The sequence below is a fragment of the Salvelinus namaycush genome, chromosome 11, assembly GCF_016432855.1.
Source record: "Salvelinus namaycush isolate Seneca chromosome 11, SaNama_1.0, whole genome shotgun sequence".
NCBI lineage: Eukaryota > Metazoa > Chordata > Actinopteri > Salmoniformes > Salmonidae > Salvelinus > Salvelinus namaycush.
In genome coordinates this window covers 4,992,779-5,236,571 of record NC_052317.1, presented here as the reverse complement: position 1 = coordinate 5,236,571, position 243,793 = coordinate 4,992,779, and the positions used below count along the sequence as shown (strand labels likewise).

Genomic DNA, 243,793 nt, shown 5'->3' with positions numbered 1-243,793 from the left:
AAAGCCAAACCTTGACCCAGAAAATATAAAAAACTATCGGCCTATATCTCCCATTCCTCTCAAAATTTTTAGAAATGGACCCAATCTGGACCCTGATGTCTCTTTTGACGAACATATCAAGACTGTTTCAACTACAGATTTTTTCCATCTACGTAACATTGCAAACATTTTCTGTCCAAAAATGATGCAGAAAAATTAATCCATGCTTTTGTCACTTCTAGGTTAGACTACTACAATGCTCTACTTCCCAGCTACCCGGATAAAGCACTAAATAAACTTCAGTTAGTGCTAAATACAGCTGCTAGAATCTTGACTAGAACCAAAAAGATTAATCATATTACTCCAGTGCTAGCCTCTCTACACTGGCTTTCTGTTAAGGCAAGGGCTGATTTCAAGGTTTTACTGCTAACCTACAAAGCATTACATGGGCTTGCCCCTACCTATCTTTCCGATTTGGTCCTGCCATACATACCTACACGAGAGACAGGCCTCCTAATTGTCCCTAGAATTTTTAAGCAAACAGCTGGAGGCAGGGCTTTCTCCTATAGAGCTCCATTTTTATGGAATGGTCTGCCTACCCATGTGAGAGACGCAGACTCGGTCTCAACCTTTAAGTCTTTATTGAAGACTCATCTCTTCAGTGGGTCATATGATTGAGTGTAGTCTGGCACAGGAGTGTGAAGGTGAATGGAAAGGCTCTGGAGCAACGAACCGCCCTTGCTGTCTCTGCCTGGCAGGTTCCCCTGTCTCCACTGGGATTCTTTGCCTCTAACCCTATTACAGGGGCTGAGTCACTGGCTTACTGGTGCTCTTCCATGCCGTCCCTAGGAGGGGTGTGTCACCTGAGTGGGTTGAGTCACTGACGTGGTCTTCCTGTCTGGGTTGGCGACCCACTTTGGGTTGTGCCGTGGCGGAGATCTTTGTGGGCTATACTCGGCCTTGTCTCAGGATGGTAAGTTGGTGGTTGAAGATATCCCTCTAGTGGTGTTGGGGCTGTGCTTTGACAAAGTGGGTGGGGTTATATCCTGCCTGTTTGGCCCTGTCTGAGGGTATCGTCGGACGGGGCCACAGTGTCTCCTGACCCCTGCTGTCTCAGCCTCCAGTATTTATGCTGCAGTAATTTATGTGTTGGGGGGCTAGGGTCAGTCTGTTATATCTGGAGTATTTCTTCTGTCTTATCCGGTGTCCTGTGTGAATTTAAGTATGCTCTCTCTAATTCTCTCTTTCTTTCTCTCTCTCGGAGGACCTGAGCCCTAGGACCATGCCTCAGGACTACCTGGCATGATGACTCCTTGCTGTCCCCAGTCCACCTGGCCGTGCTGCTGTTCCAGTTTCAACTGTTCTGCCTGCGGCTATGGAATCCTGACCTGTTCACCGGACGTGCTACCTGTCCCAGACATGCTGTTTTCAACTCTCTAGAGACAGCAGGAGCGGTAGAGATACTCTCAATGATCGGCTATGAAAAGTCAACTGACATTTACTCCTGAGGTGCTGACCTGTTGCACCCTCGATAACTACTGTGATTATTATTATTTGACCATGCTGGTCATTTATGAACATTTGAACATCTTGGCCATGTTCTGTTATAATCTCCACCCGGCACAGCCAGAAGAGGGCTGGCCACCCCTCATAGCCTGGTTCCTCTCTAGGTTTCTTCCTAGGTTTTTGCCTTTCTAGAGTTTTTCCTAGCCACCGTGCTTCTACACCTGCATTGCTTGCTGTGTGGGGTTTTAGGCTGGGTTTCTGTACAGCACTTTGAGATATCAGCTGATGTAAGAAGGGCTATATAAATACATTTGATTTTGATTTGAAGGTAACCCGAAGTGGTTTTGTGATAATTGTTTGTTTCTGTTGTTCAGTGGGAGCAGGCGCTCCCACAGATGTGAATTGTTTTTCTTTCAAGAAAAGGGCACCATTGAAAGGAGTGATTAATGGGGTAGAGGAAAATGTGAAAATGGACCAACTGAAGTGGAAGATTCGCCGGTATTTGTGATGCTCATCGTTTGATGTGACGCAGAAAGGGTGGCGTGAGTGGTGAAACATTAGTCATTGTCTGTTCTTTTGAGTTTTGAGGTTGAGTCTTTGCCCGACAGTGATGTTAGCATATCAGTAATCCCGTACAAGCTTTTGTACCGAATGCATTACGTTGTTACAGGTGTCAAGCTTATGGGCATGTGGCAGCAATGTGTAGGAGGGAGGTTCCTAGGTGTGAAAAATGTGCAGAAGGGCATGAGACAAAGAATTGGGGAAATTGGGGAAAGTAGTGGTATTTGTTAATTGTAGGGTTCCCATGTGGCTGGGGATCAGAAATATCTGGTGAGAGAGGCAGGTTACGGTTCCCAGGGTTGGAGTAGTGCAGAAGTTGTCCGTATGCTGAGGCAGTGAAGATAGTAGAGGAAGATGGGAGTGAGGGATCCTGAGAGGAGTGGTGTGAGTAGGAGATCTCTATCTGTACAGAGGGACAGGCCAACAAGTGATATGCTTCAGTAAGATTGGATGTTTGGCGTTTATAGCAATGGTTATTAAGCGTACTGCGATGATGGAAAGTAAGTCGCAGAAAATGTAGGTTGTGATGGCAGCTGCAGAGAAGTATCTGGGTGTACGCGGTTTGATGTCAGAAGGGTGTGTTGAGTGGTGGTGTCCCATCCTTTCTGGCTGTTGGCCTGAGGTACGACTAAATAGATTTAGTGGAGTAGGTAGGTGGGTTTTAAATGAGTGTATTGTAGAGTATTTGTGGACTTTTTTTAAAGCAAAGTATAAGGGAGTTATACTCCTGTCTAGTTGGTGGCAGTAATGCAACATTTATTTGATGCCACAGTCATTAAACCTCATAGAAGAAGAAACAGGTCCCACCTCCCAGAGCTCATGCTCTCTCTCGCCTTACTTGCACATGGCTATTTGCACATCTACCAATATTTCTGTCATTGTAGGGCGCAAAAGTACAGCTAAAAGTCTGAGCGCGTGAAATTGACATGTGTGGCAATAATTGCGTAATTTCAACAAATTCGTTTTTTTCATGTTCACAACTCATCAGTTACACGTTTGAGTATATGTGTTTACAACTACAGAGTATTATTTCATGTTCACAGTTCATCAGTTACACATCCAATACAAATGTATTCTACACGCCCAAATCATTATGTCAATGATTTACCTCCCACTTCTGTTTCTCCCCACAGGGCCGAGACATGCGCAAAGCTCTCCTTGTTTCTTTTCGTCACTAACGCGGGGAGGGACATGGCGTGCGTGCGCTAATGACAGACAGCAGATACGGTCCGTTAGGGCGAGAGAAAAAACCAAGGGGGAAAGATAAGCGGCTGCCAGAGCCTCCACAATAATTGCATTAACTGAATTGTCTCTCGGTGCCCAAAAGCTTGTTCTTGAAAAATCCTATCACCACGTTTGGCAATGAGGACATCTGTCGCCCGTGCATACCATTTGTTTTGGAGGATTCGGGGACACAACTGAATCGGGTTTTTACAGCTGAAAGGGTGTAATTAAATCTTGGATAGAGGGAAAGGTTGGAAATAGTGTGGAGAGGACGTATAGGGCAGGACATTTAACCATATCCAACGGATACGTTTTTTTTTTTTTTTTTTTTTAAATCTCTCATCGTGTGTTATTAAACAAAGGTTGATTCCGTAGCCTACAATTCCCATTTCAATCTCTAATTCGTGGTAAAGGATGCCAGACCAGATCTCGGTATCCGAGTTCCTCTCGGAGACCACCGAGGACTACAATTCCCCCACGACTTCCAGTTTCACCACCCGGTTGCAGAGCTGTAAGAACACCGTCAATGTTCTGGAGGAGGTAAGGCCGTCCAGAAAAAGCTTAATTGGCAATGAGATGAGCACAATGAACAAACATATAAACTGAACTATGAGTTACGTGAATGTCATGCAATTGCACTTACACATTAGTCCATGCTCGGCTCTTGAAATTGAATGAAATCGTCCCCAACTCTCGAACTGCTTCAACACAGCAGTCATTCTGCTATACCTGTAGGGCAGGCTATGCAGGGCTACAATGCGTTCACGTTGTGCAATAGGGGCCACGCATTTTCCGCAGGGATGAGTGGTTGGCATGCGGAAGAATAAATGGTCAGTTAAGTCCATTGTTCTGGTAGGTCTGTTTTAATTTTTAATTTATATCGGTCCCAAGGATGGTATGGTCCCAAGGATGATCGGTCCCAAGGATGATTCCATACGAAACCAGGACAGAAAAAGACCATGATTGGGGGGATTTTCACGAAATTAAATAAAACGTGGAGGAAGACTGTTGACATACATTTGACATCTGTATCTTAAAGCATAATTGAAAAATAATTGATCAAAGTTGCCATATTTATTGCATTTTGGCCATACCCGGCCTCCTTTTATAGGCGGCAGGTAGTTAAGAGGGCTGGCCAGAAACCGAAAGGTTGCTGGTTTGAATCCCCAACCCGACTAGGTGAAAAATCTGCCAATGTGCCCCTGAGCAAGGCACTTATCTCTAATTGCTCCTGTGAGTCACTCTGGATAAGAGTGTCTGCTAAATGACCTAAAATCTAAAATAGTTAACCCAAATTACAAAATGACATTTTGGTTTCCTTACCCTGTAAGCAGTCCATGCTATGGTTTAGTTACCCTGACACTGTTTCCACATGCTAATATTGGTCCCATGACTTGAATAGTATTTGTGCCACATGCTAAAATGTTAGCATCTGGAAACAGTGTCAGGGAAACTAAACCATAGAATGAGTTGCTGTCATGCCTTGTCCATAGACTGCTTACAGGGTAAGGAACACAAAATGCAATTTTGTTATTTGGGTGTACTATCCCTTTAAGACTCCATAATGTTTCATCTGTAGGTGCTACAAAGCAACACTTGGTGTCGTATGAAGCTTTACTTTTTGCTCTGTAATATTAGTAGTATTTTGATATCAATAAAAATATATATATGACATTAATTTATGAATATATAACAAATATAAAGATGAATATTGAAAACACAATTTGTGGCAACTTTTTCTTTATATTGTTGAACATAATACACTGTGGGCATATCAAAGGTCTAGAGTGGGATTTCTGCTACTTTTAGACTTATTATCCAATTTGCATTACCAACAGAATTAATGTGAACATTTATAAAAAATGTTTGCCCTCTGCTAGTGATTTTCAGTATGTGCAATGATACAAGTAAAAGGTGGGCTGTGATTGGTTATATTGCCTACTGTTCCAATGTCTCTGAATAAAATGGGAAATATCTTTAAAACTAGCAGAGATCCCATTCTGGAACTTTGATATGCCCGTAGAGCAGGGCTCCCACACTGGAACTTTGATATGCCCGTAGAGCAGGGCTCCCACACTGGAACTTTGATATGCCCGTAGATCAGGGCTCCCACTCTGGAACTTTGATATGCACGTAGAGCAGGGCTCCCACACTGGAACTTTGATATGCCCGTAGATCAGGGCTCCCACTCTGGAACTTTGATATGCACGTAGAGCAGGGTTCCCACTCTGGAACTTTGATATGCACGTAGAGCAGGGTTCCAACACTGGCGGCCCTATTAGTTTTACCCCCCCCCTCCCACAAGTTTTTAAAGTTTTTTAGAATAGTTAGGCTGTTTATGGCCATGGCAGTTCACATGTGCAGCAAAGCTGTGTGATATTGCAATGCCAAATACTGATAGGGTACACTTAACCCAGCCTAGTCGCCAGTGCTGTTTCCTAGGCTACATTGTATACATCGATAATGTAGGCCTACAATTCCACCTTGTCTGTTTTTGTAAGAATTTAGGAATGTCATTCCCACACTGCTCGCTACACTACTTGTAACCATATAGCTTTGGATGGCAGAGCAAACTGGCCACGCCTCCTCTCAGTAAAAATTAGGGAGCTCGATTAGACTAAACTGGGGTGTACCGGGTTATGGCCCGTGACATGACTGGGCAAAACCTGTGATGGAGCCCTTCTCTAATCGAACAGTAATCTGCACCGGTCATATTATCAATAATGCAGCATGTTGCATCGTTAAGGAACATATATTTTCCATAAAATAAATGTTTGAATTTTCAAACTAGTTTTCATTGTCAAGGCAGATAAAGCACATATGGGGATTTTATTAAGCGCAAACCCTTAGTCATGCAAAAACTCTGAAATTCTCATTACTCTACTTTTGGGGCGGCAGGCAGCCTAGTTGTTAGAGCGTTGCGCCAGTAACCGAAAGGTTGCTAGATCGAATCCCCGAGCTGTCGTTCCTTGGCCGTCATTATTAATAAGAATTTGTTCCTAACTGACCTGCTTAGTATATAAAAAATAATACTCCACGTGCTTGACATCAGCTTTGAACGGGGTGTAACTAATGGGAAATGGCTAGATAGTTAGCACTGTTAAGTATAAGTGACGTCAGTCGCTCTGAAACATTGTAGTTGTGGCGGCATTTGCAGAGCGATAGGTAACGGCGCTTCTTGTAGGAAGTTGTTGATGTGTTCAGAGGGTCCTTGGTTCAAGCCCAGGTTGGGGCAAGGAGAGGGACGGAAGCGTTACTGTTACAGGGGTACTCGTGCCTGGGAGGTAGCCCAGTTACAAAATGGATGCAATCACTTTTCACCCAGTGAAAACTCCCCCTACTCGGTGAACTGGGCCATGTTGCTGAGGCTGTGCATGTGTTAGTTTACTAACGTCTCTGCCTCATTTCTAAACGGCTTAAATAAAAACTCTGAAAATGAACATTTTTATTTTTTATTTTTATTGTGGGCTAATTTAGGATGTAGGATACAACCTAAGGATATTGCAGTAGCACAAACATAATCATGACGCAGTCTACACATTGCATTGGGGCAAAATAACTTATTTCGCTTCTCAATGATCATGCAACATCCCGCGATTTGATAGACTGCACATGATTGACATTTGACAGAGTAGCCTGTTCTGCGTTTTAACCGCAAATAATATACACATGTTATTCTGCTTCTCAATAATCATGCAGCACAGCACAATTTGATTGCAACGCCAGAGTAGCCTGTTCTAAGTCTGGTGAACCGAACGATATGCGCGTGTAGACCAGAGTCTGACAATGGGCTTGTTTGTGAAGGAGAGAATCCCACACATGCACAGAAGGTTCAGTTGATCGGGAAGAGGTGTCCAGACAATTTGGCCACGCAGCCACTCCGAAAATGATTTGTCCTCGGAAAAGGGATAGACAGAATGGGAGAAGCCAATAGGGAAGTTAGGAAGGACATAGAATAGAGTAGCCTACATGTTTTTACTGGGGAATGTGTGTATAAGTATTCTGTGTAGTAAAGGGAACCAGTGATGTGAAACGGCACAATGCAAATTATTTAAATTATGATATATTAGAGGCTACAATGATGCTACTGGAATTTTAACACGTTAGCCCTGGTTGGGCGAACTGTGACCAATGTTCACCATGGAAATAAGTAGAGGGTGCTCAACCAAGGTGAGTAGAGGTGCAACCTAAAAATATGTAAACCTCATTGGACAGGAAAAGGCGCAACGCTCGCTCGCCATTAAAAATGTGTAGTTTTATTAAGCAAGTTTAAAAGATAGATTTTTCGGCCTTCATAGCCTTCTTCAGAATCACTTGCTTAATACAACAAAGAATATGGTGAGCGAGTGTTGCATCTTTTCCTGTCCACCAATGCTCACCATGCTCTGTAACCCATGCCTTTGTCCAATAAAATCCTCCCCAAAAAACGGGCTTGCAATGAGATCTACATCAGCTAATTGGTAAACTGTGGCGAATGCATTGGAACGTAAAGGAAGACAGAGGAGCTCACAGGTTGCTATGACGCAGTTGTCTGCCTATTATAGGCCATTTATTTCACTTTGAATCATTTTAATGCCTCTGTTTAGGCTTCCAGTTGACAGCTCTCTGGTTTCCTAATGTGTTCATATTCTCTTGGGGAAATGCAAGGCAAAACAGATGAATCACCTGGGGCAGAGAAGAGGTGCATGATGGTCTTTTGATGTTGGCACACTGGGTTCATTGCACTGCAGTGACTGCACAGCTCTTTTCTTGTCACACTTCACATCTCTTAAACCTTACAGTGAAATGCTTACTTACAAGCCCTTAACCAACAATGCAGTTTTAAGAAAATACCTAACAAGAAGAAAGTAAGAGATAAGATTAACAAATGATTAAAGAACAGCAGTAAATAACAATAGCGGGGCTATTTACTGGTACAGAGTCAATGTGCGGGGGCACCGGTGTCGAGGTAATATGTACATGTAGGTAGAGTTATTAAGGTGAATATGCATAGATAATAACAGAGAGTAGTAGCAGAGGGTGGGGGGGATGGGGGCAATGCAAATAGTCCAGGTTGTCATTTGATTAGTTGTTCAGGAGACTTATGGCTTGGGGGTAGAAGCTGTTTAGAAGCCTCTTGGACCTAGACTTGGCGCTCTGGTACCGCTTGCCGTGCTGTAGCAGAGAGAACCGTCTATGACTAGGGTGGCTGGAGTCTTTGACCATTTTTAGGGCCTTCCTCTGACACCGCCTGGTATAGAGGTCCTGGATGGAAGGAAGCATGGCCCCGGTGATGTACTGGGCCGTACGCACTTCCCTCTGTAGTGCCTTGCGGTCTGGGCCGAGCAGTTGCCATACCAGGCAGTGAAGCAACCAGTCAGGATGCTCTCGATGGTGCAGCTGTAAAACCTTTTGAGGATCTGAGGACCCATGCCAAATCTTTTCTGTCTCCTGAGGGGGAATAGGTTTTGTCGTACACTCTTCATGACTGTCTTGGTGTGCTTGGACCATGTTAGTTTGTTGGTCATGTGGACGCCAAGGAAGTTTTCAACCTATTCCACTGCTGCCCCGTCGATGAGAATGGGGGCGTGTTCGTTTCTCCTTTTCCTGTAGTCCACGATCATCTCCCACACGGTCAGGTCTCTGACCTCCTCCCTATAGGCTGTCTCATCGTTGTCGGTGATCAGGCCTACCACTGTTGTGTCATCTGCAAACGTAATGATGGTGTTTGAGACGTGGCTGGCCACGCAGTCATGAGTGAACAGGGAGTACAGGAGGGGACTGATCACGCACCCCTGAAGGGCCCCCGTGTTGAGGATCAGTGTGGCGGATGTTTTGTTACCAACACTTACCACCTGGGGGCGGCCCATCAGGAAGTCCAGGATCCAAATGCAGATGGAGGTGTTTAGTCCCAGGGTCCTTAGCTTATTGATGAGCTTTGAGGGCACTATGGTGTTGAACGCTGAGCTGTAGTCAATGAATAGCATTCTCACATAGCTGTTCCTTTTGTCCATGTGGGAAAGGGCAGTGTGGAGTGCAATAGAGATTGCATCATCTGTGGATCTGTTGGTGCGGTATGCAAATTGGAGTGGGTCTAGGGCAGGGGTGGGCAAACTTTTTGACTCGCGGGCCACAATGGGTTCTAAAATTTGACAGAGGGGCCGGGCCAGGAGCATTTGGAGGGAGTGTTTGGGCCGGATATACTAAAGCATTAAATGTAGTGTGTGCAAACCTCATAGCACAGTAAGAACACTACAACCCAATTTATTAATTGTCTTTCAAATGTGAAAAATAGCCCTTATCAGTTAATAAATTTGTCTCAAGGAATATGCAAGATATGGCATTTACATACTATTTCGCAGATACCGGGATGAGGAAATGTAAATAGATTAAAATAACATACGCACTGTGATTTATCAAGATTGCGTCTGTTTTTAATAAGTTTCAATCGAAGGTGCAAAGTTAAAGAAATCAACATTTATTGAAAAATGGAATCACTTTCAACATTCAAAACATATTATTACACAACGAAATACTCAAGCTCAATAATATCTACTTGTGTTAAACTCCGCAAAATCATGGATGGATTGTCCTGACCGCGCGCTCTACAAACTCGCCACGGACGCCCTCGCCTTCACGCGCAAACAGTACACGTGTATCGTTGCCAAGCACACAGACATAGGCTGTATTAAATATCCTACCTGCAGCTGAAAATTAAAATTTAAATTAAGAGCGATGTGCGGCGTGTTAATAAAGCTACTGTACCGCTGCTGTGCGTAAATGCGCATTGCTCTTAATTAAAAGACGCACTTCCAAACTTTCCATATGCATTTTTTCATAACACAGCAGAAAAACTCACCATTTCAGTGGGAACAGTGTTGTTGGTCTCCCTTTTTTGCCAGTGCATCAAAGTCTGGAGTTAGTTTTGTTGTGGCAATTCTCAGGACAGATCTGAGGTGTTGGTCAGTTAACTTGGATCTGTGATGGGCTTTGTTGATTTTCATGACGCTAAACGTCTGCTCACACACGTAGGTCGAGCCAAACAACACCAGCATCTTCTGCGCCGTCCTCCGGAGGTTTGGAAACGCGGTCTCGTTAAGTGAAGCGTAAAAGTCATTCAGTTTAAGAGACTTGAACTTCTCCTTTGAGACGGAGTCAGACTGAAGATCGATCAGTTCCAATTGCAGCTCCTGCGGTGCTGATTCGGGGTCTTGTGACAGGGGACAGGACACCAGTTGAAGTGACTTGTCAATTTTTTCAAAATCACAGAACCGACGGCAAAATTCTCTGTGCAGATCGTCCAGTGATTTGCAGTATTTCTTCGCATTTCGGGCGGCCTCTTTCTGCACGGCTAGTGTGGGGAAATGTGCGAAAGATTTGTTTGACATTTGCCTGGAGAATAAAACCAGCTTGGATTTGAAGGCTCTCACATTTGTGTACATGTCGTGCGCAAACTGATCTTTCCCCTGTAGCTTCACGTTCAGCTAATTCATGTGTGAAAATATGTCCACAGCAAACGCAAAGTCACAAAGCCAGTTTGTGTCGCTCAGCTCGGGGAATTCTTCGGATTTCCCCATTAAATTAAAAAATGAGCGAATCTCGTCTTTGAGCTCCCAGACTCGTTGAAACACTTTCCCCAAACTTAACCAGCGGACGCGAGAGTGGTAAAGTAGGTCCTGGTGATCCGCATTAGTTTCTTCCAGGAACGTAATGAACTGACGATGATTAAGTCCCCTTGCTCGTATGAAGTTAACAAGTTTTACAACTGGATCCACGACGTGATTAAGCTGCAATACAGACTTACACAGAGACTCCTGATGAATGATGCAGTGAAGTAAAATAACATCCTGGTCAGGGTTTTCTTCTTTCACTTTATCCTGGATTCTTTTCAGCAGCCCGATGTTTTTTCCAGTTAAATTTGGCGATCCATCCGTGGTGACATTGGCAAGTTTACTCCAAGGTAGCTTCATTCTCTCGATGACAGCAGACACCTGTTCATATAAGTCCTCTCCTCGCGTTTTCCCTTTCAGTGATTCCATGCTCAAAAGCTCCTCCGTTATCTCAAAACTGTCGTTAATCCCTCGGATAAAAATTAGGAGCTGAGCAGTGTCTTTTATGTCGTTACTTTCATCCAGTGCTAGTGAATATAACTTAAAGGACTCCGCCTTTTTGTTTAACTCGCTGACTATATCTTCGTCAATCAGTTCCACGCGGCGAGTCACTGTCCTGCGTGCTAAACTGATTTTTTCAAACTTGGCTTTGCTCTCCGGACACAAGAGACCTGCTGTCTCTACCATGCACTCTTTCAAAAACTCGCCTTCGGAGAAAGGCTTGCTAGCCTTTGCTAATTTGAATGCCAGCAAATAACTTGCCTTGGTACTTGACTCTTGAATTGCAGTTTGTCGGTGAAAAAAGTTCTGTTGACTCTGTAAATTAGCTGCCAACCTCTGAGCAGTAGCCGCCCGTTCTTGTGTTGACTGCTTGCTACCATAGTTTGCATGCTTCGTGGCAAAGTGACGGCTGATATTGTACTCTTTGAAAACCGCAACAGCTTCTTGGCATATCAGACATACAGCCGTTGATCGGACTTCAGTGAAGAAGTATTTTGTTGTCCACTCCTTATTAAACACTCGGCATTCGCTGTCCACTTTCCTTCTCTTTGGTCCGCTCATTTTCACAGAAGGGCTTAATGGTGACGTGAAACGAAGTGAAAATTAAAGTGAAATAAAGAGAAATACGCGCCACTCCAACAACGGTCAATGTGTTTTGAGTGCGCCATCTATTGGGGAAACGTGGGCATTGCAGGGAAAGGGGAAAAAAAGGAGGTTTTTACTATAATTTGGACAAGTTCGGCGGGCCGGATTAAAAAGCCTAACGGGCCGTATGTGGCCCGCGGGCCGTAGTTTGCCCATGTCTGGTCTAGGGTTTTTGGGATAATGGTGTTGATGTGAGCCATGACCAGCCTTTCAAAGCACTTCATGGCTACAGATGTGAGTGCTATGGGTCGGTAGTCATTTAGGCAGGTTACCTTAGGGTTCTTGGGCACAGGGACTATGGTGGTCTGCTTCAAACATGTTGGGATTACAGACTCCGTCAGGGACAGGTTGAACATGTCAGTGAAGACATACTATACACAGTTAAGGTGGCAGTTAAGTAACGGGTGGCATCCATAAGTCTAAATATTGCTGTTATATTGCACAACCTTCAATGTTATGTCATAATTACGTAAAATTCTGGCAAATCAGTTCGCAACGAGCCAGGTGGCCCAAACTGTTGCATATACCCTAACTCTGCGTGCAATGAACGCAATAGAAGTAACACAATTTCCCTAGTTTAATATTGCCTGCTAACCTGAATTTCTTTTAACTAAATATGCAGGTTTAAAAAAATATACTTCTGTGTATTGATTTTAAGAAAGGCATTGATGTTTATGGTTAGGTACATTCGTGCAACGATTGTGCTTTTTTTCGCAAATGCGCTTTTGTTAAATCATCCCCTTTTGGCAAAGTTGGCTGTCTTTGTTAGGAAGAAATAGTCTTCACACAGTTCGCAACGAGCCAGGAGGCCCAAACTGCTGCTTATCCCGACTCTGTTGCACAGAACGCAAGACACAATTTCCCTAGTTAAAAGAAATGCTTGTTAGCAGGCAATATTAACAAAATATGCAGGTTTAAAAATATATACTTGTGTATTGATTTTAAGAATGGCGTTGATGTTTATGGTTAGGTACACATTGGTGCAACGACAATGCTTTTTTCGCGAATGCGCTTGTTAAAACACCCGTTTGGCGAAGTGATTCAATGATAAATTAACAGCCACCGCATCGATTATATGCAACGCAGGACAAGCTAGATAAACTTGTAATATCATCAACCATGTGTAGTTAACTAGTGATTATGTTAAGATTGATTGTTTTTTATAAGATACGTTTAATGCTAGCTAGCACCTTACCGTGGCTCCTTGCTGCACTCGCATAACAGGTAGTCAGCCTGCCACGCAGTCTCCTCGTGGAGTGCAATGTAATCGGCCATGATCGGTGTCCAAAAATGTTGATTACCGATTGTTATGACAAATTTGAAATTGGCTCTAATTAATCGGCCATTCCGATTAATCGGTCGACCTCTAGTATCAATATGTTTTGACCATGACAGTTTACAATCCAGGGTAACTCCAAGCAGTTTAGTCATCTCAACTTGCTCAATTTCCATATTATTCATTACGAGATGTAGTTGATGTTTAGAGTTTAGTGAATAAATTGTCCCCCAAAAAACACAATGCTTTTAATTTTGGAAATATTTAGGACTAACTTATTCCTTGCTACCCATTCCGAAATTAACTGCAACTCTTTAAGTATTGCATTCATTTCAGTTGATGTAGTAGCTGACATGTTGAGTCATCCACATACATAGACACACTGGCCTTACTCAAAGCCAGTGGCATATTGTTAGTAAAGATTGAAAAAAGCAAGGGGCCTAAACAGCTACCCTGGGGAATTCCTGCTTCTACCTGGAATATGTTTGAGAGGATTCCATCAAAGAACGCCCTCTGTGTTAGACAAGTAACTCTTTATCCACATTATAGCAGGAGGTGTAAAGCCATAACACATACATTTTTCCAGCAGCAGACTGATCAATAATGTCAAAAGCTGCACTGAAGTCTAACAAGACAGCCCCCACAATAATTTGATCAATTGCTCTCAGCCAATCATCAGTCATTTGTTCCGTGCTTGTTGAGTGTCATTCCCTATATGCGTGCTGAAAGTCTGTTGTCAATTTGTTTACTGTGAAAAAGCGTATCTGGTAAAACACCATTTTTCCCCTGAAGTTTCTTAAGTGTTGATAACAGTGATTTGGTCGGCTATTTGATCCAGTAAAGGGGGCTTTACTATTGGGTAGCGGAATGACTTTAGCTTCCCTCCAGGCCTGAGGGCACACGCTCTCTAGTAGTCTTAAATTGAAAATGGGTCAAATAGGAGTGGCAATATTGTCTGCTATTATTTTCAGTCATTTTAAATCCAGGTTGTCAGACCCCGGTGGCTTGTCTTTAGACAATGATGATTTTTTCACCTCTTCCACACTGACTTTACACAATTCAGAAGTACAATTGTTGTCTTCCATAATTTGGTCAGATATACTTGGATGTGTAGTGTCAGCGTTTGTTGCTGGCATGTCCATCCCTAAGTTTGTTTATTTTGCCAATGGAAAAAGTCATTAAACTAGTTGGCAATATCAGTGGGTTTTGTGATAAATGAGGCATCTGATTCAATGAATGATTGAGCCGAATTGTTTTTTTTGCCCCCAAAATATCATTTAAGGTGCTCCAAAGCTTCTTTATATCATTTATCTTTGTTTCATAGTATAGTTTATTTTTATTTATCTTAGTCACATGATTTCTTAATTTGCAGTACGTATGGCAATCAGTTGGGCTGCCAGACTTATTTGCCGTACCTTTTACCTCATCCCTCTCAACCATACCATTTTTCAATTCCTCATCAATCCAAGGGGATATAACAGTTTTTACAGTCATTTTCTTAATGGGTACATGCTTATTAGTAACTGGAATAAGCAATTTCATTAATGAGGGAAGTGCAGTGTCTGGTTGCTCCTCATTACACACCACAGACGAAACACCACAGATATTTGCTGGTAAACCTTTAGGTTTAGGTGGCTGGTTGTACCGTTAGTAGCTTGCTGTGTAGTACATTTAGTACATAGTAGCCATATCTACGACTTAAAAGAGAAGAGGTTTTACAATCAAGATGCAATAGCTTTCCTTTTGTAAAACCTCTCTTTGTCATATATGGCTACTGGTAGCTGTTTAGCTAGACTAGCTAGCTACGTAGCTTCCTACCCAAGTTAGCAAACAGAAAATAATTTGATTTCCCCCTACTGTACACAGTGTGTTTTAGCCAGCAATACACAATGTGGGTTTCAGTAGATAAACCAAAGTTAGCTAGCTAGGTGGCTTCCATGAAAAATTACTTACTTAGCCCTCTTCATCTGCCCTCTTGGTGCTGGCATCGGCTGTAGCAGATTTTCTAGTTAAATCCAACTTTTTGTTTAGAATCCTCTTCCCTATATTCCGGTTGAAACATGTACGGTTGAATGTCACCATGTAGCTAATAGAACATCACAAAGTGCTCCATGGTTGAATTCGTATTGGTGAGAGGAATCACTTGAAGCCATTGTGTCTGGTCAGTTCTTTAGTTTTGCCAAGAGGGTTTTGTGTTGTGTCCGCCTCTGTCTTGGGGGAGAGACGGGGCCAGAGCAGGAAGCACTGCCCAACATGAGTTGTAGTCTTTCAGAGAGTGGAAAAAATGTGTCACCTTGTATATTTATCAATAAATCTGTCGATAGGAACATCGCTGAAAGATGTACAATGGCACTATCAAACAAGGACATCCATATCTACACACAAAAATGGATAGTTCAATTGGTATAACATAGAGGAGGATAAAAAGCAGCACTACATTTATTTTCAGATCTCTCACCCCTATCATGGTGTATATTCGGCGCAAATCCAAGTCCTGCCTTCTTCGTGGACAATTATGTGTGAAACACATCTCACTGACCTCGAAATCCCTCGAACATTGATCGAAACAACCACGGTCCCCCAGGGTGAAATTCCCCTTTTTAAATAGGGACAGCAGGTAGTCTAGAGGTTTAACAGGGGGGCAATAAATGGGAGGGTTGCCAGTTCGAATCCCAGTGCCGACTGGGACAAATCTGGTAGGCAATGGGCCCTACCAGAAGGTTGCTGGCATCAGTATCCTAGATGCCATCTCCTTCTGTTGAGCCCTTGAGCAAGGAACTTAACCCCTATACAGCTCCAAGGGCGTTACACTGTTGCTGATCCTGTCCTCCAACATCTCCGTGTGTGAGTCCCAGGTGGGTTGCTATAAAGGAAAATGACCAATTTCAATGTCCCTGTAACAATTGACAAAGTGTATAATTATTGTGCCAGATAGGCAGCCTTTCTGCTCACCAAGTTACCTTTTGTGAACATATAATTGTGTATTGACAGTTATCTAATTTATTTTCTAAGAAATACACATACCCAATCCCTGTGTGCCTTCTTTTTTTGGAATCACATTAAACTGTCCCAACGTGAAGTATAGAAAGCTCGTCTTACATCCTCTGAAGAGTGGGGATTTGTTGTGTGCTAAATATAGACAGAAGCCGTAGTGCACTTGTGTTACAGGAGAGTGTTTTTCAGAGCTACAGTGCTGGAGGGATGCAGCGAGGGTATTAATCTACTTATAGGGGCTAGCGCACAACACTCACCTGGCCTGCTACTGCTAGCCAGCCAGGGAGACAAGAAGCATTGCACTACTAGAACAATGGGAGAGGTTGACACTACCACATGGGCATTTTTTTTTTTAGATGTACCATGATTGCAACTTTATATGTCGGCTAATGTAGGTTAAGTGTTGGATGAGGGTGAATATAATAGTCTTGTCCATGGGGTAGAATATAATAGTCTTGACCATGGGGTAGAATATAATAGTCTTGACCATGGGGTAGAATATAATAGTCTTGTCCATGGGGTAGAATATAATAGTCTTGACCATGGGGTAGAATATAATAGTCTTGTCCATGGGGTAGAATATAATAGTCTTGACCATGGGGTAGAATATAATAGTCTTGACCATGGGGTAGAATATAATAGTCTTGACCATGGGGTAGAATATAATAGTCTTGACCATGGGGTAGAATATAATAGTCTTGACCATGGGGTAGAATATATCATAGTCTTGTCCATGGGGTAGAATATATCATAGTCTTGTCCATGGGGTAGAATATATCATAGTCTTGTCCATGGGGTAGAATATATCATAGTCTTGTCCATGGGGTAGAATATATCATAGTCTTGTCCATGGGGTAGAATATATCATAGTCTTGTCCATGGGGTAGAATATATCATAGTCTTGTCCATGGGGTAGAATATATCATAGTCTTGTCCATGGGGTAGAATATATCATAGTCTTGTCCATGGGGTAGAATATATCATAGTCTTGTCCATGGGGTAGAATATATCATAGTCTTGTCCATGGGGTAGAATATATCATAGTCTTGTCCATGGGGTAGAATATATCATAGTCTTGTCCATGGGGTAGAATATATCATAGTCTTGTCCATGGGGTAGAATATATCATAGTCTTGTCCATGGGGTAGAATATATCATAGTCTTGTCCATGGGGTAGAATATATCATAGTCTTGTCCATGGGGTAGAATATATCATAGTCTTGTCCATGGGGTAGAATATATCATAGTCTTGTCCATGGGGTAGAATATATCATAGTCTTGTCCATGGGGTAGAATATATCATAGTCTTGTCCATGGGGTAGAATATATCATAGTCTTGTCCATGGGGTAGAATTGGGCATATTATACTGTACAATGTTACATATTTTCCTCAAGAAAGAGCACTGAACAGATGTATGAAACACCTCCACATTCAATAACTCCTAATGGATTGGATTGCATTGACATTGACATTTTTTTTCCAAATCCCTTAACATTGTTTGGGGGAAGGACATAGGCTTTTACCGGTCTAACAATGCATTTGAACTACATTGTAATGCCTTTTAGGTGTTGTCGACAGAACTTAACTCTTAAGGTTGAATAAGCACCATGTCAGACTCAGGGATTGTTGCTAGTTGGGGAGTAGACCATGGGTGGGGAGTGAACACAACCCTCATTTTGAAAGCAGGCTGGGATTTTACTTAATGATGTCCCTGTTCCCCACCCATGGGACTCTGCCCTGATGACTCATCCACAGTGTCTGTCCATTTTTCCAGTGTCTATCAACTTGTCTTCTCGTCCTCCCACTTATCCCCTTTTCTTTTTCCAGACATTGTGTCGTTAGATCTGATGAGCTTGCTCGAGTCGTTTCCTCTTTGGATTGTAAATAGGTCCATTAAGTCGTCCTCAATCACATTGTTGTAAATATATTTTTGAGCAATTCAAACCAACATCCACTTCAGGATCATTGGATATGATGTTACTAAATCTATTGACTGGCTACCCATCTACATCGATCCGGCCAAATTCCATGGCCACTAACTTTTCTTCTTCACCATGAGTCTGGATTTGCTCTCCCCATGACTTCTCAAATATGAACACATTCAAATCGTTATGATTAGTCCCAGAAAACGGCCTACACAAATCATAAATCTCATAATTTTGACGACTTCTAGGATGTCAGGTTCAGATGGATGTATGGAGTGATCGATGGAGCAATTCAATTAAATTCAGAATCAATCAATCAAATGTATTCGGAATCAATCAATCAAATGTATTCATAAATCCCTTTTTATGTCAGCTGATGTCACAAAGTGCTATACAGAGACCCAGCCTAAAGCCATTAACAGCAAGCAATGCAGATGTAGAAGCACGGTGGCTAGGAAAAACTCTAGAAAGGCAGGAATCTAGGAAGAAACCTAGAGAGGAACCAGGCCCTGAAGGGTGGCCAGTCCTCTTCTGGCTGTGCCAGGTGGAGATTATAACAGAACATGGCCAAGATGTTCAAACATTCATAGATGACCAGCAGGGTCTAATAATAATCACAGTGGTTGTAGAGGGTGCAACAGGTCAGCACCTCAGGAGTAAATGTCAGTTGGCCGATCATTCAGAGTTAGAGAAAGCAGGTGCGGTAGAGAGAGAGAGAGTCAAAAACAGCAGGTCTGGGACAAGGTAGCACGTCCGGTGAACAGGTCAGGGTTCCATAGCCGCAGGCAGAACAGTTGAAACTGGAGCAGCAGCACGGCCAGGTGGACTGGGGACAGCAAGGAGTCATCAGGCCAGATAGTCCTGAGACATGGTCCTAGGGCTCAGGTCCTCCGAGAGAGAGAAAGAGAGAATTAGAGAGAGCATACTTAAATTCACACAGGACACCGGATAAGACAGAAGAAATTCTCCAGAACAACAGACTGACCCTGCCCCCCGACACATAAACGATTGCAGCATAATTACTGGAGGCTGAGACAGGAGGGGTCGGGAGACACTGTGGCCCCGTCCGACTATACCGCCGGACAGGGCCAACCAGGCAGAATATAACCCCACCCACTTTGCCAAAGCATAGCCCGCACACCACTACCCTGAGACAAGGTCGAATATAGCCCACGAAGATCTCTCCCACGGCACGAACCCGAGGGGGCCAAGATCACGTCAGACTCGACCCACTCAAGTGACACACCCCTCCTAGGGACAGCATGGAAGAGCACCAGTAAGCAAGTGACTCAGCCCCTGTAATAGGGTTAGAGGCAGAGAATCCCAGTGGAGAGATCGGAACCGGCCAGGCAGAGACAGCAAGGGTGGTTCATCGCTCCAGTGCCTTTCTGTTCACCTTCATACCCCTGGGTCAGACTACACTCAATCATAGGACCTTCTGAAGAGATGAGTCTTCAATAAACTTAAAGGTTGAGACCGAGTCTGTGTCTCTAACATGGATAGGCAGACCATTCAATAAAAATGGAGCTCTATAGGAGAAAGCTCTGCCACTAGCTGTTTGCTTAGCCTGTCTGGCTCTGGCGTTCCGCTTGCGGAACTCCTCCCACATTCGACTGAAAAGGCAGAGCGCGAAATTCAAAAGATATTTTTTAGAAATATTTAACTTTCACACATTAACAAGTCCAATACAGCAAATGAAAGATACACATCTTGTGAATCCAGTCAACATGTCCGATTTTTTAAATGTTTTACAGCGAAAACACCACATATATTTATGTTAGCTCACCACCAAATACAAAAAAGGACAGACATTTTTCACAGCACAGGTAGCATGCACAAAGCCAACCTAACTAACCAAGAACCAACCAAACTAACCAAGAAACAACTTCATCAGATGACAGTCTTATAACATGTTATACAATAAATCTATGTTTTGTTCGAAAAAATGTGCATATTTGAGGTATAAATCAGTTTTACATTGCAGCTACCATCACAGTTACCGTCACAAATAGGACCGAAGCAGCCAGAGTAATTACAGACACCAACGTCAAATACCTAAATACTCATCATAAAACATTTCTGAAAAATCGATGGTGTACAGCAAATTAAAGACAAACATCTTGTGAATCCAGCCAATATTTCAGATTTTTTAAGTGTTTTACAGCGAAAACACAATATAGCATTATATTAGCTTACTACAATAGCCTACCACACTACCGCATTCATTCATCAAGGCACGTTAGCGATAGCAATAGGCACGTTAGCGATAGCGAATAAACCAGCAAAAGATATATAATTTTTGACTAACCTTGATAAGCTTCATCAGATGACAGTCCTATAACATCAGGTTATACATACACTTATGTTTTGTTCGAAAATGTGCATATGTAGAGCTGAAATCAGTGGTTATACATTGTGCTAACGTAGCATCTTTTTCCCACAACGTCCGGATATTTTTCTGACACTTTTTCTGACACATATTCTGACCAAATAACTATTCATAAACATAACTAAAAAATACATGTTGTATAGGAAATGATAGATACACTAGTTCTTAATGTAATCGCCGTGTTAGAATTCTAAAAATAACTTCATTACGACATCCAGCTTAGGTATAGCGAGAGAGTGCCCAAACTCTGGGCGCAAATGACTAGTTCACATGTACGACAGATATATGAAATAACATCATAAAATGGGTCCTACTTTTGCTGATCTTCCATCAGAATGTTGTACAAGGGGTCCTTTGTCCAGAACAATCGTTGTTTGGTTTTAGAACGGCCTTTTTCCCTCTCGATTTAGCAAGCACACTTGCCAAGTGGCGTGAATCTCTCCATCGTCAACAAACTCAGAGAACGGAACACGGCAAAACTCCCGAAAGAATTTCAATAATCTGATTAAACTATATTGAAAAAATATACTTTACGATGATATTGTCATATGTATCAAATAAAATCAAAGCCGGAGATATTAGTCGTCCATAACGACAGCTTATCAGAAGGCAAATCCAGGTCCCTTCTCGCGCTCTCCAGAAAACAGGAAACTGGTGACACGTCATGTCAAGAGCTATTATTCGACCCCAGATCAAGTTACACACTCAATTTCTTCTCTCACTGCTTGTCGACATCTAGTGGAAGACGTATGAAGTGCATCTAAACTAATAAATATCAAGGACTTTAATAGGCAGCCCCTAGAACAGTGCATCGATTTCAGATCTTCCACTTCCTGTCAGGAAGTTTGCTGCAAAAGGAGTTCTGTTTTACTCACAGATATAATTCAAACGGTTTTAGAAACTAGAGAGTGTTTTCTATCCAATAGTAATAATAATATGCATATTGTACGAGCAAGAATTGAGTACGAGGCCGTTTAAATTGGGCACGATTTTCCCCCAAAGTGAAAACAGCGCCCTCTGTCCTCAACAGGTTAGAAATTCTAGGGACAATTAGGAGGCCTGTGTCTTGTGACCGCAGCGTACGTGTAGGTATGTACGGCAGAACCAAATCGGAAAGATAGATAGGAGCAAGCCCATGTAATGCTTTGTAGGTTAGCAGTAAAACCTTGAAATCAGCACTAGCCTTAACAGGAAGCCAGTGTAGAGATGCTAGCACAGGAGTAATATGATACATTTTTTTGGTTCTAGTCAAGATTCTAGCAGCTGTGTTTAGCAGTAACTGAAGTTTATTTAGTGCTTTATCCGGGTAGCCGGAAAGTAGAGCATTGCAGTAATCTTATCTAGAAGTGCATCATTTTTGGACAGAAATGTACCCATCTTTGCAATGTTACGTAGATGGAAAAAAAGCTGTCCTTGAAACAATCTTGATATGTTCGTCAAAAGCGAGATCAGGGTCCAGAGTAACGTCGAGGTCCTTCACAGTTTTATTTGAGACGACTTTACAACCATCAAGATGAATTGTCAGATTCAACAGAAGATCGCTTTGTTTCTTGGGACCTAGAACTAGCATCTCTGTTTTGTCCGACTTTAAAAGTAAAACAGTTGCCGCATCCACTTCCTTATGTCAGAAACATAGGCTTCCGGAGAGGGCAATTTTGGGGTTTCGCCATGTTTCATCGAAATGTACAGCTGTGTATCGTCCGCATAGCAGTGAAAGTTTAATATGTTTCCGAATTACATCACCAAGATTTATAATATATAGTGAAAACAATAGTGGTCCTAAAACGGAACCTTGAGGAACACCGAACTGTACAATATATTTGTCAGAGGACAAACCATCCACAGAGACAAACTGATATCTTTCCGACAGATAAGATCTAAACCAGGCCAGAACTTGTCCGTGTAGACCAATTAGGGTTTCCAATCTCTCCAAAAGAGTGTGGTGATCGATGGTATCAAAAGCAGTACTAAGGTCTATGAGCACCAGGACAGATGCAGAGCCTCGGTCTGACGCCATTAAAAGGTCATTTACCACCTTCACGAGTGCAGTCTCAGTGCTATGATGGGGTCTAAAACCAGACTGAAGCATTTATTATACGTTGTTCATCTTCAAGAAGGCCTACACACACTGCCACACACTGCCACAGGATGAGTTGCCAGGCAACTAAATCTATGGATCACTAAATCAATAGTTCACAAGTCATTGAGCAAAAATCTGAATTCATACTGTATGGATGAACATATACAAAAAGAGGATGTCCGTGTCATTTACGTTGTTGTAATTGACTTGCCTTCATTGTTAAAACAAAGCCTTCAATCACCCCACTTCCCTGCCTACACACACTGCCATAGAACTGAGGTTTGTTTGTGTGTTCATTTGTTGACGATGATTCAAGCCAAGATTCATACACACACAGGCATAGTTCAATGGGCCTATATTTGGCTTATACTGTAAACTGTAATGTAGAGCTGTATATTGTTTTTTTTTTGTGTCAATTTGAGTTGCATGAGCAAAAAAGCGGCAAATAGAGAGATCTGAGTCCGAGTGTGTATTCTTGCCGATGTCTACTTGTTTCATTCATACAAATCATTCATCCCTTAGAGCCATGGTTACCATGGCACAAGTCTGATTAGTTTCTTTTGGAATATAAGCACAGATGGCAATTCCAATGTACAGACAATCAGTCAGCAGGGATACCAGTGTACGCCATGCCAGAAAATAAAATATCCTTTAGTTATCAAAAAACAAGTGAAGGCATTGTGTAATAAACACTTGACACAACTGTCCATTTGCAATGGCGGTTGAATGTCATTGTCCATGAAAAAATTAGCTTTTCATGATTAGGGCTGAGATTCTAACAAGTGCAGATAATCAACATCAGCAGGTGATTAGAAACTAGAACCATGGGACTCCTGAGTGGCGCAGTGCTAGAGGCGTCACTACAGTTCAATCCCGGACTGTATCACAACCGGCTGTGATTGGAGGTCCCATAGCGCGGTGCACAATTGGCCCAGCGTCGTCCAGGTTAGGGGAGGGTTTGGCCGGGGGGGGGGCTTTACTCATCACGCTATAGCGACTCGTTGTGGCAGCCCGGGCGCCTGCAGGCTAATCTCGGTCGTCAGATGGACTGTTTTTCCTCCGACACATTGCTGCGGCTGGCTTCCGGGTCAAGCGGCTGGGTCTTAAGTAGTGCGGTTTGGTGGGTCATGTTTCGGAGGACACATGATTCGACCTTCGCCTCCCGAGCCCGTTGGGGCGTTGCAGCGAAATTGGAGAGAAAAAGGGGGTAGAAAAAAATAAACTAGTACCGTTAGTTTGGTATTGTCAAAAGGGGATCCAGAGTTGGACTATGGCAAGATCTGTCAAAGAGCGAGAGAGAGAACATAGAGGGAGAGAATGAACAGAGAGTAATGCATTTTCCAGTACTGATAATCTAATCCAGAGAGAGAGAGAGAGAGCGCTGGGCTTTCCAAACATAGAGAAGAACCCCAGGCACAGACACTGCAGTCAGAGGATTTCAGGGCTACCGATGCAGACACAAAACCCACCAGTAGAAACTTACTGCAGTAATAATGCGGTAACGACAGGCTTCATCTCAGTGTGGAGTGCTTCGAATTGTGCGTGTCAAATATGAGGTGGCTCTATTCAATTAACTGTTTCAATCCGTGCCTTGTTTATGTAGTTTGAAGATAATCGCACTGTGGGTCTGCGAGGCGATTATATCTGTATTTATGTTTCTAACATTTGTGTGTGTGTGTGTTAGCACTAGGGTTGGGCGGTGTACCTTATACTGTATATCAGGGTATTTTGAAATACACATGTTATGATTTTCAATAGAGTCACTACTGTTCAATATTTTTTTTGCGTATTTTTTAAAATACATTTCAATGTTTGTGCTTTTAATAAATACCTCCATTCAACTTGTGCACAAGGTAATAGATAAAGCACATCACGTTCTTCATTTCACGTGTCAGATTATTTTTCATTATGAAACATTCCCCAAACGGCTGATTTTAAGCAAAGAAACACAATGAGCAAACAGGAGCTTTGTGATGTCAGTCACTCCAGGTCAGCGTGTGATTTACATCTGTATGAGATTCACAACTATTGTTTAAAGTCGTTTTTAATCAAGTTAATTGCAGGATTTGCTGTGATTAATATCAGAATATTATGCAAAAAGCATTACAAGAATACTGACCTCTTGATTTTGTAACGGTTAGGAAAATCTGGTAAATTGATGAAGCCCACTTTCTTTAGCCTTAATGTAAACTTGTTTTGACATTGTTGTTTTTATATATTTTGGATGCTTTAGTGTATTTAGGATACTTTCAGTGCGATGAATCACGATTAATGAAAATGAGTGCACTAAAATTACAAAAAGTTAACTTGACTAAACTGATTTAATTCTGGCAGCCCTAGTTTAAAGTGAATTATCTAAGATGTGCAACATTTATTATATCCAGCTGTGTATTTGGTTTGCTAACTTGTTAGCTAGTGGCTTGCAAGATCAAGCATCTTGGAAACAGAAGCTGCTAGAGACAATCCCCTTCTGGATCAAGGGATCCTGGATCCCCTCCTGCTTTCTAATATTTGTTTTGTGCAGTACACTGTGAGTAGCCTTTTGAGATTCTTGTATAACTTGTTGAGTTGTCTGTCCGTGGGGTTAGTTTGTTTGCTCACGCTAGTTAGCATTTACCATGTATCCAATACAGGAATTCCCATGTATAGGATTTGTTAGCATTCTAGTAACACATGCTCGTTGGGCTTTTATCTATCATGGTCCAAACACACCAACACAGCTGTGAAGAGGGCACAACAATGCCTCTTCTTGCTCAGGATTCAGCCTTTATTTGACTAGGCAAGTCAGTTCAGAACAAATTCTTAGTTACAATGACGGCCTACCGGGAAACAGTGGGTTAACTACCTTGTTCAGGGGCAGAATGACAGATTTTTACCTTGTCAGCTCGGGGATTTGATCCAGCAACCTGTTGGTTACTGGCCTAGCGCTCTAACCACTAGGCTACCTGCCGCCCCAGGAGGCTGAAAGGATTTGGCCTGGCCCCTCAGATCATTAAAAAGTTCTACAGCTGCACCATTGAGAGCTTCTTGACTGGCTGCATCATCACTTGGTATGGCAACTGCTTGGCATCCGACCACAAGCCGCTACAGAGGGTAGTGAGTACGGCCCAGTACATCACTGCCATTCAGGACATGTTGAAATCATGCTGCAGAAATGTACTTGAAAGCAGTGTACAGATCCATCGGATGTCGTGATCACAATATAGTAGCCATATCTAGGAAAACCGAAGTTCCAAAGTCTGGGCCTAATATAGTGTATAAGAGGTCATACAATACATTTTGTAGTGATTCCTATGTTTTTTATGTAAAGAATATTTGTTGGTCCGTGGTGTGTAATGAGGAGCAAACAGACGTTGCACTTCACACTTATGAAATTGCTTATTCCAGTTACTAATAAGCATGCACCCAATAAGAAAAGGAAAACTGTAAAAACGGTTAAAACCCCTTGGATTGATGAGGAATTGAAAAATTGTGTGGTTTAGAGGGATGAGGCAAAAGGAATGGCAAATAGTTCTGTCTGCACAACCGATTGGCAAACGTATTGAAAAATGAAGAAATCATGTGACTAAACTGAATAAAAAGAAGAAAATACACTATGAAAGATAAATTACATAAAGAATGAGTAAATAGCTTTGGAGCACCTTCAATGACATTTTGGGAAAAAAGGCAAACTCAGCTCCATCATCCACTGAATCAGATGGCTCATTCATCACAAAACCAACTGATATTGTAAACCACTTTAATGATTTTTTAATTGCCAAGATTAGCAAATTTAGGCATGACATGCCAGCAACAAACGCTGACACTACACATCCATGTATATTTGAATTCCGTAAAGTTAGTGTGAAAGAGGTGAAAAAATTATCGTTGTCTATCAACAATGACAAGCCACCGGGGTCTAACAACTTGGATGGCAACTTACTGAGGATAATAGCGGACGATATTGCCACTCCTATTTGTCATATCTTCAATTTAAGCGTCTTAGGAAAGTGTGTGCCCACAGGCCTGGAGGGAAGCAAAAATCAATCTGCTACCTAAAAATAGTAAAGCCCCCTTTACTGGCTCAAATAGCCGACCAATCAACCTGTTACCAACCCTTAGTAAAGTTCTGGAAAAAATTGTGTTTGACCAGATAAAATGCTATTTTACAGTAAACAAACAGGCTTTCAGCATGTTTTTAGGGAAGGACATTCAACAAGCACAGCACTTACAGAAATTACTGATGATTGGCTGAGAGATATTGATAATAAAAATATTGTGGGGGCTGTTTTGTTAGACTTCAGTTCGGCTTTTGACATTATCCATTAAAGTCTGCTGGAAAAACATGTGTTATGGCTTTACACCTCCCCCTATATTGTGAATAAATAGTTACCTGTCTAACAGAACACAGAGGGTGTTCTTTAATGATAGCCTCTCCAACATAATCCAAGTAGAAACAGGATTTCCCCAGGGCAGCTGTTTAGGCCCCTTTTTTTCAATCTTTACTAACGACATGCCACTGGCTTTGAGTAAAACCAGTGTGTCTATGTATGTGGATGAATCAACACTACATGTCAGCTACTACAGTGACTGAAATTACTGCAACAATTAACAAAGAGCTGCAGTTAGTTTCAAAATGTGTGGCAATGAATAAGTTAGTCCTAAATATTTAAAAAATTTAAAGCATTGTATTTGGGACAAATCATTCACTAAACCCTAAACCTCAACTTCATCTCGTAATGAATAATGTGGAAATTGAGCAAGTTGGTCATGGTCAAAACATATTGATACAACAATAGCTAGGATGGGGAGATGTCTGTTCATAATAAAGCACTGCTCTACATTCTTTACAGCACTATCAACAGCAGGTCCTACAGGCTCTAGTTTTGTCACACCTTGACTACTGTTCAGTTGTGTGGTCAGGTGCCACAAAGAGGGACTTTGCAATTGGCTCAGAACAGAGCAGCACGGCTGGCCCTTGGATGTACACAGAGAGCAAACATTAATAATATGCATGTCAATCTCTCCTGGCTCAAAGTGGAGGAGAGATTGACTTCATCACTACTTGTATTTGTGAGAGGTATTGGCATGTTAAAAGCACAGAGATGTTTGAACTACTAGCACACAGTTCAGACACCCATGCATACCCCACAAAACATGCCACCAGAGGTCTCTTCACAGTCCCCAAGTCCAGAACAGACGATGGGAGGCTCACAGTACCACATAGTGCCATGACTACATGGAACTCTATTCCACATCAGGTAACTGATACAAGCAGTAGAATCAGATTTAAAAAGCAAGTAAAAATACACCCTATGGAACAGCAAGGACTGTGAAGCAACAGAAAGATAGGCGCAGAGACATGCATACACACACACGATAACATACGCACTATACACACACGTACACATGGATTTTGTGTTGTAGATATGTGGTAGTGGAGTAGGGGCCTGAGGTTACACAGTGTTGTGAAGGCTGTTATTAATGTGTTGTAATGTTTTAAAAATTGTATAACCGCCTTCATTTTGCCAGACCCCAGGAAGAGTAGCTGCTTCCTTGGCAGCGGCTAATTGTGATCCATAATAAATACAAATACACCAGGCGGTGTCAGATGAAGACCCTAAATATTGTCAAAGACTCCAGCCACCCAGGTCATAGACTGTGCTCTCTGCTACCACATGGCAAGCGGTACCAAAGCTACCAGGACTCTCTGCATTGACCCTTTCTGCACTAACTTTGACTCATCACATACGCTGCTGTTACTGTTTATTATCTGTCACTATATTCCTAGTTAAATGTACATATCTACCTCAATTACCTCGTACCCCTGCACATCGACTCGGTACTGGTTATCCTGTGTATATAGCCAACCTATCGTTACTCATTGTGTATTTATTATTACGTGTAATTACTTTTCTATTATTCCTCTGTTTTCTCTCTGCATTGTTGGGAAGGGCCCGTAAGTAAGCATTTCACTGTCAATCCACACCTGTTGTTTAGAAAGCATGTGACGAATAACATTTGATTTGATTTTGACGACATGAGGCACATTTGATGGAAGAACCGAGAGTTAGAAAAATGCAGGTACCGAACCGTTTTTCATGTAGTATCGAACATGTACCAAAGTTACGGTATACCGTACAACACTAATGTGAACAACAGGAACATCTCGGATAGTTTTTCTCAAAGTTGCCGAGATACCACGTGCGTCCACATATATCACTACATTCGTAACAATCGAAACATTGCGACACTTGTAATTGATCAAATAAGCCTCACTTCGCAAATTAGCTATTCAATTTTATGTTTAAAAAATTCAACACTCTCATTGACCTCCGTACAAAATATTTGCAATTGTTCTGCTTACCGCTGTATTCTCACACGGACAGATTTTAGGGCGGAGTCATTCCTCTGGCATCGCCTCTTCCACTCTGACAGTATTCATAGCCCATAGTGTCCAGACCGGCTGGTTTTAATGGTTAACAATCATTCTTCCAACATGAGCAGTCAAACATTAATTATAAGCTTTTGAGCCTCGCATTCTAAATGCTGGGTTGAAATCTCAAACATGAACCTTCAAATGATCAAACTGGTGTCACTGGGGACAACTCTGTCCTCTATAGCATAAACCAGTCTCTGTAAAGATGATTAACATGTATAAAGATGGGCAGTCTAAGGATCATTTTCTATGGATGGTCAATGTGTTCTGCCTGAGATAAATGACCTGCCGTTGATAAAAACAAATGGTGCGCCCCATGACCAGCAGCAGTTAAGAAGAATTAAACTATTAGTCCAAATATCAGTCTATGAAATTTTGCGACTGACTTTTACATTATATTATATACTGTACATCTTTGATCTTCATCAGTACAATAGTACCAGAACCACTCGCTCTGATTTAGGATTTTTTTTTGGTCAGTGGGAACGGTAAAGAATACATGGTCGTCTCGACTGGTTTATAGGGTAGCTTTTGGGACTGAGCTGTGTCTTTGTGGAAGGAAAATTGCCTGGCTCAGCTGGCCCGTCTGTGTCATTGTGGTGGAGTTGACTGACGCTGTTGTGACTTTGTCTGGGGACAGTGGAGTGGCAGTGCCAGGCGATGCACTATGGCAGCGTTACACCAGCCCCGTCAAACCATTCATGGTTACTGCTGTTGTTGTGTCTCGACTGAGATTTGAGTCTCGTGCATTCTCTTTGTCACTGTAATAGGAAAACAGTGTGCCCTAAATGTAACAAAAGAAGGGGTTGAGCTGCTCAATTTGATTTGAGTTTCAGGTGTAATGGTAGAAACACTAGGATGGTGCAGTGTCATGATAGATGGGGGCCGTAAGACTGTCATAATGCTTAATTAAAAGTATGGCAGTTAGCGAACAGCGCATCTGATGGATACACACACGACTCACCTATACAGTAGTCAGTTAATGTTGATTTCCACATCTGTTGTATTGGTCAGTGGAAACCACCCAAACACGATTTTGTATATTTGAAGTGCTCTTCAGTGTCATTAAAGAAGTTCCCTCTTTGTAAAACTTTGCACCTACTACTACTTTCCTCTGTCAAGGCAACAATAACTCCCCTAACCTGTGTCTAGGAGTGAAGGGTCTTCTTTCTGAGGTTTGTGGTTAAGAATTTGTTTCCGGATGTATCATGTCAGAAATGTTGTTACTAACTCTACTGTAACACGGAACCCAAACCGTGTGCGCCATCGTGCGCTATCGTGCATACATTTATTTTAACCCCCTACACCAAACGCGATCACGACACGCAGGTTAAAATATCAAAACAAACTCTGAACCAATGACATTAATTTGGGGACAGGTCGAAAAGCATTAAACATGTATGGCAATGTAGCTAGCTAGCTTGCACTTGCTAGCTAATTTGTCCTATTTAGCTAGCTTGCTGTTGCTAGCTAATTTGTCCTGGGATATAAACATTGAGTTGTTATTTTACCTGAAATGCACAAGGTCCTCTACTCCGACAATTAATCCACACATAAAACGGCCAACCGAATAGTTTCTAGTCATCGCTCCTCCTTCCAGGCTTTTTCATCTTTGAACTTATATGGTGATTGGCATCTACACTTTCATAGTATTACCATGACAACCGGCAAAACATTTAGTCTTTCAATCACCCATGTGGGTATAACCAATGAGGAGATGGCACGTGGGTACCTGCTTCTATAAACCAATGAGGAGATGGGAGAGACAGGACTTGCAGCGCGATCTGCGTCAGAAATAGGAATGACTTATATTTTAGCCTTTGGCAACGCAGACAGTCGGGAGCATTGTGGGTGCAATAATTGAATAACATGGATTTCTAAATGTCTTTTGCGACGCACGCGACGTGTCCGGTCTGGTCAGCATGTAAGAGAGCTGTGATGACCGTGGGTAGGTGAAACATTTCACCCTTCCTTTATTCTGTTCATAGTGCCCAATTAAGATTTAAGGTCACTTTATTCATGAATTGTACACAATTTGACTTCCGCTTTATCCTAACCCCTCCAAAAGACACACATGCATATACAGGTTGGAGCAGGGGGATAACACACCACAGCCACATGCTGCTTTTAGCCAATTGTCGTTCTGGTGTGAAAATAGTATTTTATGTATCTAGTGAGTCTCTTTTGCTTTTTTTTATTTAAAAGAATCTTTATGAAATTTTACAACCATAATAGATTAATTCATATAAATACAAATCTGTTTTCACATCAATACGTGGGTTTATTATTAGCCTACTTAACATGAAATATATATATTTAAGTGTCCATGAAAGTTTTTATAGGTGAACCTGTTTTTTGTCCAGCTTTTTTCTTTTTAATTCCGTTTTGATTTGCTTAAAAATAGTGTTCGAGGGACAAAAAGTTGTTTTTATAGTCATCATGCATCTCGTCTTCCAAATCTTATTGTCCACCATAAGTATTTAGTATTGTCATTCCATCCATTGTCATCCATCAACACACCTACTCATTCCAGGGTTTTTCTTTATTTCTACTATTTAATACATTGTAGAATAATAGTGAAGACATCAAAACTATGAAATAACACATATGGAATCATGTAGTAACCAAAAAACTGCTTAACTAAGATAGCCCTATTTGGTAAAAGAGCAAATCCATATTATGGCAAGCACAGGTCAAATAAGCAAAGACAAACGGCAGTCCATCATTGCTTTAAGACATGAAGGTCAGTCAATCTGGAAAATGTGTGTGCAGTTGCAAAAACTATCAAGCGCTATGATGAAACAGGCTCTCATGAGGACCGCCACAAGAAAGGAAGACCCAGAGTTACATCTGCTGCAGAGGATAAATTCATTAGAATAACTGCACCTGAGATTGCAGCCCAAATAAATGCTTCACGGAGTTCAAGTAACAGACACATCTCAACATCAACTGATCAGAGGAGACTGCGTGAATCAGGCCTTCATGGTTGAATTGCTGCTGAGAAATCACTACTAAAGGACACCATTAAGAAGAAGAGGGCCAAAAAACATGAGCAATGGACATTAGACCGGTGGAAATCTGTCCTTTGGTCTGAGTCTATATTTGACATTTTTGTTTCCAACCGCCGTGTCTTTGAGACGCAGAGTAGGTGAATGGATGATCTCCGCATGTGTGGTTCCCACCGTGAAGCATGGAGGAGGAGGTGTGATGTTGTGGGGGTGCTTTGCTGGTGACACTGTAGGTGATTTATTTAGAATTCAAGGCACACTTAACCAGCATGGCTACCATAGCATTCTGCAGCGATACGCCATCCCATCTGGTTTGCACTTAGTGGGACAATCATTTGTTTTTCAACAGGACAATGACCCAACACACCTCCAGGCTATGTAAGGGCTATTTGACGAAGAAGGAGAGTGATGGAGTGCTGCATCAGATGACCTGGCCTCCACAATCACCCAACCTCAACCCAATTGAGATGGTTTGGGATGAATCCGACTGCAGAATGATGGAAAAGCAGCCAACAAGTGCTCAGAATATGTGGGAAATCCTTCAAGACTGTTGGGAAAGCTGGTTGAGAGAATGCCCAGAGTGTGCGCAGCTGTCATCAAGGCAAAGGGTGGCTACTTTGAAGAATCTCAAATGTACACTCCCATTCAAAAGTTTGGGGTCACTTAGAAATGTCCTTGTTTCCATGAAAACATATATGAAATGAGTTGCAAAATGATTAGGAAATATAGTCAAGACGTTGACAAGGTTATAAATATTGATTTTTAATTGAAATAATTAATTGCAAAGAATGTGCAGGTGGTTATACTAGGGACATTGGGTTTCCATAGCTAGCTTTGATTGTGAGAAACAACCTCTGCATAATCAAAACAGCGCTTTGTGAGGTGTTAACATTCACTGTTAGCCATTATGTAAATGAAAGCTGAAAAGTACCATGTCCTGGCTTTGGTCTGCCGGAGCCATGGCCATGTGTGACACGGGTGCCAGCCCACGTAGATATAAACGGAAAAATCTGAGCCTTTTGGGTAAAACACTGGGTTAAATCTTGTGTATAAATTCACCAATAGGCCTTTGTAATTTAAATGAGTTTGACAGAGTTATGTCAGACTCGAGGGGGTTAGCGAGAAATGCTATGAAAATGGAGCAGTGTGATTGGTTGGTGTTGCAGTTGAATAACCCAAATTATTTAGCAAATTCTCAATAGTCATAAAGATGTCAGAATACAGATATGACGTCATTGTTTTAGAACTATCCACTGAGTGGTTCATTATGCCCATAAATCAGTACAATCTATTTTTTAAATATTTTTTTAAATAATTGCCTGTGTCATGGATATAGAATTGGGGTCATATATACTGTGATAATGCAGATACAAAAAAAGAGTAACGGAGAGCAATTTATAACACGGCAACCTTGGCATACGAGGCATTTGTGGTAACTGCATGGATGCGGCCATCTTTATGCACGTCTGCAATTTCGCCTTCAACATAATGTTGGATAAAGCCCTGTCGCTGCTGCAGCCTTCTGTCATAAAAGTTCATGAAACGTCCACCTCAGCACTTGTCTCTGTGTTATACACTCCCATCTAGCCCTGACCACTTGCAAAGTGGGCCATTTTTAGCTGTGCTGAGAGGGAAGGTTGTAATCTTGCAAAGGTTTAGTGTTTCTCCCTTGACGATAACTGGTGCAGCTCTACATGAGCGTTGTCTCATTTGCCTTTGGCAGTCGCTCTCAGCGACGGTTTGGAAAGGGAAAGGGAGTTGAATAGTGGTAGTCTGAGAGGGTGAGCAGGACAGGTAGTGATAGAGGGTTAGGACAAGGACAGAGGAGAAGGGAGAATGGACAAGAAAAAGAGGTAGAGGGAGGAGAAAGAATGTTAGAGTTGAGGGCTGAATGTTGGGTTTAGTGAAGTGGCTCCATTTGAGATCAAGAGACGTGTGTGTGTGTGCACCTTCTGACCAAATAGCTTGGCAGTGTGATGTATGTTCAGCTGCATTGTCTGGCTGTACGCACATCAGTGTGGGTGAGCGATTGTGTGTGTATTTTTGTTATGCTACCCTTCAGACAGGGTCTAAGAAAATCCAGTCCCTCTCATGACATCATTTGATATTGTCCCATAGATGTGTTACTTTTCCTACAAACTTGAAATGGACACAACGGCTATGTTAAACCTGAATGTGTGCGTGTTTGTTGGTAATGTGCAGTATTTGTGTTTGGTAGGTTTTTGCTGAGTAACAGCACTTTGCACGCCTGTCCTTGGCAAATGGAAATACTGGTGATTGACACCTTCCCTTTATGGTTTCTGCTGACCCAGTTCACTGTTTTGGACTTGGACAAGAGAATGCTGAACGAGGTTGTCAGTTGTGTTTGGCTCACACTGCAGAAATTGTCTTGCATCTGAGTTCTGGAAGTGTGTGTGTGTGTGTGTGCCTGCGTGCAAGAGAGAGAACTCTCTTTATCAGGTGTCTCCTTGACTAAAAGCCATGCTTAATTCCCTTTATCCATACCACAGCCATTTGAACATTCAAATTTTCCAACGAGGCACATTTTCTAACGAGGTAGGAAGTGAAGTGCTCTGTTGAAAACAATGCAAAAACCTTCCCATAGTGTGATCTGGATCTGCACACCAACGCACAAAAATGTTATATTTCGATTTGGAATAATAATCATAATCATAATAATTCATTTAATTTGTAAAGCGTGTTTCTGCCACCCAAGGCATAGTAAAAAATACAAAAATGGATTTCCCCTCACTCGAGGCGAGGACCTTGTCCAATGCTGCACTGAGGTCCCAACCGTATGAGGATGCTGGCAGTCCCAGAGTCAGCACTCATGAAGAGGTCATTGGTGGGCCTTACCAGGGCAGTCTCGCTGCGGTGTCTAGCTCCGAAACTTAACCGGAAGGGCTCCAGTAGCTTGTGAGGGGCCAGATGGTGTTGGAGTTGTCTAGACACAGCATGTTCAAGGAGCTTACCCGAAAAGGGCAGGTTGGAGTTCTCAAAGGTCATCTGGGTCAGATCCAGGCTTTTTAAGTACTGGTTGAGCTGAGGAGAACATTGCTGTAGAACCATTGCTAGGGCACTGTCATTGCTAGGGGTGTCCCGATCTAGCCGTGTTCGTAACCATATCCCTAAATTGACAGATAATAGTCTTGATTGGCTGATACTCTGAAAAATGTAATTGTTTTAAAATGTCTAAATAGTGGTTGGCAATACATAATCATCAACCTGCACAATTCTATAAATCAAAGAAGCAGTAGATGTGGATCTGTGTCTCTGTGTGCGTGTTCTCAAAACTTACATCAACGTTTCATCCTCTTTTCCTACCCCTTGCGCCGCTTATTAGATATTATGCACATTGATAGCTTGGTAGCAAACATCTTTGTTATAGTAACAGCTTGCAGTAGCAAATCAAAATGATCTGCGGCGAAACGTGAGAAGAAGTGACCTGTGAAATGATAAAGCGATGACGAGCAAGTAAACAGAGAGACGGTGTCCCTCTATCCAATCAGAGGAGCAGGATCAACCTACAGCCTGACCGTTTCTTTACAGACAGCAGAACTAGACAGTTGAATTATTTAGAGCGCACCGCACTTCGCACTGTTTGAGTGACATGAAAGAGATGCGTGCTGGCTGCTAAAAACATATATATTTTTTTAGATCACGCATAATTACAAAAATAACTTATCATAATCATATTGTGACAATTCTCCATATCCGTTACGATACTAGTTTTGATGGAGTACTCAGAACAGCCCTAGTCTTTGTCCTCTACCACCCTAATTGAAATAGAGCACTTTATTAGCTAACTGCACTAGTCGTCTATGGAGAATAGCTGTGAAAAATGGAGAATCTTTATTCAAGGTGTTTTTAGTCTAGGAATAGGTTCAATCTGGGTCCAGGAAATCATCACAATGAGTTTAATCAGGTGTGTTAATTAGTGCTGGAGCAAAAGTGTGACGCTGTTGCGGTCCTCGAGGACAAAAACTGCCCCGCCGTTGGTAAAAGGAGAAGTCTGCCTGTACCACTTGCCAAGTTCCTTGCTGTGAGAGCATTTTGACCCAGATCCAACCCACTGGGCACACCACATCATTTCAAGGTGGATAATTGGGTAATGTTTGGTTGATACGTTGATCAGTGAGATTACAACCTATTTACTTGTATTTATTCAGGGGAGCCCAATTGAGACCCTGTCTCATTTGCAATGGTGCCCAGAGGATAAACATTCCATCAATACCCCCCACCCCAAAAAAAGACAGCTATAAATACATTAAATCAGGTTATTACAACAAGTTATAATAGTCAATTGAAACAATTGCACACTTCAGTGAATTTAATAACAGAGTTTTAAACTGCCCTATCAGCACCAGGGATACCAGGTGGAATTTGTTTTGTAAGGTATTCCATCACTGTGGTGCGTTCAAACTATTTAGCCAACTTAGTGGAGACAAGCGGGTCCTTGAGTTTACCAACCCTGCAAACGAGTTTGGTATCTTATATTTCAACAGGGAAGTAAGGTACAGTGCCTACTGTAAGTATTCACACCTCTTGATCTTTTCCACATTTTGTTGTGTTATAGCCAGTGTCACTGTTTTTTGGCAGAAATGCCTTCTGGAACATGTGAACTTTCATGTGCCTTAATAACAAACTTGTATGCCATCTGTAAATACGAATCAAACATTTTAATTACGAACCTTGTTGGTTAAGCCACAGAAAAAGTCAGCAACCTTCCCACTAGCCATTATTGGCTGAGATAATGAGTTGGCTGGACATGCCGAGAGAGGAGTTCGGATTGGTATATATAGAAGGTTTCTGTCTATTTGAGCTGGTCAGTCTGTGTTGGTAATCCTGTCGAATGCAGTTTAAAAAAAATATTGTATTGTGAAGCTGCATAAGTGTTGCTCTCCACTTTCTGGAGGATCAAGTTTTGAAATCAGTGGAATTAGAGTATGATAGCTAAAGAGATGGAGAAAACACCTGTCTCCGGATTACATCTTCAAACTAAGGGCAACCGTGACATTGCATCTGTCACAGGGAGACGCGTCCATCATGCATGATGATGTATACAGGTAAGATAGTCTTGCGTTAGCTAGCTACATTTTCCAGATATTACACATTTTCTAATTTTGACAGAAGGTGGTTTTTAGTCAGGTAGAAGTGTACTGTTAGCTACCTAGCTAGCTAATATTAGCTGGCTGGCTCCCTAGTTAACGTTACGCGTATGATGTTATTATTTGTATGCCAGAACCATTGAACCTGGTTGGTTAGCTCCCAGCAGATTCATGCAGGGTAGTAGCGACATGATTTGGCACTATGTTCATTGTTGTTTAACCTGTTTGGGCTGCAGGGGCAGTATTGAGTAGCCAGATAAAAGGTGCCCATTTCAAACGGCCTCGTACTCAATTCTTGCTCGTACAATATGCATATTATTATTACTATTGGATAGAAAACACTCTAGTTTCTAAAACCGTTTGAATTATATCTGTGAGTGAAACAGAACTCATTCTGCAGCAAACTTCCTGACAGGAAGTGGAAAGTCTGAAATTGAGGCTCTGTTCCAGGGGCTGCCTATTAAATCCCTTGTTATTTATTAGTTTAGATGCACTTCATACGTCTTCCACTAGATGTCGACAAGGAGTGAGAGAAGAAATGGACTGTGTAACTTGATCTGGACTCGAATTACAGCTCATGGAATGACGTATCCTCCATTTCCTGTTTTCAGGCAGGCGCGAAGAGAGACATGGATTTGCCTTCTGTTTAGCTGCCGTTATGGACGACTAAAATCTCCGGCTTTGATTTTATTTGATACATGTGACCATATCATCGTAAAGTATGTTTTTTCAATATAGTTTAATCAGATTATTGAATTTTTTTCGGGAGTTTTGCCGTGTTCCGTTCTCTTCCGTTTGTTGACATGGAGAGATCCGTGCCACTTGGCAATCGCGCGTGCTAAATGAAGAGGGAAAGTGTCCGTTCTAATTCCAAACAACGACTGTTCTGGACAAAGGACACCTTGTCCAACATTCTGATGAAAGATCAGCAAAAGTAAGAAACATTTTATGATGCTATTTCATATATCTGTCGAACATGTTGTACTAGTCGTGGGCGGCCAACGTTTGGGTACTCTAGCTATACCGAAGCTGCATATCGTAATGAAGTTATTTTTTTGAATTCTAACACTGCGATTTCATTAAGAACTAATGGATCTATCATTTCCTATACAACATGTATTTTTTAGTTATGTTTATGAATAGCTATTTGGTCAGAATATGTGTGTCAGAAAAAGTGTCAGGAAAAATCCGGACGTAGTGGGAAAAAGTAGCTAAGTTAGCACACGGTGTAACCATTGATTTCAGCTCTAAATATGCACATTTTTGAACAAAACATAAGTGTATGTATAACCTGATGTTATAGGACTGTCATCTGAGGAAGAAAATCAAGGTTAGTCAAAAATTATATATCTTTTGCTTGTTTGTTACGATCGCTTACTTTTGCTACTGGGAAATGGCTTGTCTTTCTGGCTATTGTGCTAAGCTAATATAATGCTATATTGTGTTTTCGCTGTAAAACACTTGATAAATCGGAAATATTGTCTGGAATCACAAGATGCCTGTCTTTCAATTGCTGTACACTATGTATTTTTCAGAAATGTTTTATGATGAGTATTTAGTTATTTGGCGTTGGTGTCTGTAATTTTTCTGTCTGCTTTCGGTGCAATTTCTGATTGTAGCTGCAATGTAAACTATGATTTATACCTGAAATATGCACATTTTTTGAACAAAACATAGATTTATTGTATAACATGTTATAAGACTGTCATCTGATGAAGTTGTTTGTTGGTTAGTTTGGTTGGTTCTTGGTTAGTTAGATTGGCTTTGTGCATGCTACCTGTGCTGTGAAAAATGTCTGTCCTCTTTTGTATTTGGTGGTGAGCTAACATAAATATACGTGGTGTTTTCGCTGTAAAACATATTAAAAATCGGACATGTTGGCTGGATTCACAAGATGTGTACCTTTCATATGCTGTATTGGACTTGTTAATGTGTGAAAGTTAAATATTAAAAAAAATATATATTTTGAATTTCGCGCCCTGCACTTGAGCTGGCTGTTGTCATAAGTGTACCGACGTCGGGCTGCAGCCATAAGAAGTTAACTAGCTAACGTTAGCTGGCTGGCTCGTTACGTGACGTGTGTGATCTTACACATTGTTTACCTAACTAGGTTCATTGTTTACGAGCTAGCTAGCTAGCTTCATGTCTTAAGCTAAAGTGTACAACACCCGTTGAATATGGCGTGTCAGTAAACGTCAGCAAAAAAGTATAATGAAATTGTTGCCAGCAGAGCTGGTTAGGCTGTTTTTATGTTATCCAGAGGTAAACAAATCATTGGCTAGAGCGTCAAATGTGGGCTCTGAACGCTCCGAGAGCGAAACGATATGGGTAGGGATAAAGCTTAAGAAGGTGTGAACAATGCTGAATGGGTGTGTAGACAAAGAAGAGCTCTTCACTAGATACCAAAACATTCGTAGGCCATTTTCTAAAATTTGAGTTTACAAGTTAATCAACTTTCAAAGCAGAATTACTTTCCCATTGTTCCTCAAAAATGCAGTGTATGATATACCATTTTGTAGCTCTGAGTCTCTACTTTTATCCAATGTTAAAAACACAATTTCAAATTTTGCCGTGACTTAAATGCACATTTGTGGCCTGCTGGAGGTCATTTTGCAGGGCTCTGGCAGTGCTCCTCCTTGCACAAAGGCAGAGGTAGCGGTCCTGCTGCTGGGTTGTTGCCCTCCTACGGCCTCCTCCACGTCTCCTGATGTACTGGCCTGTCTCCTGGTAGCGCCTCCATGCTCTGGACACTACGCTGACAGACACAGCAAACCTTCTTGCCACAGCTCGCATTGATGTGCCATCCTGGATGAGCTGCACTACCTGAGCCACTTGTGTGGGTTGTAGACTCCGTCTCATGCTACCACTAGAGTGAAAGCACCGCCAGCATTTAAAAGTGACCAAAACATCAGCCAGGAAGCATAGGAACTGAGAAGTGGTCTGTGGTCACCACCTGCAGAACCACTCCTTTATTGGGGGTGTCTTGCTAATTGCCTATAATTTCCACCTGTTGTCTATTCCATTTGCACAACAGCATGTGAAATGTATTGTCAATCAGTGTTGCTTCCTAAGTGGACAGTTTGATTTCACAGAAGTGTGATTGACTTGGAGTTACATTGTGTTTAAGTGTTCCCTTTATTTTTTTGAGCAGTGTTATTCTTTTTATTATTATTCTTTTTTTCTTTTTTTCTTTAATACATTTTTGTTGTTTTTTCTTTTTTTTCTTATTTTACCCCTTTTCTCCCCAATTTCATGGTATCCAATTGGTCGTTACAGTCTTGTCTCATCGTTGCAACTCCTGTATGGACTCGGGAGAGGCGAAGGTCGAGAACTGTGCGTCCTCCGACCCAACCAAGCCGCACTGAGGAAACACTACACCTGGCGACCGTGTCAGCTTGCATTGTGCCCGGCCCACCACAGGAGTCACTAGTGCGCAATGGGACAAGGACATCCCTGCTGGCCAGACCATCCCCTAACCAGGATGACGCTGGGCCAATGGGTCTCCCGGTTGCAGCCGGCTGCAACAGAGCCTGGACTCGAACCCAGAATATCTAGTGGCACAGCTAGCACTGTGATGCAGTGCCTTAGACCACAGCGCCACTCGGGAGGCCCTTCAACATATTTTTTGAGAATTTGGAAGTACGTCCAACTGGCCTCATAATCGCAGACCAAGTGTTTGTTGTCTTGTGGGTGAGTGGTTTGCTGGTTTGATGTCAACATTGTGAACATAGCGCCCCATGGTGGCGGTGGGGTTATGGTATGGGCAGGCATAAGCTACAGACAACAAACACAATTGCATTTTATCGATGGCAATTTGAAGGCACAGAAACACTGTGAAGAGATCCTGAAGCCCATTGTCATGCCATTCATCCGCCACCATCACCTCATGTTTCAGCATGATAATGCACGGCCCCATGTCACAACTATCTGTACACAATTCCTGGAAGCGGAAAATGTCCCAGTTCTTCCATGGCCTGCATACTCACCAGACATGTCACACATTGAGCATGATGAGATGCTCTGGATCGACGTGTGCGACAACGTGTTCCAGTTCCCGCCAATATCCAGCAACATTCCACAGGTCAACATTCCACAGGCCACAATCAACAACCTGATCAACTCAATGCGAAGGAGATGTCGTGCTGCATGAGGCAAATGGTGGTCATACCAGCTACTGATTGGTTTTCTGCCCCTACTTTTTTTTTAAGGTATCTGTGACCAACAGATGCATATCTGTTTTCCCAGTCATGTGAAATCCATAGATTAAATAATGAATTTATTTAAATTGACTGTTTTCCTTATATGAACTGTAACTCCTTAAATATTTAAAAATGTGGCATTTATTCAGTATAGTAAAAAGAGCAGGTCCCAATACCGACCCCTGCGGTACTTCTTTCGTAATATCGAGGAAACTAGACTTGACACCATCAGAAAGCACACATTGTGTCCTGTTTGTCAGATAGCTCTTAAACCATTTGCAAGACTTAATTCCAGGCCCGTTTTAAGAATGAGTAGGGAATGGTCAACGATGTCGAATGCCTTGAATAGCTCTATAAATAGGGCAGTACAATGTTTTTTTTACGATCTAGGCAATGTAACGCATCATCTAAAACAAGCGTAGTGGCAGTGCTATGTCCAGATCTAAAATCAGGCTGGTGCCCATTTAGAATAGAGTGAGAAGTTTAACAAGTTGTTAGCTGGGAGTTGGTCAGGGATTCACCTTTTAAAAAGACAGCTAAAAAAGTGAGTTGAATTATCACTATGCTTTCAACCATCTAAAAGCACCACCGAATTCCAGTGGAAAAACAATGTCCCATTTATCTTTTACTTGTCACCCAAATGTCTATCACTGCTCTTTCAACTATCTAAAAAGCACAGCAAAGTTCAAATCAGATATTTTGATTATTTATTCATCAGTTTATTGTGTCATCACTGTGATTCATCTAAAAGCACAACCAAATGACCTGGATTGCAGTTGAGATTCCATTAAAAGTACATAGTGCAAGTGATCAGTGCTGTAGAAATTCTGCACAGATTATTACAGCAATCGTGAAGATCTCCACAGAACATGCATAGGTCATTGTAGATATCTTGAACATGTACGCTTTACAGGTATATGATTACAGAAGAAGAAATGTATGGGTACAGTAACCTCCAAATGTGGCCATGGACGAGTTACTCATTTTAAGGTTGAATATTGCATTAGTTTGTAAGATGGCCTTAACTTTTGGCTATTTACTGTATTAGAAAAGTGATATTGATTTGTGCTGGGTTGACAACGCAACAAACAAAAAAACATTTACATCTGAGCCGCTGGCATAATCTAAATGTTTAACTTTTATTTTTGGTTGATTTGGATATGTGAATCCAACATATAATTTAACTTGTCAGAAAGTTAATAGGCTATTTAATGTATTTTTAAAGGGAACTTGAATTCTTTGGTTGGCAATCAAATATCAACATTTGAGGGGGATTTATCTTTCTCTTGGATACTTCCATCTGTTCCACTGACATAGTCTGGCTTTAATATCAGTTTGTCTACAAATGAATCATTGATATGTTCGATTCACGTGTCCATCTCAACCAATAATCAAAGTTTAAAAAAAATAAGACTAAATCAAACTTTAAATGCAGTTTCATTTGCTTTAGTCCTAGTCTTTAACTTTGACTTTTGGTTGAGATTGAGACGTGAATCCGACATATCAATTATTAATTTGTAGACAAACTGGAATTAAAGCTAAAATAAGTCAGTGGCACAGATGGGACTATCCAGATACATGTCCTTCAATGTTTAATATTAGGTTGCATTGACAACCAAACACAATTCAATATCACTTAATATCATTACATTTTAAATCAGGGGTTGAAACCCTAGCCTAGGCCTATAATTACACTACCGGTCAAAAGTTTTAGAACACCTACTCGATTTGATTTGGATCTCTTTTAGTCCCCATTTGGACTAATCTTCCAAGAGTCCTTAAAAACATTAAAATACAATTCATTCAATGGTTTTTCTTCATTTGTACTATTTTCTACATTGTAGAATAATAGTGAAGACATCAAAACTATGAAATAACACATATGGAATCATCTAGTAACCCAAAAAGTGTTAAATTAATCAAAATATATTTGAGATTCTTCAAATAGCCACCCTTTGCCTTGATGACAGCTTTGCACACTCTTGGCATTGGCAGTTAATACTTGGCGGAAGCACCTTTGGCAGCGCTCTTAGGGCAACATATATCCATTGTTTTGTCAAAATTGCTCAAGCGCTGTACATTTGGTTGGGAATCATTGATGGACAGTAAAATTGTAAATAAAAAAAGTGTAATTGTGCCACTGAAAAATAAAACTTGAGCCGGGGTTAGGTTTTCAGATGACTGAGGTGGGTTTTTCCCTAACCTTTTACTTGTGCTTTGCTCCTTTCATGATCCTGACAAACTCTCCACTCCCTGCTGGTGACAACCATACCCATAAAATGATGCTGCCAACACATTACTTGAAAATACAGAAATTACAGGCAGCAAAATGTCACAACTGTGCAAAGCGTGTGTAGACTTTTACTAAGCAGACTTTGTCATCAGCTCCAGTTCAGGCAGTACATCTGACACTGAGGTGACCCACATCCCGGGGTTGCTGTGGCAACAAGGACCGCTGGTGACACGAAGCATCATTCCGCGGTTCTCTTCCCTCCCCCTCACCTCTGGCTGTAGACCTTTCTCTCTCTGTCTCTCTTTTTCTCTCTCTGTCATTCTCTTTCTCCCTCTACTCAACCTTTCATGTATTCTTGGGATTTATATTTTACATCAAATTTAGACAGTGAATGCTCGCTTTTTGTATAGTCGAAGCCCAGTCTTTGAGCCGAGGAGGTCAAAATGATGAAAAAAGGATATGTACTAAGGATAAGAACTATGTGCTAAGGATAAGAACTTCAAACATTATGTAGACCTAGGAGGGCATTCTTGGGAAAGCTTTTAAGACATTATCTCAAGAGATTGTGTCAAAGACAGTACAGATAAAGAGAGAGATCATTAGTAGTTTAATGGTGGTGGTAGTAGTAATGGTAGTGGTAGTAGTACTGATGTAATGGTGATGATGATGGTGGTAATAGTTTTAGTCAGTAGTAGGTACAGATAGTAGTGGTAGTGATAATGGTAGTCATAAGGAAAGCTAGTTAATTAATTTAATAGTAAAAGTAGTAACATGTTCAGCCCACTATTTTCCCTATTATTTTATTTATATTCTATTACTATTCACTGTTTTAATTATATTGTTCTAAGGCCTCCGGGCCAAACGGAATACCAGGGTGCGTTCTGACAGCACACACAGACCAGCTGACAAGTGTCTTAACAGACATTTTCAATCTCTCCTTGTCGCAGTCTGTAATCCCAAGACGTTTCAAACTGACCACAATTGTCCCTGTTCACAAGAATTCCAAGGTAATCTGCCTAAGTGACTGTCGCCCCGTACCACTCGCATCTATAATTATGAAGTGTTTTGAAAGGCTTGTCATGACACATCAACACCATCGTCCCAGACACCCTAGACCAACACCAATTCACATGCTGCCCTCCACAGATGACGCAATCTCAAATGCACTTCACACTGCCCTCTCCCACCTGGACAAGAGGGTAAATAACTGTGAGAATGCTGTTCATAGACTACAGCTCAGTGTTCAACACCATAGTCCCCTCCAAGCTCGTCACTAAGCTCTGGGTAGGCAACAACACTGCCACCATGCTGACCCTCAACACGTGGGCCGTTCAATGGTTTGTGCTTCGTCCCCTCCCGTAGTCCCTGTTCACCCAAGACTGCGTGGCCACGCACGACTCCAACACCATCATCAAGTTTGCTGATGAGATAACGGTAGTAGACCTGATCACCAGTGGCAATGAGACAGCCTACAGGGAGGAGGTCAGAGACTTGGCAGTGTGGTGCCATGACAACAACCTCTCCCTCAACGTCAGTAAGACAAGGAACTGATCATGTACTATAGGAGAAAGAGGGGAGCGCACGCCCCCATCCACATCGACAGGGCTGTTGTGGAGCGGATCGAGAGCTTCAAGTTCCTTGGCGTCCACATCACTAAGGACAACATGCTCCACACACACCCACACAGTCGCAAAGCGGGCACGACAGCGCCTCTTCCCCCTCAGGACGCTGAAAAGTTTTGGCATTGATCCTCAAAAAGTTATACAGCTGCATCCTTGAGAGCCTCTTGACTGGCTGCATTACTACTTGGTATGGCAAATGCACCACCCTCAACCGCAAAGTGCTACCGAGGGTAGTACGGACAACCCAGTACATCACTGGGGCCATCCAGGACCTTTATATCAGGCGGTATCAAATTCCCAATACTCCAGCCACCCAAGCCAAAGACTGTTCACTCTGCTACTATCCGGCAAACGGTACCAGAGCATCGGCTGTCGGACCACCAGGCTCCGAGACAGCTTCTACCCACAAATGTCAGATTGGAGAGGATTGTCACATTTTTTGTATTGACACAACTTAATTTATAGGCTATCAGATTCGAAAGAAACGTTTCACTATTGCATCACACTTTGGTACTGGTTTCTCATTTTCTTTTCCTTCATGTTTTGTCCGTTTCGTTTAAATGCATGTTACTGTTGTCTTAGGCCTATAAGGCCCTGTGTAAAAAGGGAGAGGTCACAATTCTGTTTGTACACGTGTTTATGCTTCTTAATAGAACCTATTTGAAACAAGTCTTTACACCTCTTTATCATGGCATTTATTATTATTCAGGTTATGAATTATAAATAAATTAAGAAATGCCAGATCGGAGAGGATCTGTCGCTTTTTCGAATTGACGGAGTCAAAATAAAGATATCTGACCGATTGCCTCGATTCGGCCTTAGGTAGCAAAATATGAAATTGTGTTTTTTACATTGGATAAAAGTAGAGACAGAGCTACAACATGTTATATCATATTCTACAGTTGAGGAACAATGGGAAAGTAATTCTGCTTTGAAAGTTGATCAACTTGTAACCCCACATGTTTTGGAACCTACTGGAGAGCTCTTCTTTGTCTACACTAATTCAGCATGGTTCACACCCTCTTAAGCCATAGCCCCACCCATCTTTTTAAGGATTCACATGTGAGGCCATGTGCTAAACAGAGTGAGTAATTTAGTAAACAACCAAAGATTTCAAGATTTAAAGTGGTGAAAGTAGTAGCCTACAATAAGGAAAAACTCCAGGTAAAAATACTCTTGATCTAGTCCTTGACCTATATCCTAATCTGATTTTGGTGCAGGTCATGTTGTTCTTCACTGTACTGTCTCTGATAAACACAAACTATATAAAAATGTGTATTTGTCACATGCACAGGATACAGAAGTTGTAAACAGTACAGTGAAATAGTTACTTGCATAGTAGCAATATAAAAAATAGAAAGTGTCAATATAAAAAAAAAAAATCACAAAAAGTGTGAATGCCAGTAGAGAAAGAACAAAATAATGTACAGTATGTTCAGGAACAATATCAATAGTGATATCAGTGATACTGGTGATAGATGAGGTAGTTGTATGCATACAATCAGGGGTAAAGTTGCTGAGCAGCAGGATAGAAAAATAAATAGTAGCAGCAATGTATGATTTGTGTGTGTTAGGAAAGAATCATGTGAATGTGTGTAGATGCGGTGCTGATGACGGGGAACTTGCCCCCAGGGATGAACTGGTCCGTCCGCACCAAAAATGAACAAGGGGAATCAATATTTGGAGAGCCTGTTCCTGTCCTGCCCTTGACTTTGCTGCAGGGCATGTGATGTCTATGGCCTATTCGTCTCAAAACCCCCTCTTCTCAAAAAGATCAGTTTGTCTCGTTGTGTCGAGTCCAGGTGGTGCTTGTACAGGCAGACCATCTATGGGGGGAAGGACGTCAGCGTTGCGCAGCAGCTGAAACCTGGTTCCGACTGAGTCCGAACGTTCCTTGACAACACCAGGCTCCAAACCATCGAAGCTGAAAAACAGGAAAATTGACAAAAAAAATGTAGAAGAAATTACAACCTTGCATAACATCAATTGACCTCCCAAGTTTAAATAATAAGAATAACCTCATACAATGCAATGAAAATGATATTCACCTGAAGTGCTGGTTCTGCTTGAACTGTGGCAGCGGCCTGAAGTACGGATTCAGGTGTTGTTGCCAGCCATAGCTTTCCACCAGCACCGTACCATCCTCGTCCATCCAGCTGTGGGATGTCACTGTGCTGTCCTTCACCACACCAGCAATCTCTGACAAAGTGTTCACTCTGGTCTTTCTGAAGTGCTGCTTGATGAGGCCGACGCACCAGTCAGGGGCAAACTTGGTGTGATCAGGAAGTGAAGGTCCAGACTGGTGGAGCTTGTTGGTCCACCAGAGCACAAACTTGTTCTTGTTAAAAAAATAGATGGGACCTTGCTGCATAGGGTCAGAAGGATAGTTCACATGTAGACAACAACAAAATAACAGAGAAATTCAAATGAATTGTCACATCCCTGTCAGTCTCTTTGCACAGGTTAGTGAAAGACGCGTACCTGCTTACCATTTATATTAAAAAACAATAACCTTTATTTTATCAGGGAGTCATACTGAGACCAAGGTCTTTTGTACAGATGAGTCCTGAATTGCATAAATTACAAAAAATAACACATCAAAATCTAAATACAAAATGCAAGCAGACAGAAAAACATTGTCATAAAAAACAACACACATTCATTAGTAATAAGATCCTCAATCAGTAAAGGAGGAAATTTTGCTTAACTGTTGTCACTACATTCCTAAAGAAAATTATGTACTTTCTACTCCATACATTTTTCCTGACACCTGTCGTGACGTGACTATCCTTTATCTGATGACTGTTATTTATCGAATCAAACTAACTATGTTTAATTGTTACTCGATTAAATTAATCATGTAACAATTAACTCATTAGGAATTTGGGGCACCATCGGAAAAGTTGTTTAACAAGTTACTATCTCCTGACTTAAACTCTATAGATATCTCTTACATCAATAACAGTTAATTATTACCTCATCAATCTTATTCTGAACATCGCATAATCCTTGGATCCGCAAGAACCCTAGCCCTTCTGAATATTCAGTACAACACAAATTGAATGAATTATTTATTTATTTACTAACTAAATAATAACACAGAATACAAATATACACTTACATGAGATAAAAAATCCCTAGTGGACTGACAAGATATGATGGCTTGTTACACATATGGAGAGGGAGGGGTAGGTAAAGCGAGGGAGAGACCAGGAGAGACAACACTTGGATACATTTGGATGCTACGCTCACGGAAATATTAATACCCAAAAGTTTTAGAACATCTACTCATTCAAGGGTTTTTCTTTATTTGTACTATTTTCTACATTGTAGAATAAGAGTGAAGACATCAAAACAATGAAGTAACATATATGGAATCATGTAGTAACCAAAAAAGTGTTCAACAAATCAAAATATGTTATATTTGAGATTCTTCAAAGTAGCCACCCTTTGCCTTGACAGCTTTGCACACTCTTGGCATTCTCTCAACCAGCTTCACCTGGAATGCTTTTCCAACAGTCTTGGAGTTCCCACATATGCTGAGCACTTGGACAATTGCCCAACATCAGTGCCCAACTTCACTAATGCTCTTGTGGCTGAATGGAAGCAATGTTCCAACATCTAGTGGAAAGCCTTCCTAGACAAGTGTAGGCTGTTATAGCAGCAAAGGGGGGACCAACTCCATATTTTTGCCCATGATTTAGGAATGAGATGTTTGACGAGCATTACTTTTGGACATATAGTGTAGCTAACATTAGACTATAACTAGCAATGCAAATGGATTTCTGAGATACGAATAATATTACCACACAGATCATACACCTTACGTTAGCTAGCTAACTAACAATACGCTTCAACTTGCGATGAAAACAACTTTCTGACAAAATTTGAAATGTATAATATCTGAAAATGTAGCTAGCTAGACTCTTACCTGTATACATGGATGGACGCTTCTCCCTCTCTGTCACGGATGACATGGTTGCCGTTAGTTTGAAGATGTAAGACAGGTGTTTTAGACAACAGCCTTTTGTGTTCTCTTTTCGACTCCCTCCACATTTGCAATCAAACGCCAGAATCAAACTCCATATCCTTAGCTATCATACACTTTTCCCACCATGCATTCCACTGATTTCAAAACTTTATCAACTTCTTCTATGACAAACATACTGTTGATCGCAGTTTCTTCCCCATCACTGTCATCAGAAGACTACAATGTCCAGTTCAATACAAATTTCACGTAAATCAGGGATTTCCTCATCGTCTGATACATTTTTAGAGTCAGCATGGCACGACCATCCTCCAGAAAGTAGTCCATCAACCTTATCCCACTGATCTTTGTCAATAGCGCCTGCTAAATTCAGGGCAGAAATGTTGTTGAGAGAGGTAGCAACACTTTTGTAGTTCTCCATATATTTAAAAAAAAAAAGCTGCGGTAGCAAGTATTATCTACACATACTGAGCAGCTCATGTTATAGACAGAAGAATGCTACATGGCAGACCAATCCGAACGTATCTCTCGGGGTGTCCATCCCGTCCATTATCTCAGCAAATCATGGCTAGCGGGAAGGTTCCTGCCTTTTTCCGTGGCTAAACCAACTAGGCTGGTCATTTTAAGAATTTATTTGTATTTACAGATGGCATACAAGTCTGTTATTAAGGCATATGAAAGTTCACATGTTCCAAAAGGCATTTCTGCCAAAAAAACGCATTTTGATAAAAAAAATCAAATGCCTCTTCTGTGAAGTAGTGATGTGCAACATACGTCTAGCTTCCTGAAACGTGTCACACATGCCTACCTTGTCTTTGTCTGTTGTCTTTTCTGCAAATAAAACAATTAAATACGGATCCCATTTCAACCCACAAATCCATTTGCACAAAGACCGATGTTGTTTTCTTAACATTTCCCAAAATATTCGCATAACGTCACAAACCTGCTGCTGCTGCAGTCATTCAATGGCAGTGGCATTGGCATATGTTCTTCAAAGAGAGGACACTCGAATGACAGAAATAATGTAGCCTAAGCTAGTAAAAATAGGCCTTTTAAAATATTAAATCATGACAGGAGCCTTTGATTGTTATTAAAGAGATCAATTCCAGAAAGGATACTTTAGGAAACTTTCTGAATGGACATCAAATCAAATTTTATTAATCACATACAGCAATAAATAAATAAAAATACTATACTTAAATATATAAATACTTAAATACTTATTTTCCACCATAATTTGCAAATAAATTCATTAAAAATCCTACAATGTGATTTTCTGGATTTTTTTTTTTCTCATTTTGTCTGTCATAGTTGAAGTGTACCTATGATGAAAATTACAGGCCTCATCTTTTTAAGTGGGAGAACTTGCACAATTGGTGGCTGACTAAATACTTTTTTGCCCCACTGTACATGAGTCATGATGAGTTTTCAACATTATTAAAGTGACTAGTGTTCCATTATTAAAGTGGCCAGTGATTTCAAATCTATGTATATAGGGAAGCAGCCTCTAATGTGCAAGTGATGGCTATTTAACAGACTGATGGCCTTGAGAAAGAAGCTGTTTTTCAGTCTCTCGGTCCCAGCTTTGATGCACCTGTACTGACCACACCTTATGGATGATAGCGGAGTGAACAGGCAGTGGCTTGGGTGGTTGTTGTCCTTGATTATCTTTTTGGCCTTTCTATGACATTGGGTGCTGTAGATGTCCTAGAGGGCAGGTAGATTTCCCCGGTGATGTGTTGGGCGGACTGCACCACCCTCTTGAGAGCCCTGCAGTTGCGGGGGGTGCACTTGCCATACCAGGCAGTAATACAGCCCGACAGGATGCTCTCAAATGTGAATCTGTAAAACTTTGTGAGGGTTTTAGGTGCCAAGTCAAATTTCGAGCTCTTGCGCCTTGTTCACCACACTGTCTGTGTGGCGGGACCATTTCAGTTTGTCAGTGATGTGTACTCAGAGGAACTTGAAGCGTTCCACCTTCTCCACTACCGTCCGGTCCATGTGGATAGGGGGGGTGCTCCTCCTGCTGTTTCCTGAAGTCTACGATCAGCTCCTTTGTTTTGCTGATGTTGGGTGAGTGATTACACTCCCAGGGCCCTCACCTCCTCCCTGTAGGCTGTCTCATCATTGTTGGTAATCAGGCCTACTACTGTTGTGTTGTCTGCAAATTTGATGATTGAGTTGGAGTGCATGGCCACGCGGTCATGGGTGAACAGGGCGTACAGGAGGCGGCTGAGCACGCATCCTTGTGGAGCCCCAGTGTTGAGGATCAGCAAAGTGGAGGTGTTGTTTCCTACCTTCACTACCTGGGTGTGGCCCGTCATGAAGTCCACGAACCAGTTGCACAGGATGGGGTTCAGACCCAAGTCCTCGAGCTTAATGATGAGCTTGGAGGGTGCTATGGTGTTGAATGCTGAGCTGTAGTCAATGAACAGCATTCTTACATAGGTATTCCTCTTGTCCAGATGGGATAGGGCAGTGTGCAGTGCGATGGTGATTGCATCGTCTGTGGATCTATTGAGGCGGTAAGCAAATTGAAGTGGGTCTTGGGTGTCAGGTAAGGTCGAGGTGATATGATCCTTGACTAGTATCTCAATGCACTTCATGACAACAGAAGTGAGTGCTACGGGGCAATAGTCATTTAGTTCAGTTACCTTTGCTTTCTTGGGTACAGGAACAATGGTGGATATCTTGAAGCATGTGGGGACAGCAGACTGGAATAGGGAGAGATTGAATATGTCCGTAACACACCAGCCGGCTGGTCTGCACATGCTCTGAGGACGCGGCTAGGGATGACGTCTGGGCCGGCTGCCTTGCATGGGTTAACACGCTTAAATGTCTAACTCACGTTGGCCATGGAGAAGGAGAGCCCACAGTCTTTAGTAGCGGGCCGCGTCGGTGGAACTGTGTTATCCTCAAAGCGTGTGAAGAAGCTTGTCCGGAAGCAAGACGTCGATGTCCGCAGCGTAGCTGGTTTTCCCTGGTTTTTCCTTTGTAGTCTGTGATTGTCAGTAGACCCTCCCCCATTGTAAATAGACCCTGTAGACCGTTATTGTAAATAAGAATTTCTTCTTAACTGCCTTGCCTAATTAAATAAAGGTTAAATTATAAAAAACAACATCTCTTGTCTGAGCCGTCGAATTGCGACTCCACTTTGTCTCTATACTGACATGTTGCCTGTTTGATTGCTTTACAGAGGGAATAACTACGCTGTTTGTATTCGGCCATATTCCCAGTCACCTTGCCATGGTGAAATGCGATGGTTCGCGCTTTCAGTTTTGCGTGAATCATGTATTCCGTCATCATGTACGCCGGTCAGACCAGCGTTGAATAGTCCTTAGCACAGGTTCTTCCTGTTTGGGTTTCTGCCTATAGGAAGGGAGTAGAAAAATGGAGTCTTGATCAGATTTGCCAAGGGAGGGCCGGGGAGGGCCTTGTAAGCATCCCAGAATTTGGAGTAGCTGTGGTCGAGTGTTTTAGCAGCACGAGTACTTCAGTTAATGTGTTGATAGAACTTTGGTTGCATTTTTCTCAAATTTGCTATGTTAAAACACACAGTTACAATAAATGCCACCTCAGGATATGTGGTTTCCAGTTTGCATAAAGTCCAGTGAAGAATATACACAACTGTGACTATAACCGAAGAGCATTTGATTGTGAGGTATTCTAGTTCGGTTGAACAAAAGGACTTGAGTTCCTGTATGTTATCACAATCATACCATGAGTATTTATTCATGAAACATACACTCCCGCCCTTCTTCTTCCCAGAGAGATATTATTTATTCCTGTCTGGCTGTACAGACTCAGACAGTAAATCCCGAAAGAGCCATGTTTCCGTGAAACTAAGAATGTTACAATCCCTGATGTCTCTCTGGAAGGAAATCCTCTCCCTGAGCTCGTCAACATTGTTATCCAGAGGCTGAACATTAGCGAGTAATATAATCGGAAGCGGTGGGTGGTGTGCTCGCCTCCTGAGTTGGACTAGAAGTCCACTCCGAGTACTTTTTCGCTAGCAGTGTTTTGGATCAGCCTCTGGGTGGTACGAACAAAAGATCTGTTACGGGAAAGTCGTGTTCCTGGTCGTAATGCTGGTAATGCTAGTGAGTTACCGCCGCTTTGATATCCAAAAGTTCTTCCCGGCTGTATGTAATAACAAAATATTTCCTGGGCTAATAATGCAAGAGTAACACATAAAACAAAGTTTCCTAAGAGCTAGAAACACAGCAGCCCTATCCGTCAGGCACAAATTTCCTATAGGCCAATAGAGATAATCAACTAATTCACACACACACCCCTGTAAAAGGACCCATCAATCAAGCCACCAATGTATGTCAGACACAAGCACATTTTTATCCTTTCCTTAAAACGTATAAAAAAAACTAAGCCTAACATCTTAAAGTAGGCTATAAGATAATGAATTGACAAGGAAAGTATAATAGGGAGAATAGACAGCTATGCAATATTATGAAGATGAAATTGATAATCATTCAAATAGAAACAAATACACACATGTCCATAGCATATTTATCAGTGTCAATAACTCTATAAATTAAGAAAATATTCTGTATCAAATTATACCATGCCAGGTTGGAGAGGATTGGTGCATTGTTCATTTGACACAACGTCGGCGCATTATAGGCCTCAGAGCCAGAACATCAAGTGCCGTAGGCTAGCGTTTCTACCCACCTTGCGTCTAGCCGGATGCTTATACCCCCCTGCGCGTCTAGCCGGATTAGCTGCTGTAGCATCAAATGACAGTTGGAATGAGGAAGAGATAGACTAAGTTAGCAAAACAATTGCTTATAATCATTTACCAGAATGCAGCAGTCACCACTAGCTGTCTGAATCTCCGTGTCTCCAGCTCGCCTAGCGTAGTAGCAACTACTGAATTGGCTCCCTGGCTCACCTATTGCTACTCATTGGACCCTATGATCACTCGGCTACACATGCCTCTCCCTCTCTCTTTCTATTCTGGTTAGAGCCAGTTTGCGCTGTTCTGTGAATGGAGTAGTACACACTGTTGTACGAGATCTTCAGTTTCTTGGCAATTTCTAGCATGGAATAGCCTTAATTTCTCAGAATAAATTTCTCCAGATACTCAACTAGTCTAAAGAAGGCCAGTTTTATTGCTTCTTTAATCAGTACAACAGTTTTCAGCTGTGCTAACATAATTGTAAAAGGGTTTTCTAATGATCAGTTAGCCTTTTAAAATGATACACTTGGATTAGCTAACACAACGTGCCATTGGAACACAGGAGTGATGGTTGCTGATAATGGGCCTCTGTACGCCTATGTAGATATTCCAATAAAAATCTGCCGTTTCCAGCTACAATAGTCATTTACAACATTAACAATGTCTACACTGTATTTCTGATCAATTTGATGTTATTTTAATGGACAAAAAGAAGGAGCTTTTCTTTCAAAAACAAGGACATTTCTAAGTGATCCCAAACTTTTGAACGGTAGTGTACATCACATGATCTAGGCCTAGTTGAGGAATGTTGATCCATCTTTCTCTGAAAATGCTGTTTTCTAATTGCTATATCGTCATGACAAACGTTAAATTAGTAATTTCTCTATCTCTCTATCTATCTACATCTCTATCTCTCTGTCCCCCTCTCCCACCATATCTGTCAACCACGAGACAAAACAGGATGATCACAGAACTCTGTGGACTTCCAGGCATTTCCTCATCTGGCGCATACTGTAACATACCAGAAATATTCCAAAGGAAATGAGCAAAGCTTTTCCCCATGGGGACCAGCCTTACTTTGGCCCAGTTCTGCCTGCATTACCCATAACCCCTATTTCACTATTGCAATTTAATCAGACTCAGAGAGATGCTTTCCATCCCAAAACATCAGTCGTATCCTATCAAAATGGCTAACCTTTTTTCCTACAGAAAACAGCACTATACTGTGACATATTCTCGCTGTTAACTTAATTTCTGCCTTCTCATATAAGAAAAGGTACAACCTAAATCGCGCTTGCCGACAATGAGATTCATCTTAATCTAATTGTTTAGTTTTGCGTTGTCAACAGGAGTAATTAGGAGCTTGTTTAGTGCCTAATTTCCAATGACTTTACGATTCTGTGTGATTTGTAATTTTGTTAAGTTGAGCTTCATCTTTCTGAGAAACTTGAAACTGCATGGTTTCAGTTTGTGGGCTTCAGATGTATTTTGTTAGTCATTCCAATTCTGCAGTTTTCACTACCACTTTAACAAAACATCTAAAATGTGGCTAAGTATCCCCTCGCCCTGTTGTTGCTAGGCTACGTGCTTTCATTGAGCTCTCCTGTGGAATGCTAAGTGCTTTTGCCATTAGCCTGAATTACAGTAGCTTGGTCTATATATTTAAAAAAAAAACATTTTCATTTTTATTTAACCAGGTATGCCAGTTGAGAACAAGTTCTCATTTACAACTGCGACCTGGCCAAGATAAAGCAAAGCAGTGCAACAAAAACAACACAGAGTTACATATGGAATAAACAAACGCACAGTCAATAACACAATAGAAAAATCTGTATACAGTGTGTGCAAATGAAGTAAGGAGGTAAGGTAACACTTAAATGTCTTACGTCGGCCACGGAGAACAAGACCTCAGTCCACAGGACGCATTGGAATCAACATTGGCCAGCATCCCTGTGAAATGCTTTCGACACCATGTAGAGTCCATGACCCAACGAATTGAGGACATTCTGAGGGCAGAAGGGGGTGCAACTCAATATTTGGAAGGTGCTCTTACTGTATAGTTTACTCAGTGTATGCCATGTCAATTAATAAAGCTGATGGAACAATCAGAATGTTTAGGGTAAAATGTTCATGAAGTGTTATTTCTTCACATTTTAGGCGTAGCAATGTGCACACGGCTGTAGACCTACTCTCAAATGTTCCAACATGCAATTTGCGGGGAAACACTGTTCTAAAATGTGCACTGCAAGTAGCAGAACTTTTCACACAAGGCGCCTTTCCTTTGCCGGGCAGGCCGTTCGGGAATTTTTTGCAAAATGAAAGTATACCCACATCTCCAGGGACCTCTTCACCACAGTAGAGTTTAGTACGGTAGAGCACACTAGAGTACAGTATAAATTACTGTACTGTACATTAATTTACTATACTTTACTCTGCTGTATTGTACTGTTCTTTACTGTACTGAACTATACTCTGCTGCACTGTACTAAACTCTATTCTAGTGTGCTCTACTGTACTAAACTCTATTCTACTGTGCTCTACTGAGCTCTTCTGTGCTGTGATGTCCACATTTGTGAAACATAGACATCTATGATTGGTACAGATTTGGTCCGTGGAATTGCCCTACGACATCTTCCTTTGGTTCACAGCCTTTACATCCCATCTGGGTTGACTGTTGACTGTTGTCCAAGAAAAGCACTTGTTGGAAAAAGACTGGCAAGATGGTTTCTATGGTTACTGTGTGTGAATACCCCTCATCAAGCCTCTGTCTGTGAAACTGGCCTCATGGGAGCAACAGTACACACACACACACACAGTCTCTGATATGAATACTGCATCTGCGTTAACACGCTTGGGCACATGCAAAATCAATTTTCCTTGATTTTATTTATTTTGCCTTATGTAAGGGTGTTCTCCAGTGCTGTACTTTACTTGTACTAATGGATGTTGCTTTGTCTTACCCTTTTTTGCTTTGAATATGAGGGGTTGGTACGTTGGATCCTCTTGCTATTTTATTATTGATGGCCATAAATGCATTGTGGTGAAATTGATTCCTCACTAATGTAGGGAAGGAATGGATCTTTCCCATTTCGGTGTAAATGGCACCGCCTCCCTTTCCATAGCACATATTGAACTGCTTGAGTCGGCAATTATAAAGCGAAATTGCTCTGTCAAATGCCAGTGTTAGTGTGGTTTCGGTTCCCCATTGCCTATCCATTTATGGTTGTCTTTACCATACCGTGTACATTATCACACAAGGCTAATGCTGGTCAATGCTTTCTTTACATCTCTGTCATGTCAGTTACCTTGTATTAAGTGTGTTGTTCATAAGTTTTCAAAAATGGGAACAGCAAGCTGTTTAATTGTTATGGCTGCCTTACAAAAGCAGTCACGAGGGATTCACAAGCACCTCTTTGAGGCATCTTTGTTGGGAGTGTTGCATACAGTATTTTGCTTCTCTCAAGCCCTTTGCTGCAGACAACAAAAAAACCTGCTGTTGATTTGGTGTCGCCTCTTTCTCTTGTGAAACTCTACTTGTGAGAGCCTATGACCTTGTGGCCCGCTGCATAGCTGGAGGTCATCCAACGGTGATTTGAGGAGAAAATGTCAACATTGTAAATAGAACTTCTATGCTGCAAGAATTGAATTCTCAAGTTATTTTCTCTCTAGGCTAGCCTACTTCAATGTGCTACTACCAAGGGCCTATTTAATCAAACATGACCTCAGGTTAAATGAATACAAATTTCACCTTGTGCCATAATGATGAATTTGGGGAGTCATATAAAGGTGTGAAAATCAAACATATTCAATACCAGTCCAAAGTTTGGACACAGCTACTCATTCAAGGGTTTTTCTTTATTTTGACTGTTTTCTACATTGAACAATAATAGTGAAGACATCAAAACTATGAAATAACACACATGGACTCATGTAGTAACCAAAAAAGTGTTCAACAAATCAAAATATGTTATATAATGTATTTGAGATTCTTCAAAGTAGCCACCCTTTGCCTTGATGCCAGCTTTGCACACTCTTGGCATTCTCTCAACCAGCTTCATGAAGTAATTAACAGGTGTGCCTTGTTAATTTGTGGAAGTTCTTTCCTTAATACATTTGATCCAATCATTTGTGTTGTGACAACGTAGGGGTGGTATACAGGTAAAAGACCAGGTCCATATTAAGGCAACAACAGCTCAAATTAGCAAAGAGAAACGACAGTCCATCATTACTTTAGACATGAAGGTCAGTCAATGCGGAACATTTCAAGAACTTTGAAAGTTTATTCAACTGCAGCCACAAAAACCATCAAGCACTATGATGAAACTGGCTCTCATGAGGAACGCCACAGGAAAGGAAGACCCAGAGTTACCTCTGCTGCAGAGGATAAGTTCATTAGAGTTACCAGCCTCCGATTGCAGCCCAAATAAATGCTTCACAGAGTTCAAGTAACAGACACATATCAACATCAACTGTTCTGAGGAGACTGTGTGAATCAGGCCTTCATGGTCGAATTGCTGCAAAGACACTGTTTTTGGTTACTAGAATATTCCATATGTGTTATTTCATAGTTTTGAAGTCTTCACTATTATTCTGCAATGTAGAAAATAGTGAAAAATAAAGAAAAACCCTTGAATGAGTAGGCGTGTCCATACTTTTGACTGGTACTGTGTGTATATTCCTCACTTCAGAGATACCATGCTGTACTCTAAACACATACCACCAACCTTGGTTGTTTGGCAATAAAGTATCTTGTATCTTGTATGAGTAAAACATAATATTAAACTGTTCCTGTGCCTGTGTAATAAGTGTACTTTTTTTTTAGCAACGTTTTATTAGCATGTCACAAAATACTTTGGTAATTGCATAGCAATGAGCTGAGAGTTTGTGTAACTACAGTACACGAGGAATAGTGACGGTTCCTTATTCCACTTATGTAATAACTTACATTTACATTTTACATTTTTACATTTAACTTCATTATTATTACATTATAAAGCAATTTCTACAATTTCTATATTATAAAGCAAGTCCTATGTAACAACAATGTTGCTATTTTAATAATCACTAGTTACTCCACATGTTAAAAACTGGATGTCAAGTGTTACTGTATTACCTTAAGTCACTCATTATGAAAATAGACTTGTTAGTCATTTTGAAGATGCAAAAGTGGTTATCTCTAACGTTGAGGCGATTTCATGTCCCTCAAGTATTTAACTCTAGGCTATATTAAGATTCATATCTGAGAGCTCTCCAAACCATGTGCTTATGATCATATATCTAAACTAATTCAACTGTTAAAGTTTTTGGTTCTTCATCATCGCAGCTAGCTAGCTCCTATCCGAGTGACTCCTGGCTAACGTCGGTCCCGGAGCAAGCACCAGTTAACCTGGAGCTAGCCCATGCTAGGCCCTTTCTCCCAGCTAGCTAAAAAGGCCCATCAGTCACTCCTGGGCTACAATACCCGGACCCCTTCTACTGCCGGTACGGGGCACGGAAACCCGCAGATTCCTCACGACTGGACTATGATATAATCTGCTCAAGGGGGTACTCAACTGGCCTCTACATTGCGACGTCCCCTGGATACCCATCTGCTAGCCGCGGCCCGCTAGCTGCTAGCCGCGGTCCGCTAGCTGTCTAGAGCATATTGGACTGTTAGCTGTATAGATCCATCGGCCAATTTCTCAGGCCACTATACCTATTTTGCCAATTGGACTTGGACCCATCTGCTACTCGGAACCCTACTATTCCATCACGACTGGTCTATCGACGTCACCGCACGCGGAGGCTAAAACAGACTTTCCTCCATCGAGACGTCCCTCTAAGGGCCTTCTGCCAGCTTGCTAGGCCTGGTCTGCTAGCTTGCTAGCCCCGGCCTGCTAGCTGTCTGAATCGCCATGTCTCCAGCCAGCCCAACCACTCACTGGACCCCTATTGATCACCCGGGCTACGCATGCCTCTCCCTAATATGCCTTGTCCATTACTGTCCTGGTTTGTGATTATTGTCTTATTTCACTGTAGAGCCTCTAGCCCTGCTCAATATGCCTTAACCTACCATTTAGTTCCACCTCCCACATATTTTTTTATATTTTTTATTTCACCTTTATTTAACCAGGTAGGCAAGTTCAGAACAAGTTCTCATTTACAATTAAGACCTGGCCAAGATAAAGCAAAGCAGTTCGACACATACAACAACACAGAGTTACACATGGAATAAACAAACATACAGTCAATAATACAGTAGAAAAACAAGTCTATATACAATGTGAGCAAATGAGGTGAGATAAGGGAGGTTTTATTTAAATACCTTCAAATATTATTTGGTTTTCTGAGACTTGTATTTGAATATCAAAGAAAACACATTAGTTGCCTTTTAGTTGAAACTCTATATATACTATATTCAACTACCTTGAGAATTTCAAGAGTCAAATACACTACAAAATACAACTTTTTTTCTGCTTAGGTTTGTAAGGGTCCTCTCTGAAAAATGTTGATCCCCCCAACTTCTACAGTCATCGTTGATTATGTTTAAAATATAATTTAACACCATGTTCCTGTAATACAAGGATGCACTGTATCTTGAAGACTTTCAAATGTGTCTGATCTCATCTCCCTTTTCTCTTTCATCTCCCCGTCTACAGGCTTTGGATCAAGACCGGACTGCTTTACAGAAGGTGAAGAAGTCTGTGAAAGCCATCTACAACTCTGGTCAAGGTAGTCTTGTCCTCTTACACAGTCCATCCTCCTACACGTCCCCGAAAGGCCTCATCCTCTCAACTGTTCTGGTTTTGCGCCTCCAAATTTTTTCTAAAGCACAAATATCTAGCTCAGTGCATGAAATATGTGATTCATCACTGCACAAAAATGTATGTGTGACGGTGGGACTGTCGACATTGTGCGTTTATGTTTTTTTGTCCTGTATGGACCACATACAGTGGGTGTGTAGTTCTGACCATTCAAAAGGTAGTTTTCTTGTTTTACCTCAGTGAAGGAGACCCATGGCGCACAATTGCAAGTTTGTTTGTTACAAGGTAGTGTACCGTCACAGTGGAGGGAGTTCAAATATCAAAAGCAGAATTTGAAAACACACACGTCTGAATGACAGTCCCAGCTACCAACAACTCAGTTTTCCCCCACAATTTATATTGATGTCTTTAGTGGTTACACGCGGCATGAGCAAACGTAAAGTAATAGTGGCTCGGGCGACAAAATTCTCTGGGGCAATGGGATTGAAAGGCTTTCGGTGTGCGGTCAGACTGCTCTGAACTCTAGTTCACATATAAGTGACGATACTTTGTCGTCCTGTGTCCCTCCAATATAAATCGATGCAAGGCTTTCACATTAACTTCTCTGGGATATGTGGGACGGTAGCGTCCCACTTGGCCAAAACCCTGAAAAAATGTAACGTGCCAAATTCCAATATATTACTATAAAAATCAATCTTTCATGAAATCACACATGAAAGACACCAAATTAAAGCTACACATGTTGTGAATCCAGCCAACATGTCTGATTTCAAAAAGGATTTATGGGGAAAGCACACCAAACAATTATGTTAGCTCAGTACATAGCCACAGAAAAACAGCTATTTTCCCAGCAAAAGATAGTAGTAACAAAAACCAGAAATAGAGACAATTTATCACTAACCTTTGAACATCTTCATCAGATGACACTCATATGACATGTTACACAATACATTTATGTTTTGTTCGATAATGTGCATATTTATATCCACAAATCTCGGTTTACATTGGCGCCATGTTCAGAAATGCCTCCAAAATATCCGGAGTAATTACAGAGAGCCAAGCCACTTTGATGAAAGATACATGTTTTACATATAATTAAAGATACACTTGTTCCTAATGCAACCGCTGTGTCAGATTAAAAACAATAAAAAAAACTTTACGTAAAAAGCACACCATGCAATAATCTGAGACGGCGCTCAGATGTAACAACATTTCTCCGCCATGTTGGAGTCAACAGAAATACGAAATTACATCATAAATATTCCCTTACCTTTGATTATGTTCATCAGAATGCACTGCCAGGAATCCTAGTTCTACAAAAAATTGTTGTTTTGTTCGATAATTACTTATGTCCAATTAGCTAATTTTGCTAGCATGTGTAGTACACGTCTCCAAACGCTCGCGCAGATGCAGGCAAACGTCGGACGAAAACTTTAAAAAGTTATATTCCAGGTCGAATAAACTGGTCAAACTTAATAGAGAATCAATCTTCAGGATGTTGTTATCATATATATCCAATAACGTTCCAACCGGAGCATTCTTTTCAGTCTCTATAAGTAATGGAATGCATGACGATATCATGAGGAAAGTGCGTGACCAAGAACTGGCACTCTGCCAGACCACTGACTCAAACACCTCCCATCCGGTCCCACAACACAGCATAAGCTTCATTCCACGTTCTACTGACTGTTGACATCTAGTGGAAGGCTTAGGAAGTGCAAACAGATCCATATATTACAGGGAATTGAATAGGCGATGAGTTGAACATTGACCACTCTCAGAATTCTCACTTCCTGTTTGGATTTTTTCTCAGGTTTATGCCTGCCATATGAGTTCTGTTATACTCACAGACATCATTCAAACAGTTTTAGAAACTTGAGTGTTTTCTATCCAATAGTAATAATAATAATATGCATATATTAGCATCTGGGACAGAGTAGGAGGCAGTTCACTATGGGCACGAAATTCATCCAAAAGTGAAAATGCTGCACCTATACCAAAGAAGTTAACGACTTCACCATAGAATGTCTGTCAATTATGGAATGTGTGTCGGGGACAATATTTTTTTAAATATTTGATTGGGTGGGACAACGATATGTTATTCCGGCAACCGCTTCGTTTTTACTGCAGTGAGTTTGTCTCACTGTTAAAGTTGACAGTTCTATAAGTGGCTTACACCTAATGACTATATTACTAGATTACTAGGTTATTACAGCTTCACCCTGTAGCTGTATGCTCAATCTTCCTTTAGCCTGTTCCATTCTATCCAACCCCCAATTCAATTGATTGGACATGATTTGGAAAGGCACACACCTGTCTATATAAGGTCCCACAGTTGACAGTGCATGTCAGAGCAATAACCAAGCCATGAGGTCGAAGGAATTGTCCGTAGAGCTCCGAGACAGGATCGTGTCGAGGCACAGATCTGGGGAAGGGTACCAGAATATTTCTGCAGCATTCATAAATGGAAGAAGTTTGGAACCACCAAGGCTCTTCCTGGAGTTGGCCTCCCGGCCAAACTGACCAAATGGGGGAGAAGGGCCTTGGTCAGGGAGGTGGCCAAGAACCAGATGGTCACTCTGACGGAGTTTCAGAGTTCCTCTGTAGAGATGGGAGAACCTTCCAGAAGGACATCCATCTCTGCAGCACTCAACCAGTTAGGCCTTTATGGTAGAGTGGCCAGACGGAAGCCACTCCACATTAAAAGGCACGACAGCCGACTTGGAGTTCGCAAAAAGGCACCTAAAGGATTCAGATAATGAGAAACAATATTCTTTGTCTGATGAAACCAAGATTGAACTATTTGGACTGAATAGCAAGCGTCACGTGTGGAGGAAACCTGGCATCATTCCTACGGTGAAGCATGGTGGTGGCAGCATCATGCTGTGGGAATGTTTTTAGGTGGCAGGGACTGGGAGACTAGTCATGATCGAGGGAAAGATGAACGGAGCGAAGTACAGAGAGATCCTTGATGAAAACCTGCTCAGGAACTTAGACTGGGGTGAAGGTTCACCTTCCAACGGGACAATGCAGGAGTGGCTTCGGGACAAGTCTCTGAATGTCCTTGAGTGGCCCAGCCAGAGCCCGGACTTGAACACGATCGAACATCTCTGGAGACACCTGAAAATAGCTGTGCAACGATGTTCCCCATCCAACTTGATGAATCTTGAGAAGATCTGCAGAGAAGATTGGGAGAAACTCCCCAAATGCAGGTGTGCCAAGCTTGTAGCATCATACCCAAGAAGACTCCAGGCTGTAATCGCTGCCAAAACTGCTTCAACAAGGTACTGAGTAAAGGGTCTGAACTTATGTGACTTGTTAAGCAGCATTTTACTCCTGACCCTATTTAGGCTTGCCATAAAGGGGTTGAATACTTATTGACTCAAGACTTTTCAGTTTTTTAGTTTTTATTAATTTGTAAACATTTCTAAAAACATAATTCCACTTTGACGTTATCTCAGTTTTCTAAATTCAGGCTGAAACAACAAAATGTGGACAAAGTCTAGAGGTGCGAATACGTTCTGAAGGCACTGTACTTTTGAAATTTGAGATCTTTCTATTCTTTTGAATGTTATATTGATCAGTAAAAACAATGTCGGCTATTAAAATGGCAACTTTTTAAAACAAATATAATGGGTCCCTATACTTTGTCATTGATGTTTCCGACTTCAAATTCACTCATTACAAAGATATACAAGGACTTTGAGCATTCCCCCCAGTGGCAAACCGTTATCGGGGGAGGGTCTATATTAAAGAAAAGTATTGCCTAATCCCACCATACATTTGAGAATTTCATTGATAATTTGGTGTGTCTAAATACAAAGTCTGATTGGTGTTACTCAACTTATATGAAGGGAAATTACATTGTGAGTGAAATGATTAATCATCACTTTAGCATAATATTTTTCAAGGGTTAATGACCTTAGATTTGAGCATCTGTGGCCTCCATTTAAGAAAATCCTCAATTAACAAAATTGATGTTACTACTCCTACATTTGGTGCAATGTTATCATAATGGTAAAAACTCGAAAGTCATTAAGCTGCCATATTAGGTGATTTTCCAAAATGCCATTCCCAAATGCCACCGCAAATAAAGAACGATATAATAACGAAATAATATCCCTAATATCTATATACATTTCATAGACTTAGGGTACCAGTTATATGTGAAGAAAATATTTTGATCTGTTGAATTATGAAAGGGACAGCATACTTAGCTCCAGCACCCAAACGTTGTTAATGAATCCCTTGTTTTGAGTGAACATGTTTTTTTCATGTGTTGTGTCACCTCCTCTGCTTGCAGATCACGTCCAGAATGAAGGGAATTATGGCCAGGCACTGGACAAGTTTGGTAGCAACTTCATCAGCAGGGACAACCCCGATCTGGGAACCGCCTTTGTCAAGTTCTCCAGCCTCGTCAAGGAGCTGTCCGCACTTCTGAAAAACCTGGTGAGATTTTTTTAAAGGGATTTTAATAAACAGATAGTGATCATGGCTCTGTATTAAAACTGTGCGTTGCCGTGAGTTCGTTTTGGACTTGGGGACTGTGAAAAGACCCCTGGTGGCATGTATGCATGCATGTATGTGGTGTGTATGGGAGTCTTGAGCTGAATGTTAATTGATTAATTGATTATGCAGACAATGTGGAATTTTTTTGAATTTTATAATAAGAACTAGAAGAGAAGTAGTTAATCTCTCGTCAACCTTCAACCATGAAAGTCTGGTATGCATGTTTATGTGATTTCTGTATGTGCAGTTAAGAGCAAGGAATGCTTCTCTGTTTTGAGCCAGCTGTAGTTTTGCTCGGTCTTACTGTGCTGTACTAGACCATATTACCGGACAGTAATCAAGATGGGACAAAAGCCTCAACTAGTACAGTTTGTTTTGTGTGTCAAAAAATGCAGAACATATTTTTATTACAGACACCCCTTCCCATCTTCACAACAAATTTGTCAAAATGACTTGACCATGATAATTGACCATCCAATGTTATACTGTACCTAGGAGTTTAGCTTTCTCCACTTGCTGAATGCTCACACCCTTTATGTACAACTCCAGTTGAGGTTTAGGTCTTAGAGAATTTTTTGAAACAAGGACAATGCTTCTTGTTTTAGATGTAATTAAGGCCAGTTTATTATTAATCACCCATTCTGATACTCTAAATCCTTATTTTAAATTTCAGTGAGCTCTCTGGCTTTGGGCACTGACGTGTGGAATCATCTGCATACATCATTCTAGCTTTGTAAGACCCGTGGCAAATCAATTGTAAAAATAGAGATGAGTAAATGCCCAAGAGAACTGCCCTGAGGGACATCGCACTGTACATACAGTGGGAAGAAAAAGTATGTGAACCCTTTAGAATTACCTGGATTTCTGCATAAATTGGTCATAACATTGTATCTGTTCTTCGTCATTGCCTGATGTGAACCATGCCTCGAACAAAAGAGATCTCAGAAGACCTAAGATGAAGAATTGTTGACTTGCATAAAGCTGGAAAAGGTTACAAAAGTATCTCTAAAAGCCTTGATCAGTCCACGGTAAGACAAATAGACAAACACGGTCTGCTTAAACTACTAACAGACACACAATTATAATTTTTCATCTCTTTATTGATCACACCGTGTAAACATTCACAGTGCAGGTTGGAAAAATTATGGGAACCCTTGGATTTAATAATAACAGGTTGACCCTCCTTTGGCAGCAATAACCTCAAACAAACGTTTTCCGTAGTTGTGGATCAGACCTGCACAACGGTCAGGAGGGATTTTGGACCATTCCTCTTTACAAAACTGTTTCAGTTCCACAATATTCTTGAGATGTCTGGTGTGACCTGCTCTCTTGAGGTTATGCCACAGCATCTCAATCGGGTTGAGGTCAGGACTGACTGGGCCACTCCAGAAGGCGTATTTTCTTCTGTTCAAGCCATTCTGTTGTTGATTTACATCTGTCTAATGGGTTTGTGTCCTGTTGCATCACCTAACTTTTGTTGAGCGTCAATTGGCGGACAGATAGCCTTACATTCTCCTGCAAAATGTATTGATTAACTTGGGAATTCATTTTTCCATCGGTGATAGCAAGCTGTCCAGGCACTGAGACAGCAAAGCAGCCCCAAACCATGATGCTCCCTCCACCATAGTTTACAGGTGGGATGAGGTTTTGATGTTGGTGTGCTGGGCCTTATTTTCTCCACACAGTGTTGCGTGTTCCTTCCAAACAACATCTGTCAACAGAATATTTTGGCAGTAGCGCTGTGGAACATCCAGGTGCTCTTTTGCAAACTTCAGATGTGCAGCAATGTTTTTTTTGGACAGCATGGTGTCCTCCCATGAATACCATTCTTGTTTAGTGTTTTACGTTTTGTATACAGGTCAACAGAGATGTTAGCATGTTCCAGAGATTTCTGTAAGTCTTTAGCTGACACTCTAGGATTATTCTTAATAACCTCATTGAGCATTCTGCGCTGTGCTCTTGCAGTCGTCTTTGCAGGACGGCCACTCCTAGGCAGAGTAGCAACAGTGATGAAATTTTTCCATTTATAGACAATTTGTCTTACCGTGGACTGATGAACATCAAGGCTTTTAGAGATACTTTTGTAACCCTTTCCAGTTTTATGCAAGTCAACAAATCTTAATCTTAGGTCTTCTGAGATCTATTTTGTTCAAGGCATGGTTCACATCAGGCAATGCTTCTTGTGGATAGCAAAATCAAATTTTGTGAGTATTTTTTATTGTGCAAGGCAGCTCTAACCAACATCTCCAATCTCGTCTCATTGATTGGACTCCAGGTTAGCTGACTCCTGACTCCAATTAGCTTTTGGAGAAGTCATTAGTGAATGTTTAAATTATGTATTCAATATAGAAATACAATAATTTGGGTGTTATTAGTTTAAGCACACTGTGTTTTGTCTATTGTTGTGACTTAGATAAAGATCAGATCAAATTTTATGTAAAATTTATGTAGAAATCCAGGTAATTCCAAAGGGTTCACGTACTTTTTTTGCCACTGTATCTGATGTTAGAGAAGCTCCCATTGAAGAACACTTTCTGTGTTCTATTGGATAAATAACACAATCATCTCTATCAGTTTACTAAGAACAGGCAGCAAACTGATTGGGCAGCTGTTAGAGCCAGCATTTTTGGCAGTGGAATTATTTTAGCTTCCTTCCATGCCTGTGGACACACTACCTTAAGGCTTTGGTTAAAGACATAGCAAATAGGGGTGGACATACAGTCTGCTACCATTCTCAATAGTTTCAATCAATTGGTATTCGGGCTGTCCCTGAAAGTCGACTGTTCTTTCGACCAATTGATTGGTCAATATTTTATAACGTGTACTTTTCCATATAGACCTATGTTTTTTTAAATAAAATCAATGATATATCCCTGAGCTTGTCTAATGCTTTAAGCACACAGTTTGATGAAATAAGACACAAATGACTCTAGGGAGCCAGAGAATAAGATAACCAGAAGTCCCGGTCATATTCCTCGCGTCGCTGCGCTCTTGAAGTTGCCGGTAATGGGTTACATCATGGGTCGGCAAACTTTTTCATGTGAAATTCCAATTTATCTTACCATTTCTACCGGTCTGCGTGCCAGTTATGGTTTTCATATTCACATTTTTGTGGAACATCGTAATTTAATTAATAGTAACGTATCTGAAAATCATTGTCGTGGTTAATCAAAATTGTATCTAATTGAAAATCATACAAAGTTAAAAGTAAATTCTATTGCCATTGCCAACTATGTAAAAATAGCCTACATAAAGCCAAAAAAATTGAACATTGCAGCCTGCAGGTCGAAAATATCCAGATAAAAATAAACATAATATAAATCACATTGGCTACGCATGGCCTGTCTGCAACGAACTTGAAACATTGTATGAACAATCAACTGGGTCCAGCCCAAACTTGCACCATTGTATGAAATATCCCAGCTGTAGGCTATTTGTCCAAGGGATGAGAAGTAATCAGGTAGGCATATTTTATGTACTCAGAGCATGACATGTACTACTTTCACGCCGAGTGGTTATCGAAAGTGAGGGGTGGAAAGATTTTTCAAATACATTGAGGAGCTACTGTCATTCTCAATGGATGTAAAAACAGATGACATTTACTTGCTGTTTGAGGTGAATAAAAATGTCCTTGTAGAAGTTCCACAGCTCATTAGTGGTGGTGAGTTAACCTCTCTAGGGTATCAACAGCCAGTGAAAATGCAGGGTGGCAAATTCGAAACAACAGAAATCCCATAATTAAAATTCCTCAAACATACATGTATTTTACACCATTTTAAAGATACACTTGTTGTAAATCCAGCCACAGTGTCCGATTTCAAAAAGGCTTTACGACGAAATCAAAAAACAAACGATTATGTTAGGTCAGAGCCAAGTCACAGAAAAACACAGCCATTTTTCCAGCCAAAGAGAGGAGTCACAAAAAGCAGAAATATAGATAAAATGAATCACTAACCTTTGATCTTCATCAGATGACACTCATAGGACTTCATGTTACACAATACATGTATATTTTGTTCGGTTAAGTTCATATTTATATCCAAAAATCTGAGTTTACATGGGCGCGTTATGTTCAGTAGTTCCAAAACATCCGGTGATTTAGCAGAGAGCCACATCAATTTACAGAAATAGTCATCATAAATGTTGATGAAAACACAAGTGTTATACATGGAATTTTAGATGCACTTCTCCTTAATGCAACCGCTGTGTCAGATTTCAAAAAAACTTTACGGAAAAAGCAAACCATGCAATAATCTGAGTACGGCGCTAAGACGACAAATCAACCCAAAGAGATATCCGGCATGTTGGAGTCGACAGAAGTCAGAAATAGCATTATACATTTTTACTTACCTTTGATGATCTTCATCAGAATGCACTCCCAGGAATCCCAGTTTCACATTTAAATGTTTGTTTTGTTCGATAATGTCCATCATTTATGTCCAAATTCCTCCTTGTTGTCCAAAAAGTTATATTACAGTCCGTAGAAACATGTCAAACGAAGTATAGATTCAATCTTTAGGATGTTTTTAACATAAATCTTCAATAATGTTCCAACCGGAAAATTCCTTTGTCTTCAGAAATGCAATGGAACTCAAGCTAACTCTCAAATGAACGCGCATGGTCAGCTTATGGCACTCTGGGAGAGACCTTACTCAATCCCCTCTCATTCGCCCCCACTTCACAGTAGAAGCATAAACCAAGGTTCTAAAGATTGTTGACATCTATTGGAAGCCTTAGGAAGTGCAATATGACCCCATAGACACTGTATATTCGATAGGCAATGACTTAAAAACTACAAACCTCAGATTTCCCACTTCCTGGTTGGATTTTTCCCAGGTTTTTGCCTGCCATATGAGTTCTGTTATACTCACAGACATCATTCAAACAGTTTTAGAAACTTCAGAGTGTTTTCTATCCAAATCTACTAATACTATGCATATATTAGCAACAGGGCCTGAGTAGCAGGCAGTTTACTCTGGGCACCTTATTCATCCAAGCTACTCAATACTTCCCCCCAGTCCCAAAGAAGTTAAGCTGCAGCTGGCACAGAGCAGATTTGAGGAAAGACTGGCTGCGTCCCTTCTTCTTTTCATACGAAACAATGTGTTGGAAATCCCTAATTGTTTGCATAGTCAACTTACACACATCACTGACACACACAGTTAGCCCACCAGACATGCCACCAGGGATTTTCACAGGTCCAGAACAAATTCAAGGACACGTTATTATACAGAGCCATGAGTGCATGGAACTCCCTTCCATCTTATATAGTGCAAGTGAACAGCAAACCTAGTTTCAAAAAACAAATAAAGCAACACCTCACGGCACAATGCAACCTACTTGTTGTGCGTATGTACTGACATGTATGTGTAACTGATAGATGCACACATACACACTACATGTTAATGTTTTTAAATGTACAGTACAAGTCAAAAGTTTGGACACACCTACTCATTCAAGGGTTTTTATTTTTACTATTTTCTACATTGTAGAATAATAGTGAAGACATCAAAACTATGAAATAACACATATGGAATCATGTAGTAACCAAAGAAGTGTTAAACAAATCAAAATATATTTTATATTTGAGATTCTTCAAAGTAGCCACCCTTTGCCTTGATGACTGTCTTGAAGGACTTCCCACATATGCTGAGCACTTGTTGGCTGCTTTTCCTTCATTCTGCGACCCAACACATCCCAAACCATCTCAATTGGGTTGAGGTCGGGTGATTGTGGAGGCCAGGTCATCTGATGCAGCACTCCACCACTCTCTCTTTGGTCAAATAGCCCTTACACATCCTGGAGATGTGTTTTGGGTCATTGTCCTGTTGAAAAACAAATGATAGTCGCACTAAGTGCAAACCAGATGGGATGGCGTATCGCTGCAGACTGCTGTGGTAGCCATGCTGGTTAAGTGTGCCTTGAATTCGAAATAAATTACAGACAGTGTCTCCAGCAAAGCATCCCCACACCATCTCCTCCATGCTTCACGGTGGGAACCACACATGTGGAGATCATCCGTTCACCTACTCTGCGTCTCACAAAGACGCGGCGGTTGGAACCAAAAATCTCTAATTTGCACTCATCAGACCCAAGAACATATTTTGACCGGTCTAATGTCCATTGCTCGTGTTTCTTTGCCCAAGCAAGTCGCTTCTTCTTATTCGTGCCCTTTAGTAGTGGTTTCTTTGCAGTAATTCGACCATGAAGTCTGAATCACGTTTTCTCCTCTGAACAGTTGATGTTGATGTGTATGTTACTTAAACTCTGTGAAGCATTTATTTGGGCTGCAATTTCTGAGGCTGGTAACTAATGAACATATCCTCTGCAGCAGATGTAATTCTGGGTCTTCCCTTCCTGTGGCAGTCCTCATGAGAACCAGTTTCATCATAGCTCTTGATGGTTTTTGCGACTGCACTTGAAGAAACTTTCAAAGTTCTTGAATTTTTCTAGATTGACTGACCTTTGCTTAAAGAAATAATGGACTGTCGTATCTCTTTGCTTTTTTTCAGCTGTTCTTGCCTTAATATGGACTTGGTCTTTTACCAAATAGGGTTATCTTCTGTATATCAACCCTACCTCGTCAGAACAAAACTGATTGGCTCAAACACATGAAGAAGGAAAGAAATTCCACAAATTAACTTTTAAGAAGGCACACCTGTTAACTGAAATGCGTTCCAAGTGACTACCTCATGAAGCTGGTTGAGAGAATGCCAAGTGTGTGCAAAGCTGTCATTAAGGCAAAGGGTGGCTACTTTGAAGCCTGGTGCACTTGAGGGACTGGTGCACTTCACAAAATAGATGGCATCATAAGAAAGGAAAATTATGTGGATATATTGAAGCAACATCTCAAGACACCAGTCAGGAAGTTAAAGCTTGGTTGCAAATGGGTCTTCCAAATGGACAATGACCCCAAGCATACTTCCAAAGTGGCAAAATGGCTTAAGGACAACAAAGTCAAGGTATTGGAGTGGCCATCACAAAACCCTGACCTCAATCCTATAGAAAATGTGTGCGCAGAACTGAAAAAGTGTGTGCGAGCAAGGAGGTCTACAAACCTGACTCAGTTACACCAGCTCTGTCAGGAAAAATGGGCCAAAATTCACCCACCTTATTGTGGGAAGCTTGTTGAAGGCTACCCAAAACGTTTGACCCAAGTTAAACAATTTAAAAAGGCAACGCTACCAAATACAAATTGAGTGTATGTAATCTTCTGACCCACTGGGAATTTGATGAAAGAATAAAAGCTGAAATAAATCATTCTCTCTACTAATATTCTGACATTTCACATTCTTAAAATAAATTGGGGATCCTAACTGATTTAAAACATGGAATTTTTATTGGATTAAATGCCAGGAATGTTCTAAAACTGATTTTAAATGTATTTGGCTAAGGTGTTTGTAAACTTCAGAGTGTCAGATCAAATGCAATCCTGGCAATATAATTAAAATATGCCACTTAGCAGGTGCTTTTGTCCGAAACGGCGAATACATTTCTAGGATGTCTGTGATAATTCCTTTGGGAATTGAATCCATGACCTTGGTGTTGCTGGTGCAGTTCTCTTACCAATTGACCCTTCGCTAAGCCCTACCCCCTTGGTTAGTGTTGCAACCTCTAACAACATTTTCCCTGAAGCCCCATTCTAACCACATGCGAAATCCCCTCACAATTATCTCAAACTGTGTTTTTAATACAACAGGCTCTGCATTTCAGGAATCACAGTAGCAAATACCCCTGGTGCCCTATTGTAACGGTTCTCGTGGGTTCTGAGTGGACCAAGGTGCAGCGTTTAAAGTGTTCATGCTTTATTGAAAAAACTGAACACTAAACACAAAATAACAAAGTGAATAAACGACAATCGAACCAGTCCTGTAAGGTGCTACAACACACAACAGAAAACAACTACCCACAAACCACAGGTGGGAAAAGGCTACCTAAGTATGGTTCTCAATCAGAGACAATGTTTGACAGCTGCCTGATCTAGAACCACACCCGGCCAAACACATAGAAATAGAAAACATAGAACAAAAACATAGAATGCCCACCACAACTCACACCCTGACCAAACCAAAATAGAGACATAAAAAAGGAACTAAGGTCAGGGCGTGACACCTTTTCAATTATTTAGCCATTTAAACAGTTTGTTTAAATTTTTGGACCACAGTTGCTATCCATTGGTGTGCTGTGATTGTTTGGCCAAAATTCTGGGGCACATCTTAGTGAAGGGTCAATTGAGCCAGGCATTATCCAAGAACCACAAAGATAAAAGTGTGGATTGGTTATAAATCATTCACTGGCTCTGTGCATGACACCTCAAATTCAAGTACTGTGATTAGAGCTGCCAAATTCCCATCAAAATATCATCTTTGTTGTTTTGAGAATGAACCATCCTCTGTCTCATCCACAGCTCCAGAGCTTGAGCCATAATGTGATCTTCACCCTGGACTCTCTTCTCAAAGGGGACCTCAAAGGAGTTAAGGGGGTAAGTTGTTGCTTTTAAAAGTGTTAAGGTTGTTAATCTGTATTGGATAGTATCCACGACCTCATCACATCCTGCCAAGTTAACAAGAGGCTGTCTCTTTGCAAAGAATTACTGACCCATAACATTATTAAACCTAGATCTGAAAATCTACATAGTAAATCTCAGAAGTACTAGTCATTGAGTTTTTCACTCTGGCTTTCCTTTAAAACACAGTCCAAAATAAATGTCCTATTTTTGACTGTCATTTCCTGATGTCAGCCCCACAATTCTGCTGGGCCCTTTTTCTTGTTGATGCATGAGTGTACATCAAATCATCAAATGTAATTGTATTAGTCACATGCGCCGAATACAACAGGTGTAGACCTTACAGTGAAATGCTTACTTACGAGCCCCTAACCGACAATGCAGTTTAACAAAAATACTGATAATAATAAGAAATAAAAGTAACAAGTAATTAAAGAGCAGCAGTAAAATAATAATAGCGGGACTGTATACAGGGGGGTACTGGTACAGGTCTTACTTACATCGGCTGCAGAGAACATGATCACACAGTCTTCCAGAACAGCTGGTGCTCTCATGCATGTTTCAGTGTAATTTGCCTCGAAGCGAGCATAGAAGTAGTTTAGCTCGTCTGGTAGGCTCGTGTCACTGGGCAGCTCTCGGCTGTGCTTCCCTTTGTAGTCTGTAATGGTTTGCAAGCCCTGCCACATCCGACGTGCGTCAGAGCCAGTGTAGTACGATTCAATCTTAGTCCTTTATTGAAGCTCTGCCTGTTTGATGGTTCGTCGGAGGGCATAGTGGAATTTCTTATTAGCTTCCGGGTTAGAGTCCCACTCCTTGAAAGTGGCAGCTCTAGCCTTTAGCCCAGTGTGGATGTTGCCTGTAATCCATAGCTTCTTGTTGAGGTATGTATGTACGGTCACAGTGGGGACGACGTCTTTGATGCACTTATTGATGAAGCCAATGACTGATGTGGTGTGCTCCTCAATTCCATCTGAGGTATCCCGGGAAACATATTCCAGTCTGTGCTAGCAAAACAGTCCTGTAGCTTAGCATCTGCTTCATCTGACCACATTTTTATTGATCTAGTCACTGGTGCTTCCTGCTTTAATTTTTGCTTGTAAGCAGGAATCAGGAGGACAGAATTATGGTCAGATTTGTCAAATCGAGGGAGAGCTTTGTATGCATCTCTTTGTGTGGAGTAAAGGTGGTCCAACGTTTTTTTCCTTTGGTTGCACATTTAACATGCTGATTGAAATTTGCTAAAACGATTTAAGTTTCCCTGCATTAAGGTCCCCGGCTACTAGGAGTGCCACCTCTGGGTGAGCGTTTTCTTGTTTGCTTATGGCGGAATACAGCTCATTCAATGCTGTCTTAGGGGCAGCCTCTGACTGTGGTGGTATGTAAACAGCTACGAAAAATACAGATGAAAACTCTCTAGGTAGGTAGTGTGGTCTACAGTTTATCATGAAATACTCTACCTCAGGCGAGCAATAGCTCGAGACCTCCTTAGATATCGTGCACCAGCTGTTATTTACAAAAATACATAGTCCGCTGCCCCTTGTCTTACCAGACGCCGCTGTTCTATCCTGCCGGTGCAGAGTATAACCAGCCAGCTGTATGTTGATAGTGTCGTCGTTCAGCCACGTCTCCGTGAAGCATCAGATATTACAGTTTTGAATGTCCTGTTGGTAGTTTAATCTTCCGCGTAGGTCATCAGTTTTATTGTCCAAAGATTGCAAGTTTGCTAGCAGAATGGAAGGAAATGGGGGTTTATTCGATTGCCTACGAATTCTCTGAAGGCAGCCCGCCCTCCGGCCCCTTTTTCTCCGCCTCCTTTTTCTCCACCTCCTCATCACGCAAATCACAGGGATCTGGGCCTGTTCCTGAGAAAGCAGTATATCGTTCGCATAGGCCTCGTCAGACTCGTTAAAGTTTAAAAAGTATTCTGCCAGTCTGTGGAGAGTAATCGCAGTCCTGATGTCCAGAAGTTATTTTTGGTCATAAGAGATGGTAGCGGCAACATTATGTACAAAATGATTTAAAAAATAAGTTACAAACAATGCTAATAAACAAAGAAAAAAAACACGATCGGTTGGGGGCACGTAAAAAGTCTGCCTTCTCCAGTGCCATCTTAAATCCGTATACACAAGACACAGAAATGTCTTCTCAAAACAGAAAATACATTCATCAAAACTATAAGATACCGTAAAACTGGCAAATTCTAGCTTTGTACACCTGATTGAGTTTATTGTTGAGGTTATTTTATTTTTACAGGGACAGTGCACATTAATCAACGTTTCAGTAAAAGTGCCGGTTTTAGCCAGCCGGCTAATTTTCAACCGCAGCCCCTGGGCAGGTTATTAAAAACAATTACAGTATAAACAATCATTGAGCAGTGAGCACACGCAGAGCAACATAGGACAAGCAAGACGTAGCATACAGACAGAGCAACATAGAACAAAAAGCAGTAAGACAAGATTCATAAAAGCAACAAAGTGTTTCCACACCTCACAAGCTACAGACAATAGACAACATGGAAAGCGGCAATACACAGCTATGGATTATAGGGAGTTTCTCCCATTCTTCTCTGCAGATCCTCTCAAACTCTGTCAGGTTGGATGGGGAGCGTCGCTGCACAGCTATGTTCAGGTCTCTCCAGAGATGTTCAATCCGGTTCAAGTCCAGGCTGTGGCTGAGCCACTCAAGAACATTCAGAGACTTGTCCCGAAGCTACTCCTGCATTGTCTTGGCTGTATGCTTAGGGTTGTTGTCCGTTGGAAGGTGAACCTTCTCCCCAGTCTGAGTGCTCTGGAGCAGGTTTTCATCAAGGATCTCTCTGACCTTGCTCCTTTCATCTTTCCCTCGATCCTGACTAGTCTCCCAGTCACTGCCGCTGAAAAAAACAACATCCACACAGCATGATGCTGCCACCACCATGCTTCACCTTAGGGATGGTTCCAGGTTTCCTCCAGATGTGGTTGTTGGCATTCAGGCCAAAGAGTTCAATCTTGGTTTCATCAGACCAGAGAATCTTGTTTCTCATGGTCTGAGAGTCTTTAGGTGCCTTTTGGCAAACTCCAATTGGGCTGTCATGTGCCTTTTACTGTGGAGTGGCTTCCGTCTGGCCACTCTACCATAAAGACCTGATTGGTGGAGTGCTGCAGAGATGGTTGTCCTTCAGAAAGATGATCTCATCTGCACAGAAGAACTAGAGCTCTGTCAGAGTGACCATCAGGTACTTCGTCTCCTCCCTGACGAAGGCCATTCTCCCTCGATTGCTCAGTTTAGCTGGGCGGCCAGCTCTAGGAGGAAGAGTCTTGGTTTTTCCAAACTTCCATATAAGAATGATGGAGGCCACTGTGTTCTTGGGGACCTTCAATGCTGCAGACATTTTTTGGTACCCTTTTTCAGATCTGTGCCTCTACACAATCCTGTCTCGGAGCTCTACGGACAATTCTTTCGACCTCATGGCATGGTTTTTGCTGTGACTTAAACAGTTTTTGCTTTGCCATTATGGGGTATTTTGTGTAGATTAATGAAAAGTCGAGGGGTGAAAAAGTCAAGCTTCCTGCCATCTAAATAATTTCAGAATGCACTGTCAGTCAGTCTGGATAAGAGTGTTCTTCTAAACGACTAAAATTACATGTAAATGTAGAACAACAATGATCAAACACATTTGTCAAATGTCTGATTTTCTTGCCTTTGTACTGGGATTTAGGGTTGAGAAGGTTACTTTCGAAATGTAATCCGTTCCTAGTTACCTGTCCAAAATTGTAGTCAGTAACTAACTTTTGGATTACCCATACTCAGTAAATTCAGCCTTTAGAGGCATTAGAGGAAGACACAAATGTATTTTACCAATTGAACGACATCTATTGCAGGATAAATCAATGTTAAAGTTTGCATATCTGGCCATATGTGGATGTAAAATTTTCCTTTATTGGTTGGTTATGTAGGCTTCTTCTAACCCATCGCTTTCTACTGCATATAGTATGATTACATTAAAAACCAAAGTCTATCAGAATTCGAGTCAGTCCAATAAATGTTATACCTCTTGATCTTCAAGAATAGGACTTGGAAATATGGACGTATAGATTAGCCAAATTGTTTTACCTGAACATGACCCCAAAACCAAGGACTTATTAGCCAGCCCTACTCATTTTTTAATGATTTTGTTGTCATTGAGGACTGTTTGGGCCTATCTAGTTGAAAAATAAATGCTGCGCTCATGGAATGGTATGCTTTAAGCACTACTGAAAGGTGCTATTTACATGTGAAAAATGAATGCCATATGTTGCTTTTGCTTGAGGTTTATTGTTTACCTTTTTGTTGGTGACACTTTGATATCTAGATAATATGCAGCTGTTTAAAGGGCAAAGCCACAGATGAAACAATACCAAAACCGCCTCCCCGTCTCTGTTTTGGTAAAAAGCTAAGGGATGGGCCTGGAGAAATGTATCCAATCTCAGATGAATAGACAGAGCTATGGATTCAAGGACTGCCCATCCATGATATCGACATGCTTGTTTTAACTATGTTATGAGGCCATACAGGGTTTGTTTACATTTCAAATGTTTACAGACATTGGAGTAAAACAAGCTTATATTTGTTGGCGGTTGGTGGCACCTTAATTAGGGAAGACACATGGTTTGATTCCATTCCATTCGTTCCATTCCAGCTATTATTATGAGCCGTTCTCCCCCCAGCAGCCTCAGCTGGCCTACATGCATTTTTTCAGGTGTTCCAACTCTCATGAACATAAAGCTCCTGGCTACTATCCAATTAGAGCCACATTGACATAATCCGACCCCTGCTTAGCCACTATTGGCTTAAAAAGCCAAACGTAACATAATATCTGCCAATTAATTTCCAGCAATATTGCCGCTGTCTGTTTGTCACTCCGTATGTAGCCAGTTAGCAATGCTAACGATAGCTTTCTTGTAGGCAGACAGACTTTCCCTCAACCTAAATGAAATGTTAACTGGTAGGCTTACTTGACAGAACTGTATCAATTGGGTGGTCATTGTTTGACCAACTGTGCCATCACGTGCTGCAGCAGTAGGCCTAACAACAGAAACATTGCTAGACCAACACATGTCCGCCCCCTGGACGTTGTTTCTCTATGAATAATTGTAATATTGAGAATACAAAAGAGAAAAAGATGCAAAACCAGGAAATATAAAACAGAGATAACAGAATTTGGGGAAAATTCAAAATAACGTTTTGTGTGGTCTCTTAAAGTTGTTATTAGGTATATTGACAGAGTTGTTATTTGACCAGGTATATTGGCAGAGTTGTTATTTGACCAGGTATATTGGCAGAGTTGTTATTTGACCAGGTATATTGACAGAGTTGTTATTTGACCAGGTATATTGACAGAAAAGACATCTTGTACACCAATAACCCAGGGAAGAGTTGCAGGATAGAGGAGAAGAATATGCCGATTTGAAAGCTATAAAAAAAAAGGGGTAACACTTTACTTGACACCCAGCGTCATGACACGTTATGACACGATCATAACCATGTCATAATATGTCATAACACTGGTCATAGCAATGTCATGGCCCATTTATTTACATATTTTGTGACATACATTGCATTATTTTATGGCTGGTTATGACGTATACATAATGTCAAAACCCACATTGATTCAAATTAGTTTTTTTCCCTGCCAAGAAGTTTCCTTTCGTTTGAAAGTTTGTTTCTCAACTCCTTTATTGTTGTTGTAATGAATTCTTGTCATGTTTTTTTCCCATCATATTTTAAATAACTTGTGGGAACTACACTTTATGACACGGTCATGAAGCATTGTGACCATCCTGTGTCACTTTACCTGGACTACGAAAATGCACTTTGACACTGTCAAAAGGCATTATGACCATCATATAATAAAAGCCAAATAGGCCTATCACGTACATGCCCTTATATCAGACAAAAAGAGGGTGTCTTGTTCTGCTCCTGAAATCTGCTCCTGCATTCATCCCAGTCACCAGAAACAGAACATTGGGCTAGGTGCATGTCTGACATCAATGTGTGCGCAATTACAATGATCATTTAACATGGTCAATTTCTGAAAATGTTAATTAACATAAACATACTGTTGACACGTAGGCTATGGTGTAATGTAATGTTTTGCCCTTGTGTGGTAGGTTTTGTGGGTTTTGACACTTATTTAGGTGTCATAACAGCCCAAAAATAACGCAATATATGTCACAACAGGTCTAAATATGTGTCATGACAGTGTTATGACCATATTATATGAGCTACCAAAAAGTGTTACCCAAACAAATTGTAGCTCACGATATGTTTATAATTTTTTTAAAAAGCTCTCATGCTAGAAAAGGTGGAAGACCCCGGTTCTATAGGTACGATTGACCACAGTTCCAAAAGAGTGGTTGTACATGATTGAGAAAAATGGTAATATTGATTTATTTGCAATGATTTGATTGGATTCTTTCCTCGTTAATCTTCAGGACATAAAGAAACCGTTTGACAAGGCATTGAAGGACTATGAGGCTAAATTGTAAGTTTGCTTTACTGTACATTTGTGTGTGTGCTTGTGCTTGTGTAAGTCAACAAAAAAAAAATGGTATTGTATTCTTGTATTGTATTCTTGTGACTGTATTTTGAATGTGATCCTTACCTAGAGTGGAATTCTGGATTTTTTTCCCCCAGCACCAAGATTGAGAAGGAGAAGAGGGAGCATGCTAAACAACATGGGATGATCCGGACTGAGATTACCGGAGCTGAGATTGCAGAGGAGATGGAGAAGGAGCGACGTCTCTTCCAGTTACAGATGTGCGAGGTCAGTGAGTTTGTGTGCTTGCGTGTGGATGGGATAACATGTGCACATACTTTCTCTCTCACGCTCTGCTTTAGCTTCTCCCTCTTCCTCCACTCTCTGTGACTGAACAAAAATGTAAACACAACATGTAAAGTGTTTTTCATACGCACAGAAAGCTTATTGCTCTCAAATTTTGTGCACAAATGTGTTTACATCCCTGTTAGTGAGCATTTCTCCTTTGCCAATATAATCCATCCACCTGAGAGGTGTGGCATATCAAGAAGCTGATTAAACACCATGATTATTACACAGGTGCACCTTTTGCTGTGGACAATAAAAGGCCACTCTAAAATGTGCAGTTTTGTCACACAACACAATGCCACAGATTTCCCAAGTTTTGAGGGAGCGTGCAATTGGCATGCTGACTGCAGGAATGTCCTCCAGAGCTGTTGCCAGAGAATTGAATGTTCATTGCTCTACCGTAAGCTGCCTCCAATGTCGTTTTAGAGAATTTGACAGTACATTCAGCCGGCCTCACAACCGCAGGCCACGTGTATTGCATTGTGTGAGCGAGCGGTTTGCTTATGTCAACGTTGTGAACAGAGTGCCCAATGATGGCGTTGGGGTTATGGCATGGGCAGGCATTAGATATGGACAACGAGCACAATTGCATTTTATTGATGGCAATTTGAATGCACAAAAATACAGTGACAAGATCCTCCACATCCGGCTTCTTCACCTGCGAGATCATCTGAGACCAGCCACCCGCACAGCTGATGACAAACTGTCAGAATTTTTTATTGTTTTTTATTTAACCTTTTTTTTAACTAGGCAAGACACTGGGGGTCTTGACCAGGTTCTGGGGGTCTGACTGCAGTTTGGCGTCATAACCGACTTCAGTTGGCAAATGCTCACCTTTGATGGCCACTGTCACGCTGGAGAAGTGTGCTCTTCACAGATGAATCCCGGTTTCAACTGTACCGGGCAGATGGCATGTATGGTGTCATGTGGGTGAGCGGTTTGCTGATGTCAACGTTGTGAACAGAGTGCCCCATGGTGGCGGTGGGGTTAGGGTATGGGCAGGCGTAAGTTACGGACAACAAACACACTTGTGTTTTATCTATGGCAATTTGAATGCACAGAGATTCCGTGACGAGATCCTGATGCCCATTGTCGTGCCATTCCGCCACCATCACCTCATGTTTCAGCATGATAATGCACGGCCCCATTTCGCTAGTATCTGTACACAGTTCCTGGAAGCTGAAAATGTCCCAGTTCTTCCATGGCCTGCATATTCACCAGACATTTCACCGATTGAGATGCTCTGGAGCGGTTCGTCCTTTAAAAGTTGCTGCAGCGCAGCATGCATGGTGCCGCAGAATTCTATGGCACGTTATTTAAGTGTGAACCACTGGTACCATTAATGCTAGTTGGTGCTAGTTTGACCACCAGAGGGCATCTTTGAGAAGCATTTGATAGCCTTCAATAGTGGCTGTACTAGAGAATGCATGCACGCGGGAGACCCGGGGTTAAATTCCCCGACGAGGAGGAAGGAATAGGCTGTCCTTGTAAATAAGAATTTGTCCTTAACTAATTACATGTGTGTTATTTCATAGTTGTGATGTCTTCACTATTATTTTGCAATGTAGAAAATCGTAAAAATAAAGAAAAACCCTGGAATGAGTAGGTGTGTCCAAACTTTTGACTGGTACTAGCTTAATTAATTTAATTAATATTATGGTGTTTCTATTCAAAAAAAAAAAAGAAAAACCCTCTGGGTTTCCGTTAGGATGGAACTAAAAATATGGCGCTGTACAACGTGACGGTCGGGAGTACAGTGCTGTGTTATGTAGCTAAAGAATCCCTGTGTCGTGCGGGCACGTGGGAGACCGGGGTTCAATTCCCCCATGGGGAGGAAGGAGTAGGCTGGCCTTGTAAATAAGAATTTGTTCTTAACTGACTTGCCTAGTTAAATAAAGCTTACACTAAGAGCATAACATTTCTACACCCTAATTTTCTAACTCTAGTCTAACCAATACCCAAACAGAGATTCAGTGAAAATAAAAATCTCATTGATTTATTAAGACCAGTCCCCATGGTTGTCTCAGAGCAACGCGAAACGGTGCTAAAATAGTTGTAGGCTATTGCTTCAAATCCTATTGCTTCTAACTTCAATATGCTCTTTAAATAAATAAGACCTACACCACTTTTAAACGCACATTACTCAGCACTAGTGAGACTCATGTCGCCTACAGTATATGGAAAAATATGACGTGACTCTCCGCCAATAATTACATATAGAGGGTTGGAGGATATTTCTGTAATTCAGTGATATTTATTTCCATAGTAATTCATTATGGATCCGTAACTAAATAAACATCGGCATTTTGAAAGGGTATTTGTATCATTATTTTATTAACAAAAGCATGAAGATGCCATTATTAGTTACATTGTTTTAGTTTGAACGTGCAGACTGGCACTAAGAACAGAACAGCGGGAACGTTTCCCTAGTCAGCTCCATTATTAGTGCAATGCCCCTTAAAGTGTTGCCGGGGTGGGGGTCCACTCCCTCTTCCTCCCTTCCCCATGGGCTAGGTCGGTCTTCTGTGCACGGCTCTGCGGCCCATCCCGTGCCCCCTGCCCATCCCGTGCCTTGAACCTCGCGTGCTTTCAGTGGATACAGCTGGAGAACTGCAAGGCAATCTCATTCGGGAACCATGAACAATATTGTCACGTTCCTGACCTGTTTTCTCTTGTTTTGTATTTATTTAGTATGGTCAGGGCGTGAGTTGGGTGGGTTGTCTGTGTTGTTTTCTATGTTGGGGTTTTGTGCGTTCGGCCTGGTATGATTCTCAATCAGAGGCAGCTGTCAATCGGGGCACACGCGGAGTGGGTACTTGGTTACATGTCACTGCTTATCGAAAGTAAATCTGAACCACTTTCAGTTCAACTCGTTATTGTCAGGATTGTTTTTGACAATGGTTAAGCTGTCTCTTTTATGACTGAATGTCTGTGGTTGGAATGCAAAAATTAAGAGAACTAAATGTTTGGACTTAATGCGCCGTGAAAATGTTGATATTGCGTTTATCCAGGAATCTCATTTGCGAGTAGAAGATATCCGATTAGGTGTATAAAGTTGCTGCTTCGACTAGTGGACCCACGAAGTCCAAAGGTACGAATTGGTCTTAGGGGCAGATATGAATGCAGTTTTCTATCTCAAGCTTGATAGATCCACGCAAACTTTTTTCACATGCCCAACAATCAGCATCATTAGTGTTGTATGCAATGACGGAACATCTCAATATCTCTGATGTATGGCGAGTTCGGAATCCAGGCATCAAAGATTATACCTGTGTTTCTTCGTATCACAAATCATACTCTAGAATTGATTGTTTTCTATTATTGCGTACTCTTAAGGTCCACAAGGTTTACATGAATGGCTACTAAAGGGTTTATCAGAGACTTCACATCATCTTTTGCGTCCCACCTCAATAAAGCCTGGAATCACAGAATCAAGTTATTGGAGACAAAATTAAAGTCACTTGAACAGAACCTGAAAAGGAATTAAACTGGAACTGAATGATTTGTTAAGGAGGAGAGCTGAGTTCATCATGCATAGAGTGAGGCAGAACTAGTATTTTAATGGGAGCAAACCAAGCAAACCAAGCCTCAAATCTTGTACTTCTATAGAATCTATTCAATCCCCATCTAAAGGCTTACTTTCTGATCCACAGGAAATTAATGCAACATTTCAGTGTTTTTACCAGGAGTTATATAGATGTTCTATCAAGTTTGAGCCAGACAAACGCAAGCAGTTTTTAGATACTCTTGATTTGCCCGTATTAGATGAGAAGCAATCTGCGGATCTAGGCCGACCCATCTCATTAGAGGAACTGGAGTCAGCGCTGAAAGGTGCTAAAAATGGTCAATCACCTGGCCCGGATGGCATTCCACCTCAACTGTTACTACATTTTTGGGGCATTTTTGGACCACTATTACCAGGATGTCTTGCTCCCAGACAGGCTAAATAACTTTTTTGCTCGCTTTGAGGACAATACAGTGCCACTGACACGGCCCGCTACCAAAACCTGCGGGCTCTCCTTCACTGCAGCCGAGGTGAGTAAAACATTTAAACGTGTTAACCCTCGCAAGGCTGCAGGCCCAGACGGCATTCCCAGCCGCGTCCTCAGAGCATGCGCAGACCAGCTGGCTGGTGTGTTTACGGACATATTCAATCAATCCCTATCCCAGTCTGCTGTTCCCACATGCTTCAAGAGGGCCACCATTGTTCCTGTTCCCAAGAAAGCTAAGGTAACTGAGCTAAACGACTACCGCCCCGTAGCACTCACTTCCGTCATCATGAAGTGCTTTGAGAGACTAGTCAAGGACCATATCACCTCCACCCTACCTGACACCCTAGACCCACTCCAATTTGCTTACCGACCCAATAGGTCCACAGACGACGCAACCACACTGCACACTGCCCTAACCCATCTGGACAAGAGGAATACCTATGTGAGAATGCTGTTCATCGACTACAGCTCAGCATTTAACACCATAGTACCCTCCAAACTCGTCATCAAGCTCGAGACCCTGGGTCTCGACCTCGCCCTGTGCAACTGGGTCCTGGACTTCCTGACGGGCTGCCCCCAGGTGGTGAGGGTAGGTAACAACATCTCCACCCCGCTGATCCTCAACACCGGGGCCCCACAAGGGTGCGTTCTGAGCCCTCTCTTGTACTCCCTGTTCACCCACGACTGCGTGGCCATGCACGCCTCCAACTCAATCATCAAGTTTGCGGACGACACTACAGTGGTAGGCTTGATTACCAACAACGACGAGACGGCCTACAGGGAGGAGGTGAGGGCCCTCGGAGTGTGGTGTCAGGAAAATAACCTCACACTCAATGTCAACAAAACAAAGGAGATGATTGTGGACTTCAGGAAACAGCAGAGGGAGCACCCCCCTATCCACATCGACGGGACAGTAGTGGAGAAGGTGGAAAGTTTTAAGTTCCTCGGTGTACACATCACGGACAAACTGAATTGGTCCACCCACACAGACAGCGTTGTGAAGAAGGCGCAGCAGTGCCTCTTCAACCTCAGGAGGCTGAAGAAATTCGGCTTGTCACCAAAAGCACTCACAAACTTCTACAGATGCACAATCGAGAGCATCCTGTCGGGCTGTATCACCGCCTGGTACGGCAACTGCTCCGCCCACAACCGTAAGGCTCTCCAGAGGGTAGTGAGGTCTGCACAACGCATCACCGGGGGCAAACTACCTGCCCTCCAGGACACCTACACCACCCGATGTCACAGGAAGGCCATAAAGATCATCAAGGACAACAACCACCCAAGCCACTGCCTGTTCACCCCGCTATCATCCAGAAGGCGAGGTCAGTACAGGTGCATCAAAGCAGGGACCGAGAGACTGAAAAACAGCTTCTATCTCAAGGCCATCAGACTGTTAAACAGCCACCACTAACATTTAGTGGCCGCTGCCAACATACTGACTCAACTCCAGCCACTTTAATAATGGGAATTGATGGAAATTATGTAAAAATGTGCCACTTTAAACAATGCCACTTAATATAATGTTTACATACCCTACATTACTCATCTCATATGTATATGTATATAATGTACTCTATATCATCTACTGCATCTTGCCATCTTTATGTAATACATGTATCACTAGCCACTTTAAACTATGCCACTTTATGTTTACATACCCTACATTACTCATCTCATATGTATATACTGTACTCTATACCATCTACTGCATCTTGCCTATGCCGTTCTGTACCATCACTCATTCATATATCTTTATGTACATATTCTTTATCCCTTTACACTTTTGTGTATAAGGTAGTAGTTGTGGAATTGTTAGGTTAGATTACTTGTTGGTTATTACTGCATTGTCGGAACTAGAAGCACAAGCATTTCGCTACACTCGCATTAACATCTGGTAACCATGTGTATGTGACAAATAAAATTTGATTTGATTTATTGGAGTCAATTAATTCTGCCATCGCCAAGTTTTTTTTTCATGAGCATACTATCTCTGCATTAATCTCTCTACTGACAAATTATCGTCCGATATCTAATTTATTCTGACCAAAAATTGTATTAAAATCAAAATCAAATTGTATTGGTCACATACACATGGTTAGCAGATGTTAATGCGAGTGTAGCGAAGTGCTTGTGAAAAAAGCATTGGTGTTACGAATGGAAAAGATTTTGGATAAGTGGATTCACATGGACCAGTCAGGTTTTATGAAAGGTCGACTTGCAGCTGACAACGTCCGTCGATTTAATGCATGTAATACATGACACACAACAGCTGGACACACTGTGTGCTGTGCTGTCTCTAGGTGCCGAGAAGGCTTTTGGCAGGCTTGAATGGTACTACTTGTGGGCTGTCTTGGAGAAATTTGGTTTAGGAAATAATTTTATCGATATGTTTTTTGTGTGTTATATGCTAACCCTGTTGCTATGGTTTCTACTAATGGCATACACTCAAGTCCATTCCCTATTTTTCGGGGATGTAGACAAGGAGAAAGCTTATCCCCAATGTTATTAATTTTGCTGCTAGAGTATTTAGCACAACATCTAAGGCAGAATGTAATTGCTTCTCCTATACTGATTAAATCCTCTCATATCATACCACTATGCGGATGATATTCTCTTATATATGACAGATATTAAGAATTCAATCTCATCTTTATAATCCACATTTGAACAATTCAAATTGCTGTTCTGGTATATGATAAATTGGACAAAATCAACATTAATGTTACTGAATGAAGCGACCAAGAACGTTTAACTTCCCTCAACAATTCCTATGAAAACACAGTTCACTTATTTGGGTATTAGTATACGAACATATCTGCATGGTCTGGTGAAGTTTAATTATGACAGAATTTACCAGTCAACAGTTTGGACACACCGACTCATTCAAGGGTTTTTATTTATTTTGTCGTGTCTTTACTATCGTGAATGTGATGATGATTATTTTATCAAATCAATTAACTATGTTTAATTATTACAATGATTAAATTAATCCTGTAACAAGTAACTCATTTGCAATCTTGGGGCACCACGGAAATAGTTTATTTAACGAGTTACCGTTTTCCGAATAAACTCTTAATGATATTAAGATCTCTTACATTTCAGTCATCAATCAGTCTTTAAATAATTGTTACCTTCTATCAGTCTCATTCTGAATGTCGCAAAATCCTTGGATATCTGCACAAACCCTAGCATAAATGATGAATCAGCTATATACAAATTGGCTTAATTATTTATTTACTAACTAACTAAATAATCACACAGAATTACACGAACACACAAACAGAATAGCTTACACGTTGATTACTACATAATGCCACAAAGTCGCTAGTGGACTAAACCGATATGACGGCTTGTTACACAAAATGGCGGATTCAAAAGAGAGGAAAAGGGAGGGGCATGTAAGAAAGAGCGGGAGAAAAAGTCAAAGGACTTCACTAACGTACATACAGTTGAGAACTATGCTCATGGAAATGTGAATAATTTGCACAATTCGAAAGAATTGCAATGTACATATTTACGTGTGTATGTCTTTGTTGTCTCTCTGTTGAAATCGCTGGTCCGTCTGGGGAGTAATTTGACAAAGTCTCTGGTTTGTTCACCAGAGAGCAAGGTCTTTCGTAGTTGTAGCTCTGTTATAATGATACGTCAGACATACCAATGGTCGTTTGATAGGGACATGTTCTTTAGAATGGATATTTCAGAGAACCAGGTTCTCAGTCAAGTTTACTGGACTAAAGTACTTAAACAGCTACAGACTGAATGTTCCTGTGTAGTCTTCATCTAGTCCTTTAACTTCCCTTTCGTTGTGTGGGAGAGAGAGAGAGAGAGTTCCTGCAGGTATTTATGACCGTCATCAAACTGTAGTGGGAGAGGGAGGGGGAGGGAAGTGCCAGATCCACCAATGATCCTCACCCAAAAGGGCAAGTCATGACAATTGTACTATTTTTTACATTGTTGAGTAATAGTGAACCAAAAAAGTGTTAAACAAATCAAAATATATTTTATATTTGAGGTTCTTCAAAGTAGCCACCCTTTGCCTTGATGACAGCTTTGCTCACTCTTGGCTTTCTCTCAACCAGCTTCACCTGGAATGCTTTTCGAACAGTCTTGAAGGAGTTCCCACATATGCTGAGCACGTGTTGGCTGCTTTTCCTTCACTCTGCTGTCCAACTCATCCCAAACCATCTCAATTGGGTTGAGGTCGGGTGATTGTGGAGGCCAGGTCATCTGATGCAGCACTCCATCATTCTCCTTCTTGTTCAAATAGCCCTTACACAGCCTGGAGGTGTGTTGGGTCATTGTCCTGTTGAAAAACAAATGATAGCCCCCTAAACCAGATGGGATCGTGTATCACTGCAGAATGCTGTGGTTGCCATGCTGGTTAAGTGTACTTTGAATTCTAAATAAATAACAGACAGTGTCACCAGCAAAGCACCCTCACACCAACACACCTCCTCCTCCATGCTTCATGGGGTGGGAACCACACATTCAGAGATCATCCGTTCACCTACTCTGCGTCTCACAAAGACACCTCTGAACAGTTGATGTTGAGATGTTTCTGTTACATTAACTCTGTGAAGCATTTATTTGGGCTGGTAACTGTAATGAACTTATCCTCTGCAGCAGAGGTAACTTTGGGTCTTCCATTCCTGTGGCGGTCCTCATGAGAGCCAGTTTCATCAATCATAGTGTTTGATGGTTTTTGCAACTGTTCTGGAAGAAACTTTCAAAGTTCTTGAAATTGTCCAAATTGACTGACCTTCATGACTTAAAGTAATGATGGACTGTCGTTTCTCTTTGCTTATTTGAGGTGTTCTTACCATAATATGGACTTGGTCTTTTACCAAATAGGGTTATCTTCTGTATACCACCCCTACCTTGTCACAATACAACTGATTGGCTCAATGGCATTAAGAAGGAAAGACATTCCACAAATTAACTTTTAACAAGGCTCACCTGTTAATTGAACTGCATTCCAGGTGACTACCTCGTAAAGCTGGTTGAGAGAATGCCAAGATTGTGCAAAGCTGTCATCAAGGCAAAGGGTGGATACTTTGAAGAATCTCATATGTTAGCAATTTATGTTATTCTTCAATAACACAAACTCCAAAGGAAATCAGGGGGAGAAAAATATGTTTATTCAGAGAGGACAAATCAAGATGTTATGTTGGGAGTCAGATGTTCAGTCTCCCTGTCCTCAGCTTTTCCCCCCCAGAACAAAGGACAGGATGCCACTTATAACCCCCCACCCTAGCCTGGGGTTGACCAATCAGAAGTCCTTGCAGGACAATTTGGCCAAATAACAAGTCTCCCACTCCAGACTCAATGTACAGACCAATGAAAATGTGGCCCAGGTAGAACACGTCGCTCTGAGTTCAGGAGTGACATTCCACAGATTCTAACAGGTGCTGAGCTGAAACCCAACTCCTATTTACAATTCGCTATTGACCAGTAGTACTCTAGTTTTTTAGTCCTCTCAAACTCTGCGTTGTGTTTTTATCTTCCAACTATTATTACACTCCCCCCTAGACCATTTTTAAGATGTCTTTTTAGAAAACATGAAAAAATAGACTGTTAAAAACATCCGTAGTAAGCATAAACTCATTTACATTAAACACCTTGCATTTCTATAAAACACAAAGGCCATGTTCTACTTGCCGTTGCCGTAAGAAATTAGATTTCACACAAAGTTATAGAAAAGAGGTATTAACAGTTGCGATGACACACCTGAGGGAGCATGGTTCATTACAGCAATGAGGACAGTTACCACGGGCACATTGACCACAATCATGAGGCTTGGTGTGATGATGAAGACCCTTATGATCCCCCACCACATTCTGGTGAACACCACTGACGCCCATCTCCAAAAGGACACAGTTGATGAATCTTAGGGGATATCACGTAACCATCAGATTTTAGCAGACAAACATTGGGCAATAGCACACTTGATAACCTGGATGAGGATAAGAAAAATAACCACAACTCCCACTATTGGAAGTCTCATGCTCACCAAAAAAACGTTCCCATGTACCGAATGTGGAAGACAACCACATGACTAAGCCTAAATCATCTGGATTGTACTCATGATATTTAGAGCCCTCAGTCCTGATATTTTGGATTAGGTCAGTTATATCCTCAGAATGATCAGGAATGTAAGTACAGCATTCAGCACCAATAACAGCACATGTACCCCCTTGTGCGGACAGAAGATAATCCAGGGCCAAACGATTTTGCATGGCCACAGTCCGAATGGCAACCATCTCAGCTGTAATTAACTCAAGACTCTCAACTGTACAATTCGCTACGACTTCCAGAGTTAGCCATATTAATAACTTCCTGTGCTATTTTAGAAATACCATAAGAGGAAAACACAATTGCAATGATCAAAATTGCAATCTCTCCGTTTCTGTAATCACACGTTTATGACGGTGTGAAAACGGAGAATTCACAGATTGTCTTGGGTACAACATATCCCAAATAACACGACCCTTAATAACACGACCCTTAATAACACGACCCTTAACAACACGACCCTTAACAACACGACCCTTAACAACACGACCCTTAACAACACGACCCTTAACAACACAACCCTTAATAACATGACCCTTAATAACGCGACCCTTGCCACAACTCCTCCAGCACCTATCTGCAGAACTAGGTACTCTCGCATGTTGATACTCAGCATTCTTACCCAAATTAGTACCAATAATCGGCTCATACCAATTAACATCTCTCCATATACCCAACATTTCACTCTGGTTAAAAGGAATAATCCTTAATGGAATACCTGCCCTTGATGTGAATGGAGCATACGTACAAACCCAACATCTACTTTGACTACTGTGGCATAGTGTAGAGAGAGAGCTAGAAACATATTGACGCCCGCGTGTCCCTCATCCAGCTGATCCATCTCTGTTAGAAATGGAAACACCAACCACATCCTGTATTAGGAGGAAACTCACAAGGAAAATAATTTCAAACATCTTTCACTTGTCTGCAAGACTATAATATCCAATCATCTTATTGTCAAGGTAATCATTCACAAAGTCCTTTAAAAGTGACGAGCTCTTCCACACTGGTATCAGTCCCACATAGATAACTATTAGACATAACCAGCTCTTCCACACTGGTATCAGTCCCACATAGATAACTATTAGACATGACCAGCTCTTCCAAACTGGTATCAGTCCCATAGATAACTATTAGACATGACCAGCTCTTCCACACTGGTATCAGTCCCATAGATAACTATTAGACATGACCAGCTCTTCCAAACTGGTATCAGTCCCATAGTTAACTATTAGACATGACCAGCTCTTCCACACTGTTATCAGTCCCATAGATAACTATTAGACATGACCAGCTCTTCCACACTGGTGTCAGTCCCATAGATAACTATTAGACATGACCAGCTCTTCTACACTGGTATCAATCCCATAGATAACTATTAGACATGACCAGCTCTTCCACACTGGTATCAATCCCATAGATAACTATTAGACATGACCAGCTCTTCTACACTGGTATCAATCCCATAGATAACTATTAGACATGACCAGCTCTTCCACACTGGTATCAGTCTCATAGATAACTATTAGACATGACCAGCTCTTCACACTGGTATCAGTCCCATAGATAACTATTAGACATGACCAGCTCTTCCACACTGGTATCAGTCCCATAGATAACTATTAGACATGACCAGCTCTTCCACACTGGTATCAGTCCCATAGATAACTATTAGACATGACCAACTCTTCTACACTGGTATCAGTCCCATAGATAACTATTAGACATGACCAACTCTTCTACACTGGTATCAGTCCCATAGATAACTATTAGACATGACCAACTCTTCTACACTGGTATCAGTCCCATAGATAACTATTAGACATGACCAGCTCTTCTACACTGGTATCAATCCCATAGATAACTATTAGACATGACCAGCTCTTCCACACTGGTATCAGTCTCATAGATAACTATTAGACATGACCAGCTCTTCCACACTGGTATCAGTCTCATAGATAACTATTAGACATGACCAGCTCTTCTACACTGGTATCAGTCTCATAGATATCTATTAGACATGACCAGCTCTTCTACACTGGTATCAGTCTCATAGATATCTATTAGACATGACCAGCTCTTCCACACTGGTGTCAGTCCCATAGATAACTATTAGACATGACCAGCTCTTCTACACTGGTATCAATCCCATAGATAACTATTAGACATGACCAGCTCTTCCACACTGGTATCAATCCCATAGATAACTATTAGACATGACCAGCTCTTCTACACTGGTATCAATCCCATAGATAACTATTAGACATGACCAGCTCTTCCACACTGGTATCAGTCTCATAGATAACTATTAGACATGACCAGCTCTTCAACACTGGTATCAGTCCGGTAGATAACTATTAGACATGACCAGCTCTTCCACACTGGTATCAGTCCCATAGATAACTATTAGACATGACCAGCTCTTCCACACTGGTATCAGTCCCATAGATAACTATTAGACATGACCAGCTCTTCCACACTGGTATCAGTCCCATAGATAACTATTAGACATGACCAACTCTTCTACACTGGTATCAGTCCCATAGATAACTATTAGACATGACCAACTCTTCTACACTGGTATCAGTCCCATAGATAACTATTAGACATGACCAACTCTTCTACACTGGTATCAGTCCCATAGATAACTATTAGACATGACCAGCTCTTCCACACTGGTATCAGTCCCATAGATATCTATTAGACATGACCAGCTCTTCCACACTGGTATCAGTCCCATAGATAACTATTAGACATGACCAGCTCTTCCACACTGGTATCAGTCCCATAGATAACTATTAGACATGACCAGCTCTTCCATACTGGTATCAGTCACATAGATAACTATTAGACATGACCAGCTCTTCAACACTGGTATCAGTCCCATAGATAACTATTAGACATGACCAGCTCTTCCACACTGGTATCAGTCCCATAGATAACTATTAGACATGACCAGCTCTTCCACACTGTTATCAGTCCCATAGATAACTATTAGACATGACCAGCTCTTCCACACTGGTATCAGTCTCATAGATAACTATTAGACATGACCAGCTCTTCAACACTGGTATCAGTCCGGTAGATAACTATTAGACATGACCAGCTCTTCCACACTGGTATCAGTCTCATAGATAACTATTAGACATGACCAGCTCTTCAACACTGGTATCAGTCCGGTAGATAACTATTAGACATGACCAGCTCTTCCACACTGGTATCAGTCTCATAGATAACTATTAGACATGACCAGCTCTTCAACACTGGTATCAGTCCGGTAGATAACTATTAGACATGACCAGCTCTTCCACACTGGTATCAGTCTCATAGATAACTATTAGACATGACCAGCTCTTCCACACTGGTATCAGTCCGGTAGATAACTATTAGACATGACCAGCTCTTCCACACTGGTATCAGTCCCATAGATAACTATTAGACATGACCAGCTCTTCCACACTGGTATCAGTCCCATAGATAACTATTAGACATGACCAGCTCTTCCACACTGGTATCAGTCCCACATATAACTATTAGACATGACCAGCTCTTCCACACTGGTATCAGTCCCATAGATAACTATTAGACATGACCAGCTCTTCTACACTGGTATCAGTCCCACATATAACTATTAGACATGACCAGCTCTTCCACACTGATATCAGTCCCACATATAACTATTAGACATGACCAGCTCTTCCACACTGGTATCAGTCTCATAGATAACTATTAGACATGACCAGCTCTTCTACACTGGTATCAGTCTCATAGATATCTATTAGACATGACCAGCTCTTCTACACTGGTATCAGTCTCATAGATATCTATTAGACATGACCAGCTCTTCCACACTGGTGTCAGTCCCATAGATAACTATTAGACATGACCAGCTCTTCCACACTGGTATCAGTCTCATAGATAACTATTAGACATGACCAGCTCTTCAACACTGGTATCAGTCCGGTAGATAACTATTAGACATGACCAGCTCTTCCACACTGGTATCAGTCTCATAGATAACTATTAGACATGACCAGCTCTTCCACACTGGTATCAGTCCCATAGATAACTATTAGACATGACCAGCTCTTCCACACTGGTATCAGTCCCATAGATAACTATTAGACATGACCAGCTCTTCCACACTGGTATCAGTCCCATAGATAACTATTAGACATGACCAGCTCTTCTACACTGGTATCAGTCCCATAGATAACTATTAGACATGACCAGCTCTTCCACACTGGTATCAGTCCCATAGATAACTATTAGACATGACCAGCTCTTCCACACTGGTATCAGTCCCATAGATAACTATTAGACATGACCAGCTCTTCCACACTGGTATCAGTCCCATAGATAACTATTAGACATGACCAGCTCTTCAACACTGGTATCAGTCCGGTAGATAACTATTAGACATGACCAGCTCTTCTACACTGGTATCAGTCACATAGATAACTATTAGACATGACCAGCTCTTCCACACTGATATCAGTCCCACATATAACTATTAGACATGACCAGCTCTTCCATACTGGTATCAGTCCCATAGATATCTATTAGACATGACCAGCTCTTCTACACTGGTATCAGTCCCATAGATAACTGTTAGAATACTGAGAACATACAGTTGAAGTCAGAAGTTTACATACACCTGAGCCAAATTAATTTAATCTCAGTTTTTCACAATTCCTGACATTTAATCCTAGTTAAAAGTCCCTGTTTTAGGTGAGTTAGGATCACCACTTTATTTTAAGAATGTGAAATAGTAGTAGAATAGTAGTATAATAGTAGAGAGAATTATTTATTTCAGTTTTTATTTCTTTCATCATATTCCCAGTGGGTCAGAAGTTTACATACACTCAATTAGCAATTGGTAGCGTTGCCTTTAAATTGTATAACCTGGGTCAAACGTTTCGGGTAGCCTTCCACAAGCTTTGTGGGCCTCCTTGCTCGCACACGAGCCTCGTTGCTCGCACACGCTTTTTCAGTTCTGCCCACACATTTTCTATAGGATTGAGGTTAGGGCTTTGTGATGGCCACTCTAATACCTTGACTTTGTTGTCCTTAAGCCATTTTGCCACAACTTTGGAAGTATGCTTGGGGTCATTGTCCATTTGGAAGACCCATTTGCGACCAAGCTTTAACTTCCTGACTGATGTCTTGAGATGTTGCTTCAATATATCCACATAATTTTCATTTCTCATGATGCCATCTATTTTGTGAAGTGCACCAGTCCCTCCTACAGCAAAGCAGCCCCACAAACATGATGCTGCCACCCCCGTGCTTCACGGTTTGGATGGGGTTCTTCGGCTTGCAAGTCTCCCCCTTTTTCCTCCAAACATAACGATGGTCATTATGGCCAAACAGTTCTATTTTTGTTTCATCAGACTTGAAACCTGATCTGCCTTGCCCAATTCAGTGTGAGAGGGAACAGAGGGGCCACAGGTGGGGGTCACGTCTTACTTTTTCACCCGTGTCTCCTCTTCTACTTTGAAATGGTTATGAACAGTGAATTTCATGTTCACATCCGGAAGAGCTGTTCCACCCTTTTCCAGAGTGGTTTTCTCACTTAACAATGACATGACATTAATGTCAAAAGTTGTATAATATATGTCTCTATGTTTATATATTTATTTAACCCCTTTTGAGGACCCAAACCTCTTCTAGAACACATTGTTTATGTAGGGCCTGGCTACCCATAACTTATGTTCACTCAAAGCTTGTTGAATGCTTACAAGGTTTACATTAACCACACGTGTAAAAATTGCTACTCAACTAGCAATTCACTTCTATGCAACAAGGTTTCACCCCCCAAAAAATCTTCTCAACTAGCAACTCACTTCTATACAACAAGAAGGTTTCACAAAAACAGATGCCTCCAACCTTTTCGTAGAGTAAGGCCTCCAACCTTTTCGTAGAGTAAGGCCTCCAACCTTTTCGTAGAGTAAGGCCTCCAACCTTTTCGTAGAGTAAGGCCTCCAACCTTTTCGTAGAGTAAGGCCTCCAACCTTTTCGTAGAGTAAGGCCTCCAACCTTTTCGTAGAGTAAGGCCTCCAACCTTTTCGTAGAGTAAGGCCTCCAACCTTTTCGTAGAGTAACAAAGGACTTGAACACTTATACATCACAGATACACATCACTCATTGCATGCACTATTTTAACCTGAGTTGGTTCTTTTAAAATGACATTGGTCTAGAGTCACCAAGCATTTCTGCCATCAATCAGGAGATTAAGAGTTGACTCCCCAAAGTGGGTTATGTACAGCCTTCTCTCTTTCTCTGGATAAACACACAGTTGATAAGTTTTCGTTTTGTTAGAAATGCATGCTATAATTTGGTCCTATTATTTCTAATACAATAGAGAATTTTCAGAAGGTTGAAGAGTGTAGGTGGTAACTGGAAATTACATCTCCATACCACTCTATGGCATAACAAGGCTATTACTTCCGGTAATAAACCTTGTGAGTCTAGAGCCTGGTCGGCAAAAGAGATAAATAATCTAGGGGAGATATTCAACTCAAAGGGTCTTCTTAGTTTTCAGTTACTTTGTCTTCGTTTTGATATGCAAGGGCCGTCATTCTTTCTATATCTTAGACTGCTGTCAGCTCTTCTTCCCTATGGGGTTCTATATCTTAGACTGGGGTCAGCACTACTTCCCTATGGGGTTCTATATCTTAGACTGGGGTCAGCACTACTTCCCTATGGGGTTCTATATCTTAGACTGGGGTCAGTGCTTCTTCCCTAATAGGGTTCTATATCTTAGACTGGGGTCAGCACTACTTCCCTATGGGGTTCTATATCTTAGACTGGGGTCAGTGCTTCTTCCCTATGGGGTTCTATATCTTAGACTGGGGTCAGCGCTTCATCCCTATGGGGTTCTATATCTTAGACTGGGGTCAGTGCTTCTTCCCTATGGGGTTCTATATCTTAGACTGGGGTCAGCACTACTTCCCTATGGGGTTCTATATCTTAGACTGGGGTCAGTGCTTCTTCCCTATGGGGTTCTATATCTTAGACTGGGGTCAGTGCTTCTTCCCTATGGGGTTCTATATCTTAGACTGGGGTCAGTGCTTCTTCCCTATGGGGTTCTATATCTTAGACTGGGGTCAGCTCTTCTTCCCTAATAGGGTTCTATATCTTAGACTGGGGTCAGCACTACTTCCCTATGGGGTTCTATATCTTAGACTGGGGTCAGCGCTTCTTCCCTATGGGGTTCTATATCTTAGACTGGGGTCAGTGCTTCTTCCCTATGGGGTTCTATATCTTAGACTGGGTTCAGCGCTTGATCCCAATGGGGTTCTATATCTTAGACTGGGGTCAGTGCTTCTTCCCTATGGGGTTCTATATCTTAGACTGGGGTCAGTGCTTCTTCCCAATGGGGTTCTATATCTTAGACTGCTGTCAGCGCTTCATCCCATTGGGGTATCTTAGACTGCGGTCAAACATTGGAAAAATAACTTTGGGATTTGTGTGCCATACAATTGAAAAGTTTAGATGACTGGTTTCTGATTGTAAATGTTTTACAATTGTTTTGTTTTGCGTGAGAGGCTTTCATTCCAAATATCTTCCATTTTTCTTCATGTCCCAACAGTACCTCATCAAAGTGAATGAGATCAAAACTAAGAAGGGAGTTGACCTGCTCCAGAACCTCATAAAGTACTACCATGCACAGTGCAAGTAAGTATACTGACACAACTTCCAGCTCATACTTAAAGGCCGTGTTAATCTATTAATCAATCGATATCTTTATTGTCCCAATGGGGACATTTGTAGCGCAGTCAGGGATGCAACATTAAAAACAATAACCATACAACAGATGTACACATACGATAAATAGTATGAGATCAGTTACACTCTTAAAATCATCAAATAGGAGCCATTTATTTGTGCCCCATGCTGATTATGGGATGTATTGTGAGTGGAAGGGATGAGTGGTTTTTGGGTTACTTAGACACATATTGTTGGTTGAGGGAGTACTATCAGTGTTGTTGTCGGGTTAGCGGTTGCGGTTAAAATATCAACTTCCGTAAGGTTGCTGCATGGCAAAGGCAACACAAGTGTTGGACTAATCAAACGTATGTGAATGGCAAACAAACTTTCCACGTTAGATAACTGGACTTCAGAATGCAAACCATTGTATTGTGAAAGCAAAATGTATTTAAAAAAAGATGTTTATGTGTATATGCTTATGCTAGAAAACCAGACTACTCTTTCTCCTTCAGCTTTTTTCAGGATGGATTGAAAACCGCAGACAAGTTGAAGCAGTATATTGAGAAGCTTGCAGCTGACCTGTATAATGTAGGTGACATTTACATTTAAAAATTATGAGATAAAAGGCTACATTGGTCTCTCTGCTGTATGGCTTAATGTGTTCATCTGCAGTACCAGTCAAAAGTTTGGACACCTACTCATTCAAGGGCTTTTCTTTATTTTGACTATTTTCTACATTGTAGAAAAAATAGTGAAGACATCAAAACTATGAAATAACACATGTGGAATCATGTAGCAACCCAAAAAGTGTTACACAAATCAAAATATATTTTATATTCTTCAAAGTAGCCACCCTTTGCCTTGATGACAGCTTTGCACATTCTTGGCATTCTCTCAACCAGCTTCATGATGAATGCTTTTCCAACAGCCTCGAAGGAGTTCCCACATATGCTGAGCACTTGTTGGCTGCTTGTCTTTCACTCTGCGGTTCAATACATCCCAAACCATCTCAACTGGGTTGAGATCGGGTGGTTGTGGAGGCCAGGTCATCTGATGCAGCACTCCGTCACTCTCCTTATTGGTCAAATAGTCCTTACATAGCCTGGAGGTGTGTTTTGGGTCATTGTCCTGTTGAAAAACAAATGATAGTCCCACTAAGCGCAAAGCAGATGGGATGGCGTATCGCTGCAGAATGCTGTGGTAGCCATGTTGGTTAAGTGTGCCTTGAATTCAAAATAAATCACATAGTTTTACCAGCAAAGCACCATCACACCTCCTCCTCCATGCTTCATGATGGGAACCACATTTGCGGAGATCATCCGTTCACCTACTCTGTGTCTCACAAAGACAAGGAGGTTGGAACCAAAAATCTCAAATTTGGACTCATCAGACCAAAGGACAGATTTCCACCGGTATAATGTACATTACTTGTGTTTCTTGGCCCAAGCATGTCTCTTCTTCTTATTGGTGTCCTTTAGTTGTGGTTTCTTTGCAGCAATTCGACCATGAAGGCCTGATTCACGCAGTATCCTCTGAACAGTTGATTTTGAGATGTCTGTTACTTGACCTCTGTAGCATATATTTGGGCTTCAATCTGAAGTGCAGTTAACTCTAATGAATTTATCCTCTGCTGCAGAAGTAACACTGGGTCTTCATTTCCTGTGGCTGTCCTCATGAGAGCCAGTTTCATCATAGCACTTGATGATTTTTGCGACTGCACAAAGTTCCTGAAATTTTCCAGATCTATTGACCTTCAATTGCTGCATGTCTTAAAGTAATGATGGACTGTCATTTCTCTTTGCTTATTTGAGCTGTTCTTGTCATAATATGGACATGGTCTTTTACCAAATAGGGCTATCTTCTGAATACCATCCCTACCTTGTCACAACACAACTGATTGGCTCAAACACATTAACAAATTAACTTTTAACAAGGCGCACCAGTTAATTGAAATGCATTCCAGGTGACTACCTCATGAAGCTGGTTGAGAGAATGCCAAGAGTGTGCACAACTGTTATCAAGGCAAAGGGTGGCTACTTTGAAGAATCTAAAATATGTTTTGATTTGTTTAACACTTTTTGGTTACTACATGATTCCATATGTCTTATTTCATAGTTTGATGTCTTCAATATTATTCTACAATGTAAAAAATAGGAAAAATAAAGAAAAACCCTTGATATGAGTAGGTATGTCCAATCTTTTGACTGGTACTGTATATCTATCCAATCATTGTATGTGGTGATTTGATTGTCACTGATGGGGATTTGTAGTGATGTGAATGGTTCTCACTCCACAGATTAAGCAGACCCAGGATGAGGAGAAGAAGCAGTTGACGGCCCTAAGAGACCTCATTAAATCATCTCTGCAGCTGGACCAAAAGGAGGTAGCTCTTTTTGTCTAACAAACCATGGGAGTGCAGCAGGGCACCATACTTAGACCAATGTTTATTTGGATTTTGTTATTGGCCCTGCCTATGCCATATTGTTGACTTTTATAGTGTGATTTTGTATCTTTGGGTAATGCTCTAACATTTCTCTAAAATACAGCTGTTGTCTTAAACATAAATAATCTTCTATGACCATTTCTATCTGCTAACATTGAGTTCTCAAGTTCTCAATGAAATGGAAATATATCAGTCAATCCTTTCATTATTTCTCATATTACCTAAGACTATCCATTCCTTCTACCTCCATACTTTCCTTCCTCATCTGACTCAAACGCATAAGAATCATAACCCAAACCCATTTCAACAGTCCATTGTTCTATACTTTTCTGCATAAGAAGTGCAATAACAGTAACGAAGAAAGTCATGTCTCATACCCACTGAGCCGTGTTTTGCATAGCGGCCAGGGAAACACTGTCATGTCCACCAGGAGGTACTGTATATGCTGTATCCAGCAGTTACATAAAACATGTATGAGATCAAGTCTCTCACCTAATGTATCTCCCACTTGGAGCACACTGCAGTTCTACCAAAGTGTACCTGATAATAGACCTCCGGTATGCCACATTTTATTCACCCCACATCGGGTACCAACTCAGTGGCCTTGTGGTTAGAGTGTCTGCCCTGAGATTGGAATGTTGGGGGTTTGATCTAAAAATGTGATCCTATTCCTCTCTACTGCTTTGCATTAACACTTGAACTACTAAAGCAGTCATTTGGGCTGCTCATGAATTTAAAAAGTATTTTTTTTTTATTACTCAGCCATTTTTTTAATTTTTCCCCCCTCTATCCTTGGCTTTTTCAAAATTAGTCTATATAACACACTGTCGTTGTTAGAATCTTAATATAACAAACAGACAGCACTCAATGAGCTGTATAAGGCCATACGCAAACAAGAAAATCCTCATCCAGGAGCGACGCTCCTAGTGGACGGGGACTTTAATGTAGGAAAACTTAAATCCGTTTTACCTCATTTCTACCAGCATGTATACATCAATACGGAAGTGGTTCGATGGCACGGTTTTGCTAGCACAGACTGGAATATGTTCCGGGATTCATCTGATAGCATTGAGGAGTATACCACCTCAGTCACCGGCTTCATCAATAAGTGCATCGACAATGTCTTCCCCACAGTGACCGTACGTACATATCCAAACCAGAAGCCACTGGTTACAGGCAACATATGTACCGAGCTAAAGGCTAGAGCTGCTGCTTTCAAGGAGCGGGACACTAATCCGGATGCTTAGAAGAAATCCTGCTATGCCCTCAGATGAACCATCAAACAGGCAAAGCATCAATACAGGACTAAGATTGAATCCTACACCGGCTCTGAAGCTTGTCGAATGTGGCTGGGCTTGTAAACTGTTACAGACTACAAAGTGATGAGCTAAATGCCTGTTTTGCTCGCTTCGAGGCAAGCGACACTGAAGCATGCATGAGAGCACCAGCTGTTCTGGACCACTGTGTGATCACGCTCTCCATAGCCGATGTGAATAAGACCTTTAAACAGGTCAACATTAACAAGGCAGCGGGACCAGGACATGTACTCAGAGCATGCGCGGACCAAGTGGCAAACCTCTCCCTGACCGAGTCTGTAATACCTACATGTTTCAAGCAGACCACCGTAGTCCCTGTGCCCAAGAACACCAAGGTAACCTGCCTCAATGACTACCGCCCTGTAGCACTCATGTACTGTATGTGGCCATGAAGTCCTTTGAAAAGCTGGTCATGGCTAAAATCAGCAACATCATCCCGGAAACCCTAGACCCACTCCAATTCGCATATTGCCCTGACAGATCCACAGATATCTCAATCGCACTCCACACTGCCCTTTCTCACTTGTACAAAAGGAACACCAATGTGAGAATGCTGTTCATTGACTACAGCTCAGCATTCAACACCATAGTGCCCACAAAGCTTATCACTAAGCTAATGACCCTGGGACTAAACACTTCCCTCTGCAACTGGATCCTGGACTTCATGACGGGGTTCCTTAACAGCTTCTACCCCCAAGCCCTAAGATTGGTGAACAATTAATCAAATGGCTACCTGGACTATTTGCATTGCCCCCACACCCTTTTTTTACACTGCTGCTAACTCGCTGTTTACCCCTACCTACATTATATTATATTACCTCGATTTACCGGTACCTCCCTGTATATAGCCTCATTATTGTTATTGTTACTTTTTTTAAAACTTTAGTTCATTTAGTAAATATCTGCTTAACTCTTATTTTCTTATAACTGCATTGTTGGTTAAGGGCTTGTAAGTAAGCATTTCACGGTAAGGTAATTAATTTGGTTGTATTCGACGCATGTGACAAATAAAATGTGATATGATTATAACCAATTTTACGAGGGCATGTCATTTCATCTTCTGCTGACAGTAGGGCCTGCTTCGCTCCATCTCCTGACAGTGGAATGAATCAGTCCAACGAATGCACGCAGTCTTAATCAGTCTACTCTGGAAACTAATATGGCATCTGTGATGATTATTCTTCTGATTCTGAGCCTACGACTCAGAGGCCTAAATGCAAAAAAAGATAGAACGGTGCACACTGAGCAGATGCAACGGTCAGATAGGAGGGAGGAAGGGACGGCACCGTTTGGACAGAACAAGCCGGTGACAATGCTACGGGCTGATTATCATCACTGAGAGAGCAGGCCCTACCAGCTTTCGTTGTTTGTGACATGGACATGCCCCAGCTGGTGCCGTTGTGTAAAAACGCACCATGTAAGCATAAGCTGACAATAATTTACTATTTTTAACTGCTGTCATATCGACACTTATATTCATTATAACGTCACTATTGCTTTTGTGCCGAGTTTCACTATTTATCAAGCACACTTAGCGCTTATAATGATATTTAGGCTTCTGACGTTTTCATCATTTGACTGTGCATTTGCTGACCTTTATAAAAACGTACGCTGTTACCGCATTCCAACACGTATGCTTTCTGTTTCATAGTTGTACGACAGGCACAAATAAAATGTATTGAACACATGAAATTGTGTTTTTTGTTTTAGTTTGTACATATAGCCTACAGCAGGGGTCTCCAACAGGTCGATTGCAAGCTACCAGTAGCTCACAGCCCACCTATGAGTAGCTCGCCAAGCAATTCTGAAAGTACATGGATTTTTTCATTTGTTCCATCACAAACTGTCATAAACCTAAATCTCCCGCCTACTATCCAATCAAAGCCACATTATCCCACCCCTGCTTAGCCACTATTAACTTAAAAATCCAAACGTAACAGAATATCTGACAATTCATTTCCATCAATATTGCCCCTGTCTGTTTGGTGCACGGGTTTGTTTATCACTTTGTATGTAGCCAGTTAGCGATGCTAATGAGAACAGTCTTGTGGGTAGGCAGACTTTCCCCAAAAACCTAAATGTTAAAGGGGAAGTTCACTCAAAAGCACTTCTGGGCCCTTTATAACACTTGCTTGGCTGTTTGTCAGTACCCCAGACAGTTTTTAGGTCCATTGTTTGAGTATTTAGAGTATTCTGTATTTTATATGAAAATGTAAAAATTTCTGAAATGACCTCAAATAAATTTAAAACAGTGCATTTATTGTTACATAAACAACGATTGGTGTCTTGGCATTAATTTGCCAAATACATGTGTTTGATGTAAAAAGTTGTGCTAAGGTCTTCCATATAGACTGTAATCTGGTAGATACTCTTCCTCCTGGTTCTAAGATGGATAATTACAGGATGCGGGACGAAGGAGCATCTTACTATTGGTCTTCAAGTAAGGAAATCAGAATGAAAGGAAGTAAACAATGAGATGGTATCTAGTTAGGCTAGCGGTTAGTAATCTCTGAAGTAAAGTAAGGCAAATAACGATAGTAGTCGAGTAACTGAGTGATGTGCAATAATGTTCCGGTCAGATAAATATACACACATACACAGATGATCAAGGACTACAAAAAGAAAACCAGTCACGTCACGGTCACCGACGGCACGCTTCCAGAAACTAAACAACTTCTTTGCCCGCTTTGAGGATAATACAGTGCCACAGTCACGGCCCGCTAACAAGGACTGTGCCCCCCCCCCCCCCCCCTTCCTTCTCCGTGGCCAACGTGAGCAAAACATTTAAACGTGTTAACCCTCACAAGGCAGCTGGCCCAGACATCATCCCTAGCCGTGTCCTAAGGAGACAGATTGGGAGACAGATTGTGGATAAGGCCCTGCAACAAACTAGTGTCCTGTCCAGGGGATGTACTTGTACATCAAGCTACCTCACGTTTTAGAAACAGGTGATATGATCCTGCACTAGTGTCCATTCTGGCTCGGACAAGGCTACTTACAGTGCATTCAGAAAGTATTCAGGTCTCTTCCCCTTTTCCACATTTTGTTACGTTACAGCCTTATTCTCACATTTTTCCTCGTCAATCTACGAACACTACCCCATAATGACAAAGCAAAAACAGGTTTTCAGTCATTTTTGCAAATGTATTAAAAATAAAGTATTCAGACCATTTGCTATTAAACTCAAATTTGAGCTCAGGTGCATCCTGTTTCCATCGATCATCTTTGAAATGTTTCTACAACTTGATTGGTGTCCACCTGTGGTAAATTCAATTGATTGGACATGATTTGGAAAGACACACACATGTCTATATAAAGTCCTGCAGGTGACAGTGCATGTCAGAGCCAAAACCAAGCCATGAGGTCGAAGGAATTGTCCGTAGAGCTCCGAGACAGGATTGTGTCGAGGCACAGATCTGGGGAAGGGTACCAAAAAATGTCTGCAGCATTGAAGGTCTCCAAGAACATAGTTGCCTCCATCATTGTTAAATGGAAGAAGTTTGGAACCACCAAGACTCTTCCTAGAGCTGTCCGCCCGGCTTAACTGAACAATCAGGGAGAAGGGCCTTGGTCAGGGAGGTGACCAAGAAGCCGATGGTCACTCTGACAGAGCTCTAGAGTTCCTCTGTAGAGATGGGAAAACCTTCCAGAAGGACAAATATCTCTGCAGCACTCCACCAATCAGGCCTTTATGGAGTGGCCAGACGGAAGCCACTCCTCAGTTAAAGGCACGTGACAGCCCACTTGGAGTTTGCCAAAAGGCACCTAAAGAATCTCAGACCATGAGAAACAAGATTCTCTGGTCTGATGAAACCAAGATTGAACTCTTTGGCCTGAATGCCAAGCGTCACATCTGAAGGAAACCTGGCACCATCCCTACGGTGAAGGATGGTGGTGGCAACATCATGCTGTGGGGATGTTTTCAGCGGCAGGGACTGGGAGACTAGTCAGGATAGAGGGAAAGCTGAACGGAGTAAAGTACAGAGAGATCCTTGATGAAAACTTGCTCCAGAGTGCTCAGGACCTCAGACTGGGGCGAAGCTTCACTTTCCAACAGGACCACAACCCTAAGCACACAGCCAAGATAATGCAGGAGTGGCTTCGGGACAAGTCTCAATGTCCATGAGTGGCCCAGCCAGAGCCCGGACTTGAACCCAATCTCTGTAGAGACCTGAAAATAGCTGTGCAGCAACGTTCCCCATCCAACCTGACAGAGATTGAGAGGATCTACAGAGAAGAATGAGAGAAACTCCCCAAATACAGGTGTGCGTCATACCCAAGAAGACACAAGGCTGTAATCGCTGCCAAAGGTGCTTCAACAAAGTACTGAGTAAAGGGTCTGAATACTTATGTAAATATAATATTTCATTTTTTTGTGCAAACATTTCTAAAAACCGGTTTTTGCTTTGTCATTATGGAGTATAGTGTGTAGATTGAGGGGGGGAAAACGTTTAATACATTTTAGAATAAGGCTGTAACGTAACAACATGTCAAGCACTCTGAATACTTTCCGAAAGCACTGTCTCTCTTTACTTTACCCCACATTTAGTTGACTTTTCATTGTCTTAAGCCAGCTTTAGATAAGTCAGAGTGGCCAGTGCTGTACCATGCTGGTAGCCAGTGTCAAGTAACCCCTTGCTGGGAACCAGTGTTGTGCTACACTGACTGCTCAGTCTAATGTAAACCTGGTTTGTTTTGAGCATGTGTCTTTAGATGGATGTGTCTTTAGATCATGTTGTTTTATTTTTTATTCACTGCTATATTTATTGTGGGGGGGGGGTGATGCACTGAGTACAATCCAGGGGATAACACTTTAAAGCCATTCCACTTGTTTCCAACGTGGTCCCTGATGGAACACTCTTCTTTTCCGGAGCCCGTAACCATACAGTATATCCTTGGTGCAGGGTGTAATGGTCCCACAAGGAATACCATACCTTACCCTACTGGTATTCAGCATCCTTCTGGAAATAGTACAGTATAGATCTGATTTAGCCATAGTGGTTCTCGGTTTTAAAATGGTGCCCTCTTTATTAATCAGGATTTACCCACCATCACATCCCAGGCAATCCGTTCAACATCGTTTTACCTCCCCTCAAGCCTTAAAAGCAGGAAAAATATTGTTAAATATAACTGTTAAAGCTGCAGTATGTAATGTTTTGGGGGATCTGATCACATAAAAATAGACATGTGAGTTATAGATTTGTTATTGAAAGCAAGTCTAAGTGGCGGTATATCTGTTCTATGTGCTCTATTTCTATGCTTACCGTTCTTAAGTTTTGTTTTTGTGTCTTTTCGGTTTTGTACATCAGCTTCAAAACAGCAGAAAATTAAATATTTTGGGTTATGGAAAATATATTTCACAGCGGTTTAGATGGTTCAGTGATTCTCTACCCTATACTTGCTTTTTTTGTCACATAATCTGAAATTAGACAAGCTATAAACATTTTAGCAACCAGGAAACGGAGTGATTTCTGCATAGTGCACTTTTAAGGTGTGGATATAGGCATCCCTTATTGCCTTTTATAGCAGCCAATTGCCTGAAGTGGTATTTTTCCTGAAATGAATAATACTAACCACTCTCTGTATTTACTGTTTTCTTGATCAGGGGTCTCCAACCTTTTCTAGCACGAGGGCTACTTAAAAAGAATGTCGCAAGCTACACATTTATTAAAGAGCTCTTCTCCTGTCAATACACCTGGTAAAATAGAGGTTAATAAAACAATATTTGGCATGACAGGCCCCATAAAATTATCTTCTGTATTTTCCCGATTTCTGTTCTGTTTTATTTTTCCCGGTTTTAGATTTTTCATAGACAAACAATGAAAATGTATGTTCTGAGTCCATGTCTATGCTTAAATCACACCAGAAGACAATTTTTGGGGTTTGGAAAAAAATAATTCCCTGCTTCTAGCAAGAGTGATATGTGTTGGTCTAACGGTGATTCTGCTGTTAGGCCTACTGCTGCAACGTCTCATGGCAAAGTTAGCAAATTAATGGCCACCCAATTGATATAAATAATCATAATATAGTCAGCCTACTTTGCAGTTAATGTTTAATTGAGAAGGTTTATGGAGAAAGTCTTTGTCTAACCACAACACAGTTATCATTAGCATCGCTAACTGGCTACATACAGAGTGATAAGTGCGAGCACCAAACAGGCAGACGGGGCAATATTGCTGCAAATTAAATTGTCAGATATTCTGTTACGTTTGGATTTTTAAGTTAATAGTGGCTAAGCAGGGGTGGGATAGTGTGGCTTTGATTGGATAGTAGGCGGGAGATTTATGTTTATGACAGTTTGTGATGGAACAACTGAAAAAATCCATGTACTTTCAGAATTGCTTGGCGAGCTACTCATAGGTGGGCTGTGAGCTACTGGTAGCTTGCAATCTCCCTGTTGGAGACCCCTGTTCTTGATACTTCAACATTGGGGCATTCTGACTTACTGCCTGTCTTCCCTTCACTGCATTCTCTGACTGAAGTCTAGGAGAGTAAGTGCTGTCCCCTCAATAATAATCATTGGCTTCCTTTATTTTGTCCTGTAACCATTTCTCAGTGTGTTTGTGATTATTTGTGATTTATTTGTAAAGTAGTGTCTGTCTCTGGTAGTGTGTCTAAAGGAGTGTGAGCATGTAAAGTAATGTGTCTGTGTAAAGTAGTGTGAGCATGTAAAGGAGTGTGTCTATGTACATTGAACCCTGTGACTGGGTATTTCAGGACTCTCAGAGCAAGCAGAGTGGATACAGCATGCACCAGCTACAGGGTAACAAGGACTTTGGCAGCGAGAAGAAGGGATGTTTGATGAAGAAAAGTGATGGGTGGGTGAAAGAGTGGATGGATGGGTAAATTTGGAGATTTGATCGGTGACTTACAATACAGTGCCTTCAGAAAGTATTCACACAGCCTGAATTACCAATTTGTTAAACAGAGCTTTTGTGTCACGTACCTACACACAATACCCCATAATGTCAAAGTGGAATCAGGTTATTTTGAAAACTTTTATTTTACAAATTAATTTGAAAAGAAAAGCTGAAGAGTCAATAAGTATTCAACCCTTTTGTTATGGCAAGCCAAAATAAGTTCGGGAGTAAGAATTTGCTTAACAAGTCATATAATAAGTTGCATGGACTCACTCTGTGTGCAATAATAGTGTTTAACATGATTTTTTTAATGACTACTATAACAGTTTTGACTTGTTGTTTGTTAGGGGTGTCTACCAGAGAAAATATAGATTTGTCCTTTTTGTTTGAGAGGGAATGAGTCCGTCAAGTCTACACCAACTTGCAGGTTCCTTGGTGAAAGAGTGGGGTAACATCTCACAGCAAGACCTGGCAAGTATGGTGCAGTCCATGAGGAGGAGATGCACTGCAGTACTTAATGCAGCTGGTGGCCACACCAGATACTGACTGTTACTTTTGATTTTGACCCCCACCCCCCTTTGTTCAGGGACACATTATTCCATTTCTGTTAGTCACATGTCTGTGGAACTTGTTCAGTTTATATCTCAGTTGTTGAATCTTGTTATGTTCATACAAATATTTACACATGTTAAGTTTGCTGAAAATCAACGGAGTTGACAGTGAGAGGACGTTTCTTTTTAACCTAAACCACAAGGCCAAATATACACTGGAATTGCTTACCAAGACGACAGTGAATGTTCCTGTGTGGCCTAGTTACAGTTTTGACTTAAATAGGCTTGAAAATCTATGGCAAACAGGTGTGCAAAGCTCTTAAAGACTTACCCAGAAAAATTCACGTCTGTAATCACTGCCAAAGGTGATTCTAACATGTATTGACTCAGGGGTATATACTTATGTCAGTTAAATATTTCTGTTTTTAATGTTCAATAAATTTGCAAACATTTCTAAAAACATGTTTTCACTTTGTCATTATGGGCGATTGTGTGTAGATGGGTGAGATTTTTTTTAAATCGATTTTGATTTCATGCTGTAACACTACAACATTTGGAAAAGGTCAAGGGGTATGAATACTTTCTGAAGGTACTGTGTCAGAGTTTGTTTGTCTGTGTTTGTCCTAAATGTATTTCCTTTTTTCCTAGGTTACGGAAGGTGTGGCAAAAGAGGAAATGTTCTGTGAAGAGCGGCATTCTCACTATCGCACATGCCACAGTGAGTAGTACTATATTGCACTACATTACCCATAATCCACTGCAACCAATGCAACGCAGCAACACAGTGAGAACACTCTTGTACAGAAGCCAAATCCTACCGGACAAAAATCATTTGATACCAACGTTCTATCAACATGTCATGTCTTTTCAAAATACTGATGTTCAACAACTGGCTGATAAATTCATCCTTTAATTTCCTCACCTATTTCGTATGTTATTTATCTCGGTCTGTCATCTAGTCTAACCGACAGCCGGTGAGACTGAACCTACTGACCTGCCAGGTCAAACCCAGTGGGGAGGACAAGAAGTGCTTTGACCTCATCTCCCGTGAGTTCCTATAATATCATATAAGAATAATATAATGTATAATATATGATAATGTATTTCCTATAATATCATATATAGATGACATGATAAATTAGCAGATAGTTTTATTAATAATTGACTCCATAGGAATGGAATCGGCCGTCTGCACCAGACCTGGGTTGAATACTGTATGTCAAATACTTTCACATACTTGATCTGTGCCTAATACAATGCAGTAATAGTTGTCAAAATCTTAGCTAAGTATTCATAGCTCAATAGCTAATCATAGTGCACCCCCTAATCGTAGCTAGTCATGAAGCACATCAACTTTTTTGAAGTAGAACATAATCCCTTAGAATATACTATTTCTTGGTAGCAGTGGAGTGAGGGACATATAACTGAGAGGGGTAGATGAGATTAGAAGAGTTGTAAAATCTTGTGTAATTTGGTCAGCTGCGTGATTAACTTCTGTGTTCATACGTGTTAGAAATTGAGGCTCCACCCCACTGAACTAATGCTGCTCGGATCTCGCGCATTCCATTCCATTCATCCTGGCAGATTATCTTGGTCTACACGCAGAATCTGTCCACGGGAGATTAGTATAGTTGAAAGTGAAGGTCTGGTGCCTGAGTTTGGCTGACTGGTACCACCAACTCTACCACATGTAGGGCTGGCTCAGTAATTGTATAATCTTGTAATCAACGATTATGGATGAAGAAAAGAAAATAACTTTCAAAACCGCTTTAATAATACATTCATTTTAGAAAATATATATTTTTTATCCATTTTATTATTTTCAACTAGATATACTTGACTCAATAGCAGAACTGTAAATGAATGATTATGAACAATTGTTTTGCTACGTTAATTAGTCTATATCAAACTATATCTCCAATCTCAGGATCAGGAACAGGATCCGACACCTCTACATTTTGGACTGTTTCATGCCGAAACCCATTTGCCAGGATCCGTTACCTCTCTTGGCATTATTGTAGTTTGTTTTACTGTTTGCAATGTAGAAATGATAATAAAATCAATCCGAGGTAATTCAAATTCCATCCTATGTAATTATCCTGCCCCCTTAAAAACGAAATGTGAAAACGTGCCTGATATTTTATGAATTGATTTATGTTGGGCCGGCGCAACATTGGAGCCTTTATAGACCAACTTGTAGCCATTGCTGTGGTGAGACAAAAGGGTGCCTGTTTCTCTCACAGAACTGGAATGAGATTCACTTTCTATTATCTCTCTCCCGCTCTGCTCTGATAGACATGAGCCTTCAACTCTCATCTCTCCAGCGTTGCATTTCACCATTTATTTCCTTATAGAATCATGCTGGAGGTGCCGCAGTAACCCTGATAAATTGAAATACATTTGCCAAAGCTATAGTTACTGCTGTCTGTTATGAAATAATTCAAATGAATACACCAGGACTTGACCTATAAGTTAGTCACAGAGGATCAATAGCTTAAAAACATTACCTAGCTATGGATTGTGTGCAGCCCAATAACATGGCACGCCTACAGTCTGTGAACAGCATGTAGACAAAACAGGCCTTTTGCAATATTTCAAATACAATTGCGGGAAAACACAGGTTTGAAAGCAAATGGCTCCTGCTGAAAAGAGAAGACTAATCTGTCTGTAGGCTACCAAATATGTTCCAAATAGGCCTATTGAGCCTATTTTGGCACTAGCGCATCGGCCACCGCAGGTGAGTGAGCTGTGCATCATTGGGGGAGTCAGTGAAACTTTATAGCATTTTTAGGACTATAATTTCCTCCTCATATTTTAGCTTACAATATGTCTCTACACACCTAGGCCTAGGATATTGATGGATTCAAGACAAGGTCATTATTATTGAGCTCAGATTTTCAGTTTGTCAGTGTCAAAGTAGCCTATCAATGTTATAATTAGTAAGGAATTAAAAGGTATTCTGCTAGTCTCCAGTCATGTAAAAGGATGTAGAATTGCATGAAATGTGTCTATAAAAGGCCACATTTTTTTCTGGGACCTACAGTGCCTTCGGAAAGTATTCAGACCGACCCCTTGACCTTTTCCACATTTTGTTACGTTACAGCCTTTTTCTGAAATGTATTAAATTGTTTTTTTCCCTCATCAATCTACACACAATATCCCTTAATGACAAAGCAAAAACAGGTTTTTAGACATTTTTGCAAATGTATTAAAATAAAAAACATATCACATTTACATAAGTATTTAGACCTTTTACTCAGTACTTTGTTGAAGCACCTTTGGCAGCAATGACAGCATCAAGTCTTCTTAGGTATGACGCTACAAGCTTGGCACACCTGTTTTTGGGGAGTTTCTCCCATGCTTCTCTGCAGATCCTCTCTAGCTCTATCAGGTTGGATGGGGAGCGTCGCTGCACAGCTATTTTCAGGTCTTTCCAGAGATGTTTGACTGGGTTCAAGGCTCTGGCTGGGCCACTCAAGTACATTCAGAGACTTGTCCCGAAGCCACCCCTGTGTTGTCTTGGCTGTGTGCTTAGGGTCGTTGTCCTGTTGTTGAACCTTCCCCCTAGTCTGAGGTCCTGAGCACTTTGGAGCTGGTTTTCATCAAGGATTTCTCTGTACATTACTCCGTTCATCTTTGTCTCGCTCCTGACTAGTCTCCCAGTCCCTGCCGCTGAAAACATCCCCACAGCATGATGCTGCCATCACCATGCTTCACCGTAGGGATGGTGCCAGGTTTCCTCCAGACGTGACACTTGGCTTTCAGGCCAAAGAGTTCAATCTTGGTTTAATCAGACCAGAGAATCTTGTCTCTCATTTCTCATCATGGACTACAGGAGACAAAACAGAGAGCATTCATTTTCCTTGCCATGCACATCACTGAGGACCTGAAATGGTCTCACCACACCGACACCGTGGAGAAGTCGCAACAGCTCCTATACAGCCTCAGGCGGCTGAAGAAATGTGGCTTGGTCCCTTAGACCCTCACAAACGTCTACAGATGCACCATTGAGAGCATTCTGTCGGGCTGCATCACCACATGGTTTCATCAACAGCACCGCCCTCAACCGCATAGCTCTCTAGAGGGTAGTGCGGTCACTGTTACAGTGCTATTTGTGTTGTTAATTGATTTCGATGTTGTCTTTTTTTGTAATATTTTAATTATTTGTGCACTTGTTTGACATTGTACTGCGTTGTTAGGATCTAGTAACAGGAGCATTTAGCTTCACCCGCTATAACATCTGCTAAACTGTGTATGCGACCAATAAACTTTGAATCGAAACTGCATCTTTCAACAACAAAAAATGTGCAAACACGTTGGTCACCAGTAACTTGATCACCTGATTAAATAGTTGTAGCTAAGCCCTAGTTGTTAGTTAGCTAGTTTCACACAGTGACTGGCTCAGAGCTAACAAGCTAATGGACAAATTTACTTTAGTTTTTGTGCACATTCTCAAACTCCGTAAATACGGTTCCTTCAAGCACAAATTCCTTGGCTGTAAAATTGCGCGACTTAGACTTCCTCAGCAAAAAAACGTCTAAATCAATTATGGATTTATTGTTGTAGCTTTTATTAATTCGGACTATTTTGAGGGTGAAATGTGACCCGTTTCAGGAAACTAGACGTATGTTGCAAGCCACGACTTCACAGGAGGTGCTGTTTGAACGTAAAAAAAATATAAATGCATTTTCTGGCAGAAATGCCTTCTCAAACATGTGAACTTTCATGTGCCTTAACAAAATTTTATGTCATCTGTAAATACGAATTATGTTGTTACATTTTGAGCCTAGTTGGTGTAGCCAAAGAAAATGTGAGAAACCTTCCTGCTAGTCATGATTGGCTGAGATAATGCGTGCCGAGAGATGAGTTCCTCTCCAATATGTTTCAATGGGCATTTACCATCACGAATTTGACATGCTCAAAAAAACTGCAGAAATGCAAAATTGACTGGCCCGATGAACTCGGGATGGCCGGGCAGTGATAGTGGTTTCTCTCCATCGCTCGATGGTGACATGAGGGAAGTGGGACTCTGTCGTTTTTTCACGATTTTGGGGAAAAACATCCAAAATGACCAGGGGCACCCCCTATTGGATGGGCACGGGTGGGGGGTTCTCCCTACCCAACCGTGGACCCCGTGCAACCCCCTAAAGGCATTAAAACCCTTTTTTTATGCTCCTGGTAACCTGTTCCAATCAAAAGGTGCCCGGCCGACCATTTGCAATATGTTTCAATGGGCATTTACCATCACGAATTTGACATGCTCAAAAAAACTGCAGGAATGCGAAATTGACTGGCCCGATGAACTCGGGATGGCCGGGCAGTGATTCTGGTTCCTCTCCATTGTTCGTTGGTGTTGATTTCAGAATGTCAAATTGGTGATGGTCTATCACTGTTTAACCTGTTTGGGCTGCAGGGGCAGTATTGAGTAACCGGATAAAAGGTGCCCATTTCAAACGGCCTCGTACTCAATTCTTGCTCGTACAATATGCATATTATTATTACTATTGGATAGAAAACACACTCTAGTTTCTAAAACCGTTTGAATTAAATCTGTGAGTAAAACAGAACTCCTTTTGCAGCAAACTTCCTGACAGGAAGTGGAAAATCTGAAATCGATGCACTGTTCTAGGGCCTGCCTATTAAAGTCCTTGATATTTATTAGTTTAGATGCACTTCATACGTCTTCCACTAGATGTCGACAGGCAGTGAGAGAAGAAATGGAGTGTGTAACTTGATCTGGGGTTGCATAATAGCTTTCGGCATGACGTGTCACCAGTTTCCTGTTTTCTGGAGAGCGCGTGAAGGGACCTGGTATTGCCTTCTGATAAGCTGTCGTTATGGACGACTAATATCTCCGGCTTTGATTTTATTTGATACATGTGACAATATCATCGTAAAGTATGTTTTTTCAATATAGTTTAATCAGATTATTGATTTTTTTTCGGGAGTTTTACCGTGTTCCGTTCTCTGAGTTTGTTGACGATGGAGGGATTCGCGCCACTTGGCAAGTGTGCTTGCTAAATCGAGAGGGAAAAAGGCCGTTCTAAAACCAAACAACGATTGTTCTGGACAAAGGACCCCTTGTACAACATTCTGATGGAAGATCAGCAAAAGTAGGACCCATTTTATGATGTTATTTCATATATCTGTCGTACATGTGAACTAGTAGTTTGCGGCCAGGTTTTGGGCACGCTCTCGCCATAACGTAAACTGCATATCGTAATGAAGTTATTTTTAGAATTCTAACACGGCGATTGCATTAAGAACTAGTGTATCTATCATTTCCTATACAACATGTATTTTTTTGTTATGTTTATGAATAGTTATTTGGTCAGAATATGTGAGTGCCAGAAAAATATCCGGACGTTGTGGGAAAAAGATGCTACGTTAGCACAATGTATAACCACTGATTTCAGCTCTAAATATGCACATTTTCGAACAAAACATAAGTGTATGTATAACCTGATGTTATAGGACTGTCATCTGATGAAGCTTATCAAGGTTAGTCAAAAATTATATATCTTTTGCTGGTTTGTTACGATCGCTAACTTTTGCTGCTGGGGAATGGCTTGTGTTTCTGGCTATTGTGGTAAGCTAATATAACGCTATATTGTGTTTTCGCTGTAAAACACTTAAGAAATCGGAAATATTGGCTGGAATCACAAGATGCCTGTCTTTCATTTGCTGTACACCATGTATTTTTCAGAAATGTTTTATGATGAGTATTTAGGTATTTGACGTTGGTGTTTGTAATTACTCTGGCTGCTTCGGTGCCATTTCTGACGGTAGCTGTGATGGTAGCTGCAATGTAAAACTGATTTATAGCTCAAATATGCACATTTTTCGAACAAAACATAGATTTATTGAATAACATGTTATAAGACTGTCATCTGATGAAGTTGTTTCTTGGTTAGTTTGGTTGGTTCTTGGTTAGTTAGGTTGGCTTTGTGCATGCTACCTGTGCTGTGAAAAATGTCTGTCCTTTTTTGTATTTGGTGGTGAGCTAACATAAATATATGTGGTGTTTTCGCTGTAAAACATTTTAAAAATCGGAAATGTTGGCTGGATTCACAAGATGTTTATCTTTCATATGCTGTATTGGACTTGTTAATGTGTGAAAGTAAAATATTTCTAAAAAATATATTTTGAATTTCGCGCCCTGCACTTGAAGTGGCTGTTGTCATATTGTGGCCGGCCTCGGGCTTGCAGCCAGAAGAAGTTAAACATATTGCAAATGGACAAATGTCATCCAGCAAGTCAATGTCCATCAGTCAAATAGATATCATTCTGCCACCAAACTGATACCATCTGACACCACACCACATTGGAACCGGTGTTTTTCTGGATCAAACGCAACAAATAAATGGACATTTTGGATATATATGGACGGAATTAATCGAACAAAAGGACCATTTGTGATGTTTATGGAACATATTGGAGTGCCAACAACAGAAGCTCGTAAGGCATGAATTATATTTTTATTTCTGCGTTTTGTGTCGCGCCTGCAGGGTTGAAATATGCTTCTCTCTCTTTGTTTACTATGGTGCTATCCTCAGATAATAGCATTGTTTGCTTTTGCCGAAAAGCCTATTTGAATTCTGACATGTTGGCTGGATTCACAACCAGTGTAGCTTTAATTTGGTATCTTTCATGTGTGATTTTATGAAAGTTTGATGTTTATAGTAATTTATTTGAATATGGCGCTCTGCATTTTCTCTGGCTTTTGACCAAGTGAGACAGTAGCGTCCCGCCTAAACTCAGATTTTTGGATATAAATATGAACTTTACCGAACAAAACATACATTTATTGTGTAACATGAAGTCCTATGAGTGTCATCTGATGAAGATCATCAAAGGTTAGTGATTAATTTTATCTCTATTTCTGCTTCTTGTTTTACTCCTCTCTTTGGCTGTAATAATAGCTGTGTTTTTCTGTGACTTGGCTCTGACCTAACATAATCGTTTGGTGTACTTTCGTCGTAAAACCTTTTTGAAATCGAACACTGTGGCTGGATTTACAACAAGTGTATCTTTAAAATGGTGTAAAATACTTGTATGTTTGAGGAATTTAAATTATGGGATTTATGTTTGGCGCCCTGCAGTTTCACTGGCTGTTGACGAGGTGAGACGCTACCGTCCCACGTACCCTAGAGAGGTTAAACCATAATAAAAACATAAAACACGTAGTTACGTTCTAGCTGTGGGTCCAGTTCTGACATTATGTGTAGGCCTAGCTGAGGCGACCCCGAATCCCAAGTTTCGGCTCGATAGGTCATTTGGAGCCCGAGCAGCTACCTTAATTGGTGCTGAAAATGCACATTTTCCGGGCGTTGCTACGGGGTCCTTGAATGAGCCACTGGACAGAAACGTTAGGGTCCGTCTCTATGGGCCGAGGCGGTTTCAATGCACCTAGTCTTGCGACTCTGGGACTTTTCTAAATGTCGTAATTTTTGTGATGGTCAAAATGAATTGAAGTTATTGCAAATGTACGAGGCTGTTTCTCGGTCTGAGAACCTCCTAGAGCCACATAACTCACCGTGTACTATTGACTTGAACTCTAGTTTCCAAAGTTTCAGAGTTCTAGGTCTGACGGTTCTTTGATAGTTCGAACGAAGGTAACTATTGCAGGCTCTGTGTGGCTGTAAGCCCCACACTGTGTCACTCCATCCTTGCTGTGTGTGTGTGTGAGATTTTCTTGGGAGAAATGACTGATTTACAGTTCATGAGGATTGCCTAATTACACACATGAAGTTTTGTAAAGATCTGACTCTTTTAACCCTTTGAAACAGCCCCTATGACCCCAATTTAAGGCACTTCCGGTTGGCACAGGAAGCTGAAAGTAAACACATATCCTCATTCGGGTAAGCTTTTACAGAATTTGAATCAAATCAAATCAAGTTTATTTTATATAGCCCTTCGTACATCAGCTAATATCTCGAAGTGCTGTACAGAAACCCAGCCTAAAACCCCAAACAGCAAGCAATGCAGGTGTAGAAGCACGGTGGCTAGGAAAAACTCCCTAGAAAGGCCAAAGCTAGGAAGAAACCTAGAGAGAAACCAGGCTATGAGGGGTGGCCAGTCCTCTTCTGGCTGTGCCGGGTGGAGATTATAACAGAACATGGCCAAGATGTTCAAAATGTTCATAAGTGACAAGCATGGTCAAATAATAATCATGAATAAATGTCAGTTGGCTTTTCATAGCCGATCATTAAGAGTTGAAAACAGCAGGTCTGGGACAGGTAGGGGTTCCATAACCGCAGGCAGAACAGTTGAAACTGGAATAGCAGCAAGGCCAGGTGGACTGGGGACAGCAAGGAGTCATCATGCCCGGTAGTCCTGACGTATGGTCCTAGGGCTCAGGTCCTCCGAGAGAGAGAAAGAAAGAGAGAAGGAGAGAATTAGAGAGAGCATACTTAAATTCACACAGGACACTGGATAAGACAGGAGAAGTACTCCAGATATAACCAACTGACCCTAGCCCCCCGACACATAAACTACTGCAGCATAAATACTGGAGGCTGAGACAGGAGGGGTCAGGAGACACTGTGGCCCCATCCGAAGATACCCCCGGACAGGGCCAAACAGGAAGGATATAACCCCACCCACTTTGCCAAAGCACAGCCCCCGCACCACTAGAGGGAAATCTTCAACCACCAACTTACAATCCTGAGACAAGGCCGAGTATAGCCCACAAAGATCTCCACCACAGCACAAACCAAGGGGGGGCGCCAACCCAGAATTCTGAGTTTAAAGTCTTTACGTTAAGAATTGACTGATTTACAGAGGGTTGAATGCAGTGATTTTCACAAACTGCAGGTTTGGTACATCAAAATACCTTTAGGGTGAATTTAACCACTTCCAGTTGCTCCAGGAAGCTTAGAATCAACACAGATATACCTCAGTGGCCTGATGGATAGTTCTCGAAGACAGGTTCATAAGACATTCATAACCCACATAGGCTTCAGGTTGAATTTAGGGGAGCAGGCAATGTATTCCTATGGGGAGAGAAGTCATTGTAAACTGTGAGGTGAAAAAAACATGTTTTCACTGTTAAGGGTTAATGCCACATGGTCAAGCTTAGGCTTGCACAGATCGGGAGGACCTCAGGAACGTCCCTGAGGTCGAATTGTGCTTCTAACCCTAACGGTTCTCTCGCTGTCACCCAAAAGCTCTTGAAATGTAGGTCCAGGCTTCGTTATGGGCTTACTTTTTTCACGGTCGCTGCGCTCAGACCGAGCGAGCTATGGTCAAGCGGGGCATCTCGTTGAACTCGGCACAGCCTAGAAATTATGGTAATGCCATTGCAGGCTCTGTGTGTCTTTAAGCCCCGCACTGTGTCACTCCATCCTTGCTATGTGTGTGTGTGTGATTTACAGTTCGAGGGTTGCCTAATCACACATATGAAGTTTTGGAACGATCTGACCTTGTTAACCCTTCGAAACAGCCCCTATGACCCCAATTTAAGGCACTTCCGGTTGACACAGGAAGCTGAAAGTGAATACATATCCTCCTTGGGGTAGGCTCTTACAGAATATTGAGTTTTAAGTCTTTACGTTAAGAACTGACTGATTTACAGAGGGTTGAATGAGTGTGTGTGATTTCAGATAATCGCAGACATCTCGCAGAGCTCCGAAACCCACCTTAACGGATTCGTCTGAACACGCTGCAGCTGGATCTAACTTTTTGTGTGATTAAACACATTTCTTTGAGCATCACCAATTGTACATTGTAAGATTTCTCTTAAATTAGATAAACAGCTGGTTCTTTTTTTGCTGACACCGTAGGTTCATATACTTTGACGTGAAGCGGTCAAATTAGAGCTCTATTTTCATTTTTGACTTTTAATCCCAGAAAAATGGCCTTAACTCAAAAAGCGTTGAGGCCTCGACGCCATCTTGTTTCTGGGCTAACAGCCCATTAGTCCAAACCTATGCTCACCAAGTTTCGTCTTCGAAGTCTTTTTCGTTTAGGAGAAATGGCCATGTCGTGATTGGTGATGTTTTGTACATTTGCAATAAGATTTCATTCGCCATCTGGTGGAATTTACCGGGACATTAGAAAAATGACAAAAATTAGAAAATGTTATAAAACGGAAACCAAATGTCCGAGAGACTTCGTTCGATGACTTCCCAGAAGATCTGTCCCCGGTGCACGGCCCGCCACCGTCCTCGAATTTTACAAACATTCGCGGACGTCTAGTAAGGGACCGTACATTTGCAATATGGAGTTTCTCATCGATCATACAGCAAATGCCGAAAAGTGCCCTTCATGTATGCAAAGGCGCAGTCATCAACTACATGAACATTTCTTTACCAACTATGATGATACATACATCCATACATTAACACTCAAAAGTTTGGACACACCTACTCATTCAAGGGTCTTTCTTTAGGTGTGTACCTGAATTGTGATAACTGCAGTGGCCAAAACAAGAACAAGTTTGTGCTCTGGTATTGTGCCTGGCTGCACCGACTGGTGCTTCATCCTCATCAAGCAGCGCTTTAGAAAGACCAGAGTGAACACTTTGTCTGATATTGCTGGTGTTGTGAAGGACAGCACTGTGAGAGGGGCCAACATCCCACAGCTGGTTGGACTGGAGGATGGTACGATGCTGGTGCAAAGCTATGGCTGGCAACAACACCTCACTCCATACTTCACGCCGCTGCCACAGATCAAGCAGTACCAGCACTTCAGGTAAAAAATAATTTCCATTGTATGAGGTTATTCTTATCTAAACTTGGGAGGTGAATTGATGTTGTGCAAGGTTGTAATGTTATTTCTTGTTTTACAGATTCGATGCTCTGGAGCCTGGTGTTGTTGTCACCAAGGAGTGTTCAGACTCAGTCGGGACCAGGTTTCAGCTGCTGCGCAACGCTCACATCATTGCTACCTTAGATGATCTGCCTGGACTGGACACAGCTAGACAAACGTATCTTTTGAGAAGATCAGGGATTTTTGCGTCGAAGAGGCAATGGACATCACATGCCCTGCACCAAAGTCAAGGGCAGGACAGAAACAGGCTCTCTGAATATAGATTCACTTGTTCATGCATGGTTCGGACAGACCAGTCATCAGCATTATCTGCAGGGCCTCTATTCAAATGACTCTCCTAACACACATGCCATACATTGCTGCTACTATTTATTATTTTATCCTGCTGCTCAGCCACTTTACCCCTGATTGTATGCATATAACTACCTTGTCTATCACTGATATCGTTATTGATATTGTTCTTGTACATACTGTATATTATTTTTATTATCTATTTCTGATATTGCTACTATACGTAACCATTTGGCTGTACCATTTACACCTTCTGTAGAGACCCATCCAATTAGCAAGATGTGGCCAGTGGTGTAAAGTACTTAAGTAAGAATACTTTAAAGTTCCAAAGTATTTTTTGGTGGTATCTGTACTTTACTTTACTATTTATATTTTTGGCAACTTATACTTATACTACATTCTGAATGAAAATAATGTACTTTTTACTCCATAAAAGAACAGGGATGTTCTCTTGATAAGTGTGGGAATTGGACAATTTTTCTGTCAAAATGTAACGAGTACTATTGGGCGTCGGGGAGAAAAATCCCACACTTATCAAGAGAACATCCCTGGCATCCCTACTGCATCTGATCTGGCAGACTCACTAAACACAAATACTTTGTTTGTAAATTATGTCTGAGTGTTAGAGTGTGCCCCTGGCTATCTTGCAATAAACAAATACATTAAAAAAATGGTGCCCTCAAGTTTAATATAAGGAATTTGAAATTATTTATAATTTTACTTTTGATACTTAAGTATTTTTAAAACCAAATACTTTTAGACTTTTCCTCAAGTAGTATTTTACTGGGTGACTTTTACTTGAGTCATTTTCTATTAAGGCATCTTTACTTTTACTCAAGTATGACAATTTAGTACTTTTTCCACCGCTGGATGTGGTCACATGACCCATCAATTTAGACAAGTGTGTCTGAGTAAACGTCATCTAATATTTATAAATATTTTTATCTGGACACTTTCTGTTTACCTGGAATTTTTCCCTATTGTAGGCTACTACTTTTACCACTTTTAGTCTTAATCTTCACTACACTACTCACTGTTTAGCACATGACATCACATGTGAATCCTTAAAGAGATGGGTGGGGCTGGCTTAAGAGGGTGTGAACAATGCTGAATGTGTGCAGACAAAGGAGAGCTCTCCAGTAGTAGTACCAAGACATTCATAGGCCATTTTCTCAAAAGTGAGTTTCCAAGTATATCAACTTTCAAAGCAGAATTACTCTCCTATTGTTCCTCAAAAATGCAGTGTATGATATACCATTTTGTAGCTCTGAGTCTCTACTTTTATCCAATGTAAAAAACACAATTTCACATTTTTCCACATAAGACCGATTTGAGCCGGTCGGTCACAAATGTGGTTCATTAGGCGATGTCACCTACTGTATGTGATGAAAGGGGTAATTGATACTGTCTACTAGTGCTTATGCGTCAGAACAGGACGGCAGTTGGGAACATGGCTACTTATGTCGTTTGTACCTTCAAATGTATGTTATTAAATGTGGCAACACATCGAAAAGAACCTACGGATTCAGCCTTGTATATTTAGCTATGACCAAGCGTCATTAGAACCGAGGATATATTTTTGAAAGTTATGATCATTGTAGCCGGACTTCTTTTGGTCTATCCCATTACTCTTTGAGAGATACGAGACAAATCAGTGCAGATGTCCCGGTATCTGACGGAAGACAATGATACTGTCTGAATAAAGACAAATACTTAAAAAAGAAACTGACACTGTGAAGGACTAACTCAGGGATGGACCCTCTGTCTGCGGCAATGTCAGTAGTGCTACCACTATACCAAAACACGGCACACACCTCAATGTTCAAGTATTTGGAAGTATTTTATGTGTTTCACCAAGCCCATGCTCCGAGACAGTGAGGGAGAAGCCCTTTGTCTTTTTGTGTGTGTAAAAATAGGGCTCCCACAGTTTGTGTTTTTACTTCTAGTCATTCTAATCGAGTAATACTAGCTATGCACTAAGGTACTGTATGTCCGTCATTTCTCTTTTACAGATAATCGCACATATCATTTCCAGGCTGAAGATGAACAGGAGTTTGTGATGTAAGATAATCTACTATATGGTGTGTGTCTGTGCGCATGTGTACACCTGAATGTCAGTGCTCGGTATGAAGGAGACTCTGAACATGGTGTTTAGTGCATTTGGGGACTGTAAAATATGGTGGGGGATCTGTTTTGCTTCCCACTGGTCCTTGGGCCCTTGTTAAGGTCAACGGCATCATGAACTTTACCCAGTACCAGGACATTTTAGCTAAAAATCTGGTTGCCTCTGCCAAGAGGCTGAAACTTGGCCGCAAATGGATCTTCAGAAAGACAATAACCCCAAGCACATATCAAATTTATTAATTGACCACAAAAGGAAATAAGGTCTAAGAACCCTCCCAATGTATTATCCAATCTCATAAAACATTTTTGAAAAAATCTGTGCCATTATCCTCGCAAGGTGAAGTATTGAAAACAGGGGAGTCAATCATTTTTTCCCCTCTCTTTGAGAAAAAAATGTATTACTTGTTAAACAAAATCTATTTCTCTGAGCAATTGTATTAGCATAGAATAATGTCCCCATACAATATAGCTCAGTATTTGAATGATTTATTTTATGAAGTCCTTTTTGCTCAAGGGTGTCTCACTGTATACAGTGTATATATGTGTGTGCAGCTGGATATCGGTGCTGACCAACAGTAAAGAGGAGGCACTGAACAAGGCGTTCCGCGGGGAGCAGAGTACAGGAGGAGAGGACACCCTGGAGGACCTGACCAAAGCCATCATAGAAGACGTGCTACGGATACCTGGCAACGAAATCTGCTGTGACTGTGGTGCAGCTGGTGAGTGACAGAGTGTGTGTCTGTTTGCGCCCTCATGTGGTTTGTGATCTCTCATCATCCCAAACATACAGTAATAATAGATTTATTTTATATAGCGCTTTTCATTACAAAGACAATCTCAAATACACTTTTGAAACAAACAAAACAAATGTAGATCTGGCAGGTCTTGGGCGATGATCTTCCACTCCACAGCTTCAGATGATAAGGTGTTGTTCAGCCAGGCAGTGCAGAAAGGCTGAGCACTAGTTTAAGCGGAAGGAGCTTCAATGGCACAGAGTCAGTCAGTTACTCAGACAGGTCCGGAGCTCTTCATCAGGCACCTCGTACGTTGTCGCTGCCTCCTCTGTAGGTAAGCTGGATGGTCCGCTACTGAAGTGTAGCATCTGGGTGACGCTTCGGCAGCTATAAGCGCCAGAAAGACCACCAAACCTCGGCAGTAGTTAGGAATGTGGTGGAAATTATAACCAAAAGGAAGAGAGAGACTGTGGATTCTTCAAACCACAACTTTATTCTAAGATTTGCAAAAATGGAGTGGTTAACAATCCACCAAACAGTGCAGAGTTAAAAGCCCAATGAACAGAGTTGGCTCTCAGCTTTTATAGAAAGTACAACTTGTCTTCGTGGCAGTTTTGCAGATGGGTGGAAACAGCGGCGGTTTGTCTATGCAGATCAAGATAGCATGAGGGCTCAATCGTTATAAATGTGTTGTCACAGTTCACACTAATGTGCTCCTTCCTGCAAGTTTCCATATAGCTGACTTCCTGCAGATAGTAAAACAACGGGATGTCTCACATGCTGCAGTCCCACCCAAACGGATGTTAGATATACGCCCAGTCTTATGACTAACTCTCACCAAGACAGGTTTGTATCAGGTTAGAAAAAAACACTAGCATATAACGAGAGACAAATTTCTAAGTAGTAAAAGACGACTAATTTCCCCCCACATTACCTCCCTTAGTCTCAACCTAACGGAAAATTACTTACAAGCATTTTCATCAAACAAGCATGAACATGATTAAACATGAACTAAACATCGGTGCCTGCTTCATCACCACAAGTCAATCACTTTGGTTGGTGTTTGTTTGCGAGATCACCGCTGAGCTCTTTCAGATGTTCCACTACAATAGTTAAGTTACCCTCACCCTGGGGTATGAATGTACAGCAATGGTCACCTATCATTTGGCACCCTCTGCAGGAGATGTGATGCTACTACTTCAGCGAACTTCCCTTCATGTGGCCTCCTGTGTACAGGGATCTGTGGCTATTCTTTCAAGCGTTGTACCTTCTTTATTTGTCACTGAAAGTTGACAATAGTGTCTGAAATGACAACACTACATCTGCTAGAATCTGCAACTAACACCCTTATGCAAACATTCTGTCTCAAACACATGCCCCGTCTGTACTTAGCCTCCGGCTACAAATACATTTGCACATAATCATTCCATCTAACCCATAACACGTTAGTCACTGCTGCTTGTCCACTTATATAGTTTAAAACATGCTCAAGTCAATTGTGCTTTATCATCCAGAAAGCCATATGTATTGATACGCTTTAACATGAGAATTCTGATAACGTGGTAAAACAAAACCCCTACATTCAATGTGCCCATCATGGTTATTCAACCCAAATTTAGAATGACTGTCCTTAGTGCTTCACGTTGAGTCTATCCCTCAAATTCAAGACCTTCAACTTAGCACACACGGTTAGAATGTACATCTACAAACGGGGGACCATATATAGACAGTTTGTACTACTCATGTAACCAGTATTAACTTTTCTCATTACAGCCCTTGTTCATCCCTGTTTTACAATGTAACGAGTGGCATGTTAATAGCAGATCGGTATCTCAATGCATTTTAATCTAAATTACAAGAAGCTTCCCAGTGTGTAAGCCTCCAAACTCGACCCTAAATAAATTTACAGGCACAGTTGACTCCCCCCCCTTCCCTGCACTCTTCTTCTGGCGTTTCTTCATATTCTGCTTTAGATAGTGTTTCAGTTCTTCCTCCCAATGGCACATGTTCAAAGTGGATACCCTAGATAATGTCTCTCACCTGAGCCGCCACTGTCCTATACAGTGCATTATGTCTTGTCCATTTCCCCACCAGTACACCTGCAGCATGAGAAAGATGGGACGGCATCTCTCCATGCTCACTCCACGTGGACTCGTGACTCATGAGTGAAAAGGCAGTTGATAGCTTCGACTGGATGCTGTGTACAGGTTGCTGGCTCGGTCTCACGGTAGAAGTGGTGAAGGACAAGGTCACAGTGAACGCATTTGTCGCCCTTTCTTCAGCTCCCCTTCAGGGGGGGGTGAAGCTCACACTGTTCTCATCGATTTATTTCTTATATGCATCAAGATACCATCTGTAGTCACTGTCGCCATAACTTCGAGAGAGGACATACCAAGACAACAGTTTAAGACATATCTGGTTCTGTAAATCCAGACCAACTATTCACTGTATGACAAATTATTACATTCCCAATGTTCTTAATGCCAAAATTTCTAAGACAAATGTCAAAGAGCATAACACACTTGGTGAAACCATTTAAAAAATGTGCTTATATTCCCTTATCATACTGGCGACCAGGTCAGGGAGTTAGAGAGCTAACCCTTAGGGAGAAATCCTGACCATACAGCAGAGTTACCAGGTCAGAGAGTTAGAGAGCTAACCCTTAGGGAGAAATCCTGACCATACAGCAGAGTTACCAGGTCAGGAAGTTAGAGAGCTAACCCCTAGGGAGAAATCCTGACCATACAGCAGAGTTACCAGGTCAGGAAGTTAGAGAGCTAACCCATAGGGAGAAATCCTGACCATACAGCAGAGTTACCAGGTCAGAGAGTTAGAGAGCTAACCCCTAGGGAGAAATCCTGACCATACAGCAGAGTTACCAGGTCAGAGAGTTAGAGAGCTAACCCCTAGGGAGAAATCCTGACCATACAGCAGAGTTACCAGGTCAGAGAGTTAGAGAGCTAACCCTTAGGGAGAAATCCTGACCATACAGCAGAGTTACCAGGTCAGAGAGTTAGAGAGCTAACCCTTAGGGAGAAATCCTGACCATACAGCAGAGTTACCAGGTCAGAGAGTTAGAGAGCTAACCCCTAGGGAGAAATCCTGACCATACAGCAGAGTTACCGGGTCAGAGAGTTAGAGAGCTAACCCCTAGGGAGAAATCCTGACCATACAGCAGAGTTACCAGGTCAGAGAGTTAGAGAGCTAACCCCTAGGGAGAAATCCTGACCATACAGCAGAGTTACCAGGTCAGAGAGTTAGAGAGCTAACCCCTAGGGAGAAATCCTGACCATACAGCAGAGTTACCGGGTCAGGGAGTAATCTTTACCATACAGGAGACCCAATTGGGTGAGATTTGTATCACGACAATAACAAGAACAACAACCAAAACAACAACAGCAATACGCTTCTTCATATTATACTTAAATCTCACCAAATGTCTCTATCATTTCTAGTGAGGTTGATCAGGCCTCACCAGAAAGTGACGACAAAGGTCATTCAAAACCATTATGTATTTTCTTTCCCTTTTATTTCCCTGTACTTCCGAAACATTTAAAAACATTTAAAACATTTCCATCTTTCTGCTTACCCAGTTTACACGCACATTAAAAAGACCACACACAATAAATTAAACACAGTATTAACACCACTTAACAAATATTCGTAACCGGTGGGTTGTGTGTGCTGGTGTGTGTAGTAAAACGTAGGGCAAAAACAAAAAGAAATGGCCAGGCCTTACTTATTTGGGAGTTGCCTCTACGACCAGATCCGGATACCTTTATACTAAATAAAAGTGCAGAATTTCACTAACTGCTCTTCCAAGGCAATAACCTTGGAAAACATTTCAAAGAGAGAGAAAAGGACACCCCATCCTCTCTTGGAAGAGAAAGTGTACATTTCATTCATTGCTTTCATTCTTAGAATGAACACTGTTGCGCACAGCTCTAGCATGATGGCTGTTTATCGTACAAATGGCATTCACATAATGCTGGAATGCCCAGCTATGTTTCAAAATGATAGGTGGTCATTGGACAACGACACTGTTAATCAAGTGAACACCGCTCGTCTCATTGGTGCATAATGATGGCTGACCTTCATGGGCTAATTGATCGTGTTGTGTAGCCAATACGTAGTGTAAAATGATGAAACGCGTTTGGTTGAGTGTCTGCGGATTGCACAGAAACTGAACTTGACTGGGTTAAGCTACATTTGCCAATTAGATTTCATAAATTGTTTTGTTGAAAGAGTCGGAATCCATGCAAAACTCTGTATACAACATGAGTCGTGTTACGATATAAACATTTATTTTATCAAACAAAACTATGCTGTATTTTATCTCTGGTACCCTCAGGATGACAAAATAGAGCAAGATTACTGAATGTAAGTGAAGTATTTACTGACAGAAGTGAATGTATCAAACTAGTTGCCTTGATAAAAGTGTTTTGTTGTTGCGCACAATGCTCAAACTTCTAGCATGGTATTTCTTCACTGTAATAGCTACTGTAAATTGGACATTGCAGATTAACAGTCATTTTAGCTTTCTGACAATATAAAACATGTCTATGTCCCGGAAAGTTGTCTGTTATTTACAACGCCATTCTAGTCACATATTGAGCAGCAATTGTCCTAATTACAAGACATTGATCATGTAGAGGTTATGAATATGAAGGGAAGGGGATACCTAGTCAGTTGCACAACTGAATGCATTTAACCGAAATGCGTCTTCCGCATTTAAGCCCTTTGAATCAGAGAGGTGCAGGGGGGCTGCCTTAATCAACGTCATCGGCACCCAGGGAGCAGTTGTTGTTGGGGGTTAACTGCCTTGCTCAAGGGCACTTTGCTGGCTAGGGGATTCGAACCAGCGACCTTTCGGTTACTGGCCCAACGCTCTTAACCGCTAAACCACTAAACTACCTTTCTACCCCTTAATAATCCAAATCTGTTGGTAATCTGAAGTCTGAGACGCTTTGGACCTCCTGTAATCCACTTCCTGTGTTAGAGGATTCTCCCACCTCACTAGTATCAGGGCAGATCCTATGCTCTGGCTACTTATGTATTCTGTAAATATAGAATAAATTATGCAGTTCTACTCTATCCCCTTCTCCCTTTCTCCCCCTCTTTCACTCCATGTGTATCTGCCCAATTCCTTCTCTCTGCTCCCCTTCTCCTTTCTTCTCTCTCCCCCTCTTTCACTGCATGTGTATCAGCCCCATTCCTTCTCTCTGCTCCCCCTCTCCGTCCTTCTCTCTGCTCCCCCTCTCCGTCCTTCTCTCTGCTCCCCCTTCCTTCTCTCTGCTCCCCCTCTCCTTCCTTCTCTCTCCCTCTCTCGCCCCTTTTTTCTCTCTTTTTATTCTCCCTTTCTCTTTGTTCTCATTAAAAACACCACCCAATATTTGCAAGGCTTTTCAAATGCATTTATTTAAAGGGTGCTATCTGCTTCCAGCATCTTTCGTATTGCAATGTTTTTACAGTATTGATAAAACAATAGACGTAATGGATTCATTCTTCAAGTGCTGAACAATTTGGGTTGTTATTTATATCTAGTGTTATTGTGTCTTAAATCCCTACATAAACCTTTGATTGTTGTTGTGTTGCCAATTTACTTTAGTGGGTACGTTTACATGCACACAATACAATTATTGTGAATACTGAGGTTAATATAATAGTTTGATAAAAGCGTGTACATGCTTTGCAAGAAGAACGATGTCCCTGATAATCAGGTAGCCTGATCTGAAATCAGGCTACCCGATGGGACTTTGATAAATGCAGAAAAGTCCCCAACCAAAATAAATGTTCCAAAACAGCGACTTGTTATTTTTGGGATGCCAATTTGATTCTGAGTTTGGACATGTCAAGTTTGTTTGTGAAAACTATACTTCACTCGTGCATAAGAGGGAGGCTTGCGTTGCTAGCACATGGCGCAGATCAAATACACTGCTGGAACTTAAGCTGTTTACATGTCCTAATAATTAGAAAGATTGCTAAATAATACAGGCATTTTAATCAACGTATGCTTACTTCGATTATGACCTTACACCGATTTAAGATAAGCAGAGTAAGGTGTTTGTATGACTAATGCCATACTCGGCCTACTGCAATAATCAGTTTAATATTGAATTATTAGTGTGCATGTAAACATAATCCATGTTTATTCGTTTTTAAGGAAATTGACTAAGCCTAGAGCATCTTTGTATATAATGCAACTGCATGCGTTGGCTTTGATGAATGACTGTTTCATTTTTATTTTATTTGAGCCTTTATTTAACTAGGCAAGTCAGTTAAGAACAAATTCTTATTTATCTACCCTGGCCAAACCGGGTGCGCCGCCCTATGGGACTCCCAATCACGGCCGGTTGTGACACAGCCTGGAATCGAACCAGGGTCTGTAGTGACACCTCTAGCACTGAGATGAGGTGCCTTAGACCACTACGCCACTCGGGAGTCCAACATTCAACATTTGATAACCCTGGTCTCAGTACTGTTTGGCTCTAATGTCCCTTATAAGCAGCACCTCAGTCAATCAGACTGACAGACAGACAGTTGTCTGGATGTTTAAAGCACCATCAACTTCCGTAGGAAATTCCCATCCTCTTTTTGTATTTTTTTTGTTGTATTATTGATAAAGAGAGCGATAGCATTGAATGAGAGGGGTCATAGAGCGAGGGGAGTGTACAGTATATAGCGGTGGTACCAGGATTCGATCCCATGCACACAGGGTAATATTTATAGTGTGTGCTGAAGGTGGAGACATACCCGCTAGACTTGCCCCAGACACTGTCATCTGTTCTCTCTTTTCAGAGCCAAAATGGCTGTCTACTAATCTTGGCATCCTGACGTGTATCGAGTGCTCTGGGATCCACAGGGAGATGGGTGTCCACATCTCCCGCATCCAGTCCATGGAGCTAGATAAACTGGGGAGCTCCGAACTCTTGGTATGTTGACACATACACTGAGTGTACAAAACATTATGAATACCTGCTCTTTCCATGACATAGACTGACCAGGTGAATCCAGTTGAGAGCTATGATCCCTTATTGATGTCTCTTGTAAAATCCACTTAAATCAGTGTAGATGAAGGGGAGGAAACAGGTTAAAGAATGCTTTTTAAGCCTTGAGACATGAATTGTGTCTGTGTCATTGAGGGTGAATGGGGAAGACAAAAGATTTAAGTGCCTTTGAACGGGGTATGGTAGTAGGTAGAACTGCAACGCTACTGGGGTTTTCACGCTCAACAGTTTCCCGTGTGTATCAAGAATGGTCCACCACCCAATGGACATCCAGCCAACTTGACACAACTGTGGGAAGCATTGGATTCCAAATGGGCCAGCATCCCTGTGGAGCGCTTTCGACACCTTGTAGAGTCCATGCCCCACCGAATTGAGGCTGTTCTGAGGGCAGAAGGGGTTGCTAATCAATATTAGCAAGGTGCTCTTAATGTTTTGTACACTCAGTGTATATTGGTATCCTGACACATCTTGAGGCTCCAGGGCCACACGATTTGTTTGTCAAAATGAATTTACGGGCCGGAATGAGGGGCAGTTCTTTCAAAAATGATATAGGTCCATTATAGTTCTACATACTTTCTATCAGGTTTTAAACATTCAAGTGTAGCTTGGAGTCGTTTTTTTATCCAAAATAATAAAATAAATATGTTGGTGTATTTGTGTTACTTTTCAGTTTCTTGTCAATGAGATGCATGATGTGTTTGACATTGGCAGTATGCAATGAATGTATATGTTATGTTTGTGATGGATGTGTAAAGGGTCAGTTTCCATCACTCAGACTAATTTATCTCTATGGAATTACTGCATATTTTTAGTCTAGGACTCTGCTTAATCTCGTTCCTAATTTCTTTGTCCAGGTGTGTTGTTTTGTATACGGCAATACTGTCCAAGACAATGTTCCCTGTCAACATGGACTTTTATTGTATCTTAGTTTAATCATAGTGCCTTGCAAAACTACTCAGACCCCTTAGATTTCCTAAAATTTAGTGTTACAATTAAATCTATTTTGATTCCACTTTGTATTTTTTGTCAACTATCTACACAAAATACACTATAATGTCAAAGTGAAAGAAAAATGTTCTTATAAATATAATTACTATAATTACTATATATTACTATTAAGGCAAGCATAAATAAATTCATGAGTAAGATTGGGCTTAACACATCACATAATAAGTTACTCACTCTGTGTGAAATAATCCTCCAAAGGGGTTGACATAATTGTTAAATGACAAACCCTTCCTTTGTCCCCCATACATACAACATCTGTAAGTTCCCTCAGTCAAGTATTGCATTTAAAGTACAGATTTAACTACAAAGACCAGGGAGGTTTTTGAAAGCCTCATAAAGAAGGGCAGTGATTAGTAGATGGGTAACAATAGCAAATCAGACACTGAATATCTCTTTAAGCATGGTCACGTTAATAATGATTATGTGGATGATGTATTAAACCACCCAGACACATCAAAGACACAGTCATCCTTCTGAACTGAGCTGCAGGACAGGAATGAAACTGCTCAGGGATGTTACCATGAGGCCATTGGTGATTTTAAAACAGTTACAGAGTTCAATGGCTGTGATGGGAGAAAACTGAGGATGGATCAACAACATTGTAGTTACTCCACAATAATGACCTACATGATAGAGTGAAAAGAAGAATACAAATATACAGAATATCCAAAACATGCGACTTGTATGCAAGAAGGCACTAAAGAATACTGAGGGAAAAGAACACAGCAAAGGAATACACTTTTTTGGCTTAAATACAAAGCCTCAACAGCCTTTGCTTCTCAAATGACTGCCTCGCCTGGTTCACCAACTACTTGTCAGACAGAGTTCAGTGTGTCAAATCGGAGGGCCTGTTGTCCGGACCTCTGGCAGTCTCTATGGGGGTGCCACAGGGCAGACTCTCTTCTCTGTATACATCAATGATATCGCTCTTGCTGCTGGTGATTCTCTGATCCACCTCTACGCACACGACACCATTCTGTATACTTCTGGCCCCTCTCTGGACACTGTGTTAACTAACCTCCAGACGAGCTTCAATGCCATACAACTCTCCTTCCGTGGCCTCCAACTGCTCTTAAATACAAGTAAAACTAAATGCATGCCCTTCAACCGATCCTTCCAGACTCACGTTAAGCATCTCCAATCCAAAATTAAATCTGGAATCGGCTTCCTATTTTGCAACAAAGCATCCTTCACTCATGCTGCCAAACATACTCTCGTAAAACTGACTATCCTACCGATCCTTGACTTCGGCCATGTCATTTACAAAATAGCCTCCAACACTCTACTCAGCAAATTGGATGCAGTCTATCACAGTGCCATCCGTTTGGTCACCAAAGCCCCATATACTACCCACCACTGCGACCTGTATGCTCTCGTTGGCTGGCACTGCTTTATACTCGTCGCCAAACCCACTGGCTCCAGGTCATCTACAAGTCTCTGCTAGGTATAGCCCCGCCTTATCTCAGCTCACTGGTCACCATAGCAGCACCCACCCGTAGCACGCACTCCAGCAGGTATATCTCACTGGTCACCCCCAAAGCCAATTCCTCCTTTGGCCGCCTTTCCTTCCAGTTCTCTGCTGCCAATGACTGGAACGAACTGCAAAAATCACTGAAGCTGGAGACTCTTACCTCCCTCACTAACTTTAAGCACCAGCTGTCTGAGCATTTTTATTCATCTTAAAAAATAATAATCTTCCACTTTGACAGTACAGAGTATTTTGTGTAGATTGGTGACAAAAAAATGAAAAATCTATCAAAATCAATTTTAATCTCACCTTGTAACACAATAAAATGCGAAGAAATACAAAGGGTCTGAATACTTTTGAAAGGCACAGTATATGGTATGTTTAACTACTAAACTTTGTCTGTTTCAAAGGCCGTTTACATGTCATTCAACCCACCTGTTCTGCTCTCTCTCCTCAGCTGGCTAAGAACATAGGGAACAGTAGTTTCAATGGCATCATGGAAGGCAATATTCCATGTCCCTCGCCAAAGCCCACCCCATCAAGTGACATGTGAGTGTTATTGAATTAACATCAGTCAAGTTGAAATCAATGTGAATTTAGCCCTTTAATCTTTTCAACCCCTCTGAAATCTAAAATGGTTGTCATCATAGCAGGTTGCGAATATATGTGTCCGGGGGTGAAAGTAAATTTAATTATTTGCCGGTACAGGACCTCCTATCTGGAGGGGCATAATTAATAAAGATATGTCTTTTAAAATGTATTATATTTTATTATGTGGCATCCCGGTACGCAGAACCAGTCATAATGTTTCAATCTGATTTTCAAATAAATCACCATAGTAGCTAACGTCATAGTCAACATATCTCAAATCAAATCAAATTGTATTTGTCACAGGCGCCGAATACAACAAGTGTAGACTTTAAAGTGAAATGCTTACTTACTAGCCAATTACCAACAATGCAGTTAAAAAGTAAAAAAAATTACCAAATAGATCAAAATAAAATAGTAACACAATAAAATAACAATAGTGAGGCTATATACAAGGAGTACTGGCACTGAGTCAGTATACTGGGGTATGAGGCAGTTGGGGTTATTGATTGAGGTAATATGTACATGTAGGTTTGGTTAGGTGATTGACTGAGGTAATATGTATATGTAGGTTTGGTTAGGTGATTGAGGTAATATGTACATGTAGGTTTGGTTAGGTGATTGATTTGATTAAAGTGCTATGTACATGTAGGTAGGGGGTGAAAACAAAACATCCGGGTAGCTGTATAATTCACTGTTCAGCAGTCGTATGGCTTTGGGGATGAAGCTGTTCAGGAGCCTTTTGGTCTCAGACTTGGCACTCCGGTACCGCTTGCCTTGCGGTAGCAGAGGGAACAGACTGAGTCTTTGACTTTGTGAGTCTTTGGCTGGAGTCTTTTCAGGGCCTTCCTCTGACACCATCTGGCATAGAGGTCCTGGATGACAGGGAGCTCGGCCCCAGTGATGTACTGGGCCATACGCACTACCCTCTGTAGTGCCTTGCGGTCACATGCCGAGCAGTTGCCATACCAAACGGGGATGCAGCTAGTCATGATGCTCTCTATGGTGCCGCTGTAGAACTTTTTGAGGATCTGAGGACCTATGGCAAATCTTTTCAGCCTCCTGAGGGGGAAGAGGCGTTGTTGTGCCCTCTTTACGACTGTGTTGGTGTGTTAGGAACATGATGGGTCCTTAGTGATGTGGAAACCGAGGAACTTGAGGCTCTCGACCGTATCCACCACAGCTCGTTGATGTGAATGGGGGCGTGCTCAGCCCTCCGTTTCCTGTAGTCCACTATCAGCTCTTTTGTCTTGCTGATGTTGAGAGAGCGGTTGTTGTCCTGGCACCACACTGCCAGGTCTCTGACCTCCTCTCTGTAGGCTGTCTCATCGTTGTCAGTAATCAGGCCTACAACATCGTGTCGTCAACTTACTTAATGATGGTGTTGGAGTCATGTGCGGCCACAGAGTCGAGAGTGACCAGGGAGTACAGGAGGGGGCTAAGCATGCACCCCTGAGGGGCCCCCGTGTTGAGGGTCAGCGTGGCGGATTGGTTGTTGCCTACCCTTACCACCTAGGGGCGTCCCATCAGAATGTCCAGGATCCAGTTGCAGAGGGAGGTGTTTAGTTCCAGAGTTCTTAGCTTAGTGATGACCTTCGTGGGCACTATGGTGTTGAACGCTGAGCTGTAGTCAATGTACAGCATTCTCACATAGGTGTTCCTTTTGTCCAGGTGGGAAAGGGCAGTGTGGAGTGCAATAGAGATTGCGTCATCTGTGGAGGCATTTCCAAATCGGAATGGGTCCAGGGTTTATGGGATGATGGTGTTGATGTGAGTCATAACCAACCTTTCAAAGCATTTCATGGCTACAGATCTGATTGCTACAGGGCGTACAGGGCGTAGGCGTTGTCATTAGACAGGTTACCTTGGCGTTCTTTGGCACGGGGACTATGGTGGTCTGCTTGAAACATGTAGGTATTACATTGTATTTGTATTTATTTAACCCTTAATTTTCCAGGTTAGTTGACTGAGAACACATTTGAATTTACAGCCCATTACCTGGGGAATAGTTACAGAGAAGAGGAAGGGGATGAATGAGCCAATTGGAAGCTGGAGATGATTGTGGCCATGATGAGGGCCAGATTGGGAGTTTAGCCAGGATTGGGAGTTTAGCCAGGACACCCAGAGTAGGGTTAACACTCCTACTCTTACGACAGGTGCCATGGGATCTTTAGTGACCACAGAGAGTCAAGACACCTGTTTAATGTCCCATCTGAAAGACGTCACCCTACACAAAGCCATGTCCCCAATCACTGCCCTGGGGCATTGGGATATTTTTTTAGGCCAGAGGAAAGGGTGCAGCCTCTGGTCTCCTATCCAGGGACTGACCTTAACCAACCCTGCTTAGCTTCAGAGGCAAGCCAGCAGTGGGATGCAGGGTGATATGCTGCTGGTCAAACTGGATGAAGGTTGAAAATGTCAGTGAAGACACTTGCTAGCTGCTCAGCTCATGCTCTGATGAGCAGAACCTTGAGACTTCCTTTATATTAGAGACTGCGCACCAACTGTTGTTGACAAAGAGACACACACCCCCTTCCGTCAGCTTACTGGACACAGCTGTTCTGTCCTGCCGATATATAGAAAAAACAGCTAGATTTATATTTTCCATGTTTATGGAAGGGGAAGCTAGCTGTCCTCCGGCTACACCATTGTGCTACACCAGAGAGTGCTGTTGAGGCTACTATAGACCTTCATTTCAAAACAGTGTGCTTTAATCAGTTAAATGAATATATTTCGTATAGTTTTGTCTAAAAATTATAACTTTTTTTATGTTTCACTATAATAAAAAAATGAAATTCACTCAGTAGGATGGTCCTCCTCTTCCTCCTCTGAGGAGCCTCCACTGCTGCACACGTTCATACCCTCTAAATTAATTCCAACAGCACACCAGCCATTTGACGGATGTAAAAAATACCTGTGCAAGAAAAACACCAGAAAGTGTAATAATATTTGGCAATTGAGACATTTGTAACCTGGACAGGAACGTAATAAAAGTAATAATGTTTAAGCCTCATTTAGATATTTTTCTGCTTATCATTTCTGAAATTTGGTAGGCTATTTGTTAGTCGACGTGTCTATTATTAGACAGGCGACATACTGCTTCTCTTGTCATTACTTGACGCTCTAGAATACTAAAATAAGACTTGCCTCACCAGAATAATGTCATACATTTATAGAATGAATGCATCATCGACAATCTAGTTGACATCTGTAAAGTTCTCTTTCATTTCTGCTTCTCTCGCAGAGCAACGATGTCCAAGTCTAGAACCAACAGGACCCTGAACAGCTTCTACCCCGAAGCCATAAGACTGCTAAATAGTTAGTTAAGTAGTTAACCAAATAGCTACCCGGACTATCTGCATTGACCTTTTTTTTGCACTAACTTTTTTGACTCATCACATACGGTGCTGCTACTGTTTATTTGTCAATTTGTTTCAAGTTATACTGTATGTACATATCTACCTCAATGACCTCGTGTCCCTGCTCATCGACTCGGTACTGGTACCTCTTGTATATAGCCAAGTTATCGTTACTCATTGTGTATCTATTACTTTTATTATTATGTTTAGTTTTCTATTATTTCTCTATTTTCTCTCTCTGCATTGTTAGAATAGGACTTGTAAGTAAGCATTTCACTGTTAGTCTACAACTGTTGTTTACGAAGAATGTGACGAATAACATTAGATTTGATTTAGGGACCAGGGAGATTTTCTGTGCAAAATTTCCAAATTACAACAGTTGAACTGGTTTTAAGGAAATTCAAAATCTGTGAAAACGGTCCAACATGTTTCTGATAGTATTTCAGTTAATCTGGATGCATATTTTATTTGGTTGAAAGTAAAATACTGTCAGTTTTATGTCGCTGGAAGAAAAAAATACACGTTTATGCTACATAAGACAGTCCTTAAGCTCGCATTCACATTATCTCAAGATGCTGAAAGAAAGAAATCCTATTTCTCCAATCCTGTTCCGAAACAAAATTAACATTTGGTCTATTATTTTACTGCGAGGAACACTTAATTCTGCAGGAGGCCTACAGTCAGTGTCGAGTTACTTTCTCAACATTTACTGTTCCATCTGAACTTCAAAGGTTCAAACCAGGGAGTGCTGTTATTGTGATAGACAAATCTTTTACCGATATGGTGTACCACCACTATTTACTTTACTCTGTACCTGCTTACTTTCACCCCTGACTGTGTCAATAAATATAAATTCTCTCCGTGTGGTGCAAATCAAATGCATTTCTGATACCGGTCTAAGTATTAGTTCACTGGCAAACAGATAATTATGCTAAGAAACAAACCTTATATTCTCTATGGCAGGACGGTGAGGAAGGAGTACATCAACGCTAAATACGTGGACCACAAATTTGCCCTCCAGACTAGCAAAGCCACGGTTCCAGGCAAGCTGTCGGAGGCGGTGCGCTCCCGAGATCTGCTGTTACTTATCCAGATTTATGCCGAGGGGGCGGAGCTTATGGAGCCCCTACCCGAGGCAGGAAAGGTAAGGGTAGCTGTGTTCATTTTATTCTTAAATAGCCTATGAACTGAAGTGCACAACGAGTCAGAAAACAATTCTGAAAGCTTCAAGTGGGTCACAATTCCAAAACAATTTGGCACCACTGGACGAAGAAGTGGTGGTATTTGATATATTTTTATTTATGTATATTTTATTTAAAGTACCAGTCAAAGGTTTGGACACACCTACTCACTTTCTTTATTTTTTATATTTTCTACATTGTAGAATAATAGTGAAGACATCAAAACTATGAAATAACACATGGAATCATGTAGAACCAAAAAAGTGTTAAGCAAATCAAAATATATTTTATATTTGACATTCTTCAAAGTAGCCACCCTTTGCCTTGATGAGAGCTTTGCACACTCTTGGCATTCTCTCAACCAGCTTCATGAGGTAATCGCCTGGAATGCATTTCAATTAACAGGTGTGCCTTGATAAAACTTAATTTGTGGAATTTCTTTCCTTAATGCGTTTGAGACAATCTGTTGTGTTGTGACAAGGTAGAGGTGGTATACACGTTTTGGTAATAGACCAATTACATATTATGGCAAGAACAGCTGAAATAAGCAAAGAGAAATGACAGTCCATCATTAATTTTCAAGACATAAAGGTCAGTCAATCTGGAAAAGTTCTTCAAGTGCAGTCACAAAAACCATCAAGGGCTATGATGACACTGGCTCTCATGAGGACTGTCACAGGAAAGGAAGATCCAGAGTTACCTCTGCTGCAGAGGATATGTTCATTAGAGTTACCAGCCTCAGAAATTGGCAATTAACGGCACCTCAGATTGCAGCCCAAATAAATGCTTCACAGAGTTCAAGTGACAGACACATCTCAACATTAACTGTTCAGAGGAGACTGCGTGAATCAGGCCTTCATGGTTGAATTGCTGCAAAGAAACCCCTACTAAAGAACACCAATAAGAAAAAGAGACTTGCTTGGGCCAAGAAACACGAGCAATGGACATAAGACCGGTGGAAATCTGTCCTTTGGTCTCATCAGTCAAAATTTGAGATTTTTGGTTCCAACCGCCATGTCTTTGTGAGCTGCAGAGTAGGTGAACGGGTGATCTCCGCATGAAGCATGGAGGAGGAGGTGTGGGGGTGCTTTGCTGGTGATGCTGTCAGTGATTTCTTTAGAAATCAAGGCACCCTTAACCAGCATTGCTACCACAGCATTCTGCAGCGATACGCCATCCCATCTGGTTTGTGTTTTGTTTTGTTTTTCAACAGGACAATGACCCAAAACACACCTCCAGGCTGTGTAAAGGCTGTGTATTTGACCAAGAAGGAGAGTGATGGAGTGCTGCATCAGATGACCTGGCCTCCACTATCACCGGACCTCAACCCAATTGAGATGGTTTGGGATAAGTTGGACCGCAGAATGAAGGAAAAGCAGCCAACAAGTGCTCAGCATATGTGGGAACTCCCTCAAGACTTTTGGAAAAGCATTCCATATTAATCTGATTGAGAGACACAAGATGGCACCGACAGAGATGTGAGGAAATGATGCAGTATTTCGTTTTTTTAATGTATTATTTCTTACATTGTTAGCCCAGAAAATCTTAAGTGTTATTACATTAAGTACGACGTCAACTTAGCAACATTACGACCAGGAATACGACTTTCCCCATACGGATCCTCTGTTTGGACCACCACCCATGACAATGGACCTAATCCCAGATGTCAACCCAACGGCACTGTAGAAGGGGCAGACGGAGCGGCCTTCTGGTCAGGCTCCATAGACGTGCACATCGCCCACCGCTCCTGAGTATACTACTCGCCAATATCCAGTCTATTGAAAACAAGGTAGACATAATTCAAGCAAGTGTTGCCTTCCAGAGAGACATCAGAGATTATAACAGTCTCTGTTTCACAGAAACATGGCTCTCTCGGGATACGTTGTCAGAGTTAGTGCAGCCACCGGGCTTCTTCATGCGTCGCGCCGACAGAGATAAACACCTCTCTGGGAAGAAGGGTTCTCATCAGTTATCGTCACAGCTGTGTATATTCCCCTTCAAGCAGACACCACAACGGCCCTCATGGAACTTCACTGGACTCTATGTAAACTGGAAACCATATATCCTGAGGCTGCATATATTGTAGCTGGAGATTTTAACAGAGAAAATTTGAGAACAAGGCCACCTAAATATGATCAGCATATTGATTGCAGCACTCGCATGGGCAATACACTCGATCACTGCTACTCTAACTTCTGCGATGCATACAAAGCCCTCCCTCGCCCTCCCTTCCGCAAATCCGACCACGACTCCATCTTGCTCCTACCGTCTTATAGGCAGAAACTCAAACAGGATGTACCTGTGACTAGAACCATTCGACGCTGGTCTGACCAATCGGAATCCACGCTTCAAGATTGTTTTGATCACACGGACTGGGAGATGTACCGGTCAGCCTCAGAGAATAACCTTTGATCTATACGCTGACTCGGTGAGTGAGTTTATAAGGAAGTGCATTGGAGATGTTGTAACCACTGTGACTCTTAAAACCTAACCTGAACCGTGGAGGGATAGCGGCATTCGCGCAAAACTGAAAGCGCAAACCACCGCATTTAACCATGGAAAGAGGACTGGGAATATGGCCGAAAATAAACAGTGTCGTTTTTCCCTCCGCAAGGCAATCAAACAAGTGAAATGTTGGTATAGGGACAAAATGGAGTCGCAATTCAACGTCTCAGACACAAGAAGTATGTGGCAGGGTCTATAGGAAATCACGGACTACAGAAAAAAAAACAGCCACGTTACGGACACCGACATCTTGCTTCCAGACAAACTAAACACCTTCTTTGCCCGCTTTGAGGATAATACAGTGCCACCGTCGCTGCCCACTAACAAGGACTGCGGCCCCCCCTCTCCTTCTCCGTGGCCGGTGTGAGTAAGACTTTTAAACGTGTTAACCCTCGCAAGGCTGCTGGCCCATACGGCATCCCTAGCTGCATCCCCAGAGCATGCGCAGACCAGCTGGCTGGAGTGTTTATGGACATATTCAATCACTCCCTTTCCCGTCTCCTGTCCCCACATGCTTCAAGATGGCCACCATTGTTCCTGTACCCAAGAAGGCAAAGACAAACTAAATGAACTATATGACTGCCGTCCGGTAGCACTCACTTATGTCGTCATGAAGTGCTTTGAGAGACTAGTCAAGGATCATATCACCGCCACCTTACCTGCCACCCTAGACCTACTTCAGTTTGCTTACCGCCCCCACAGGTCCACAGATGATGCAATCACAATCACACTGCACACTGCCTTATCCCATCTGGACAAGAGGAACACCTATGTAAAAATGCTGTTCATTGACTACAGCTCAGCATTCAACATCATAGTACCCTCCAAGCTCATCATTAAACTGGAAGCCCTGAGTCTCAACCCCGCCCTGTGCAATTGGGTCCTTTCTGATGGGCCGCCTCCAGGTGGTGAAGGTAGGAAACAACGTCTCCACTTTGCTGACCCTTAACACTGGGGCCTCACAAGGGTGCATGCACAGCCTCCTCCTGTACTCCCTGTTCACCCATGACTGCGTGGCCATGCACACCTCCAACTCAAGCATCAAGTTTGCAGACAACACGACAGTTGTGGGCTTGATTACCAACAACGACGAGACAGCCTACAGGGAGGAGGTGAGGGCACTCAGAGTGTGGTGTCAGGATAACAACCTCTCACTCAACGTCAACAAAACAAAGGAGATGATCGTGGACATCGGGAAACAGCAGAGGGAGCACCCCCCATCCACATCGAAGGGACAGTAGTGGAGAAGATGGAACGTTTTAAGTTCCTCGGCGTGCACATCACAGACAAACTGAAATGGTCCACCCACACAGACAGTGTGAACAGCGCCTCTTCAACCTCAGGAGGCTGAAAAAACCCTAACAAACTTTTACAGATGCACAATCGACCGCAAGGCTCTCCAGGGGGTGGTGTGGTCTGCACAACGCATAACCGGGTTCAAACTAACTGCCCTCCTAGACTCCTACAACACCCGATGTCACAGGAATGCCATAAAGATCATCAAGGACAACAACCACCCGAGCCACTGCCTGTTCACACCGCTACCATCCAGAAGGCGAGGTCAGTACAGGTGCATCGAAGCTGGGACAAAGAGACTGAAACACAGATTCTATCTCAAGGCCATCAGACTGCTAAACAGCAATCACTAACTCAGAGAGGCTGCTGCCTACATAGAGACTTATATCACTGGCCACATTAATAAATGGATCACTAGTCACTTTAAACAATGCCACTTTAATAATGTTAACATATCTTACATTACTCATCTCATGTGTATATACTGTACCTTATACCATCTACTGCATGATGCCTATACCGCTCATCCATGTATTTATATGTACATATTCTTATTCCTCCCTTTAGATTTGTGTGTATTAGGTAGTTGGTGGGTAATTTGTTAGATTACTTGTTAGATATTTCTGCACTGACGGAACTAGAAGCACAAGCATTTAGCTACACTCGCATTATCTGCTAATCATGTGTGTGTGACCAATAAAATTTGATTTGATAATGCCAAGAGTGTGCAAAGCTGTCATCAAGGCAAAAGGTGGCTACTTTGAAGAATCTCAAATATATAATATATTTTGATATGTTTAACAGTTTTTTGGGTACAACATGATTCCATATATGAGTTATTTCTACAATGTATAAAATAGTAAAAATAAATAAAAACCCTTGAATGAGTAGGTGTCCAAACTTTTGACTGGTACTGTAGTTGAAACCCATTGAGGTCAAAATGCTAGTATGCCAGTGATACCAGTATACAAATGTCCAAATTAATACACAGACTCGTTCCCAACAGGAGCCCGGCGAGACTGCCCTCCACTACTCTGTGAGGACTGCTGACCAGACCTCCCTGCATCTAGTGGACTTCCTGGTGCAAAACAGGTATATGACAGTAGGGTCCCGGGAACTCAATCACACATTTAAAGTTGGAACTTATAACCAACACATTTACTAAATACTTGTTAAAGACTTACTAATGATTATCTTTACCCTTTAATTCTTTGTATATCTGTCACTAGAATTTGACTATCAGTCTCTCTCACTCCCCACCCCCAGTGGTAATCTAGACAGGCAGACGGAGAATGGAAACACTGCACTCCACTACTGCTGTCTGTACGAGAAACAAGAATGTTTGAAACTGCTACTGCGGGGCAAACCAGCCATCGACATCGGTGTGTGCAAACTCTCGGATTGTCCCCGTCGGACTTGTCATCTCATTGCATGTTCTTAATCTTAGATTTCAAATGACTGAAATATGTGAGGCAAACCAAGGTGTTTTGTTAGAGAGGTTGGAGAGAGAGAGAGAGAGACATGATTTGTTTGTTCTGGATAGCTATGAAATACATTTGTATGTCAACTACTTTACAAGTATTTTTTTTCTTCAGAAATATTTTCTTTCTTACTTTCAAATAGTTTAGGAAAAGTAACTTCTGTAATTGTAAAAAGCAGTCTAGTGATTATCTGCCCCTTTATCACAGTATTTAACAATTCTTCAAATTCCAGATATTTTCCACCATTTTTACCCGGTCTGTTTTTTAAAAAACAACATAATTTGCTCCACAACATTAAAACATCATCTGACTTATGTTGATGCATGTCATTTCAATTCAATTTATTACAACTTAATTTATCCCCTTGGGCCATATAAGAAAACCATAGTCAAATTACATCATGAGGCTCCGCACTTATGGTGACCACTGGCTACTTGTTCTTTCAGCCAATCAAAGTGGAGAGACTGCTCTGGACATTGCAAGAAGGTTGCGAGATACCGGTTCCTCGCACTGGGTGAGTATCAGCCTTCTAGGCATCAATATCTAGAAGGCTGGATTATTTCCAGCAACATCAAACTGTTTTAGAGACTGACAAACATGGTCTGTTAGTGCTTTAGTTCTCCCTGTCATAACTAGCAACAGAGGACAAGGAAAGCATGCTATGTCCCGAATAAGTGCGGACAATGTGAGTACCCTCATGTATGCTTTTTCAACTCCCCTGAATACCTCTGTCAACCTGGCAGCTAGTGGTTGAAACGAACCTCCCACAGTATCACCACATCCAATCACATAATACAAACATCAAGTGGCATACAGTATGTACAGTGCTTTCAGAAAGTATTCACACTCCTTGACTTTTTCTACATTTTGTTGTTTACAAATTAAATTAATAAAAATGTGCTGAAATGTCTTAAGTCAATAAGTATTGAACCCCTCCTAAATAAGTTCAGGAGTAAAAATGTGCTTAACAAGTTACATAATAAGTTTGTGTGCAATAATAGTGTTAAACATGATTTCTGAATGACAACCTCATCTCTGTACACCACACGTAGAATTACCGTATCTGTAAGGTCCCTCAGTCGAGCAGTAGAATTTCAAACACAGATTCAACCACAAAGACCAGGGAGGTTTTCCAACGACTCGCAAATAGTGGCACCTATTGGTAGATGGGTGAGATAACAAAAAAGCAGACATTGAATATCCCTTTGAGCATGGTGAAGTTATTAATTACACTTTGGATAGCGTATCAATTTCACCATAAGGCCAATGGTGACTTCTAAACAGTTACAGAGTTTAATAGCTGTGATAGGAGAAAACTGAGGATGGAGCAATAACATTGCAGTTACTCCACAATACTAACCTAATTGACAGATTGAAAAGAAGGAATCCTGTACAGAATAAAAATATTCCAAATCATACATCCTGTTCGCAACAAGTAACTAATGTAATACTGAAAAATATGTGGCATAGCAATTAACTTTTTGTCGTTTATACAAAGTGTTATGTTTGGGGAAAATCCAATACAACACATTACTGAGTACCACTCTCCATATTTTCAAGCATAGTGGTGGCTGCATCATGTTATGGGTATGCTTGCAATCATTAAGGACTGGGGAGTTTTTCAGGATTAAAAAGAAACTAAACGGAACTAAGCACAAGCAAAATCCTAGAGGAAAACCTGGTTCAGTCGTGCTTTCCACCAGAGACTTGGAGATAAATTCACTTTTCAACAGGACAATAACTTAAAACACAAGGCCAAATCTACACTGGAGTTGCTTACCAAGAAGACAGTGACTGTTTCTGAGTTACAGTTTTGATTTTAATCTACTTGAAAATCTATGGTAAGACCTGAAAATGGTTGTCTAGCATTGATCAACAACAGATTTGACAGAGCTTGAATAATTTTGAAAAGAATAATGGGCAAATGGTGCACAATCCAGGTGTGGAAAGCTGTTAGAGACTTACCCAGAAAGACTCACAGCTGTTATCGCTGCCAAAGGTGATTCTACATAGTACTGACTCAGGTGTGTGAATATTTATGTAAATGAGATATTTCTGTATTTAATTTTCAATACATTTGCAAACATTTATAAAAACATGTTCTTACTTTCTCATTAAGGGGTATTGTGTGTAGATGGGTGAGGAAAAACATTTATTTCATCCATTTTGAATTCAGTCTGTAACACAACAGAATTTGGAATTAGTCAAGGGGTATGAATACTTTCTGAAGGTACTGTACTATATGACATGACTACAGTATTGCATGTCTACCAGTACAACTTTTTCAGTATTGTGACTAGCTCTCACAATGTAACTAGTCTCATTAATCCAGTCATCCTTTTTTGACAATGGTCACTTCAGACAGGAAACACAATGTATTCATTTAACCATTTATTAGAAGTAAATTACAATACATGACGTTAGGCTCTGCAGCTTCAGGGTAGCTCAGTGCCATAGCGATGCTCAATCGTGACCATAATAATAAACTACAGGTATAGCTATACCAATCCCCCTGACTGGAACAAAAGCAGAGCAAAACAGGTGGAGGCTGGGGTGGTGGTGCCTTAGCAGTAAACAGACAATGCGTAGCGAGTAACAGCATAGTTACAGCAGCAGCATGGGCAGCAGGAAACTCCAGCGCAAAGCAGTGCAGAGGATGCAGAACTCAACTTAAATAGGCCGCCATGTTAAGCTGGGAAGTCTTAGCTGTTGATGCAAACACTCTGGTTACCTGTCTGAGGCATGCTAGTGCTCTCAACTATGGGAATGATCATGTCATACACTTTTTCACATGTTGCACACAACTCTGTTACTGCCTCTTGCCATAACCTATCCTGTCTGTGATGTGATAATGTAATAATATACTATTAATATTGTCACTCTCTGTAACTTAGCCCTTTTTCTCCTTTGTTTATCTCTCATTCTCTCTCTCTCATTCTCTCTCTCTCTGTATGTATCTCTCGCTTTCTCTCTCAATCTGTCTGTCTCTCACTCTCTTTCTATTTATCTCCTTATTCTAGCTGATGGAGGCGGCAGAGGGGAAGTTTAACCCTCACGTCCATGTGGAGTATGAGTGGAACCTGCGACTGGAGGAAATAGATGAGAGTGATGATGACCTTGATGATAAGGTACTCCATCATGACTGAATTAATAAAATCATGAATGATTGAATTGAATGAATATTCAGACCCCTTGACTTTTCCAGAACATTTTACGTCACAGCCTTATTCTAAAATTGATTAAAACTTTTTTTCCCCTCATTAATCTACAAACAATACCCCATAATGACAAAGCAAAAACAGTTTTTTAAAATAATTTTGGCACACCTGTATTTGGGTAGTTTCTCCCATTCTTCTCTGCAGATCCTCTCAAGCTCTGTCAGGCTGGATGGGGAGCGTCGCTGCACAGCTATTTTCAGGTCTCTCCAGAGATGTGAGATCGTGTTAAAGTCCGGGCTCTGGCTGGGCCACTCAAGGACATTCGGAGACTTGTCCCGAAGTCACTCCTGGGTTGTCTTGGCTGTGTGCTTAGGGTCGTTGTCCTGTTGGAACCCGAATCTTCCTGAGCGCTCTGGAGCAGGATCTCACTGTACTTTGCTCCGTTCATCTTTCCCTCGATCCTGACTAGTCTCCCAGTCCCTGCCGCTGAAAACATCCCCACAGCATGATGCTGCCACCACCATGCTTCACCCTGGGGATTGTGCCAGGTTTCCTCCAGATGTGACACTTGATGAAGAATTGTTTTTATTTAATCCATTTTGGAATGAGGTTGTAATGTATATGATGATGGTGTGTGTTTGTGTGTGTGTAGATTCAGTGTAAATGTATGTGCGTATTATGCGTGTGAGCAAATTATGGAGTGTGTGTGTGCTGGAGTGTAAGTGTGGTAGTGCCGAGATGGTGTAGCAGTCGGACGTGTGTTTTGACCTGTCCCGTGTATATATCGTTTTCTTGGTATATATTTCGTATATATTTTTATCTCACTTTCTATCTACGGACTGGATATACTCTCCTGCAACCCGCCTCACCCAATGTGGTACGGATCTGTTATTTTTATACTTTAGAACCGGAACCCCCTTCAGAAGCTAGCCAGCTAACTAGCTACTAGCTAGTAGTCAGTTAGCCACTGCTAGCGGTCCTCAACATTAACTCGGACATCAGCCAGCCTCAGCCCGGTCAACTCCTGCCAGTCTGCACAGCGCGATATCAACCCAGAACATATCGGACTGCTTTTTCTCTACTACATCTCCGGATTCCTACCGCAAGCTCTGAACCTTTACACCGGATCATCGCAGCTAGCTAGCTGCTATCTGAGTGGCTACTCCTGGCAAACATCTCTGTCCTGAAGCAAGCACCAGTTAGCTTGGAGCTAGCCTCGAGCTAGGCCCATTTCCCGGCTAGCAAAAGAGGTCCACCAGCCAATTCTTGGGCTACAATATCTCTTTTGCCAATTGGCCTGGACTCCGACACGGAGCCACGCCAATCCATCACGACTGGTCTACCGACGTAACCGTCCGAGGTGGTTTCAACAGGCCATTGCGATGTCGCCGGAGGCCCACCTGCTAGCCCCGGCCCGCTAGCTGTCTGAATCGTTGTGTCTCCAGCTCACCTAGCGTAGTAGTGACTATTGAATTGGCTCCCTGACTCATCTAGTGCTACTCATTTGACCCTATGATCACTCGGCTACACATGCCTCTCCCTAATGTCAATATGCCTTGTCTATTGCTGTTTTGGTTAGTGATTATTGTCTTATTTCACTGTAGAGCCCCCAGCCCTGCCCAATATACCTTAGATAGCCCTTTTGTTCCACCCCCCCACACATTACATTTAACATTTAACATAACAAGTCATTTAGCAGACGCTCTTATCCAGAGCGACTTACAAATTGGTGCATTCACCTTATGATATCCAGTGGAACAACCACTTTACAATAGTGCATCTAAATCTTTTAAGGGGGGGGGGGGGGGGTTAGAAGGATTACTTTATCCTATCCTAGGTATTCCTTAAAGAGGTGGGGTTTCAGGTGTCTCCGGAAGGTGGTGATTGACTCCGCTGACCTGGCGTCGTGAGGGAGTTTGTTCCACCATTGGGGTGCCAGAGCAGCGAACAGTTTTGACTGGGCTGAGCGGGAACTGTACTTCCTCAGAGGTAGGGAGGCGAGCAGGCCAGAGGTGGATGAACGCAGTGCCCTTGTTTGGGTGTAGGGCCTGATCAGAGCCTGAAGGTACGGAGGTGCCGTTCCCCTCACAGCTCCGTAGGCAAGCACCATGGTCTTGTAGCGGATGCGAGCTTCAACTGGAAGCCAGTGGAAAGAGCGGAGGAGCGGGGTGACGTGAGAGAACTTGGGAAGGTTGAACACCAGACGGGCTGCGGCGTTCTGGATGAGTTGTAGGGGTTTAATGGCACAGGCAGGGAGCCCAGCCAACAGCGAGTTGCAGTAATCCAGACGGGAGATGACAAGTGCCTGGATTAGGACCTGCGCCGCTTCCTGTGTGAGGCAGGGTCGTACTCTGCGAATGTTGTAGAGCGTGAACCTACAGGAACGGGTCACCGCCTTGATGTTAGTTGAGAACGACAGGGTGTTGTCCAGGATCACGCCAAGGTTCTTAGCACTCTGGGAGGAGGACACAATGGAGTTGTCAACCGTGATGGCGAGATCATGGAACGGGCAGTCCTTCCCCGGGAGGAAGAGCAGCTCCGTCTTGCCGAGGTTCAGCTTGAGGTGGTGATCCGTCATCCACACTGATATGTCTGCCAGACATGCAGAGATGCGATTCGCCACCTGGTTATCAGAAGGGGGAAAGGAGAAGATTAATTGTGTGTCGTCTGCATAGCAATGATAGGAGAGACCATGTGAGGATATGACAGAGCCAAGTGACTTGGTGTATAGCGAGAATAGGAGAGGGCCTAGAACAGAGCCCTGGGGGACACCAGTGGTAAGAGCACGTGGTGCGGAGACAGATTCTCGCCACGCCACCTGGTAGGAGCGACCTGTCAGGTAGGACGCAATCCAAGCGTGGGCCGCGCCGGAGATGCCCAACTCGGAGAGGGTGGAGAGGAGGATCTGATGGTTCACAGTATCAAAGGCAGCCGATAGGTCTAGAAGGATGAGAGCAGAGGAGAGAGAGTTAGCTTTAGCAGTGCGGAGCGGAGCGCCTCCGTGACACAGAGAAGAGCAGTCTCAGTTGAATGACTAGTCTTGAAACCTGACTGATTTGGATCAAGAAGGTCATTCTGAGAGAGATAGCAGGAGAGCTGGCCAAGGACGGCACGTTCAAGAGTTTTGGAGAGAAAAGAAAGAAGGGATACTGGTCTGTAGTTGTTGACATCGGAGGGATCGAGTGTGGGTTTTTTCAGAAGGGGTGCAACTCTCGCTCTCTTGAAGACGGAAGGGACGTAGCCAGCGGTCAAGGATGAGTTGATGAGCGAGGTGAGGTAAGGGAGAAGGTCTCCGGAAATGGTCTGGAGAAGAGAGGAGGGGATAGGGTCAAGCGGGCAGGTTGTTGGGCGGCCGGCCGTCACAAGACGCGAGATTTCATCTGGAGAGAGAGGGGAGAAAGAGGTCAAAGCACAGGGTAGGGCAGTGTGAGCAGAACCAGCGGTGTCGTTTGACTTAGCAAACGAGGATCGGATGTCGTCGACCTTCTTTTCAAAATGGTTGACGAAGTCATCCGCAGAGAGGGAGGAGGGGGGGGGGGGGGGGAGGAGGATTCAGGAGGGAGGAGAAGGTGGCAAAGAGCTTCCTAGGGTTAGAGGCAGATGCTTGGAATTTAGAGTGGTAGAAAGTGGCTTTAACAGCAGAGACAGAAGAGGAAAATGTAGAGAGGAGGGAGTGAAAGGATGCCAGGTCCGCAGGGAGGCGAGTTTTCCTCCATTTCTGCTCGGCTGCCCGGAGCCCTGTTCTGTGAGCTCGCAATGAGTCGTCGAGCCACGGAGCAGGAGGGGAGGACCGAGCCGGCCTGGAGGATAGGGGACATAGAGAGTCAAAGGATGCAGAAAGGGAGGAGAGGAGGGTTGTGGAGGCAGAATCAGGAGATAGGTTGGAGAAGGTTTGAGCAGAGGGAAGAGATGATAGGATGGAAGAGGAGAGAGTAGCGGGGGAGAGAGAGCGAAGGTTGGGACGGCGCGATACCATCCGAGTAGGGGCAGAGTGGGAAGTGTTGGATGAGAGCGAGAGGGAAAAGGATACAAGGTAGTGGTCGGAGACTTGGAGGGGAGTCGCAATGAGATTAGTGGAAGAACAGCATCTAGTAAAGATGAGGTCAAGCGTATTGCCTGCCTTGTGAGTAGGGGGGGGAAGGTGAGAGGGTGAGGTCAAAAGAGGAGAGGAGTGGAAAGAAGGAGGCAGAGAGGAATGAGTCAAAGGTAGACGTGGGGAGGTTAAAGTCACCCAGAACTGTGAGAGGTGAGCCATCCTCAGGAAAGGAACTTATCAAGGCGTCAAGCTCATTGATGAACTCTCCAAGGGAACCTGGAGGGCGATAAATGATAAGGATGTTAAGCTTGAAAGGGCTGGTAACTGTGACAGCATGGAATTCAAAGGAGGCGATAGACAGATGGGTCAGGGGAGAAAGAGAGAATGTCCACTTGGGAGAGATGAGGATCCCAGTGCCACCACCCCGCTGACCAGAAGCTCTCGGGGTGTGCGAGAACACGTGGGCAGACGAGGAGAGAGCAGTAGGAGTAGCAGTGTTATCTGTGGTAATCCATGTTTCCGTCAGTGCCAAGAAGTCGAGGGACTGGAGGGAAGCATAGGCTGAGATGAACTCTGCCTTGTTGGCCGCAGATCAGCAGTTCCAGAGGCTGCCGGAGACCTGGAACTCCACGTGGGTCGTGCGCGCTGGGACCACCAGGTTAGAGTGGCAGCGGCCACGCGGTGTGAAGCGTTTGTATGGTCTGTGCAGAGAGGAGAGAACAGGGATAGACAGACACATAGTTGACAGGCTACAGAAGAGGCTACGCTAATGCAAAGGAGATTGGAATGACAAGTGGACTACACGTCTCGAATGTTCAGAAAGTTAAGCTTACGTTGCAAAAATCTTATTGACTAAAATGATTAAAATGATACAGTACTGCTGGCTGGTGAAGTAGGCTAGCTAGCAGTGGCTGCGTTGTTGACTTTGTTTGAAAGTGTAGCTGGCTAGGTAACCTCGATAACTGGCTAGGTAACCTCGATAACCTCGATAATTACTCTAAACTACACAATTATCTTAGATACAAAGACAACTATGTATCTAGCTAACACTACACTAATCAAATCGTTCCGTTGTAATGTATTATTAGTTTCTACAGTGCTGCTAGTCGGTAGAAGTTGACTAGCTAGCTAGCAGTTGTTGACTAGGTAGGAGAACGGTGGCGCGGCAACGAAAATAGCTGGCTAGCTAACAAAGGGTGGTTACTTTGAAGAATATAAAATATATTTTGATTTGTTTAACACTTTTTTGGTTACTACATGATTCCAGATGTGCTATTTCATAGTTGTGATGTCTTCACTATTATTCTACAATGTAGAAAATAGTACAAATAAAGAAAAACCCTTGAATTTGTATGTGTGTCCTAACTTTTGACTGGTACTGTATTTATTCACAATAGGGATTATGATACCATTCTGCTTGCCGTCCTGGATAGGTATGAGCAGTCGCTGACCTCTGACCTCTTACTATTGACCCTTCACAGCCCAGTCCTGTGAAAAAAGAGCGCTCTCCGCGGCCCCAGAGCGTCGGCCACTCCTCCAGTATGTCCTCCCCTCAGGACAAGCTGCCACTCCCGGGGGGTTACACCCCTCACAGGGACAAACAGCGCCTATCCTACGGGGCCTTTGCCAACCCAGTCTACAACACCTCCACAGACATGTCTCCCTCACCAGGACCTGACGGTACTACACTACCCAGCAGGACAGCAGGGAAAGGTAACATGAATAATATTATTCATCTAATTTTAATCTATTATATAAAGAAAAAATAAATGCACTTTGCACAGGAGTCTTTCCCATGGTGCTGGTTATGGCAGTAGCAACTGAGAATCATGTATTTTATCAAATACATCAGGTCTCTTTATCAACCGAAAAGACTGCTGCTTTTTGGAGGGCGGCATTTGAAGGCCATACTGGTTTGTACAGCATGAGAAGTAAGTAGAAAAGTGTCCGTGCGTGTGTGACTTGTAGCCTCGGAACAGAATAAGAGAAAGGTGTTATGGAGGATCACAGCACAGTTTCCATAAGTCGTAACAAGGAATGTTAGTTGTAGGCTACGCCACCAATACAGCAACACTTGGTGCTCAACTTAATCACACCCACATTGCAGAGTTAAAATAGTAACTCTTTTTCACATACACAAGCCCCCCGCAACTCTCTGATTCAGAGGGGTTGGGTTAAATGCAGAAGACACATTTCAGTTGAATGCGTTCAGTTGTACAACTGACTAGGCCCTTTCTGACCCAACTGACCCTTTCCCTTATTTCCCGCATTTCTATATAATTAATTTCAAAATGCAAAAATGTATGTTCCAAAATCCCAGCTTGACATCTGCTGATATTAAAAGGGCTTTATAAATACATTTGATTGATTGATGTACAGAGTTTTTATAATTATGCAGTTCATGCATGGAATAATCCAGTGTTTTTGAATAGTTTTGTTAATGTCAAAATAGATTGATAGTGCCTTCCGCTTTTTGTAAGAGGAATCAACTTCAACATCTTGTTCAACCTTTGCATCTTTACAGTACCCTATTTTGGAATTAAATATGGCTTTGATCATAGATAACAGCTCTGTAGCATGCCTCCATAAGACAAGAGAGAGTTTGGCCCTCTTGTTTTAACCAATCACAGCATGCCTCTCGTTCCCTGACTTTTCTAGCACCTTCTACTGGCCCGCCTACCTCCCTTCCCCTGGGCTCCCAGACTGGAGGCAGCGGGGGCATCTCCACCCTTAAGAAGAGACCCCCACCCCCTCCCCCCGGGCACAAGCGTACCCTCTCAGACCCCCCCAGCCCAGTCCTGCAAGGCCCCCAGAGCACAGGTGGGACCGGTTGGGGTGAGTGTCGAAAAGTATAAAACAACACTGTGCATGTATACAGTGACATGTTGTGAACCTTGCATATAGAAGTAAATAGTGCTGACAGGATTCCCTATTCTACACTACATACAATCAAATCTGGTTGACATGATCAATTTCTATCTGGATGTTCTGTAACTTTGAATCCTCCTGAACACACACGAGAGAAAAGAGCATGTTGTTTTCTTCCTTATATTTAGTATTACTCAAATCTCCAATGAATGGTCTCTAAAAGGGAAAGCTATGGTTTACTGGATCAGATTGGGCTATACTTGCACCAGTTGGGAATGGAATACAACGTCATTATGTTATTGATAACAACCTATTCATTCAATTTCCACGCATTTTGCACTCTACCATATGTGCTCGATAGTTTAGCCCAGGGCCGTGTTCAGTAGCGAAACATTGTCAAACGTTGCAGGAAAAAATGCCACGAGTGGAGCTGACGAGATTCCTTATTCTACGTGTCGGAGGCATGTTTGTTCTACATAACATATTTATATCTGAACGTCCCATAACGTTGCGTCCCCCTGCTGATTTGATCAAAGCACAAATAGAGTGGCAAAATTAAATAGAGCTGACTTTGACCCTGCTGTTGTTCCTCTTTGTTTCTCATTTTGGTTCACTTCCTCCGCGAGCAGACAAAACGAAAAAGAGGCCAAGTGCTGAATACATTCCCGCTGTCACATATTGCTGATACATATTATGTATTTTTCCTTACGATCAACCAAGTTTAATAGTTTACATTTGAGTCATTTTGGAGTGGTTTCCTAGACAATGAAGAATCTCAATTGAAAATACTTTTTAGTCCAGGACTAGCCTTAATCTGTGTCTGGAAAACCGCCCCTTTATGTGTAAGACCCATAGAAGTTTTTAATTGGAATTAATATGACTCATTTTGATAAACCCTCCATTGCAATTCAAGCATTTAAATGCAGGTAAAACTATCTTGAAGCTCCTTGTTATGAAGTATTATATTGGCTTATTAACATTAATCAGCTAATAGATAGTCTTAGAGCATTGTGAAACTGTATGACTGAGCAAAAAGGCATGGTTGGCATGTATCATTGATATATCAGCTAGAGGGCCTCTCATATCTTATTGTTATACAGTTCCATAATGCTCTATGATTATACATTGAAAAGGAAAAGGTGCAACGCTCACTCACCATTAAAAACATGTTATTTTATTTAAGCAACTATTAAAAGCTTGACGTTTGGGCCTTCATCAATGGCCTTCATCTACCATTCTGATAGTGTGCAATCATTGCACCTTTTCTTTTTCAAAGATGATAATTTGGGTTGCACCTTGACTAACGTTGGTTAAGCGCCCTCCACTTCTTTCCATAACAAATAATACAACAAGCAGTTCCTTGGTTCCACAGAAGATAAGCACTTAAAAGCCTTAAATTAATATACTTGTTTCCAAAGTGGTCCTTGATGGTAAAACTCAATGAAATCAGGAAATGATATGGTGTTTATCTTTCCCATTCTGATACATGGCCATGGACTTATCTCATCTTTTGAGGTCTGAAAATATCTGTTAACCTTTTGGTTTTGGAGTGAACTGTCCCTTTAAAGGGGCAGTCTGGATTAAAAAAACAACGAACCAATCCCTCCCACACACACTTTAAAAAGATGAGGGATGGGGCTGGAGAAATGTTCGCGCTCAAATGTATAGACAGAGCTATTGATGCAAGGACTGAACATCAATGACATTGAAACTAAGCTCATGAGGCATTTCTAAGTTATATTCTTCAAGTATTAATGGCTGTACACTGTATATAATTAATAAAACAAATTAAAAAACCAAATCCCAGCATGCCCCGGTAAGGCATGTGGCCATAAATCTTCACTCTTTTTTCCCCACACAGGAAGCGTGTCCACTCCCCCGCCTACAAACAGGACCTCACCTGGAAACAAGTTTGAGCAGCAGCAGAGGTACAGTACCATCCCCGCTGCTTCAACTCATTCATTCAGCCTGTCCAGGCTCAGGGCAATAGTGCCAATCGCATATTTAGCAGATGCATTTATCAACAGTGCTCACAATTAAAAGGGTATTTAATTTTGTGGATGACTTACAGTTTACGTGTTTTGGAATATGGTCGAATACAAACGGTGTCGCAATTCAACGGCTCAGACACGAGACGTATGTGGCAGGGTCTACAGACAATCGCGGATTACAAAGGGAAAACCAGCCACGTCGCGGACACCGATGTCTTGCACTCAGACAAGCTAAACACCTTCTTCACCCGCTTTGAGGATAACATAGTGCCACCGACTCGGCCCGCTCCCAAGGACTGCGGGCTCTCGTTCTCCGTGGCCGACGTGAGTAAGACATTTAAAGGTGTTAACCCTCGCAAGGCTGCCTGCCAAGACGGCATCCCTAGCCGCGTCCTCAGAGCATGCGCAGACCAGCTGGCTGGTGTGTTTACGGACATATTTAATCTCTCCCTATCCCAGTCTGCTGTAGCCACTTGCTTCACCATTGTTCCTGTACCCCGTAGCACTCCCTTCTGTTATCATGAAGTGCTTTGAGAGGCTAGTTAAGGATCATATCACCTCTACCTTACCTGACACCCAAGACCCACTTCAATTTGCATACCGCCCCAATAGATCCACAGACGATGCAATCGCCATCGCACTGCACACTTCCCTATCCCATCTGGACAAGAGGAATTCCTATGTAAGAATGCTGTTCATCGACTATAGCTCAGCATTTAACACCATAGTACTCTCCAAGCTCATCATTAAGCTCCGGTTCCTGGGTCTGAACCCCGCTCTGTGCAACTGGGTCCTGGACTTCCTGATGGGCCGACCCCAGGTGGTGAAGGTAGGAAACAACATGCTGATCCTCAACACAGGGGCCCCACAAGGGTGCGTGCTCAGCCTCCACCTGTACTCCCTGTTCACCCATGACTGCTTGGCCACGCATGCCTCCAACTCAATCATCAAGTTTGCAGACGACACAACAGTTGTAGGCCTGATTACCAACAATGACAAGACAGCCTACAGGGAGGAGGTGAGGGCCCTGGTGGAGTGGTGGCAGGAAAATAACCTCTCCCTCAACATCAACAAAACAAAGGAGCTGATCGTGGACTTCAGGAAACAGTAGAGAGAGCACGCCCCATCCACATCGACCATACCGCAGTGGAGAAGATGAAAAGCTTCCTCGGTGTACACATCACCGATGATCTGAAATGGTCCAATTGAGAGCATCCTGTCAGGCTATATCACCGACCTGGTATGGCAACTGCACTTCCCGCAACCGCAGGGCTCTGCTCAGGGTGGTGCGGTCTGCCCAACGCATCACCAGGGGCACATTGCCTGCCCTCCAGGACACCGATGTTACAGGAAGGCCAAAAATATCATCAAGGACATCAACCACCCGAGCCATGGCCTGTTTGCTCCGCTACCATCCAGAAGGCTAGGTCAGTACAGGTGCATCAAAGCTGGGACCAAGAAACTGAAAAACAGCTTCTATCTCAAGGCCATCAGACTGTTACATAGCCATCACTAGCCGAGTACCACCTGATTACTCAAACCTGCACCTTAAGGCTGCTGCCCTATATACATAGACATGGAATCACTGGCCACTTTAATAATGGAACACTAGTCACTTTAATAATGTTGATATACTGCTTTACTAATTTCATATGTATATACTGTGTTCTAATCTACTGTATTTTAGTCTATGCCACTCCGACGTTGCTCGTCCTAATATTTATATATTTCTTAACTCCATTATTTTACTTTTAGATGTGTGTGTATTGTTGTGAATTGTTAGATACTACTGCACTGTTGGAACTAGGAACACAAGCAATAACATCTGCTAAACATGTGTATGTGTCCACTATGATTTGATTTGATTTGATTATGAGCGTCAACAACCAAAAAGATGGCTTAGAACTTAAGCACTTACACAGTGCATGCAAACATTCAGAAATGGACCCCTCAACCTTCAGAGGCTAAGATCACATTGTATAATGGTTCATCTTATCTCTCTTTCAGCACTACCATTAGTAATACAAAGTCAACACTTGGTCCAAGGGTTCTACCCAAACTACCTCAAAAAGGTATTCTTTTTTCTCCTTACTTGACAGAAAATGTGTAACAATGAAAGAAATCACACAGTATACATTACTGGCCAGTTTCCCAGACACAGATTAAGCCTAGTCCTGGACTTAAAACGTTGTTTCAATGGAGAATCCCCATTGAGAATGTTTTTTAGTCCTGGACAAGCTAAATTTGTCTGGGAAACCAGCACTACATGTATACAATTTATTAAGGATACTGTTAACCCAAAATATACCAAAATAAGTTGTTTCAAGTTGACACTTTTTCATGCCTCACCCTGTCTTGTTGAAGTGGCACTACGGAAGATCGACACTATCCACCTCCCTTCAGTTGACAAGCTCTGCCAACCTCCGGAGGTTCTACAGAGGTCAACCTGCGCCCAACTAGAGTCTTACCAAAAATCGCCCCAGCCCCTGCAGACCCCCGGAGACACCCCTCAGAGGGCCCCGTTGGCAGAAAAAACGCAGCTAAGCGAACTGCCTCCCAAACCCCAGATGTCAGATCTGCCCCCCAAGCCCCAGCTCTCTGACCTCCCCCCGAAACCACAGCTGTCGAATCTCCCGCCCAAACCGCAGCTCAAGGACCTCCCGCCCAAGCCTCAACTGAGCGACATCCCTCCAAAGCCCCCTGTCAGTGAGCGGCTCCCTCCGGGCGAGGCCGTGCAGACTGCGATGGACAAGCAGTCTTGCAGTCAACAGGGGGAGCTATCCCCCAGACAGGCCAGTGAGGACACCAATGGATCCCCGCCGTGTGCAGTGGAAATGCCTGTGCCGCTGCCTCGGAAGATCAACACTGTGAGTGCTGACTAAAGATAGTGCTTTTTATTGTAGTACCTAGGGCTGGATTCAATCCGTACCGCGGAAGATCCGCGTTAGGTCATTTCCGATTAAGCTGACATATGCAGCGTTTACCATGAATGTGGAAACAGTGCCTTCAACCCTGCTTAAAACCTTTCAAGGCTGAACTGGTTTTAAGAAGAAAAAAAATTGTAGCTCAAAGTACAATTTTATCAAGTCATACACCATGTGAAAATGTATCAATGTACGCTGACGGTAATGTAAACATACTACGCTTATTGCATTTTCAACCAGGGGAAGAGTAAAACTAGACGGGTGAAGACCATCTACGACTGCCAGGCGGATAACGATGATGAGCTGACCTTTGCAGAGGGAGAGGTTATCATCGTCACAGGAGAGGAGGACCCGGAGTGGTGGGTGAGTAGTTGACCTGCATCAGGCTGCAGCCACACTCATAAATGAACATGGATAAAATCCTATATGGCGTACATCATTGTCTGTTTTTGTCTGTCAAAAGTGCAACTCATCTCTATTTTTTTTAGGATGAGTTCAGATGAGTTGCATACGTCAAAGGACTTATTCAAAGTGTTTCTATCTGCAACATTCAGTAGGTTGCACACTCCTGAACGTAACCCTGGTTTTGTCATACAGAATGTATGACAAATCTATTGCCTTTCTATGCTGATCTAAGAGGACTAGGCTGACTGACAACTGTCTGTAAGTCACTCTGGATGAAAGTGTCTGCTAAATGACGAACATGTAAACAATTATACCAGAAAGGCGAAGGAGATACTGTATGGCAGAAGTTGTCAGGTAGGCTAGGTGAAGCTTCTGCCATGCATTTTTCTCCTTTCCAATCCTTTCAGATCAGGGATCATTAGTAAAGAGAAAAAAACAAGTACACCAAATGATTGAAGTATGAGAGTATACTCATTAAGATGTCACTCATGTCAGCCTCATTGTGAAGCTGTAAAATATGCATAATGTATTCATCATTATCCATCTCTTTTTTTAATCTCTTTCAGATCGGGCACATAGAAGGACATCCCGAGAGGAAAGGGGTCTTCCCCATGTCCTTTGTGCACATTCTGTCCGACTGACAGCCGGAGAGACAGGTGTGAGGCCATTCCTCTAATCTAGCACAAGCCCTGCCCTTCCCTGGCCTCACATCAGACTTTAGGCAGAAGTTAAACAAATGCGAACAAAGAATCCAGCCCAGCCTCAGTGCAATGAAGACTTATTGTATATAAACTGTGATATCCTGCCTACCAGTATTACCGTAGCAGCAACCCAGCATGAAACTGGGCTTGCAGTAGCTTTCCTCAGATGTATGCTGTAGCTGTATGTATGTGTGTAGATAAACAAATCTATGTATGTCCATGTAAGTGTATCTTTGTACCTACACATGCACACCTACGAGTGTATATTTCTGTATTTATATAGAAGTGTGCATATGTACATTGACCCTGCTTGCTCAGAGAGGTAGGGCTATCTTCTTCGTGTTCCAACGGTCTACCATTTTAGCTTGACTGTTTTATGTCATTATCATCTCTCGAACTCTTGGAAGTAGTTAATGATCATGACTCATGAGAGGTCAATTTGATAAGGAGTTTGTGACTCAGATCATATACAGTATATTAGCCCTTATGGCACATATCCTCTCTGTCTACTGGCCTGTTTATTTGGCAATGCAACAAAGTGAGTTTCGAGATAGCTGAAAGACTGAAAGGTTGGAGGAAGTATTTATTCATGACAATATACCAATTTGTTTGTTTTATTTTTGCTTATATTGGGATCCATTTGAAGAGACTTTTCTGTCACGGTATGTTATACAATGCTAATTTGAGCGATAAAGTGATTAACAGCCGAGGAAGTCAAACCATTTGTTGTAGTGCTGGTGGCTGGCACAGTTACTGCATCAATCCCCCAGTAGTTAGTAGTTCTCCTTCACCTTAATTGTGATATTATATGATCAAATGTATAGTGCGAGAAATATGCATTTGGCGAATCTTGAGATTGTTGTGAAACGTGCATTTTCATGGAAATCTCCACTGCTTGACCAGAGTATCAATCCATGAAGTGAAAATGGCATTACACACACACACACTCACACTCATGCACACACATTGTTTCACAAGATCAAATATGAAAACCAAGCATTGTTTGTGATACAAATTATATCTTGAGGATAGATGCTTTGTTTCATACCGGGCTTCCATCAGTATTGGTCTGCAAGTTTCAATGGAGAAGGATGAAGTTGCCCAATTAATGGTTAAATGGGGGCTGAACTTCCTCATTTAGGCACATTTTTCATATTGCTCGTTAAGAAATGCATCAGCCATGACTCAAGCCAAATGAGAGTTGTCTTGTACATTCACTCCGCCAAAACGGTACACAATTACAGTCACTCACCCTTATCGATAACTTGAAACAGTCTAACCAGGTCATTTTCATGTTGCACACCTTTTAGTTTTCTCATTAAATGCTTTCAATTTTTCTATATGAATTTCTATAATTTATAGTTGGAGGTTTTTAAGTCATAATAATTTGGAGATATTGTCGTTTTAAAATTTGAGGCTGACAAACTCCCGAGTCCCTGCTGATGACAAGCACACCCATAACATGAAAATACAGACAGTTTCACTCTGCATTGGTTTTTAATTTAGGCCAGAAAGTTCAAATCTTTGCCGAGTTGTCCTGCCGTATTACTTAACGGTCTTGTTGTAAACAGAATGGATGATTTGGAGTGGATTTTTTAACACAGGCCGAAGCATGAGGTCATGTCGTTGAGCTTCAGGATTATTATAGCATTTTTTTTTTACTCTTATTCAATTTTACGGTGGAATATGATTCATTTTTATGTTTGTTTAGATTTGTCATGGAGGAATTCGCTGTGACTGACGGAGGTGTGAAAATGACTCTGAATGACTGCCACGCTGACATGCCGTTTTTAGGGACAAGGTTTCGCCTTAGTTTAAAATAAAGCTGTCGTCGTATTAACAGGAAAGAAATGATCTTAATGCTTCTTGTATTATATTTGATGTTGATGGTCAGGGACATTTCTTATGACTATAGTTAGTGATTGTTAAAGGGAGACACCTTTTGTTGTGTATTGAGTGTAAATGTATGTTTGTTTCTGTTTGGGGTTGGAAAAGACTGGGGCATTGACAGCTACACCACTACCATCAGTCTTTTTCCTTGTGTTTGGCATTTACTGTTTACAGTAGCTCATTCAGCTAGGTTATTCCTTGTGGGAGAAAATTTGTTAGCACGTCTTGTTATTATTGTTCCTAATATGTGATGAGAATTGAAGCTTTCATCACATCCCCTTTAGACCAGGCTTTTTGTGACATTTCTCAACAATGTCTGTGGGATTTCAGCACAGGCAAAACCAGTGGGGCCCCACTGATGGAGGAGTGAGTAAGCCATGGCAATCAATTGGCTGATTCACAAATCCTCTAGATTTTTACATTTACTTGAATATTTATTTAATCTAGAACTATACCAGAAGCTGGACATGGGTAATAATAATTAATTAAACATATTCAAATGCATCAAATTCATGTCAGATTCCGCGCCTTCTGTGTTATTCCTCACTCAAGTTGGATGTATATTGGACTGGCAGTGCTTTTTAGAAGGCTAGTTTGACATTTGTTTTATTGTGAAATAACTGGATGCAGATGTCTACCCCTGTTCCGCATGTGTGTTGGCTTCGTTGTTTGATATTGTGTGTTGAGGACAGAACCATGACTCCATTATTCATCGAATAATAAAGATTTTATGTTGAATTATTGTGAATGCTTGTTTTATTTAAAAGATTTAGGAGGGACTGAAAGACTGTGATGGACTCTGAGTCACGGATGGCTGGAGGGAGGGAGTTCCAGAGCCTAGGAGAAGGCCCTGTGGCCGAAGCTCTGGAGCTTCAACCTGGGGATGGTAAGGTGTGGGGGAACGGAGGCTGCGTGTTGGTTGGTGGGGGAGAATCAAATCAAATCAAATGTATTTATATAGCCCTTCTTACATCAGCTGATATCTCAAAGGGCTGTACAGAAACCCAGCCTAAAACCCCAAACAGCAAGTAATGCAGGTGTAGAAAAGGTCTGTAGGTCAGAAGGAGGAGCTTGTAATCAATCAAATATATTTATAAAGCCCTTTTTACATCAGCTGATGTCACAAAGTGCTGAACAGAAACCCAGCCTAAAACCCCAAACAGCAAGCAATGCAGATGTAGAAGCACGGTGGCTAGGAAAAGCCCCCTAGAAAGGCCATAACTTAGAAAGAAACCTAGAGAGGAACCAGGCTCTGAGGGGTGGCCAGTCCTCTTCTGGCTGTGCCGGGTGGAGATTATAACAGAACATGGCCAAGATGTTTAAATGTTCATAGATGACCAGCAGGGTCAGATAATAATCACAGTGGTTGTAGAGGGTGCAACAGGTCAGCACCACAGGTGTAAATGTCAGTTGGCTTTTCATAGCCGATCATTCAGAGTTAGAGACAGCAGGTGAGGTAGAGAGAGAGTCCAAAACAGCAGGTCCGGGACCAGGTAGCATGTCCAGTGAACAGGTCAGGGTTCCATAGCCGCAGGCAGAACAGTTGAAACTGGAGCAGCAGCGTGATCAGGTGGACTGGGGACAGCAAGGAGTCATCAGGCCAGGTAGTCCTGAGGCATGGTCCTAGGGCTCAGGTTCTCCGAGAGAAGAGAGAGAGAAAAAGAGAGAGAATTAGAGGGAGCATACTTAAATTCACACAAGACACCGGATACGACATGAGAAATACTCCAGATATAACAGACTGATCCTAGCCCCCGACACACAAACTATTGCAGCATAAATACTGGAGGATGAGACAGGAGGGGTCGGGAAACACTGTGGCCTTGTCCGACGATACCCCCGGACAGGGCCAAACAGTCAGGATATAACTCCACCCACTTTGCCAAGGCACAGCCCCCACACCACTAGAGGGATATCTTCAACCACCAACTTACTACCCTGAGACAAGGCTGAGTATAGCCCACGAAGACCTCCCCCACGGCACGAACCCGAGGGAGGTGCCAACCCGGGCTGGAAGATCACGTCAGTAACTCAACCCACTCAAGTGACGCACCCCTCCTAGGGACGACATAGAAGAGCACAAGTAAGCCAGTGACTCCTCCCCCATATTAGGATTACACTCAATCATAAGACCTACTGAAGAGATGAGTCTTCCATAAAGACTTAAAGGTCGAGACCGAGTCTGCGTCTCTCAATGCGTTGGGAGACAGGGAACCAGTAGAGTTCACGGAGGACAGGGGTGATGTGCTGCCAGGACTTCACCAGTGTGGGTGAGGAGTCCCTTTGGAGCTTATGGAGGGAGCTTGAGTTGATGCCGGAGAGTAGTGAGTTGCATTAGTCAAGACGGGAGGAGATTAATGCATGTATGAGGATTTCAGCGGCAGGACGGGAGAGGGAGATCATTGGCAAGGTGGAAGAATGAGGATTTGACAGTCTGTCTTATGTGGTGGTCAAATGAGAGGGTGTAGTTGTGTGCATGGAGGGAGAGATAGTGGTGTCTGTCGTCTTTGGTGAGGGTGGTAATATGAGTTAGGTTGAGGTCAGACAGTGGGAACAGGGAGGGGGTCAGACAGTGGGAACAGGGAGGAGGTAATATGAGTTAGGTTGAGGTCAGACAGTGGGAACAGGGAGGAGGTAATATGAGTTAGGTTGAGGTCAGACAGTGGGAACAGGGAGGAGGTAATATGAGTTAGGTTGAGGTCAGACAGTGGGAACAGGGAGGGGTAATATGAGTTAGGTTGAGGTCAGACAGTGGGAACAGGGAGGAGGTAATATGAGTTAGGTAATCATAACCAGCAGAGGTCTCCACCTCTACCAGTGGAGTGGGACAGGTAAATCATAACCAGCAGAGTCCTCCACCACTAACAGTGGAGTGGGACAGGTAACCATAACCAGCAGAGGCCTCCACCACTACCAGTGGAGTGGGACAGGTAACCATAACCAGCAGAGGCCCCCACCACTAACAGTGGAGTGGGACAGGTAACCATAACCAGTAGAGGCCTCCACCACTACCAGTGGCGTGGGACAGGTAACCATAACCAGCAGAGTCCTCCACCACTACCAGTGGAGTGGGGTGACACAGGTAGCCACAACCAGTAGAGGTCTCCACCACTACCAGTGGAGTGGGACAGGTAATCATAACCAGCAGAGGCCTCCACCACTACCAGTGGAGTGGGACAGGTAATCATAACCAGCAGAGTCCTCCACCACTACCAGTGGAGTGGGACAGGTAATCTTAACCAGTAGAGGCCTCCACCACTACCAGTGGAGTGGGACAGGTAACCATAACCAGCAGAGGCCTCCACCACTACCAGTGGAGTGGGACAGGTACTCATAACCAGCAGAGTCCTCCACCACTACCAGTGGAGTGGGACAGGTAACCATAACCAGCAGAGGCCTCCAACACTACCAGTGGAGTTGGACAGGTATCCATAACCAGCACAGGCCTCCACCACTACCAGTGGAGTGGGACAGGTAACCATAACCAGCAGAGGCCTCCAACACTACCAGTGGAGTTGGACAGGTATCCATAACCAGCACAGGCCTCCACCACTACCAGTGGAGTGGGACAGGTAACCATAACCAGCAGAGGCCTCCACCACTACCAGTGGAGTGGGACAGGTAACCATAACCAGCAGAGGCCTCCACCATTACCAGTGGAGTTGGACAGGTAACCATAACCAGCAGAGGCCTCCACCACTACCAGTGGAGTGGGACAGGTAGCCATAACCAGTAGAGACCTCCACCACTACCAGTGGAGTGGGACAGGTAACCATAACCAGCAGAGGTCTCCACCACCAGTGGAGATGGACAGGTAACCTTAACCAGCAGAGGCCTCCACCACTACCAGTGGAGTGGGACAGGTAACCATAACCAGCAGAGGCCTCCACCACTACCAGTGGAGTGGGACAGGTAACCATAACCAGCAGAGGCCTCCACCACTACCAGTGGAGTGGGACAGGTAACCATAACCAGCAGAGGCCTCCACCACTACCAGTGGAGTGGGACAGGTAACCATAACCAGCAGAGGCCTCCACCACTACCAGTGGAGTGGGACAGGTAGCCATAACCAGTAGAGGCCTCCACCACTACCAGTGGAGTGGGACAGGTAGCCATAACCAGCAGAGTCCTCCACCACTACCAGTGGAGTGGGACAGGTAACCATAACCAGCAGAGGCCTCCAACACTACCAGTGGAGTTGGACAGGTATCCATAACCAGCACAGGCCTCCACCACTACCAGTGGAGTGGGACAGGTAGCCATAACCAGTAGAGACCTCCACCACTACCAGTGGAGTGGGACAGGTAACCATAACCAGCAGAGGTCTCCACCACCAGTGGAGATGGACAGGTAACCTTAACCAGCAGAGGCCTCCACCACTACCAGTGGAGTGGGACAGGTAACCATAACCAGCAGAGGCCTCCACCACTACCAGTGGAGTGGGACAGGTAACCATAACCAGCAGAGGCCTCCACCACTACCAGTGGAGTGGGACAGGTAACCATAACCAGCAGAGGCCTCCACCACTACCAGTGGAGTGGGACAGGTAACCATAACCAGCAGAGGCCTCCACCACTACCAGTGGAGTGGGACAGGTAGCCATAACCAGTAGAGGCCTCCACCACTACCAGTGGAGTGGGACAGGTAGCCATAACCAGCAGAGTCCTCCACCACTACCAGTGGAGTGGGACAGGTAACCATAACCAGCAGAGGCCTCCAACACTACCAGTGGAGTTGGACAGGTATCCATAACCAGCACAGGCCTCCACCACTACCAGTGGAGTGGGACAGGTAACCATAACCAGCAGAGGCCTCCACCATTACCAGTGGAGTTGGACAGGTAGCCATAACCAGCACAGGCCTCCACCACTACCAGTGGAGTGGGACAGGTAACCATAACCAGCAGAGGCCTCCACCATTACCAGTGGAGTGGGACAGGTAACCATAACCAGTAGAGGTCTCCACCACTACCAGTGGAGTGGGACAGGTAACCATAACCAGCAGAGGCCTCCATCACTACCAGTGGAGTGGGACAGGTAACCATAACCAGCAGAGTCCTCCACCACTTCCAGTGGAGTGGGACAGGTAACCATAACCAGCAGAGGCCTCCACCACTACCAGTGGAGTGGGACAGGTAACCATAACCAGCAGAATCCTCCACCACTACCAGTGGAGTGGGACAGGTATCCATAACCAGCAGAGGTCTCCACCACTACCAGTGGAGTGGGACAGGTAACCATAACCAGCAGAGGCCTCCACCACTACCAGTGGAGTGGGACAGGTAACCATAACCAGCAGAGGCCTCCACCACTACCAGTGGAGTGGGACAGGTAACCATAACCAGCAGAGTTCTCCACCACTACCAGTGGAGTGGGACAGGTAACCATAACCAGCAGAGTTCTCCACCACTACCAGTGGAGTGGGACAGGTAACCATAACCAGCAGAGTTCTCCACCACTACCAGTGGAGTGGGACAGGTAACCATAACCAGCAGAGTTCTCCACCACTACCAGTGGAGTGGGACAGGTAACCATAACCAGCAGAGTTCTCCACCACTACCAGTGGAGTGGGACAGGTAACCATAACCAGCAGAGGCCTCCACCACTACCAGTGGAGTGGGACAGGTAACCATAACCAGCAGAGTTCTCCACCACTACCAGTGGAGTGGGACAGGTAACCATAACCAGCAGAGGCCTCCACCACTACCAGTGGAGTGGGACAGGTAACCATAACCAGCAGAGTTCTCCACCACTACCAGTGGAGTGGGACAGGTAACCATAACCAGCAGAGTTCTCCACCACTACCACTTCATCACAGTGATTACGTGTCATAAAGGTGAGTTCCATGTGTTAAGACATTGTTTGATGCTTTCATGGTCTTGGCAGGAGAGTGACAGCCTTGACCAGACAGAGAGAGAGAGAGAGAGAGAGAGAGAGAGAGAGAGAGAGAGAGAGAGAGAAGCCACAAACCAACCGGTAAGTGCCTCTCCAAGCTCATAGAGTTTATAGATTGATGATCTGTAGTAGTTGTATTGCACGTGTTAACTTCATGCAGGAGAGATGCAGACATGATGATATTTTATTTTGGATAATTGTGTGTAGTGGATTTGAGTTTGACCTGCCATACCAACATTCTTTAAAAACGTTTTCAACCGTATGTTGCTGTTTATTATTACAGTAAAGTAACTGTATTATACATTGAAAATATGTTGTTAAGTTTCAAACCATACAGTGTGTAGAGCAGCAGTAGTAACAACCTGAAATAGTGGAAGTGAGAAAAATACTGGGAAATTTTTCATACAGTAGCAGAGAAAGAGTACAAAATGGTAGTTTAATTGAATATATACACATTACAGTCACACCAGTAGTCAGTACAGTATGAATGGCCATGGCCCCTAAGAATGATTGGACTGTACCAGAGTAAGTGCCCAGCTGCAAGGCCCCCCTTATCCTTGTAAATTTGCAAGTTAAGATTTGTCTGAATCCTTTTCTCAAAGTTACTAGAAATTAGCATTTAAAACACGTTTTTATTTCAAATGGGGGCATGACCCCAGACTACACTAACAAAATGTGTCCTTCCCCAATGTCAGAGTTGCTCCTACGCCCCTGGGCCTGGATAATTTTCATTCAATACTGAGCAATCTATGCTTAATTGTCTCCAGAAATAAGAATATCCATGTACACCTTCCCAGGCAGTGCTCTATTACTTAGTAGCCAAAATAAGTGAATGTGAAAGATGGGCTTGGCCTACAGTGTCAATGTCAAAAGCCATCACACATTGAATGCAATTGCACACAGCATCGGCGTTCAGATTGCTGCTGTCACAAAAGTGTCACTTCCTACTTGCAAAATCAATTCCTTTTATAGTTATGAGGTCCCTCACCGAGGTAAAGTAGGTTGTATATCAGACATTCACTCTCTTGTTCGCAATAACTTTTGCATTGATTGTCATAGGAACATCAAAACAAGTGCTAATTGTTCTAAAAATGTCTGGCCTACTTTTATAAATCAAATCAAATGTATTTATAAACCCCTTTTTACGTCAGCAGATGTCACAAAGTGCTACACAGAAACCCAGCCTAAAACCCCAAACAGCAAGAAATTCAGATGTAGAAGCACAGTGGCTAGGAAAAACTCCCTAGAAAGGCAGGAACCTAGGAAGAAACCCAAAGAGGAACCTGGCTCTGAGGGGTGGCCAGTCCTCTTCTGGCTGTACCAGGTGGAGATTATAAGAGTGCATGGCCATTAAGGCCAGATTGTTCTTCAAGATGTTCAAACGTTCATAGATGACCAGCTGGGTCAAATAATAATCACAGTGGTTGTAGAGGTTGCAACAGGTCAGTAATTTAGGAGTAAATCAGTTGGATTTTCATAGCCGGGCATTCAGAGGTCGAGACAGCAGGTGTGGTAGAGACGAGGGAGAGAGCGAGAGGGAGAGAGAAGGAGAGTCGAAAACAGCAGGCCCGGGACCAGGTAGCACGTCCGGTGCACAGATCAGGGTTCCATAACCTCAGGCAGAACGGTTGAAACTGGAGCAGCAGCACGACCAGGTGGACTGGGGACAGCCAGGAGTCATCAGGCCTGAGGCATAGTCCTAGGGCTCAGGTCCTCCGAGAGGGAGAGCATACTTAAATTCACACAGGACACAGATCAGACAGGAGAATTACACCAGATACAACCTTTGATTTGCATAAAAATGTATGTGTTGATTTGATAGAAGTAATGATGTGATAGAAACATTAAAACAAGTGCAAAATATTCTAAAAACATCTGGGAAAGAAGTTCAAAGAAGAGACAGATACTTTAATTGGAGAAACGATCAAAAAGAGGATAACAGAATGCAGAATATTTGAAACATTTCATGATCAATCCTCTCTTCATGGCTTCACCCTCTTATTACATCGAAAAACCTTGTCTCTTTCTTAAAAAATGTAGAGTTAGCTTTAGTTCTGTAAACCATTTATCAACAGTATCTACTGAATCTCAATTGCTTAAACAGTAGGCAGCATTAAATCTGCATTAGGCAATACACTCACATAGCTCATTTTCAAAGCTTTGTGGACAAGGAAGAGGACACCCATGTGCCTTTTGACAATGTGCATCACAGTCCACATTAGTTTAGGTATACAGCTGAGGAATGTCATCCCTCTCCAATTAATGAATGTTGAAAGTCAACAATTAATTTTATAATCCACTGACAGGGCAGTTTCTCAAACATTTTCAAAATGTATTTTTCAATATTTTCAATAAATCATTAACTCAAGATGAACTGGAAGAGGTGGCTGACTGGAAGAGGTGGCTGACTGGAAGAGGTGACTGACTGGAAGAGGTGGCTGACTGGAAGAGGTGGCTGACTGGAAGAGGTGGCTGACTGGAAGAGGTGGCTGACTGGAAGAGGTGGCTGACTGGAAGAGGTGGCTGCAGCTATGGTCCATGAATCCCAGTAAAGGATCCTGGCCAAACACGCCCCCATTCACATCGACTGGGCTGTACAGGAGTGGGTTGAGAGCTTTAAGTTCCTCGTGTCCACATCGCTAAGGACCTATCATGATCCAAACACACCAACACAGTCTCGAAGAGGGCACGACAACGCCTCTTCCGCCTCAGGAAGCTGAAAAGATTTGTCATGGGCCCTCAGATCCTCAAAATGTTCAACAGCAACACCATGGAGAGTGTCTGGACAGGCTGCATCACCACTTGGTATGGCAACTGCTCTGCATCCGTCTGCAAGGGTAGTGCATACGTCCCAGTACGTCACTGGGGTCGAACTCCCTGCCATCCAGGACCTCTATACCAGGCGGTGTCAGAGGAAGGCCCTAAAAAATTGTTAGACTCCAGCCATTCAAGTCTGGGACCAAAAGGCTCCTGAACAGCTTCTACCCCTAAGCCATAAGACTGCTAAATAGTTAACCAAATAGCTACCCGAACTATATGCAATGACCCTTTAACTATATTTTGACTGTGTACACACACACTGGACTCTACCCATACACTCACACATACTCACACTCCAACACATACACACACACACACACACTGGACTCTACCCATACACTCACTCATGCTGACACTGACACGCCAACACATACACACACCATTGATTTCAAAAGATGGAGTCAATGCATATGCACCTGTGCGAAAATCTAATTAGCATATTAATACAATCCCCATCAAAATCTGTCAGCTTAAGCTATGGGCCAAGTCTCAATCCTCCGAATCTGCCGATATCGGCCTTCCGCATCTGCGGTGAAAAGTGGCAGAGCTACGGAGGTGTTTGAAAGTCCAGGAGACATTACGACATTCGGTCTACTCACGAAAACGTCTGTACGCCGAACAGTTTGGTCTACAAACTATTATGACCACTCTATGGAAAGGTGAGACTCTAACAAACACAAGAGATGTAGATCTACCACATAGATAGGACAGACACTTCAAAACAAACGTCCTTTTGATTAATTTTGACTGTCTGTCTGTTTTTCCATGTATGAATCTGTTATTCAATGTGTTTCGAAGGGATAATAGCAGTAAGTTTCATCAAATACATTTAAAAAATATTTTTGTTTTATATTTTTTATATTCGTTTTATACCTACAGGGCTCCTACAATTATAAATATAATGGCTAACTATCCTTGGTATGACCAACTTAAAATATTTAAATATGTTAGCTTAGTAGAAACCCAGCCCCGTGCCCTTAGAGCCTAGGGAGTTATAGGGCAGGGCAATGTCTCCTCTTCCTTAGTCCACAGAGAGAAATTGACAATTTGTTTTAGAGGATCAGAACCTCAAAGTAACAGATTCATATAGTAGTTTAACATCTTCCAAGAACAGCTATTCATATAGCAGAAATGAGATGCCGTTCAAATGAGAACATCAATTCATAAACTTTAAAAGTCCCACAAATCCTCCATTATGAAATGGGCCCCTTCTGACAGGCGAGTAGAAACATTACCGGGCCATGACAGACGGAGAGGGGACAGGGGAATCATTGCCTCATACCGGCATGGATGCAACCGTGACATACATACAGTATCTATATATACTGTAGCTGGGCTGAGGGTTTGCATTTGGACCATAATTTAGGCACTGGGTTTCCTTTGCTTGATTTAACAGATTTCATGTTTCAAGCAGCACATCAGAATCATTAGTACAACAAACATCATTAACAATCCTCACATCAACCTAACAAACCAAATCCCATTATAGATACCCTGGTCTACAGACACCCTGGCACAGTGCAACTTGTAGCATGTTGGAGACAGCATTTACTACTTATCCAAATGAACCTTGACTTCTTCAGCTTGTTCTGTGGCAGCCAGGTGGATGTCTTCAGGGTTGTGGTGTTATGTTGGCAGGAACAGGTTCCTCAGTGTTGTCTCCATAAGTACCTTGAAACAAAACAGTGGTCAGGGCACTGGACAGACAAGGGGACCTATACATTATGTAATTATGTACATCAATAACTGCACACCATTGTGCTCAGTAATATACACCATTCTCCGTATTTTGCTGGTCTTTTACCCGCTAGCACTGTCCCCGGTCAGAGGATATGAGATCAAATGACACCCTTTACCATGGCACTTTGAAATGTATTTTAAACTGCAAAACCCTTACGCACCACTGCACTTTGTATACCAGGGTTGGCTGGCCTTCTCTAGTCACTCGTAGGCTCAGTCACTGGTATACTTTTATTTATAAACGCCATTTTGGGTTTACTACCTTTTTATTTGGGCATTTTTATTGTTCAGAAATGTGGTGGGTACTCTCTTCGTTCGCTGGACTTTATCCTGCTAACTGTTCCAAATGTCCGAACTGTATTTGGTAAAAGGGCTTTTATGTACTCTGCGCCATCGTCTTGGAACGCCTTACAAAATACTTTTAAACTGGAAGAACTTGTCCCGATTGGTATTTTTAAATCGCTGATGAATGATCTTGAGACTGATTCCCTGACCTGTCAGTGTTTTTAATTTGCTGTTTTTGAATTTGTTCAACTCTTGTGCATTCTATGGTTTTTAGTAGATTACTTGTAGTTTTTCATGTTGTTTGTCTGTAATTTTTGTAATGACTTGGTGCTGCCTATCTTGGCCAGGATGCTCTTGAAAAAGAGATTTTAAATCTCAATGAGCCCTTCCTGGTTAAATAAAGGCTAAATAAAAAAAATAAAAAAAGGTAGAAAGATTCAACCTCAGAGTTACACACAGGGATACTTTATTGACATACACAGGCAGACATGGAAAGTAGAATGGTAGTAGTTCTTTAACAGGAAAAAATAGAGACAATGAATATTCACATACCAAATGATTACACCAGGGCAAGAATGCACAGAAACAGAACCTCACAGGATAGAGGAGAAACAAATGGCAAAGAACTGTACAGAACTAAAAGCTAATATTGTACTGAATAACCAGTAGTAATATACAAAACCACAATGTCCCTCCCTCTACTACTACTGACCAACCAGCAGTAATATACACAAATACAATGTCCCTCCCTCTACTTACTTTACACACCATCCCACATGTCAAGATATGAGTCTAGTTGTGTTGGTCAGGGAAGAGGTGTAGGAGCTTGATGCTCTCTCGGCAACTGCTTGAAGAAGGCTGAGAGGGCAGGCAGGAATTGGGGATCTGCAACCCAAGATGACTGCCTTTGGTTGGCTGACCCCACGGTATGATAAGGTACCTGGCAACCTGGTCCTTAGCAACCAATCGGTTTGGTTAGGGCCAGAGGTGGGACGGGCCAGTTACATATTTTGTCTCTGAGAGAGGGCTGTGAGATGGTGTGCTAAGAGTCACCGGCAGGTAATTCTGTAACACAATTAGCGAAACCAAAACGTGTATGGCGGTGAAGAGTTTAGTTTGATGCTTCTATGATGATCCATGAAAAATTTATTGAGGATACAAGATTAAAATGCATTTTATATGATTTGATTATTTCTATCAAATCAACACTTGACTGTTTACACAAATTAAAGGTTGTAAAAGTAGGCGAGGCCTTTTTAGAATAATTAGCACTCATTTTATATTTCTATGACAATCAATGAAAGGTAATTGCGAACAAGAGATTAAAATGCATTTTTATATGATTTGATTATTTCTATCAAATCAACACGACGTTTTATGCAAATCAAAGGTTGTAAAAGCAGGCCAGACATTCTTTGAATGATTAGCACTTGTTTTGATGTTTCTATGACAATGCAAAAGTGATTGTGAGCAAGAGATTTAACGTCAAATGTCTGTTGAATGTCTGTTGAATGTCTGATATAAAACCTACTTTACCTCCGTACAGCCCTCTCGGTTATGGCTGGTGACGTCATACAAATAATCCGCTGTACTAGAAGGAACCTGTGCAACTGACAACCATCATTTTTCCGGGTTGGCCTGTCATGTAAAAGGAGGCACACGGAACCTGGTTGTTTTGAATTCTACGTGTTAATACGAAGATTTCCTTATCGATTCCAGGTGTAGACCTATACTTTCTCGATCTTGCAGGTATGTATTTATCTGGACTGTAATCTACTGTTGTACTTTCACTTTGAAGTTACTAAAGTGTCTTCAATTAATCTGTTTAGGGTTACTACAAACGTGCAGCATAATTTCAGGCATTAGCAACAGGTATCATGACATGAAAAATGTGTTCATGTTTTGGTTGTAGCATGTTGAAACACTTTCGCCTGTAAACAAATGAAGTTGGGCGCCTGAGTGATAGCCTAGGCCTATATCCTTCAAATTGTTATAAACTGATAAAGCAAACGCAGATATAAACTCGACGACTGAAAATTGCATAGCCTAAGAGAAAGAAATTGGTTGATTTAAATTCTCATCTCAAAGAATGATCAGGCTTATGTCAAATAATTAGCAAAATGGTTATAGTTGAACACAGAACTGAAATTCTGCTTGTGTGAGAATAGAGCCCGTCTTTTACAAATTGAAAGGAAATTAACTAAACTATTCTCATACTTCCTCAATGTGAAGGCAGCTTTTCAAAGTAATCATACCACTTCCTCATTTTGTTTATTCAAAACACGCATTTAATTCGCCAAGTTCTCTCGTTTGCTTTGCCGATCTTATGCATTGTTACTTATAGTTTGAGATGTGTTATTTTGTGCAACAATGTCATTTTGTGTAACAATACAATAGATTTTTTTATTGAGGGTTACAAGTAGACTAGAAAACAGTTATTCAGCCTTAATAAGATTTCCCAGGAGAGGCAGAAGATAGGCAGCAGCAGAGAAGAGGTCTTATAGGCATTCACTTGAATGATACTACAATATATGCAGAAGGACGTTTAGCAGATTTTAGGAAGCAATAGCCAGTGATGAAACAGAAAGGACACTCTCACCTGTGCTTTGACATGCATTTCACCTGTAAGAACAAGGTTGATGATTCTGCATGGAAATTAAAGGACTTGAGATGCGCTATGCAGATATCACTACTCCATTATCCTGGTTCTTAAAATTCTAATAATTAGCCTAATTTCGGTTTACGTGACAAGACAAGACAGTATAGTGTAGAGCATGGGTGTCAAACTCTGGCCCGCGGGCCAAATTTGGCCCGCGGGGTAATTATATTTGGCCCGCGAGACAATACCAAATTACTACTAGAGCTGGCCCGCCGGTATTATACAGCGCATTCACCGCTAATACTACGAATCCCATAATGCTCTGCTGTTGTTTTCGCGCGCCAATCAGGACAGGACCCAGAAACGCCCTCTCCTCTGTGACAGTAGTCATAGCAACATAGACGCTACAACTGTCAGCGCGCTATCCCTTCCCAAAAATGGCAAAAAGAAAGGCAGAAAACAGGAGCTTTCTGGACAAGTGGGAGGCAGAATATCTGTTTACATATGTAAAAGACAAACCTGACAAACCTGCCGCACAGTTTCCACGGTTCATCCCTGACACAATGCCTCAGCTCCGCACCCAAGCTGCTCAGATGCTCTCCATGTTCGGCAGCACTTATCTATGCGAGCAACTTTTCTCCTCGATGAAGATGACCAAAACAACTCACAGGAGACGTCTGACTGATGAACACCTTCGCTCGATACTGAGGATTTCTTCAGCTCAGAGCCTGAGCCCAGACATTGATGAACTAGCATCCAAGAAGAGATGCCAGGTATCTGGCTTGGGCACATCAGATTAGATCAGTGTGCAATAATTAACGTTTTCTTTGTGCACTTTTTCTTGCTACAAGGCATGGGCTTGAATGGTTGATTGATTTATTATCATTTTATTTGTAAAATTATTAGCCAGTGGAAAAAGTTTATTTTGGTATTTAAATCAGAAGGCTGCAAATAGAAAAGAGGCATACGATTTTTATTTACATTTTATTTATTTAATAAATGAATGCCATTGATGTGTTTTTTCATTTGAAATTCGATTTTGCATGTCTCCACTATTAAATTATATATTGTATGGTAATAAGCGATGCTTGTTCCATATTCAATGTTAAAGCAAAACTTGTTTGGGTCCATATTAAAAGGTTCATTTGTTCAATGTTGGCCCGCGACTTTGTTCAGGTTTTACATTTTGGCCCACTGGGTATTTGAGTTTGACACCCCTGGTGTAGAGAGTCATTGTACCATCTAAACAGCTGCGAAATATATTTTCCAGAACCCAAAATATTGTTTTTTTCAGCTGTTTGAAACTGGTGTACAAAACCGAAAGTACAAGACGCAAAAACGAAACTTAAGAACGGGAAGTATAGAAATACCGCACATAGAACAGATCTACCGCTTCTTAGACTTGCTTTCGATGAGAATGACAGACCTATAACTTATATTTCTATGTGAATATGGTCGTGCTATTGCAGCTTTGAAGGCTCATCATACTAAGAATGATCTGTGTCTGTTAGTTCTGCTTGCTGGAGTTGTGTATTGCCTTGTACTTCACAGATCATACTATGTGTGAGTTAAAAACCTGTGCAGAGAACTTACTGAAAGCTTCAGTGTGGGAGTTGATGTCTGACTCTACTGCAATGCTATCTATCTCTCCCAATCTCTTTGCTGTGGTGTCAGTTACTAGTGGGTAGAGTAAACACCTCATGTTCAGCTATTGTCTGTTTATTTGCAAACCCTTGAAATTGTGCATGCTGCAAACAGGTATTGCAGTTCTAAGTACTATATTGGTGTATGTAATATACTAGACTGAAATTCCATTTCAAAGTGGGACCACTTTGTGATTAGAGTTATTACTCAGCTACATGAGATCCACAACAAGGTGACTTCCTATAAATCAACCAAGACTGCTGCTATTGGCTCTTCTCAGTTTGTGCCCTCCTTTCAGGTCTGTCCACATTTGGAACAGCCAGCCAATAGGGGAAGTCTTCTTGGGAGATTTAACTTTTATTGTTATTGATTTCTCTAAGTAAGAACTCATGTTTTAAAGTCAACCTTTTGCTAAATTAAGTTAAAATGTTATTAGTCGTATGTACAGAATACACATGGTATACACCGTCCAACGAAATGCTTACTTGCAGGTTCCTTCTAGACAATGCAACAACAATAAGAAGTAATAAAAGATAAGAATACGAACATAAAGTAAGTGGCTCAGTAGAATAGAATAAACATTTTAGCATAAGTATAATACAGGAAGGCACAATTTATAGTCCAATATTTACACGTGTATTGGGGAAGGGTGGGGATGTGGGACAAGTGTTTAAATTCAGCAGTTTAGTAAGAGTCTGGTAGCAGCAGTTTTGATGTGTGTCTGTGTGGTTGTGTGCATGAGTGGGTGCATGTGTGCCAAGGTGCAGAGAATCTGAGCAAGTGGTCAGTCCAGTTCAACTTGGAATGATTATGAGTAGTAACATAGTGATGGAGTTCCTAATATTGGAATGATTATGAGAAGTAACATAGTGATGGAGTTCCTAATATTGGAATGATTATGAGTAGTAACATAGTGATGGAGTTCCTAATATTGGAATGATTATGAGAAGTAACATAGTGATGGAGTTCCTAATATTGGAATGATTATGAGTAGTAACATAGTGATGGAGTTCCTAATATTGGAATGATTATGAGTAGTAACATAGTGATGGAGTTCCTAATATTGGAATGATTATGAGAAGTAACATAGTGATGGAGTTCCTAATATTGGAATGATTATGAGTAGTAACATAGTGATGGAGTTCCTAATATTGGAATGGTTATGAGTAGTAACATAGTGATGGAGTTCCTAATATTGGAATGATTATGACTAGTAACATAGTGATGGAGTTCCTAATAGTGGAATGATTATGAGAAGTAACATAGTGATGATGGAGTTTGTTCATACTTCTACATCTGCTCTGACAGAATGTTTACACATCATGGTATTCTAGCTGTATCAGCCCAACGGCAGCCCTGTCACAGGGCTAGAGAAATGTAACCACTTTCAAATTCATAGATGTAAAGACTGACATCATTTTAAATAGGTCTGTCTCCATTTAGTTGACTGGTTGATTGTTTGGTCGATAGGCTGTTTGTTGACTGAGATTTCTTTAGTCGAGCAGTAGCAAAACAATTCAATAATTGAATGGTGTACAAGACACCTGTCTGATTGGTTCCTGTCTGAGTGGACTAATCCATTGTGGAGGATAGCACAGTCCATCACTAAGACATGTACTACTGAAATTGTATATTGTTTTATTATGTAAGAACAATGGTACAATACTAATAAACATTTTATTATTTTATAACAAATGCACTTTCTCCTGCGTTGGATAGCGGCCATTGTCTGCGGTTCTGAAACATCAGTGCGCTGTTGAATTGCCCCTTTTCCTAGACCATGTTGCTATGTGCATAATAGCAAAGTTAACCAGCATATTGGTGTTGAGAACAATGCGGTAGAGGTAGCAGCGGAGTTGGGAGATGAGAAAACAGCCCCTGCCTTAATTGTCTAAGAAAAGTGAGGAGAGAGGAATCCCCAACTTAATTAGGTCTATAATCAATAGCCTAACTGGTAAATGTGCCTGGCTTTATATATCATCCATATATATCTACAGAAATAAGACAGTTCCTGTTTCTTTTTGAGTGTTTTTAATAGCCTACTGTTTCAGTGAGCACCCAAGCTTCACACAACCACGTGTCGGTTAAACAATTTCACAAATGTGTCTGTTTTTAATCTTTGCTAAGCTGTAATAAAGGCTTTACACTGTTTTCCATTAGAACAGCCTCTCTGGTATTACTTATCATTTATTTAGTGTTGTTTACACTCTTCCAAATTGTCAGAAAAGTAATATTTAGAATAATAATAACCCTCCTTTTTCTTGATCTCCGTATCGTTATTATTACTATTCTTATTATTATGTCGTTATTATTAGTAGGCTTAGTATAGCAGCCTTGTATAACCACCATCGAGGTGTAGGCCAACGAGTGCATCCTGTTTAGTCTTAAAACCGTAACTCACTTAGGCCTATATTTCAATACTTATATAGGCTACTGTATCAGTCAGTCATTCATTTGTTCATGTCATCACACAGCGTATGAGTCATTCATGATTTGAACATGCAATCAAGCATTTTAGTTTTAAAATAAAATAAAGTGACCCTTGGAGAAGGGTCCTCCTGAGCAACCAGTAAACATTCCTCTGTTTCGAGTTTATTTGCCACGACCTCTGCATCCATTTTGCTGTCACATGTGTTCAGAGTTTGTTATTACCAATTTATTGATGTGACTACGATATGCTATAGTTCAGGCCCTATTGGTCACCTACATGCGATGCATACATGTGTCATGTAAAGACAGCAAGAGTTGAGGAATAGGCAATCAGTTTCCGTATCAGGACTTCTCAGTCAGAAATTGCTGTAATTATGTTGCAGCTTCAGCAACATGGACAGCACGATAAACACTGATGAAGTTCTGTAGTTGTCGCAGCAGCAGGGAGGACAGAGAGACAACGGGTGCTAGTCACACAGTCACTCGCTGTCATTTTTTTTTAACACAGCACAGCAAGTCTGAGCACAATCAAATAAAAAAAATTCAACCAATCAATTGGTCGAAAGAATAGACAGCTCTCAGTCGACCAATATTTTTGTTGGGTGAAAAATTACATTATTGGGTTATTTTGAGGCGTTTATAAGTTATATTCTATTCAAAATATTCGGTATCATTAAATTAAATGGCCATTGAATAGCAGGAAATACAGTTGAAGTTGGAAGTTTACATACACTTAGGTTGTAGTCATTAAAACTCGTTTTTCGACCACTCCACAAGTTTCTTGTTAACAAACTATAGTTTTGGCAAGTTGATTAGGACATCTACTTTGACACAAGTAATTTTTCCAACAATTGTTTACAGACAGATTATTTCACTTATAAATCACTGTATCACAATTCCAGTGGGTCAGGAGTTTACATACACTAAATTGACTGTGCCTTTTTAAAAGCTTGGAAAATTCCAGAGAATTATGTCATGGCTTTAGAAGCTTCTGATAGGCTAATTGACATCATTACAGTCATTTGGAGGTGTACCTGTGGATGTATTTAAAGGCCTACCTTCAAACTCAGTGCCTCTTTGCTTGACATCAAAGGAAAATCAAAAGAAATCAGCCAAGAAAAAAAGTTGTAGGCCTCCACAAGTCTGGTTCATCCTTGGGAGCAATTTCCAAATGCCTGAAGGTACCACGTTAATCTGTACAAACAATAGTACGCACGTATAAACACCATGGGACCACGCAGCCGTCATACCGACCAGGAAGGAGACACGTTCTGTTTCCTAGAGATGAACGTACTTTGGTACAAAAAGTGCAAATCAATCCCAGAACAACAGCAAAGGACCTTGTGAAGATGCGGGAGGAAACAGGTACAAAAGTATCTATATCCACAGTAAAATTAGTCCTTTATTGACATAACCTGAAAGGCCGCTCAGCAAGGAAGAAGCCGCTGCTCCAAAACCACCATAAAAAAAGCCAGACTACGGTTTGCAACTGCACATGGGGACAAAGATTGTACTTTTTGTAGAAATGTCCTCAGGTCTGATGAAACAAAAATAGAACTGTTTGGCATAATGACCATTGTAATGTTTGGAGGATAAAGGGGAAGGCTTGCAAGCTGAAGAACACCATTCTAACTGTGAAGCACGGGGGTGGCAGCATCATGTTGTGGGGGTGCTTTGCTGCAGGAGGGACTGGTGCACTTCACAAAATAGATGGCATCATTGAGAAAGGAAAATTATGTGGATATATTGAAGCAAAATCTCAAGACATCAGTCAGGAAGTTAAAGCTTGGTCGCAAATGGGTCTTCCAAATGGACAATGACCCCAAGCATACTTCCAAAGTTGTGGCAAAATGGCTTAATGACAACAAAGTCAAGGTATTGGAGTGGCCATCACAAAGTCCTGACCTCAATCCTATAGAACATTTGTGGACAGAACTGAAAAAGCGTGTGCGAGCAAGGAGGCCTACAAACCTGACTCAGTTACACCAGCTCTGTCAGGAGGAATGGGCCAAAATTCACCCAACTTATTGTGGGAAGCTTGCGGAAGGCTACCCGAAACGTTTGACCCAAGTTAAACAATGTAAAGGCAATGCTACCAAATACTAATTGAGTGTATGTAAACTTCTGACCCACTGGGAATGTGATGAAAGAAATAAAAGCTGAAATAAATCATTCTCTCTACTATTATTCTGACATTTCACATTCTTAAAATATAGTGGTGATCCTAACTGACCTAAGACAGGGATTTTTTACTCGGATTAAATGTCAGGAATTGTGAAAAACTGAGTTTAAATGTATTTGGCTAAGGTGTATGTACACTTCTGACTTCAACTGTAGATTCTGCCTTAACATTTTCCTTGCAGCAGAAGAATGTATACGTGTTCAAGGAGTTCAAGGTACTGTATGTAGGAGGTAACTGTATATCTGGTGTGTGAATAGTATAATGTTGAGCCTAAGAAGTTTTTTAAGAAATCAAAATGATAGGAGAGCAAAGTGTAGGTTTAGTCTGCATAGGGCAGGACCAGAAGGTGGCCATTATTGTGTCAGTGAAAGTCTAGGCTTTGGCTGTGCATTCCTATGTGCTGCAGCGTAACATAAGTGCTGCTTGACATAGCCTTAAGGCAAAGATACTTGTCTGACTAGGTAGCTCTGTAAGTGTTGATTTGTGTTTGGCCTCTTGTCTCTCTCCTGTATGCCAGGAGTCATTTATGGATGGTAGTGTTTTGGTAATGAAGATGCACTGCTTGTACTGGTGTTATGAAGTTTTTATTCCTTCATTGAATGCTTTAGGTTTACCTGTGATATCATTTTTTTTTTTACATGAAGTTTACAGACAACTTAACATGAATGTAGCATGATCATTACATCATGAATACAACAACATGTTATCACAATCATACACTGCATTTCACATCTGTAAAGTCTTTTTGTGACCTGAATCCAATTTAAAGGTAAATGCTTGAAGTAAACGTCTGGATTTTCCTAGACCACGTTGCTGCTCTACTACTGGTCTATTGCTGGTCCGAAAGAGACATCGGAGTTTGTCTCTGGTGTATGTCTCCAACCGATGTAGCGTTTACCTTTGTTAGTTGGCTACAATTTGTTCAATGTGTTGTTAAGCTTGGCATGTCTGTTTGACAGACTGAAGCTCAACACTGACACATTGCCAAAAAGAGAATTGAGTAGAGAAGAGAGACAGTCGAACACAAATACAGAGGAAATGCCAGTCTGATACTTTGTAACTTCCTGGGTGGCTTGTGTCTGATGTAGCACATTTGCCACACTATGAAATTGACACATCCGTCTTTAAACACCCTGCAACACCCTGCAGGACTAAAGCAATGTGAACTAGTCCCCAGAGGCCTTCAATATATTTTGAGTTGTCTTTTTTGAGGGTAACACTTAGGCCGGGGTTCAATCCAAAATTACCGCTATAGCATGCTTGACATTTTAAAGTTCCAGTATGTAGCTTTGTGGGCGACCTGACCAAATGCACAAATAAATGTGTGTTTATAGATCTGTCATTCTCATTGACAGCAATCGGTAGATCCCTTCTGTGTGCGCTATTTCTCAGTGATTTAGATTGTACAATGATTCTCTATCTACACTATACATTGCTTGTTTTGTCACAAACTGAAATTAGGCAAACGTGATAGAATTTTAGCAACCAGGAAATGGAGGAGACATTTCTACATATTGTGGCTTTAAAGGTAATTTTCAATTGAGCCAATATCTGCAGCATATACCTTGAATGCGATCTCTGCAGAAATCGTGACATTTTCTTTAAAATACACATTGTCTACAAGTACGATCGGATTGAATCCCAGCTTGACTCTAGTAAAGTTCAATTCTTCTGAAGTGTGTCCATTTACAGTGCCAATCTGCGATTGGTACATCCATTTTTGGACTTTTAAATAATTATATTTGATTATTTAATTCAGAATAGAATACAACTTAAATGCCTCTTCAGTTTAGTTCAAATGTCTAACCCATCAGAATCCAACATATAAGCATGTTCTACTCCATTGTTTGTGAACAAACACTGTCTAGCCTCAAAACAAGGATAAAACTATAATTTGTATACCATGGATGGTCAGTCCTTGCATCCATAGGTCTGTCTATGAATTTGAGAGTGGTTACATTTGTCCAGCCCCGTCCCTCAAGGTTGTACTAAAACAGTGGGAGGGTGCCCTTTAATGTGTTTACCATTATACTTATTGTAAAATGTGGTATCTGCAGTCAGAATGTCAAAGCAACTATTGCTGTTGTGCATCACTGAGTTTAAACCCCTAGGCAATAACAATGCCTAATATTACACCTTCTCAGAGCGCCTAGATTTATGAGAATGGAAGAACATTCTAAACACTGTGTTTGGTCAATAAGATGTCGTTTTCTAAAGAGATTTCTGTTGTTTATAGACATTAATTAGATATTATCTGTACATAATGTACACCGTTCCTAAAGAATTTAGTTACATGCTTGGTTTGCTTCAGGTTTGCGCCATAATCTGTTGTGAATGCTTTATGTTGCTGAGGTTCAATATTTGGCAAGCATTCAAATTGGCCACGAAGCTAAAGTAGCTCCTTTGTAGTAGCGTTTTAACATTTTATAAACCCTTTACAAAACCTTTGTAGAAGTGTCCATGGTAGAAAAAAAAATGTTTTGTTTGTGCATGTGTGCATGTGTACTAGAGGTCGACCGATGAATTAGGGCCGATTTCAAGTTTTCATAACAATCGGTAATCGGCATTGCATTGCAATCCACGAGGATACTGCATGGCAGGCTGACCACCTGTTACGCGAGTGCAGCATCAGAAGGACCTTGTGGCTGCAAGGAGCCGAGGTAAGTTGCTAGCTAGCATTAAACTTATCTTATAAAAAACAATCAATCTTCACATAATCACTAGTTAACTACACATGGTTGATGATATTACTAGGTTAACTAGCTTGTCATGCGTTGCCTGTTAATTTATCATCGAATCACAGCCTACTTCAACTTCGCCAAACGGGTGATGATTTAACAAAAGCGCATTCGCAGGAAAAAGCACAATCGTTGCACCAATGTACCTAACCATGAACATCAATGCCTTTCTTAAAATCAATACACAAGTATATATTTTTTAACCTGCATATTTAGTTAAAAGAAATTCATGTCAGCAGGCAATATTAACTAGGGAAATTGTGTCTCTTTTCTTGCGTTCTGTGCAAGCAAAGTCAGGGTATATGCAGCAGTTTGGGTCACCTGGCTTGTTGCGAACTGTGTGAAGACCATTTCTTCCTAAATAAGACCGTAATTAATTTGCCAGAATTTTACATAATTATGACATAACATTGAAAGTTGTGCAATGTAACAGCAATATTTAGACTTAGGGTTGTCACCCGTTCGATAAAATACGGAGCGGTTCCTTATTTCACTGAAAGAATAAACATTTTGTTTTTTGAAATGATAGTTTCCGGATTTTACCATATTAATGACCTAAAGCTCATATTTCTGTGTGTTTATTATATTGTAATTAAGTCTATGATTTGATATTTGATTGAGCAGTCTGACTGAGCGGTGGTAGGCAGCAGCAGGCTCGTAAGCATTCATTCAAATAGCACAGCACTGTTTATGACTTCAAGCCTATCAACTCCCGAGATTAGGCTGGCAATACTATAGTGCCTATAAGAACATCCAATAGTCAAAGGTATATGAAATACAAATGGTATAGAGATAAATAGTCCTATAATTCCTATAATAACTACAACCTAAAACTTCTTAACTGGGAATATTGAAGACTCATGTTAAAAGGAACCACCAGCTTTCATATGTTCTCATGTTCTGAGCAAGGAACTTAAACGTTAGCTTTTTTACATGGCACATATTGCACTTTTACTTTCTTTTCCAACACTGTGTTTTTGCATTATTTAAACCAAATTGAACATGTTTCATTATTTATTTGAGACTAAATGTATTTTATTTATGTATCATATTAAGTTAAAATAAAAGTGTTCATTGTTCATTCAGTATTGTTGTAATTGTCATTATTACAAATATATATATATAAAAATCGTCTGATTAATCGGTATCGGCTTTTTTTGGTCCTCCAATAATGGGTATCGGTATCGGCATTGAAAAATGATAATCGGTCGACCTCTAGTGTGTACATGTGTACATGTGTGTGTGTACATGAGCTCAAGACACAGAGACTGCATAGCAGGCCTGCCTCAGCAAAAAGGAGGCTACCGCTCAGATTCAGTAGTTGATGGTAGCATGCCTTGGTGGAAAAAACAATACTGTATGTAGGCCTCTCCCTCATTGAATAACTGGTGAAATGATGCATTGACTTGTACTTGAAGCACACAAGTCCATAGGCCTACACCTGCGATGCGTAAATAGTATACCTCTACAAAATGTTCATTCCGTCTAGTATGTCACAATGTTTTATTGTGGATCCCACAGAAGCATTCAACTAGATTAGCAAAGCATGTTCATTCAGACGCATGTTTCAGTCAGACACGTATGCACGCGATGGGTGGCAAGTTCACACAGGTTTCCCCCAAGTTGCGGATCACACCTCTCTTGTTCCCACTCTTGGCATTTTTCTGTGCTCTCTCGTTCCCCTTTTATTCCATGGCACAGATACATGGGTACGCAGTAGACTAGAGGGGAAAACTACAAAGCAGGATCAAGGAGTTAGCCAGCAAACGTTCCTAAATATTCTGAGTAAAACTTTTGAAAGGTAAGCTTTAAATGGGCGTGATCTAATTGATACAACAACCAAAAACACATAGTGAAGTTAAGCTTTCTTAATGAGCCAGAACATCTGTAGTTCATTTTGGTTGCTTATCAAAGTTAGCTGGCTAACTCATTGATTCTGCTTTGTAGTATACCCCTCAGGAGTCTCCAGCTCCTGGCTTCTGTTTTGTTTTGTATGCTTTTGTTCCAACCAAGCAGTAACACCTGATTCATCAAATTGTGGCTCTAACCTTTATTTTAACAGGGAGTCCTATTACAAATGAGCCACCCGGTTCAGGGTGGTGATCTGAAGACCACGATTAGCTACACACAGATTGTGTGATTAGAGTTGGAACATTTTGGCCTAGTAGGTCTATATATGATAGAGTATACATTCAGTATAAATCAAACTATTCTGTAAGACCAACATTCAGACCAGATCATATACAGTACCAGTCAAAAGTTTGGACAAACCAACTCATTGAATGTTTTTTAATTTTTTTAACTCATTTCTAGACATTAAAGACATTGAAACGATGAAATAACACATATTGAATCATGTAGTAACCAAAAAGGTGTTAAACAAATCAAAATATATTTTATATTTGAGATTCTTCAAAGTAGCCACCCTTTGCCTTGATGACAGCTTCACACACTCTTGTGGAAGCTTGTGGAAGGCTACCCGAAACGTTAGACCCAAGTTAAACAATTTAAAGTCAATGCTACCAAATACTAATTGACTTTATTTAAACTTCTGACCCACTGGGAATGTGATGAAAGAAATAAAAGCTGAAAGAAATAATTCTCTCTACTATTATTCTGACATTTCACATTCTTAAAATAAAGTGGTGATCCTAACTGACCTAAAACAGGGAATTTTTACGAGGATTAAATGTCAGGAATTGTGAAAAACTGAGTTTAAATGTATTTGGCTAAGGTGTATGTAAACTTCTGACATCAACCATATGTCTATAAAAAAAGAAGGAATGTCAAGTTTACTTAAGTATTCAGAACCTTTAATCAGTACTTTGTTGAACCACCTTTGGCAGCGATTACAGACTCTAGTCTTCTTGTGTATGACGCTACAAGCTTTGCACACCTGTATTATGGTACTTTCTCCCATTCTTCTCTGTAGATCCTCTCAAGCTCTGTCAGGTTGGATGGGGTGCGTCGCTGCACAGCTATTTTCAGGTCTCTCCAGAGATGTCCGATCGAGTTCAAGTCCGGGCTCTGGCTGGGCCACTCAAGGACATTCAGAGACTTATCCTGAAGCCACCCCTGTGTAGTCTTGGCTGTGTGCTTAGGGTCGTTATCCTGTTGGAAGGTGAACCTTCGCCCCCAGTCTGAGGTCCTGAGCGCTCTGGAGCAGGTTTTCACCAAGGATCTCTCTGTACTTTGTTCCATTCAACTTTCCCTTAATCCTGACTGGTCTCCCAGTCCCTGCCGATGAAAAAGTTACGCATAGCATGATGCTGCCACCTCCATTCTTCACCGTAGGGATGGTGCCAGACGTGATGCTTGGTATTTAGGTCAAAGACTTCAATCTTGGTTTCATCAGACCAGAGAATCTTGTTTCTCATTTTCAGAGTCCTTTAGGTGCCTTTTGGCAAACTTCAAGTGGGATGTCATGTGTCTTTTACTGATCAGTGGTTTCCGTCTGGTCACTATACCATAAAGGCCTGATTGGTGGAGTGCTGCAGAGTTGGTTGTCCTTCTGGAAGGTTCTCCCATCTCCACAGAGGAACTCTGGAGCTCTGTCAGAGTGACCATCGGTTCTTGGTCAGCTCCATGACCAAGGCCCTTCTCCCCCGATTGCTCAGTTTGGACAGGCGGCCAGCTCTAGGAAGAGTCTTGGTGGTTCCAAACTTCTTCCATTTAAGAATGACGGAGGCCACTGTGTTCTTGGGGACCTTCAATGCTGCAGACATTTTTTGGTACATTTTTCTCAGATCTGTGCCTCGCCGTAATCCTGTCTCAGAGCTCTACGGACACTTCCTTCAACCTCATGGTTTGGTTTTTGTCTGACATGCACGGTCAACTGTGAGACCTTATATAGACAGGTGTGTTTCTTTCTAAATCATGTCCTAACAATTGAATTGGCCACAGGTGGACTCCAATCAAGTTGTATTGACATATCAAGGATGATCAAAATAAATTGGATACACCTGAGCAGAATCTGGAGTCTCATAGCAAAGGGGTTTGAATACTTATGTAAATGAGATCTTTGTGTATTCATTTTCAATACATTTGCAAAAAATGTTAAACATGTTTCCACTCTCATTATGGGTTATTGTGTGCAGATGGGTGAGAAAAATATACATGTTATCCGTTTTGAATTCAGTCTGTAAAACAATAAAATGTGGAATAAGTCAACGAGTATGAATACTTTCTGAAGGCACTGAAGGCCTACATCTTTGGCCATTTTTGTCCGTCAAAAGCATAAAGTCAACTATTGTCTGACTGGTTGCATATGTAAAAAAAAAACGTAACGATTTTGACGGTTATTCCTATTGAAAAGCATTGGCTCCATCTGAAATTCTCTGACACAAAATCCCAGTGTGCCTACAGGGTCATTTCTATGCATGCAGTGGTTTTTATCCTGCAGGTCACTCACTCACTGTGGCTCCACAAGGGGGCATCATAAACCTATGCAGTGCTTGACTAGGCTGCACCTCCCTACTGTGTGCTCTGTACCCCAGGACATCTCTAAAAACCTTGCCCTGGATTTGATGACCTAGTCTCAGTAAAGAAAGTAAAGAAGCATGAAAGCAAAGCAGAATCAGCGTTAGGAAAACACATATCTTGCAGATAGATATTGATTGATAAATCCAAAAGATGCACATTTGACATAAAAAGTATGTATAGTGAACAAAAATACAAACACAACATGTAAAGTGTTGGTCCAATGTTTCATGAGCTGAAATAAAAGATCCCAGAAATGTTCCATACACACAAAAAGCTTATTGATCAGGCCACAATCAACAGCCTGATCAACTCTATGCAAAGATGTTTCGCACTGCATGAAACAAATGGTGGTCACACCAGATACTGGCTGGATTTCTGATCCACGCCCACACTTTCTTTTTAAAGGTATCTGTGACCTACAGATGCATATCTGTATTCCCAGTCATGTGGAATCCATAGATTAGGGCCTAATGAATGTATTTCAATTGACTGATTTCCTTATATGAGAACTGTAACTCAGCAAAATCATTGGAATTGTTGCGTTTATATTTCTGTTCAGTGTAGTTATAATGCTTTCTAAATATGCTATTTTATACGATTTTGTCCACTTTGGAGAGCAGTTTTTTTTCTATCACTGTCAGATATTAAACTGATAGCGAAAAGTCATGTAGTTTTACTCAATAATATAAGCCGTTTAGCGGACACTTTTATACAAAGTGACTTACAGTCAAGCGTGTATACATTTGATGTACTGGTGGTCCCAGGAATCAAACCCACTGTCCCGGTGTTGCAAGCACCATGCTTTACCAACTGAGCTACAGAGGACCAGGGGTAGTTCCGTTTCATTTCAGCAAGCCATGACACCATCTCAGAAATATTTGCTGGAGTTAGAAACAGATAAGAATATCATTCCTGCAATTGGCCTTTTCAATTACTATGATTCATATAATATTCATTAAATATAATACCGAACATCCGATTTAGACCAACCCACTTAGATATAAAATAAATGAATAATTGACCAAGTTTTATTTGTTTTGTAATTTATTTGTTGGGGGTTAACAGGTACAATATCAATTTCAATGAATATATTAAGTTTATATAATATGTACCTATGGGCTGCCACTCAAAATAAAAATAAAAGTAAGAAATACTTACAGAGAATTATAATATTCATCAAAAATGATTTTGTAATAGTAAAATTGCCCCCCACTAAGCTTGGGCGGTATACAGGGGTATTTGGAAAAAGCATTGCGATGGTAATTCATTATCGACAATAGCGACTATTTATTTGAATAGGTCACTCACTTTTGGACCTAGAGAACAGTCTGACTAGGGTGGATGGAGTCTTTGACAATTTTTAGGGCCTTCCTCTGACACCGCCTTGTATAGAGGTCCTGGATGGCAGGAAGCTTGGCCCCAGTGTCGTACTGGGCCGTACGCACTACCCTCTGTGGTGCCTTGTGGTTGGAGGCCGAGCAGTTGCCGTACCATGCAGTGATGCAACCAGTCAGGATGCTCTCGATGGTGCAGCTGTAGAACTTTTTTAGTATCTGAGGACCCATGCCAAATCTCTTCAGTCTCCTGAGGGGGAGTAGATTTTGTCGTGCCCTCTTCACGGCGGTCTTGGTGTGCTTGGACCATGATAGTTTGTTGGTGATGTGGACAGCAAGGAACTTGAAGCTCTCAACCTGCTCCACTACAGTCCCGTTGATGAGAATGGTGGCGTGCTCTGTCCTCCTTTTCCTGTAGTCCACAATAATCTCCTTTGTCTTGATCACTTTGAGGGATAGGTTGTTGTCCTGGCACCACATGGCCAGGTCTATGACCTCCTCCCTATAGGCTGTCCCGTCGTTGTCGGTGATCAAACCTAACATTGTTGTGTCATCAGCGAACTTAATGATGGTGTTGGAGACGTGCCTGGCCATGCAGTCATGAGTGAACAGGGAGTACAAGAGGGTACTTAGCACGCACCCCTGATGGGCCCCCATGTTGAGGAACAGCGTGGCAGATCTGTTGTTACCTAGCCTTACCACCTGGGTGCGGCCCATCAGGAAGTCCAGGATCCAGTTGCAGAGGGAGGTGTTTACTCCCAGGGTCCTAGCTTAGTGATGCATAGTGCCAACTGTAACATTTGGTGGAGGAGGAATAATGGTCTGGGTTTGTTTTTCATGGGTTGGGCTAGGCCCCTTAGTTCCAGTGAAGGAAAATCGTAACGCTACAACATACAGTGACATTCTAGACGATTCTGTGCTTCCAACTTTGTGGCAACAGTTTGGGGAAGGTCGTTTCCTGTTTCAGCATGACAATGCCCCTGTGCACAAAGTGAGGTCCATACAGAAATGGATTGTCGAGATCGGTGTGGAAGAACTTTACTGGTCTGCACAGAGCCCTGACCTCAACCCCATCTAACACTTTTGGGATGAATAGGAATGCCGACTACGAGCCAGGCCTAAAGGAATGCCGACTGCGAGCCAGGTCTAATCGCCCATCAGTGCTCAGCATATGTGGGAATTCCTTCAAGACTGTTGGAAAATCATTCCAGGTGAAGCTGGTTGAGAGAATGCCAAGAGTGCAAAGCTGTCATCAAGGCAAAGGGTGGCTATTTGAAGAATGTCAAGATTAAAATATATTTGGATTTGTTTATCACTTTTTTGGTAACCACATGATTCCATATGTGTTATTTCATAGTATTGATGTCTTCACTATTATTATACAATGTAGAAAAAAGTACAAATAAAGAAAAACCCTTGAATCAGTAGGTGTTCTAAAACTTTTGGCCGGTAGTGTAGATATGTACAGTTGAAGTCAGAAGTTTACATACACTTAGGTTGGAGTCATTAAAAGTCGTTTTTCAACCACTCCACAAATTTCTTGTTAACAAACTATAGTTTTGGCAAGTCGGTTAGGACATCTACTTTGTGCATGACACAAGTAATTTTTCCAACAATTGTTTACAGACAGATAATTTCACTTATAATTCAGTGTATCACAATTCCAGTGGGTCAGACATTTAAGTTGACTGTGCCTTTATACAGCTTGGAAAATTCCAGAAAATGATGTCATGGCTTTAGAAGCTTCTGATAGGCTAATTGACATAATTTGAGTCAATTGGAGGTGTACCTGTGGATGTATTTCAAGGCCTACCTTCAAATTCAGTGCCTCTTTGCTTGACATCATGGGAAAATCGAAAGAAATCAGCCAAGACCTCAGAAAAAGAATTGTAGACCTCCACAAGTCTGGTTCATCCTTAGGAGCAATTTCCAAACGCCTGAAGGTACCACGTTCATCTGTACAAACAATAGTACGCAAGTATAAACACCATGGGACCACAAAGCCGTCACACCGCTCAGTAAGGACACGCGTTCTGTTTCCTAGAAATGAACGTACTTTGGTGCGAGAAGTGCAAATCAATCCCAGAACAACAGCAAAGGACCTTGTGAAGATGCTGGAGGAAACTGGTACAAAAATATCTATATCCACAGTAAAACGAGTCCTATATTGACATAACCTGAAAGGCCGCTCAGCAAGGAAGAAGCCACTGCTCCAAAACCGCCATAAAAAGCCAGACTACGGTTTGCAACTGCACATGGGGACAAAGATCGTACTTCTTTGGAGAAATGTCCTCTGGTCTGATGAAAGAAAAACAGAACTGTTTGGCCATAATGACCATCGTTATGTTTGGAGGAAAAAGGGGGAGGCTTGCAAGCTGAAGAACACCATCCCAACTGTGAAGCACGGGGGTGGCAGCATCATGTTGTGGGGGTGCTTTGCTGCAGGAGGGACTGGTGCACTTCACAAAATAGATGGTATCATGAGGGAGGAAAAGTCAAGGTATTGGAGTGGCCATCACAAAGCCCTGACCTCAATCCTATAGAAAATGGTTGGGCAGAACTGAAAAAGCGTTACACCAGCTCTGTCAGGAGGAATGGGCCGAAATTCACCCAAAGGATTGTGGGAAGCTTGTGGAAGGCTACCTGAAACATTTGACCGAAGTTAAACATTTTAAAGGCAATGCTACCAAATACCAATTGAGTGTATGTAAACGTCTGACCCACTGGGAATGTGATGAAAGAAATAAAATCTGAAATAAATAATTCTCTCTACTATTATTCGGACATTTCACATTCTTAAAATTAAGTGGTGATCCTAACTGACCTAAGACAGGGAATTTTTACTAGGATTAAATGTCAGGAATTGTGAAAAACAGAGTTTAAATGTATTTGGCTAGGTGTATGTACACTTCTGACTTCAACTGTATGTCTTTTTGTTTGTTACATCAATTAGACCATGCCCATTTCAAGCTTATCCTTCTTCAAAATAAAAAGTTATATCAGAATATTTAGGCAAGTTAGCTGGCTAACTCATTGATCCTTCTTTGTAGTATAGCCCTGTGCGATGAATTAGTCCAGGTATGCCCTGTTATAGGTGGCAGTTGGCAGTGAGGGAAGAGTTAATGTGGTGTCGCACGAACGCTTGACACACACACACACACACACACTACAAACATATGCACAGACACTCCTCTCCCCCTGTTCCTGTCAGTCCCCAAGTGGCAGCTGTTTTCTGTCACGCTCTCTGTGGCCACCAGATGTGTCCATCGTGACTGAGCAGGTGGCTGAGAGAGGGTTGGGCAGGCATGTACACACACACATTTTACACACTCAGACAAGCAGACTCTGTTGTATGTTAATCTTGAAATCGTCATGCAATATGCACGTTTTTCTGGACAGATGGTCTCACACAGACACAAAATGACAACGACGTACATGCCCCTCAATCCCCACAGGAATGGTGAGGGTACTAAATAAGGATGAGCCTGTCATGCATGTCTAATGTTTCCCATCCCCCTGTGTTTAGGTTCTTGATTTGCCAGTATGGGGAACCTGATCAAGGTGTTGACCAGGGACATAGACAACAATGCAGGGAATTTCTTCCTGGACTTTGAGAGTAAGTGATTTACACGCATTCATGCACACACCACATCTATAGCGTCACTGATTCCTCCAAAGAAAAAGTAGTGGTAGGTTGGTGTATTGGGGTGAAATGATATTTCAACCAACTTGTTACTTTCATTTTATTTCCTGAATTGACTACTCTAAACTACAAATTGTCCCCAAGCCTAAAATATCCTCCGCCCTGATGTTGTCTAGAAGTTGTCAAAAAGATTGCTTTCCATGCATTCAGCTCGTCCCTGTACAAACTCAACCATGTTATTAGCAAAGTATCAAATCCATGGCCCTCTTTTGCCTCTTAATGGCATTCTGGTCTAACATGTTGGAGAATACTTATGACTTCCATCCGTTTCAATTCAGATCCTTGATTTGCATAGTTCACTTGAGGCAGCAGTTCATGGTAAGGCTAAGTTACCAGTCTGTCCTATTTATCCATGTTTCCTTAACAACTGGAGTTTTTTTCCTCACAGAGTATCTGGTGAACCCATTGGATTGGGATGCTAAAAGCATAGGAGCGTCAGGCTTACCTATCATATTTAGATCACATATTTTTAAGGGCTTCGAAGGCACAGCAGGGTCTGGAAATGCTACCTGGCATGAAATCTGATTGGAACATCCAGATTGTGCCTTCAAAAACCTCTCCCAGGTTTCCCATCTTGGAATTTGCAGTTTAGGTCAGAATTTGGAATTAGCTGAGGGTTAGTTTATGGGATTTAGCACGGCGAGAGAGGGAGAAATGCAGAGAAGCGAGTCGGGATTAAAAAATATGGTAGAATGGATCAAATATGCTTTAGGAGGTCCGCGGAGGTAGGATACAGAGAAGGGAAAGAGCAACCTGAAATTCAGAAATCTGGCAAACATGGGCTTGAGAAAAAATAAACATTATCCCTAATAAAAAAGCCATCATTTGATTTTTTTGGAAAAAGCTCTCTATAAATATACTGTTTTTCTTTCTTTGGAGATGAGGGAGTAGCCATGCCCGTTGGGGTGAGGGAACGAGCTTGGGTGGGAAATCATACACACTATTTCTAACGTACAGACAATTAAGTAATATGTTTATTTTGCAGCACTTAATAATATCTCCACTTAATAAAGCATGCACTGTATAATGGATTAGTAAATAGTTTATTCATTATTTAATAATCATTACTCAATTTTTAAGATGTTTAATATCCTTATAAACCATTTACTAATCATTAGTTAAGTCTTTGCATGGCCTCATCTAAAGTGTGGGCTATTTATACTTTACAAATACTTTATAAATGTTTTGAATGACCAGTGTAATTTCTCACAAAAAGATGGACATGCCATTGGTAGACATTCCGGGACTACCTTAAGGTCTCAAAATAAATCCTTAAGGAGCATCAGGTACTGATGGAATGTCTACAAATGGCATGTCCATCGTTTTGTGAGAAATTACACTGGGCACTCAATACATTTATAAGGTATTCATAAATAGCCCACAATTTAGATGAGGTCACGCAAAAATACTCAACTAATGATTCGTGAATGGTTTATAAGAACCTATATTAAACATCTTATAAATAGAATCATTATTAAACACTATAAAAAAGTTGTTTATAAATGTGTGAATAACTAGGTTACTACTTTACAAATTTACTTTACAAATTTGGGAGTAATGATTACTAAATGATGAATAAACTATTTACTAATCCATTATAAATGCTTTATTACATGAAGTTATTATTAAGCGCTACACTGCACTGTTTTTGTCTGTTTTGCATGTAGAGATAATTAACAACTAAAAAGGAATCACACCAAAAAATGCCCACTGATGCACTGAATACTGGTACTCTGCGCCACTTTGCTTCAACATACTATAAAAGTTGTATCAATGTTTGCTCTGAATTGCTTTCTGACCTACTCTAGATGCCCAGCCTACAGAGGCAGAGAGGGCAATATGGGAGCAGGTGAACGAGGTACTGATGGAGGCTCTGGCTATCCTAGATGACCTGCAATCCTACAACGGAGCAGGAGAAGAGATACGACAGGTGGGTTAAGGTTTAAGTTAATAAACACCAGAGTTTGGTTAAATTTCCTAAATTTTAGCAAATGTTCTGGAAAAAATACTGGAATATTTTAGCATTCTAGTGCAGAGGTATTCAACCTGAGGTCCGTGGCCCTGAGGTACTGCAGTAGCTTTTACATTAAAAAATATATATATTTTATGAATGTACCTTCATTTTATGTACCTTAATAATTAATATTTTGTTATATATTTTATTAATGTACCTTCATTTGATGTACTTTCAGTATTAATATTTTTTAAGATGTGAACTTTATTTCTCTTTCTTGACATGGACATTTTGCTAACATATGATGGGGGTCCCTGGGTCGCCCCATTTTAATACAACTGAATTAAATGCAAAGGACATTTAGAAATATTATGCCAAGTTTGCCGAACTCTATGGCTGTCGTTACCAGTAGCCAATTTTAGCTTGATACAGGCTACTGTACAGGGTTGCCACGGGAAACAGGGGAGCCAGTTTGCTTTCAGCTAGTGATCACTTTTTTTTGTGCAAATGTTTTGAATTCTTCTTACAAATGTTTTTTGTTGTTGTCGATCAAAACGTCTCATTGTGTGTTAAGGGGGGTTATTGTGGAGTTTCATCTGACATTTTAATCCACTCACTCATTCACTCTCATTCAGGCGATACAGAACCCAAGTGAGGACCAGGTACAGGAGCGAGCCTGGGCTGCTGTGGTCCCACTGGTCGGGAAACTAAAGAAGTTCTATGAGTTCTCTCTGAGGTTGGGTATGTATGCCTTGACAACCCTGAATGCTGTGATCAGGGGCCATATCCACAAAGCGGTCATAAGTGCTGAGAATAGAGACATTTTACTCCTAAAAATAAAATCAATGCATGACGCCTCTTTAGTCATTATAGTCACACCTAGTCGACAGATATTTAGGACACCTCATGAGCTGTTCTAACCAGATACATGCAACAGTAGGCTATCCATTGCGACTTAATTTACATGATATGCCTAAATACTTATGACCACTAGGCTAATACATAATCATCTTTTTATTTGGAATATTTGATCAACCTACATGTTATTTCAAGTTATTCTTTTGGAGCACAACATCACGTTGTTCAAAGATATGCCTTAATTGGGCCTATAAGTTGGGCAATTGACAGCATCTAGGGCAGGGATGGGTAACTCCGTTCCCCCTTTTAAGACCCTCGGATCAACTTCCAAATTATTATTATTATTATTTTGGGGAGGGGACTCAGTTGGGGTCTCAACTTACCGTTGTGAGTTAGGATAGTATATAGAATACACAAGGTGCACATCAGCACTAATGTTACAGTGCCTTGCAAAGGTATTCATACATTTTATTGTGTTACAAAGTGGGATTCAAATGGGTTTAATTGTCATTTTTTGGTCAACCATGTACACAAAATACTCTGTAATATTCAAAGTAGAAGTATAATTATATATATATATTTTTAAGATGAATATAAATGATAACTAAAATATAGTCTTTGCATAAGTATTCATCCCCTTTGTTTAGGCAAGCCTAAATTACTTCAGGACAAAAATGTGGCATATCAAATCACATAATAATTTATATGGACTCACTCAGTGTGAAATAATAGGTGTTGACATGATTTTTGAATGACTAACCATTTATCTGTCCCCCATACATAGTATTGAATTTAAAGCACATAATCAACATCAAAGACCAGGGAGCTTTTCAAAAGCATCAAAGAAGGGCAGTGATTGGTAGATGTGTAACAATAACAAATCAGACATTGAATATCTCTTTAAGCATGGTCACGTTAATAATGATTATGTGGATGATGTATTAAACCACCCAGACCACGTCAAAGACACAGTCATCCTTCTGAACTGAGCTGCAGGACAGGAATGAAGCTGCTTAGGGATGTTACCATGAGGCCATTGGTGATTTTAAAACAGTTACAGAGTTCAATGGCTGTGATGGGAGAAAACTGAGGATGGATCAAAAACATTGTAGTTACTCCATTTGTGCTACACAATTCCCAACACACACACACACACACACACACACACACACACACACACACACACACACACACACACACACACACACACACACACACACACACACACACACACACACACACACACACACACACACACACAGCACAGAGAGGTCCATCAGCAGCAGATTTAAAATTAGAATGAAAAATGAATGTGCTTATGCAACAAATGTTAGTGCATCATATCATATTGAACCACATCGATTCATTCCTCTACTAAACCCGAATCGCACCGAATAATTTCAAACTAAAACGTATCATTCCTGTATTGTATCGGAGCCCATGTACAGTGCCTTCAGAAAGTATTCACACCCCTTGACTTTTTGCCCTGAATACAGTGTTATGTTTGGGGAAAATCTACTTTTTTTTCTAGCAATGATCAACAACCAATTTTACAAAGCTTGAAGAATTTTGAAAATAAAATGTGCAAATGTTGCACAATCCAGGTGTGGAAAGCTCTTAAAGGCTTACCCAGAAAGATTCACAGCTGTAATCGCTGCCAAACGTGCTTCTACAAAGTATTGACTCAGGGGTGTGAATAATTATGTTAATGAGATATTTCTGAATTTAATTTTCTATAAATTAGCAAAAATGTCTGAAAACATGTTTATGGGGTATTGTGTGTAGATGGGTGAGAAAAAACGTGTTGAAAGTTGAGTCTTTATGCGTGACTGGAAGATGACATTGTTATAATAATAATATGATGTATTATGCTTATATAATATAATACAAAATATATCTTTTCATTAAATAAATAATATGTATACAATACCAGTCAAAAGTTTGGGGACACCTACTCATTCAAGGGTTTTTCTATATTTTTTTTTACTATTTTCTACATTGTAGAAGAATAGTGAAGATATCAAAACTATGAAATAACACATATGGAATCATGTAGTAACCAAAAAACTGTTAAACAAATCTAAATATATTTTATATTTGAGATTCTTCAAAGTAGCCACCCTTTGCCTTGATGACATCTTTGCACACTCTTGGCATTCTCTCAACCAGCTTCATGAGGTAGTCACCTGGAATGCATTTCAATTATTAGGTGTGCCTTGTTAAAAGATAATTTGTAGAATTTCTTTCCTTCTTAATGTGTTTGAGCCAATCAGTTGTGTTATGACAAGTTAGGGGTGTTATACAGAAGGTAGCCCTATTTGGTAAAAGACCAAGTCAATATTATGACAAGAACAGCTCAAATAAGCTAAGATAAATTACTTTAAGACATGAAGGTCCGTCAATCCGGGAAATTTCAAGAACTTTGAAAGTTTCTTCAAGTGCAGTCGCAAAAACCCTCAAGCGCTATGATGAAACTGGCTCTCATGAGGACTGCCACAGGAAAGGAAGACCCAGAGTTATCTCTGCTGCAGAGGATAAGTTCATTAGAGTTACCAGCCTCAGAAATGCTGCCCAAATAAATGCTTGACAGAGTTCAAGTAACAGACACATCTCAACATCAACTGTTCAGAGGAGACTGCGTGAATCATGCCTTCATGGTCGAATTGCTGCAAAGACACCACAACTAAACAAGACCAATAAGAAGAAGAGACTTGCTTGGGCCAAGAAACATGAGCAATGGACATTAGACCGGTCGAAATCTGTTCTTTGGTCTGATGAGTCCAAATGTTAGATTTTTGGTTGCAACCGCTGTGTCTTTGTGAAACGCAGAGTAGGTGAACGAATGATCTCTGCATGTGTGGTTCCCACCGTGAAGCATGGAGGAGGAGGTGTGGGGGTGCTTTGCTGGTGACACTGTCTAGGATTTATTTGGAATTCAAGGCACACTTAATCAGCATGGCTACCACAGCATTCAGCAGCAATACGCTATCACATCTGGTTTGGGCTTAGTGAGACTATCATTTGTTTTTCAACAAATATAGAAAACCCCCCGAATAAGTCGGTGTGTCCAAACTTTTGACTGGTACTGTATGTTATGAAATACAGTAGAGGCCTTTTCATTATATCAATATTATGTATATTTTATGTAATACAGTAGATACCTTTTCATAATTTCTTTGCTGCAACTGGGGCACTGTAAATAAAACTATTCAACTATATTATAGAATAATTCCCATCTAATTCCATATCTAAAACAGAACCCCCTTAGATGTAAGGAGTCGAAACAAACAGCTCGTCTTTGAAGTGCTTTTCGTGATTTGTCTTGACCCAAAACAGTCGGTTCTTTCAAACAATCGATTGGTCGAAATTTTGAAACTTGTATTTTTCTATATGATCTGCATCTGATGGTCAGTCTGGAGGGAGGGCTGTCTCTTCGTCCATCTGATGGTCAGTCTAGAGGGAGGGCTGTGTCTCACCGTCCATCTGATGGTCAGTCTAGAGGGAGGGCTGTGTCTCACCGTCCATCTGATGGTCAGTCTGGAGGGAGGGCTGTCTCTTCGTCCATCCGATGGTCAGTCTTGAGGGAGGGCTGTCTCTCCGTCCATCTGATGGTCAGTCTGGAGGGAGGGCTGTCTCTCTGTCCATCTGATGGTCAGTGTGGAGGGAGGGCTGTCTCTCCGTCCATCTGATGGTCAGTCTAGAGGGAGGGCTGTGTCTCACCGTCCATCTGATGGTCAGTCTTGAGGGAGGGCTGTCTCTCTGTACATCTGATGGTCAGTCTAGAGGGAGGGCTGTCTCTCACCGTCCATCTGATGGTCAGTCTGGAGGGAGGGCTGACTCCACCGTCCATCTGATGGTCAGTCTGGAGGGAGGGCTGTCTCTCCGTCCATCCGATGGTCAGTCTAGAGGGAGGGCTGTGTCTCACCGTCCATCTGATGGTCAGTCTAGAGGGAGGGTTGTCTCTCACCGTCCATCTGATGGTCAGTCTGGAGGGAGGGCTGTCTCTCACCGTCCATCTGATGGTCAGTCTGGAGGGAGGGCTGTCTCTCACCGTCCATGTGATGGTCAGTCTGGAGGGGGGGCTGTCTCTCACTGTCCATGTGATGGTCAGTCTGGAGGGAGGGCTGTCTCTCACCGTCCATGTGATGATCAGTCTGGAGGGAGGGCTGTCTCTCACCGTCCATCTGATGGTCAGTCTGGAGGGAGGGTTGTCTCTCACCGTCCATCTGATGGTCAGTCTGGAGGGAGGGCTGTCTCTCACCGTCCATCTGATGGTCAGTCTGGAGGGAGGGCTGTCTCTCACCGTCCATGTGATGGTCAGTCTGGAGGGGGGGCTGTCTCTCACCGTCCATGTGATGGTCAGTCTGGAGGGAGGGCTGTCTCTCACCGTCCATGTGATGGTCAGTCTGGAGGGAGGGCTGTCTCTCACCGTCCATCTGATGGTCAGTCTGGAGGGAGGGTTGTCTCTCACCGTCCATCTGATGGTCAGTCTGGAGGGGGGGCTGTCTCTCACCGTCCATGTGATGGTCAGTCTGGAGGGAGGGCTGTCTCTCACCGTCCATGTGATGGTCAGTCTGGAGGGAGGGCTGTCTCTCACCGTCCATCTGATGGTCAGTCTGGAGGGAGGGCTGTCTCTCACCGTCCATGTGATGGTCAGTCTGGAGGGAGGGCTGTCTCTCACTGTCCATCTGATGGTCAGTCTGGAGGGAGGGCTGTCTCTCACCGTCCATCTGATGGTCAGTCTGGAGGGAGGGCTGTCTCTCACCGTCCATCTGATGGTCAGTCTGGAGGGAGGGCTGTCTCTCACCGTCCATGTGATGGTCAGTCTGGAGGGGGGGCTGTCTCTCACCGTCCATGTGATGGTCAGTCTGGAGGGAGGGCTGTCTCTCACCGTCCATGTGATGGTCAGTCTGGAGGGAGGGCTGTCTCTCACCGTCCATCTGATGGTCAGTCTGGAGGGAGGGTTGTCTCTCACCGTCCATCTGATGGTCAGTCTGGAGGGGGGGCTGTCTCTCACCGTCCATGTGATGGTCAGTCTGGAGGGAGGGCTGTCTCTCACCGTCCATGTGATGGTCAGTCTGGAGGGAGGGCTGTCTCTCACCGTCCATCTGATGGTCAGTCTGGAGGGAGGGCTGTCTCTCACCGTCCATGTGATGGTCAGTCTGGAGGGAGGGCTGTCTCTCACCGTCCATCTGATGGTCAGTCTGGAGGGAGGGCTGTCTCTCCCCGTCCATCTGATGGTCAGTCTGGAGGCAGGGCTGTCTCTCACCGTCCATCTGATGGTCAGTCTGGAAGGAGGGTTGTCTCTCACCGTCCATCTGATGGTCAGTCTGGAGGGGGGGCTGTCTCTCACCGTCCATGTGATGGTCAGTCTGGAGGGAGGGCTGTCTCTCACCGTCCATGTGATGGTCAGTCTGGAGGGAGGGCTGTCTCTCACCGTCCATCTGATGGTCAGTCTGGAGGGAGGGCTGTCTCTCACCGTCCATGTGATGGTCAGTCTGGAGGGAGGGCTGTCTCTCACCGTCCATGTGATGGTCAGTCTGGAGGGAGGGCTGTCTCTCACCGTCCATCTGATGGTCAGTCTGGAGGGAGGGCTGTCTCTCACCGTCCATGTGATGGTCAGTCTGGAGGGAGGGCTGTCTCTCACCGTCCATGTGATGGTCAGTCTGGAGGGAGGGCTGTCTCTCACCGTCCATCTGATGGTCAGTCTGGAGGGAGGGTTGTCTCTCACCGTCCATTCCGCTGGCAGCGTTATCAAGTCCTCTACCGCAAAAATTGGGTCCGATGAGACTGGCACTAATCAGGCAGGTGTCTCGTGCGACCTCTCAACATTTTCTTTTTGGGGTACACGAACAGCCTATCGACCAAACAATCAACCAGTCGACTAAATGGGGTCAGCCCTAAAATGGTGCATTGTTGGCTGTCCGTTACACTGCTCTGTTGAATCCCAGCCGCAGTCTTATTACTTGGCCTCGAGGAAAGACACTCACCAACTGCAATAGATTGAAAGAAAGGGGTTACACTAACGTTGAAGAACTAGGCCATGACCTTATTAACTGTGACACATGGTATGATCACGTCTAAACGCCGTCCAACGGCGCGACTCTCTGGAGATCAAGCCACTGCGCAGATGAGCGGCATCTCGGAGCTAGTCTCCCACAAGAGTTCCAGAATTTTGTGTTGCAATGCCAGTGCCGAGACAGGGGCATTAAAAATATAGAGTCCCCGATAGTTGGGTTGTTTGTCTCGTTTACGATCCTCATCCAAGGCACTATTTTGGTGGGGGCTTTTCATAGTTATTGACTGTTAAAACAACTTTAGGTATAGGCCTCCCGAGTGGCGCAGCGGCCTAAGGCACTACATGGCAGCGCTAGCTGCGTTACTACAGATCCTGGTTCGATACCGGCTTCGACCGGGAGACCCATGAGGCGACGCACAATTGGCCCAGCATCGTCCGTGTTAGGGGAGGCTTTGGCCGGCCGGGATGTCCTTGTCCCATCGCTCTCTAGCGACTCCTGTGGCGGGCCCGGTGCATGCACGCTGGCACGGGAGACCCATGAGGCGACGCACAATTGTCCCAGCATCGTCCGTGTTAGGGGAGGGTTTGGCCGGCCGGGATGTCCTTGTCCCATCTCTCTCTAGCGACTCCTGTGGCGGGCCCGGTGCATGCACGTTGACGCGGTCGCCAGGTGTACGTTGTTTCCTCCGACACATTGGTGCGGCTGGCTTCCAGGTTAAGCGGGCATTGTGTCAAGAAGCAGTGCGGCTGGGCGGGGTTGTGTTACAGAGGACGCATGGCTCTTGACCTTCGCCTCTCCCAAGTCCGTACGGGAGTTGCAGCGGTGGGACAAGACTGTAACTACGAAATTGGGGAGAAAAAGGGGGTAAAAAAAAAAAAACTTTAGGTATGTAGCTAGGGCTGTAGTATGTTGGTTTTACACATAAAACTATTGCTAAAAAGTAAAAGCCCTTGACTGTTCTTCAGTGCCTTTATGGCCTAGTTTCAGGCTGACTAAATTGTAGACACCTGCCAGATCTCACAACACCTGGATAGTTGTTTAACATATCAGCTAACCATATCAGATAAGATATTGCAATATGAAGCCTGACCGCGCAGCCGATGACGTGGCACACAACAATTGGTTGATGCAATGCATAGTCTGCAATGTAGTAGTCTGGACTTTTAGCTGAGTTCTCTTTCGTTAGGTAGAGGAGGGTCCACTGGTTCTTTATAAATTAAGGTCATTGCTTCTATAGGAAGTCTATTAAAAAACGGGTTTCCAGGTCTAAATCAGACATTCATTCAAAGAAAGGACCAATGGAATCTCCTCTACGTAACGAAAGAGCGCTCAAACAAAACTCAACGTGGCAAAACTCATTAACAGATCTCAAGTGTCTGATGTCCCTCCTCTTTTTCACAGTTCAGGTGAGGCCACTGAGTCAATGGGTTTACCTTGCACTGTCCATTGTTGCATACGGTTGTTACTCTTATCCAAAAGAAGCCATTTGCTTCCTACATCAAAATGAACGTGATAAGGTCATTGAGTCAAATAAGCGAATGATTGACAGCTTAGTAAAGGCAGTACCGCCCGTTGTAGGGAGCACATTTACGTCATTCCTCAAAGACCAATGTTATAGTCTAGCTAGCAGCTAGGATCAAGTCTTTTCTCTTACCATTATTATTTGATAGGGACAATGAAATATTGTCAGGATCTTCTGCAGCATTTTGAAAGGGATTGAGTCAATTCCACTGTAATTCTGAGAACAGAATAATGGTCATTGGTGGTCAATGGTAATTTTGTTGAATTGCAGTTCATTCCCATGAAGTTGAACTGTCTACTTATTGCCTACAATGTTTGACAACTTTCACTGACAGCATCATTTTCACTATCCTGCCCTCTCTAGCTTTACCGCTCTGTTTCACTTCTCCTCCATCCTTCCATTCTCCTTTACTGTAGCTCCATCTCTCCTTCTCATATTTATAATTTCCTGTTACACTCCTCCATGTCCTCGTTTTACTTTCGCCTATCCCTCTATCCACTTCTGCGTCTCACTCTCCCTCCATCTCTAATCCACCTCTCCAAGTTCTCATTTAACTTGTATCTTCCCCTCGTTTTACCCCTCCTTGGCTACGCCCCTCCATCTATTCCTCCACCTCCTCTGTCCATCTATCCTGATCACATTCATCCCATCTGACCTGCATATGCTCATTCTAATCCCTCCATGTAATTTCTCTATCTCCCACTTTCCCCTCTCTTTCACCTGGTCTCCCGCCCTCTCTACCCTCTATTTTCCTCTCTCCCCCTCTATATTTATCCATGATACCCCCCTGTTTTCTTCCATTACTCTCTCTCTCTCTCCCTCCTTTTCCCCATTCCCCCCCCCCCCCCCCATTATCTCGTTCTCCATTCATTCCCTTTCTCCCTTCTTTCTCTCTCTTCCCCTCTTCCATCCCACCCATCTCTTTGATACAGAGGGGTCATTGCATGGTCTCCTGAAGGCTCTGACGAGCGCTCGCTGCAGTCCCACCCAGCATCTGGAGCAGGAGCAGGCATTGGCTAGACAGTTTGCAGAGATTCTGCATTTCACCCTGCGCTTCGATGAGCTCAAGGTACTTCTACCCCCTCCAATGAGCGAGATATGCATAGTGCTTCTTCCTTCTTTGTTTTTATGAAATAATCTCCTTATCATTTATCTTAAATGTAGACTTAAAATGAAAATGTCAAGTAAATAATAACATGCTTTTCCTTACACTCCAAAAAGCTTTCAATTATGAGAGTAAATGAAGGGGAAGGTTTGCATCAGAATGCTCACCACATATCAATTATCACACTGGAGATGTGAGAAGTGATTGTGGCAATTTGTAGCCTTTTACCTTCCCAAGGATATCCTCCCTGTAACAACATCCAATGCTGCCACAACTCTTAGTCGATAACAAATGTATGGATGTCTGACTTTTTTGTGTTGAAATGTACAGATTTTCGTTCGTTTGGTCAGTCTAAGTAGTACCTGGTGAATACACACAGGTAACAGCAAGGAAGCATTGCCCTCCACTCACCCTGTTCACTTATAAGCAATAGCTTGACCCCTAGACCTATTTGCAATTTAGAGAAAGTAAAAATATGCACAACCCCAACAAAAAGCAAAGCACCTTTAATGTTAGCCAGCAGATTCCAACCTTACGTGTACGTTTGTTTACACCGAGCTGCACTGGGGTCGGAACACAATCATGGTTAGATTAAGCCACAGCGGAGCCAGTGCAAAATATGGCTTGAAAAACGTACCTCAATGCAGGGATGGGATATGCCACTGTACTACATGTTTCACCCATATCCAAACTGATTAATTTAGAAGATTGAAATACTGCTAGTTTATCCTGGAAATTGTATTTTTTTTAAATCCATATGCTAGCTAGCAGTAGCCAATGCCGTCATTGTGGAATGGCAGTGTCAGCCAATCAGCTTCTTTGTTGTTCAACGTGACGTTACATTATATCATGGCTTCTGTGTCTATTGCTAGCTAGAATGAGGAAGAAAAGGGCAACGTTCCGTAAAAACTAGTAGTTGTTCAATCTTTCCGGTGTAACAGGTTGTATAATGGGACAATTCGAAGTACAACGCAATTTCTCATCCCTGGATTGAGGTATATATTCCGAGCCATATCTCGCACCGGCTCTGCGGTGTCTTAATCTAACCATGATTGAATTCCGATCCCAGTGCAGCTCAGCGTAAACAAGTGTAACGGTAGGTTCGGAATCTGCTGGCTACTTTAAAGGGGCAATAAGCAGTTGCTACAGCCATTTTTTTTACTTAGAAATTATTATTACCCACTGATCCTTGAAGAATATAACTTATTTTACTCCAATGTTTCTAAACAAAGGAAATGTAAACAAACATCATATAGCCTCAAAACATGGTTAAAACTCTAATTGTGATATCATGGATGTTCAGTCCTTGCATCCATAGCTGCGCTAATGAATTTGAGAGTGGTTACATTTTTCTAGCCCCATCCCTCAGCTTTTTACCGAAACAGGGGTGGGGAGGCCGCTTTGTTATTGTTTCTACTGCTGATTGCCGCTTTAAAGCATCATATTAAAGCTTTGATAAAGCAGCAATAGATCAGCAACAGCAATCATAAACCAACTCAAAATTGATGCAATGGGGCTTTTTTCAAATCAAATCAAAGGCAATAGTCTAAAGTTCAATGGTCAAAGACAGAAAGATATTTAGTCCAACCAAAAATATCTTTCAATCCAAGATTCGCTAAAATAATTAAATTCAGTTCTTAAGAGTTATTTCCCCAAAAAGGCAAATACGCAAAAAAAAAAGACTTTATTATCCAATGGGACATTATTATCTAATGGGTAGAGCAGGACATACATTCAACAGTGCAACATGCAATCTGATAGGCTCCTTGGTGTTCAATGGAAGTGCTTATGTGTCCAGTAATTCCCTTTTTCCAGGCAAATAGCCCAGTGGAACAGGTTTTAACAGAACAATTACTGAACTATTTTAAAGTTTTCAAACATTTCCCCATTCTTCTTGTTCTATGATATCATGAATGTCCGCAAACAGTCATTTAAGTGCTATCCGCCACCTACTGTGCTGGAATGTACGATCAATCATGATCTGCTTAATTCTGTACTACCTTGGTAATTGTAAGGGGTGCGTACTGGCGGCAGAGAAGTCAGACGCAGGAGAGCAAAAACGGTGTTTCCAACGGCTCAGCTTAATAATAAGAACCCACTGGATACAGAACAATAGTAAATGGGTACATAACCCGACGCACACCAGAACACAACGTGCACAAGCACTTACAATAAACAATACCGGACAAGGTCATGGGAGGGAACAGAGGGTTAAATACACAACATGTAATATATGGGATTGAAACCAGGTGTGTGGGAAGACAAGACAAAACAAATGGAAAATAAAAGGTGGATCAGCGATGGCTAGAAGACCAGTGACGTCGACCGCCGAACGTCGCCCGAACAAGGAGAGGGACAGACTTCGGAGGAAGTCGTGACAGTAATAAAATTCAAACCAAATAAATTGCCTGCTAACTTCTACCACACCCTCCCCCTCCCCCAAAAAACCCTCCCCAACCATCCTACCCCATGAAACGTTATCTCTATCATGCTGAAACACACCCATAGGATTGTTTAGTATGTCAACAACCATTTCAACAGTAACATCTGTTACCCCCAATATATATTTTGCTGTCTACACAATAACTTTCAACCTGGCAATTCTGCTTTCCACAACCCGAGTCGTATTGATAACCTTACCAATAAAAGATATGAAGTCAACTTTATTCATTGTCCTTTGACAGCGCACATTCATGACCACCAGATTTCTGAACAGGCCTCCAAACCATGCCAGGACCAGTAGCTCCACCAGTCTGACTACAGGAGCAGCCATAGTAGCTCCATCAGTCTGACAGTAGATCCACTTACTACAGGAGCAGCCATAGTAGCTCCATCAGTCTGACAGTAGATCCACTTACTACAGGAGCAGTCATAGTAGCTCCATCAGTCTGCCTAGTAGTTACACCAATCTGTCTTACAGCCTCTGCGTATGATACATCATGATTGTTTCTGTATCTCTGGGCCATTCTATACTCTCTCTGTACCTGACATCCACCAAATGCTGCACTACGTTCCCCCCCACAATTACAACACTTAACCTTCACATTGCTTCCTCAGTCACCGTAGTAATCATGTTCCCCTCCACACATCCTTTCTTTTCTTTCCACTGAGCAGCTACATGGCCTATTCTTTGGCATTTAAAACACCGCAATGGGGATGGGACAAATTCTCTGAAATTGAAACTAAGGAATCCTATCTGTACTTTTCCAGTCAATTCCTTCTAAGACCTCAGCATCACTGATAAGCTTTCACTTCTTTGTCCCTCTTTCCTACTGATCAACCTTTTGGCCTCAATCATTCTGCCTCCTTTCACATTTTCTTTAATATCTAATGGACATAGATATTGGAACCCCAGTGATGACTCCTCTCAATCTAGCATAAGCACCAAGGACCTGGCTTTTAATCTTCTTCCCATTAAGCTTTTCCATTTTCAGAATCTTCTTTTGCTGAGCCTGGCTACCACAAAATATTAACAATCTACCATTTCCAATGAACCGAGTTATTTTAATTCACCTACCTCTTTCTCTATGGCAGTGGTTCCCAAACTTTTTATAGCCCCGTACCCCTTCAAACATTCAACCTCCAGCTGCGTTCCCCCTCTAGCACCAGGGTCAGCGCACTCTCAAATGTTGTTTTTTGCCATTATTGTAAGCCTGCCACACACACTATACGATACATTTATTAAACATAAGATTGAGTGTGAGTTTTTGTCACAACCCGGCTTGTGTGAAGTGACAAAGAGCTCTTATAGGACCAGGGCACAAATAATAATATAATAATAATCAATAAATTTGCTTTTTATTTAGCCATCTTACATACACTGCTCAAAAAAATAAAGGGAACACTTAAAAAACACAATGTAACTCCAAGTCAATCACACTTCTGTGAAATCAAACTGTCCACTTAGGAAGCAACACTGATTGACAACAAATTTCACATGCTGTTGTGCAAATGGAATAGACAAAAGGTGGAAATTATAGGCAATTAGCAAGACACCCCCAATAAAGGAGTGATTCTGCAGGTGGTGACCACAGACCACTTCTCAGTTCCTATGCTTCCTGGCTGATGTTTTGGTCACTTTTGAATGCTGGCGGTGCTCTCACTCTAGTGGTAGCATGAGATGGAGTCTACAACCCACACAAGTGGCTCAGGTAGTGCAGCTCATCCAGGATGGCACATCAATGCGAGCTGTGGCAAGAAGGTTTGCTGTGTCTGTCAGCGTAGTGTCCAGAGCATGGAGGCGCTACCAGGAGACAGGCCAGTACATCAGGAGACGTGGAGGAGGCCGTAGGAGGGCAACAACCCAGCAGCAGGACCGCTACCTCCGCCTTTGTGCAAGGAGGAGCACTACCAGAGCCCTGCAAAATGACCTCCAGCAAGCCACAAATGTGCATGTGTCTGCTCAAACGGTCAGAAACAGACTCCATGAGGGTGGTATGAGGGCCCGACGTCCACAGGTGGGGGTTGTGCTTACAGCCCAACACCGTGCAGGACGTTTGGCATTTGCCAGAGAACACCAAGATTGGCAAATTCGCCTTTGGCGCCCTGTGCTCTTCACAGATGACAGCAGGTTCACACTGAGCACATGAGCACATGTGACAGACGTGACAGAGTCTGGAGACGCCGTGGAGAACGTTCTGCTGCCTGCAACATCCTCCAGCATGACCGGTTTGGCGGTGGGTCAGTCATGGTGTGGGGTGGCATTTCTTTGTGGGGCCGCACAGCCCTCCATGTGCTCGCCAGAGGTAGCCTGACTGCCATTAGGTACCGAGATGAGATCCTCAGAGCCCTTGTGAGACCATATGCTGACACATGCACATTTGTGGCCTGCTGGAGGTCATTTTGCAGGGCTCTGGTAGTGCTCCTTCTTGCACAAAGGCGGAGGTAGCGGTCCTGCTGCTGGGTTGTTGCCCTCCTACGGCCTCCTCCACGTCTCCTGATGTACTGGCCTGTCTCCTGGTAGCGCCTCCATGCTCTGGACACTACGCTGACAGACACAGCAAACCTTCTTGCCACAGCTCGCATTGATGTGCCATCCTGGATGAGCTGCACTACCTGAGCCACTTGTGTGGGTTGTAGACTCCGTCTCATGCTACCACTAGAGTGAGAGCACCGCCAGCATTCAAAAGTGACCAAAACATCAGCCAGGAAGCATAGGAACTGAGAAGTGGTCTGTGGTCACCACCTGCAGAATCACTCCTTTATTGGGGGTGTCTTGCTAATTGCCTATAATTTCCACCTGTTGTCTATTCCATTTGCACAACAGCATGTGAAATTTATTGTCAATCAGTGTTGCTTCCTAAGTGGACAGTTTGATTTCACAGAAGTGTGATTGACTTGGAGTTACATTGTGTTGTTTAAGTGTTCCCTTTATTTTTTTGAGCAGTGTATAAAACCTTATTTGTTCATAACAAATGGTGATTAACTCAAAACACAGGTTAATGAGAAGGGTGTGCTTGAAAGGATGCACATAACTCTGCAATGTTGGGTTGTATTGGAGAGAGTCTCAGTCTTAAATCCTTTTCCACACACAGTCTGTGCCTGTATTTAGTTTTCATGCTAGTGAGGGCCGAGAATCCACTCTCACATAGGTACGTGGTTGCAAAGGGCATCAGTGTCTTAACAGCGTGATTTGCTAAGGAAAGAAACTCTGAGCGCAGCCCTGTCCAGAAATCTGGCAGTGGCTTCTGATTAAATAACATTTTCACAGAACTGCTTGTTGCAATTACGATGAGGCTCTCTTGTTCAGATATCGGTAATTGGACTGGAGGCAGGGCATGATAGGGATAACGAATCCAGTTGTTTGTGTCGTCTGTTTTGGGAAAGTACCTGTGTAATTGCTTACTTAGGTGCTTCGCTATATCACATTTGACATTGTCCGTAAGCTTGAGTTCATTTGCACACCAAAAAATCATACAATGATGGAAACACCTCTGTGTTGTCCTTGTTAATGCAGACAGAAAAGAGCTCCAACTTCTTAATCATTGCCTCAATTTTGTCCCACACTTTGAATATAGTTGCTGAGAGTCCCTGTAATCCTAGATTCAGATCATTCAGGCAAGAAAAAACATCACCCAGATGAAAATGATGGTCAGTAAAGAAAACTTTAAGCTCATCTTTCAATTAAAAAAAACGTGTCAATACTTTGCCCCTTGATAACCAGCGCACTTCTGTATGTTGTAAAAGCGTTACATGGTCGCTGCCCATATCATTGCATAATGCAGAAAATACACAAGAGTTCAGGGGCCTTGCTTTAACAAAGTGAACCATTTTCACTTGTAGGGTCCAAAACGTCTTTCAAGCTGTCAGGCATTCCCTTGGCAGCAAGAGCCTCGGTGGATGCTGCAGTGTACCCAAGTGGCATCGGGAGCAACTGCTTGCACGCGCGTTACCACTCCACTCTGTCTCCCTGTCATGGCTTTTGCGCCATCAGTACAGATACCAACACATCTTGACCACCAAAGTCCATTTGATGTCACAAAGCTGTCCAGTACTTAAAAAATATCCTCTCATGTTGTTCTGGTTTCCAGTGGTTTGCAGAAGAGGATGTCTTCCTTAATTGACCCCCCATAAACGTAACGGACATATACCAGGAGCTGTGCCAGGCCCGCCACGTCTGTTGACTCATCCAGCTGTAACGCACAGAACTCACTGGCTTGTATGCGAAGCAGTAATTGTTTTTAAACATCTCCTGTCATGTCACTGATGCATCGTGAAACAGTGATGTTTGATGAAGCGATTGTCTGTATAGTTTTTTGGGCCTTTTCCCCCAGTATTGTCCCAGCCATATCCGTGGCAGCAGGAAGAATTAAGTCCTCCACAATAGTATGGAGCTTGCCTATCCTAGCCACTCGGTAGCTCACAATATAAGACGCTTCTTTTTATACATGTCTTACTACTCGAAAGTAGTCATTATTCTTGCAAAAAAAAATCCCGTAGCTTATTTTTCAAATTGTCATGTTTCGCTTCTAAATGTCTGTGCAATAGTGATGGTTTCCCGTGAGAGAGTAACGGTTAATGTGATTGGAGGTTAATTATTTGACTAGGCTACCGGTATTTGACCTTGTGTTGTTATTTCGCTGAACACTAGATGGTTTAATTTCTATTTTGACAGTGAAACGAGGCTACTCAGGCAAGAAAAAAAACTCACCAAAATGTATAGCCCCGTTGGAAAATCTAAATGGACTGTTAGAAAATGTGAAGATTTTATTTTTATTAAAAAAAAATATATATGAATCACATTTTTATTTGGCGTACCCCCGACAGCATTGGGAGAGCTTTGTACGCGTCTCTGTGTGTGGAGTAAAGGTGGTCTAGAGTTTTTTCCCTTAACATGCTGATAGAAATTTGGTAAAACTGATTTTAGTTTCCCTGCATTAAAGTCCCCGGCCACTAGGAGAGCTGCCTCTGGATGAGCGTTTTCCTGTTTGCTTGTGGCGGAATACAGCTCATTGAGTGCAGTCTTAGTGCCAATATCGGTCTGTAGTGGTATGTAGACAGCTATGAAAAATACAGATGAAAACACTCTAGGTAGATAGTGTGGTCTACAGCTTATCATGAGATACTCTACCTCAGGCGAGCAAAACCTAGAGACTTCCTTAGATATCGTGCACCAGCTGTTGTTTACAAATATACATAGTCCATCCCCCCTTACCAGACGCCGCTGTTCTATCCTGCCGATACAGCGTATAACCAGCCAGCTGTATGTTGATAATGTCGTCGTTCAGCCACGACTCTGTGAAGTCTAAGATATTACAGTTTTTAATATCCCGTTGATTGTTTAATCTTCCTCGCATGTCGTCGATTTTATTTTCCAATGATTGCATGTTAGCATGTAGAATGGTGGGGGTTTATTCGATCCCCTACGAATTCTCAGAAGGCAGCCCGACCCCCGTCCTCTTTTTCTCCTTCTTCTCTTCACGCAAATGATTGGGATTTGGGTCTGTTCCCGGGAAAGCAGTATGTCCTTCACGTCGGGCTCGTCTGACTCGTTAAAGGAAAAAAAAGCTTCTGCCAGTTCGTGGTGAGTAATCTGATGTCCAGAACTTATTTTCGGTCATAAGAGATGGTAGCAGCAACTTTATGTACAGAATAAGTTAAAAAATAAGTTACAAACAGCGCATAAAAACCAACCCCAAAAAAATTTGGTTAGGAGCACGTAAAACGTCAGCCATCTTCTTCGGCGCCATTCATACTTCAGGTACTCATTAGTTAGAACGCAGCGCTCTTTAAATGTCGGACACACTGCAACAACCAATGGCTAAAAGCAGCGAGTGGCTGTCCTATCGCTTGTTGTCTTGTGTGTTAAAGCGACCACCTGCTGGATGCTGGCAAACTGTGTCTGTTTTTGCCAAGAAATGTGGCAAAGTATTTCACTTTTTGTCCTGAATACAAAGTGTTATGTTTGGGGCTAATCCAATACAACACATTACTGAGCACCACTCTCCTTATTTTCAAACATAGTGGTGGCTGCATCATGTTATGGGTATGCTTGTAATCATTAAGGACTAGATCATTTTTCAGAATAAAAAACAAACGGAATGGAGATAAGCACATGCAAAATCCTAGAGGACAACATGGTTCATTCTGCTTTCTACCTTACAATGGTTGAAAGCAGTGTCTGGTGAACACTGCTTAACCTAAAATACAAGGCTAAATCTACACTGGAGTTGCTTATCAAGAAGACAGTGAATGTTCGTGACGGGCCGAGTTACAGTTTTGACTTAAATCTGCTTGACAATCTATGGCAAGAAGTCAAAATGGTTGTCTAGCAATGATCAACATCCAATTTGATAGAGCTTTAAGAATAAATATAAAAAGAATAATGTGCAATCCATGTGTGAAAAGCTCTTAGCGACTTACCCAGAAAGATTCACAGCTGTTATCGCTGCCAAAGGTGATTCTAACATGTATTGACTCAGGGGGTTGAATACTTATCTAATCAAGATATAGTAGTGTTTTATTTTTCATGAATTTGTCTTCCACTTTGACATTCGAGTATTTTGTGTAGATCGTTGACAAAAAAATGACAATTGAATCCATTTTATTCCCATTTTGTAACAACAAAATGTGGAAAAAGTCAAGGGATGTGAATACTTTCTGAAGGTACTGTAGATTGATTCACCTCTACCAACCTCCCCATGTACCAGACTTCTGACTGTCAACAGCACTGCTATGGATATGAGAACCACCTTTCTGCCCTTCAGCTCAAGTTGCACTCTTTCTCTCTGTCTTTGACCTTTAGGATTATTAATGAAAAGAAAGGGGAATAGAGAGAGAGGGGAGAGGGTAGTTCTCCCTTGATGTTATACCCTCCACCTCTTTTAAATGTTTATCTCTGGTCCCTTTTAAATGCTCTTACCTGAGCTGACAAGGTAAAAATCTGTCACTCTGCCCCTGAGCAAGGCAGTTGACCCACTGTTCCCCGGGCGCCGAAGACGTGGATGTCGATAAAGGCAGCCCACCACACCTCTCTGATTCACAGGGTTTGGGTTAAACGCGGAAGACACATTTCATAAGTAGGAAGCCGAAAGAGAAGAGATAGTTGTCAAGTTTGTTTTTAACCTCACGATAGAGGTAAGCGCAGAACATTATTTGGGAATGGTTTATATATTTTATTCCTACTGGTAAGAATAGAAGAGTTTCCATGTTTTAGTCTGTGGTCGTCGGTGACTGTATCCTCAACTCATTTCAAATGCACATTCCACCGCCTAGTATTATTTTGGCAGGGAGAAAAGAACGATATTCTGAATGAAAGAGTACAAGAAATCCGAGATCACGAGGGAATAGTAAGGATGAATCACTAAAATCGATTTTCCCAATGATCTCCATTGTGGTCATTTTTTTTTGTATAATGGTATTAAGTGTTATTTAACAAAAAATGATCAGAGACAAAGAAAGTGATGGAGATATAAAATTAATGAGATGATACGGAGATAATGAAAGGGAGAGAAGATGACAGGGAGAGTAAATCAAATCATATCAAATCAAAGTTTATTTGTCACTTGCGCTGAATACAACAGGTGTACACCTTACAGTGAGATGCTTACTTACAGGCCCTAACCAACAGTGCAATCTTTAAGTAAAACATAGGTGTTAGGTGAACAATAGATAAGTAAGGAAATAAAAAACAGTAAAAAGACAGTGAATAATAACAGTAGCGAGGCTAAATACAGGCACCGGTTAGTCGGGCTAATTGAGGTAGTATGTACATGTAGATATGATTAAAGTGACTATGGATATATGATAAACAGAGAGTAGCAGTAGTGTGTTTGGTTTGGTTTTGGATTACCTGTTCAGGAGTCTTATGGCTTGCGGGTAAAAGCTGTTGAGAAGCCTTTTGGTCCAAGACTTGGCGCTCCGGTACTGCTTGCCATGCAGTAGTAGAGAGAACTGTCTATGACTGGGGTGGGTGGGGTCTTTGACAATTTTTAGGGCCTTCCTCTGACACCGCCTGGTGTAGAGGTCCTGGATGGCAGGCAGCTTAGTCTCAGTGATGTACTGGGCCGTACGCACTACCCTCTGTAGTGCCTTGCAGTCGGAGGCCAAGCAGTTGCCGTACCAGGCAGTGATGCAACCAGTCATGATGCTCTCGATGGTGCAGCTGTAGAACCTTTTGAGGCTCTGAGGACCCATGCCAAATCTTTTTAGTTTCCTGAGAGGGAATAGGCTTTGTCGTGCCCTTTTTACGGCTGTCTTGGTGTGTTTGGACCATTCTAGTTTGTTGGTGATGTGGACACCAAGGAACTTGAAGCTCTCAACTTGCTCCACTACAGCCCCGTCGATGAGAATGGGGGCGTGCTCGGTCCTCCTTTTCCTGTAGTCCACAATCATCTCATTAGTCTTGGTTATGTTAAGGGATAGGTTGATATTCAGGTACCAACCGGCCAGGTCTCTGACCTCCTCCCTATAGGCTGTCTCGTTTTGGTCTGTGATCAGGCCTACCACTGTTGCGTCGTCTGCAAACTTAATGATGGTGTTGGAGTCGTACCTGGCCACACAGTCGTGGGTGAACAGGGAGTACAGGAGGGGACTGAGCACTCACCCCTGAGGGGCTCTAGTGTTGAGGATCAGCGTGGCAGATGTGTTGCTACCTACCCTCACCACCTGGGGGCGGCCCGTTAGGAAGTCCAGGATCCAGTTGCAGAGGGAGGTGTTTAGTCCCAGGAGTCTTAGCTTAGTGATGAGTTTGAGGGTACTATGGTGTTGAACGCTGAGCTGTAGTCAATGAATAGCATTTTCGCGTAAGTGTTCCTTTTGTCCAGGTGGGAAAACGTAGTGTGGAGTGCAATAGAGATTGCATCATCTGTGAATCTGTTTGGGCGGTATGCAAATTGGAGTGGGTCTAGGGTTTCTGGGATAATGGTGTTGATGTGAGCCATTACCAGCCTTTCAAAGCACTTCATGGCTATGGACGTGAGTGCTACGGGTCTGTAGTTATTTAGGCAGGTTGCCTTAGTGTTCTTGGGCACAGGGACTATAGGCTAGGAGATAGGCTAGTACGACAGGCTAAGTACTAATAACTGGATTTCAAATTGGCACAATCCCTCCTCAACTCCCCACTGTGGGACATTGAAGATAATCATGAGTGATTTCGTGTTGACATTTGCACCCTCTATTACAGATGACGAACCCTGCCATCCAGAATGATTTCAGCTACTACAGGAGAACCCTCAACCGCATGCGCATCAACAATGTTGCCGTGAGTGTACATTTACATTTAAGTCATTTAGCAGATGCTCTTATCCAGAACGCCTTACATTTGTGAGTGCATACATTTTCATATCAACGTTTGACTGGTACTGTATATACACACACACACAGTTAAACATACCCACGGTAAATGGATTCTAACAGTAGTACATTAGTCACCTCATCCTCCCATTGATCAAAGGGAAAGCCCCATGGGCGTTGACGAGACAGGGGGATCATTGACCTTGTGTCTCCAATTAAGAGCCCCTGCGGCTGGGGAATAATTACTTGAGGGCCTATGTAATGAGGCAGAGGAGCGCATGTAAAAATGCCATGTAGAATGCATGCAGAACGGCACAGCAAATAGTGTGCTGACTGTGTAATGTCTTATTAAAGTTTTGATAGAATGAATTGCCCAAACTTCACAAGTTACAGTTGAAACAGGAAGTTTACATACCCCTTAGCCAAATACATTTAAACTCAGTTTTTCACAATTACTGACATTTAATCCTAGTAAAAAATCACTGTCTTGGGTCAGTTAGGATCACCACTTTATTTGAAGAATGTGAAATGTCAGAATAATAGTAGAGAATTATTTATTTCAGCTTTTATTTCTTTCATCACATTCCCAGTGGGTCAGAAGTTTACATACACTCAATTAGTATTTGGTAGCATTGCCTTTAAATTAACTTGGGTCAAACGTTTCGGGTAGCCTTCCACAAGCTTCCCACAATAAGTTGGGTGAATTTTGGCCCATTTCTCCTGACAGAGCTGGTTTGAGTCAGGTTTGCAGGCCTCCTTGCTCGCACATGCTTTTTCAGTTCTGCCCACACATTTTCTATAGGATTGAGGTCAGGGCTTTGTGATGGCCACTCCAATACCTTGATTTTGCCACAACTTTGGAAGTATGCTTGGGGTCATTGTCCATTTGGAAGACCCATTTGCAACCAAGCTTTAACTTCCTGACTGATGTCTTGAGATGTTGCTTCAATATATCCACGTAATTTTCCTGCCTCATGATGCCATCTATTTTGTGAAGTGCACCAGTCCCTCCTGCAGCAAAGCAGCCCCACAACATGATGCTGCCACCCCCGTGCTTCACGGTTGGGATGGTGTTCTTCGGCTTGCAAGCCTCCCCCTTTTTCCTCCAAACATAAAAAATATTTTTAATGACTCCAACCTAAGTCTATGTAAACTTCCAACTTCAACTGTATTTTGCATACGAATTTGAAATGATATACTAAATTAAATATTTGTAAAAAAATATATAATTCAAAAGTGCAATATTTAAGGATATAGCCATAGGTTTTGATGCTGGTGTTTTTCCGTCCGGCCTTCTTGTGAAGTATGGTGTTATATTAACACTTTTAAAAGTACTTTTTAAAGAATGATAAAACATTTCTAACATCCTAACAGCATTAATCCTATTGTATACTTCTTTCAATTCTATTTTTGTCACCAAGGCCAGGATTCAATTAGATCAGATTTAACCCATGTTAGCCGACAAACACATAGCTTTTCATTGCTGTTGTTTAGGCGGTGTCTGAGGTGTAACTACATTAGAGCTGTCAAATACACAAGCGGCCCCTTACGTTACTTATTGCGGACATTGCCATTGGATTCACTGAGTCGCATTAGTAGAAATCCCATGCAGCCACATTACAAGTTTGAACACAGGAATGCATGATGTACTCAATTAGGCTGATAGAAATCCGTATTAGTTTCTTTAATGATTTTACATTTGAGTGTCATTATTTCTAGATAGCCTGACTTTCTTGTTTAGAACTTGTAACTCTTGTGGGTTATAAGGACGGTGTGGTTTTGTGACAATGACCATAAGAGCAGCCATGCTGTCACCGATTTGACAGCTCTAACGCAGTTACATCTCAGACACCGCCGGAAACAAAAGCTACGTGTTTGTCTGCTAACACGGGTTACCGCTGATCTGATTAAATCCTGGCCCAACTCTTTTGCTTTCAGGCAGAGGAGGAGAACGAAGTCAACAATGAGCTGGCCAATCGGATGTCTCTGTTCTACGCCAATGCCACGCCCATGCTGAAAACGCTAAGCGACGCTACAACAAAGTTTGTTTCAGACGTAAGTGAAAAAGCGTTACATTGATTAAGAATAATAGCTCATATTTCATAGTGTGAAAGTCCTGGATAGGCAGTTCACTGGACAACTTGATGATACTTTAGTTGAATTGTAATTTGCCAAATGTCATGGAACAGGGCAGCATCTGTCTCTGATACAGATAAAGAGGGAGCTACAGTATCCGTTTCTTTGACAGTGATCATGGAAAACAGACATGGCAAAATATGTTATCTAAGTAGTTTATTCTCATCTTCTGGCTTATCGTACAGCAGTTTTTCTTTAAACAGTAGCGCACAGTCAAATAGAATTACACCGTTTAGTGCTGTTTTGCTTTAGGAAAACATCAATGAAAATGGTAACAAAAGCTGTGTCAATAAGATGGTGTTTTCTGTTGATTTGACACAGAACACAGATCTACCCATTGAAAACACAACGGACTGCTTGTGCACGATGGCCAGCGTATGCAAAGTCATGCTGGAAACGCCGTGAGACAGACCTCTTTTCTAATCCAATTTATTTTCCCCTCTGTGACATTCAGAAAGTCAGATCACAAATGATTCTGTACTGTACTTTCTACCATGAAGTCTGTCTGCTTTGTGGGATCTGCTTTGAGGTTTCATTTCTTTGAACACTAAACATTATCTAAAAATGCTGTTTGTTTTTTGTCTTTGCACACACGTGTTTGTGTGTGTGTGCGTCCACAGGGAATACCGTAGCCGTTTTGCCAGCGAGGATACTGTGTCCTTCTGTTTGCGTGTGATGGTGGGAGTGATCATTCTTTATGACTATGTTCACCCTGCTGGAGCCTTCGTCAAGTCCTCCAAGATCGAGGTGCGTTAACAGAGTTCTTATGACATTTATTGTGGCCGTATGTATCAAGCGTCTCAGGGTAGGACTGCTGATCTAGGATCAGGTCTCCCCTGTCTATGTAATCTGATTCATTGTGATCTCAAAGGCCAAACTGATCCTTAATCAGCACTCCTACTCTGAGGTGCGTAATACATACAGCCCCAGACGTTGTCATACCTGAAAAGCGACGTAATTTATCACTGTTGTATCACCAGGGAGGGGAAACGTTGTTCTAGTCCAACAACACAAATTAAATAATCCACTAACAACCAGCCCATGGTTAGTTGAATCAGGTGTGTTACTGCTGGGCTAAAACAAAAATGTGCACCTCCTAGGGATCCCACAGGAATACATACAGGGACACTGACATATGGAACCATAAATGTGTAACTGACTTTGTTTTGGTATAGATGAAAGGGTGCATCAAAGTCTTAAAGGATCAGCCTCAAAGCAGTGTGGAAGGCCTGCTAAACGCTCTCAGGTAAGTGGCATCTCTTTCCTGTACATGCTGTGGTTATCTGCCAACTTGAATGTATAATAGCGTGTTTGTACTTACATGCTAACTACATGTTCAATTCCTTTTCAATGACAGGGGTCACAACTTCAGCCCTAAAGGGCCACACTAACACACCTGACTCATGTAATCAACCAATTTATGGCTCTTCAAAGTTGACCATTTGAAGTTGATTAATCAGATGTGTAAGAGTTTGGCATTGCAGCCACCCATGACTGAAGTTGTCCACCCATTTTATATTACATGTGTTTTGTATTTGTATTTATTAAGGATCCCCATTAGTTCCTGGTAAGGCAGCAGCTATAACACATTAAGTGTGTGCCCTCAGGCCACTACTATACTAGCATGTTGTTGATTTGTCCTTGAACACTGTTTCGCCAGAAGTGATGCTATTTTACACCGACTAAGCCACTCTGTTCTGTCGCCTGCCCGCCATATGTTTTTGTATGTTGTATGTTATCTATTTTTATGTCCTGTAAGGAGTTTATTTATGAGGCACATTTCTGTGAAGCAGACAATAAAATGCTTTCTTATCTATGTTATCTTACCCTAGAGTCCAGACCTTTCCATCAGGACATCAAATTACTCAGCAATTCTTCAGAGCAAATATATGGATGTTAAGACGATTTAAACCATTTAGCTGCAATCTAATGTTAATATTGTTTTTAGGTAATACTAGTGTTGTTTTGGATAGATGCTCAGACTGTACTCTCTTTCTTCACATTCAGGTACACAACAAAACATCTGAATGACGAGACTACCTCCAAGCAAATCAAAAATATGTTGCAAGTTAACTGAGAGAATGTATAAAGAGCGTCCAGCGCTCTGTAGTTTCTGGAATAAGGATGATCTTCTATTTCCAGTGAGCGTTAAGGCACCATGTTTGGTACTGTTGTAAAGAAATCATTAATGAAACAAGGCCATATCAAGTAGCAGCTACTGACTTAGTGTCTCATCAGCTGGATGTTTGGACATTTTTGGATCAGTCAGAAAAGTCATTTCACTGGAACATTTTGACTGAAACGATAATCATTTGTAATAATTTCACAGTATGAGGTACTTTATTGAAGATACTGCTCAAGGGACTTCATTTTATATGATGGCAGCATAAATCTTGTATTAGATTTTTTTTTACAGTTAGTATTTGTATAATATAATGTCAAGTTATTTTTGAATGACAATTCATGTGAAAGGGAAAATAAAGCTTTGGTGATTTTTCTAAAGCTTTTCTCTGATCATTTATTTCTTAATAGATTTACGGGTTCAAAGAATGTCTCACCATTACTGACTCTTATCTCACTATTTAATAAGTACAAACTATTTCCCTTATGAATACCCCACCCTAGGACCTCCTCCTCCCTTCTAAATTCCCCCTCCTGCCTAGGATCATGAGAAACATGAACAGTTTGGGAAACACTTTCTCGGAAACGCAGTCCTAGGCCATTTAGTCGTTTTTATGAAGCGATGTAGGATTAATGGATCATTTGGTAACACTTTATTTTACAGCCTGGCATTGACACAACTAGGGCTGTGGCGGTCACAAAATGTAGTCAGCCGGTGATTGTCACGCAAATAACTGTCAGTCTCACGGTAATTGACCATTAATTAACAAACACATTTAGCATCTCCTGGCTTCCACACATAGCCTAACAAGTCACTAATGCAGACCTTTAGAACATCTACATTTTACGAAGTCTAATCAATCCATGTTATATAGCCTACACCTTCACAATAAATCCATTATTTATTTATAAGAAACATGATAAGAAAATGTAGTCTATTTCTGAAGAACAGAATAGCATACTTTTGAGTTGTCCTTCTGTTAGATCCTGATCTGGCTATGCCAAATGGCTGTGGGCTACACTAGTTCATTTAGCAGACAAGATCTGCTTGGGGCTCAGAGCTGGGCCTCAGAGCTGTAAAACAGTTAGAGAACCGCAAATGTGTCACGTCTGCTTCCGCTTCCTCCCCCTTGCGCTTGAGGGCGCCACGCTGCCCTGCATCACACACTCCTATCATCCATTACGCACACCTGCCTTCCCTCGTCACGCGCATCAGCGATATTGGACTCACCTGGACTCACTCAATCACCTGTTTATTACCTCCCCTATATTTGTCAGTTCCCCAGCTCTGTTCCCCGCTTCTGCATGAATCGTTTTTTGTTTGTGTTACCTGTTTGCTGACGTTTGGTATGTAACTTCCGATTTAGACCCCTCCGGTAGACAAGGAGAGCTGGTTCACTCCATCCACTGCCGGCAGCCATGGTGCGGAACTCAAGGGCATACTCAGTGGTGGAGCGACGGCCCTGTCGCAGCTCACGTAACAGGTCCCCGGTGTGACGACCTGAAGCTGAATGGTCGAACACCTCCTTGAAGAGGGCGTGGAAACGTGATTCAGAGGACAGATCAGAACTTTGAGCGGCCCACAGGGCTGTGACTCAATCCAGAGCTTTGCCTGTGAGTAGGGAGATGACGAAGTCCACCCTGTCTTTGTCAGAGGTGAGGTCAGGTCTATGTACAGGTTACATTGCATGAGAAATCCTTGACATTTCCCTGGGGAGCCGTCGTATTTATTAGGCATGGATATGGGGGGAGATGAACGGGAGGAGACTGTGGCACCTGATATCGGTGAAACAGGAATGGACTGGCAAAGGAGGTCACAGAGTTCATCGATTCGTTCCTCCTGTCGAGTTAGATGTAGCTGCAGCTCCGCTGAATCCATCTGTAGTTTTTGGTGAGGTATTCTATAATAACTATGATGGGAGACAGAGTGCTGGTTTCAAGCGCAGGACGCAGCAGGTGTTTGTTTAGTAAAGGACCACAGGAGGAGGCAGGTAGCAGGTTCCAGGGACAGGCAGAAGGTCATTCACAGGGACTCCAACAAGGTAACAGTACAGGCAGGGAAAAAGGCTAATAACGTTGTTAGTGAGGAGGGCCAAAAACTACGATACACAGGAGGACTAATATAGAAATAAACAGAGCTCCGAATAGAATGTGTATCAAAACAAACAGTACCTCACAATGATGGGGTGCAAAGAACTGAACTAAATCGAGTGTGTAAATGACATACAGGTGTGTGAACAGGTGATCAGAATTCAGGTGATTGGGATCTAGAGTGAGCTGCGTTCAGGGGACCTATGTGTTTGAGAGTGTGAGCTGGAAAGTGGGCTGAAAAGTGAGCTGCGTTCAGGGGACCTATGTGTTTGAGTGTGTGAGTTGGAAGCAGACGTTACACATAGCCTGCATGCTTAACAGACATGTCACCCATTGAGCATGTTTGGGATGCTCTGGATCAACATGTACCACAGTGTGTTCCCGCCAATATCCAGCAACTTTGGACAGCCATTGAAGAGAAGTGGGACAACACTCCACAGGCCACAATCAACAGCCTGATCAACTCTATGTGAAGGAGATGCGTCGCACTGCATGAGGCAAATGGAGGTCGTGCCAGATACAGATGGGTTTTCTGATCCAAGACACTAATATCCTTCTTCTCCCTGACAATCCCACCCACAGTGATCAATTGACAGGCCAAACTGTTAAGAATGTGGCCAGGATACAACATGACAAAGAGTGTCACGTTGGTATAAAGGATTTTGGAGACAGGTGCAGGAATACACAATAGGGGTTTTTAATACTCCCAAAACAAACACGCATACAAAAACACTGGGCTGTACCCAAACCTCGTTGAACGACACGATACCCGTAATACACAATATAAATAGCACGCAGCATAACAGCTGCACCAACGCATAGGTACTCACACCACCAACGGACATGGGAACAATAAATCGACAGGACACTGGTAAACCACACTTATACAATTACGAATCACTGGGAATAGGGGCCAGGTGTGCTTAATGAAAGTTCCGGAGGGATCCGTGACAATGAGGACATTAAATTGAAAATGGGTGGGATAATATATACCCCAAAAGGATTTTAATTTGAATGTTGTACTTGGTAGATTAAGAAAAAACATAGTTAAATGACACATTAAGTTACACATCATCAATGAGTTACATCATCATCAACAAATTACACATCATCTTTGTTTGTCAGAAATAATGTGATCACTGTCATGTAGTACAGTTACAAATCTGAACTTCGATTGATCTTCTATCCATTTTATTTCTCAATATCGCAGTGTTATCTGGTAGGGCATTGCACAAAAACTGTGAACTTGAAAATGCAAACTCGAGTTTTGCATTTAAATTTGGTCACTGATTACGTTGTCATCAAAATAATATTATGATCATTAAATCGTCAAATTCATCCAATACAGTATATCCATCAATTGCGGCCCTGAATCTGCAATAGAAATAATGAAACGTAGGACCAGTAATATGGGTCATATGTGAACAGTTTGGGCTAGAGCAGGAGGGGTCTCCAACCTTTTCTTTCATAAAGTCATACAAAATAAATAGTCACCAGCTACTCATATGCAGCCTCTAAATGTTTTTATTGTGTAGTCAAAATTTGATGATTTGTTTTGGCTCTGTTGTTTGAAGTGTTTTAAAGGTTTTAAATGAACTTGTCTCAGCAGCATAATGGATACAAAGAGGGTAGACACTTTTCTTTTGCAGGTGCATTTTCATTTTCTACAGTAGTGTGGCAACTAGTGCTTTCTAACTGCACTGAACCAGAACAGTGGTGCGCGGGAGTGAAGCAAAACTTTCCAGAGCTCAAAACCACTCATCTTGAGTCGATGGGGGAAAACAATGAAATCTGGTAATTATCATATATAAAATGGACATACAGTGCCTTCAGAAAGTATTAACACCCCTAGACTTTTTCCAAATTTGGTTTTTAAAGCCTGAATTCAAAATGCATTAAATTGTGATTTGTTCCATCACTGGTCTACACGCAATACCCCATAATGTCAAAGTGGAATTATTACAAAAACTCAGCAAAAAACGAAACATCCCTTATTCAGGACCCTGTCTTTCAAAGATAATTTGTAAAAATCCAAATAACTTCACAGATCTTCATTGTAAAAGGTTTAAACACTTAGGACACTAATGAGGCCTTTCTACTGACTCTGAAAAACACCGAAAGAAAGATGCCCAGGTTCCCTGCTCATCTGCATGAACGTGCCTTAGGCATGCTGCAAGGAGGCATGAGGACTGCAGATGTGGCCAGGGCAATAAATTGCAATGTACGTACTGTGAGACGACTAAGACAGCGCTACAGGGAGACAGGACGGGCAGCTGATCGTGTAACAACACCTGCACAGGATCGGTACATCCGAACATCACACCTACGGGACAGGTACAGGATGGCAACAACAACTGCCCGAGTTACACCAGGAATACACAATCCCACAATCGCTCTGACTGTCCGCAATAGGCTGGGAGAGGCTGGACTGAGGGCTTGTAGGCCTGTTGTAAGGCAGATGAGAATGGGGGCGTGCTCGGTCCTCCTTTTCCTGTAGTCCACAATCATCTCCTTAGTCTTGGTTACGTTGAGGGATAGGTTGTTATTCTGGTACCACCCGGTCAGGTCTCTGAACTCCTCCCTATAGGCTGTCTCGTCGTTGTCGGTGATCAGGCCTACCACTGTTGTGTCGTCTGCAAACTTAATGATGGTGTTGGAGGCGTGCCTGGCCATGCAGTCGTGGGTGAACAGGGAGTACAGGAGGGGACTGAGCACGCACCCCTGTGGAGCTCCATTGTTGAGGATCAGCGTGGCAGATGTGTTGCTACCTACCCTCACCACCTGGGGGCGGCCCGTCAGGATGTCCAGGATCCAGTTGCAGAGGGAGGTGTTTAGTCCCAGGATCCTTAGCTTAGTAAGGAGCTTTGAGGGTACTATGGTGTTGAACGCTGAGATGTAGTCAATGAATAGCATTCTCACATAAGTGTTCCTTTTGTACAGGTGTGAAAGGGCAGTGTGGAGTGCATTAGAGATTGCATCATCTGTGGATCTGTTTGGGCGGTATGCAAATTGGAGTGGGCATAGGGTTTCTGGGATAATGGTGTTGATGTGAACCATTACCAACCTTTCAAAGCACTTCATGGCTACGGATGTGAGTGCTACGGGTCTGTAGTCATTTAGGCAGGTTGCCTTTGTGTTCTTGGGCACAGGGACTATGGTGGTCTGCTTGAAACATGTTGGTGTTACAGACACAATCAGGGACATGTTGAAAATGTCAGTAAAGACACCTTCCAGTTGGTCAGCACATGCCCGGAGCACACGTCCTGGTAATCCATCTGGCCCCTCAGCCTTGTGTATGTTGACCTGTTTAAAGGTCTTACTCACGTCGGCTACCGAGAGCGTGATCACACAGTCGTCACACAGTCGTCCAGAACAGCTGATGCTCTCATGCATGCCTCAGTGTTGCTTGCCTCGAAGCGAGCATAGAAGTAATTTAGCTCGTCTGGTAGGCTTGTGTCACTGGGCAGCTCGCGGCTGTGCTTCCCTTTGTAGTCTGTAATAGTTTGCAAGCCCTGCCACATAAGATGAGCGTCGGAGCCGGTGTAGTACGATTCAATCTTAGCCCTGTATTGACGCTTTGCCATTTTGATGGTTCGTCGCAGGTTATAGCAGGATTTCTTGTAAGCTTCCGGGTTAGAGTCCCGCACCTTGAAAACGGCAGCTCTACCCTTTAGCTCAGTGCGAATGTTGCCTGTAATCCATGGCTTCTGGTTGGGGTATATACATACAGTCACTGTGGGGACGACGTTCTCAATGCACTTATTGATAAAGCCAGTGACAGATGTGGTGTACTCCTCAATGCCATCGGAAGAATCCCGGAACATGTTCCAGTCTGTGATAGCAAAACAGTCCTGTAGTTTAGCATCTGCTTCATCTGACCACTTTTTTATAGACCAAGACACTGGTGCTTCCTGCTTTAATTTTTGCTTGTAAGCAGGAATCAGGAGGATAGAGTTGTGGTCGGATTTACCAAATGGAGGGCAAGGGAGAGCTTTGTACGCGTCTCTGTGTGTGGAGTACAGGTGATCTAGAATTTGTTTCCCTCTGGTTGCACATTTAACATGTTGATAGAAATTTGGTAGAACTGATTTAAGTTTCCCTGCATTAAAGTCTCCGGCCACTAGCCGGAAGAACTGGCAAATATGGTGCAGTCCATGAGAAGGAGATGCACTGCAGTACTTAATGCAGCTGGTGGCCACACCAGATACAGATTGTTACTTTTGATTTTAACCCCCCCCCCCCCCTTTGTTCAGGGACACATTATTCAATTTCTGTTAGTCACATGTCTGTGGAACTTGTTCAGTTAATGTCTCAGTTGTTGTATCTTGTTATGTTCGTACAAATATTTACACATGCTAAGTTTGCTGAAAATAAACGCAGTTGACAATGAGAGGACGTTTATTTTTTTGCTGAATTTATTTGTTTAAAAAAATATATATAATTGAAAATGAAAAGCAGACATTTCTTGAGTCAATAAGTATTCAATCCCTTAATTATGGCAAGCCTAAATAAGTCCAGGAGTAAAAATCTTCAATAATAGTTTTTAACATGATTTTTGAATGACTTCGTCATCTCTGTACCCCAAACATACTGTCTGTCCCTCAGTTGAGCAGTGCATTTCAAACACATATTCACCTACAAAGACCAGGGAGGTTTTCCAATGCCTCGCAAAGAAGGGCACCTATTGGTAGATGGTGTATCAATACACACAGTCACTACAAAGATACAGACATCCTTCCTAACTCAGTTGCCGGAGAGGAAGGAAACCAGTCAGAGATTTCACCATGAGGCCAATGTTGACTTTAAAATGGTTACAAAGTTGAATGGCTGTGATAGGAGAAAACAACAACATATGTCAAATAACAGTCTGAAAACCACTTGAGGGCAAATAAATCAGATTTGACCGTTCAGACACATGGCCTGGAATCAGAATTGTATCTGACTTCAAACCACCTACGAAGTTGTTTTAAAATATCCAGATCCATGGCTTGCAATATCCGATTCCATGTGCTTTTTGACTGTTCAGACTGCAGGAAAATTCCAGATTTTAATTGGGTATACAAAAAAAATGTATTTGAGTCACTTCAAACTGCCAATGTGAACAAGGCTTAAATATTTCCGGAGGTGGAAAGGAAGATCTGATCACAATCAGACCACAATGTGTATTTTAGTAGTTTACACCTGTCTGGAAATGTGGGCACAATCAGAATGTGGACAAGACCTGGACAAAGGACGCATGTTAGAACCAGGTAATAGGTCTGTTGTCTGCACACAAAAAAAGTCACAGAGAACCTACACACAGACACACACAAAAGCGTAAGGTACACTCACACAGACCAGTAGCGGTGGGTGGATAAAATCACTGGTGAACCCAAGCCAGGAAACATTACCAAATTACAAGCTACATTATGTGTTGTGATAATTGCGTTGTTTGATCGATAACCTGTTAGTGCATATGCCAACATGATATATAAGGCCGAGAAAACAAGAAGGCAACAGTCACACAGTGTCAGAATAAATTATTTCATACATTTGTTTCATTTCAAAATTGTAGAGCAACATCTGTCCGGTGAAGTCCACCAGGCATATTGCATGTAACAAACAGTTAAATGACCTTCAGCATGGTCAAGTATGTTAATGTTTCCTACATGTTCGGACTACTAAACAACTATTGATTTAGAACAACGGAGAGTTACCACAAGTCGCTGCCTCCACTATTCCAGCACCATTTCAACTTCAACATTTTAACATAATCAAATCACCTATGCTTAGTCTCATTCAGTGAAAACTTAAAGATACCAGAAAATATTGTGTCTAATCAATTTAAGCTAAATCTGATGTGGCTGTCCATGGTATCGATTTTTGTGTGTGTACGCATGAGTGTTTGCAAGTGGAAAAAACATGTTGACTCACCCTACTTGTAGAGAAGCGCAAATGCCATCCTATCTTTCATGTTGCCGAAACGGTGTGTGGCTGTCATACAGTACACACTTTTAGTTTTTGTTGTCCTAGGCTACATGGCTAAAACACTTACTCACAAGCCTAACTTCCTTTCATGGGCCAAGATGAGCAAGCTAGTTAACATTAGCCTACTACATCTAGCTACATTTTGCCATTATAGTCATTGGCCAGTACGGAGAATTAAGTAAAACCACAAGTCCAAATCCATCCATGGCTATTTAGGAAAGGGATGATTTTAGCTATCTAGGACAACGACACAATGAGATGCCACAATTACATTTCTTTCTGTCAATGACGTTTTGCTTTTGATTATGATGTGATTGGTCTGAAGCCAAATCTAAACTGGCTTCCCTTGAAACTTTTTTTTGGTGCGCTAGAACCATTCACAGTTGATCTCACTCACTTTAGCTCAATGCTGATTGGCTATTATTATAATTGTTTAATTATCAAAGGAGGCCAAGGCTTCCCTTGCTACTGAATTCAATGCTACGGGCGGCAACATTGTAGAAAATGATGAAACACAAAGAGATGAAATATACATTATTTTGATCTTAAATAAAAAATACACTACATGACCAAAAGCATGTGGACACCTGCTCGTCGAACATCTCATTGCAAAATCATGGGCATTGATATGGAGTTGGTCCACCCTTTGCTGCTATAACAGCCTCCACTCTTCTGGGAAGGCTTTCCACTAGAAGTTGGAACATTGCTGCAGGGACTTGCTTCCATTCAGCCACAAGAGCATTAGTGAGGTTGGGCACTGATGTTGGGTGATCATCCCAAAGGTGTTCGATGGGGTTGAGGTCAGGGCTCTGTCCAAGCCAGTCAAATTCTTCCTCACCGATCTCAACAAACCGTTTCTGTATGGACCTTGCTTTGTGCGCGGGGGCATTGTCATGCTGAAACAGGAAAGAGCCTTCCCCAAACTGTTGTCACAAAGTTGGAAGCACAGAATCATCTAGAATGTCACTGTATGCTGTAGCATTAAGATTTCCCTAAGGGGCTTAGCCTCAACCATGAAAAACAGCCCCAGACCATTATTCCTCCTCCAAACATTTGCCACTATGCATTCGGCCAGGTAGCGTTCTCCTGGCATCTGCTACCTTTCAAGCATGCAGAGAGAATGGCGAAACATATTTCGGTATGCGGTCTTTTCTCTGTTTTTGCTGACTACTACTGTGTGTGTTCCCTGTAGGGAAAATTAAAATGGAAGCCGACGTTTTATGGATTCACGAACTGAGGGTCTCGAATGAGTGAACTTGATATGAATCCTAATGCACTAGTGCAGGCTGGCAATACACTGTGGAGAGATTAGATAGGAGGGGAGTGTGTGCGTATATGTGTGTGTGCGTGAGAGAGTGTGTTCATGTAAATGAGTGCGTGTCTGTTTCCAAGCATGCACGCATGCTCCTGTGACCGTATCAAAGCTTTTCTTGGGCTGCCAATGTATGCCGTCACGGTAGCACTGAGACTCATGACAGACAAATATGAACATAAATGCAGTCAGGGATCTGCAGGTGGCAGTAGAAGCTTGTCAGTCTGAGGACAGTCACATATTTAGCCCTGCAGTGGCTCTGGGGGTGAAGTTTCCACCAGGTATAGATCTAGGATCTGCTTCCCCTTCTCGAATCCTAACCTTAACCATCAATGGGGAACATGCAAAACTGAACCAATGTCAGCGTCAAAGGCAACTTCTCCCTACACCCCCACAAAGCAGACACTATAGATGCCTCTTGATGTACACAATCCCTTTCTGACACACTGACTGTACTTTTCTACTGCAAGTTTAAAATAACGTTTCTCACTTGGAAACAGACTTTATACTCTCATATAATGAGTACATCTCTCTTCCCTATACAGTAACTTTGGTCACAGTTGAGCAACCTTGAGCTCTTATGCTCATGGAAAGTCTTTTGATGCACTCTGGGGTGATAACAGGCACTAGAAGTGCAATCGTAATGATTCATAATGCATTATAAACAACCATATCACAGAAAGTGTTTCTATTATGTTTTTGTAAGACTACAGTGCCCGTCTATTTTAACCTACCCATTCATTCCCTATTCTGACCACAATACCATTCACATCAAGTGTCTGCTTTACAGAATGTGTAAAGACTTTTCAATGAGAGGGTTAGTAAAGGTCTTATCTATCTGTATCTATGTGGATAGCTGCCCACCTTAGAGCTATAGTTGATCCCCTCCCTGCCATTGTAGATATTTTCCCAGTCCATTATCTAAATTGCGTAATCTACCAGAAGGACCTTCGGCAGACTATTTGGTAGGAAAATTGCTAGGTTCTCTATTTCCCCATTGAAATAACAACAAAGTAGGAGCATCAGAAACCTAAGCCTGATGAATGTAAACTGTAAGCAGTTAACTGTTAGTCTACACCTGTTGATTACGAACTATGTGACAAATAATCATTTGATTTGAATATAGGAGTATTAGACCTATACTTCATACAAACAGTCAATCTTAAACGGCAGAATAATATAATCTGTCCCATTTTACTTTATTCGACATTGTTTTCATTTGATAAAATGTTGAGATATATAACTCAATCACTTTGTTTAGTTACGCATTTAAAATATGGACAGTGCATAATGATCATTGCTAGACAGCCATTTTCACTTCTTGCCATAGATTTTCAAGCCGATTTAAGTCAAAACTGTAACCCAGCCACTCAGGAACATTCAATGTCATCTTGGTAAACAATTCCAGTGTATAACATGATGTAGCCACCACCATGCTTGAAAATATGAAGAGTGGTATTCAGGGATGTGTTATATTTGCCCCAAACATAACGCTTTGTATTCAGGACATAATGTACATTTCTTTGCCACATTTTCTGCAGCTTTACTTTAGTGCCTTATTACAAACAGGATGCATGTTTTGGAATATTTGTATTCTGCACAGGCTTCCTTTTTTCACTTTGTCATTTAGGCTAGCATTGTGGAGTAACCACAATGTTGTTGATTTATCCTCAGCCATCCTCAGCCAACTCTGTAACTGAGTGGTTTCCTTTCTCTCCGGCAACTGAGTTAGGAAGGACGCCTATATCTTTATAGTGAGTGTAATTAATAACTTCACCATGCTCAAAGGGATATTCAATGTCTGCTTTTTTAAAAATGTTTACCCATCTACCAATAGGTGCCCTTCTTTGCGAGGCATTGGAAAACCTCCCTGGTCTTTGTGGTTGAATCTGTGTTTAATATTCACTGCTCGACTAAGGGACCTTACAGATTGTATTGTATGTGTGGGGTACAGAGATGATGTAGTCATTCAAAAATCATGTTAAACACTATTATTGCACACAGAGTGAGTCCAACCAACTTTTTCGTCACTTTTTTCTTCTTCTCCTGAACGTATTTAGGCTTGCCATAACAAAGGGGTTGAATACTTATTGACTCAAGATATTTCAGATTTTCATTTTTTATGAATATTTTTTTTTTGAAAACCATAATTCCATTTTGACATTATGGGGTATTATGTGTAGGCCAGTGACACAAAATCTAAATTTAATCAATTTTAAATTCAGGCTGTAACACAAGAAAATGTGGAAAAAGTCAAAGGGTGTGAATACTTTCTGAAGGCACTGTATATAATGGTGTGTATAGACAGTATGGACAGTATCTGAATAGAAAAGGTGTGTATAGCAGTAGTTATATAGGATGAGCCTTGACCATCAGGAAGTTCTGGACCCACTTGCATAGGGAGGGGTTCAGACCCAGGGCCCTGAGCTTAGTGATGAGCTTGGAGGGTACTATGGTGTTGAAGGCTGAGCTGTAGTCGATGAACTTACCCACCATTGGACCTTGTATCAAATGGTGGGATGAACAACTACATTGGTATGTGTTCATATACAAAGCCCTTATTTACATATTTAGCCTGCTTTCCTTCACCGCTAGCAGATACCAGACACAGTCTACTAGGTGGTTCCTACTTAAAGCACCCAGGGCCGTTACCGAGTTAGGCAAGACTGCCTTCTCGTATTGTGCACCAGAAGCATGGAATTGTCTACCAAGTATAGCTCGTCTAGACGTATTAGTGCCCCTCAGTGAGTTTATAACTCTGGTGCAAAATACTGTTCAGGAAAAGTGTAAATCTTTCCTGTAGGCTGGATTGTGTTGCTGTACTGATTGTACTGTATGTTTAACATTTTGTAATGTATTGCCTATTGCTGCCTTTGCCAGGTGTCCCTTGCAAAATATACTCGGTCTCAATGCCAACTGTTTCATGTTGGCGAAACGGTCTATGACTCTGTCATACAGTACACGCTTTTAGTTTTTTGTTGTACTAGGCTACCTGGCTAAATTGCTTGCTCGCTAGACTAACTTCCTTTCACGACACAGGCAACGATGAGCCAGCTAGTTAACATTAGCCTACTACATCTAGCTACATCTTGAACTTCCATCCTCTCAGACCAGGGGTACAATGTATGAATTGATGGTTGGATCAGAATCTCCGTTATAATCATTGACCAGTACGGAGAATTAAGTAAAACCGCAAGTATAAATCCTTATCTCCAACAGTTTTTTTCTGTAAATTATGTTTCATATTTGATGCGTTGTGATTGGTGTGAAGCCAAATCCAAACTGGCTTCCCTTGATACTTTTTTTTGGTGCGCCAGGACCATTCACAGTTGAGGTCACTCAGTTTAGCTCAATGCTGATTGGATATTATTATTTTTTGTTTTTTATCAATGCTCGCTGGCTTACCTTGCATTCAATGCTACGGACAGCAAACATATCCTACTCTTTTTGACTAGACTGCTATGCTTTATCTTGGCCAGGTCGCAGTTGTAAATGAGAACTTGTTCTCAACTAGCCTACCTGGTTAAATAAAGGTAAAATAAAAATAAAAAAATAGACAGAATCAGATAGGTGGGCTACACATACAGAGACAGAGGGGGCGCTGTTTCTCACATTTGGATGCTTTCTCCGGTGAGATACATTCAGCCTCTTGTTAATTGAAGGAAAATTATGAAAAATAGAGATATGAAAGATGTTTTTTTTTTCATTTTTGAGGGGATCCATTGGCTTCCATTGGCATTCATGAAAACACGCCTCTGCTTCCACTGGGCAAAAACTGGTTGAATCAACGTTATTTCCAAGTCATTTCAACAAATAATTCAATTTAATAATCTGGAAAACTGATTGGATTTGCAAAACGTCATCAACTTAAGGGAATGACATGGTGACATGTTTTGTTGATTTCATGTTGAATTCACGTTAGTTGACAACTCAACTAAATGTAAATCAAAACTGTTGAAATTATGTCTGTGCCCAGTGGGTTGTTGACCATTTTAAAATGGCACACGCTATAATGGCACAGATACAAAGATGAGTCCGCTTTATATCTCTATTGGCTGTCTCATTGGCTAGAATGGTCCAGCCCTATCTCGCCTCCTCCCGTCTAACTTCCATCTTTGAGGACATCTATTTCCATTGTCAGAGCGGTCACTCGACTATCTTGTCTATATAATAGACAATCTTTGTCTTTAAGGAGTGGTAATAAGGTGGCCAATAATGGTTGCAATTGAGATCACCGGTGCTGGTGATCTTGGTGCATATTGATGGTTTATCATAAGATCACCTCGTTATAATATGGTGGCCAATATTGGTTGGAATAGGTCCCAACGTTTACTCTGACTGCCTTAGCAGGCTCCGGACTAGGGGGCGTCGCTGTTGGCTCCGGACTAGAGGGCGTCGCTGGAGGCTCCGGACTAGCTTCCTTCGTTGGAGGCCTCATGCCATGGATCCTCACCGGAGGATACTCTCGCCAGCTTTGATCCATACATGGGCTTGCAGGATGCAAAGTTCTTTGTTTGTCAGACGAATCATTGGGTAGAAACTACAGAACAGTACAAAACAAGAGAACACACATGGTTAATGTTCTGAAAAAAATAAAAATAAAAAATAAATTATATATATATATATTGGTCATGGCTCCCGAGTGGCGCAGCAGTCTAAGGCACTGCATCTCAGTGTAAGAGGCATCACTACAGTCTCTGGTTCGAATCCAGGCTGTCACATCCGGCCGTGATTGGGAGTCCCATAGGGTGGGTTTTGCCGGTGTAGGCCGTCATTGTAAGTAAGAATTTGTTCTAAACTGACTTGCCTAGTTAAATAAAGGTTAAATAAATAAATATTTATAACATGTCTTACTGAGCCTTTCCATAAGTCCACGCCATTTTCTTCAACTGTCTTCGGACGGTGATTAGAGCGATGTGGATGTGTGATGCCAGCAGATTTCAGACTCATTTGCCGATCGCCCATCATCTTCAACCATCAGTGAGTCGATGGCTTGAATAGTCTCGCTGAAAACTGTAATGAAAAGCACTATACAAAGTAAATGTATTATTTATTATAGTCTATAGAAATGTTGCAATTTTGTAATTTGTTTTGTTTGGTAAATATTAATTCACATTTATGGTGCCACTAAATAAACAATGATTTTTTGTTTTTAATATTGTTATTTTTTAAATATTTTTTTATAATGAAGGGAGTTAAAAAAAAGGAACCCCAAAAGGTTCTTCGACGAACCATTATAAGGGTTTCTTCGAGGAACCTTTTTCAAGGATTCTTCAAAGAACTTATAGGGGTTCCCCCACAGGATACTCCAGGAACCTTTTATTTTTAGAGTGTAGGAGTAAATGTCAGTTGGCTTTTCAAAGTCAGTCAGTCAGTCAGTCAGTCAGTCAGTCAGTCAGTCAGTCAGTCAGTCAGTCAGTCAGTCAGTCAGTCAGTCAGTCAGTCAGTCAGTCAGTCAGTCAGTCAGTCAGTCAGTCAGTCAGTCAGTCAGTCAGTCAGTCAGTCAGTCAGTCAGTCAGTCAGTCAGTCAGTCAGTCAGTCAGTCAGTCAGTCAGTCAGTCAGTCAGTCAGTCAGTCAGTCAGTCAGTCAGTCAGTCAGTCAGTCAGTCAGTCAGTCAGTCAGTCAGTCAGTCAGTCTGAGTGAGTGAGTGAGTGAGTGAGTGAGTGAGTGAGTGAGTGAGTGAGTGAGTGAGTGAGTGAGTGAGTGAGTGAGTGAGTGAGTGAGTGAGTGAGTGAGTGAGTGAGTGAGAATATCGAAATACACACAGCAATGCGTGTTAATGAGTTCCGAGAGCAGATCTGTTATCCAAAGCCCGGCTACTGTGTGAAAATCCCCCCCAACAAGCAACAGCCTACCCGCCTGTGGTCAACCATTTCGCGCTGCTCTGAGACAAGCAAGACTGCTTAATAAACGCATACATTTAAAAACTATTTTATTATTAACCTCTTCATTACACTTGTATAAAAGCCCCTTAGATATTAATTTAGAATCCTCTAAATGTAATTAGATCTACTGCTGTACAAAAATGTTTTATGGATCTGGCAGTATTTTCATTTAGAGATTCTGGTAAAGAAATGTGTATGTAGAGGGGTAGCTTTCTTCAACAGTTCTCTTACCATTTTGTACAATTGTGTGATTAGCCTACCAGTGTTTAACTGTAATGTTAATTCTCAATATTTTAAACTTTCAACTGCATTCATGAATTAAATCGCTTTAGCCGACATGTTGCGGTTCATCTGATGAAGGATTGACTCAATCTATAAGCCCAGGACGATAGTAAAACGGGCAATAGGATACACTACAAGAAAGGGAACACATATATAACCGTAGAAAACGGTTGCAGGTCGGAGGGCCATCTAACAAGTGCAGATCGGGGGGCCATCAAGCGAAACAGACCAATGAAGCACGGGTAAACGGTGGGAGTATCTTTGACTCTCTGAGGACTGGGTAGGGTAGGGGGCCCACGCCCTCTGCTTCTCCCTTCCCTTGGCGCGGTGTCCTGGGCCAGGAGGTTTGGAAGGGTGGCTTCGGCTCTCGCCCGAGCTCGGATCCCCGCATCTACATGTCGCCTGGGTTGTGCCCGACCGGCTCCATCCCTCCATTCCCCATTAGGCACGGCTGCATGGCGCACCCCCTTTCCCCGTTAGGCACGGGGCATGGCGCACCCCCTTTCCCCGTTAGGCACGGGGCATGGCGCACCCCCTTTCCCCATAAGGCACGGCCGTATGGCGCACCCCCAATATCAAGGTGCTCATGGGCCTATTTATATAATGAGTATGAATTGAGTGCAGAAGTGATTAAATATTAAAGCATTAGACCTCTCACTAAAGGCGTCAGTCATACAAAAATTATACTTAAATCCAAACTGGTTGGAGATTATAAGAGTACATGGCCATAAAGTCTAGATCCTTTTTCAAGCTGTTCAAACATTCATAGATGACCACCAGGGTCAAATAATAAAAACAGTGGTTATAGAGGGTGCAACCGGTCAGCACCTTAGGAGTAAATGCCAGTTTGCTTTTCATAGCCAAGCATTCAGAGGTCAAGACAGCAAGTGCGTGTGTGTGTGCGAGAGAGAGAGAAAGAGAGAGGATCGAAACACACACAGTAACGAGTGGAATATAGCAATAAGAATGTCCGTTTAATGTGCAGTGCAGATCACCTCCTATTACCCTTCTCAGGGTTTTAAGAATTGTGTGTGTTCAATTATTTGTGACATTGTGAAATTTAAAGCATATTGAAGATAGAAGCAATAGGATTTGAAGCAATAGCCTACCCACATGTGGTCAACTATTTCAGCACCGTTTCACGCTGCTCTGAGACAAGCATGGGGACTGGTCTTGATGAATCAATGAGATTTTTGTTTCACTGAGTCTTCATTTGGGTATTGGTTAGACTACAATTATGGTGTGGAAATATTATGCTCTTAGTACTGTAGCCTACTCCCGACCGTCACGTTGTACAGCACCATGTTTTCCAAACGGAAACACTGAGGGTTTCGTTTTTCATTTTTCTTGGAATAGAAACACCATAACATTAATCAAATTAATTAAGCTACATTTCTTAACCTCTCTGGGATATGTGGGACGCTAGCGGAGCGCCAAATTCAAATAAATTACTATAAAAATTTAACTGTCATGAAATCACACATGCAATACACCAAATTAAAGCTACAAATCTCAGTTTACATTGGCGCGTTACGTTCAGTAATGTTTTGCTTCCAAAACATCCGGTGATTTTGCAGAGAGCCACATCAATTTGCAGAAATACTCATTATACATGTTGATGAAAATACATGTGTTATGCATGAAACTTTAGATAAACTTCTCCTTAATACAACCGCTGTGTCAGATTTCAAAAAAGCTTTACTGAAAAAGCACACCATGCAATAATCTGAGTACAGCCCTCAGAGCCCAAACAAGCCAAAGATAATATCCGCCATGTTGTGGAGTCAACAAAGTCAGAAATAGCATTATAAATATTCACTTACCTTTGATGATCTTCATCAGAATGCACTCCCAGGAATCCCAGTTCCACCATAAATGTTTGATTTGTTTGATAAAGTCCATCATTTATGTCCAAACATCTCCTTCTGTTCGCGCGTTTAGTACACAATCCAAACTGACGAAGCGCTGGCAGGTCCAGGCGAAAAGTCATATTACAGTTCGTAGAAACATGTCAAACTAAGTATAGAATCAATCTTTAGGATGTTTTTATCATAAATCTTCAATAATGTTCCAACCGGAGAATTCCTTTGTCTTCAGAAATGCAATGGAACGCAAGCTACCTCTCATGTGAATGCGCGTGACCAGCCCGTGGCTCGTCCTCTCATTCCCCCCTCCTTTATAGTAGAAGCATCAAACAAGGTTCTAAAGACTGTTGACATCTAGTGGAAGCCTTAGGAAGTGCAATATGACCCCATTTCCACTGTACCTTGGATAGGCAAAGAGTTGAAACACTACACACTTCAGATTTCCCACTTCCTAGTTGGATATTTTCTCAGGTTTTTGCCTGCCATATGGGTTCTGTTATACTCACAGATATCATTCAAACAGTTTTAGAAACTTCATAGTGTTTTCTGCATATTCTAGCTTTTAGGACAGAGTAGCAGGCAGTTTACTCTGGGCACCTTTTTATCCAAGCTACTCAATACTGTCCCCCTGTCCCAAAGAAGTTGGCACATTAAAGTTCACAAGTTCCAGAAGGTATTTCTGCCCAAAAATGTATTTTGATTCAAAAAAAGTTTACGCTCAAATACTGTTCCTGTGAAGTAGTGACACGCGGCAGGCATGCGCCTAGTTTCCTGAAACTATATACACTGCACAAAAAAATAAAGGGAACACTTAAACAACACAATGTAACTCCAAGTCAATCACACTTCTGTGAAATCAAACTGTCCACTTAGGAAGCAACACTGATTGACAATAAATTTCACATGCTGTTGTGCAAATGGAATAGACAACAGGTGGAAATTATAGGCAATTAGCAAGACACCCCCAATAAAGGAGTGGTTCTGCAGGTGGTGACCACAGACCACTTCTCAGTTCCTATGCTTCCTGGCTGATGTTTTGGTCACATTTGAATGCTGGCGGTGCTTTCACTCTAGTGGTAGCATGAGACGGAGTCTCCAACCCACACAAGTGGCTCAGGTAGTGCAGCTCATCCAGGATGGCACATCAATGCGAGCTGTGGCAAGAAGGTTTGCTGTGTCTGTCAGCGTAGTGTCCAGAGCATGGAGGCGCTACCAGGAGACAGGCCAGTACATCAGGAGACGTGGAGGAGGCCGTAGGAGGGCAACAACCCAGCAGCAGGACCGCTACCTCCGCCTTTGTGCAAGGAGGAGCACTGCCAGAGCACTGCAAAATGACCTCCAGCAGGCCACAAATGTGCATGTGTCTGCTCAAACGGTCAGAAACAGACTCCATGAGGGTGGTATGAGGGCCCGACGTCCACAGGTGGGGGTTGTGCTTACAGCCCAACACCGTGCAGGACGTTTGGCATTTGCCAGAGAACACCAAGATTGGCAAATTCGCCACTGGCGCCCTGTGCTCTTCACAGATGAAAGCAGGTTCACACTGGGCATGTGACAGACGTGACAGAGTCTGGAGACGCCGTGGAGAACGTTCTGCTGCCTGCAACATCCTCCAGCATGACCGGTTTGGCGGTGGGTCAGTCATGGTGTGGGGTGGCATTTCTTTGGGGGGCCGCACAGCCCTCCATGTGCTCGCCAGAGGTAGCCTGACTGCCATTAGGTACCGAGATGAGATCCTCAGACCCCTTGTGAGACCATATGCTGGTGCGGTTGGCCCTGGGTTCCTCCTAATGCAAGACAATGCTAGACCTCATGTGGCTGGAGTGTGTCAGCAGTTCCTGCAAGAGGAAGGCATTGAAGCTATGGACTGGCCCGCCCGTTCCCCAGACCTGAATCCAATTGAGCACATCTGGGACATCATGTCTCGCTCCATCCACCAACGCCACGTTGCACCACAGACTGTCCAGGAGTTGGCGGATGCTTTAGTCCAGGTCTGGGAGGAGATCCCTCAGGAGACCATCCGCCACCTCATCAGGAGCATGCCCAGGCGTTGTAGGGAGGTCATACAGGCACGTGGAGGCCACACACACTACTGAGCCTCATTTTGACTTGTTTTAAGGACATTACATCAAAGTTGGATCAGCCTGTAGTGTGGTTTTCCACTTTAATTTTGAGTGTGACTCCAAATCCAGACCTCCATGGGTTGATAAATTTGATTTCCATTGATAATTTTTGTGTGATTTTGTTGTCAGCACATTCAACTATGTAAAGAAAAAAGTATTTAATAAGAATATTTAATTTATTCAGATCTAGGATGTGTTATTTTAGTGTTCCCTTTATTTTTTTGTGCAGTGTATATATATGTATATATATATACATATAGAGAAAATCAGATGTCCACATCAGCCTATCTCAGGATATATAATGAGTCAATATCTTGCCATACCATGTATGATAAGAAAAGTCAGTGCACTGCGGACAGTATGGAGTAAGCTGCTGTTGGCTGCGCTCAGGAAAGATTTCTGAGAACATGTCTACAACTTCATCATCAGCAAGCTGTCAAACTGTTGTATATAAAGCACAAGCTCCTACACGCTGTTTATCAGTGCCCAAAATCACTAGTAGTAGCTAGCAGGCACATTGAGCAGGCAGGCCACGTTAGCTAAAACAGCTTATCACGTCACAGGCCATTTGCGACGTGTGCTTCTGTGTAGTTTTATTTGATAATTTCTTCACTATCTATTACCAGTGTGCGTCTGTCTAGCAGTGGTTCATAGGGAATCATGTTACAAAACAAGTGCACATTGCCTCAATTTTCATTTTGCCCAAAGCAGTGGCAAACTCGAGAGCGAGTTTACTTAGGGGCCAAGTGTTCTTTCAACATAACATTGGCGACGTGTTGTCTTATGTAAACAAGTCCAAGTCCGAGGCGCTGAGTAATGGACAGGTCTGATTCACTGTCTGGAGCTACATTTGGATAGAGCGCAATCAGCCCAGCTGTCTCATCTCATGTTAGTGCGCAAGTGGGCATGATTTGTAATCCAAACCCAATCCTAATGTATGTTGTAACGACCTCAGTTATATAAATCTCACAAAACTCAGTTACAGTTTTTGGTAAATTTTGTCGCTGGAATAAATGTTTCTGACTAATATCGATGCCACATATGCCGTTTTCAACTAGGTAAGTTGTTTTTTTGCATTCAGTTGCTTTACAAAATTACTGAATAACATTTTAGAGCCTAATTGATTAGATGTCACCATACTGCTCACAACCACAGATAGTTTCCCCTATAATATAACAGACAACTTTAGAGTCATGCCTTGCCTTGTCCATCAAGGACACCATGCCATTTGGCGGACCTTGAACTCTGTGTGAACGTACTAGGTCCCAGAACATTCATTCAGTTTTCTGTTTGTTCACAGTCCAATATGTACCTGAAAACAACTACAAGGAGTTCCAGGGGAACGTTTTTTTGGGGGCAGGAAAACGTGGGAGTACATTTTGGACTGATGTATTCCGCTCCAGAGCAGTGACTGGTTACCATCGCAGCTGTTGTTTGGTAATTGTATTACCGTAATCAGGTCCTGGACCTGGCACTGATACTCTGATCCAGTCAAAACACTGTCTAGGATCAAATTTGATATGATGCTGTACCATTGCCCCACTTAATGAGTGAATCACAGATACAGAGTACAGAGCATGCCTAAATCCTCTCAAGCATCCAAGAGAGGATGATCTAGTCTAGTGAGGGTTTATTACTTATGTTCCATATGTTATTATTTTTTAGATATTTATGTTATCTATATTTAACGTAGTGCTTCAGCTTGCTATTACTCGGTGTCACAGCGCTACATGTTTAAATAGAAGGAAATTAATTCAGACCCATGTTTGACAATATTAAATATGTGTATTCAATGTACTAGTGCCGTGTTTGAGTAATTATGTTAAAGAATATTCTGTTTGTGGATGAAAATCATACAGAGGAGGTGTACGAGTTCAGCTGAACTGAAATACTCCAGTATTTGTAATGTTTCTAATTGGCCATTACATTCAATGTATCACACCGAGTCCATTAACGCGTTTAGAAGAGAGGGGTTATATGTTGATTAATCCCTCTTAAAATGCAGGCACAGTTTGTTCAACCTTTCTTAAAGAAGCAAAGGTTTTTTCAGAAGTCTGCCCAGCCCAGAGTGTGATGGAGAGGAGTAGTCGATGTCCTATGCTCCCCAAGTAAGTAAAGCCTTATATTTCCATTTTAAATATAATATATACACCATCACAGGTTTACCAAATCTATATGAGAATAAGATTGGGTAATTTTACCCTTCTTAATGATAATATTTGTTGAGATTACCCAATCTTAATGATAATATCTGTTGAGATTATTCAATCTTAATGATAATATTTGTTGAGATTACCCAATCTTAATGATAAGGTTTTACATTTGTAAGTTATTTGTATATTTGAAGGCACTATAAATATAGTGCTACTACTTTATTGCTATATAACTACTACTATACTAGGGGGTCTGTGTTCATTCTTGATGTGCACAATGTTCTCGTTGCCTCAAGATCCTGCAGGTGGAGCAGTAGTATCAGCAACGGCTCTGGATTCTTCCCTCGATGGACAAGGACACACATCTCAACTCTCCATAGCCCTCAGGCTTTTCACTGCATAATAGTCTATCTCACTCTTTGTCAGGTTGCCAGCCACTCACCCTTGTCTGTAATAACAACGATTTTGTCTGTGCAGTATGCTGCTTCTGCTGAGACATTCTCTTAGGACATTTTGTATCTACTGGCCCAAAATCAGCT

At 42.0% G+C, this 243,793-nt stretch overlaps 2 protein-coding genes and 1 long non-coding RNA gene across 8 annotated transcripts in view; all 3 read left to right on the top strand.

Annotated features, from left to right (window-relative positions):
* Nucleotides 1-2,232: 2,232 nt before the first annotated feature.
* Nucleotides 2,233-162,957, top strand: asap1a (ArfGAP with SH3 domain, ankyrin repeat and PH domain 1a). Of its 4 annotated transcripts, XM_039003653.1 has the most exons (29): nucleotides 2,233-3,810; nucleotides 60,578-60,650; nucleotides 64,986-65,131; nucleotides 73,599-73,673; nucleotides 80,150-80,199; nucleotides 80,352-80,481; nucleotides 98,200-98,285; nucleotides 98,831-98,906; nucleotides 100,615-100,701; nucleotides 108,560-108,568; nucleotides 108,795-108,895; nucleotides 110,137-110,206; nucleotides 110,448-110,535; nucleotides 123,564-123,612; nucleotides 124,228-124,394; nucleotides 131,208-131,341; nucleotides 134,350-134,441; nucleotides 138,803-138,983; nucleotides 143,828-143,913; nucleotides 144,088-144,203; nucleotides 144,749-144,816; nucleotides 147,323-147,430; nucleotides 152,978-153,209; nucleotides 154,155-154,331; nucleotides 156,226-156,292; nucleotides 158,363-158,427; nucleotides 158,720-159,222; nucleotides 159,520-159,642; nucleotides 160,251-162,957. In XM_039003653.1, exons 1-29 carry the CDS (start codon nucleotides 3,685-3,687, stop codon nucleotides 160,323-160,325), a joined length of 3,360 nt encoding a protein of 1,119 aa, XP_038859581.1. In that variant the 5' UTR covers nucleotides 2,233-3,684; the 3' UTR covers nucleotides 160,326-162,957. The 4 variants fall into 4 exon arrangements, with proteins under 4 accessions (XP_038859581.1, XP_038859579.1, XP_038859583.1 ...); XM_039003651.1 differs by lacking the exon at nucleotides 108,560-108,568; XM_039003655.1 differs by lacking the exon at nucleotides 154,155-154,331.
* An 11,653-nt stretch (nucleotides 162,958-174,610) lies between these two features.
* On the top strand, nucleotides 174,611-221,956 carry fam49ba (family with sequence similarity 49 member Ba). 2 transcript variants are annotated; one of them, XM_039003649.1, is made up of 11 exons: nucleotides 174,611-174,763; nucleotides 193,950-194,039; nucleotides 195,935-196,056; nucleotides 196,716-196,821; nucleotides 205,413-205,549; nucleotides 217,209-217,286; nucleotides 219,257-219,373; nucleotides 219,776-219,855; nucleotides 220,075-220,201; nucleotides 220,630-220,700; nucleotides 221,462-221,956. In XM_039003649.1, exons 2-11 carry the CDS (start codon nucleotides 193,967-193,969, stop codon nucleotides 221,529-221,531), a joined length of 981 nt encoding a protein of 326 aa, XP_038859577.1. In that variant the 5' UTR covers nucleotides 174,611-174,763; nucleotides 193,950-193,966; the 3' UTR covers nucleotides 221,532-221,956. The 2 variants fall into 2 exon arrangements, with proteins under 2 accessions (XP_038859577.1, XP_038859578.1); XM_039003650.1 differs by lacking the exons at nucleotides 174,611-174,763; nucleotides 193,950-194,039; nucleotides 195,935-196,056; nucleotides 205,413-205,549 and having other exon boundaries at nucleotides 196,722-196,821.
* Nucleotides 221,957-241,915: 19,959 nt separating this feature from the next.
* The window catches only part of LOC120055463, a 2,176-nt gene continuing 298 nt past the window's right edge, over nucleotides 241,916-243,793 (top strand). Inside the window, exons 1-4 of one of the 2 annotated variants that reach the window (XR_005477689.1) lie at nucleotides 241,916-242,159; nucleotides 242,402-242,538; nucleotides 243,107-243,209; nucleotides 243,551-243,793. The exon at nucleotides 243,551-243,793 is cut by the window's right edge and continues 297 nt beyond it. This is a non-coding gene — a long non-coding RNA (uncharacterized LOC120055463). Of the gene's footprint in view, nucleotides 242,160-242,401; nucleotides 243,210-243,550 lie in introns of both variants that reach the window. The other variant, XR_005477688.1, reaches the window with a different exon arrangement.

Coding starts and splice junctions, on each gene's coding strand:
- asap1a (XM_039003653.1), top strand. CDS start 3,685: ATGCCAGACCAGATCTCGGTATCCGAGTTCCTCTCGGAGACCACCGAG. Junction 124,395..131,207: donor CTGTGACTGTGGTGCAGCTG/GTGAGTGACAGA, acceptor CTCTCTTTTCAG/AGCCAAAATGGCTGTCTACT. Junction 154,332..156,225: donor CACAGGTGGGACCGGTTGGG/GTGAGTGTCGAA, acceptor TTCCCCACACAG/GAAGCGTGTCCACTCCCCCG.
- fam49ba (XM_039003649.1), top strand. CDS start 193,967: ATGGGGAACCTGATCAAGGTGTTGACCAGGGACATAGACAACAATGCA. Junction 219,374..219,775: donor CAACAAAGTTTGTTTCAGAC/GTAAGTGAAAAA, acceptor GATTTGACACAG/AACACAGATCTACCCATTGA. Junction 220,701..221,461: donor GGCCTGCTAAACGCTCTCAG/GTAAGTGGCATC, acceptor CTTCACATTCAG/GTACACAACAAAACATCTGA.